At 43.6% G+C, this 288358-nt stretch overlaps 4 protein-coding genes across 9 annotated transcripts in view; 3 read left to right on the top strand and 1 right to left on the bottom strand.

Annotated features, from left to right (window-relative positions):
• Positions 1 to 3034: 3034 nt before the first annotated feature.
• Positions 3035 to 29542, top strand: b3gnt2b (UDP-GlcNAc:betaGal beta-1,3-N-acetylglucosaminyltransferase 2b). Its single transcript, XM_078288795.1, has 3 exons — positions 3035 to 3297; positions 18342 to 18552; positions 25866 to 29542. Exon 3 carries the CDS (start codon positions 25891 to 25893, stop codon positions 27082 to 27084), a length of 1194 nt encoding a protein of 397 aa, XP_078144921.1. The 5' UTR covers positions 3035 to 3297; positions 18342 to 18552; positions 25866 to 25890; the 3' UTR covers positions 27085 to 29542.
• A 28541-nt stretch (positions 29543 to 58083) lies between these two features.
• ehbp1 (EH domain binding protein 1) lies at positions 58084 to 229965 on the top strand. 4 transcript variants are annotated; one of them, XM_071897739.2, is made up of 24 exons: positions 58084 to 58426; positions 58938 to 59409; positions 82142 to 82199; positions 82726 to 82821; positions 87698 to 87751; positions 113626 to 113807; positions 115366 to 115505; positions 119422 to 119562; positions 120937 to 121201; positions 124980 to 125226; positions 144021 to 144199; positions 145494 to 145542; positions 151372 to 152211; positions 154724 to 154765; positions 155099 to 155245; positions 170884 to 171034; positions 178874 to 179028; positions 184130 to 184268; positions 184968 to 185068; positions 188588 to 188711; positions 217656 to 217755; positions 219713 to 219786; positions 228556 to 228670; positions 229234 to 229965. In XM_071897739.2, the coding sequence occupies exons 2-24, from the start codon at positions 59306 to 59308 to the stop codon at positions 229322 to 229324; spliced, it is 3594 nt and encodes a 1197-aa protein (XP_071753840.2). In that variant the 5' UTR covers positions 58084 to 58426; positions 58938 to 59305; the 3' UTR covers positions 229325 to 229965. The 4 variants fall into 4 exon arrangements, 2 of the variants coding, with proteins under 2 accessions (XP_071753840.2, XP_078144706.1); XM_078288580.1 differs by having other exon boundaries at positions 188591 to 188711; XR_013507199.1 differs by lacking the exons at positions 217656 to 217755; positions 219713 to 219786; positions 228556 to 228670; positions 229234 to 229965 and having other exon boundaries at positions 184970 to 185068; positions 188588 to 188710.
• An 8874-nt stretch (positions 229966 to 238839) lies between these two features.
• otx1 (orthodenticle homeobox 1) lies at positions 238840 to 242451 on the top strand. Of its 3 annotated transcripts, XM_071905317.1 has the most exons (5): positions 238840 to 238950; positions 239510 to 239525; positions 239829 to 239980; positions 241696 to 241932; positions 242005 to 242451. In XM_071905317.1, the coding sequence occupies exons 1-5, from the start codon at positions 238840 to 238842 to the stop codon at positions 242449 to 242451; spliced, it is 963 nt and encodes a 320-aa protein (XP_071761418.1). The 3 variants fall into 3 exon arrangements, with proteins under 3 accessions (XP_071761418.1, XP_071761417.1, XP_071761416.1); XM_071905316.1 differs by lacking the exon at positions 239510 to 239525 and having other exon boundaries at positions 238840 to 238936; XM_071905315.1 differs by lacking the exon at positions 239510 to 239525 and having other exon boundaries at positions 238840 to 238936; positions 241696 to 242451.
• Positions 242452 to 252613: 10162 nt separating this feature from the next.
• wdpcp (WD repeat containing planar cell polarity effector) overlaps positions 252614 to 288358 on the bottom strand; it is a 62606-nt gene continuing 26861 nt past the window's right edge. The window contains exons 10-18 of the mRNA XM_071905324.2: positions 280495 to 281104; positions 275066 to 275254; positions 274363 to 274486; positions 272128 to 272191; positions 265753 to 265852; positions 258788 to 258899; positions 255151 to 255242; positions 253779 to 253810; positions 252614 to 253080 (exon numbers count right to left, since the gene is read on the bottom strand). Coding sequence (XP_071761425.2) covers positions 253030 to 253080; positions 253779 to 253810; positions 255151 to 255242; positions 258788 to 258899; positions 265753 to 265852; positions 272128 to 272191; positions 274363 to 274486; positions 275066 to 275254; positions 280495 to 281104 — 1374 coding nt within the window. The 3' untranslated portion in view covers positions 252614 to 253029. The remainder of the gene's footprint in view (positions 253081 to 253778; positions 253811 to 255150; positions 255243 to 258787; positions 258900 to 265752; positions 265853 to 272127; positions 272192 to 274362; positions 274487 to 275065; positions 275255 to 280494; positions 281105 to 288358) is intronic.

Genomic DNA, 288358 nt, shown 5'->3' on the forward strand with positions numbered 1-288358 from the left:
CTACCGGTGCCAGTGTCCTCTCTGCAGACACCCTTGGGTGATCACACACACAGCGAACAACACCCGACTGACCACCTGAGACGGCAGGGAGGCGGAGCAGAAGAGACACCCGAGTCCTGGCTCTCTGGCGGTCCCTTCACACCCACCGGCCCGCTGTCATCCTATCCCCGACCTGTTAGTGTCGTTAGCTGGGATTAGCGCCGTCGTCTTGGTTCTGATGACAGTGATTAAGGCACAATGATTAGTGGGATGTGTCTAATGTACGTGAAGCAATTAACACACAGCAGGGTGTACGTATGTATTCATCTAGGCGAGCTTAGATAGATGAAATATGAGGTAATTACTCTCTGAGGTAATTACACTCTGGAGACCAGTGAGATAAAAGAGTAAATATGGGGAGCATTTTCTTTTGAGGAGAATGTCCCTTTATGATATTAAAGAGTTAAACGTATCAGTGAGAGTCTCCTTTAGCGCTTCTACATCCCTCTTATCAGTCTAAATCACAAACTGGAGCTGCAACAGTGAAGAGCGTCCCTTCCCCCCCAAATTGAGACGCCGTATATTCTGTTTGTCCAAATTAATTTCACGTGTTGGGTTTGGTCACTGGCGGGAAATCTTCTAGGCGCACAGAAAGTGACGAATCGAAAGTGAAGAGTGAAATACAAACCTGTCTCCTGGAGTCACCAACGACGGTTGAACCTGCTGCAAAACCTTTTTTTTTCCACCATCTCTCCACCCCCACCAGCCACTAAGAAGAACAAATTTCGGTGCGAGGAGTGTGCACTTTACTGACGTCATGTTTCATAATTTCTAGATAACGAATTGTCCTTCAAACTTTAAAAAAAAACTCAAACAGTTATCTCTCGCTGCCTTGTTGCCTAGTGCAGCTTTAAGCCAAGACTCATATTTGGCATTGCACAGCTCAACTCCCACCATACCAGTCATTCCTTTCTATTCCTTGCGCATGTATGTCATCCTGTGTAAAGCACTATGGGACAAGTGTGTTTTGCTCTAACTATAGTGTTAAAACACTAATTGGACTCATGGAGAGAGAAAGCATACAACGGACAATGGTGAAAAGACAACTTTCAGACAGAGTTCAGAGCTTTTATGCGAAAACACAGCGTACTCATATGTGAATCCTAAGACAGTTATGTATGAGTGTGAATGCACAAGCTGGGGGTCCATTGTTTCCATGGGGGAGACCAGCTGTGAGTCTGTTAAACAGAAGGGAGTAGAGGCTCCCTTCCTCCCCGCAACAGACCCCCTTTATCCCGGCCCGGGTCATTAGGAGACCGGCCCCCTGCTGCTTGGAGTCCCCACACCCATCCCTTTCCCTGTCGCACACACACACACACACACACACACTTACACACATACCTCAAACTTCTTCTTCACTGCTTCTACCGTCTGGGCGCTCTTGTTTTGTCCCTTCCACTCTTCATTACTGTTAGCTTGTAATGTTGATTGATTGACAGATTCTTAAATTAATCACTCTGCACAATAGGAGCGTCAACTAAATTCCCAAGAATGTAAAGTAAAACAAGGATAATGACTTATTGGGGGTGGAGCCCAAGGATGATTTGGATAACTAGCCATAACCAGACTCACTTGTCAAGCCAGTGAGGGTTTTATAACTGATGTTAAGCAGCAGCCACACACACACACACACACACACACACGCACACACACACCGTTTTTCATAACAGCTGAGGTTAGCCAACCATCTTGGCACACTAGAATTACAAACAGGTTTAATTTAAGTTTTAGTTCACAAACATTTCTCAGAGGCAGAGCTGCTCTGGAGGCAGAAATAATCTCATTGGTTCACTTAAATCTCAGTGGGCGGAGCCAAAAATATGGAAAGAGAATTAGTGCCATCAGGAATTGAATTTGAACTGAACTGTGGAATTAAAAATACTAAGGTGTTGTTAAATTCTGTCATTTTTTTATGTCAGTGAATGAACTGTAAGAGTAACTGAATCAAGCTAAAATTAACTGTTGTAGAAAAAATTTGAACATATAGGTCCTAGTTATCTGCAACCTGCTGGCTGGGTTGGCTATGGCTACCTATACTGAGCAGTTAAAGACAATTCCATGATTTGAGTTTTTTGCTCATGTCTTACATTTTCCATCCCTTTAATGTTAATTCTGTTTTTACATACATAAGATATTTTTAAATACCTCTCAGGCTCATTCACTTCCATTCAATTCCAAACTCTCAAGACTTCCAATTCGGTCGGTAAAGGTAATCTATCACTGTGAATGAGAAGCCAACAGTCACATTTAGCAAAGTTTTATCAGAACACCAATATAGCACTTTAAACATTTACATTTTGAGACATCACTTAATTGCTATTGTTTTAGAAAAAAAATAATTAATGAGCATGTTAATCTCATCTTTGGCTCGAATGGCTAGCAGCTCCCTTGTCTCGGAGTCCGTCCAATTTCCAGACATTTTTGAAAACGAAACATTTCGCTCACTTTTCAAATTGTCCTGTTCAGAACAAATACTTGTCAGGAGCAAATCGCAGAATGAAATTCGTCACCAGAGTCTCTTGTGATTGGTTCGCTAGCGTTACGCTACGTTGCGTGCCTGACCCAGGAACCAGGCGGCTTTTGTTCACACTATGGCAAAGAAAGGTTATTGGGAATTTCACGAGGTATTGAGGGGGGAAATTGCTGGATCAAATTTTCCACAATATCGAGTCCGGCTCCTGTTCACCACATGATTCTGACACGGAAAATTTCCGGAAAATTTCTTTCTTTCTTTTTTTACCATTCAAGTTTGCCAGTTAGCTAAATGAGGTTCCTTGGCTTCTTATTTCTGCCGCCAATCTGCAATTTTAGTAATAATTTTAGCAGAAGTGAGAGAGAGAGAGAGAGAGAGAGAGAGAGAGAGAGAGAGAGAGAGAGAGACTGTCTGGCTGAGGTCTCAGTGGCTCCGCCCTCTCTGTTCCTCCTCGAACAACAAAGCAGCGTCACCGTTCAGGAGTCTGCTTTAATGTTCACAGAGTCACAGCCGTCGGCCGGGTGAGAGAGGAGCGACTTACTTACCATGAAAAGTCGATATTTAGTCGCCGAAAAGACGCGTGGATTTATGTAACTTTTTCCATGATACTTGAAGTGAGTTTGGATGCGGGACTCTGAGGTGAAAAGGGGCAAAAGGATCTGGCTGAGTGACTTTTCAAACCTGGTGGAGTTTTGTCTGAAGACGGAGTGAAAACAAGAGGAATACATTTACACCACTGGTGACCGTTTAAACACTGAAAGAAGAAACCCGATTTACACTATAAGGTATGGCATGAATGTGTATACGTCGAGATACAGGAATAGATATTCGTATAAGGGCTATGGCTGATTATAATTTGCTTGGGTGCGCTCATTAGTTAGGTTGCCAAAACTGAAGTCAGAACGAAACTCCCTTAAGAACAGGAACCACAGGAACCTATAGTAACGCTATGATGACTTTTAGATAGGCTAATGTCACAGCTAAACTATGTATAATATCCTTTGGGAATATTATAGGGATGCCACAGGAGAAAAAAAAAGTAGCCTATCATAAAAGACCAATATTGGGGTGCCACAGACACACTGTAAGAACCTATAGGATTATTACAATGATTTTTGTTTATGGCCGAGTTGTTTCAGTCAGAGGAAAGTAGTTCAATATCTGAAGCAGGAGATAGTGAATGGTGCTTTTGTCTGCCTTCTGGCTATCCTTTATTTCTCATACCCTACTTTCTGGACCTGACCCTGAGAGCCTCTCCCTCCTCTCCTCTCCTCTCCTCTCCTCTCCTCTCCTCTCCTCTCCTCTCCTCTTGGTGATGCCATATGGGCCCTCCAAGATAAAAGTTTTTAATCACATGAGCAACATTTTCCAGAGGCGCTGTGCAGATGTGTGTAAGCTGTATAACCCTGTGCTGACTGACTGCCTGCTAAGTTTAGAGAGAAAAGTCCAAACCACATTTTGGATAAGTAGCCTCTTTCCAATCTAGGTTAGGCTTCTGCCTTCTAGGGTTACATTTCTTCACTTTCTGTGATGTAGTGGTGAATAAAAATGTGGCTAAACTCTAGTGTTACAACTAACAATTATCTTTTATCATCAATGATTATTTTTTCGATGAATCATTAAAAATGTCAAGAATAATGACACATTGCCCATCACAAGTTACCAGAGCCCAAAGTGATTCTTAAAATTGCTTACTTAAAAAAACAAAAAAACAAAGCATTCATTTTATAATTTTTATAATGATATGAAGCAAGCATTTCTGAAACTGTAACCAGCAAATGTTTGGTATTTTTACTTGACAAATGACTAAAACGATTAATCGATTATCAAAATTATAATCGGTTAACTTTCTGTCAATGGACTAATCTATTAATCGACTAATGTTTCATCACATGACTTCCAGCTGGTGAACATCAGCAGGCAAACAGCAAAACTAAGTAATAATCAGTTATATTTTCAGAAAAGCATTCATCTAAGCCTTTTCACCCTTAAAAGGCCCTATTTTTATATGATGATGATCATATATTTTTGATATTATTTACAATATTTATATACTATGAATTATCATCATAAACATTTCTGTCAGCCTAAGAAGGTGTATAAAGTGAGTTTAGGTGGGTTTACCTTCCATTACATTCCTGGATCTAACTCTAGCTTTTGTAGACTTTATGACTTGCTGGATATCTGACAAACACCATGATTGATTTGATTATGTCAAAAGCTAATGTATTTAAATGAGAGAGAGAGAGAGAGAGAGAGAGAGAGAGAGAGAGAGAGAGAGAGAGAGAGATGGCAGTCAGTAATATAGGCTAAGATAACATAAGGGCATCCCTTTAGATCCCAGTGACTCACAGCACTCTCTCATTTATCATTATCCTAATATTCAAAGCTGTATCTCCATTCCAAGACAAACAAATCATAAACCAAGTTGGACCATTCAATATCTCTAAAACGTAGTGGAAAATATAGTTGGATCTGGTCTGTAGAAGTGTTTAGGATTTCATTAGCTAATAACTTCTGCCAATTATCCTTTTATATAAGCAGCATAGCTTATTTTCATTCTGTGCTGTCAATCACTCTGTAAGTCTCCAATGGTAGATATCTCATTTCTTCTTTTTTTTTGGCAGTTTACTGTAGGTCACTTTCTGATCTGATGTAATTTCTTTCTGAGTGATGTAATGGTCTACAAAAATGTGGGTGAACTACATCGAGTTGGTGAAGGTCATGAGGCCAGAACAGCCACAATCAACACAACTAAACAAAAATCATTTATATTTTCAGAGTAAAGCGTTCCATTTATGCTTTCCCTCCCCATAAAAGTCCCCATTTTTATATTTATAACTTACATTAGTTTGGCATGACTTACTATGATGTATGAATTTGCATAATAAATATTTATGTCGGCCTCAAATAGTAAATATCTCATTTTACAAAACAAAACAAGCTGTTTTTTGGTGCTTTCGTGGCTCTTTACCCCAGTTTCGGTGTCGCACATTTCAAATGGTGGCTGTATCATCTTGTAGTTAGACTCCGACGGCGTTTATATTTTTCTGTTTTGCACAGCCGGTCCTCGCCCATGATAATGACTCTTCATTATTTTCTTGTGACTCGGATACGAGGCTAATCTCTTTTTATTCCGCTATCTAGAAACTGCCATGGATGGTGCTTTGCCTCTGTTACAAGTAGCCCAATACAGAATAATATGTCTTGTGATGAGTTGCACCAGATAGGAAGTAATGCAATAAAAGTGTGTGTGTGTGTGTGTGTGTGTGTGCGTGGGAGCATGCATGCGTGTGTGTGATTTTAGGGAACAGGACGTTTGGTGGTGACGCTTTTTACAGATACGATTTATAGCTCATTTGCAGCATCCTGTTGCCTCGGTACAAGATACCAGGTATCAATTTTGTTTCGATTTCATGAAACCAAAGCACCACCGACAGAAAGTGGTGCAGTATTTTTAGGACGTGTTTTTCATTTTGAATACAGGAAAGGTTAGTTTGTGTGTATACTTCTGGCACAGAGATGGACTCAGTCAGCACTCTGCATTAGTAGCCATTGATTCTTAATTGACATACTGTTGATCCATACAGACGTACAGCGGAGCCACTTAGGCATTCAGCTGATGCTCATATCCAGAGCATCTTACAGCCAGTGAGCAGGTAGGGGGTTCAGTCAGTTTCTTGCTCAAGGAGACTTTGACTGTCGTTGGATGTGCATCGCCTCTTGCCGATATCAAACCCCGTGACCTTTCAGTTACGGGACGGTCTCTCTGCCCGCTCTTCCGCCCTGCTGCCTTCCTTATCTTAACATATTGTCGTGATGCATGACACGCAGGTGGGCATATTCATCCCTCAGCACGCATGTAGCCTGACGAACCGTTCCTCGTTACCATTCCAAACATTCCCGATAGCCGATGACTAACAGTTTCTAGGGAGGTGGAGAGGAACTTCGGTGAGTAATAACAGTCATCTGCATAAAGCGTGCCGCTTTTTTTCTGGAGCGTTAATGTGTTCAAGAGCACAAAACCTCGGAGGTGGGTTGAGTATTCGTTCCATGGATGTGCTGCATTCCAAAAATATTCAGCATGTTTAATATTTGCGTCACTGTGATTCATTTCTGTATAGCAGCAAACAGGCTGCTGTACTCGCAAACCATTTTCTGTCATTAGCCAAATAGCGCACAACATTACCTCCTAGTCAGTACAGTTTTAAATGTTTTGATTACAAGTGATGTATTCAAAGGCATTACTCATTAAAAAAAAAAATGTGGCTTTCTAATGTGTTGAATAAAGTACTGCATCGCTGGATTCCTTCTGATTTAAAGTTCTGGCGCCTCGCCAATCCGTGGCTGTGCTCTCTCTCTCTGCTTCTCATTTTAGCATAACCAGTAATTCCAGTGGTTCCCAAACTGGGGGCGAGGGAAACCCACGGGTCCTTTAAAAGGCCCCATGGTCCCCAAGTGGAATGAAGAGTAGTTTAATTTCATTCTGATTTAAATAGTTTCGAGTTTATGCCAATGAGAGAACAGAACATCAGAATAGCTACTCTGATCAGCGGTTTCACACTGTTCTCTCCCCACCTACGATATCAGTTCTGTTATGATTATATCTACATACATCATAACATACAACATAGATCTGGGGGTTTCCAGACGGGGGTTTCCAGGAACAAAAACTTAACTGGGGTTTGTGACCGAACACATGTCAATTTAGGGTTCCTTGACATGGAAAAAGCATGGGAACACATTAGTTACACCTCAAGCACAAAGAGTGAAAATCAAACAACAGAACAGAGAACTTCTTTGCAATTCAGCAACTTTCATCCAACTTCCACACAAGACTGAAAGCCATGGGTTGGAATGGCAGACTTGAACTTGACTTGAACACACTCATAGCGTTGACAAATTGAAAAAACGAAACATTTCAAAACAAAAACATGTCTGTGTACAGGTAACCTGGGTGACAGCCTGGTTACCTTTACCCAGTCCAGGAGTGTTTTCCCATCTTTCCCGCTTTATAATGACAAACTGCCTGAAGTCGTTACAATGAAACTTATCTCTTTCTCCTGTTTGCACATCTGTAACCTTTTCTTAACACTAATGTGGCTGCTGAGAAGTCCCGCCTCTTAGCTTATATATCCAGCAGCTGTTAACAAGAGAAATTCCCAAGACATTTTCGTGTCAACAAGTTTGCCTCTGTAGTAACGTACTATCCGCGTGACAAGGAGGTTGCCAAAAGTAGGAAACCTCGTCAGCCACAGCCAGAGTTTACCAGCGTTCAGTTGGTGGCTTTTTCCCTCCCTGACTGGCAAGGATGACACAGTCGGGTTAGTGAGGAAGCCTGTAGTGCTTGGGCAACAGAACAGGATATGACTGTTTGGAGTGCAGCGACATGTGATTAAGCGACGCTACACACAGACACGCAAGGATGAAACACGCCCATGGAGGAACCCGCCGGTCATAAATCAGCACCTTGGCACCCGACAGTATCACAGGCGCGGGACCTCAGAGTAATAAACCACACAGCATATATCAAATCTTTACTGTTCATCTCACCGCTGTGTAACAACAAAATCAGTAGCAATCATCTGTGTCCGGTATTTAGTGATGTACAGCGTATCTGCGTTAGCCAAGAAGTAACATTAATAACTTTATTTATATAGCACCGTTTAAAAACAGAGTATACAGTGTGTTTACAAAGTGTTTTGACAGTCAAAATAAAAGCAGAATACTCAAAATGAATTTAAAAAAAGCAATGAAACAGTGTGAAACAGAAATTAAATTAAGAGGAGGTGGAGAAGAGCAACATTCAAATCAATACTGGGATAACCGTAAGATAAAAACCAAAATAAATACTAAGGATAAAATAAAATAAGAATAAGATGCAAAGATAAAAGTGTGTATTCCTTTTGCATCAGTTGCTCTGGCAGTAACAAGTTAAACAGCGGTTTGCGGAGAAGACTCTGCTCTTCCTCTCACTCGTCCTCATTCCATCTTCATTCCTCTCATCCCTGGGGATATGTAACGTCCTTGTTTAGCTTTTTATAATTCATAATCCACATATAATGCCGGATATACCAGTTCTCTGATGTTTGCGCTGGAACCAATCAGCAGCCTTCCTTACATCTTTGTGTCGTTTACATGCAAGTTTTATGTCGAAAGAGCGCTGGATATTTAAATTCACCCAAAGCTCTGGCTTCATCATGTGGTTGGACTGTGTCTGCCTTGGGGCACGGCGCCTCTCTCTCTACCTAATTGAAACACACACTCATTTGGTTAAATGATACACACACACACACACACAGACACACACACTGGTCACATTTACATGCACGTCAAAAATAAAATTTTTGATGACGCAACACGATGCGTTATGTAAGGCAATAATGCGAGTAAGGCAGAGCCCATGTAAACACCATACTCTGATTTTAATGCAATTATGCTCTTAGTTGAAGTAAGCATAGTGGCCAGGGGTGGGGACTCGAGTCACACAACTTAGACTCGAGTCACAATTGCTTGAGACTTGACTTGACTTGGGTTCTGGTGACTTGGGACTCGACTCTGACTTGTACTTTGATGACTTGAAAAGGTTTCTAAAGTCTTGACTTGAGATCTTGTGTTTGTGTAAATGACTTGAGAGTGAAAGTGATGAGATTTGTTCCACCAGACGACTGAATTTAAATTCTGTTTTCTGAATTTGTATGTGTGGAGGAAATTATACTATTCTGTCTTTAATATACTATTTTGTCTTTAATATACTATTCTGTCTTTAATATATGTACTGTACTCTCTTTGTATTATTATGAGAGCTCATCTCTGTGTGGAAATTTACAAACTGCTGTTCAGCACTTCTCTCATGCCTTTGACCTGACCTGAGACCGATAAGATAGTGGCTAGTTGAATTGGTCCTTGTTTGAACAGGAAATCTTTTATCCCCGGACCCTGGCCGTCCTCAGTTGAATGGTCTCTTGTCTTCAGTAATTGGGCCTTGAGGATCTTGCTGAACTGGTCTTTTGTGAGACACCAAAACTGTTATCTTAGCACTTCTGATGAATGTGATCCAGCCCCCTTTGTAGACTGGATTTCACCTTTTTAATACTGCAGGCAAACTACTGTTTTGCGCCTTTTTGTTCCACACACTTGATGGGTGAACATCTTATGCCTTGTTTGCAAACAATAAAAACAACAGAAGGACAACTCTACTTTCCAAGTCTCTTTTATTACAGGAAACTTCCACCACAGTATGGAATCATTGAATTTATTGAAGTTGAAACTCATGATGCTCTTACCAAGTTTTTATCCTATTAAAACCATATTGCATTGAACAGTCCTAGATATTTAGTTTTCTTTAAGATATTAAATTGATACTGGACTCTTGATTTGTTCTGACTTGACTTGGTGTTCTACATTTAGACTTGAGACTTGACATTAATGACATGGACTTGACTTGGTAATATACACTCACCGAGCACTTTATTAGGAACACCTGTACACCTGCTTATTCATGCAATTATCCATTCAGCCAATCATGTGGCAGCAGTGCAATGCATACGAGGTCAGCAGCTTCAGTTCATGTTCACATCAAACATCAGAATGGGGAAAAAAATGTGATCTCAGTGACTTTGACCGTGGCATGGCTGTTGGTGCCAGATGGGCTGGTTTGAGTATTTCTGAAACTGCTGATCTCCTGGGATTTTCACGCACAACAGTCTCTAGAGTTTACACAGAACGGTGCGAAAAACAAACGCCAAACCTTGAGGCGGATGTCACTTTGGTAGCCCTGAGCTGAAAGCTGATACCTACCCAGTATTAGTAAGCTGTTCCTAATAAACTGCTCAGTGAGTGTACATTCAGACTTGAGACTTGACTTGAGACTTGTGCCTCAAGACTTGAGACTGACTTGGGACTCCAGCAAAGTTGACTTGGTCACACCTCTGATAGTCGCAGTAACATATGTGAAGTCCTTGATTTTTCTTTGCATTAACAGTTAAAGGTTCAGCTGCGACGTATACACATTTCTTGAACTGTGGTCAAGCTGTGAAAGCATCCAGCTCATCACGTTTTGTGGAGGTGGAAGGGAAGTGTATAGTCTATACTCGGCTAGACAAAGATGGAGGGCAGCAGGAGTCAGCACATTTGGAGTTTAGAAGAGTCAGACTTTATGTTGGGTGTGTTGCAAGACATGGAGATCATGCAGACGGACGTCAGCAAAGCTTAAAGGATGGCGGATTTGTCGGAACAAGTGAACAAGTCTGCGTCTGTTGGAAAGCACTGAAAAGCAAAACTCGACCAGTACACACACACTTCCTCACTTCAACAATACTTCTTTTTTACCAGTAAAACCTCCAATTCCCACAATTCTCTCTGGATACTCAAAATAAGCAGTTAATTCATGTAAACAGGATTATTATGGGGAGTTATTATCAAATTGTCATGTAAACAGCTTAATGGGACTGTTATCTTACTTGCAGTATTACAGGCATTAGTCGCATTATGGTGCGCATGTAAACGTAGCCACTGTGTCTGTCTCTCCTTTTACCTAATTGACACACAGGCACTCACTTCCTAGTCTTATCTTACAAGCTATTTGTCTGATGTTTGTCTGCGGTCCAGTGTTAGTGAGCGGATGTTTTCTGTAATGCCCTGAGGCCCAGTATTCTCCGTTAAAACGCCTCTTATTTCTGTTCCCGTAATAACCGGCATCATCGGTGCATTCTGCTGTTGACCACTTAAGGGCTGAACAACAACATCGATATCACTAAGGCTGCTGTATGGGCATTTTTTAAAATCCATTTATAATGCACACAGTCAGTGAGTGAAGTAGCCAGAGTGAGAAGCATCCGTCAAACAGGCCTCCTCCCTCTGTGAAGCCCAGAAAACTTTTTTTAAGAGGGGATATGTCATTAGCGGGACGTCCTGCAGGAGAAAAGCCAACAGTCTCCTGTTATAGAGCCTCATGATATCCTGTTTCTAGTTTACTCTTATCCAAAAAAAATCCATTCTACCTTTCTCCTTAGGCCTTATTTATTTTTCCTAGCACATCTCTTGTACATGATGATTCTATAGTTGTTCTATAGTCGTTCTATGGCTCTGACCTTTGCCCTCCTTGCTGTTTGTTGTTTGTAGATCTAAAGCTTGAAGCTTCTACTGTTGCACTTATTGTAAGGCACTCTGGATAGGATCATCAGCTAAATGCCTAAAATGCAGTAATGCAGACTTTAAGCTTTAAAACTAGACTTTTAGAAAATAACATTGCAGGTTATACCACAACTGCGATATTTGTCAATATAATTATAATATAAGGGTTAATAATAAGAGTTAATTTACAAAATGTTCCATAGCCATTTGAAAAAACAAAGACATTACCTGAAGTTCGTCTGTAAAGAATTTTGTCAACCAAGAACTTAGTTACCTGCTATCCTTTAAAATGTTATACCATTTGTGCTTCATTGATAGCATTTTAAATTGTTATAAATTGTTTTGTAAGAGTAGGTTCACAAGGTGAGTGTTGTACTTCAGAACAAAATTCTGAAACTGTTGGCAAGGTGTGATCAAGCGAACGTGACTTCAATTAAATGTGAATGAGAAGAAGAATCACTGATTGTGTGGATTTTTAATGCATAGTGCCATGATATTAGGGGATGCAGGTAGTGCTGCTATGTGCTGATATATATATGATTAATTCTGCACCCCAAGGTACATGCTGTCTGTGCTGATCAGGTCACACCATTAGTCATGTGTCAGAGTCAAACATGGCATGCATCGTCCCCAAATGAGCACTGACATGAACACCGGCAGCCATTATCTGTATGATAACAGTCCAATAACACACACTCACACACACCTTTTCAATCTGGACTGCAGTGAGTGTGAGTGAGTGGGTCAGGCCGTGCAGAGAGTTGACCTTCAGCGTGAGCAGTCTGAGTGACCAGTGTTTCCTGATAATGAGGAATTCCATTCTATTTTAACTTCCTCTCACTCTGTGTGTGTGTGTGTGTGTGTGTGTGTGTGTGTGTGTGTGTGTGTGTGTGTGTGTGTGTGTGTGTGTCTGGGTCCAATATCAGTGCAGTGATATTGTCGGCTGATGCCATTTTTATTGTCTCTTCCACTGATAATATCACAAAAATTAGTGTTGCGTTTTTGTTTTTTTTTACCTTTTGAGACAACAGTAAAACATGTTATGGTAGTTTTTTAAAGGGTAGCTGGTATCTTATGACTTTGGTTGACAAAATGACAACACTTTTATAGACTGGATCCTCAGTATTTTTTGAGATATTGAAAGAAATTGTCAAAATGCGTATACTATTATACATTATATCAATCTCTTCAACTCTAAACAAAACCCTAATCATCCTAATCCTAGTATGTGACAGAATTCAGGTCATAAATTAAGACCAAGAGAGGGTTATTATGATGAATTATGCTGAATAACAACAATACCACAAAAATATACCAGTAATATTCTTCCCCAACAATCAGAATCAGTGTGTATCAATCAGGCCCGTGTTTCTGTGTATATGTAACTGTAACTGTGTAATGGATCGAACGGGACCCCCAGCCCATGTGAATAGTGGTGTCCACTGTAGACATTTGGTGAGCAGACACCAACCCGGACCCCGCCTCTCCCCGTCTCATGCCTCAGGTTATTTGTGGCGCTCTCTCTTCGCACCGTGTCTCTATTACTCCCACATTCTCTCATGCTGCTGCGGCCTCTTGTATTCACCGGACCAGACTCAAAAATAACCTTTTGTTGGTTTTAGCCCTCCCAGGTGCCTGATGGATTGTACAAGACAATGACTGGCAGAAAGTTTAGACAAACACAGGAAAATTTGAATTTAGCGTAACTTTGTGTGACTGATGGGCTTACCTGATGCTATCTGAATCGTCCTGATGCAGTGAACCTCACTCATCTTGTGCTCCATGCAGGACAAAACCAACTCTGCAACTCTACACTTGGTAAACAAATAAAGAAAACAAATAGGCCTATTTTAAAACCAACGCACTTTGCCTATCATAGTCCTCATCAGGGCGATGGGTGTTCCTTGATGAAAGTTTGCATTGCATTTGATTTATTTGTAAAGGGATCGATAATAAAAAGAAAACACAGTGGCAAACACATCAGATTCTAGCATAGATTCTAGCTGGTTCATATAACCAAAGTTTCCTTTTTATACAAGTTCATATGCCATTTTCTGCTTGCTTTTACCCAAAGTGTCTCTCGAGTCTCTATCTACTCGAGTGTATCGCCTCGAGTGGATATATTTTTAGCACAGGTGGCCGGTGCAAACATAGCAGAGCATGACTTAAAGGAAGAATCCACCCACTGACATATATCATCAACCTGTGAAGTTCAATCCATTTCATGAGTTATTTTATGATGTAATTTCTGTCTGTTTCTGCATCAGTTAGTGATTTACTTTGTTTCCCAGAATGACATTGAGCTGTGGGCTGAAGCTGGAGGTGGAGAGAGCGAGAGTGACAGATAGTAACGGCAAGAGAGCGGGAGTTGAGAAAAAGTGAGAGTCGCCTCTTACTCAAAACGCAACTTGTCTTGTGGCTGCATTGCATTGTGGTCTATTATTGAGGCTACTGTGGGTGGAGAAATTGGTCTCTCTCCTCTTCTACGATGGATTTCTCCCTGTATGATTGTTGAACGTCTCTTGGTGCAAAATGGCGGCTCTAGAAAGAAGCCCTCGCTCTTTGATTCTGAGGGACTGACACCAAAACCTGACATTTATTGTTGATTTACATTGCATTTGCATTTATCTATGGGAATAAAATAGAAAATACACCACCAAAACAACAAAATGGACCCAGAAATGGAAGATACGCCGTCAATAGCTGTTTTTTTAACAGTGTTAGAGTGTTTTAGTGTGGATTTTTTCCTTTAAGCCGTTTTCTGGATTGTTAGTGTCCACAGATAAATGGTATGAATGTTAAACTGCCAGATTTTGACATGACATTCTCTCCCATACAAATCGAGAACAGCTCATATCTGTTCACCCGGCGCACACCTGAATCTTTTTTGTTTTATATCTGGCCTCTTTATCTTTTCTCCCTCTCTCATTTTGTCCCTCTCTTGTTGGTCAGCTGTCCTTCTGTCCATTCTTCTTCCTCTATCTGTTCCTGGAGTTGGACTTTGCTCAGAAAGCGTGAGTGGTAGAGACTTGTCTGCTATGCTGCCTCCATATCTGCTGTCACCCACAACCACACACACACGCACACACACACACACACTACATTACATTTAAAGCATTTAGCCGATGCTCTTAACCAGAGCGTCTTTCAGTGAGTAAGCAGGAAGTGGTTCAGTGTCTTGCTGAAGAACGCTTTGAGAGGACACTGTAGCGAGGGATTGGTCTCTTTAACAGGCTGCGCTGCCACACACACACACACACACACACACACACACTGCAGTCAGCAACACAAGTATGTCTACAGTCTGTATACTGTGTGTGTGTGTGTGTGTGTTGGATTCCCATGCTCTCGTCCAGTGGCCTCTTTCACTCTCGTTACTCATGAAAGGTTTTTAGCACCAGCCTGTGGTCTGAGCGAACCGCTGAAGCAACACACACACTCCGCTTTCAGCCAGACACACTCAGATATCAACACTCACCCAGTACTGCTTATAAGAGCTATTAACTGAATAGCCTTTGAACTACAAAACAGTAGCACGGTAAAATGATTTGCTTAAGAGAGAGAAGCGTCCAAATTGGATTTCTAAACGAGGTGTTTTAGAGCTCCAGGTAATCATGTACAATATTGGTGAAAACCTTTCATCAGACTCAAACTCAGTAAATCCTGCACACTGACATCTACTGTTTTTTTAACAAAATCACTTTTCTTTAAACAATTTTACAGTTCGAAAAAAGTTATGACAAGAAAGACTTGTGATGATCTTGTGATATCTATCTTATCTTTCAGCCCTTTCAGAGTAACAGACTGTATAATCGATCGAATCAGGGAACATGTCATGTCATGTGTTTTGGTATCAAACCCTTTGTGTTGAATTTGTGTTCTAGGTTAAGCCGGGTGTATTTTTACATACAAATCTTGCCCAGTGCAGCTTTAAATAAATATGAAATTCCCAGATCACCAACATTATAAGCAGCTAGGAGTAAGGAGTACAAGGGTTTAAAGCTGCTGGACCCCGACAATAGATGTTACAAATATTCCTGTGACCCTAGAATGATGGTGTAAGATGGAGAAATACTTAGGTAAGGAAATAAAAACCAGGAAGAAAGGGTTTTTAATAGGTAAACAGACAGACTGTGAAGTGGGGGAAGTGAAAAAGGACACAAAGGGAATATTTAGGTTAGTTGGAGTCAGTGAATGTATGCATGAGGGGTAAGTGTGTGTGTGTGTGAGTGTGTGTGTGTGTGTGTGTGTGTTAGAGAGAGAGACAGAGAAATCTGTGTTAGGTAAACTTAAGTGAATCATTTCAGTCCGTTTGTACGTTAGTGTCACCCAGAGAGAGGTGATGTGTCTGCTGACCCTTTGTGTTTTCCCAGTGAAACCAGCAGATTAATGATTAACGTCACCCAGTCGTGTGTGTGTGTGTGTGTGTGTGTGTGTGTAAGGTAACTCTCCGCACCAGCGTCTTCCCCCGAAACCTCCAGAAGGCTTGGTGATGTGGAAAGAACCAACTGACCGTTAAACCAATATGTATTCAACAATATAATCAATATGACACTAAAACTCTCTATGGAAACTGTTTCAAGGGAAAAGGGAAACACAAGCTGCAGCTCTGTGGTTGTTTGTGTTCCCCCCGCCTCCAAGCCAAAGTAGGTGATGGTGTTGAGAGTTGCCAGTTTGAATCCCTGGACCGGCCGCGAAAATCTGGGCGGGGACCTGAATGAGTGACGCTCTCCCCTCACTCAAAAAATACCATCGAAGTGTCTTTGAGCAAGGCAGCGACCCCACGACTGTTGCAGTGGAGCTGCTCAGTGGCTATTAGAAAAGAATGAGCTAGTACTGGGCTGTGTGTGTGTGTGTGTGTATGTGTGTGTGTGTGTGTGTGTGTGTGTGTGTGACCCTCCCTTCCCCACTGCAACTTTTCCCCCAGGCTGTCGGTCAAACGAAGACAGTTCTTAGTCAACTTTCCCTACTTAAATAATAGTTTCATCATAGATTTTAGCCAGTATAGGCTCACACAGACCATCTGCTGGGTATCTAACTGGCTATCAATCAATCAATCAATCAATCAGTCAATCAAAATTCATCCCTCAAGGGGCAATTCAAGGCAAGCGAGTTCATAAACTACAACAGACCACAATATATGATCATTCATACACATAAAGACAAGAGATATAAACATAGAAAACATTTTAAAACAATAGCTAGGCCACAATATAATAATTCTGTCCAATCCAGAGGAAATGCTGCCTGAAAATTAACTTTTTTGGTTCATCTGTCTATGGCTGGAAAACTTACCTGTACCTGAACTTACCTGCCTAGTAGATATTTTCCGCTTTCAATGCTATTGTTCTATATATCTATTCAGGCATTCTGTTAATTCAAAACTCACTCACCTGTGCGACGGATAACGTTTGCAGTTCATCATTAAGTCAGAATGCAAATCACAAGAAGGCGTTTTGAAACGTCCCAACAGCCCGCAGGCAGAGAGCGGAGATAACCGAGGCATTCAAATATCGTCTACCAGTGTGTGTGTGTGTGTGTGTGTGTGTGGGTGGTGGGTGATCCATACTGATTTATTCACCACAGACAAATTTTACCGGCTTTTGGCGGTAACATTTTTAATTTAAGGGGCTATCACTAGGCTTCACTATACAGAGTTACTAATCCTTACTGTTCTACAGTGTGAGGACAGCAGAGACGGCCAAATATGCAAAAGTTGCCATGGGTAGCAAAAATACAAAACAGATGTTTAGATTTGGTTCACAGGCAATCTAAAAATACTTGGTTTGGGTGGGAATTTACAAGCATGGGGGGGAACGAGTGTGTACCCTGCTGGTGTGTTTTCCCGCTTGGCTCCGCCTGAGCGTAGAGCCACCTCGCCTTCCAGTGGGAGGGTTCGGGTTCGGGTTATCAGCTGTAAACACTCTCAGGTTGAGGAGCGGTGCGCTACTGCCCGCTTCACAGGAAACAGGGTCTCGCATTGAGATCCATCGACTCTCTGAAACGGCACATCCTGAATACAGCAGCCACGCATGCAGCAACTTGCTTAAATGAGCAAGAGAAGCTCAAACAAAAAAAAACGCTGAGCCTGAGGAACAGAGGAGGGAGAAAGGGGAAACAGGCTAGCACAAATATCTATAAGCCAGCGCAAATCCCCAAAAGCAACTATTAGCTGAGCCTCTGATTTCTGTGGTGGAAAAGATATCCAGGGCCGAGTCTGTGTCTCCCGGTAAATGCAACGTTTCCTCATGTTTCCTCAAAGACTTCTGTGGAAGAGCAGTGAGAATGCTCTGTGTTGTATGTATGTGTGTATGTAGAGTGAGATTTGTAGTCTATTTTGTGTCTATTTTGTGTTTCAATGGAAAGAAAGTGTTTGGAATAATCTTTAGGACACTCAGTTTTTCTGCTTGGTTCACTTTCTCTTTCTCTTTCTCTCTTTCCATCTCTGTTTTGTTTTCTCTGTCCCTTGCCCCTCTTACCTTGCTATCTTTTCTTCAGTTCCACTTTCTCTCTCTTCTGTTCACACTCGTTAGTTTTAACATGTAAAGGAGGCGGTGCAGTAGCTCTTCTGCATATGTAATAACAGAGACTGAGTTTTGGTGCGGTACATGCCGTTGATACTATTTGACTAGCCTTTTTTTATTTTCTTCTTCCGGCCTGGATGTTGACACACCGTTTGTTTCTCTGTCTCCAGGTTCGATTCCCCACGTCCGCCCCTCCCACCACCACCACCACCCCTCTCCTCCTCCTCCTCCTCCTCCTCCTCCTCCTGTTCCTCCTCCCTTCCTGATCCCGGATCCCCATTGGCTGCTGTTTCCCCAGGGGGCGGAGCTAAGCATGGGGTAAGAGAGCTGAGAAGGGACACCAAAACGACACAAGCTGAGGAGGCCCACTCACCTGCACAGGTAAGATCGCAGAACGTGCACACACACACACACACACAAAACACACACAAAACACACTCCTAATATACATAGGGTCCATGCTTAAGGATCCTTTTCAAATGAGTTGAAATGACACACACACACACACACAGGTCACATCTAGATTAGTCACATACTCACCTCTATGTAGATTTTTACCAATGGATGTGTGTCTTTGAAAGTGTTTGAATTTATTGATAAATATGGCACTCAGGAATATTAATGGGAACTCAATTTCAGTGTGTGTGTGTAATAATAAAGCTTAGGTTACGCTGTATTCTAGAAAATGTCTTAGATGTCCACTAGGGATGTAAACAATTATCCTGGTACTCATATGAAATTTTGCAAATTTCCATAAAAGTATTGTTCCCATGTGTTAAAACTGTACAAAAAACGCGGTCGATATTAAGCAACGATATTGAACTCCCCCAGGAAAGCTTGGCTACTGTCATGTCTACCATTATGTTAGCTAGTCTAACATTAGTTTGTCTTAAAACGTGCGGGTGGAAAAAGTCGTATGTGTAACAATCTGAAAGCAAAGCGTCCTACAGTCGCTAACATGGAGCGTCATCTCAGCCATCGGTGCTCTCATTCACTCAGACTGAACCCCCACACATCCTAAAAAAGAGTCAGTCGAGTACTATTCGGTTAGAGAAAACACTTGGTTACTACATTACTCATTATTAACAACCCTACTGTCCCACAATGGAAATAAGTCTTAGGGCTTTATTGTGCTATCCTGATGGTTTCTACTATTTTACGGCGCTCACTGCTTGACTGTCTTTTTCTTTGCAGAGCTGTAATTTTATGAAATTGTCAAAAAAAATTAAGTCATTCATTCATTCATCTCAACTCATTCCATCCCGTGTCAGCTAATGCCTGGCTCCAAAATTTGAGTATTTGAATTGGACCAGACGGTGCCGTGAATCGATCACACACACACACACACACAAAGCCCTAAACCTGTAACTACCATTGTTATCTCCCTCACCCCCATCCCCCGCACAGTTGAGATCCCTTACCTCAAACAACCTTTTATCAGGTGGAAAACACAGTGGTCAAACAGAGCCCGGCATTGTCCGATAGATTAATGCCAGATCTAATCAATGTGCTTCGGATGTGCTGTCTTTCTTTTCTATGTTGATCAATGGCACAGCAGACATTGTCCATCTGGCCTGCTGACGTTGCCAGGGGCGACCTGCAGTATCCGTTATTGTGAAATTGTGGTCTTATGCAGCTGACTAGGTAGTTTACCACTAACACTGCTGGGTTTGGAGGTTTGATCCCCTCTGAGACCACTTTTGTGAAAAATGTATGCACGTACGGTACTGTCGGGCATTTTGGATAAAAAAAAATCTACCGAATTGGATATGATTTGTTAATTATTGTAATTAAGAATTTAAATTGATTAGGATGCACACTCTTTGTTTTGTTTAGCCAACATCTATATAGGCTTGACTGCTTGTCTGCCAACTTTTTCAGTGATGATATTGGGAATTTTAACTTTGCACTGATGTGTTTTTTTCTCGATAATGTACATTGTTGTATGTTACTTGTCTGCAACTTTTATGCTTGTCTTGTTGCTACTGCCTTGGCCAGGTCTCCCTTGAAAAAGAGAATCTTAATTACTCGTTTAAGTAAAATGAATTTTCATCATTATGGCATTAAGGCCTGCATGAAGAGGGCAAACATTCGTGAACCATCGATTGGAATGAAACTGCTGTGTCGTGTCACATAATCTACCTTTCGGTAGAGGACGTTCATCCTCGAGAGATTAATTTACAACACAGGCTGGTTTGATATTTGAATCCTTCAGCTGTTGATGCAATGTCAGTTTCAGATTCCCACACTTTTCCAAAGCTTCTCAGGCCACATCCACACTAATACATTTTCATTTTAAAACGCATAACTTTTGCTACGTTTACGCCTAGCGTCCACACTACTCCGGCGTTTTCGGACCCCTAAAACGGAGACTTTTGAAAACGCTGCTGACCCCGTTTTAGTTCGAAAACTCCGGGATTGCGTTTTAGTCTGGACGGGCGGAAACGGAGACTTTTGAAAACGATGACGCAGACGGCCACGTTCGCTGCCTGATTGGGTCTTATCAGTCACGACGTCCGCCTCGACCGCCTTATACTCGTGTGTTACTTTTAGTAACAGTTCCACCTCGTCGTCGGTCCAAGAAAAGAAATCTCTGGTTGTACTTTTCACCATTGCTGTTCTTCCTCCGTAGTATTTTCTGCAACTAAGCAACCAACCGCAGAGTAGACAATCTGCTTCCTGTTTGCACCGGCACGCGCATGCCCAGTGTACGTGAATGGTCATGTGATATGCGTTTTCAGGCGTGTTAGTATGGACGGAGATTATTTCTGAAACGCTCGTGTGGACGGAGATCGTTTTCGTTTTAAAGCGCCGTTTTAAAACGAAAACGTATTAGTGTGGATGTGGCCTGACAGTCTTCTCAACACTGTCCCGTTTGAGCGTCATGTGCATCCGTAGTGAAAGAATCTAATGAGTTGTCGAAAGTCGCGGTTGTGTACTTTCAGGTGAGTGTAGGAGGTTAGAGAGAAACCCCATCATGTAAATCTCACAGCTTCGATTCCTGCAACAGCCAGTGTGCGTCCCGTCAAAATGCCCAGTCACTGTAATCCATTCTGGATAAGAACATCAGCTAAATACCTAAAAATCTAAATGTAAAATACAAAGGTGTATTATGGCGCTCACACTTCCAAGCGGTATGGAGTGTCTGCATACCATCAGCTGTAACAGGAGACTCCTAACCAGTTCAGATGGTTCATGCTGTGAAGGCTTCAGTGGGTAGGTGTGTGTTTAGCGTCGGGCCGTTGACGGTTAATTAGTAGTCTGGAAGCCGTGGTCTTGTCAACATGTTGTTCAGCCTACTTATTTCAGAAACCCCCCCCCCCCCCCCCCAACCCCACCCACTCATCTCCCAGAAGTCTCTTTGTTTGTTTGGTGATGCGGAGGACAGGAAGGCATAATTATCCATGAGAAAGAGAGAGAGAGAGACGGAGGGAGGGATGAGAAAGGGAAGGAGGGAAGTTATGCCTGTGCTTGTCCATGTTAGGAATATACCAGTGTGATGTAGCATTAGGATTATATAACGTCACTAATCATTATTTGCAGAGGTGGAAAGTAACTAAGTATATTTACTCAAGTACTACTATTTTGAGGTACTGGCACTTTACTTAAGTATTTCCATTTTGTGAGACTTTTACTCCACTGCATTTCAGAGGGAAATATTGTACTTTTCACTCCACTACATTCGGCTGGAGTTACTAGTTACTTTGCAGAATAAGGTTTTACATGAAAAACATACAATAAGCTCATAAAATACGTTGCATTGTTAGAGTATAAACTCCCCAACAGTATATGGAGCAGTTAGACCTGCAACATTAAAATACTTCTTACAGGTTAATGCATCAATAATTTAACACTGAAAGGGAGCGTTCTTTAGACTTTTACTTTTGATACTTAAGTACATTTTACTGCTAATACTTTGATACTTTTACTTAAGTACAATTTTGAATGCAGGACTTTTACTTTTAATGAAGTATTTCTCCATTACAGTATTGCTGCTTTTACTTAAGTAAAAGATTTGAGTATTTTTTCCACCACTGATTGTTTATCCCTGTGCTGATGTGACTTGGCATTGGCTGTGCAGGTTTTTATGGTAGCAAGAGCAAAAATGAAGGAGGGGCAAATGAGGATAAGGGAAAGAGAGGGAATGAGATTGAAGGAGAGGTTGAAGGAAAAGAGCGAGGAGGAGAGGGAAAGAGAGTGAAGGAAATGAGACTTGAGGGAAAATAAGGGGATAAACAAGTGAAGGACGGGGAGAGACGAGAGAGAGGTGGGGAGGGCGAAGGAAAGAGAGAGAAGGGGAAAGAAAAAAAAAGAGAGAGAGAGAGAGCAAACAGGAGTGCAGCGGTGCAGAGGTGTTGCTAGGAGGCGGAGGAACAGAAACCCGATACAGAGGCAGGAAGAGGAAGAGAAGGATACAGGCAGCGGTGCAGCGGAGGGTAAACCCACCTAACGTCAGGTCACTCACCCCTTTTTAAATTCGTCAAGTTGAGTTCACTCGCCTTTTTAAGCTGACGTGAGGGTTTACGTTACCAATTCATTATAGTAAGAAGTATCAGAGCGACATGAAAACATAAATTCACACTACTCTGATTTGTTTATCTGTCTCTTATCTATCTCTCTTGCAATTTGTCTTGACTCTCACTCTCTCTCTCACCCTATCTCACTCTAACTTTATCTCAAGTCTCGCCCGGTCTGTCTGTTTCTCTAGATTTATTACTCCGTCTCTCTCTCTCTCTCTCTCTCTCTCTCTCTCTCTCTCTCTCTCTCTCTCTCTCTCTCTCTCTCTCTCTCTCTCTCTCTCTCTCTCTCTCTCTCTCTCTCGCTTCATGGTGAGCACTGGCCGGAGATTCGTTGTGTACTCAGCTTTCTATTTACCTTTTCTATTCACCACAGCATAGTTTTTTCTGATAAGGATTTCACTTAAAGTGGTGGCAATAAGTGAGAGTTTTACTGCCCCATAGCACAAAATGACGATAATATTGATAATAATGATAATAATAATAATAATAATAATAAGGGATTGATAGGGTTATAGATCCAATACCAATGACTCAAAGATTACTTTGCCATATGCTGAGATTTCTGGCTTTCAAACCTCACTTTCTGGCCTGTACTCTGTTTTGGAACATAAAAACGCATTGACCGTAATTGTGGTAGCCATGACGATGCGTGTGATGAGGTAGGCCTACAGCAAGTTTTGGATATTGGCAATGTTGTGAAGAGTGGTTATTTAAATATCTTGGTTATTTTTTTTACTGACCGCTAGATGTCCATCAATTGCATGAGCAGAAGCCCATCATATGAATTTGCTATAGGAGTCAACTAGTATAATAATCGCTGGTTTTGAGTTGTTATGTTAAAGTTGGCCAATATACAAGATCAGTGCAGGATAGCAGGTAATAATGTATTTGTAAGTGTTGCTGAAGTTTAGACATTGCAGTTGAAATAGGCAAACAGGTTCAGGTAATTTTCAATAAAGCTGTTTAATTTTTGTGGTTAATTTTATGTGTTGAGAAAAAGTTTTGATTGATTATTAGAGACTGCATCCATTGGTATGTTGCATCTTCTTACAAAGGTGTTTAATGCACAATGTTCAGCTGGCCTACCACAGGCATTTCAGACATGTGCAGTGGAACAAGGACCTACTAAAAATCCTCCAGCAGATCTCGAGGGATCTGGATGCAGATGCTTTCCCCCGCTGGCAAGCATAAAAAGGGAGGAAGAGAGACAGAAAATAAGGAAGGAGAGCGGGAAGAGAGACCTGGAACATAAGTAGAGAAAGGGGGCATACAGACATTTTACAGTAAGGAAATACGAGGGAAAGTGAGACATGGCAAAGAGAATGTTATCAGCAGAAGACTGTGAGCCTGCCAGAGGAGAAACCTGAGGCCATACACCTTCTGAAAGGCCGTATTGTTCTCTGTGTTTGCCTCGCTCCTCACATGTTGTCCTCATTTTTTATTTTTTATTTTTTGGTTTTACTTCATGCTGGCAATACCAAGGTGACAATACACCCTCAAATATTTGACTTAAATAAACCACATTTCATTTTTTCATTCCATGCTGCACTAAGTAGACAAAAAACACAAAGCGGTCAGTCACAGTTTTGTTGCAAATGACTGAATGGCTGGATGGCTATGAGTTCATATAACTTCTGTTTTTCAGAGGGCACGCCTAGTCGGGCATGATGAACCTGCAGTGTGACCTGAAGTGAACCTTTATATGGTGGATGATTATCTAATTGTTTTATTTTATTTAGTTTGGACTGAAGCCAAGACCTGCAGGTTTATGCTGGCAAGTAGCTTATTGATTATAAGGACTGCCGATTTGTAAATGCACACACACACATGTACACACGCACGTGCACACACACCCTATTGGCTAACCTGAATAGAATGTGCTGGTTGTTGATTTGCAGGCAGTCTGCAGAATGATTGTCTTTCTTAATGTGAAGCAAAGGGTGAAGATAGAGGCACAGCACAGAGCTAGGGGGGGTTCTGTGGTCTATGTGAATCTATGTGATTCTCTTTTAGAATTGTCTTTTTGTTTATCTATTGTTTCTCTTTCTTTTGTTCCCCTTTGTTGTTTGTGACTATTTATTTGTCTCGGCACCATTTGAAAAAGAAGGTTCCAACCCTCAGAGTGTCTTCCAAGAACTAAATAAAGGTTGAATAGTGCAGTGGAAAGGTAGCAATGGCTAATGGAAAAGCGGATGTTGACACTGATTTGGCTGTTGGTTAGAGAGACACTCAATCCCTGTCAGATCCAGTTCTGAGCCTGAGCCTGACCTCTGACCTCTCTGTGGAGTGGAGCAAGCAAAAAGAGAATTTCCCTACAGGGCTCAATGAATTATCACATTATTATTAATTTGTTCCCATGCATCTTTTTACTGGCATGCCTTCACATCATAGTGAGCGTGACAGCAAGTTGCATGCACACTGTATCTAAGCTAACAGCCCATATCCTCATTAAAGGTCTCATCCAGGATAAGCTGTCCCGATCCCAAATATCCTCAAATACACAAATAAGCAGAATATTCTGAATGATACCATGGGAAACAGAACTGACACAGACTGCAAAAACCCAACTGGAAATGGGATAAGGTGTTCACTTACATGACCACACCTGCTAACATTTACATATCCTGTGTAAATATATGTTAAACGCGATATGACCATTACATGCCAACGCTTAAATGGAATGCTTAGGCTTACAGGAGAAGTTTCATGTGACACAAGGAGGAGTCATGGTTGAAATCTTTCCAGTCTCCCTACTCCGTTACACCACCCTGCATCCCATACTTCACCGTAGAAATTGCGATTGTTATCGTGTCGTTCCCTGAAATGAAAAACACATGATCGCCGCTCAAATATGTCAACTTAACTAATTCTTCCCACGAGGCTTTCCTGTCAAGAATGTCCAAGCTTCTTGAAAGTTTAGTTGCATGAAAGATCCCTTTCAGATGTCTTCACAGATATTTTAAAGACGGAAGTCATGGAAATTGATTTGATTTGCATTCTGAATTTGTACTCTGCTCTTCTGAGACAGAAGATGAGACAGACAAGAGATGAATCAAATATTTCTGAATAATAGTTTTTTCCTCACATGTCTTTCTGGCTTTCTTCCTAACGTCTTTATTTCTTTCCTTCTGTTTTTGTGTGTGTGTGTGTGTGTGTGTGTGTGTGTGTGTCCAGGTGGTGAGCGGTGCAGGACGTTGCCATGGCGCTGCTGCGGATGAGGCTGAAGGTTCTGGTGACGGTGATGATGGTCAACCTCTTCATCTTCATCCTCATCTCCCGGCAGGGAAACCAGGACAAAAACGGGCGCAACAAGGTCCGCGTCCCAAACAAACCCTTCTGGTCCAAACTGGTTCCCAACCAGGCCTACTGGAACCGCCAGCAGCAGATTCTGGATCTCCAGCACAATCCCATCCTGATCGCTAACTACAGCTCCGCCGACATGCCTGATTGGCTTAACGGCACGAGTTTGACCTCTGACCCCTGCCAGCCTGACCTCAGGGTTACCACACAGGTGAAAGACTACAACTCCCTACCAGGCCGCTTCAAGGACTTCCTGCTTTACATGCGCTGCCGCTCCTACCCGCTTTTGGTGGATCAGCCTCATATCTGTAAGGATCCGCCTTACCTGCTGCTGGCCGTCAAATCCCTCGCTCCGCACTTCGACCGCCGCCAGGCCATCCGTCAGTCCTGGGGACGGGCGGGTGTTCTGGCCAACCGGACGGTGGTGACCGTTTTCCTGCTCGGTAACGCCACAGCGGTGGACCACCACCCGGATCTGTCCGGGATGCTGCGCTACGAGAGCGCCCGCCACAAGGACATCGTCCAGTGGGACTACCGGGATTCGTTCTTCAACCTGACCGTCAAAGAAGTGCTCTTCCTGGAGTGGATACAGACCCGCTGCCCCGGCGCTCGCTACATCTTCAAAGGCGACGACGACGTCTTCGTCAACACCTTCCGCATCCTGGACTTCCTCCGCGGCCTCTCGGGGCCCAAAGCCAGGGATTTGTTTGTGGGTGACGTGATCACCAACGCGGGGCCGCACCGCGACAAGAAGGTCAAGTACTTCATCCCAGAGAGCATGTATGTGGGGATGTACCCTCCGTACGCAGGGGGCGGCGGGTACCTTTACTCCGGAGACATAGCTGCTCGTCTACAAAATATATCGCAGCGCGTGACGCTCTACCCCATAGATGACGTCTACACAGGCATGTGCCTTAGGAAGCTAGGGCTGGCCCCCGGAAAACACAAGGGCTTCAGGACTTTTGACATAGAGGAGAAGTATCGGTCGAACCCCTGCGCCTACAAGAGCTTGATGCTCGTTCACCCCAGGACGCCGCAGGAGATGATCCAGATCTGGGCCTGGCTCAGCGACCCTGATCTGAACTGCCAGTAACAGCTCAGTGGCAGCCATTTTGTGTCAGGGCATTTTGGGTCTGACTGAAACTGTTACGATTGCCCTAGAGAAGACATTTTGGGGATGACTGTGCGGTACTGTCCAGTGTCAACTCACTGTTCTTGAAAGGTCAAAGTGACCAATGTTATTTTATTTCGGGTTGGTTCATGACTTTAAAGTTGGCAGCTTAAAGTTGTTAAGATATTATTGTCATGGTCACTTGGGGTCACCTAGCCTCAGCGCGGTGCGGTAAACGCATCGTACCCTTAAAAATGAGGAAGGACTGCATTATTAGTGCGTAGCTCCGTTTTCAAAATGGCCGTCATAGTATTTTGACTTGATTTGACTTGAGTCAGACTTCCGTAGACCCAGCTGACCCTGCTTTACCGTTGAATGAGCTCCACCCAAAGTGACCGTGTCTTTCTTTGCGTGCACATATTTATATTACGACTATTTATATGGCCTTTATAATGCTTTAACACTGTGTGTCAGCTCCGTGACGGAGCTTCTCGATGCTGTATTATATGAAGATGAAGACTGAGACTTTGGGCGTGTCCACCTGGGACTCTCTTCACAGCGCTTTCTCGTTTCGTCAATGGAAAGGACTCGCTGCTGCAGGTTATCGACAGCGCTGAGAGATTAGATTATGTTTTCAGCGCTCTGAGTGCCGAAATATTTCAAACTTTAGCAAAAGAGTGAAGTTCTTGAAACGGATTCAACCCAGTAGCCACGACTAGCTTCCCACATGCAGCTGTTTAGTGCTGCCAGCTGAAACAGAGGCTCCCGGTGGACACGCCCTTAATCGACGCTGGAGGCTACACTTGTGCTCCTATTCCCATCCTCACTCCTAGAAGTATTTACTTGTGACTCACTCCGTCTCAACCCCAACCCGTCTCCCCTGTGAAAGAATTGTGCAGAATGATGTTTTGTTCGCCCTCTCTGCTGTAAGCAAATGAAGAGCTCATTTCCAAAACACTATATTCATTTTTACTTGAAGTTCATCACACACGTTCTCTAAAATACAGAGGATCCGGTCTTCAGAAGTGTTATTATTTTGTCAAGGATTCTCGAGTCCCCTACTGTCCTTTAAAATATACTGTTATTTGTTTTGATTTTGTGTTTTCTGTCATTTGGGGAGAGAAGGTGTCACTTTTTTCAGCTGGTAGATATCTCATTTTATAACAAAACTCTTTAAATCATTACAAAGTTGGTGTTGAAATGGTGTGTTTCGGGTGGAGTGAGCGCATACTTTCAGGAAACGGAGGGATAGGAGCGTAGCCTCGCTCAGCTCAGCAGGTCTGGGCTTGGCTTGACATGGATAGAGAAATCCAAATGCTGTCTATTTCGCTTCAGGTTCTTGTACATCCCACTTTATCCCAAAAAAGAAACTGCTGGTATAAATCCTAAATGCATATTTTCACAAAGAGAGACATTATGTTTTCAAGCTACCAATGCAAAAGCTCCTGTCTGTAATACTTATTATAACCTGCCTCATGGTTGCCTGCGACTGTTTGTGTTAAAATGATTTGCTTGACTGTGTTATCGGTGCATCGGTGAGACGAAAATGCTTTGTTAAAAAAAATAGGCCAAACATGGTGTCACATCCAAAACCCACACTTAAGTAAGTTTCCGTTACTTGACAATGAAAATGCTCAAGATACTACGAGTCGATTGGCTCTGAGAAAATCACTGATCATTTGAAAGGTTTCATTCCAAAATGTTACATATCCAGTTTGGGGCGGGGAAAGCGTAACTTTGTTCTTTACTCAGTATTTTAACAAAAACACAAATGGTTACATCCTTTAAAAAGTGATTGTTTTACAAGTTAAGGACTCGTGATAGTTTATAACTGCAGTAATATTCAGTGAAGAATTTTACTTTCATTCCGGGAATTGTTTTGTCAGAATAGGTGTCACATTTTTTTTAAAACGGTGGATATCTCATTTTGGAATGAAAGTCTTCATTTTCTATCTAAGTTAAACGCTCGGCTCGCTACTGTATGGCTTTTGTCAGCACAAATGTTGTGTCTTTTATTCACTTTATGGAAGAAATGCTGCACATATTTACTTTGCGTCCATATTAAATAATTTGCTCCTTTTCATGTATGTGAGGCACAGTTACAAGACACTTGACGCGTATCATGGGTTTTTTTCAAATGCACCTAAAACGTTGTGTGTTGTGTTACCGTCGGAAACGAAGATTCGACAGTTAAATGACATCTAAAGAGAAATAGATGCTCGCTTCAGTCAGTTTCAGCGTGTGTTCTCATCTCTCACCCCCTGATAGAGAAGGTCAGACTTGAAAAAAAAGAGTGTTTTATATCGAATGTTTGTCTTGACTCCGGTTGGAGTCGGTTCACTTTCACTTTTATTCATTTCAAGTGGGTTTTCTTCAGTATTCAAATTTAAAAAGACCCAATCCCCTAAAGACAATAGTGAAAATAAAGGCTTTATCTATATTGTGTGACTGTCAGTGTCAGTTAGATGTTTGAATTGACCTTTGACCTCGGCCTGGGTAAAGAAAGGCAGTGCTTCAGAGGTTTTGCTCCTACACCTCTGTTAGAGCTCCCCCTGCTGGTCAGGTGGGTTGACTTCAAGCTGTAGGAGTTTCACACACACACACACACACACTGGCTACTCAAAGACTCACAGCCTTATTCCAGTACTTTCTAACTGCCTTGATGTCTTAACCATCCGTTCATCATCTTGGTCTTTGACTTTTTAGATACCTCGCTCTCATTTATGGCAACAGATCTCTCCTTTTTGCTACATTTAACTATCTGTGTTAGATACGGACCTGCGTGAAATGATATTTGTGAGATATTTATGGTTACTTTTAGTCTACTTTGGTGCCAGATGGATGGAGTTTGCCACACAGTTGGGCAACACAGAAGGTTGGCAGAAGATTTAGACAATCGCAGGGAAATATTCGAAAGTTGATTTTGTATATTTCTCTGCGATTGACAACTTACTGAATTGCCCTGATGAGGTAAAACCCACATATCTGGGCCTGCAAGTAGAGTAAAATAAACACTAAGAATTATTTACACAGCTTCTGTTTGATCTAGGTCTAGTCAGAGAAGAGATGAATTGGAAATATGAAAAGAAAGGAGACAAAAAAAAAGGCGGTTTGGAAAGTATTGGAGCGCGGCCAGAGACGGAGTAGAGCTGATTTCACCCTTCTGAAATATTTAACTCGAGGTGTCGCCTGTTGTCTTCATCCTCTCTGGGTCAGGTGTCCTCAAGATGCTCACTGGGGATTTTCACCGCTCGAATACCAAAAGCAGGTCACATTCTTGCCGTGCTGCACATGGGTGCTGTCTGCGGGCTACTTGAAATGTTTACATGTTTTAAATAGTCATTTTCACTTATTTTTTATAATCATTACGACTTTGTCCTTCAATTTACAGCCTGATGTTTCTGTCCTCTTGCCTCGTATGTCTGTTCTCCATCACTCCGCTTTTAATGGTCATTTTGCTTCACTGTTTTTTCCCCAGAGGTACTTTTCCTGTCCGAATTAGACGCACAATTTAGCTGGAAGTTTTGACAGTTTGTGCCACCCCCGGTCTCGGTAGCCATGATGTGTCATTTTCTGACCTTCTGCAGCTGCTGTTGTAGTTTTAATGGCTGTGATACTCACTGGGACACAACAGAAACCCAGTTGGGACGGAAGAACATCAAATTACCATTTACATAAATCTACAGTGTTCTTTTTTTTTTTATAGCTTTGAGAAAAAAAGAGATGTTCCATTGTCATGTCCGTCTGAGGGATGTAATACACAGGGCAACTTTTTGATCAACGTGACGGGGCAACATTCCCAGCAGTTGACATTAGTTGCATACATCTGCAATAAAATGTAACGAGGACAACAAGGAGTTACCATGTAATTGATTCAGGAGTGTCTTGGACAAATCCTCGCCCAAAAAATCCCCCAAAATTGCCACATCCTTTAATGTTGTAATTGTCAAGGCGGTTTCTCCGTTATCGTATCTTGTGCATTTCATCAACCACATGATTTGGATTTGGTATCATTCCTTTGTAAACCACAGAGAAACTTTGCCAGGCACTTCTGAGAAATGCTTGGACTCGCCCTTGGTTTCATAAGCCGTCAACTCATATTTACAAGGCTATATTTCACTGTACATCCCTGCATCGCTCGCCTAATATCGTGTCTATGTATCTCAGAAGGCTGTCGTTCCTTTGTGTAATACTTCCACTGCACTAATAAGAGATGATTACCAAAATTGTGCCTGATGTTCGTTTGTTTGTATGTTTGTATGTTTGTATGTTTGTATGTATGTATGTATGTATGTATGTATGTATAAGAATATTCCTAAACCACATCAAGTGTGATCGCTTTTCTATGACCTAGAATGACTTGATTATTTCAATAAAGTATATTTTGCTGTTTTTGTAAGTTCTGCTCAACGCAATTTTATTTCATACAAAAACATCTTATGAATGAAAACACCTATAACAGAAATTCACAATCTATGGATCCATTTGCATCAGTGGCAAGCAAAGTTTTTTTAATTTAAACGCTATTTCCAAACATGCCACAAGTCTAAGTGCAACATGTAAAACACAAACTTAATAATACAGATGGTTCTCTAACCAGTACGTACTGTAATCTGTGTACAAATGAGATGAACGATCATTGCAATTCACACTGTCCAATCACTTCTGCCATCACATGTATTTTGGGAGGTGATACCTCCATGCCAGTCTGCAGGTTGGCTCTCCATATCCAATCATATTAAAACATTTACATCTTTTTGGAGCATCAGATGTCAGTATCAGGTAAGTTGGCAAATACAGAAAAGCACACAAGTCCTTAGAAACCTTGTCATAATTTTATCAGCTCAGCAGCAGTTTTTAGTGCAGATGAAGAATCTCACCAGCAGAGGGCAGCAGTGGTGTGTGAACACAGCTTACAATACAACTGATCAGAGGCCTGAAAACACACACTGACTGAAACTATATATGTACCCTGATGAAGGCATGTAAGCCGAAACACGTCGGGTAAGCCAATACATTAAAGGCTTTTTAATAGTTTTCACTGCAAAAAGGCTGCCTTGGTACCATTTTTTGAGAATAGCCCTTTTTTTTACATCTTTACATTTTGCATCTTCCAGCACTCGAGGCCATGATCTATTTCTTTTCATGATTTAACTCCCTGGTTTCCAAGAGCACCTTTTTTGACACCAGAAACTTTTTTTATGGACAATGCAGCGCTCCTTCTCTTCTATATAATACTATATCTGTACCCGGGGATTGCATTGCTATTGTTAGTTCCTAATTGTACCTGTTTGTGTACATTCCAGTTTTTATTGATCATTCATGTTAGAGGTACTTAGACCCATCAATCATTCTCAGGCCAATCACAGATGCACCCTGTATGTTGGTATCAGGGTGGTTGGTGGTTGTGTTTCGGGGGGTTTGGTCTGTCATCAGTTATGTGGATGGGAGTTGTGACGCACAAAAAAGCCACATATCTTGTTTTGGCACAGGTATTCTGTGTATGTTCTCTTATAAACTGACCTGCTCATCAGCTTTATTCACTTCTGTGTGTCTTTTTCTGTTAGTGTAGACTGTTATTATACATTTTCCAGTAAATAACAACAGTAAATGTGATCCTTTATTGATCCTCATCCTTTTTGATCACAATAATGCTGGCATTGGCCCAAAAAGTTCAAGCACACACATAGCTTGCAATAATGAACAGTAGGCTATTGACTACACACACAAAAATTGTTTTTGCAGCAAATTAGGGAATAGGGTGAGATTGACAGACACAACACACTCCTGCAACACACACAAGTGGGTTTTCTCCCTGTCAGTAGGGAGCAGAAACAAACTCGTTGCCCTTTCCTCTCAAAGGTGTTTACCCTCCACCTCTTCACACAGGGATCAGGGAAGGATGGGAGACGGTCGTCATGACGACCGAATTCCCAAGGCGGTGGCAGTCATCGGCTGGTACAGGTGTGGGAGCACAAGATGTTCACAATAGTTTCTCTGTGTGTGTGTGTGTGTGTGTGTGTGTGTGTGCGCCTGCGTTCTCTCGACACTCGTTGCATACCATTATTTCACTGATAATGATCCCATGGCCTTTTAAGGGAAAGACATTTAAAAAAGATAAACGACTCTTGGGCCCCTGCTCTGTTTTTCCTGATCTTTGCCAGGAGAGCTCTTGTAAAACTATCTCAGCCAAAAAAAGCCCACAGCCGCTGCACCGCTGGGCCGGATAGATTTCACAGAAGCACGATAACTTTTAGAGTTTCTTACAGTCAACTGAAATGAAAAATGACAAAATTCCCCCATTGTATAATATACACATATTTAACAATAAAACAGCAAACAATAAAAATGTTTATTTCTCAGATTTTTACATCAACATCCCATTACTTTTACTTCCTAAGATAAGATAAGATAAGATGAGATAAGATGAGATAAGATAAGATAAGATAAGATAAGATAAGATAAGATAAGATAAGAATGCAGGTTATTGATCCTCTAGGGAAATTCAGGTGTCACAGCAGCAATTGGCAAAGGTAATACGAATCGTACAGGAAAGGTAATAAGAAAGGTGATATAAATAAATATAAAACTATAAAAAGTTTTTTCTTTTTCTTTTCTTTCTTTTTTCTTTTATCTTTTTATAGTTTCTAGTTTTATATTGTTCCTGGGAAACAATTTATTTTTAACGGTTACTTCGTACATAAGGCGTACATAAAAATTCCTACCAATAAAACCACCACAGATTTTTGAACAATCCCCCCTCCACCTCTCCTCCTATCATATAAAATCTGCAACTTCACAACTTTCAGAGTGACATGAATGGTACGGTTGTGCATCTACACCCTGTTTCCTTTTCCTAAGACGCTACAGCTGCCTCCCGATCGCTGGAATTGATTAATTTTGAAGAGTACCAAATCTGTGACTCTGCTCAAGATTATGCGCAAAGAATTTTTCAACTTTCAAACAGTCTCTTCTCATGTTATGTCCAGCTCCAACATCCAACAACAACTGTTTCAACTGGACATATGCCGAATTACAGAAGCAACACACCATCAAAATGCCTTTAAGTTGCGGGTCAGGTGCTTGTTTCTGTGGCAACATTGCTGTATTTAAATCTAGCAATAATTCCCTATCCTACTCTGATCATATGGGTACAATGGTGATGCAAACGTACCCATAATCACGGTGAAAGATGGTTTGACTTTTCTACAACAGTTACCGATGCATGTGCACTGATGCAAAAGTTCTGTGCATAAGAATAAAAACAACAGGAGAAGACACGGGGCTTTCACAAGAGGCTCGCTGTGCTTTATGGAAATTATCCGCATGGTTCGAATGTGTCTTTACCCAATCAGATTGCCTGGATGAAACTCCAGGTTTGAATAATTTAACTCGGTCCGAGGAAGAGACTAAATTTATTCAATTGGCGCTCTGGGCTGAAAAGGTTTAGGGATAAATAATACTGAGCTGAATGCTTCACTGTGAAATAAATACAGCGGGTTTGCCATCACATCTGCGGAATATCAAAATATCCGTTCAAATCGTCTTGATGTGCTTAAACCTAGGAGAGTGGTTTTGGTCAGGAATGAAAAGCTGCTTTCTCGTTCCTCCATTTCTACCCTTTTGTGGACACAGCAGGATTATAGGATGTTCCAGATGAGACCAGACCTGGAAAAAACATAACATTCGCAAACACTTAATGGTTTGCATTCACTTGCATAGGTGCCAGGTGGGCGGGGTTTGCCACATAGGAACACATATAGGACACACGACTACAGGCAAAAAGGACTGACAATCACAGGAAAGTGTTTGAAAGTCGACTGATCCTGCCTCTCTGTGATTGACACGATCTGAACTGTTTTGATGCAGGAAGCCCCGCCCACCCGGTGCGCCCACGCAGCGTAAAACAAACACAAGGAATCATTTGCCGCTGCTTGTTGACCCAGGTCTGGACGGGGCTGAATCAGAGAGCGACAGCTGAGTCATTCTGTCCGCCGAGCCCGTTTCCACTTGCTTTTCCAACATGTTTTTCAGCACATTCAACTTGGCGCTCTTCACCGAGAGCTTGGAATTCTGTCTTGGCTCAGTCGAAAATACACTTTGTCATGGATTTGCTGGGCTTCTCTCTCTTCATCCTCTCTCTGTTTATTTATCTCTCTTTCTCTGTTTGGCTTTACTCATCAGTTTACGCCCATGGCTAGCATGCAGCAGATGTCACTGAAGCATTTCACTTGCTGTGAGAGTAATATTCACGTATTGCATTGAATATAGTAAGGGTTTATCTATATAGTGATTAGGAGCAATGTTTGGGTACCACTTTAATTCTACTGGATGTTGGAAGATGCTTGATGCTGATTGGTCAGTAGGCTACAGACTTTAGTCATTTAGACATTTTGCTGCAATGAGAAACAGCTGCAACCTTTTCATTTTGTTAATAAAATCATTATTTTCATTGCACATTGCCATCCTGAGGATTATTGTGCTTATTGTACAAAACAAGACAGCGAGCTCGCAAACCAGGTGTGTGTGCATTTCTGTGTGTGTGTGTGTGTGTGCGTGTACACACACAGGTCTGCAGCATACTCCCTTGCAAAACAGCTTTTTCATAACACATTTTCATTCCATTCATATTGAATCATAATATCATAACTGGAATAAAGGGAGCGATGACTCAGCCCAAACACACAGTCATTTGCATTTCAATCAATTGATTCGGTTGTGATTGGATAACGACAGAGAAGAGCTGAGCTGACCACATCCAGCGTGTACCTCTGACTCACTTAGATGACATCATCAGCGCGCTGCCGGGAAGCCGGGATGATAAAGTCGAGGTTAAGTTCTCGCAAATTGAAGGGAGCAGCGTTTCTCTCTGTCACGCTCACTCACACACACACACACACACACACACACTACACTGTCTCACACCACACTCTGTCACATACACACACACATACACTCTACACTACACTCTTACACACACACAGACACACACACACACAATGACACATACATACGCACACAGGCATACACACCCACACCTACACACATGCTACATTTTGGCATTATACTCTCTCATATACACAAACTACACTCTAACACACACGCAGGCACACATTGACACACACAAACACACACATGCAGGGACACACATACACACACATGCACACACACACTGATGAGCTAGTCTGTACTCCAGGGTCCCAGGAGGTGAGACTTCTTCATCTATCACTGAGATGAATGTAATCTCTGTGGGACTGAAGCAGCAGCACCTATTGCTCATCACCATCCACAAACACACACACACACCCTTTCTCTCCCCCTCTCTTTCTCACTTGCCATCTCACACACACACACACACACACACACACACACCATACATATTTAAAGCTTGTAGAAGCTATAGAAAGCCTCTGGCATCAACCAGCGCCCACAGATAAAAAGTAAGAAGAAAAGTTTTCCAACAAAGCGCCGAATCCTTTGGGCTGAATGGTTCTGAATCCAGCAGTGTTTTGTTGGAGGAAGAGATTAATCATGCAGAGCGCTTCCGACGCCTGGCTCACTCCAACAGCACCTTCATCATGAAAGAAGAAGAAGAAGAAGAAGAAGAAGAGGAAGAAGAAGAAGAAGAAGAAGAAGAAGAAGGGGAAGAAGAAGAAGAAGAAGAAGAAGAAGAAGAAGAAGAAGAAGAAGAAGAAGAAGAAGAAGAAGAAGAAGAAGGGGAAGAATGTAGACAGAGGAAATGTTTTGTTGTGTTTGTGGTTTGTGGTTCTCTGAGAGTGTGAGACGATAATACCAGAACAGACGTCAATGGAAGAAATATTTGTTATATTTCTAAGTTTTTCATAATAATAGTTACATTTGTACATAGTACATACGGCAATACTGTAAGTAACAACTGTAAGAAAAACCATACATGTCAGGAAGTTTGAGGTTTGTACAGATCAGTGTGTGTTTTGGTTTTGTGTTTACAGTTTGGGGAAAATGGAGCATTATTTCAGGAAATGTGTGGGAAAGCAGTTGGGAAAAACTGTAATAAAAGTAAAGTATAAGAAAGTGAACATAGGGTTGTGATCAAATGATTCAAGAAAAACTAGAACTGTGTATTATATGTTATGCATGAGCAGTCATGTGAGAAACTCTCTATAATATACAGTATTTAAACAAAAAATTCTCTCTGACATCTCTGGATTCCTATAAGCGGAGACTTTGGAAAGCTTCGTGTTTTTCCAGTCTGGAACGGGCTGAGTGGAGGAAGCAGTAAGTCACAGGGAGAGTGGAGGCTGATCAGTGGAGGGTGTGAGTCACTTCTCCGCTCCAAAGCTCCACTTTTCAGCTAAATCCATTTGTTTATGCACTAAAAGGCTGGAAACTTCTGTCTTTTTTGTTTAAAAACCATTTTACAACAGGTACCTTCAGCCAAGCGATCTGATTGGTCCAAGACATGTGTTCCAACCATGCTGATAATCCTCATAAAGCTTTATTGGTTATCAAATGTTCTGGTAAAAAGTAAGATAGTAATCTTTCCTGTGTTCTCCTTATTCTTCTCCACAGCTTTGAAGAAAACATTTTGGTCTGAACACATTTTGGTAACCATTGTATAAAAGCCAAAATACCCATACGGATGTTGTTTTCTGGGATTATGGGTATTTTCATCAACGTTGTACCAACAATCACTGAAAGGATATATTGTTGCTACAATGAAGTTTGTATGATTTTGGGTGCGATCACACCTACAGTTTGTTTTCTTTGATCCGATTTGGTTCATTTAGGTTCACACTGACCAATTACAAGCAAACCAGGGCTTGTAAACAGAAGTCACATGACTCACAAGTAGCTTGTTTATTGGACACAGTTTTGGTGACCGGTCATCCTGCAGGTTAGAGATTCTGTCGGCAGGCGGAGTCAAAACAAATCTGATTCCGGTTCCTGTAACTTAAGCTGAGCATGATGGACTTGTCTGCCTTCCTTGCTGTAATTTCCCTTCTCTGGTGTTCGGACCAGTTAAGAACACATGAAACAGCCGAGTTTGAGCATATATAAAGAGCATGAGGAGCTGCTGGCTATCAGATGTCAACATCCGTCTCCTTATACCCATAAAACCTTGCGGTTTGGGGCCCTTTCCTGTAGTTGGTGTGGATTACGTTCTCACTCCGAACAAACCACACTGCAGTTTGCTTGGAAGAGGACAGACACTCTGCATTGAATGGCAATTCTCTTACTGTACCTGTTGAAGAGAACTGAAATAAAGGAATAAACTGCTTCAAACACACTTGAACGAACACACACTTAGCGTGACATATGGCCTTCAAAATGGACTTTTATTTACTTCTTTTTTTTATTTTATTTTATTTTATTTTTCTTAATTATCAGTGGCCACAAATAGATCCAAATTCCAAACGTATAGGAAATATAAGAATCAGCATAACAGCTTAAAGGTTTGAATAAATGTCTGTCATTTAGTGAATCTGGGTTGGGGTCAATTCATGAATGAACTCATCAATTCCAATTCTTCAACTGAGGAATTGGAATTTGAAAAACCTACAGGAAACAGAATTGGAATTGAACTGGAATTTCAGGAAATTGTATTTAATTAAATGAATTTCTGTACAATTCCATGTTTTTTCTTACCACATATCTGAAATTAAAAAAAAAATATTATCAATACTGAATATCATAAAATGTTAAAAGGACCTTTCAGGTGGTTTTTGATGCATAACATGTAATTGTAATACATACATTATGACTGAATGTACTGGATGTGTTTAACTGTCTTTTATTTGATTCATAATGTTTAGCAAGTCAAGACAAACTCTCTTAGAAGTGGAATTTCATGGAATTTCATGGAATTTCATGGAATTCAATTTTGTTTCCTGTCATTCCAATTCAATTCCAATTCTATTTCCTTTGAGCTGGGTGCAATTTCAACTCTAACTCCAGGAATTGAGCTGGAATTTACCATGCATTCTCAGTCCAGTTCATCAATGTCCCCAAACCTGCAGTGAATGCTTTTATTCAACGTGCCTTGCAGTGGAGCGACAACCACTTAACTGAAGAAGCTCTGATAACGGTAATAAAAATAATGAAGCTGCGTATAAACACTCACCCTTGAGACGCAGGTTATACCCAGTATCGCCTGCCACAGTCTGCCTCGCCCTGCACATCGCCACCATAAAGTGTTTCCTGTGCAGAGGAAGGCTATCTAGGGCACAGAGGGAGTGGGCAATTTACTGTAACACTGTGAAGTTAGTATTGGAACAGTGTCCTGCAGGCGGGGGTAGTTAAGATGGATGACCCATCTCCCTGTTTTAATGAACATCGCTTCTCTTCTCTAGTCTGGGGAGGGAACTTGTGCTCTGAATCTCTGCATCCTTCAGGGGGAAGAGAAAAGACGAGGGAAGGAGGGGGGGATTTTAGAGAGACGGAGGGGGAGAAATAGAGAGGTATTGGGGAAGCGGAGGACATGATACAGCCTAGGAGATGTTGCATGAGAAAGATGGAGAAAGGAGGGAAAAGGAAAGAAAGGCAGAAGGGGGAAAGAGTTAAAGAGAGATATGGAGAATGGGAGAAAGGGTGGGAAAGAGAGGCAGAGTCAGTACAGGGAGAGAGAGGGGGAAAGAAGAGAAAAATATAGAGAAAAGGAGAGAAAGAGTCAGACAGAGAGCTAGAGAGAGGAAATGAAAGATAGCGAGAAGGAGAGGAAGAGGTGTGCAGAGGGAAATGAAGGTACGAAGCAGAGAGCCCCCTGGTGAGTTGTTGCTCAGGATATCATCGCCCCGACTCCGGGAACCAAAAGGATCAAAACACACAGATTGCATTCAGGCTGGGCAGAGTGTCGCCGCAGAGCGCTGGGTCGACTAACAATGTGCATGAAGCCACTTTGTCTCGGCTCCGCCCCCCTGCAGCAACCAGGAAGTGGAGAGGAAGAACCTGTACCTGCCAAAACAAGCGGTCGTTTGCAACAGATTGGTTTTATAATTGAGACACAATATTGGACAAATGTGAAAGAAATTGGAGATTATTTTAGGATACATTATTAATATTAATATTGATAGCAAAAGGGATAGCTACATGAAAGACATGAAAATCGCGACCCACAGGATCCGCAATCTCTAAAGACAAAATATAGGTGAAAACTGAGATATTAGCTCTAAGATTGAAAACCTCCAGTGAGGAAAAAGTAAACTCTTGAGCTGTATACCTAAAGTCCAAGGCACTCTAAATCCAGTAAGGAGGGAAGAGACTAAAGCTTGAAATAAAAAAAAAACCTTTACTATCATGGCTTTGAGCCAACGCGTTTTGACCATAAGGTCTTCATCAGGGCAAGACTGGCTCCACAATGAGCAAGTCACAATTTAAAAGTACTACAGCCAATTAAAGACTATCAATCGGACACATGCAAAATGTCTGTGTAAAGACAGTGGAGGACCAAACCCAGGAAAAATAGGTGAAATGTCCCCTTGAGTTACAGTATCCTCTAATTCAGTGGTTCTCAACATGGGGTCCGGGGACCACCAGGGGTCCTTGAGAGGGTTCCAGCAAATTGATGAATTGTTAAACTTCAGCATTATTTCATTTACAAGAAGTTAACACAATTAGAGAATGTAGAAGAAAGACTGTTTTGATCATAGTTTCTCTGTTATCTCTCTACCTACAGTACAGATAGTCATGGAATTCTGGACAAAATCATATCTAACAAAAAAAATATCCTCAGATTTGGGTTCGAGAGACAAAATCTCATTAAATGGGGGTCCATGGGCCTAATGTTTACTAAATTAGGGGTCCTCAAAATGAAAAAGGTTGAGAATCACTGTCCTAATTGACACAAACTACAAAGTCACATTTGCAGGATAGAGACAAGTAAGCCAGCTAATTACAGCAGAAATCCAACAGTTTCGTCCAGTGAAAAGGTAATACAGTATATCATGATGCAAAATAGTGGAATAATAATATCACTTTGTCATTTGCTTTTTTGGCTTAAGAATGAAGCTTTTCAGCCTTCATAGCTTGCAATACTCACAGGTACACGCTCATAGCAGAGTAGGGGCAGCAGTAGCTATGGGGCAGAAAAAAATCATACGTATTTTCCCTTTAAAGAGATGATTTTGGGATAACTTTTGGGGCTGCTCATTTTTCATGAACTCGCAATCTGGGATCTGCAGAGTTCGCTTATCACAGCATCTTTAATTTCCTTCCTAAAACGTTATTATTATTGATGATTAGACACAGCTCCTTAAAGAAAAATATCCTAAATCTCTCTGCACATCTTGACTCCCTCTCTTCTTAAATTCATCTCCCTCCGTCTACGGCTCCCTCCATCTGTCTCTGTCATCCTTTCTGTCTGCACGACCGCTCTCCTCCTCCTCTATCCTCACCTCTCCTCTTTCTTCTCTTTTCTTCTTCTTCTTATCTTGTCCTCTCCTCTTCATCCCTGTCCTATCCTCTCCCTTGTTAAATCAAGTCAAATTTTTAAACCGCTTCTAACACCTTCTCTTTTTTTTCCCACTCTATCCTCCTCCTCCCTCCCTCCCTCCCTCCCTCCCTCTTTCCCCTCAGATGACCGGACCTGCAGGGTGGTGGAGTGTTTGCCATGCCATCGTTCTCTCATCACACACAGCTCCACCCGTGTTAAAACTGCCTTCTCACCGTGTCAAACCAAACAAACGCAATAAAGCGCGCCGTATCTTTAGGCTTTAGTCTGCTTTCGTGGCCCTGGACGATAAGATAATGTTTCACAGTGCGACTGTTTCATCTCCCACAGAAAAGCAGACGTGGTTTTAACACCTAATTTAACACAGACTTTGGAATCAAGTCACAGAAAAAAGTTGAAATGGATATTTTTGTTGGTACGTGGAGAGGTGTTAAGATCTCCACCCTCCTCCTCCCAAACCCCCGCTGGCCAAACTGATTCCCACAACAACCTTCTCTGTTGTGTCTCCTCTGCTCTGCGGGGTTTCCTCCTGATACCTGGATCTCTGAGGACCTGGTTGGGCCCACCTACAGTGTTTCATCTCAGCGTTATAAACCCCCGGATCCTCTGAATGCCTGGAATGTTTGGAGGAGAGTTATCTGCCCCGATTGGTTTCAGGTATGGAACTGGTTGGTACTATCTGCTTAATTTGGGCTGAAGCTGCTCTGATTTTAAGAAGCAGTGACGTGCTCAGAGAAGTTGTTGTGGTTCAATCTGGTTAAATCGTACCACAATCTTCTCCCTTGTGTCTTCTCCTACTCTGTCTCCCCCTCAGCCTTCCTGCTGTTTGAATAAAGAGCAAACACTAAAGGGAGTGGAGACGATCACGCTCCTTTAAAGTAATAATCTGCAACATTTTCAGATGTCTGTTTTGCTGCTCTCCATTGTGGCTTGATAGAAAACAAGAGTGATTCAACCTAGATCCAGTTCATGAAAGCTTTAACATTTGCTGTTCTAAACATCCGGAGTCTGGTAGCTCTTTACTGCGGAAAAATCGATCGTGCGGTGTGCGGGAAGTGATGCGTTTCATGTTTCCTGCAGCAGCAACAGCGGTTTGTTTGGAATAAACAGAAGAAGAAGAACTGGGTAGTTAGCATGAGCAGCGATAGCCATTATAGCTGAACAGACAAAGAACAGAGCGCCACCTACAGAAACTCAAACTGCATCAACAGAAAATCCAAGGAAAAAGACGTCACAGTCCCGCCCACACTGTTTGATTGACAGGTGATCTCTGGGAAGTGCAGTGCAGAAACACCACAGCAATGAGCACTTAGCAACAAAGTAAAAAAAAAACAAGGAACTCAAGGATTACCACTTTTAAAAAATGGCCATTTAGTGCAAGCGACACTGAGACAACCCTGAAAGATGCAATGTCCAAGTTTAGTGTCAGCTCCTTGTTAGTTAAATTGAGGAAAGTGTTTGAAATTCCCTTTCAACAGAACGGTCTGTTTGGAAAAGTAATGAATTGAATTACTCTAATTGAATTACCCAGGAGGCCCATGTTTGCTGAGGATAATTGAATTGGTTGTTGTTAGAAACACTTCAAATGCTTGACTTTCAAAGGAACAGCGGCTCCTAGGTGAGTCGCTCAAGTCAGTAACGCACTAACACACTTAAAGCACTTATGTTGCATGTGTCAGTAGAAGAAGAATAATGCTGGTTAACAATACTACCAGCAAGCTGAGTTCTCTGTGCACACACTCGTATGCATAAACAGGGCATGCATACATTCACATAGGCAAACACACTTACACACACACACACACACACACACAGGGAAGGAGAGAGAATGCTCTGTCATAGCCGTTTAGCGTCACTTCGGTCCTCAGAGTGCTCTCTGCATACTGAAATAGCGAGAAGCCCGGAGCGATTCAGCCGCCCCACTAATGATCCGTGTCCATAACAGAGCTATCATCAGCCCCAAGTGGAAATTTTTATCATTTTTTGTGGTATTTTTGGCTGACAATCTGTGGAAAGTCTCTGAAACTGTGGGGAGTTTCTTTTTGGCCATAAAATGTACTTCCATCCCGTACAATAGCAATAATACCCCAGAGGGTGTTTTTTTACTGTGATTAGAGATATGACAGTGATGCAGAGGGTGCGAGGAGCAGCCAAGTTTCTTAAAAGTCGTTTTCTTCAAAGCAGTATACATATAAAAAGCAGGAGAAAACAATAAAGCTTGCTAACTAGCTCCCTGGTTACACAAGAGTCATATAAGGTACAGTATAGTATAGTATAGCAGCCAATAAAGCACAGCTAGCCGTGTGTGCATGGGCATAAAAATATGTTTTTGTGCATATGAAAGCAAATGTTTCCGGAGTCTGAAGATTCCTCTAACCCTCCACTATAGTGTGTGTGTGTGTGGCTGATGATTTTTCTTCTTAACCTGGAGCAGTGGGTGTTTCCTGGCTAGGCATATACTGTATGTTAGATTGATTAGTGCTGATTTGTGTATCTTTTTTCCAACTCTACTCATTGCTACAACTTTTTACAAAATAAGGTCTTTGATCAATGTTCTGTTAGAAGATTGGTGTTGCGCAGATTCTGTCCAATCAGTCATGATGTCAAATCGTGGCTGTGATCATCCTAAAAGTCTTGTACACTGCACATTTTTCCAGCATTAATAAGTGTTGCTTTTTCCGTGATAATTAGTTGGAGTTGACAAGTATTGATTCAATGGCTGCTCAAAACTACCAAAAGTGTTAAATTAATTTTGATGGGTATGGACTTATATACTTTAAACACCAGCACAGTGTTGATTTTTAACACTGATATTTTGCCTTGCAGCCGTTCCATCTCTCTGTATCCTATTTTTATTGTATTCATTATGGTGCATGCTAATACATTAGCATCGGCAGTATGTTTAGTAGAAGGTATAAACTAGCTTTAGCATCATCTCAAAACTACTATAGCACTTATAGCACTTCACCTTCACTTATCAATTAACTACCAATTGTCTCACTGCACATTGATAAATTGATCCAAGAGCTTATTTGCCATAAGTGTTGCTGTACTATCTTAACTCGTACCATCTGTCCCTCTGTGGCCTGGGAACCCAGATGTGAAATGAGGGATCACCCCGACTGTGACCCACAGTCAACTACCATCTGGTTCAAGTTACCTTCAGTTCAGTTTAGACTAGTATGACACCAGTTACGTATCTGCTTATCTATTGTGTCACTTTGTCCATGTATGGGAAAGTTTGACCACAGTGTATTTTAATTTAAGGCATGTGTAACTTTTCTTCATGTGAAGTTGTCAACGCCACCCTCTGCTCCATAATCCCATGATGCAACACAGACTCTAAAAAAAACATAGCCAGCATACATATTACTGAACAAATTACTCTGAAAATGAACATATCAAACAAAAAAATCTGAACATATCACTCTACAAATATACTATAAGTGAATGATGAAACAAATGGGCAGCAGGGTGGTGTAGTGAGCAGGGAGACTGAGCTTCGACCTCTGACCTCTCTGTGGAGGGGTCAAGCAACAAGACAATTTCCCTACAGAGATCAATGGCGTATCACATTATCATCAATATTCACCATATTTCTCTGGCCTGAACCATAAGGTGCATGGATTTTAAACCTCCCCTCCACTAATAGCAAATTACACTTCCAAAACAAAAATGGGCCAGATCAGCGGTACAAGCTGCATACCATGTAATGTTACAGGTTCAACTCCAACTTATGACTCTTGTCGCCACAGGTGGGGACTCGAGTCTGGATTTTAATTGCTTGAGACTTGGCTTGATGCACGAAGAGAGTTCTTGAGACTTGACTTGGGTTCTGGTGACTCGGGACTTGTCTTGATGACTTGAAAAGGTTTCTAAAGTCTTGACAAAAGATCTTGTGTTTGTGTAAATGACTTAGATTGAAAGTTAGTTATTGAAGGAGTTATTGAAGTTGAAACTGATTATAGAAATCAAACATCAAAAAACAAACAACAAAAATCATGATGCTCTTACCAAGTTTTTATCCTATTAAAACCATATTGCATTGAAAAGTCCTAGCTATTTAGTTTTCCTTAAGATATTAACTTGATACTGAACTCCTGATTTGTTCAGACTTGACTTGGTGTTCTACATTTAGACTTGAGACTTGACTTGAGACTTGTGCCTCAAGACTTGAGACTGACTTGAGACTCCAGCAAAGTCGACTTGGTCACACCTCTACTTCTCACATATTATCCCCTCTCTCTCTCTCCACTCAACACTATCTAATAAAGAAATACCATAAAAAGTAATAATGAAAAAGCAATAATGAAACAGGACCAGAATAGAGGCTGTATCTCAGTTCATCTCTTAATAACTGATGTCCGTGTCTTTATGGTGAAATAAAGAGACGGTGATATGAGACGTTTTACAACCGGAGCTGCCTGGAACGGCTCACATTTACAGCCGACCGCAGCTGAGTTGGTCTTTTCCAGAGAACAGAGGGAGGAGAGAGGTGTAGAAATCTCTCCCTCTGTGAGCTGCCATACCCCCTGCCTCTGCGTTGGATCAGTCCGTGTTATTACACCTGCAAGCAATGAGTGGGCCAGCGAGATCCGCCGCACACTGGGGCTCAACGGAGGAGAATATTAGGCTTCCCTCTGCTACGCTCTCTCCCTTCGTCCCTCTCCTTTTTCCTTTCGCATGCAGCTATTTTTCTCCCCACTCCTTTATTTTTCATGCTTTTATTTTAAACGTTATCTAAGGACAGTTGGATGCACCTGCATGCTCCGTTTCCGCAACGCCCTCCTTCATGTTCACAGACTCACACTTCCACAGGACCAGCTGGGGGTTGAGTGCCTTGCTCAGGGGCAGTTTGACGGTAGTTGTAGTTTGACAGTAGTTGTTGACAGAGGGGACTCAATACTCAATACCTCCACCTCCATTTTTCTGCTCTCATTCTTGTTCTTGTCATTTCCCTTTATGTAAATCTTCTCTCAAATACATAAACGCAGCATCTTGTTTTATTTGCTCTGTCTCCCTTCTCCCCCCACCTGTTTTCTTCCAATCTTCTGTCTTTCTCGCTCCAGCATTTGCTGCCATTGCTTATAGTCAACGTGGAAACGCTGCCAAGACAAGTAAGTGTTCCCGCCCCTCTCTCCTGCCTTCAATATGTTTGGACAGGCAAGGAGAAAAACTCCTGATAATAAACTCCAGAACAGATCAATTATGCCCTCGCTCTTCCAACAGCCTCTCCCTGTGCTAATCTCGATGTGAGAGAGACGGAGCAAAGCTTTCGCCAAAGGTCAGTGACTCTTGAGATCCTGCAGATTGTGGAAACCTGTTGTGGTTTGTTGCAAGCGTCGCTTTAAGTGATAGAAATGTGAGGCAGCCATGGGACAGCTTCGCCCAGTTCTTAGTCCATCATATACTGAGACAGTGTCGTGCAGATTGCTCAAAACAACATCAGCTGATATCTAAAGAAACAAAAATGAGAACCAAGGCAGCTCCTCATGAGGTGAAACATTCAAAAAAAAACCTTTATATTGCATGTATACTTCATAATAAGATGTCATCCTTCATCAGGGAGGGAAAGGATGGATCAACTGATATCTGTGTTGAGGATGGAATACGGTCAACACAGCGATGAGGGATTATGGGTACGATGGTGATGCAATAGGTATGAGATGCACCTGAGAACAGTTGGCAGCACTGAAGTTCCCATCGCCACAGTAAGAAACGTCCTCAAGGCGATTCTGGCTTTAATACAACAGTTACCAACACATGTACTGACTGACTGAGAGGTTTTACACATACATAAGAAAAATAAACAAGAGAAAACAAGAAAGATAGCAACCGATATGGGAGTTATCAGCACAGTTGGCCTTCAACCAATCAGATTACTCGTCTGAAACTACCCGCTGTATAAAGTTCACTGAACCAAATGACAACTGTCAAATGTGATTTAGCGATCACTGGCAACTTACTGGCCGTGATGCATCGGCAACATTTGGCAACAGAGATGGGTGATGTCAGAAAAAGACAAAAACACTGCGCTCAAGACTGAATTAGGTGCATACCGCCATATTTAGAGTGAAAATCTTGCAAAAAGAAAGGCTTTGCAGACTGAAAGATGACTGACGATCTCTACTGCGATTGAAAAAAATGTAATTGATCAGCATGATTTACAGCAGCTGGCCGCCAGTTGTGAGAGACGTTTTAGGTTTTATACACTTATCATGAAAGCTTTATGCTGAAATGTCTCTATCATCACTCATGCTGACCAATTACCTTTTTTTTCAATCCCAACAGAGATTCAGTCATCTTTTAGAGTGCGAAGCCTTTCTTTCCCCAAGATAATCTTGATAGCAATCATGTACAACAGTATATTCTCATCATACCTTTGTTTCTTACAGCTCAGTCTGTAATCAACACTGACATTCCCCTTCCAGCCTCTTCTTGTACCCGTTGAAAGAAATATTGCCCTTCTGCATTGCCAGTACATGTTTTTTGAGTATCATCAGTTTTAGATATGCTTACTTCAGTTTGAGGTGTCATAAGGAAACATGCAAATGCACTGTTTAATATCCATGATGCTGCTTTAAATGCAACTGTCAGGAACACTTTCTGAGCACGTACTCTTCGCCATGAACTTATGACCTTAAGACACGGCAGCAACTGTTCCTCACAACGCAAACGGACGAGGGAATGGGGCTCCAAAATGATTCGCTCGGATCTGTCGGTTAATATCTTTTTTAGCTTTGATTCTCCCTGTGTTTCTCAGCGCAGAGAGACGATTTGTTTTGCCGCTCCCTCAGAGTGACTGCTGCAGCAGATAAATCACTGTCTTATTTCTGTCTCCTGGAACAGTGGAGGAGGCTTTCACAGCTGATACTGTACAGACAGGAGCTGCTCTTATCTCTTTGGAGACGAGGGAGAGAAAATTGAAGTTCTCTGTCTTTCGATATTTTTTTTTCCCTGACAAGCCAGCCGGGGGGAGAAGAAGAAGCATTAAACGATAGCCTAATATTCATCTTGGCTCAACAAGAAAGGGGAGGATTCACAGCCACCTGTTCCCAGCTTGACACCCTCATCTAAGTGACACATAAACAAAACCGACATCTGATTCTTGTGCTTTTTGAAGCACCTCTGCTGCTCTGAACCCCCAGCGACTCCCAGAGGAATCGGTCCCAGGGCTTTTCATGAAAACACAGTTTCACCTCCTTATTAGCAACACTTGGCTTCTGTTTCTGCAAGCTGCTGCTGCTGCTGCAATTTCTCATCCCGAAGTGTTTGAGCTAAATGATAAATGGAGACCAGAGGATAATTACATGATTACTGCTGATTTAAATATTTAGGTCTTTCATGGTTCATAAGCTGTTTATATGGGGTGGCGGTAGAAAGCAAGAGAAATGGGCTCGTGATTGGAAAGTCGCCAGTTCAAATCTCTAGACTGGCTGCGGAAATGGGGACGGTGGAAATTAGCTGGGTAACACATCCTCTTCCCTTAGAAACTACCGCCAAAGTGAATAACACTCTCCCCACACACAACAGCTACTATCAAAAGGCCCTCGAGCAAGGCAGCGAGTTCCCTTTCCTTACAACTTCTCCTTCAGGCAGCTGCTGGAAATAAAAATGCGTTCTCAGTCAACTTTCTCGGATAAAAAATAATTAAAATAACAGTTTACAAGCAGTGAAAGGCTTGCAGTGTCAACCTCCGTCTTCACATCTGGATGCGTTTTCAGATTAGCCCCTAATAGCTGACGTTAATGCGAGATATTTGTCAAAGTGTCAAAGTTTTCCCGCTGCAACACAATTTCTTTTCACGACTCAAACTGATGACCCGACCCGCCAGACAAAAACAGGCTCATTTAGATGGAAGAGCAGTATAAACAAACCATCCTTGCTGCAGAAACATGACTTTGATTGAGGAAGTGCGATGAATAAATAAAAGACAACACAGAGACACAGACACACTCACACAGATGGGACTCCCATCCAAAGTCACATTCTGTTGTGGATTGCAGCAAAAGCTCATATTAGAGTGAAGAATGTTGTGCTTTTGTGAATGTTTTGTGATTTTGGATTCGTTTTCAACATTTCATCCAACTAAGTCTTTACCAGGCAATTGACAAACACCTTGATAACTAACAGCTGTGCAAATATATTGTCTTGTTTTTGCATCAAATCTCTAATCCAGCACCTTTCCTGAAACAGGCTGCATGGGCGCACTACTATTCCTGAATATTATGCGTTTGTCAGTTCAGACAACTTTTTAAATTCCTGACATAAATAAATGCTCAAGCAGCCCTTCTCTGGGTATTGTGCTAAATCAATACTCTCTGGATATCAGGGTTAGAACTGAATTTCAAAAGAGGGATACCAAGGCACCTCGACTTGCACATAAAACTCCCATTCTTTGTGGCAAATGACCTCGCATTGCAGCCCACGCAGGCCTCCATCAGGGTGTCAAGCTTGCCTTTGCACACTTTCTATATAAAGGCACATAAACTCTACATGACCACGACATCCATTTTTAAAATTCCTTTGTCTGAATTCAAGTGGTAATCTGCAAGATCTGTGTTTTGTTTCTATGTTTCAAACAGCACAGCAACAGTCCTGAAACTGTGTCTCAAAAAGCTGTAGAGAATCAGCTCCTGTACTTTCTAAAAGAAAGGAAAAACGAATACTATCTGAGGACCACCAAAGAGAAGCAAAGGCTATATTGATTTCACCACAGCTCCTGTATTAAGCGAGACCCGCTTGTTGATTAATTACTTCCGGCACTGAACCCTTTAATGACTTCATCCAGCCATCCTGCTGCTAATTAACAAGCTATTTAAAAAGGCAGACAGAAGTGTCTAACCTCGGCTGGTAGAGCTAGAGCTCACAGAGAAGCCTCTCTCTCTCTCTCTCTCTCTCTTTCTCTCTCTCTCTCTCTTTCTCTCTCTCTCTCTCTCTCTCTCTCCTCTCAACCCGCTTCAGTGGGTTCCCGAAAAGCCTCAAGACAGCCAGCCAGGGACTAATTTAGCCTTTGTTCAGGTTGTGTGAATGGAAGTGGAGGGCTCTCTCTCTCTCTCTCTCTCTCTCTCTCTCTCTCGGGAGACGGGCGAGAGTAACTGGCCGCTGGACTGTCACTATTCATTTCACTGGGCTGATACTGGCTGACTCTTGTTCGCTAATGATCTCACCACAGTGTGCTGATCTAGTGGCTACTCTCAAAGTTATCGCCTCTCTCTCTATTTCTCTCTATTTCTCTCTATTTTAACCTTTATTCAAACAGGGGAGGTTGACTGAACATGCATGCTCTTTTTTCACCACCATCCTGCTTCACATTTACATTAGGGATGGGACGATTTATCAAAATTCTATATATTGGAGTACAAAAATGTGGCAATACATATCATAGGGTAGAAGAATAAATTGCAATATTAGCTACGTTTTATTCTGCTGTAGTAATCACAAATGAGACGGCTTGCTCATCACAATTTCACAAGCTCTCCATCCAAATTATAGTACTTGCACTTTGCAATGACATGTTTAAATTGTTGTTTACATTCTAGCAAGCCAAAGCCATTGCTAGAAAGATTTGTGGCTCAGAAATAAACATAATTCTACACAGTTCTTGATATTGAACTTTGTTTGAACTTTGTTTGAACTTTATAGAACTTACATCGTGTCGTGGTTGTATCTAATCGCGAACCCAATATCGCATATCAAATCGTATCGTGAGATTAGCATATTGTCCCATCCCTAATATTTATATTTACACTTTAGGCAGTTCACAGCCCTTCCTATCCAGAACAGCTTACAGTGAGAACAACAGTAGAATAAACTTCAATTCCAAGATTACCAGAGGAAAGGGTCGGTGACCTACTGATCTATTAATGTCAGAAACGCCAATGGGTGGTTTTTAAAATTGTATGACTGCTAAAATGTAAGTATCTTTATTTTTAAAATGGTGGTGTTATTCATCAAATTAAAAAATATAAGCATTTATAGCTATTTCAGCCAAGAGTTACGATTTCTTTATGTGTTCAAATGTGCCTCAAAAATATAGATCAATATTATACATCTTTTAACTGTGCTTTATTTTCTTTTACCTTAATGGGGAAATAAGTAAGGTTTATACTGCTGCTGGTGAAATGATCGTAATATATCTGTGGGGGTTTGCTGACCGATGACTCAACGATTACCTCACCAGGTGCTGAGATTTCTGGCTTTCAAAACTCAGCATTTTAAATAGTGATATATCACCTCTTCACTAGATATTTCTGTTGGATCGCTGCTCTAATTAGCTAGCTTACTCGTCTCTGTTGTGAAAATGTGACTTTATTGTTTATGTCAATTACAGGCCACCATAACTCAAGGGGACAGCGGGGTGCAGGCTGAGCCATTGAGTGATTCCTATGGTTTGCTGATACAGCTCGATAGAAGTCATAGATTACTTAATGCTTATATTTAACTTATAGTTATCATGCAAACAAATGTATTCTTTAATCATATAGATAAAAGTAATATTTATGGGGAATTCCAGGACATTAAAACTAGACTTTCTATGACACAATGTAATGTTTATAGATGACCTGCCCTGCTGAAATAAACACATTACTGTCATATTGTTAACATTTTTGTGTAAAATCCATTGACTAAAATGAGGGGGATAACACTGACTTGTTGGTAGTTAATAGATTTTCGGCTGATCTAATTTTAAATGAGCCATGAGCACATGAGACTCCTCACTGCCAGTCATTCAAATAATTCAGATCCTCTGCACTCAGCAGATGATGGGATTTCCAACCATGACAGCTTGAGTAAGCGTTTATTTTGTAACCATTGTGAAGCAATACTGTCTATCGCATAGCCTATGTATTGCTGTGCTCTCTTCTGCTCTCATAGTCAGCATAAAACGGGAATGTGGCGCATTTGCATAGGCTATCATTATCAGCAGGGAGCAGGCGATGTGTAATCAGCAACATGCTTCTCCAGAGGAAAGTGATTCCTCAAATAGGAATCATTACATTCTGTGCACAGGCGTCAACCGGGCTCTCCCTGGTTGATTGTGGGTTTAATTTCACACAGACAAGGATCTGATATGCACCCAGATGAGTGTAAACGGGTAATTTGCTTTCCCTGAAAACCCATTCCCCAGCAGAGGCAAAACAGATTAATTTAATTCAGATTTGAGAGTGTTGTGTCGGAGCAAGGTGCTCATTTTAAGTAGCAGAACTCAGCGGTGGGACATTGCAGCAAAGGCACTTGTGAACCATCAAGTATAATGGGTCTGTAAATTGTAATAGATGCATCATACCCCCTCTAAGTAGACATTACATATATGAATAGCATATGCCTTTAAAGAAAAAATCCAACCTTGCATACTCTTGCGCTGTCAGATATCATGAATTTGTGATGTTAAGTGCATTCCAGGAGTTATTTTAAGTGTTGTAATTTACATTTTGCTGTACCCACTTTCTCTCAACCTGCCTCATCTACTTCTAGTGATTTCCTATGTTTCCCAGAATGCCTTTTGACAACCCCCAGAGAGCAGGCGTGAACTTGTTGCTCTCAATCGAAGAGGGGGCGTATGGGAATATAAATATAGCTAGATACCCAACTAGTTTCTTTTAACATTGGGGTGCGTCTGTGATACCTGCCACACCTCATACTGAAAACACAACATGTGTTATGGCTGCTTTGCATTCTGGTCTATTGAGGTCAGTGGAGAAATTGGTCTCACTGCCTCTTCCACGATGGATTTCTCCTCTGTATGATTGTTGAACGTCTCTTGGTGCAAAATGGCGGCACTAGAAAGAAGCCCTCGCTCTTTGATTCTGAGGGACTGACACCAAAATCTGATGTTTACCGTTGATGTTTTAGATCGCTGAAACATTTTCTGATAATATCAAACTCCATTGTAGCTGCACTGGAAATACCTTGATGTGACTTCATGTCGTCTATGTTTAGCCACGCATCCACAGGAATAAGAAAAATACACCACCAAACCACAAACTGGAGCTCAGAAATGGCCAACCTGGCGTACAGGTCGGGGCAGAGGGGATACAGCTGTTGCAATTAAATTTGCCTGGTCCAACCTGGAACCTAATCACAGAAATCAAACACGCATTTAACCCAGCTGTGATAGTGTTTGGCAGGGACTCAAGGGGAAATCACCACACCCTTCATCCATCCATCCATACATCCAGTCATCCATCCTGGAACACTGAGGCTTCCTGTAACTGAGTAGCGAGCGAGAGATACCAATCGGAAGCTGTCCATCACCCCGGCCCACCGTACAGCCGGCTCCGCTGTCACTCTGCCATGAGTCAGGATGGTTACGGCTTACAGTAAAAGATGCTTATCTGACAGGGCAAGCATGGCACTCACATTTCCACAGGGAGACAAACAGGAAAGGAATCGGTGGAAGGGAGGAAAACATGATAGCGATCGTCCCGAGCCGCCTGGCTGGCGTTAAAGATACAATCGGGTATATTCATGTTTGTTTTGGAGTTTGACTTGTAGATGGGAAAGGAGCTTTTTGGAAAATTCTTGAAGAATTCTTAATGCACGTCAACCTCAGTTATCAGGTACTGTCAGTCCTTGTGACGATATGTGTTAAAGAAGAAACAACTTACCATCAATCAATGATAAGATTAGTTTCACCTCTCTGCATCCAGCGTTTATCTGGTTTGCTGTGTGTTTAGTGGACGGCACAAGCTAGCTTTGCATTATCTCCTAAACAGCATAACATACTAAATATTGGATATACAAAGGTGAAACTGCTAACACTTTTGGTGCACAATGGTAAGCTGTTCAAAGAGCACATTTACCAAAAGGTTGGTGTATTTCTTTAATCTTGAGAACAGTGTTGCATTTAAGCCTACAGCACAGTGAAGCACACCTGAAAGGTCCTTTTTAAGCGTGCATCGATCACAACACATTCCCGGTTATTGAAAGCGAAAGGATCCATCTCTTTTCTTTCCACTGGTCACATAACGTTTTCAGCGGTAATAGTTTTGGCTATCTGCTCTCCATTGAAGTGGTTCAAACTCACTTGGCTTCTATCTAAAGGACTCTGCTTTGTTAACAAGTCTTTTCAAGTGGTCTAACACCAAGCGCCAGAGTCTGACTGCTTCAAGAGCTGGCTTAGATCTTGGACTTGTTTTTGTTGGCTCTCTGGAGAGCGAATGGAAGTGTGTGTGTGTGTGTGTGTGTGTGGATGGGTGGGTGTGTGAGAAAGAGAGAGACAGAGGGAGAGAGAGGTGAGTTAGGAGTTAGGGTGTAAAACTGCCACTCTCGCTTCACACTTAGTTGGAGGCAATACTACTTCTACTAGCACGATTAATTTAAAACCCATAATAAGTACTAGTATTACTCCTACTACTACTACTAATTCTATGCGTCTAGAACAAAGGCAAAGTTGCCAAGTGCTTCACAGTTTTTGGGAAATAAAAAGTACATTCACTGAAAACTGCAGCAGTGGTTCTCATCCTGGGGATCGGGACCCTCCAGGAAGTCATGAGATGAATTATTGAGCATGACAGAATACAGTATATCTCCAATACACAAATGAAGTGTCGTGTTTTTAAAGCTGTACTAGGCAACTTTGCATGTGGCTTCAATACCCAGAAATCATGTCATCAATGTTGCTCTTGGGGTTTGATCCGTCACATTTGTGCAAATAGGGCGAATCTACGGCGTCTCAATCGACCACTTTGTGGTTTAGGCTGAGAAAATGGGTGTATTTTAATGTTAAAGTCATAAAGTTGTGATAATAAGCATGAGATGAATGCCTTTTCGCTGTGAAATCATGAATGTTTGCCGCTTCAAGGTTTCTTCCAATAATAAAGCAATTTTTTTTTTTTTTTGTATTTTAATGTTCTTTGCACAGCACTTTGGTCAGCTCAAGCTGTGTTTAAATGTGCTCTAGAAATAAACTTTACTTACTTACTTACTAATTAAAGCAGTCTGAAAAGGGAAAATAAAAATCATCATTTGGTGCCAAAGTTCAGAATTCTGCACAGTAATGTCTGCAACAGGGAGATGCGAGTGGGTGTTGCTTTGTTTTTGAGGGTTAGGATGAGCTGAAAAAATTGAGGACCACAGCTATGAAGAATGTTGAGATGGGGTGGGGGTCAGGGGTCGATGGGGGGGAGGAGGGGGGGGGGTCACAGGAGAGGATACAGACAGGAGGACTCCACTTGACCCCGCCACTCTCTCTCACTGTCTTCCTAAAACACACTCTCTCTCTCTCTCTCTCTCTCTCTTTCACACACACACACACACACACACACACCACCTGACCCTCCCTTGCCCATCCTCCTCCTGTGTTATGTATGAAATGAGGCCTTCGCAGACATGTGGGTAGAGACACAAAGCGGCATTTAGCGCCAGATCGTTTGTCACATCAAAGCATTCCTTGACGCATGGAGGAGGGGGGCAGGGTTGTGTGTGTGTGTGTGTGTGTGTGTGTGTGTGTGGGGGGGGGGGGGGGGGGTGCTTCTCCCTGTGATCTGTCTGACTAATACGTAAACAGGCGACATGGAGCAGCAGGATCAGCAGCCCCCCCGCTGTCAAATCGGCTCTGAACCTAAACCCCACGTTGCTCTCAATTGACAAATACATATATGGGACAGAAAGCTGCAGACAGAGATCAGAAAGAGGCTGAACAGAAATCAAATTGGACACTTCATCTTGTTGTCAGTTGCAGGAGTGCGGTGTGGCCTGGCGGTTGGAGAGACCGCCCTAAATCAACAGTGATGATTTTGCTGTGATTTGTTTTTTGTCATATCTATCATATTTGTCCGTGTTGTTGGTGTCCTCCGTCTGACTTCTAGATTCCAACCCCTTCCAAAAAATAAAATCCCCCATCTCGCTTGTAGCTTTACAACCCTGCGCAACATATAAAAAGAAACGAGATATCAATTTCCTGTGGGTTATGTCCATATCTTTATTTCAGACGAAAACTAATCTGCCTCATATTGTCTTTCCCCCGGCAGCGCTCCTCCTTCCTCCTGCTTGGCCTCTCTCTCTGCATTTACAAGCTCATTACAAGCCGAGCCTGTGGTTATAGCCCAGGGGCGTGAAAGGGGACGGGGGGGTTGGTCATTGATTTCTGATGAGCAGGGGGTGTTTTACGTCCTCTCAACATGTGAAGAAGACCCCCTCTCCCCCCCGGTGTGCAGCATCACAAGGTTAACACTGTAATTTATGTGACAGAAACAGGAAGTGGAAGTGGTCCTCATTAGCCCAGACCTGAGGCGGTGAGCGATGAGGCTATAGGGGCAAGAGATGAGCTAAGTGTCTGTTTTCATCCACAGGCTTTGAAATCAGTCTGCCACTTAGGCCTGCTGTATTATTTATGGAATTCTGTCACATTGCTTTCCTAGTGTTGCACAAGAGATTCAGAATAAAATAAACATGCAGTCGCCTCTGCATTCAAAAGGCAGGATAGATGTTTTCTTTTCTCTTAAATTAAGGGTGTGATTTCAAAATGAGATATCCACCATTTGAAAAACCAACACTTTCAGCCAAATGATTGACAGCAAAAAACTATATGAGAAAAAATCAATAATGATTAAGTATTGTAGGTAACCAACGGTTGACCAAATGATAACACTTTTACAGACTGGGTTATCAAAATTTTAAAGATATTGAATGATAAACTTCAGCTAATGATTTTTTTAAATTAATTTATAGCTTGGAATAGAACTTTTCAATTTGTTCTGGGGACTTTTAACTACAACAGAAGAGCTACTTGAATCGACAGATTATGTGTGTTAGTAAATGGCTATTTCAAAGGCTAGGAGTAGGCTAAACACTGTTTTCTTTTATTATGATATATATAGTTTAGTAGAGTACTGTAATAGCAATACTGCATAATAAGACTGCTGTTCTGGAGCCTATTAAGGCAACAGCAAACACGCTTTGATTGACAAAACAAACATTCTCAGGCAAAACCAGAGCCAGAAAGCGTTTTATCTAAAGGCATGGTGAAGGATTAAATGTCTTTGATGGATGTTGGATTTGGCCAATGTGATAACAACAATCTCGAAATACCTCATGAATCAGTAAACAATCCGTAAATGGCACATGCGTCGCACCAATGGGAGATTCCCGGGGGCGTTTCTTTGCCGTCAGTACACCAGTCATCCAGGCGGCAGGGAAATGATGGAGAGGCGAAGCTGCGTCAAGCTAGCCAGAGAAAGCAAGAACATAACCAAACGTAAATTGATTTTGTCTTCAAAATAAAAGCGTACATTTTGTCACTTCTAAAAAGAATAATTTAAAATTGGAGTGCACATAAAATGCTGTATGAAAAGGTCATTTTGGGGGTAGAAACAATTGTTATTAAAGTTGATACATATTCCTCCTTACATATATACGTTGTCCTCGATTTGTTACTTGGTGTTATTCAAAACACATTGCAACATACTGTATTATCGTCTATGAGGGTTTTATTTTGAAAATCTACGACCGGGCGCAGCTTTTAATTGTGTCTAGCTTGACACTGTGAAAGGAGCAGAGCGGTGTGTGTGTGTGTGTGTGTATGCATCGGACTAGTCGGCTGTCGGAATTTACGCCTGGGGTCGGAATACTTTTTTGTTTACTTTTTGGACAAGCTCAAATAAATGTCTCAGATTCAGCTCTGAGTCTTCGAGTTTGCGCTTACCCAGGGAGCAAATGAGTCTGCTGGCGAGCAACTGTTTCCGCTCTTGCCATGTTATGATAGCTAGCCATCGCTAGCAAGCTAGCTAACTGTATGGCTGCTGGTACCGTTGCAAAGAAGGTGATAATTAGCTAGCAAGCGGGCTACGCTTGCTCGCCTGCTAGTTTGTTACAGGCAGTCGGACAGTTCGCCTTCTCTTAACACAGCTGATAAGGCTACTTAGCGGATGATGCGTTTGATATTATAACAAGGTAAGTGTCAAACTTAATTTAGTTTCACATGTTAACACACTAGCCTAGCAGCTGAATCATTCCGGTTAGCGGAGCACAACGGCTCAGACTATTCCCTGGAACAGAGACATTCGACGGAATATTCCATGTTTACAAAATATCTATCTGGGTCTCAGTCTCAGGTGGTATTTCTGAATGAAGTTTGCCTAAATTGTATGGATAACATAACTTGTTCCGTGCGTTGTTATTACCTCTCTGTCACCATTACAGAAAACGAATCCATAATTTATTATCAAACATACTAAGTTAGCTAGCACAGACTTGCCACTCCAGTAAATAGCTCCCGGCACGCCGTGTTGGCATCGGCGATGCTATTACCGGTGGCAACGGAAAAGTTGCTACACGGACAATGCATCTCTCTATCGGGACGGGCAGTGGAGTAAGTTGGCGTCTAGATCAGGGAGGATACTCCGGAATGCCAGGACTTTACAGCCTGGCTGTTGCTCTACTGACTGTGTCTTTCTCTTTTCAGGGTGCTCAGCAGAAAGGAATATTATACACTCAGAGGATTGCACATCTTGTCCTATGAAATTATGGAGTGATTTTCCTGCTAACACCATGCGCGCCGTCAAATCAGACCTCGACCACTGCTGCAGAGATTCCGTGTCTACTTGGATTTATCAGGCAGTTTGTGAAGACCAGCAGCTCGGATTGGATGCGCAGTTTATCTTCTTTTTTTAATGTGCTCCCGGTGAAACATTAACTATGAGTCTACGCGGGTTGAATTGTTTCGGATACATATAAACATTCAGCCCCGAGTGTGAATTCGTGTAAAGGAAGCCCAAGGAGGGAAGCCTAGGACGGGACAGGTACACAAAAACTATCCGTTCCTAAAGAAACATGGCCTCGGTTTGGAAAAGATTGCAACGTGTGGGGAAGCATGCATCCAAATTCCAGTTCGTGGCTTCATATCAGGAGCTGATGGTGGAGTGCACTAAGAAATGGTGAGTTGGGATACAGGCAACCACAGTGCTGTCATTTAAGCCCCATGAAAACTATGTGTCTCTGTCTGTGTTGGAATGCTGAGCTGGTTCCTGGTGGCCATAATTCACACACAGTCTCCTTGGTGTGCGGGCATGTCTGCATGTTGGGAGGGGCCCGGGTGCCTTGTGAAATTGCTATGTTAGTTTTTTTGTGCCCCAATGCTGAATTTGTCTGGTTTGCGTGTTGGCGTATGAATAAATCGGGCGGCAGGGTGCACCAGTGGTTTAGAGAGATCATTCTTCCTCTGGAGGGCCTGGGTTCAAGCATCCACCCTGCCGAAGTGTCCTTGAGCAAGACACTGAATCCCTACTGGCTCCGGGGCTGCTGTTGAGTAGTTGATCCTCTCACCTGCCTGAAGGGGGGCAAGCCAAAAGAGAATTTCCTTACGGTGTCAATAAAGTATCACAGTATTATTAAATACGATTCTACTCGAGTGTGCCAATAGTCAAGTGTGTAGAAAGGAATTACATTGCAGGGGCTTATGCTGCGTTCAAGGCATATCGGATTTACCGTAACTGCCAACTGGGAAGAGCCATTCACATCAGCCTCCTGATGGCAACTACAAGTAGGATATGTGGGAATTTTTTGTAGGCTCCGATGTCTCCCACTTGGCGTCATAAATTGTGCAAATGTGTCAACACAGGCGGCAAACTTGGCAGCGATTACGCTGATGCCACTACAAGATAATACAAATTCAAGTTGTCAGTTATATTCACACCAATACAATGAACTTGACTTAGAAAAAGGTGAGCAATATCTGCTGCAGGTCGTATATGGGTTGATTTTTATATTGATAAATAAAAATGATTTTGGATGTGGGCGGTTTAATAAGATAAACGTGAATGCTGAACACTGAAAGTTGTAGCAACCAGACGTCATCCCATTATTCCACTTCTTCTGAAATGACTTGAACGCGGCATTTGACCCTATGACCGCAAGAATTGAGCACTCACTAACATTAGTTGTAATGAAAGTGTATGTGTTTTTAATAGTTTTTATGTCTCAATTGAACGACCTTTCCCGCTGCTTCAGCTTGTAGGTATAAAATTACGACCCAAACATATGTCTGTAACGAAGAATGAATGAATGCTATTCAATAAAAGGGGAATGGGGAGCTCTCAGGTAGGTATGTTTTCAGTAGTGAAGATAAAGAGGGGAGATAGTTGCACACACTGCGCTTTAGCCAGCAGGTATGTGTCCCGTAGTGAGTAATGAGTGAAAAGCAGGGGGTTGGGGAGTGAGGATGTCGCCTGGAGACATGTATTCTCAAGCGGCTTGCCTTAGGCGTGACTAACACAGACCCACAGAGCTTCGACCTGGGACAGATGTTAACGTGTTGGAGAATGGAATGAGAAAAATGTACGTCTCTTCCCAGAGCAAAGGGTGGTGGGTGGGCTCAGAGCTTAGTCAGTAGTACGCCTTGTTTTGCAATCTGAGCGGGGATCTTATATGTATTTCAATGGAAGAATTTGATATATAGATCGGTTGCTACTTACTTCATTACTCAGTTGGAGTTTATTCAAATATTTATGCGATACAGACTAGTTTAAAGATGTCCGTCATTATATGAAGGTTGGATCATGCCCATTTCATGCTAGCAGTAGTGAGCCACTAGTCATTGTGTGATGGTATAGCGCAGCATAAATGGCAGCTTTACTGTACATTCAGAAAATAGGATGCAATGAACCTGTTAATAGAGTGTTTAGAGAGCTTCTGACCTGAGAATTGTGTGTGTGTGTGTGTGTGTGTGTGCGTGTGGATATGCAATATTTGGTTGAGAGAGTGTTTGGCGCAGGGTCTCCGCCTGCCTTGGAGTGAGTGCGAGTGTGTGTACACGCATGGCTCGGAGTGTGTGAGAGAGCACTGGCGCAGGGTTTCTGCCTTCCTTGGACTTCATCAGTACGGTATGTTATTGTTGCAGTGGAAACTTTCCATCTACGCTGAGTGGAAACAGTCTCCAGAGCTCAAATGGATCTCAAATCCTGAAATCTTCAGGAGTGAGTTTTGAAAACCTGCAGCCCTTTTATTGCTTTTATCAGAAAAAAGGCTTACAATTTGTGTTCTTGCGTAGGCTGTATTTGAGCACGTACGTACAGGTGTGGATGCTTTTAAATGTACATTTCACATTCACATTTTACACATTTAGCTGACAGTCTCACGCAGAGGGACTTACAATGAGCATATCAGTAGAATAAGCTTAAATTCCTAGATCGCTGACATTACAAACAACCAGGTCATTTCTGAGTGTGTGTGGTTATTCACATGTGATTCCCATGCCTGAGGTGTGATCAGTAGCTTAACTCCTCTAATCATGCGGTTGTGGTGTGAGCTTGCGTGAGCAGTTTTATCCAGCCAGCCAGACTAAACCTTTACATGCTCAAAGCTTCTGTGATGGTCTCAGGTAACGTCTTGGCCTCTCTCTCTCTGGAGGGAACCTCACTCCAGATGGGGCCCTTTTTAATTACATTTTTTACATTTTACTTAAGATGAGACTCCAATATGGAACAGAACGATCCTTACAATTTGCCAGATTAAGCAGAAAACATAATTAGGGATTTCTTTCTTTGCACATTCTGCTGAAGATCCTGCAGAACATACATGTACCATTTCACTAGAGGAGTCAGAGTGCAGGGGCTTCTGGGTGCGTCACCCGTGGAGCAGATGGGGTTCAGTATTTTGTTCTCGAGCTGAGCGATATAGCTGAGCGAGTGAAATGAACAATGAATGCCTCTACCCGCTTCGCCATCATATCCACACTAGACTACTAATTTTCTCGTTTAAATATCTTCTGAAAGCACCAATAGTCATGGCCAAAATATCCTCACATTATTGATGGTATCGAGGTATCGGGTCAAAAATATTGTGATATTTGATTTAGTCGTTATCACCCAGCCCTATTTTGTTCAAGGATATTTTGACAGGAATGGAAAAAAGTGTTGAGGGTTTGAACCTGTGACCATGCAGTTACTGGACACTCCCTTTACCCAGCAGGCCACCAAGATGCACTATGAGTGGCAAGGCTCTGAAATCTGAAACACACCCATTAACCCTGACTTGACCCCTGACTCACCAACCTCAACTAAAGGATCATAAGGGCATCATGCTTCAATTAGTGGCATGCTAGTGGTCAGAAAAGGAAACTTATGACGAGCTTTTAATTCCAGACTTTAGGGCATTTCTGTATTATTAGATGGTCTACAGTGGTGAGAGACAGCAAAGATGGGAGAGTGAGAGAGGGGGGAAGGTGACGTGACAAAGCGCATGAGTCAAATCTATGATGATGTGAGTACATGCAATGTGCTTTGGCCCGCTGTACCACCAGGACAACCCGTGTTTTGTTTCTTTTTTTTTTAAGGAGAGTGGGCAGTCCACTCAGCTTTATTATCTTTATTCTTTATTGAGACAGTAGGAATGTAGTGACAAAGACAGAGCCTAGGGTCGGGGGTGTTTCTCCACATATTTTATGTTTGTAAATTAACTTTTGGCCTATATCTGTGGCCCAGTTCCTGTGGTCGGCTCCTCTGAGGAGTGGAGGGAGAGTTAGCATTCCACTCACACCCCTTTCAGAGTCAAATCAGACTCACCATTAAAACTTGATGAGCTCAGTGTCTGTGTTTGCCACTGAAATGGAGCACAGTATTGTAGCACTAGCGCAAGGCCTGTTCATGATATTTCATTAACATCTCTGATCATTTCTGTCGCTTTTCATTTGTGGTATGTGACCATGGTGATTCAGTAATAGATCATACCTCAGCTATCCACCTCCCTTGCCCTTCCTCATGTTTTTAAATCGGTCTTCCACCAGAGAGAGATGTAGCCAATATGAAAATGCATGCATCACCAAGCTGGCGATAACTGTGTTAACATCTGTGGACATATTGTGTGAATTGGTGCGCCCTCAAACAATTTTGATGCACTATGCTCCTGCATTGTAGCTAATTACTGTGCATTGCGTTGTTGTAGTATGTTTGACTTTGTTTGAGGCATCTGCATGAGTCTGATTTGAAAAGGGGAAAATTTTTTGATCCAAACTCTTTGAAAAGCCCCTGCGTCAGCGCACTAAGATATGGAGTGAATCTTGTCTTGTTTACCCTTGCATTTCCTGCCTGCCCCAAAACTCAATCCCTCTCCCTCTCCAGAGCGGTGATTGTTGAGATCTCACACAGTGCGGTCTTCAACTGGGCTGTAATAGCTGAAGACTGAAATATACAGTATAAGTCTCTAAATCTTGCATTTGCCGCCAAAGCCAGCGCTGCCGTGTTTCTGACTTTCTGACCTTTTCACTGGCACTGCTTTGAGCTGCTGAGCAGACAGGAAAAGACCACATCTTTATTGAGGAGTTGAGGCTAAATCCGCTATGTCTGTTTGCGATAATGGATACACACACACACACACACACACACATGCACGCCCTCTCTATTACTAGCACCACCTCCCTTTTCACCCTTTTTCTGATGGCTGCTCTTTCCTAAGTGGCTCTTTGCAGTACATTCTAAAGTGCGCCACAAAAAATCATGGAAATAGAAAATGAATTTGTCAAGATGAGATTTGAAGAAGTTTTGAAGAAAACCTGGGGAAAATACAATATTAAAGGCATACTTTCTGGGTGAGGAAGTATGCATTTAATATTGTATTATCTTCCTAATACAAACCAGTAGGGTTGCACATTTTTGGCAGTAATTCTGCATGATATTGCGATCACATGGTACAGGGACAGCAGAATCTCCCGTACAGTGCAAAGGGACAGTGGAAGACATGATTCACAGTCGTCTATACATATCGCACTACATGTATCTGTGCATTTAAGCAGCATTTAGTCAGTATAGCAGCAGCTGTGGGGGAGGTAATGAGTGGAGAGCTGTATTTAGGCTGCATGATTGTGGCTAAAATGATCCCCCAAATGACCTCACCCAAAAATGTTTTGCACTTTTTGTCACTTGAGCACATAATTTACTTAATTTACTTATTTACAAAGTGTAAATAAGTGTTTTTCTACATTGGTAAGCTTCAGTTTTGGACACACTCCTTACTGTTTTATATCAGTGTGTGGGTTGCTCTAATTTCCCTACAATTAGGCTACCTTCGCAACCAACGTACCTATAGCATTCCCCCTCAGGACTATGTGAAGAGTGCAAACTGCTTTCACAGTTGTATAAAGTGATAATCCGACAATTATTTTGTGAGATGTGATCTTGATTATTTGTCATGAGTAATTAATCTATGCTTCATTTTATATCTGTTTTATTGCACTTTTGGCGTCTTTTATCGGTATTGTGGCTTTTTTTAACTATAGAGGATGTTTTAAATGAAATATTTTGATGTTGCCAAAATGCCTAATGAAAGAAACTAAAATTGTGGCAAGTAGTTGAACATGATTAATTGTGCAGCTCTACTAATGAGAACTTTGAAGGTTGAAGTGGAGAAGCGGTTCAGTCGGTCCTAAAGACATCCTGCTTCTCGGGAACAGAATGAGGGGTCACATGGTTCAGATAGTCACTTAATTAAAACAAAAAGCTTTATTCTTTCAGGGAAGGCTCACTGAGCATACATGGTCTTTTTCAGCAGCGCTCTGCTACACTCTCGCAGATTCACACCTGGGAGCTGCTGTTGACCACCGAGCAGTTGGGAATTAAACTCCTTGCTCAAAGTCACCTCGACAATATTTGTTCAGGGAGAACAACTCACTTTCTCCACCCAGATTTTCCCAGCTGGTCTGGCGTTGGCATCAGCAACAAACCTCTAGCCTCCAGACTGCTGCCACCCGCAGTGCTTTAAAAACTGTTGGTTAAACTCGCCGTGGAGTTTGATGCGACGACAAGGGACGGGAATGCTCAGGTGGATGCCTTAAGCCTGCTTAAGTCCTCCTGCACACAGTTTGTCTTTCCTAAATATATGTCCAACACACTCCAAGTTTTTTGAAAAACAGGGATTTGGTGCTCGACAGTATAGGACAGAGGACAATAGTTAAACAAAGCACTTCATATAGACTACCCAAAGTAAGACACGTTCAAGTCTGCACGTTTATTCCAGGAGGGTGTACCCTCCTTTCGCAGTCTATATGAAATGCCCAGGCTTAGTTTGTCATTACTCTTGCCTCTCCTGGGAGATGGTGATGGGACTGTAGCTTAGTGGCTAGAGAAGCAAGCTTGTGACCAGAGGGTTGTTGGTTCAAATCCGCAGATACCTTGGGAAATCTGGGTGAGAGCAACAACCACCATCAAGGTGCTCTAGAGCAAGGCGACTCAAACCTGTCAAAACAGTAAAAGGCCGCACAACTCCCAGGTGTGAACTCTATGCCTGAATGCAACCCTCACTCACCCTGTTACTATTCCCCCGAGGCTGGTGCTCTGAGTGAGAATGTGTTTTGAGTCAGCTTGCCTGGGTAAATATGGGTCAAAAACATTGTCAAAAGCCGGGAGTGTCGTTAGCATTGACAGGCACACTGACTCATGTGTCAGGAGTATGAGCGTTATGCACTGGAAGTAACACAGAGACGCTATTGATTCCACTGTAACTCTAGCTCGCTACACGCAACCGTGGCTAATCAAGACAGTTGTGATTCCCTCACAGCCACACGACGTGACAGGGAAAGTTCAAGAGTACTGAGGAAGAGGTTTTCATATCAACCATCTGGGAAGTAACCCTGGGGGCAAAGCATCAATCATGTCACACACACACATACACACAAGGCATCAGTGATTTCAGTGTTGCAGGAGGGGAAGGGAGGGAGAGGGAGTCCCTAAACAGCACTCACTCTCACGTCTTTCACACACATACACAAACACGCTCTCACCATCTCTCACACACATACACTAGCACACTCACTCTCACCCTCTCTCTCTCTCTCACACACACACACACACACACACACACTCACACACTCACTCGGGGTAGCCTAGGTAAGGCTGCGTTATCTGCAGTTCCTCTGGTCTGACTGCTGACAGATAAATGGCTGTTGTCTCCGTCACGTCCCTCCTGTTTATATTTCAGCTCTCCTCAGGGAGTTCAATGTGTCAGAGCCACTCTTAAACTGATCATCATCACATAGTCTTCTTACACAGCCTGTTTAGTACTCCGAAAACAACTACTGTACTCTGCGGGGATGGGGGTTTTTCAGGGTTTCAGATTGTCAGGATTTCAGGACATGAAGTTATGTTTAATGGTATATAGCGATTTAAGTTTCCACAGTCAAGTGAAACATGTCATCCCCTGGGCCGATCAATAACGAGATTCATCATGCCTCAAAATTTCGTCCAAATCAGACAGGTGGTGACGCATTTATTGCCTTCAAGCATTGACTTTTTGACCTTTTAATTGTACCGTCCCCAGTGGGCCAATCAGTGTTAAGTTTTTTACACCAACAGTGCCACAATGTGTCATCCCTCCAAAGTCAGAATTGGTCCAATGGTGTCCGAGATATGACCGGAGATCATGTTTGATGGACGGACAGATGGATCAGCTTGACAGCTTGATTCATAGTCCCCCCCACCCCCCCACCCCCCCCTCCCATTTCATTGCGTGGGGTACAATAAACATAACATTTCCACAATATTGACAACATTTAATTTGGAAAATAGTCAAGATGTTGATCTAAACGCCATCCAAAAATGCAATAAAGTAATTTTGTTCCTCAAAACATTGACATTAATGATCGTGAGCACAATATCGAGCCAAATGTATGGGATTGTCACTTTAGCCATAAACTTGCAGCCAATGTACAGCTCCCTACAACACCTCCCTACACTGTATGCATGTGTCTTGAATGTACAGATGTGTAGGTATTAGATGTATGTATGTATGTACTGTAGGCTAATGTTACTCTTCATTGTACGTCTTGCACTGGACCTTTGCACTGTTTGCTCTGTTCTTGTGCCATGTGTGTCAACGATGTGTCACGCTCACGGTGACAATAACTGTTCATTGTCAATATTTCCCTTCACCAGTGTCACCAAGGCAAATCCCTGTGGATTAACTGTATTTGGAGTATAAACAGAATCTGATTCAGATACATTTTCAATGGGAGATTAAAGTATTTCTGCCTTTTCCTGCTGCTTTGTGTACCTTCTCCTATCTCGGCTCAGGGCTTCCTCTCTCTCTTTTCCAAATTCATTCTTTTTTAGGGATGTGATTAGGAAAACAAAAAAACAGCAAAGGCGTAATCTTCCCTTAAAGGTCAATTGGTGTCAGGAGACGGCCTCATAACTGGAAGGTCATGGGTTCAGTTCCTATAACTGTCAATATATGCTCATCAAACAGCATGATCCCATCAAACTGTCCTTGAGCAAGACACTGAACCCCTATCTCACTGTACATCGCTCTGAGTAAGTGTGTCAACTACATGCCTAAAGTGTAAAACGTATAAATGAACGGGAGTTCTGTTCTGAAAAGAAATCCTGTTAAAATCATACCACAGTTGAAGCATCATGCTGAAACTTGGCTGATGCCTCGCCCCATCAGGGGAAGTGACCAAGATGTGTCAGGCTGTGACATGTTGTCTTCTGGTGAGCATGTGTGTGTTATGGCGACCGTCCATCATCTCTCTGCCAGCGAAACATCATCTTGTGTGACGTGGCCCGCTACGCACTTCGCCATTTGAAGGCGTTGACACGTTCCTGAGGGCAAGTTTGATATTACCTAATGAGTATTGTCAACCTATGGCAACGGTTAGAGGTGAGCAACTAACAGGAGGAAGCAGTAGTTGGAGGTTATATGTCTGTCTGCCAACTGACAGTGTATGCATGAAATTCAGCCAAATGTCTCTCAGTGTACAATTGAAGTCCGTCACATTAAGGTCAGCTATAGAAACATATAGGAATATTCAGTGGTGCTCCGGTAGAGGACAGAATATGTCTGTTATGTGATTTGGGAGAAAATAAAATTATATTCATTTTATGTTCTGTTGTCCTTGACATAAGCTGAGAAGTGTGCTTTGTAGCAAAGTGACTTCCATTCCTGCTGATTTCTTTTAGTCAGGCGATTATGAAAGACTCAAGGTTTGATTCAGAATATTGTCACATTGGAAATATTGAAAGATTTAATTTATAATGTTTTCTGCAGCTTAATATAATATGGTGCAGTAAAACAATTTTCCTTCCTCAAATCATTGAGGCTAATAATCATGATTAATAATTGTGTCACAATATCTAGCAAAAAATTTAAGACATAATCATGCAGCCCTATCAGGAAGTCAAATGTCAGGAAATGCATAATCTCCCATTAAAAATAAATGGGAGTTGTGTGTCCAAAAAAACCACATCTGCGAAACTAGTGTTGAATGGAGAGTTTGTTCTGGTTTTGTGGGTGGGTTTTGTGCTCTGTAAACAAACGGTTTCATACTTGGTACTTATGTTGTTATTTTTTGTGCTCTTATCACTTCCCAAATTACAACATTTGCTGAGGATTTAAGTCAGCCGCTTGTTTTTAGCTCGCCTCTCTCCTCTCCTCTCAGACTGGATAGATCTCCTCATCTCTGCCTCCTCTTCTCCTGTAATTGTTTTCTTGCACCAAGCCCGCTGCTGTCATCTGGGGCGGCTCACACACTATCATTAGCGCTCTTCTCTCCTTTTTTTTTCTCTCTCTACCTCTCTCTTATCTCCTCTCCTTCTCTCTCTCTCTTACTCTCCCTCTCATCCTTTTTTTTTCTTTCTCCCTCTCCCTTTCTTTCTCTATCTCTTGATTGCTCGATCTCTCTTCCTCCTTCCTTCCCTCACTTGTTTCTCCGCCCTCTTTTTTTGGTAATGTCACTTTAACTGCTTTGCAGTGGAATCCACCCGACTGCAGTTGCTCAGTGCTGCAATCATGGATGCAGACAACACGCACGCATGCACACACACACCACACACAGAGTCTCTCAAGTCTGTGTGTATTCTTGTGCACACAAACACACATTAACACACAGAGACAGAATAACAGCAACAGTGTAAAGGATACGCACAGATGTAGGTGCATGCACACACACTACTGCAAGCACATACACCCACATACTCACACAAACCATCGTACAAGCGTCTGTCTACACACACACATGGGCGTGCACACACACAAATAAATAGACATGAGACATGGCAGGGTTGTGAAGCAGTCAATGGAGTGTTAAATGTGATGAAAACTCTGCTGGTGTGTCTGTCTCTACTGCTGTCGGAGAGAAACACGCAGCCCAGGAGGCCGCTCATCATTTAGCAGCCTGAAGGGCTGTGCTGCAGGATCTGCAGGCAGATGAATGTGTATGTGTCAGGATGGGAAAATACCACCAGCCACCAGTCTTCTGCTGTTAAATGTAGGCAGTTGCTGCTGAGTTGATCTACGTTATCAGCCACTGCAGCAGGTAACAAAGCATTGTTTGGGAAGCTCTATTCTAAAAATGTAGTTGACTTGCAGAGGGAATTCAGGTTGTTCAAGCCACAAAACACTGGCTTCCCTTCCTGGTAGTCTACAGGTCAGTTAATCCTCTTTCACTATTTTACCAGCCCATTAGGCTTTTAGAAAGGCTAGGACCTCCTGGTTGGTTACCTGCCACAGTGGCTGGTAGATTAGATAAACTTGCTAGCCACAGTCCGTGTTTACCATGATTTTACTGGTGGTTGGTGGTAATTTCCCATTACACCCACTCCAAAGGCCAGTAGCATAATCCTAGTGAAGACCAATTTCTACCCCAGATTCTTGCTCACCCTCCCTCAACGGTCACAGCACGCTTGGCAGTGTAGATGTTCCCAATGCTCCCAGCAACCAGCAATCAAAAATCTTTTTATGTTTCCCAGATATAAGATGTTTGTTCATTATGATTGAAACTACTAGTGGGCGGGGTAAGGGTAGAAACGATAAACCGGCAGAAATCTTAGGTCAGGTTAAGCTAAGCTATGGTCCGGATCCAGATGAGCCAGAAAGGTTACAAAAACAGAAAACTATAGAAAACTATCATCTGCAAGCTTTGTTTTGCGACTGTCATTGGCAGGCGGTGGTAATACCAGCAATTTCCGCTTGGAAAACGAAACCTGGATTTATGTGGATGTTCCAAATACGAAAAGTCAAAATGTGATACCTCCCCTTAAATTAAGAAAATGTCAAGTAACTGCACCGTTGAAAGCCCAGGCAAAAAAACAGGCAGTTCCACAGGGTTCTTGTACTTGATTGATTTTATACTGTTACCACCCACAATTAAAATAAATAAATTAAAATTGTTATATAAAATTCAGGCCATATCGCCCACCACAATTTGAAAAAAAATGCTGAGGCAAGCCCTCCATGGAGGCAATGTAGATAAGAAATTGGCCAACAATTATAAGCAGCATTACTTTTTCAAAATACTCTCAAAATCCATTTGTCACCCACTATAATTTTGTTTCCTTAGCAAATACCCATCCTCGCTGAAGCAAACGTTTCCTGACTCTATTGTCTCAATGTTGCTCATGTATCATCGCCTTAGGAACTGGAAGTTGGCCTCCATCATCCATCATCCCCCCTCCTTGTTTCTCTCCTATTCTCTGTGGCTGCTCTCGAGCGCATGATGGTACTGATTCCTACTGTGTCAGCCTCTCCCTAGGGCCCTGTGCTAGCTCGTATAGTGACAGTAATTGTTGAGGGAGGGGTGAAAGTTATTCCCTCACTTCCCATGCTCAGATTTTCCTAGCCGGTCCTGGTATTCAAACCCGCAACCTTCCAGTTAAAAGCCTGCCTCGCCTTCACTCCACCTCCCACTCTCTTTTCTATTTTCTTTCTATGAGCAGAAAGTCGGCCTCTTATCATCCCCTTTTTTTTCTGTTTTTTGTAGCTGCTCCCAAACACATGATCGGAGTGATTCCTACTGTGTCTGTTCCCTCCCTGAGGCTGTCACTGTGCTCTCTGGTTGAGTGGCAGTAAGCTGCTGCCTGTCTGAATGCCGACTACTGCATTGTACTCACTTTACCGTCCTGCGTCTCATTCCCTTTTGAATCATGCCTTCCCTGTTATTCTTTTTTTAAACCTTAATTTATTCAGGGAAGATTTGGTGAGCATGCACGCAGACTCATTCATCATCGCCTTGCTCTGCGCTTGAAGATGATGATCAGCAATGACTGTATTCTCTTTTTTTTTTTCAACCTTTATTTATCCAGGGAAGTTTGCAGAGCCCACATGCCCTTTTTAGCAACGCCCTGCCTCTCATTCATACAGTTACAGACATTCACAACTGGGAGCTACCCAGTACGACCACAGTCTTCTCCTCTTGGCCACTAAGCAGCCCCACTGGAACAGTTTGAGTTTAGGAGTTATGTGGCTTATTGAAGAGCACAACATGGTAGTTGTCAAGGGAGAGGGGAGCATTTCTTTTTCATTTCCCCCACCCAGATTTTCCCAGTCTTGTGGGTGTCTGAATCATAGCCTTCTGACATGGTTGCACAATTAATTGTTTGATGTGATTGATGTATCAGTGACATTGAAACATGACATGTCATTGAGACTGTACACTGTGGTATAATCAAGATCAGTATCAATCAGTAATATCAAGATAAAGATGCAAAAAGTGCAGTAAAATGATTTTTCTTCTCAAATCACCAAGACTAATAATTGTGATAAATAATCGTGATCATAATATATAGCAAAAAAATCGCCTCTTCTCAATTCTTCTCAACCCGTACATACTTGACCCATACAGAACATAACTTAAAAACAAAGCATATATACAGTAGCCTATAGGACTTGCACTTTACTCATTTAGACTGAAGGAAGATTGTTGAATCATAGAACAATTTACATAGAAAATGCAATTTGGTAATTTCCACATCTTGAAAAGTTTGGGAATTTGACAAAGAAGAAATGCATGGAAAAGCATGGAAATATAGTAATATGTTATGAGATGCATGACTTCAGATTTTAGATTTTTCTGAGGTTGTGTTTCCTTCTCACCACTGCAGTGTCATGGGTTTAGAGGTACTGTGATCTTCATGGCTATAAAAGAAGTAAAAGTTGGCGTGAGTTTTACCTCTCATCAGCTATCTTCTTTCTTTCCCACGAGAGAGTAACAGTGGGGAAAGCCTCAATTAGTTTGCATAGAAAATACATTGCTTTGAGGTTGCCTTATGAGAGCCTCAGATTTTTCACACACAGTTCACATCATAAGTGCACTCCCCCGCCCTCGCAGACATGCAGTTGAAGTGATAAGGGAGGAATGAAAGAGCATTGATGAAGAGCCAGAAAAATAACCAGACAAAAATATGCGCACCACTCCCGATCTGTCTGCCTCGGTTGTAGCCTTGGTGTACATTAATGACATGCGCTTCAACCAGCTAACACATGGACCTCATTAGCTGTGGGTTTGTATTGATCTGTCCGTTTACGTTCAAGTTGTCACTAAATCAAATTCAACATCAGAATGAATGAGTCTGTTTCGTTTTCCAGCCTAGTAAAGTCTTGCGCTGTTTTGTGTCATTCCATTTTGTTAAATTGAAATGAAGGAAGAGCTCCAGGCACAAATCAAAATTCAAACAGAATCTGAGAAACAGCGCAGCACTTCAGCCTCAATCACTGAACAAAATCACAAGTTAGTAAATTACAAACTTCTGTCTGATCTAATCTGTCTTCCTCCCAATCCCAGCACAGAGCTACCCGCCATTTTTGTTACTCGCTTCCAGTGGGTCTCACCCGTTTCCAGGTTCCTTCTTTCCCCCCCATGTCTGTCAAGCCAATCCAGACAGTCCTATCAGCGAAGAAATATTTCATTTTCTCTCCTCTTGGCTGTCGATGATCACCTGCTCCTCTTTTTCAATAGTTACCTCTGCTCTGCTCCCAATATGCTTTCTCAGTGCTAAGAGAGTAACAACTATTACTTAACCTCCATCCCTCAGGACTGGTGGAGTCTCTGAGTCTCTGATCTTCACTTCATCCGTTCAACCTCTCTGCTTATTACATTGTAACTGGCCCACACCCGGTCTCTCTCTTCAAGTCAGGCCGTCATGGCTGATCCTCAATTGGTCACGCTTGGCCTCCAATTGGTCTGTCTCTGCAGTGCATCTTGCCGCACAGAGTGACAGCAACTATGTCTCTATTCAACTGCCCAGTGAATTTTGAGCGAACCTTTGACTTTTCTGTAACAATAGCAACTAATGGCTGGGTTGAACTGGCTAAATAGGCTTCCTGAGCGTAAAATGTAGCTACGTCAAAATACACAGCCACAAGAAATATGTAAAGAATCTTTACGCTTGAAGTCTTCAGGTCTTCAAAAGTTTGGGAATTACACAAAATCTGGAAATGTCTGGAAAAATATTGTTTAGTCCCGATATACGTTTCACTAGACATTTTATGTAGTTGTAGACCTTCTATCACATCACATATTTGCTGATGTTCAGAATAGCAACTATCTGCAGACATTACATTAAACACCAACCAAAATCTTCAAATCCAGCCACAGTGCTGTGCACACAAGTCGTGTAAAGAGATGGTGAGGGAGAGCGAGGAAAAGTAACGTAGACACAGATTGACTCAGAAGTGTGAACATACAGCGATGTGATCTCATAAAATCCCTTCTTTAGACTAGGATCTAAAAAAAAATCCTGTCAAAATGACAAGTCTACCCGTAGCCAAAGACAGAACATTCACAGTCTGTCTAGCTGAAGCTCTTATCCAGAGCGACAGCAGGTAGAGGGTTCAGTGTCGTGCTTAAAGACACTTTGACAGGACACATTAGCTGCTGCAGAGATCAAACCTGTGACCTTCTGGTTACGGGACGGTCTTTCTAACCACTTCCCCGCCTTGCTGCCTCATTGAACTGGCTTGCTGGTGTGACAGGAGGTCATGGTGGCAGTGCAGTTTCACCTTGAGGACTGTCAGCAGTGTATACAGAGAGCGTGCAGTGGGTTAGCGTGGGCTTAATACACACACACACACACACGCACACACATACACGCACATTTTAAATGTTTTATTAAAACCCAGGCTAATGTAATGTAATTTACATAAAATTCAAATATTAAAGAACTTCAGCATGCTAAAAGGTCTCATGCAGCCTGACTATATACACACACACACAGCCACACACCGCACACACATTCTGAATGCTTTTATTATTAATCCAGGAAATTAAATTAGAATTAACACACAACTTTACAACTAGAGAATGTCAACATGGTTTAAAGGACATTTAAGGATAGAGAGAGCATCGGCCGTGCCGCGCAGCCGGGCTGCAAGCACAAACAAGTGCAAACACACTCGCACGTCACACACAACGCCAGGCACACTCAAGCAAGCTGATTAGAGTGGTGCTTTAGCTTCTCACTCCAGACACTTGAGTCTGGCGTTGGTGCTTTCAGCGTTAACTCTGTGTCATTGACCCAGCTCTTCATCGCCACACACACACTGGTTGCCGGTTCTATAATTGGAGGTCAAGGGCCTGTCAGTGTACCCCGTAGAACACAGTGACACACACACACACACACACACACACACACTTCTCCTAATTTCCTGTCCCTTCCTAATCTACACATACACACACATCCTGCTGTCACACAGACAAAACCTCAAGGATGTGATTTTTCAGTTTTTGAACATATATAGTGACAGTGATAAAATATGCTGATAAGAAAACACAGAAAGGTGAGACTTGAGCAGGGAACAAAATAAATCCAGAGGCTTATAAAATTATCTCAGCGTAGAAAGAAACAAAAACAACAAAAGCAAAAAAAATAAAATAAATCCAAACAACCAAAGACGCAAATTTATCGGACAAAGGAATCGAAATAACAAAACACAGTGTGGTGGAAAATGATAGAATAAGAGAACGCATAAATTGACAAGGAAAATGAAACGATATTAAAATGGCTCTGATGCAGAGCAACTCCCATTTATTTCTGATAGGACACTTCTTTTCCTGCTTTCTTTCTTTTTTTTTATGTTGCGGATCACACCCCATGAACCTTGCTTTATACAGACTCCATGTAAATTTAAAATGGCATTTTGCCCTGTCTTGTCACTGCCCTGTGTGCCTGTTTGTGTGTGTGTGTGTGTGTGTGTGTGTGTGTGTGTGTGTGTGGGGGGGGTGTTTAACGGGCAGTCCGCAGTGTGACAGTGACACAGATTGTGTTTGCTCTGCTACGTCTGTCTGATAGCAAGAGGCCACAGTCGGACTGATAGCACAACGTAGCGAGAGCAATCCTCTCTCTCTCTTTCTGTCTCTCTCTCTCTCTCCCTCTCTCTCTCTCTCTCCACTTCCCTCTCTCTACCACCCTCTTGTTGCTCTGTCTTTATCTGAATCAGAATTTGCCAAGTAGGTCAAGCCTACAAAATACATTTTCTACCTCTACTTCTCACAAATAGGCATCCTCTGATATGGCGTTTCTGAGCAACTACTACTCTGAGACATTTCATCTGGTAATTTGCAAATACTTTACAGTTCTTTACAGTACTGTAGTCTGTCACGTTACACATTACAGTATAGCAGCTGTGTGTATTACAGTACAGTAGTCTGTTCTGTTACATATTAGAGGAGAGCAGCCTTTTACATATTACAGTACAGTAGTCTGTTCTGTTACATATTAGAGGAGAGTAGCCTTTTACATATTGCAGTACAGTAGTCTGTTCCATTAGGCTACATATCACAGTAAATTAGTCTGCTAGATTACATATCACAGCATGGTTGTGTGTATTGCAGCACGTTGTCTGTTGTGATGCATATTGCAGTGCAGTCGTCGGCCATATTTCATCTTACATTACTGTTATGTGTATTAGTACACTAGCGTGTGGAGTAGTACGACGGATTTACATTCCCTCTTGTCTTTTCCTGCTCTTTCCTGTCTCTCCTCATGTCTGTGATTGACAGGCAGACATGAAGTCTGTCGGCGGAGGGAGAAGCTCTCCTTCCTCTGAGCAATATCAGCGTTTGGTCGGGATGATGCCGTATCCACTTTCAGACGCCCGTCTTCCTCAAACACACACACACATACACACAAACTTTTCGTCTCTTCCCTTTCAAATCCACCTCCCTCCTTTCTCTTTCTCACATCACACGCACTCTCTCTCTTTCTTTCTTTCATCCTCTCTTCTGTATTTTTTCTCTCATCCTGTTCATCTCTGTCTCTCTCTCTCTCTCACTCACACACACACACTGACACACTTTTATAGATGACAGAGGAAGCTTTATTCGTTTTTTTTAATGACAGAGGAGACAGTCTAACCCTCTCCAGCAGACAGACAGCCAAACAGCGAGCCCTCAGACAGTGAAGTCTTGCTGGAATGAAGCCATTCACCCCAAAGCCTTGCTGTAACTGTAAGGAGTGTGGACTAGGGGTGCAACATTAATCACAGGAAACAATCCTAATATGACTCCTGCAATTATCAACTCGCATGAGGCTGCATTTTTTATTGCAACACCTACAAGGTTTTCTTTAATAATTGGTATACAATTGAAGTTGCATGTTGGAGAAAATCTTTGAGTTTATTCAAGCTAAAGTAAATCCTAAGCATTAGCATGTGATTTTTCTCCTGGGTTGTTCTTTTTCTCCAAGAGCTGCAAAACCAAATTATGTAGAAATAGTGTCCACATGTATTGCAATTGGTATTACATTAACATTGTGCAATTTGATTTGCTGGCGAGGAATTCTACATGGCACAAGCAGTGCAGTGGAGCTGCAGTACAAGACTGTGTTGTACTGGGCAGCTCCCAAGTGGGGATGTATGGAAGTGTGTAAAGCAGGACAAGTCATTTTTTTGTCTAATTAAGGGTTAAAAATGGAAATCATCGTTTTGTTGACCGTCTGAAACAGCTTTCCCTCTTGGAATTTGGAAATTGCAGAAATCACTGTTGTGGGATTTCTTTCTAAGCATCATATTTTATCACTGTTTTTATCACTTGGCTACGTTTTATCGCTGTGCCAATGAACTAAACTAAGCCCTACCCTGCTGTGAGCTAGGGTTAAGCACGGTCAGAGAGAGAGAGAGAGAGAGGGAGAGGGAGAGGGAGAGGGAGAGGGAGAGGGAGAGGGAGAGGGAGAGGGAGAGGGAGAGGGAGAGAGAGGGAGAGAGGGAGAGGGAGAGGGAGAGAGGGAGAGGGAGAGAGAGAGAGAGAGAGAGGGAGAGAGAGGGAGAGAGGGAGAGGGAGAGGGAGAGAGGGAGAGGGAGAGGGAGAGGGGGAGAGGAAAGACTAGAGGCCTCCCTATCAAATGTGAAGTGGTTCCTTCCTCCTGCTCACAGGAAAGATAGGGCAGCCGCAACATCCTGACCCACCCTCCACTTCCAGCCATGCAGGCAGATGGACAGAGACTGACACACACACACACAATATAAGTGGCCTAAAGTGTTTTCCATTAGCACATTAAAAAGCCAACCAAATTTTTTGATGAGCAAGCTTTATATTAGTGTCTTGTTTCATTCATACATCTTGATTCCAGTTGATTCTGAATTATTGAGGCTTTTATGTGCCTTTTATGTTACCTCAACATGGTTTTATAAGAAATGACCACAATAGGCTTTGGGTAGATGAATCCAAGAGGCAGTCACTGCACCAACCAAAAAGTTGGTGCAGTTACTTTGAACGTGATTTAACTTCAATTTATCTCAGCCTGTCATGGATTATCAACATTAAACGTCCTTGTCAACTGTCAGCACAGTGTGTCGACTTGAATCGAGCTGAAGTAGAGGCAACTTTTGAGTCCATTGCACTCATGTTCACCTTCTGTCTGAGTGTTGGGCAATTTTACACATCTCAACTAAACAACAGCTAAAAAGTGTCAAATTACTGTCTTATGAAACACATATGAGCAGTGTGCAGCACGACTACAATGCTCCTAATATCAATACAGCGATCAGATTCAGGAGAATATCGTGCATTAAAAACGGAAATGATCATTTAAAAGGAGCCGGATGGAAAGGACTCGGTAATTGCCTATCTAGCTGCCAGCGGGCGCTTGTGGAAATCAATGAGCATTGCAACGCTTCCCGTAACTGGAGGGGAATGGGTTTGATTTTTTGGTTTATTAATTGCCACGATCCTGTTAAAGTGTCCTTGAGCAAGACACTGAACGCCTACGTGCTCGCTCATTGTAGGTTGCTACTTGTGTGTGTGTGTGTGTGTGTGTGTGTCACTCTTGGAGGGCTCTCATCTCACCCCCTGCTGTGCTTGCTGACCCACTTTCACCACTTTCACTCTTATCTGCCCCCCCCTCCTATTTATTCCTTCATTTATCTTTCCATCTCTTTTTTCTCCCTCTAAGAACTTTTCCTCTTTTCCTTATTCATTCTTTATATAGGCCTATTTTAACTGTAGTTTTTGTCCCTTTTTATCTCATCTAAGAGACAGAGACAGAGGACTCTCTCTCTCTCTCTCTCTCTCTCTCTCTCTCTCTCTCTCTCTCTCTGTGTGTGTGTGTGTCTATTTTTTCATGTTTTCCTGTGTCAGACCCTCTCACTCGCCCAGTCGCTGAGAGTCAAATGAGGTTTTTGTACAGGCAAGATCATGCAGTGGTGACGAGGGTACGCGTGACATTGGCTAGAATACCAAGAGACCATGTTTTTTTTTCTACATCTGACCAATAGCGTGACGTGTTCAGGTCAAAATGTTTTCGGGCTATCGCAACGTCATTGCAAGAGATCCATTAAAAAGACTACAGTACAGAGATACATGGGCCACAACAGCTGTCACCATAAGGAATGGAAGACATGAATAATCAAATGACCATGCATGATATTAGAGCATGTACACACATACAGACACAAAAGCATTTGTATCACTATACTTGTAAGGCATCTTATATCAGCATGTTGATTATTTTACACATATGCACACACACACACACACACACAGTAAATGTCTGACTTCAAGCCCTATTTCAACACATTTCTTCCCTCTGTTGTGGCATTCCTCTCTGATGGCTCATTGATTCCTGTTGCATCCAGAAGAAACATGCAGCCCTGAGGTTGAAGCTGAAAAGAGAGAAAAGTGTGTGTGTGTGTGTGTGTGTGTGTGTGTCAGAGACGAGATGCAGAAGTCAGTCAGACTGCGGAGGAATGGTTTGCATTCTTCTCATAGCGCAGTGTGTATTGCAAAAAAAAAAGAAAGCCCCAGAGGGTGATATTTTGTGTGTGTGTGTGCATGCGCTCTCTCTGATATGACATAGGCTCTGTGTTGCGGGACAATAGCTTGTCTATGTGAGGCCTTCTCCTCTAGGCTGGAATTGTTGGCTATCGCTCTCTCTCTCTCGCTCCTCTCCTTTCTTTTCTCTCTCACCCCTTCTCTTTCCTTCTCTCCTTCTCTCTCTCACTCTCTCTCTTTCTCCCATCTTCCCTGTCACTTTCTTGTTCTCTCCCTCTCTATTCTGTCTTCTCTCTCTCTCTGCTACACACACAGAGCCATTCTTCTCCTAGAATGGCTTGCTTCGCTGTTGTTCTTCAAGAGTCTTTGACGTAAGAGGCCACACACACATAAACCCACTGTAAAGCTTGCAGTGCTTGCATGCGCACAATCACACACACACACACACACACACGCACACACACTCTATCTCAAACACACTGAGATAGGAATATTGTCACAGATATACACAGAGAGGTTCCAACCCATCCCCTACTGGTAGATTCCCACCATAGACTGTAAAAAACGATCGATTTAGTGAGTGTGACGTCACCCGTTGGCTTCTGAAGAGCTGTTTAAAGCCTGGAGATTGTGTTTACGATCGCCGCCATGTTGACATTTTTTGGAGTTGGAGGAGCCAAAGTGAGGATGAGGAGGCTGGAGTTTGGGTTGTCCACAGAGCCGCAGCACCGCCTAGTACTGGCCCGTAATTGGCAACCTGTCAATCACTAGGAAAACAATCCAATTTTATATCTGTTATATCCTGTTTTTTTTTTTCACCTTTATTTATTCAGGGGAGTTTCACTGAGAGCAATGCTCTCTTTTTCAGGAACGCCCTGATCACATTCACACACACATTCACACCTGGAAGCTGACCAGTACAACCACAGTCTGATCTGCTGGCCAATGAGCAGCTCCACTGGAGCGGTTGGGGTTAAGGGCCTTGCTCAAGGGCACCTCAGTGTTGGTAATGAGGGAGGGGCAAGCGCTGCTTTTCACTTTCCCCACCCACATTTATCCTGCCGGTCCAGGGGATTGAACCGACGACCTTCCGGTCACAAGCTCGCTTTTCTAACCTTTAGGCCACCACTGCCCAATGTTAATGACACAATTAATGACTGTTAATGACACAATTATTCTGAAAATCAGCATATGGACACACATTAGAAGTGAAATTAGCTACTGAGACCATTAGGCTTGTGGAAAAAGTGTATTGACTTTATATTTTTTGCGAGAAGTTGGCTTGTGATCCCATTGAATTACATGGAGTTGAGCTGGGTTTAGAGTCTTTTTGCCGGTCTCTAGCGGACATTAGAGGAACTGCCGCCCTCTGCCACTTGGCTTCAAAATTCACCCGTGGTTTTGGCCGCTTGATTCCCTGCCCTGTCAGCCTTTACATATTTGTCTGTCTTAGCTTTCAAAGGACTAGAAAATGGTAAGAATTTAATAACTTAGCAGCACCTACAGGGAGGTCAGGATCAGCTACAGAACCGCACCACTGAAGCTGGTAGGGATTCAGTGTTTTGCTCAAAGACACTTCAGTAGGAGGCTTGCCGACACAGAGGTGTGAACCTGGGTTCCCCTTGTTGAAGGACGGTCTACTTGCTCAGTAAGCCACCCTGTTGCCCGTGAATAAAAGGCAAAGCACAGGTCGGCCCATGCTACTGTAGATGTAGTTTTATGAAGGCTGTCTAGGTCTCCATCAGGTGGATCAAGTTTGTGCTTTATTCAAAGCCAGTTAGCTCTATGCAAGTCGCTGGATGTCTGTCTATGGCAGTGCTTTCCCCAGAAATTATATTCTTGGCAAGTGGGAAAAGTCTCTGAATCAATATTTAGGCAATGGGACACTAGTCCCACGAGTTAAAGGGTTTTGTAATTTCTTCCTTGGCCTTACTGGGAGATATTTTATGAAAGAACCTTAAAAGTCAAGTCTCATCTTTCTCTCGTACTCCTATCACACATACCGTTTCTGTCTGACACACACACACACACACACACACGCTGATTAGAGTAGCAAGGGCCTTGCTGAGCGTCTTACTGCAGCTAATCTGTCTCAACACCCTGACTGTGTGTCTCTCAGTGTGTTTGTGTGTCACTTCTCCCTTTGCTGTCTAGATTTCAGGGTTTCAGAGGTACACTTCCCTCCCCAGTCATTTCTAATGGGAGACTTACGTTTTCTTGTTATTTTCACTGTGTTTTTGTCTTCTAGGTCACACTGTCTCCTGTCTGTTTTTAATGCAGTGTGACTGTGTGATGTTTGACTTGGGCTGGTTTGGGTTGTTGTAACTCTCTGCCTCCTTTGTGCTACGTTTCCTGTGGCACTGAGCTTGTGTGTGTGTGTGTGTGTGTGTGTGTGTGTGTGTGTGTGTGTGTGTGTGTGTGTGTGTGTGTGTGTGTGTGTGTGTTGCGATGCTTCAGTCCGCAGAGGCAAGGCCAGGGCTTGGCAGTGTCTCATGATTTATTCATATCGTGTGTCTGTGTGTGTATATGTATGTGTGTGTGTGTGTGTGTTTAAACCAATAGGCTAATCAGGAGTTTTAAACCTCAGGTATTAGATACTCGGACAGTTGAATAGGTAGATAGATGGGCAGAAAGACAGGTGGATAGATGAGTAGATATCCTTTCCTCCTCACTCATCTCTCTTTTTCTCTCCTCCCTCACAGGCAACCAGACAAACTGGTGGTGGTTTGGACGCGCAGGAGTCGGCGGAAATCGTCCAAGGTTTGTATTTATTAAGTGGCATTCCTAAACAGAAGACGATGGTGTATCGAGTGCATAGTAAATAAAGAAACAAGAAAAGAAAATGTTTTTCTCACTTACAGACCAAGTTGTACTGAGCTAGACTGTAATACACATCAGATTTGTGTTAACTGTAAAAAAATACTACTACTGTTATTTTACAAAAAATACTACTACTACAATCACTACTGTGCAAACTACTATTACAGATACTACCACTTCTGCTAATTCTACCACTACTGCTACTATTAATACTACATCACTGCAACTACTACTACTGTCACTACAACAATCACCTACTACTGCTACAGCTACCACTGCTATTTCTACCACTATTACTACAACTACTACTTCTACTATTGCTACTACTACTCTACTCCTCCTACCACTAATACTATTGCTGCTACTGTTACTGTAACTGTAACTTTACCATTACTGCTACTACCCCCACTGCTCATGGCTGACTTGTCTTACTTGTTTTGTCCCGTTGTGCCCCTCTGTCCTGCAGTCCCACAGCTGGCAGCCTGGCATCAAGAACCCCTACAGAGGAGTGGTGGTGTGGCCTGTACCGGAGAACATTGAGATCACCGTAACTCTCTTTAAGGTAGGCGGGGGCTGTTTAAAGAGCATTGAGACAAGCGTCGCTCTGTTTAAGGTAGGCCAGGGTTGTTGACGGAACATCGACATCACGGTTAGGCCGGGCAGTGTAGACTACTATTTCTCCACAGTGACCCCAAAAACAATTACTGGAAGAAGCTCAGAGGCTGCGTGTATTATTTCACAACACAAAAGGCTTTTATTGTATGTTTTTTCTGAGTACATAAATAATCCCATGGCCCCTGAAAATCATCTTGTGACCTCTGGGCTGTCCTTGACCACCAGATTGGGAAACCATTAGTGTGGAGAACATCCATCTTTCTGTTTAAGGTAGGCCAGGGTTGCAGAGAATATCATTACAGTCACTCTTACTGTTACAATTTAAAGGTGCTTTGTGCTTTTTTTGTGCATAATTATCAGAAACCAAAGAGTATGTAAGTTTTCCTTCCAGCTAATCACTACACCAGGTAATTTCACTAATTAGCTGCTCCCTCTCTGCTTGAAGGTGTATTAATAAATGAAATCAGCTGCTGTAGTGTAAACAAATTGCAGAGAAGACTGGCAGCCTCTGCTGGCCTCTCACTGCATTTTACATTGTGTGCCACCAGGTTGGGTTTTGCAGGAAATCTGCTGGGTTGCTTTGCAACACAAAGGGATATTGCTTTATGTCAGAAAACAGGAAGTTTTGACAACATTATTCCAGTTCTACTATTCTAACTATAGTTGCAACTTCACCCTATCTTGCTGCATCAGAATGCATTTTCGCTGTTAACGGCGATTATTGGGTCTTATACTTGTTCTTGCTCTTAAAACATGCAAGCGGAGTGATGTCAGGGAGGGGGACAAATAGCAACATCCTCCGCAACAGTACAGTTTATGGGAAATGTGGTCCTCATTTTGAGTAACACAAAATGTTACATGCATCACCTTTAAGGTAGGCCAGGACTGTTTAGTTAACATTGAGGTTGCTTCTTTTGTGTATAAAACAAGTGAGGACATCTCTACAGTTCTCAGGTTGAAAAAGGGTAAGGTAAGGCATGTATTGTTGAGGATTAGCAGTGAGGGAATGAATGTCGTCAGTGGAAGGTCCTCATAAGTGTAGTAATACTAGTGTGTCTGTAAATGAGTGAGAGAGACACTGACACAGGTACTTAAACATGCCGGGCCTCTGTGCTGACAGGCTAGCCTGGTTCTCAGTGTCCTGTTACACGTCTCACTGTCTTAACCAGAACCCCTGCCTTAAGTACACACCTTCCTCTGCTGCGTGTTGTTGTTAGTAGCTTTATATTATCCTATCCTACATGGATACATAATGAAATATAAGGAGGGAGTGTATCCACAGTTAAATACTAGGTAGTTGATACTGCTGAATAAACCACAAAGGGAATGTCATTCCACTGTGTGGGTTTATTTTTTTCTGTGCACAATGCAAAATATTACATTGAAACATAAATATATAGTGAAATATAGAAATAATTTTGCTTTGTATACCTGACCTCCCATAAAAGGATACAAGGACAATGAGAGCTGGGAGGCGTAGTAACAACAACAATGTGATACTTGTTGTGATACCTGTAGGAAAATTGTATTTTCTCTTGCCCTCAGAGGTCAGAGGTCACGGACAGAACCCCTGGAGCTGGTAGGGATTCAGTGTCTTGCTCAAGGACACTTCAGCAGGACGGATTCTTGCCAACATCGGGTTTTGTACCCAGCTCTTGGAGGATTGGAGGGTGGACTTCCCACTCGCTACGCCACCCTGCTGCAGAATACAGTTTATTGTATCTTTTATCAGTCGCTGCTTTAATCTGCAGACCTTTCTGTTAAACATACATATTAAAACATTCCAAGTTAATTTCCAAGGCCTATGCCACTGTTAGTTAAACACTCCTGCATTTGTCATTCTCTCCTCATTCTGGACCCAGCCCTACTTCCTGTCCCAGAGGAAGTCATAAAGCTCGTTCTGTGATGAGGTACAAAGCAAAGCCGCTTTGCACAGCTCAACCACATCTGTTGGCTAAAGCCACAAACCAAATAATATTGCCTCTGCAAACCAAAAGCTTGTTGTCTTTGCTAGGACAGCTTTCCCTCCACTCCAACTGTTTCAGTGACAATTGTGAATGACTGGGCAAGTTAAAACTGTAAAACTTCGTCCTAGTTCAGATATTTGTACAGCAGGATGGCTTAGTGTTTAGAGAGACTGCCCTTCACCTCGAGGACTCGGGTTCAAACCGATGTTGGCAAGCATCCACGCTGCTGAAGTGTCCTTGAGCAACACACTAAAGACACTAAACCTGCCAGCTCCATGGGTGCTGATCTGTACCTGACACTGTGCTCTGACCTCCTAGAGGGGGAAAGTTAAGTGGAAACCGAATTTCTCTATGAGGATCAAAGTATCACATGTTGAAATGCAAACACAGAATCATTGTTTGTGCTTTTGCAAGGATGTATTTTGGTTTGGTTTTTGAACCTACAACTCAACTGCATGCACGCTTTCTTCTCCAGTAATATTTTCAAATAATTTTTGTGTCTTGTTTTGGCCTACTTGGTGCCAAAGGGGTGGGGTTTTCCACATAGGATGGTAAAACGGGTGCCAGAAAGTTTAGACAATCACAGGAAAGTATTGGTATTAGTATACTTTTCTGTGATTTGACAGCTTTACCTGACTTGCCCATCTGGTAGTCCTTGAAAGTTAAAGCGAACGGAAAGAATGATTTGCAGATACTATTAGTCCCATGTCTGGCCTGAAATACTGCAGTCAAAACAGCTGAGCTCAGCAGTGTGCAGCCTGTACCTCAGGGAAAGGTACACTAGCAGTCAGCCTCAGCTTAACTTTATAGACATCATGAAAATAGCGGAGCCAAAAGAAACTAACTGGGGCAACGTTTTGGCTGCTAATGCTGTGGACTGAATCAATCCTAACCCAGACAATGTGCATGTTAGAGCAAGGTGGGCAATTAGCACCAGCCACCAGCCAAAACCTGGTGAATTTTGGCCGCGGTTGGCATGCTTGTGTAATCTGCCAGCCTCTTGGGAAAGTAATCAACCATGTTCTGGAGGTCCTATTCTTAGCCTAGCTGGTTTGTAAATTAGTAAAAGTGGCTGGTGAATTTTATGATGCAGCCAGATTTTCCAAACCTGTACAAGAGCCGAATGCTTAGTATGAGGTTTTACGATTGTTTAAAAACATGGCACCTATTGTCTTATTACCTATCTTAACATTTATGAAAAAGGAAGGTATATAGCAGGGAGCCGCAGCTTAAGTTTATAGGCAGCAGTAAAACACTGTAGACAGCGCAATAAACTGAGCTGCTGTTATGGCTGATAACGCCATGGTGTGTTGGCTTTTAGAAGACGTTTATGTGATAGTGGAATAACGTAGGATTTAAAATGAGAGAGGAGAGGCAATTGTACAGCTTTCTCTGTGTGTGTGCGTGTGTGTGTGTGTGTAGGCGCCGCCTCGACCGTTGTGGCAGGCTGCGGAAATATTGATTTCCAGGGCTGTGTCACTAGAGCAATCAGACAGAAAGGCCACGTGTGTGTGTGTGTGTGGGTGTGTGTGTGTGTGTGTGAGAGAGTGCAATGTACGTATGTGTGTGCAACATGCATATCTATGTGTACGTGTGTCTCATGTGTTTGTATGTGTGCACACAACGTACGTGTATGTGTGCGTGATTGTGTGAGCGAGTGATGTGCATGTGTAAGCTCTAACATGCGTGTTTTCGTGTACACCTGTGTTTGTGTGCAGTGGTTTGTGTATGTAAGTATGCAGTGTGCATGTTTGTGTGTGTGTGTGTGTGTGTGTGTGTATGTTTGTGTGCGTCCATGTGAGCTCCTGGAGGGCAGTGAAGGTCGTCCATGCCAGCTCAATAAGACAGAGCTGCCTGCCTGCTGTCCTGCTGCCTCCATTACTGTCTCCTCTCATCACCTCACAGCTGGCCAGGCAGGACGAGAGACAGGGAGACACGCAGAGAGACAGACAGAGAGAGGGAGACAGAGAGAGAGAGGGAGACAGAGAGAGAGAGACAGAGAGAGAGGGAGACAGGGAGAGAGAGGGAGAGAAAGGGAGATAGGAAGACAGACAGAGAGAGGGAGACAGAGAGAGAGAGGCAGGTAGACAGAGAGACAAAAAGGCAGATAGGAAAGTATATCGACAGAGAGACAGATTGGATGACTGATAGGCAGGAAGACGGAGAGAGAAACAGACAGAAGTCTATATATTGGTAATGTTTTGCATTCTCTATCATAGGTGAAACAGTAATGTGATTCATGGATGTTTTGGAGTTCTAGTATCTTGATGCACTCTGTTTTCCTTTCAATTCAATTAAAAACGCGACTGTCCAGTAAGAGAAATATGGTTTACAATAAAGGCACATGGTAAAAACACAATAAAAGCACATAACAAATCACCCTGACATATACCATATGGACAAACAGTTGATAAAACCAGACAGGGTTAGTCAGTAGCGCAGTATACTGAAATAAAAATTGGCTCATGAGTGCAAAACAGTTCCTACATGTATGAAATGGGGAGTGGGACTGACAAACGAGGTCAGTGGGTGAACAGAGGGAGAGGAAATAGGCAGAATGGAGGAACAGGGAGTGTTGGGAGAGGGGATGAGCTGTCACAGGTCAACTGTGTGTTTTCTGTGTTGGAAGTCGGATGGCACGATTATGACTAAAATGATCATTCTTATTATGTGAAATTAAATGTTTCAGTATTGCCAACATGCCAATATTGTACGAATATTAATGGTAGAAACTAACGTTGCGTTCTGCATTATTTCTGTAGCCCTAGTCATGAGGATGCTGTTTCAACTAAGCATACTTTGGTTGTGGCCAGCTCTGTTTATTTACATTTTTTTTTTTTTACATTACTCTCACAGGACCCCCATGCAGAGGAGTTTGAGGACAAAGAGTGGACGTTTGTTATTGAAAATGTGAGTACTAGATTATCTGCTTATTTACATCTTTCTCAGCCTATCCCATTCTCTATCTATGTCTCTCCATTTCTGCATTTTTGCACTCCCTTTCTTGCTTATTTTGTGTATTTAAATACTTTTTTTAAAAAAGCCCTTGAGGTTTAAGTGCCTTGCTCAAAGGCACATGGATGGCAGTTGTAAAAGTGCTTCTCATTCACTTTGTCCACCTATTCCGCCCTTCAAATAAAACAAAACAAAGCAATACTGACATAATGTGAGTCCAACATTCTCAGCAAGTTTCAAAGTAAAAACCCTTATTGCATTACATGTGCAGGTGCTGCCTCCAAGTGGTCAGATTACGCTATTACACGCTTCTACCAGGCCTGATGCCAGCCCTCATGTCGGACCACAAGTGCTGACTGGCATCACGTTGGCGTACGAGCGTCACCACAATGATTGTTTGGCACAGGGAGCAGCGTGTGTGTTTACGGCACTAACAGCTTGCGTTTCAACAAGCATTTGCTGAATGACATTTACAGACCGCATCCTGGGGCCAAAAACATTTAGGCTTGCTGTAAAATATCAAGTTGCAGATTCCAACCGGGAACTTAACTACTAGCTAGGGGTTCCAGTATTTAGGCCTATTTAATTTAGTTGCTTGTTTATTAATTTGTTTATTTATTTTTAATACAGTTTTTGAGTCTTTTTGGAAGAATAGCCCCCATTAATTTAATCAAGCCACAGCCATTTTCCTGCCTTTTCCTTGCTTTTTTGTGTTGCTGATCACACACATGTTCAAGGCAGCCGAGGGTGAAGAGGGAATGGCAATTTGCAAGGCAAGGACGATGTCTCGCCCTGCTGTATTTTCTAAGTGAAAACTAGGACTTGCAGTGAATAATAAGAAAGAGGGGAGATGGGGTGGGGGGGGTGGGGGGGCTTCATGTGGCAATTAAGGGAGAGAGGGAGGGAGGAATGGATGGAGGAATGAGGAGGGGAGACGAGGATCGATTCAGGGATGAGGAGGGAGGGGAAAGTGTGTGTGGGGGGGTACTGTTTGGACCAGTACCAGCAGTCTGGCCAGGTGCCAGCCAGGGGTGTCCTGCCCATCTGTTCCCTCTCTCTCTCTCTCTCTCTCTCTCTCTCTCTCTCTCTCTCTCTCTCTCTCTCTCTCTCTCTCACTCACACTCACACTCACACTCACACTCACACTCACACACACACACACAGACCTGCCAGGAAACTGGAAACTTGCTGTTCACAAGCTATTCCCCGTGCTCCTTGCATCTGCCGGTGCCAAGACCGTGACAGGGTGGGCTAAATTAATACTGACGTGTTGGACAAATGAAGTCTTTGTACTGAAATACTGGCTTTCTGTTGTTTGAGCGTTATATACTTAGAGACTTAGATTAATTTAAAAACTTATGACTGATGTTCTTTGAGGCAGAGTTGTGATGTAGTGCCTTTTAAGCTCTTAAAGAAATAAAGGTTGCATTAGAATCAATTTGTACGGGAATTTCATGACATTGGGGCAGAAACATACCAGCGCTTTCCTTTGTAACACAGTGCGTAATAATATTTTCTCCTACTCCCTTCCACAGGGAGGTCAGAGGTCAGGGAGCTAGTAGGGATTCAGTGTCTTGCTCAAGGACACTTCAGCAGGGCGGATGCTTGCTGTTAGAGGGACTTGAACCCGGGTCCTCTAGTTGAAGGACGGTCTCCCTATTCACTAGCCACCCTGCTGTCTAAATACATTGCATAGCACCTCCCATTCAGTGCAAGCTTTCTGTATTTATGTATCTTGCTGCAGTGCTCAAATCTTTTATTTTTGTGCGGTGGTTGATGTTTTGTAGAAGCCAGTCCACTAATCAAGTCTCCAACATATTCAAAAGGGTTTTCACACCTTATGCCAGAGATGCAAGCCTACATGAGCTGCCATAGCTGCTGTAATAAGCAAAACTAAATAATTTCATTTCAAATTGAGACATTAACCATTACCTGCTCTGACCTTATGATTGCTGGCATAAAAGTAAAGCTCTCTATTGTATATTATTGAAGTTATTAGTTTTCTTGTTACTTAAAAAATTGTAATATTTGTGAGGATATATGCATCTGTGTGTTTTAAATATTGAGCAGAGAACATTAGCCCACTGTTTTTTTGCCAGATGGATATCAGCAGGAATTAAACTCCTCATTTGGTAATGTTTGAAAGGATAATTTTGAGAGTAATTGACAAGCAAATAAATCCGTACAAATGCTAACTGGAAACTTGACGCCAATTTCTAAAATCTCCGGTCTCTCTGACAGTCCAGGGAGGCGGTGTGGTGAGTGATCAACAAGGATAGACCTCTAAGACTTCTCAACCCTCCCTTTAAAAAATGTTGGAAAGAGAGTAGGAGAGCCGGCTGAATGCTTTGACTCTGTCACTTTACGTACGCGTCAAACGACAGCAGAAACCGCTCTACCTCTCTCCCTTTGATAGAAAGCTAAGAAGACAAGCAGGTCAGCCGGTGTTCGCCGGGCGGAGCGTGGGAGAGAGCGAAAAGAGAGCAAGAAAAGGAGAGGAAAAAGACGAGTTTGTGGGTTTGCCTGTGTCTCTGCATACCTGACTAATGACAGAGAGATCAAAGCCACGCCAAGCTCCTGACAGCAGGAATGAGGAGGGGGGAGGGGAGGAGAGGAGAGGGAGGGAGGGAGGGAGGGAGGGAGAGAGGAGGCAACCTTACACCTTCACACACTCAGCTGAGGGGGAAGAGGTGGAGGAGGAGGGAGGAGAGGGAGGGGAAAAAAGATGGGGAGCAGAAAGAGAGCTGAAAGGGAGGAAGGAGGGATGACAAAGGCAAAATTAGAGAAAGACCAAGGGTGAGATATAACAGTAGTTTTTTTTAGGGGGTTGAAAAATTGCAACAAGGCATCTGCGGATCCTTGAAAAGTCTGAGAAAGTAAGGCCTTAAAACTATTAAACTGTCTTAAATACAGTGTTTAGAGGACTTATGTTTTTTCACCATGCAATAACAGGTCTCTTTGTGCTGCATCTGCATTCTGCTTTAGTAAGCACAATTGGACTTCATGTCCCTTAGCAATTAATCGCCTGTTGTCCTTTTTCTTACACCGCCCATTTACAGTTTCAAAACTTTCATTAGCAATGCTCAATTGGAAAATAGGCTGGTTTTGGAAGTTTTTTTTCTCCATTTTGGTTTTTATATTGGTCTTAAATTCATTTCTGGGTAGCTTTAAAAAAGTTGGATTTCTGCAGATAATCTAGAAAGATGTCCACTTCTACCTCTCTTCTTAGCTGTTATTACTTATTATCCTAGTACTTTAGTCTGAAATTATCTTTCTGTGGTCACAGATACACACTGTCAGGACACTGTGGCTCTGACCCCTTGACCCTCTTACTATTGGTTGCTTCTTATGTTGGTGATCCAGGAATTGATGTCTATTCTACTGTTGCAGACTTTCTAAGTTGCCCTGGATAGGAGCATCAGCTAAATGCCTGAAAATTTAAGCTGCAGTTGTTCTTGCCTCTCTTTTTTTTTTCTTTTTTAATCACATCCCTGAGAGGCAGAGACAAAAGGATAGAAAGCAGAGAAGTGATTTGCACCACTTCTGCACACACAGTTTCCATTCGTTTGTAATTGGAAACGACTGTTTTCTGCCTTTTTTATCTGGCTTTATGTGTTCCTGATCACATGCCTGAGAAAGAGAAGGATGACAAGCAGGAGAGAGGCAGAAGGATAACTGAAAAATTTGGGGCAAAAAGAAGTAAACATGTTAGAATCCCCATACAGAGGCATGCATATCTGTATCCAGAGGGCACATATGCTTAACACACTTTAATACAACGGTTAGTTTCATCCAAGCGATCTGTCTGGTCAAAGACGTGTTCTGGAAATTGCAGTAAAACACAACTAGCTGTGAGTCACCGTTTCCTATGCCAACTCTGGAAGCTAATTTGACAACTTGTTTTGTCCTGGTTTCAAATCTCATGTATAGACACTGCTTTGTAGAAAACGATACACATTTGTTGGTAGCCATTGTATAAAAGCCATGAAACTCTTGAGGACACTCTGTGCTGTGATTACGGCTGCCTCAGTGCTGCCGTTTGGTGCTCTGCTGTGCCTCGCTCATATTGCGTCACCGTCGTACCCATAATCACAGAAAAGCACACCCTCTTGGGCATTATCGCTGTTATACTTAACACACTTCCAATGCAGTTCTGGAAAACAGAGAGAGAAAGAGAGAGAGAGAGACTGGAGAAGGAGTGGGAGATCAGATGGAAGGAAAACAGAGGAGAGAGACAGAGAGAGAGAGAGCTGGAGGGAAGGAGGTGAAAGTGGAGGGGTTGAGAGGGCGCTCCGAGTGAGACACATCAAAGCCCTCCTGACCGGCCGCCTTGGCAGCAGATTGCTCTGTGTGTGTGTGTGTGTGTGTGTGTGTGTGTGTGTGTGTGTGTGTGTCAGAGTGAGAAACTCACCTCACTGACCTGCTCATCAGTCCATATTTGACTGTTCTTTGATGACTGTGTGTGTGAGAGGGACTGACCTCTTCATCACTCTATTTGATTGTTCTTTGAGCACTTCAGGCTTTGCAGTATTGACAAAAATCTCAGGACTTAAATAGCTTAAATATCTGACTATAGTGTCTGTGTGTGAGATGCTAGCATGTAGGATTTGCCCAGTTTGACATCTGCACCAAAATATCTTAAATAAAAGCATGAAAAGCATGAATTCAGCCTAACCTTCAGTAGAAATCCCCCGTTTAGTTGAGAAATCATATATGGAGGTAGGTATGCAAAAAGCAACAACATACTTCCTAAGTGATCACTTGATATTTCTAGGTGTGATTAAATAATGTATAACACTTAGATTACTATTAGTAAACTCACTCATTTATGTTCTCAGCATGGCTCATTTGTACAACGGTATACAATAAAATCCAGTGTGCCATTTAGTAATTTAATAAGTGTGTAATTTTAAAGACCTTGAGAGGTTCCTGGTTTTTCACTATTGAAAGAGCAGATGAGAGGTAAACGGTGAACTACACAAAGTGACCACAAGATGGCAGTCTACCCTAAGAGCTGTGAAAACAATCAAACACACGTTCACCTTTTTATCCATCTGATCCCCCCATCATGTCTGCTCTCTTGTATGTGCATGTGTGTTTGCGTGTGTGTGTTTGTGTGTAAGCAGAAAAAGTGTGTATGTTTGTGCGTCTGTGTGTCTGTTTGTGTCTCTCTGCGATGATGTATGTATGAGAAAGTTTGTGTCTATTTGTAAGCAGATAGGGTGTGTGTGTGTTTAGTCAGATTTTGTTGGGGGTTTGCGTGTGTGTGTGTGTGTGTATGTGTGTATAGACAGACAGCCAGCCATGAGTCAGTCAGCTCAGATCCCCAGCCCCCCCCCCATCTCTCAGGTATCTAAGCTAATATAAAGGCAGGAGGGATGAATGAATGAAGGAGTGAGTGCGGCTCGGAGGAGGAGGAGTAGAAGAAGAGGAGAGGTGAGTTCTCCTGACCCCTCATCAGACGGCGGAGGAGAAAGGGGAAGAATACGCCATTGTGCCCGAGCGCCGGAGATGATGAAATTCAAGATCCCCGCGCTGTGGCTTCGCCTTAATCTGGGGGCCCAACCTCGCGCTGGGCTAATCCCTCCCCGTCGAATTACTGGCCCCGGATAGATTGTATTTTGTCATTGAAAATGGCAGTGTCAAACACTACCTTTTTCTCTCCTCTATTTTCGTCTGCCAAGGCGAATCGCATAATCAAAAGAGGAAGAGAGAGGGAGAGAGAGCGAGAAAGAGAGATGGAGGGAGGGAGGGAGGGAGGAGAGGGAGAGGTGGCAGGCTGGAAATGGCTACACAGTAGTATCTCTAAATTGCATGCTACCCTTGCCTTTCACCCTCTTTCAAATAGGCGCGTATTATCAAAAAGGTGGGCAAATTGAGGGGTCAAAAGATTGGACGGCTATATTTGACGGCATTGTGCTGACAGGCTCTTTTGTGTGTGTGTGTGTGTGTGTGTGTGCTTGTGAATGTGTGGGGGGGGTTAATATGTGTATGTATGTCTGTGTGTATTCTCTCTGCGTTTGCATATCAACCAAAGCTGGAGATGGTAGACCAACTTCCCTCATCTTCAAAGCTTTGTTGGAGGATTTACATACACACACACACACACACACACACACACACACACACACACACACACACACACACACACGACTGCTGTATTGAGAGTGAGAAGCTATCATTTCTGAATACATCGAATGTACAGTGATACACTCCAAGCCCCTCTCTCTTCTCTCGCCCCCCCCCCTCCTCTCCCCATCATACTTTGCCTTTTCCACTCACATTACATCAATGTCACTCGGGAAAGAAGGAATTTCCAAATCTATGGCTGCTCTGCGCCGGTAAAATCACCGCTCACACCGTTTGACAGCCTGTCTGCTACATGTTGCCACTTTTTAAATATCGATTTTGAAATTGCCACTCTCAATACCGACGGCTGTCGGCTCCCAGCCTTTCGTCACTTTAACCATCTCTTCTGATACTTCAAACCTGCATAATCATTGTGTTAAGAGTTATGATGGTTTTTTTACGTTCATTAAAGGTAAAAGCATTGGTCGTACACCCCAAAAAAAGGTTACATTTCCTTACGAGGATTGCTGTGCTGTTCAAATTTTGGTCATTTTAACTTAAATTGTATATTTTTACGTGCTATTTAATGCAGAAAAGCAACTGTCATCATCATCATCGTCAGTGCAATATGTGGTGTAGACCAAGTTTCTGACTTTTGGTTTTCATCATGAGAGTTTCTTCCGATATTTTGTTCATCACCTCTCAGCAGTCTCTGCTGTTGTCTCCCTCTCTCTCCCCCTCCCTCTTCTCCCTCTCTCCCTCCCTCATCTCTCTCTCCCTCCGCTCGCTCTCTCTCTCTCTCTCTCTCTCTCTCTCTCTCTCCCTCTTCTCCCTCTCTCCTCCCTTGTCTCTCTCTCTCCTCCCTTGTCTCTCTCTCTCTCCCTCCGCTCTCTCTCTCTCTCTTGCTCTCTCTCTCTCTCTCTCTCTCTCTCTCTCTCTCTCTCTCTCTCTCTCTCTCTCTCTCTCTCTCTCTCTCTCTCTCTCTCCGAGGTGATGTCCTGTCAATTGTGGACCACATCCAACTCCATTAAGGCCATTTCCACTCCATATACCTCCCGCCCCGACACACACACACACACACACACACTCAAACACACCGTCACACACACTCGCATATTCACACGCACATGCCACTCACACACACATCTCACACCGCGCACACACAGAAAAACCATGACACCCATCCACTTATGCGCACACAGATCGACTCCACCTCCACCTCCACCTTCCCAAACACACACACACACGCTCTCTTTCTCCTGTTACACACACACACTCTTACACATTCTCTTCTTTTTATTTTACCCCTATACCCCCCCCCCCCTCCCTCTGTCTGGAACACATTACGTAGGCCAGTGGCTTGTGAGCACTGACTGGGCCTCGGGGAAGAAAAACACAATTATTTCAGCCCTCGGCTATTCACGCAAAGGTGACAAAAGCTGGTATGAAGTATGAAATCCCAAAAGTTTCCCCCGCGCCGAGGTCGACAAATTGGGATTAATTTGCGCTCGTGTGCACGCGTGTGTCTCCAAAGTTTTCACCTTTTCTCGTTTTCCCATTTCTTAAATAGTTTGGAAGAACTCAAAGGGGCCTAATTTATTGTGTGGTAAAGAAGAGCGTGTGTGTTCGCTCGTTCGTTCGTGTGTTCACATTATTTAAAAAAAAAAAAAAAAAAAATCCTAATAGTAGAGAGCCTGAAGGGTGTAATTTATTGTGTGTGTGTGTTTGGCTGGAGAGGGGGGAGGTGGGGAGGGGTTCTTAGTAGGGGATCACACACACACACGCTTTCCAAATTAATTTAATCTAATTAATCGCCCTGAGGAGAGGCAACAGATGCTGGTGATTACCCCCCACGCCTGGACCCCTCCCTACACACACACACATTCACAACCACACACCAAACACACACGCACACACACACACACACACCAAATACACGCCACAAACACACATCCACACAACTAACACAACCCTAGCTGCTGCCATTTTCCCCCAGTCTGTGGCTTTACCACACACATACACACACACAGTTTTTCTTCAATTGGCTGATTAAGATAACGAACGAACACACACACACACACACACACACACACTGCAATAGTATGGAGCAGAAGGTCTCATTGTCCAAGTGGAAATCGGCCTTGTGCAACACACATTACTGCACACAATTAAACACAAAGAAAAGACATGAAAAAATGTGTGTGTGTAAGTGTTGCACTGTGTGTGTGTGTGTGTCACTGTACCTTTTTGTGTGTGTGTGTGTGTTACTGTATCTTTGTTTCTGTCTGTGTTATGTGTAATTGAGAAACTCTACCTGTGCTCCTGTGTTAGACTATATATTTGTGTGTGTCCAGTCAGTTGTCAGGGTGCTGTGTGTGTGTGTGTGTGTGTGTGTGTGTGTGTTGGTGGGGTGTAGGTGGCTGTGGAGGCCGGGTGGTCCCTCCTGTCGCCCTAATAGGCTTACTGGCCCCTAATCCACACCACACCACCCTGTCACATGGCTGGTCTGCTGACTGACTGCTACCACCGCCATGAGGTGTGTGTGTGTGTGTGTGTGTGTGTGTCTGTTTGTGAGTGTGTTTAACTATGTTTGTGCATTTACTGTGTTTGACAATAGCTGTTTCTGAGTGTGTGTCTGTATGAGAGAGACTGTCTGTATGTATTTGTGTGTGAGACTGTCTTTATTTGTGTGTCTATCTGTGTGTGACTGTATCTGTGTGTGTGTGTATTTGTGTCAAACTGTGTGTGTGTGTGTGTGTGTGACTGTGTGTATGTAATTTGTGTGTTTGATTATGTTTGAGCATTTGTGTTTGTCTGTGAATGTATCAGTTTCTGTGTGTGTCTATACTGTCTATACACACTGTGTGTGTGTGTGTGTGTGTGTCTCAACACCTGTACTTTAGTACAACTATTAGTGTGTCTCTTCCAGCACACACACACTCTCACACTCTTTGTGTTAGCTTGGCACACATCATATCTTCTATCTGTGTGTTGTGTGTGTGTGTGTGCGCGTGTGTGTTTTTGCTTACATGCACACATGCATGTGTTTGTTAATTAAACTGATTAAACTGTTGCCCCTGACGATGTGGGGCTTTGCTTCTATGCTTGCGTCATCTTTTTCATACTGTCTGTGTTCTCTCTCTTTCTCTCTCTCTCTCTCTCTCTCTCTCTCTCTCTCTCTCTCTAGCTTTGTATTTCGTCTGTCTGTGCTTGTTGTTTTGTCTGCTTCACTGTTTTATCTTTGCTCTGTTTATTCTTTAGTCTGTCGTCCTTCTGTTCCTGTCTGCCCCCCCCCCACCTCCGCCTGCTGTGTGTGTGTTTGTGGCATATGTGTCCTTGTGGGTGTGTGCACACAGCATCATGTATGTGTGTATACGTATGTTCTTGTAGGACAGTGTGTAGGTCTATATGTTTGCATGTGTGACTTTGTATTAGTGTATTGTGTGTGTGTGTGTCTGGCCTCTTGTCCCACTGGTCCAGGTTGTGACCTCGTCTTTCATCTCCTCGGTCTGAGGCTCCTGCAGCCCGCTGTGCTTCGCTCCCAGCCAGCAACACAGCAGATGTCACCAGACACCACCGCGAAGAACACACACACACACACACACACTAACACACACAGAGATACACAATCACACAGTCACACACAGATTTGCAGTCACATGCATACATATACACATAGTCACACATATGTACACATAGTCACACGCATAGTCTCACAGTCTTATAGTCACACATGCATGTATACTAAATACGTGTATACATGCATGTGTGACTGTGTGTGTGTGTGTGTCTCACACATGTACGGTCACACATGCATACATAACTTAGATACACATATATAGTCACATGCACCGTCACACACGTACACACACATACATAGATAAATTTCTCACACATACACACACATCCTGTATATAGATACATTTCTCATACACACACATATACCCCTCCCGCATGCAGAGTATAATCCAGCCCAAACAGGTCAGAAACTGTCCTTGTTTTGCCTCACACAGTGTGACGTTTGGCCCCAAAATAAACATCAAAACACAAGTGTTTCCTGGGAAACATCCTAATTCCCACCTGTGTGGTCTTGTCATAAGAAACCTATACACACAAGTTACTGCGTGTGTGTGTGTGTGTGTGTAAATCCAGATATACAGACTGTTGATCAGTCTCCGTTAATTCATTTGTTCATCCATCCCTCACCTAAGATATTTTGATGAAACTTGGTGGAATGATGCATCTCTCCACTGGCATCTGGTATCTTCAAAATTTTACTCGCTCGCCTATGAGGGGCGCTACAAAAACAGGTCCAAACAAGGTGATATATTTGTCACTGTGCATCAGTTTTGGGGGACGACATATTTACTGTTACCTTGTTTCTGTTTCCTCACATTATTCTTTTCTTGCTCAGCCCTGTGTGTGTGTGTGTGTGTGTGTGTGTGTGTGTGTGTGTGTGTGTGTGTAGTGACACCGTAGGACTTTCATGAACTGGCTATAGGTTTAATCACTATTCTGTTATATCAGTTGGTGATAGAGGGTAGCAAAACGGACATTTTTTTAAATATAAAAATGTCACGTATTACTTCAAAGAAAGCTAATTTGTGTGGCAGTATGCTGTGTCGTCCTGGCTGAGGCGGTCCGGCCCGGGAGAGGCTGCCAGCTCTCTTTGTGTGCAGGCTTGTGCCAGTCGGTCTGCGGTCTACAAAACAGGCTGTACCTCCGCCTCCTCCTCCTACCTCCGCCTCCTCCTCCTGTTACCGCCTCCTGTCCCCAAGCTGACCCAGAAAACACACACACACATTCACACGCACACATACAAACACGCAGGCTGGCAAGGTTCAGCAGAGGTGTCTGCTGTATCAGGTTTTTGGGTTGGTGTAAAATGAGCCGTGAACCAGCGACAGTAAAATGGAAGGGTAGGAGGAGAGGCGGGCAGGGAGGGAGACAGCTGAAGGAAGGAGGTGAGGAAGGGGGGGTGAAGGAGGGAGGAGGGTCAGACGGAGATGCCAGCTCCTCTCCTGGGCCCCCCAGGGTCAGTCTGCCAGCCTGACCAGCTCCCTGGACAAAACCAAATCATATCAGCATTTAACCAGTTAGGAACACACTGACTCTAACACCACAACGCCTCACTCTTTTCTATCATACTTTATCACTGTAGGGTCACTGGAATATTGTGTCAGATCTGTGACCCTTGACCCTGACCCTTACTGTGACCCTTGACCCTTACAGTACCTACTATTGCTTGTCACTGATTGAGGAATTCAAGTGTATTGCATTCATTGTAGTTCACTCTGGATGAGAATGTTGGCTAAATGCCTGAAATGTGAAGTGCACACCACAAATTAAGATAATTTAGGATTTAAGATAAGAGGGTTAGCTTTTGTGTGATGGGTACAGAGGATTGATAGCAGTTTCATGCCTGTGTGTACAGTATTTAGTTTTCTACAATGTATTTGATTAAGTTTGCATACTGCATGTTTAGTAGATGGTACAATCTACAGTAGCTCAATAGAGGGCTAAATACTGAACACACACACGCACCAATTTTGGCACTGCACAGTGCTTATTTAAAGTTGGTGTACTCCTTTAAGCCATGCTCTTCATGTTCTTTATTTGCTAAAATCGCTGTTGTAGTCCACTTGGCAACTTGTACTTGTACATCAACATTTGTGAATGTGTAAAAAAGATATGTAGTTGCACATCAGCTTTTGCACCCAAAGAAGGTAGAAATTATTTGTCGTCTTATTTTTCTTTGTTTGCAAAACCTGATGTGCAACTACAGATGTTTTTTATACATTCACAAATGTTGATGTACAAGCACTAGTTTCAAAGTCTTGAAACATTTGTGGACAAATTATGACTGAATGACTTATGATGAATTATTTCTTGCCCAATATCTCTCTTCCCATCTCTCTTTACTGCTCTTCATCTCATCACCTTTATTATTTTGTCATTTTCCACTTTCCATATCCCCCAAGTTGCCAGTCTTATTTTCTGCCCGTTCATTCCATTAGACCTACAGTCCTGCTATCCGATTGGACGCCGGATGCTCTCGGTGCCGCCTCATTGGCCGCCACACCCTCCATTATCAGTCATCTCTGAGGTCGTCCTCTGTCACTTTACGGCCTCACATCCTGTCACCTGCCCTCCTCCTCGGCCCTAATCCGTCTCTTCTTCCTCGTCTTCCTCCTCATCCCACCTTGTTTTTGCTGTCATGTTTTACACGGTGATGAAGGTAGATGGAGGGGGGGGGGGGGGGGGGGTGGAGGCAGTGTGAGTGCGAGGTGAGGTGTGATTGGACGACAGCAGAACAGTTATTATCTCCATCTCTCAGGTATTTATTTTTCCCCGGCGCGTCTTAAGATGGCTGCCCGCGATGGAGACAGACCTGTGTGGCCCGCAAAACACCGGCCCCGCCAAATCCCCCTGTTTATCCACAAGCTTGACCCGCTGGGCCTGCGTGGGTGGGTGGGTCGGTAGATATGTGTGATGTAGGGGTGGCGGTGGTGAAAGAGTGTGTGTGTGTGTGTGTGTGATGAACTTAGGTTAAGCATACTTGTGTGTTTGGTGACTTCTTTGACATTATCTCCTCAAGATCCGTTCATTGTGCATGTGCATGTGCGTGCGTGTGTGTGTTTGTGTATGAGCATTTTAGGGAACAAGCGCACACAGGCACACACACACACACACACTCTTATTGGCGACTGTTCTGCTAAGTGACAATGAATAGGGTCTTGTGATGTGCTCTGATGCCAGTGCTAAGCCAGCCACTGACAGTTAGACTGATCCCCAAACACGGTCCTCTGTCTCTGTTTGGGATATAAATCTCGACTCGGAGCGCTGCGCCCGGAGAGGACGGGGTCAGGAATTCGAGGTGACTCGCAGCGAAGGCCGACGCCCGTGGGTGTCGAGGAGACGTGGCGATGGACGCATTCCCACTCTGAGAAAGATCAGGGCGTGCGGTGTTGGGTGTGTCACTTGTTGAAATTTGTTCATAAAGCGCTTTCAGCAAAATGGGTTTGTCACAAAAGTAAAAGGACATAAATACAGAGACATGAGAGAGAACAGACATCCCATGAAAAGCCCTTCTACCTCTCTTTTCTTTTCCTAGCACTTCTCTCTTACATGATCATTCTAGGGTGACTATTAGGAATACTGTCAGGGCATGACGGCGCTGACCTTTGACCTCCATACTGTAGGTTGCTTGTATTGTCGGTGATCTAGGAATTTAAGCTTATTCTACTGAAGCACTCATTCTAAGTCACTCTGGATAAGATCATGAGCTAAATGCCAAAAATATACATCATATATTTTTAGATATGAGGGAGAGCTTTTGTCTAGTTGTGTGTGTGTGTGAATGAGTGTGTCTCACATGTAAATGCACATAAACAGAATTGGGGAACCCTATTGTTCTCTTGTGGAGAAGGAATTTCAAAGAATGAACACACACACACACACACACATACACACCAGCACACACACCAGCTCCTTATCCAATCCCTCCACTAATTCCCCCTTGGTAGAAGGTGTTCATTGTTTCTCTTTCATTCTAATCTCCCTCTCTTTTTTTTTAAAATCCATATTAGATTCTCTTTGAGTTGGCCACAATCAGAGGCACTGAAGCAGAGCATCACCCTGCTAATGCTCTTTGTCTCCCCAGATTTGTCACTTAGCATGGAGAGTACACCTTTGTCATGGAGCAGGGTGGGAGAGAGAGGCAGACTCTCACTAGGGGCAATTGTTTCTTGTCACAGGCCATCTTAACCCGCACCGCCCCCCCTCCCTCCCCTTAAGCAAATCAGCTTTGCTCTGGATTAGGGCCCTATCATAGCCCTGTCAGATCTCAGCAGCCCGCTTAAAACAGCTAAAACAAACAGATCCTTAAAGTGAGAATTGAGTGGATACGAAGAATTCGATTCCAAAACGCTACGTGAAGATCATCGTTCGATATCCTTCAAATATAGAGGTTCCCGTCTGTAAACGTGTTGGAGTTTTATCAGACAAGGACTTGAGTTACTTAACCATTCTCTTTAAATACCATTCTTTTGTTTTCGTTTTGTGCCGTCAATCAAAGATTAGGTGTCCCATTTTTCAAATGGTGGATATCTCATTTTGGAACAAAACTCTTCATATGCTGTAGAATTCAAAACTGGGGATGGATGTCAGCATAGAGCTCACACATCACAATACCTCGGCCACAAAACAGAAATGATAATATTGTAATTCAGCAGAGATTTAATATTCAATTAGCCACAATTTAAAGTTGAAGTCATATCCTTTGTGACAATAAAGTGTCAAAATCAGTTAATCCTATGATTAAAAAGCCGTGAATCAATTACTAAACTGTTTCATGAAGCATTTTTGTACAATTTGTCGATGGTGTGGTAGTTAAGACCCCAAACTGTGGAGGTTACATGATTACGGCTGTGTCATAACACTGCCAGGTCTCGCTATTGTGACAATACAGCGGCTGTAATAAGATAATATTGCAATTTAATAGAAATTCATCATTCATTCAACTGCATTTAAAAGTTATCAGATCTCACTAGTCTGCTTTAAAACTAAAACAGATACTTCAAAGAGAGTTAAGTGGGTACATTGTACATAAAGGGTTCCATTCTGAACCACTATGTATCTATTTTGGAAAAGGAAATCATTACCTGAAGTTTATTTTTCAATATCTCTAACATCTAAAAGATCCATTCTGTATAAGTGTTATTGTCTTGTTGGTCTTGTTGAGTGTGTCGATGGTCCAGGAAGTTTGGTGTCCTGGGAAATAAGAGAAGGTATCAGCAAGCATCTCTCTCTTTATTTATCCTGTGAAGCACTTTGTAACACTGCTTTGATAAGCGCTATATAAATAAAGCTTACTATTATATTATTAATATCATTATGTATTCTTGTGTCTGAGGTTGGCTTCCTGCTTTCACAATTTCACAGCCAAATATCGTAGGCAGGGCAGCAGTTTTGCCGTGGTGGTTCAGTGGTCTGCAAGGGTGGTGTGTGTGTGTGTGTGTGTGTGTGTGTGTGTGTGTGTAAAACTAGGCGTCCCTATCAAGCCCACAAGAACTTGGGTGGTCGGCCACAATCGGTATTCACTCTGTACACACACACACACACACACACACTAACTTACAGACACACACTGATCCATTCATATCTCATTCATATACACACAGACCCAGCCACGCACACAGACACTCACACACATTGACATACACACACATACACACAGATCTGTCAACATACACACACACACACACATTGTTGATAAACACCCTCCCCACCCCCCCACCCCATGTCCGTCACCACGGTGAATCTGCCGTTCTGATATCTGAACTGCTGCTTCACGCAGGGGGAGTAATCAATCCCAGATAGCTGGGAGTATTGGCTCAGTGGTCGCTGTGTGTGTGTGTGTGTGTGTGTGTGTGTGTGTGTATACTGTATATATGTGTGTGGTGATGTTATTGGCCATTTTAGGCCTTGAGGATGGCCGGAGATGGTGAAATGGTGGGAAAAGCGATGAGCGGGCACTTCTTATACCAGGGACGAACTCTGGCTGTAATCCTGTCGACCTCTCTCTCTCTCTCTCTCTCTCGCTCTCTCGCTCTCTCGCTCTCTCTCTCGCTCTCTCTCTCGTGCGCACTCTCTCGCGGTCTCTCTCTCTCTCTCTTCCCCCTTTCTCTCTCTCCCCTATATTCTCCATCTTCTCCCTCCTCCTCTCGACTTCCCTTTCCTTCAGTCTCCCTGCTATCCACCTCTCTGTCTTCTTCCTCTCTCCTTCTCTCTACCCTTCTCTCTTTCTCTCTTTCCATTTCTTGACCCAACACCCCACTCCTAGCCTCTCTTCCCAAACCCCCCCATCTCTCTCTCTCTCTTTCTCTCTCTCTCTCTCTCTCTCTCTCTCTCTCTCTCTCTCTCTCTCTCTCTCTCTCTCTCTCTCTCTCTCTCTCTCTCTCTCTCTCCCCCTCTTTCTCTTTCTTTCTCTCCCCTTCTCTCTATGTCCACCCCTGCTCCCCCTCCCCTCTCTCCCCAGTAGAAGTGCAGAGCCAGGGCTTTTGGCTGCTGGTAATTTATTTTCCCATTAGCCCCCTGTCTGAAGTGCATGCTCTGGGTCTGAGTGGGGGGTGGGGGGGGTGGGGGCACCGAGGGCCACCCGAAAGAAAGACCCGGAGAGTAGAGGAGTGGAGGGCACCCTGGACACACTGATAAGACTAGAGAGAGAGAGAGAGAGAGAGGGAAAGGGACAGAAATGATGGGGGAGAGAGAGTAAGAGAGAGAGGATATGAGACATTAGCTTGGTTTCCATCTAAGCATTTTTTACTGTATATGAATTATGATGTATTGAATTAGAAAAGCTGAATGAAAACTGCAAATTTCAATGAAATTTCCTCAGTATTGCAGTAATGTTTAAAACGCTTGCTTGAAGCTGGAAAAGTTTTTTGTCGATAACAAATTTATGCAGTAAATAGTAATATAAATGCATTTGTCAGAAAATTATGACTCAGTGGAATCACTCCTAATTCATATATTTTTTTAGTCAAAATTTGCTTGACATTTGGATGGAAATATAACTAGTGGGTAAGGACACAGAGTGAGAGAGAGAAAGGAAAAGAGAAGAGAGAGAAAGAGAAAGTGTAGGTGAGAAAAAAGTGTGACTGAGAGGGATTGAGGCAGAGAGAGGGGGTTTAGTAGCTGTAATTTAAATCTTGTCATGTTCCTACTGTATTTTCTCAGCCAGCTACAGTGTGCGTTTCCCCAACACCTGAGCTGCTTATCGTAACTTTTAACCAGCTAAATTGGCCAACTTGGTGGAGAAGTTTACAGAGGTTATCGTTACACTTCTCATTCTGATCTTAGATCTTATCCTAATGATCAGACTCTGTGAGATCACATTGCTTTATGTCCACACTTGGCCTCAAAATGTCTGCGTCTCCTGTTGCTGTATTTACTTAAATCTGTGTGTATTTAAATCTCTCTCGCTTTTCCCACTCTCCCTCTCCAACTCTGTACATTGCTTGTATATACAATGTGGCTGGATTGCAACCAGGCTACATAGGATTTAGATAACAGTGCGAGCCAGACCACTTCCATATCTAGCTGTGAAGATCCGATAGCAGTTTGAGCAAAATCCGATTTTTAATTCATCCAGACCTGTTACCTAATGCGTCCTGGTGTGATCGGATGATAGAAGTTGGGTTGAAATGGCCGGTGTAACTGCAGCCACACACTTAACACTCAATAAATTATCCAGTTCTACCTCAGGCTTCTTCTTTTGGCCATTGAGCAGTTGGGAGTTCTGTGCCTTGCTCATGGACACTTTTCAGTGTCAGTAGTTGTTGAGGGAGGGGATAGTGGTGCTTTTTCACATCACCCACCTGCTTTTTTCCCCAGCTGGTCTGGGAATTTGAACCAGTGACCTTCTGATCACAACCCTCGGGCTAGTTCAGTGAGTATCAGCAGGTGCTTTCAGGAGTACATAGGCTACACAAACTCTCACAGAGACACAGATGTATATGCAACCTGTCAGAAACATTCATATTGAACAAACACAGAACACATAGTAATGACATAAATATGCAACCCGATGACTTGGGTTCAAGCCGGCCTGTGCCAGTAAGCATCCTCCCTGCTGAAGGGTCCTCGAGCAACACACTGAATCCCTACCAGCTCCAGGGCTGCTGTTCTGTAACTGACCTCTGACCTCCCTGTGGAGGGGGGCAAGCCAAAAGAGAATTTTCCTACGGGGATCAATTAAGTATCACATTCCAAAAAACTACCAAATTGTTTGCAGTGGTAGGTAGTCAGGTTGTTTGGTGTGGAGATGATGCTTTTTGTATCTTTACGTTTCCTGAAATGCTGTTGAACCTCTGGAATATTGCAGTCCTGTGTGTGTGTGTGTGTGTGTGTGTGTGTGTGTGTGTGTGTGTGTGTGGCATGAGCAAGCAAGAGGTTAGTCCCCATAAAACTCTCCCCTCTCCCAGTTAGGATTAGGCCTTTTAAGGGCTGGTTGGTTTGTGGCTCTCCTCCTTTCATCTGCTACCATCAGAGACTGCCCTGCATAAAAGACATTCCTCTCTCTCTCTCTCTCTCTCTCTCTCTCTCTCTCTCTCTCTCTCTCTCTCTCTCTCTCTCTCTCTCTCTCTCTCTCTCTCTCTCTCACACACACACACACACACACACACACACACACACACACACACACACACACACACACACACACACACTCTCTCACACACACACACACACTTGGTCAGCCTACTGATGATCAATATGTGTGACAACTTTAGTCTCCTGCCTGGAAAACAGAATATTGGCTGCACACTCACAGCTCAGATGCAAAACATATTATTTATTGAAACATTTGATAAATAAAAGAAACAGGTTTTTACAGTGTGATACCATGTAGCATAATAGCAGGGATTGCAGTTGCATACAGTGTGTGTTTGCAAGTGCTAGTGAGTGAATTTTATACATTTTCTCTGGGTTGCAAGACAGCAGCGTTGCAGCATTTTCCCATTTCCTCATCTCATGCAAAGTTTAGGTGACACATCTGAGAAAAGCAGCCATTCCGGCAAAAACACTGGTTTTAATTGTGAAATGGCTAAGTGATAATAATGCTTTTTAAGGGTTAGGGTTAGGCTAATACTTCATTGATCCCCATCAGGAAATTCTCTTTTCACATGCCCCTCTCCACAGGGAGGTCAGAGGTAAGCTACAGAACAGCAGCCCTGGAGATGGTAGGGATTCAGTGTCTTGCTCAAGGACACTTCAGCAGGGCGGATGCTTCCTGGGTCTCTTAATATTATGCCACCCTTCTGCCTGTTTTAGATACAGATTTGGAGCCACTTGTGGTTGTTTGCTCAGTTTGTTTCCAGTTATTGTTGCTCATTTGTTGCGTTTACCTCACCATGGCCAGTGTGTGCCTTTCTCGCCTCGTGAGTCCAGTCCCATGCTGACCATTCCCATGCCGGCGGTAGGCAACACATCGGACAATCCCGTATCCAGTTTCTCAGCTTCGCACAGAAAGGACTCCGCTGCCGGAGCCCGGCGTCATCCTAAACCATTATTCAGCCAAAGCTACGGCACACACTGTGCTGTAATCTGCCCTCCTTTCCTTTAAAACAAGCCTAATCCTGCTCTTGTTGTGACTAATCGCTCCTCTCTCACTCTCTTCACTCACTTCCCCTTCTCTCGCTCTCCCTCGTCTCGTCTGTTTGTCAACCTTGTCGTTTTTGTCGCGCGCGCCCCCGGGGATGGGGTAGCGGTCGGGGAAAGATGTTTCCATTTTTGGGGGGTTTAAGTTAAATCTGGGCCACAAGGTGGTTCTAGTGAAGAGAAATCCTCTGGTGCTATTTTCCACTGTGTGTGTGAGAGAGGGAGAGTGTCTGTGTGTGTCAGCGTGTGTGTGTGTGTGTGTGTGTGTGTATGTGTGCGCTAAAAGTGACAATAGACATGAAAGCTATTTGCACAGTCCATTCCATTATTAAGACCATTGTTATTGTAATTCACATAACCACGGTGATAGTATTGCATGCCTTTTATGTCCATTGTTGCCTTTAAAACACGCACACACACACACACACACACACACACACACACACAAAGAGCAACCTCTGCTTGGGGAAAAAAATAAATCCTCACATATAATAGTAGCAGATGAATAAATTGCTCTTAATCTGCGTGTGTGTGTGTGTGTATAACGTCTATAGTGCGGTATTCAGAGGTGGTATGTAAAAAGGCCTGTCTTATCAGTTATCAGGGGAGGCCAAATTGACACAGAGGAATCACTCCATTGTGTGCGGATTCAAAGAGAGATGTGAGCACATTGGATGTCTCCATTTCCAATAACTGTGACCTTGAGGCGAGAGGAATAGCATGCCCCCCCCCCCTTCCAATCTGCTGACTGCTGAATTCAACCAGAGCCAGCTGATTTTGGGTGTTGGGGTGGGGGAGCGGGTGTGCTACCTCAGGGTTATTCTATAGGGTAAATTGAGTTTGGCTTTTATTTTTTCTGACGCACAGGATAAAAATGACATCAGCTTTGTGTACAGTTATACATAAAGTGGAATATTTTTTTAGCCTCCCTTTGTCCAGATTAGTCCTTTTTGAGATTGTTGGTTTTGTTTTTACACAGAGCGACGATAAACGCATTTCCTAATGAGAAGAGTAGAAGGAGAGAGAGGAGAAGAAAGTGTCACAACACAAAAACACTTGACTCGATCAAAGCAACAACAGTTTCTGATTAATTTGTCTTCCACAGTCCTAACAACTGCCGTAAACTCTGTTGGAGTAACACTTTCTTGCATAATAGAATATCAACCATTTGGATTTTTTGTCTGCAGCTTCCACAGAGCATAGTTGACCTCAGCATGTCCCTTTTTCCCAGTTCATGTTTGTTTAGTTTTATGGCAGCAGGCTCAGGTCAGATAGTCATCTGCTTGATGTGGAACAAGTGAGTCATCACTTATCAACACACTCTCTCCCTCCTTCTGCTTCTGCTTTTCTTTCCCTGCAGTGTGTGATGCTTTTATCCCCTTTCTGCCTTCTTGAACAACACACTCACCAGGATTTGTAGTCAGTTGTGAGGTGGTATAACTAGAAACATCACTTCAGATATTGACAGATTGGTTTGACTGTACTTACTGCCAACAATGGCGCCACGACATTAGGAAAAATGTACTTTGATGTCACACACCATATCATTCAAAATAACGACTATGTCTTTGCAGGTGTATCCAATAAAATTTGAGAACAGTCTAAAGATAGATCATGCTGATGTGTGAATCGTCAGTTTAAGTAATAGCCACCTGAGATAGATTATGGGAAAGCATATGGATCAATAGGGAACATCGACCATGTTTGTTCCAATTAGAAACCAATTGACTGGTGACCTGCGTTAAAACGCCATTAGCTGATTGGGATGTGTGTGTGTGTATATATGTGTGTGTGTGTGTATTGGGCACTTATTCTTCTTGTTCATGTGTTAACACTGCTTAACTGCCCGTGTATATGTGTGTGTGTGTGTGAGGGTGTTAGACCCGGTCTATACAAAGAAGCCAAGTCCTTTTTAGCACTCAGCCTAATTAATCCATCTCTCGGTGACAAAAGGACCCCCCCATCCTCCCCCAACCCTCCCCCCTCCCTCCTCCGGCCCGTCCCATTGGCATTTTGGGGCAGAGGGATTCAGCAGGACCCCCGGGCACCCCTCCTGCCCTGACCCCTGCCCCCCCACCAGGGGAGCAGCTGTGGATCGATCCGGGGCCAGCTGGCACCAGGGGAGAGGGGCAGGACTGGTACCCTAACACATAGTACAAACACACACACACGTACACACTTCTCCTCAGAAAGCCATTGAAAGTCACTGATAAGAGAATCAGCTAAATGCCTGTCTTTTATTACAGTAGGACTTAGGGATGGGACGATATATATCGAAATCCAATATATCACAATACAAAAATGTGACAATACGTATTGTGGGGCAGAAAAATGAATCGTGATATTAGCTCCATTTTATTCTGCTGTAGTAATCACAAATGAGACAGCTTGCCCGTGACAATTTCACAAGCTCTCCATTGAAATTATATTATTTGCACTTTGTAATGAGATTTTTTAATTGTTGTTTACATTCTAGCAAGCAATGCCTTTGCTAGAAAGATTTGTGTCTCAGAAATAAACATCATTCTGCACAGTCAGACTTTATTGTCATTGAACTTTCGTTTATGACATCGTATTGTGGTCGTATCGAATCGTGAACCCCATATCGCGTATCGATTCGTATCATGAGATAAGCATATCGTCCCGTCCCTAGTAGGACTGGAATCGATACAAGTCATTTATCAGTATTCCCACATGTGTAACACATTGAAAGATGTAGAACCATTTGGGCCAAAACTTATTCAAAACATGACACATTCACACCCAGTAGCTATAAAGACTCAGTGCAGCCTAACTTGAGGCTGATTGCTCATATTTATAGTGCTTTCCATACAAATGTTTATGTGACTTGTTAACAAATGAGGGCCAGTGTGTGAGTGTAGCAGCGTTCTGCAGTCAGAGCTAACTGTGGGTCATTGATAATTAGCTGCAGTTGCACACAGATGCAGCTAGGGGGCAGCATACAGCCACCACCCCTCCTTCCTTCTTTCCATCCTCTCTCTCTCTCTCTCTCTCTCTCTCTCTCTCTCTCTCTCTCTCTCTCTCTCTCTCTGCCCCCCACTCAGGTATTTAGTCATTCTCCAGGCTCAGAGAGAGAAAGAGCATATTGATAGTCATATCCCCTCTGTAATAAATTAAACTTATGTATTGTCCTTCCCTTTCATTTTACACATTGTCACAACCTCGCACTCCCACTAATCCTAGCCCACCCCCCCACCCCACCTCCTCTTCCACACACACACACACAAACATACACACACATACACACACATTGATTGACAAGCAGCATCCGGGGAAATAGAGCAGATTTCCATTGTTTGCTGCCCCTACTCAAATCTGTTGAAACGGTTATTCCATTCTTTCGCCGGGGTATTTGCATATCCTTAAGTATTTCCTATTTTTCAAGAGCTCCCTCCCCTCTTCCCCTCCATCCTCCTTTTTGCTAAATCCCCCCTTCTTAAGTGTTTGGTGCATTTGGCAAATTCATTCATAAAGTATCTACATGCGCTATTAGCTTCGTATAATAGCCAGGGCGTAATCTGCAGAGAGATAAGAGGTGGAGAGGGAGAGTTTTTTTTCCCCCCTCCTTCTTCTTCTTCTCTTCCTGATGGGCTGTTCTTTGGAGGAGGTGGGGATGGTGGTGGGGTGGTGATACGTCATTATTTTCCCCAGCCAAAGCGACGAGGCTCAAATGTCAACACGAAATGTCAAGTGGCCTCGCCGGTCGGTTGGTCGGTTTCTTCTTTAGTTTTTTTTTTTTTTATTGGTCTGAGCAAGGTGCGAGCTGGGAAGGAGGAGGTGGAGATGGATAGAGGGAGATGGAAGGATAGGGGGGTTAGAGAGAGAGATGTAGGGATGGACGTGGGCTGAGGGAGATAGAGGGATGGAAAGGAGGGGATAGAGACAGAGGGATGGCAGGTAGAGAAACAACCACTTCTACTGTTGGCATCTCATTTATTTTTCCCATCCAGATTTTCACAGTCTGGGATTCGAACCAGCGACCTTTCGTTCCCGCTGCCGCTCCCACATGCCAGCTGCTTGATCTCCTCAGTACAAATGCCCATAAACAAGAACAAAAAGCCCAATAAACTGCAGCATTTTGAAATATTTTGTGGCTTCAAATGGAAATAATCCAGCCTTTTTTTATGATTTTCAATACCTGCTGATAATTTTTGATCCCTTATAATGATCCAAATATCGGTATGGTACTGATCGGTGTCGTTTTCGATACCACGCTTCATTATTGTGGCTACGACTGATGGGAAGTGTCGGGACTAGTTGGAATTTTTAATTTAACCGTTTTAATTGGCAGTAAGACCTAATTTTAACATTGGGTTTCTAGGACTGCATGTTTATAGCTAAAACAATACTGATTATTTTACTATATTTTGTGATCATGATTAGTAATCACGATTGGCAGTCTTAATGATTTGAGGAACAAAAGTAGCTTATTGCACTGTTTGTTATATCAGCGTCTTGACTATTTCAACTACAGTGGATCTTCTAAGTGAAATGAAATGTTTCAATATTACCAGTAATTTACGATTATTAATTGTGAAAACTAAAATCACGATACACATTTACATGCTGTGTTGGTCTTCCTATTGTTGGCTCCCTTTTTGGAGCTTACATAGTTTCTCACTATATTACCAATACCTTTAACAGTCTGTACTGATAATAACTCTGTGTGTGTGTGTGTGTGTGTGTGTGTGTGTGTGAGAGAGTGAATACCCTACGGTCCTCAGTGATAAGGCTGAGATTGAGTTTGCACCAGAGAGCGAGAGCCTCAGAGGGGCTGTGTGTGTGTTTTTGTGTGTGTGTGTGAAGACATCAGGCAGCAGGCAATGTAAAGAGCGTATATCGCCTTATCTCCCATACACACCGGAGTGTGTGTGTGTGTGTGTGTGTGTATATGTATATGTGCTCTCAAAATGGTGTTGTGTGAAAGAGAGCTAGCTGGCCTGCTTTGTTCGGCATTGTGCCCACGAGAGGCTGAATCCTCAGGGCTCGATTCACAGCTGAGACAAGAAGGTGTTTTCACTAGTATAATAACACAAGTGTGTGTGTGTGTGTAGGCGTGTGTGCAGTTGCGGTTGCAGTTTGTAGACGTCCACATAGTGAAAGAGAGACAAAGAGAAGGGATGAGACAGAGATGTAGAGAGAAGTGACACTGAGGAAGGTAGATAAAGAGAGAGGATGTGTCTTGCTTCCTCCTGCTGCTTTCATTCCACATGGCCAGTGAAGAGACGTGTGTGTGTGTGTGTGTGTGTGTGTGTGTGTGTGTACCAGTCTCTGATCATCACGCTGGATTCGGTTCTAACATCAGTCCCACATCCACCACAGACGCACAAACTCTCTCGCAGAGACACACACACACACACGCAAGCACGTACATATATCATTTAACCAGGAGAATACATCACAGTTTCCCATCACAGAAATGGAATCAGTGAAAACAGAGGAGGAGGAGGAGCGGGCAAAACAGAAAAGAGCGGCATGGCACGCCAGCGGTATCAACACAGCGAGGAGGAGAGCCAGTCTGCTATTCACAGACAGCGTGGTGCATCCATACCCAGAGGTGCAGCAGACAAAACCCATCAGTTTTTGTTGGAGGGAGGGGGGGGGGGCAGACAAAAGGCTGGAACATCCCCAACTGTTTAGTTTCCATATCTAGCAGTCACTGACAAGGCTTTGCGGCAGTTCTTATTTCTCACACACCGTCCTCTGGTGAGCGGCGTGCGTACACACACAAACACACACACACACACACACACACACACACACACTGGGCCCTGTCACCGATGCTATAACTCTTATCGCTGGGTCTGTGGCATGTTCCCAAATTCCAATTTGACTGCAAGCCCCTGGCCCAGAGCACATCTCTGAAAAGAGGGTGAGCAAAAATGGCTTCAGCACGGACCTTTGATAGGAAATATCAGCAAGGATTTCACAACCGAATTCACAATGAGGAACGCAGGAGGACACGGCTTTTAGCTTGTTCTGGATTTACCCACCAACAGTGACAAAATCACACCTTACTTAGGGTTAAAGACTATGGCTGAAATGATAGTTCTGTAGTATTATTTTTGCTGGATATTGTGATCACAGTTATTAATCATGATGATTACTCTTGATGATTTGAGGAACACAATTATTCTACTGCACTTTTTGTATCTTATATGAACATGGATTGCGCAGCCTGAACTTTGCAGACCCTTGAATATCAAATCTCCAAAAGATGATTTAAAACGGTGAACAAAACAACTAACAGAAAACAGAAAATGAAATTAACAATAACTTCCCTGTTCATTCTTCTTATCTTTTCTATCCCTCCCTCTTCTCTCCCTCTCTCCCCCACACTCTCCATCTTCCTCCTTTCTCAGTTTCTCTTCCATCTTCCCACCATCCGCTTTTCACTCTTCCTCTCGCACTCTTTGTAACCCTTGTCCTCCCTTTGAATTTCCCGATTCAACCTCGCCACCTCGTTTTATCTCTCCCCCAGTGCCACGCTCTATCCATTGAGCAATATGGCGATATTATCAAAGTGTAATTTCTCCCCCCCTCTCTCTCTCTCTCTCTCTTCCCCTCTCTCTCTCCAGGAGTCTCCGTCAGGGCGGAGGAAGGCCTTGGCCACCAGCAGTATAAACATGAAGCAGTACGCCAGTCCCATGCCCACGCAGACGGACGTCAAGCTCAAGTTCAAGCCCCTCTCGAAGAAGGTGGTGTCGGCCACGCTGCAGTTCTCCCTCTCCTGCATCTTCCTCCGTGAGGGCAAGGCCACGTAAGTGTTTAGCCCCGGAGAGGGCTTCCGTCCGGTCACACCCTCCCTAACCAGCTTTGTATAGTGAGCCAAAGTCAGTGTGATGTTGATAGTCGTCGTTTAAAGCTGAATAGCATTAGCCAGCACCGATCACCATGGGCAGTTATGGGTTTGGTATAAGCAGACAAAGCAATAAGTTAGCCTCTACATTACAAAACCACAACGCTGCTTTATGTCACATCCAACCATGAGATATTTGAAAAGGCTAGGATTGAAGTTTCGATTTGGAGTGTGTGAGAATTATACCGGACGCGACGTTGACCTCAGCTCCCTAAGGAATCACATCAAGCTGATCTGTCTGGGTTGATAGTGAAAGGGAAATGTGTCTCGTTCTATTGATCTGTATACTCTTTGTGTGAAAACACACACACACACACACACCAAGAACACACATTTGCTACTCATTCCCACGTTCTTCTTTGATGGCGCCAAGTGTCATTTACAGACACAGACACACACACACTGCCACTCACTCAGTGTTTGCAGTTTGTTATTCATTCTCACATATTCCTCTTTGATAGTACCAACTTTCATTTACAGACACACACTCTCACTCAATCGCGTTGTTTGCAGTTTGGTATTCATTCTAATTTGATAGCACCAACTTTCATTTACAGACAGACACACGCACACGTACACAGGCACACACACACACACTGAGTGAGAGCAGAGCAGCGAGGCCTTTGTTGTGCTGCGGACGGCGGGTCGATGGCGCGTAACCCTTGTTAACCCTTCGGGGAATGATGTCGGCCACACACAAACAAACTCCATCACACCAGTTCAAATGAGCCTCTGGGCCTGGGAAACACCAAACACAAAGAACAGAGAGGAGAATACAGCAATTATGATGGAAGGGTGGGATAGAGGGACGGCGAGGGAGAGAGGGGAAAGAGAGTACACAAGACTACATAAAATATGAGGAATAATGTAGGATTTGATGCACATGAATGAAGGAGGGGGTTGGGGATGAAGAGAAGGAGTGAAGGGGAGGATAGAAAAGGGTGAGAGAGGGGAGGGAAGCGAGACAAAAGCATAAAACGTGAGGAGTAATGTTGAATTTTTTTGTGTTTATGAGAGTAGGAGTAGGGATGGGAGAGGTCTGAGGTGAAGGAATGAAGGGAGTGGTGGGAAAGAGAGAGAGAGAGAGAAGGATGGAGGTATGTTAATCCCTGGGTGTGATGTAGCTATTGGCGGCTGTGTTGGTGAGAGCCACGTGTGTTTCTCAAGTCTCCTAGCAGCACAAATGGAAAATTTAGGTGGTTCTCTTCATTTTAGTTTGTCTCATTTAAAAAAATAGAATAAAAGTGTAGGCTTATTTGCTAAACTATTTTGACTGTGTGTACTGTGTCTTAGTATTACAGTACTAGTACATGTACATGCTATTGAAGTACTGTACATGCTCTGATTGTGCATCTTGGGAGCCATTGTAGCCTCTGAATGTGTCTCTATCTCTCTCTCTGTGGACTGGATGTATGACTGTAAATGTGTGTGTGTGTGTGTGTGTGTGTTCCTGGTCCAGTGACGAGGACATGCAGAGCCTGGCCAGCCTGATGAGCATGAAGCAGGCCGACATCGGCAACCTGGACGACTTTGAGGAGGAGAACGAGGAGGACGAGGAGAACAGGGTCAACCAGGAGGAGAAGGCTGCCAAGATCACAGGTGAAAACTGGCACTTGTTTATTCGTCCGACGGTTGACAGTTACATTTATGGAGTTGTTACCATGCGTTCACACCGCAAGCAACTCAAACACCTGTTTGCTGGAAGTCCATTCATTTTGTCACGTTGTTTGTCGGCGAAGAAAAGTTGACTGCAGCAATCAGCCAACTTCAGTCAGCCATTGGGCATTAGCACAGCGATGTGTTTGCTAGCGGTCTGAACGCAGAGTGTTGGATTACTTTTCTCTGTACTAGCAAACAAAAACTTAATAAAATACATAATCAGGGTAGGAAATTACCCAGCAGCCACTAGCCAAACCTTGGTAAATGTTTGGCTGTGGCTGGTAAGTTTGTCTATTGAACCAGCCATATTGGCAGGTAACAAATCAACTTATTCGAGCTCTAAAAATCTATTTGACAGGTAAAAAAAGTGTCTTGATGAATTCTGTCAACCAGCCACTGTGGCCAGTGGATGAAAGTTTTACACTGCCCTGGACTAATAATGTTTCATAACTTTATTTGCTTGCTTGTTATTACCTTTAGGTGGCACATATGTGATATTCTAATGTTCTCATGTCAAACTGACCGCTTCACCTGGCCAGTAAAATCTCCAAACCGCTGGCTAATCTCAGTAAGCACCCAGACCAGAATAACAGACCCAGACTTCATGTGGGGCATCAACTTTGCTTCTTTCTTGATTTCTTTGGCTTTTTCCCTAGTTTATGTTTCTGTGTGCGTGTATGTGTGTGTGTGTGTGTGTGCTTGCTTGCTTGCTTATGTGTGAATGAGTGAGAATTTGTGAATTCATGAGCTTCATTTGCAGAGCTTTGTCAGTTTCAGGTTTTTATCTTCTTTTGCTTCAGAGTTCCTTCCCCCATCTTTCGTTCCTTCCTCTCTCCTCCTTCCTGTGTTGGTGATAGACTGACGGTGGCTTGCCTCCTTCCATCCATACATGCTGAGGATTGTTGCTGTGGTTTAATGTATGTGCCCCGCTGCGTGCTGCTTTGCTTAATCCAATTTTTCAAAGCACCGGCTCTTCACGTTAAGCTTCATGCTTTTTCTCCTTTCTTTTCCCTTCCCCGCGCTTCTTCTCATTTATATGTATATGCATTTTGCGCCTACGGCAACGCTCCACTTGCCTTATGCAACGGGTGCGTCTGTGCATCAAAGGCCTGGCCAAGCGGCCAACACTCCCCCAGTCTCATATTCCTCCCTTGGATGCCACCTAACCAGCTAGCCAGCTAGCTACCCCAGCAATAGCAATGCTAAAGCTAGGCTAACCGAAGCATATCGGCCTTTACATGTCTGTAAAGGCTAATAGGGGCACATTGTACACCTGCAAAGAGCATATTGTACACCTCCATGAATGTGTGTTGTGTGTGTGTCTATACTTGTGCATCAGCAAATGTGTGTTTACTAGTGAGTATTGTGTGATTTTGGATGCCGCCTACCTAGGTAACCAGCTAGCTACCTCAGCAATAGCAATACTAATGCTAAATATAAGCTAACCAAAACATGTAATGTGAAGTATGCTGTTTTCTCACATATGTAAGTATGTGTTTGTTTGTTTGTTTGTTTGTTTGTGTGTGTGTGTGTGTGTGTGTGTGTGTGTGTGAGGCGAGCTAGCTGCAATAGCAATACTAATGCAAAGCTAACCAAAGCATGCACTCTGAAGTATATATACTCATTTCAACCTTTACATGTGTGAGATAATGTGTGTGTGTGTGTGTATGTGTCATTCAGGTGCTACCTTCCTAGTTAGCGAGCTAGCTACTTTGGCAATAGCAAAACTAAAACAAAGCTAACCAAATTGTGCACTCTGAAATATATGTACTCATTTAAATCTTTACATATATGTGACAGTGAGTGTGCAAATGAGTGAACAAGTGTGTGTGTGTGTATGTATACTCTCAATGGGGTGTGTTATTTTGCCTTGTTCACCGCTATTCTTCCTTCCTCCCTTCCTGTATGGCCCTGTCGTTTACAGAGATAGTAAACCAGTTGAATGCCCTCAGCTGCTTACATGGGGATGATGATGATGATGATGATGGTGGTGTCCTTAAGCGAGCACGCAAAGCAACCGCTAAGCCTGCCGCTTCCTCCCAAGGTCTTTTTTTCACCTTTCTTTCACCTCTCTCCTCCTGACTCCTCTTTCATCGTATCAGTGATACTTATGTCACCTCTGTCTTGTGATTCTTTGGATCTCTGTTTTTTCCATTTACTCATTTGTCTTAATCCTTCACTTTCTACCTTGCCTCTCTCTCTCTCTCTCTCTCTCTCTCTCTCCCTCTCTCTCTCTCTCTCTCTCTCTCTCTCTCTGCCCCCCCCCCCCCCTACTCTTCTTTGACATTGGTATTGTGATCGTGCTGTGGACATGTGGTCTTACAGTTTATCTTAGTACATGTGGTGATGTGCTGCACAAGGTGATGTTGTGAACACATTGGTTGGTTTTCATCCCTTTGGTTCCTTGTGTCCTTTTTTTTTTGCCAGTGTACCCCCCCTCATTCTTTTTTCTGCAATTGGTAGTGAACCAAACCAGGTATATGGTACCCAACTGAAAACCTCTTATATTAAAAAAATGATCATTTGAGGATTGAGGACAACATTTTTAAACTTGAACGGTAGGTTTTGAATTGATGGTATTCTCTGGGGGCCCTAAAACTGGAGGAACCCTTCAGAGTTACGAGGTAATCTGGTGCCAAGTTAGATGCAGCCGGGTTGAGGCAGCTCAACATCTTGTCATAAGGCTCAACATTTCTATCAGAGCCTCTGTAGGGCCAAGAGTATGCAGGTCTTCGTTCCAGCTAAAGATTACAGCAGGTGATTTCACTGATTAGTTCTTCCTCTCTGGTTGAAGGTGTATTAATCAGGGAAATCACCTGGTATAATCTTTGGTCGGAACGGAAACCCGCATATACTCTCGGCCCTCCGTGGTACATGGTTTGAGACTGCTGCTCCAGATAGAGGATGACAAGAGCCTCTATATAATTTAAAACAAATCACAAACCCCAAAACTGGAGTGAGGAGGTTTTCATTTTACAGCAGGGCTTTCCTTTTGGTCTCACACTGGAAAACACAAAAGAGCTAATTCGGGTTTCTTGGGTAAGTCCCCAGGTTGTTCCACTTGGATAGTGAAGAAGCACAAAGCAAACTGGAACGCACACACATCCGCACGCACACACACACATTTGCACTTGTCATGTCCTAATATGGGTCATGAATGTTGTCTGTTAGAGACAAGGAAAAATGCCACACCTCTTATCACCTAGAACCACTTCACATAGCCACACTACGCAGAAGCCTAGACACACACACACACACACACACACACACCACACCGCACACACGCCACCTTCTCTCTGGGTTCAGACTCTCGCACAGCGCGTCTTGGCATTCTCCCTCACACACATTTACAAACCTCTTTTCAAACCGACACACACCCTGGCAACGTGCGCTGGAGCTACAGTGAAGATGATGAAGATGAAGTGGACAAGTCTCAGCGTCTCCAGCTAGGATCTCCATAGCAACTCCATACTGTCCTCGCCGTCTCCAACGGTAACCCCCCCCCCCAGGCCACACAAATTTTCCCAGAGTGCCACTGTCGTCCATGCACTGAAGCGGGCTGAGGTGGCAGTGGAGCACGCAGAAGTTGAGGCAGCGCGTCTTAGGGAGTAGGAATACTGATACACGACTGAAAAGTCTTTATGCGTGTGGTTCACTCCAAAGTGCAGATTTTGTTATCTTTTGTTTCGTGAATGTTTTTATTCATTTCAATCTGTTCGTTGGGCAGTTTGGTTGTGTCAGTGCCATTTCTTCTGTGTTCAGTAGCTGTACTTTTTCTGTTATTCTTCACTCAATGATTCATACTCTTTTTTTGTCGTTTGTGTACACGACTTTATTTTGGAAACCGTGGCAACAGAGCTGATCAGCAAGCTGAACTTCCTGGAAGACGAGGATCAGGACACGCCCCCTGCCATGTGCACCAATCCCTTCGAAGATCCTGATGATGACCCTCATGATCCTAACCACCTCAACCCGTTTGGTGATCCTGATGAGGAAGGTATGGACATCAACTTTCATTAGATCATACACCTATTGTCATTTTGATTCCTGTCTTTGATCTTTTATTAAGTGTCACTGCTGGGACAATGAAAGATTAGGTGTTTCTATGGCAGAGTGTTCTGGTGCACACATACAATGAATGTGTGTGTATAACTATAGCAAGTAGGGTGTGTGTGTGTGTGTGCGCACATGTGTATGTGATGCTTTCACAGTCAGTCAGACAGCTAAATCAATATTGACCCGTTTGCCTGACCACCTGAGTAGCCAGGTGTATCAGCATGGATGGTTTGTGTTTGAGTGACAGGCACCCACACATGTGTAGCTCTCATCTTGCTGCTTGTTTGCTTATTTTAGTTGCCTTTAATCTGAACTATATTGTGTGTGTCTTGGTATGTGTATAAATGCAGGTCTCTTGTCTTGGATCTCTTTTTGAGATTTAGGACTAAGCTTCATAACCAGCTGGAACCAGCTTGACAGACATTGGATTGGAGTCTATTGATAATTGAACCCAATGATAATTGCAGGGTGTCAAATGAATAAGCTGGTTTTCTTTATCCATTTTTGTCATTACAAGGTTGTCATTTTTTCATCCAGTAGCAACGTGTGTGTGCCTGTTTGTGTCCGTCTATCCGTCGGCCTCTCTGTAGTTCTGTTGCTCAATGGGTAGAGCATGGCACTAAGGGTGTGTACACACAAAGCATGTTTGGAGCAGTTTATTAAAACTCGAGTGTTCGTTGGGACAGGGGAGAACAATGCCATTCGGAATTGGGTGGTACCAAAAAACTGCACTAAGACACCTGAAAATGCAAGTCTCAGTCCTCTTCCAGGAGAACTGCGGTTTGGTTTGTTAGGGGTGAGACCATGACCTTAACCAACCACAGGAAATTACCCCAAAACACAAGGTTTTATGGGTATAAGGAGACGAATGTTGATATAGCCAGTAGGGTGTGAACACCAGAGCAAATAAATTATGGCAAATAGCTCAGATAAGTCCATCATGCCTAACTAAAGGGACTAAAATCAGATTTGTTTTGAACCTCCCTGCTGCTTAAATCTCTAACCTGGCAGGATGACAGGTTACTACAACTACAAGTCCAATAATCAAGCTACTTGTGAGTCCATTTGACTTTTGTTTACAAGCCCTTGTTTGCCTGTAATTGGGCAGTGTGAACCTAAACAAACCAAATACAACAAAGTAAACAAACTGCAGGTGTGATCGCACCCTAACACCTCTAAGATTTAGGGTTCAAGTCCCTCTTGGTCAACCCATGTTAAAAATATTTGCACTTGTGGTGTACGGTTACGCTTAAGCGTCTTCCCTTAGTGCCTTAAGTTGTGTTATCTCCAATAGACACTGTCTCCTCTCTCTCAGAGCCCCCTGCCCAGCCCATCCTACGGCAGCGGGTCGACGATGACTCGTTCTACGATCACGATTCGTCAAACCCGTTCGACGAGCCGGACGAACCCGAGACGCACACGCCCCCGGGGAACCCCTTCGATGATCTGGACCCGGACGCGGACCCCCAGCCCGACCCAGAACCCCCCAAGCCCAGGCAGAGGAAGGGGGTACGGCCGGTCGACATGAGCAAGTACCTGTACGCCGACATTTCCCGCAACGAGGAGGAGGAGCTGGATGAGTGAGTAAGGGGGAGGGGCAGGTCTGGTTTAAGGGGGAAGGAAGCAAGGCTAGGTTAGCAAGGCTAACTGCAGCATAGATGCCTGTTAGCATTAAACACGTTATTAACTCTAGTCTGCAGACACAAAAGATTGCAAAATATGTAAACAGTGATATAGCTAACATCATGACCGGTCAACAAAATACAGCATATGTGTTTGCTTTTGGCTAAGCGGTGATTTAAAAATGAAGCATTTAGTTCATTTCATTTGGAGAGGAATCTATGAGCGAAGGAAAAGTGTGTACCTTGCGTATTTTTTCATGTTGTGTTTTTCTACTTAGCTCCACGTCTCTGTGTGTGTATAAACACTCTTTTTCTGTATTATGGATGGCTTCTTTTAGTAAATTAGTTGATTCTGAGTTTAAGATCACAGTCTTCTAGCTGAGTCAGTGTTTCCGTGCTATTTCCTGAAACTTAAGAAACATCTCAAACATGTATTTGTTTTCTATAAATACTGCTGTAGATCTAATGGAGTTAATGTTTTGCATTGTTGCATTCATTAGAATACTAGTGGGCTTGTAGCCCCTTGTTTGTGTATACTGTACATTTAACCTTTTACGTATGTGGGGAGTTTAAGTGTACCAGTCATAGTGTTTACTAGTGGAAGTTAGATAAACACACTTGTCTAAACTATTGTGCAAAAAAAGCACACTGACAAAGCTTCCTTTAAGTGTCTTTGAGTAGCCAATACTAAAAGCAGTCTGGGACGACACCGGCTGCCTAGCTTGGTTACTGTTGGCAGGCTGAGTCCTGTAGTCTCCTTATTGGAGGGTACTTGCTGCCCCCCCGCCGAGGGCAGAGTGACGAGGCAGCTCTTTCAACGGGAACAAGGACCCTGTTGTTTCACTGCATTCCTTCACCTTGTCCCCCTCCTTTCCCTCCCCTCTTCTCTCCTTCCCTCTCTCCTTCTCTACCCACGTCTTTCACCTTGTCCTCGCCATACCTTCCCTCCTTTCCATCCTCCTTAACTTCCTCCCCCCCTTCTCTCCTCCCTTCCTCCTTCACTTACTCCTCTCCTTCCTCCCTCCCTATGTCTTTCTCTTCCTCCTTTCCTTCCCCCTTTCCTCTCTCCTTTCTTCCCTCCACCCTTTTTCCCACTCTTCCAAATGCTTCATATCCTCAATGCAGTTTATCAATGCTGCCATTTTGGTTCAGGGAGGAATCCCAGTTACTTTGTTTGCACGTTACTTTGAAGTTAGAGTAGTACAGTAGAATCTACAAAATATACAAAACTTGCGTACTGTATCTATCTATGTTTCCAGTTTCAAAAATGAGCAGGCATTTTGGTTGGCATGGGAAAAAACAATACTATATCTGATGTTTTTAAGGAATGAAAAAGACATCAAAAGTTACTGCAAAGCTTGAAAATTGGGGATTTTGGCAATGGGATCTCTTCCAATGTTTTTCTGCCAGATAATATGTTTTTTTATTTATTGAGGAAATCAGTTGAGAGTGGGCTTATTTCTATTTAGAGAAGCAGATGGCAAATGTTACACAGAAACAACCTACTATATTTATTGCTTATATCCTTTTCCCACACACCTTCCGGGAATATTATGGTATGGTGGATCCAGGTCCATCTCATGTAGGAGGCAATTCACACCAAGCTTCATACATATGCATTTCCTATGGGGTGTTACCTTTTTATAATGTCAAAAAAGTAGATGTGTTTACCTTCTGTGTTCAATATGACAGACAGCATGATGCTCCAGACACAGAATGATATGGGTTAAACACTGAACTTTAACATCAAGAAAAGCAGAACCCTGATGTTAACCACAGGGCTCCAAAAAATAAGGTAAAATAAGGATTAGTTAAATTTCATTCCAATTTACTAGAAATGGACCCAATGAGAGAACAGAATATCTGAATGACTATAAATGACTAGTCTGATTCACTCTCCTCAGACGGGGGGGTCCTGGGACAAAATCTTACCAAACAGCCGTTCCATGTCTTAACACGTCTTTTTAGGTGCCCTTGACCTGAAAAAGTATGGAAATCCCTGGCTTAGTGAAATATGCTTTACATTCAGTTTATTGAAAATGCATCCTGTAGAATTTATATTGAATCAGTAGAATCAGAACTGGTAGTGGTACTGAAACAAAGCAAAACCTAGCCCTACAGTAGAGCAGGTTACCGACCTCAGTCCCAAATGAATAGAGAATTTTGAGCTATCTGGAATGAGGAGAGAGACCCATCAGAGAGAGAAAACAGGTTTGATCCCCGCAATAATGGTTGTAATACAACCATCGATAACATCTAATCAGTTTCTTCCCTGTATGTTTGAGCTGTGGGATCCTTGAGGAGAACTCTGCACAGAGTTTTCAGCAACTTGAATGCATCACTGATTAAGTGTGACCTTGTCATAAAAGCGTCAGTGCCTTAAACGTAAATATAAACCAAGATTTGAGTTTTGAACGAAGCTCTCAGACAGACAGCGGTATGTTCAGGTCCTCTCAGCTGTCTAAAGACAGACAGGTTATTGACTGGTGTGTTTCTTTAGCTCTGTCCCTTACATCAGGAGCAGTTCTCTGCAGAATAGAGGGTTCAAGAGGGCAGCCCAGTGTTTTGACTGGGGCCTTTTCACATGTCTTTTTGCCAGCGCCGGTCTGTTAAAGCCCCTCTATAGGCCTGCCTGCTTTTCTTTCTTCTCCTCCATTCTTTCTTTCGCTCTCCCTCTCTATACTGGGGTTAGATAGACACTGAGTAGCCCTAACCTTCTCTTTCAGGCAGATACCTAGTCAATCAATTCTCCCTCTTTGTCACTCTCGCTCTCTCTCTCTTGCTGTCTTGCTCTCTCTCTCTCTCTCTCTCTCTCTTTCTCTCTCTCTCTCTCTCCTTCTCTGCCCTACTCTCTTGTTTGTTTAGGAGAGCTTGTTGCATGTTGAGTGAATGTCTCAAGGCAGTGCCCCTGCTTTCAGCCCCCACAAGCATGCCTATGTATTGATAACGCTGTGGTATGTGTGTGTGAGTGCCTTTCTGTGTGTGTTTGGGTGCCCGCTTGTGTGTGTGTGTGTGTGTGTGTGTGCGTCTGTCTGTCTGTCAATAGTCCAACCCGGGGCAATAAGGATATGAGGTCACTCCAGCCTGACCTCAGTGCACCTGCATCTTCTATTACCTTACCTGCTGTGTGTATGTGTGTTGGTCATTGTATTTCACCAAACTCTCATTTTCTTTCTGTTTCCGTAAGTTATATTAAACAAAGGGTAGTTTCAGCTGAGCAGTCTGATTGGTTAAAGACGGATTCCAACAGTGCTGATATTTCCCATAAAGAATGGCTAGCTGTGTTTTATTAGTTGCTATGCTAACTCTTGTGCCAATTCTTGTCAATCAGGGATCTAGTTAGCAATCTTGTACTGTCCTTTCTTATGTGTACTACTATGAAGAAAGTACATAACCGATGTATAAAAGCCATAATACCCTTGAGGATGTGTTTTACTGTGAATGTGGGTGCTGCTAATGTTGCACCATCATAGAAAAGAACACCTTCTGCAGTGTTACTGCTCTAGTAGAAATCCAGAAATCCTTTTTACTGCTTTTCTGTTGAGATGGAGACAGTTATTTTATATGGCAGACTCTGTTCACAACTCACATTGTTTTTTGAGCTTCTTGTACATATCAATTTGTTAATTTCATACTCTTTTTATCTGTGAAAATTATTGAATTTAAAAGGGTAAAATTTCTAACACAACATCTCTTTGCTCTATCGTTCTCTCTCCCCTCTCCCTCCTCCCCTCAGGTCCAACCCGTTCTACGAGCCAAGGACCTCCAGCCCGGTGCGACCCCCCGCCGGCGGCCCCTCCCTGGATGTCGGCAGCGGCCAGAAGCGGAGGGCACCCCCGCCCCCCAGCTCCGGCCCTGGCCTCGGCCCCAGTCCCCCGGCCCCCAAACCGAGCTCTGGCCCAGACAGGGAGAGAGCCCAGCCAGCCGGGCCCAGCCCAGTAGCGGCAGTCATGGGGAGAGAGCTGGCCTCCTCCTCCCCCAAGGTAAGCAGGCTTCACTTCAGTTCAATAAACTTCATTTATCCCCACAGGGTCATTTTTACAGCACGCATAAAGGCGTACATTCCAACAAAACCAGAGTATCCTGGAATGTTTTTTCTCCAGAGATAATGGCATGAATGTAGCATGTTAGTCTTCGTTGGATCTACTTTGAAATAGACATGCCTTTTAATTTTTTTGCTTTAATTTACCGATACCTGAGGGCATGTGAATGTACATGGCCAAGAAAAGATCTGAGTTACTCATTTTGTTTGCCAAGTACAATAAATGTGAAGGAATTTGTCTTATTGATGTTTGTACAGAGACGTAAGGCAGTACATACCAACCATAAACTTTAACCACAAAATACCAGAATTCCCCAGATCTGTGCAGTATACTCCTAACTATTCTACATTGTGGCTCAGTCATTGCAGCATGTGTTGTAATAAGTGAGTGACTTGAGGCATTTTGTTTGTGTGTGTGTGTATGTGTGTGTTTGCGTGTGTGTGTCCACATCCAGTGGCCCTTACATTAGCTTTTTTTCCGCCTGCGCAATCCCATCTTCTGTCCCATTCTGTATGCTCATGAACCTCCCTAGCTCCTCATTTGAATATAGGTATTTGTTTATTGGGGTGTTTTCGTATGTTTATTTATTTATTTAAATTAGGTAAATCATGGCTGGGTCTAATTAAATGGCTGATGGTCACACACACTCACAGCAGGAGCCAGACCACTGGTGGGGAATGATTGGCTGGGGGTGTGGGGATGGGTGGGGGTTGAGAGGGTGTGTGTGTGTGTGTGTGTGTGTGTGTGTAGGGGCCCAATGAGCCTACGTGGGGCTTAAACACACGGGGCTTAACTACAGCAGAGCGATCACAAGGGGGTGTTGACCCCCCACGCATGCACACACACACACTCACACTCACACACACACTCTGTACAGTTACTTATACACACACAGACACACACAGGGCCCTCCTCCCCATGCAGCTGGCTAGCTGACTGTTTTAGTGTAGCTGGGCGGTGACGCTGGCCGTCCATGTAATTATGGCACAGTGCCTTTATCACCCAGCTGCAGTTGCCTGTGACCGTGGGTGAGGGGGCCTAAACCACTTTAATTACCCAAAGCCAGTGGCCTGTGGTGGGCCACACTTCGCCAAGAGATGCCCCTGCCTCTGGAGCTCGGGGTGGAGGGAGGAGGGAGGGATGCAGAGAATGAATTGTGGGGGAAGTTGGGGGAGGAGGAGCGGGGGGGGGCGGTGAAGGAGAATAGGTGAAAGATAGCGGAGGGTAGAGGAGAAGAGAGTAGTGGGGGGAAGAGAAGGAAGGAAGCAAGGGAATAGAAGAGAGAGAGAGATAGGATGTTCACAGTAAACAAGGATAGGCCTACAGGGTTTGTTGACATATACAGCTAGTGTGAATAGGTTTCTCTTTTTATTCACACCAAACACTGTGACACACACACACACATACACGCCTCAGCCATGTGTAGGCTGTGAGATGACCTTTGAATGTATGAAGTCAGAGAGGATTAAGTGGAGACATTCCCACTATGAGAGACCAAGACGAAACCAACACATCATCACACTATGAACGTGTACAGAGTATAGATGTGTGTGCATGCGTGCATGTGTGTGTGTATGTATCTTGTTCGTATAGGTGCTAGTGTGCCCAAGGCTCAGTTAAGTGAATATGTATTGGAGCAGTTGTAACCCTCCCCCAAAACATAGTTAACCTCTACCTCTCTCATACGTGAGGGTTGAATGTGTGTGTGTGTGTGTGAATGTGTATTCTCCATGTATGTTCATTTCTACCAACTATTCATGTGGGCGAATGGGGTGTAGGGCCAAGATAAAAAAAAAAAAAAAAAACACCCAGACAACTAGCCCTAATCTCCAAATGTGAATAGAAATTGATACATTGAAAACCGCCATTCCCGTTTATGCATTTACAACATTCCCTGAAGGGTAAGGAATATCCCCTACCGTTTCGTTGAATGAAATCCTGTCTTTCCCAACCAAAAGAGATTAGCATGTCTTGTTTTACATTTACATTTTACGCATTTAGTCAGTGCTCTTATCCACAGCAATTTAAAATGAATGCAACAGTAGAATAAGCTTCAATTCCTAGATCGCCAAAGTTACAAGCAACCAATGGTACGGACTGCAGGGGTCAAATGGGACAATATTCCTGTGACCGTAGAAAATCTAGGAATAGAAATTAAAAAAGGAGCCACGGGAAGAGGTGGAAAGGATTTTTTTTTCCCAAGATAAGAGCAAATTAGAGCAAGTGGAGGAGGAAGATGTGGGAAAGGGGATATGATTCAGTGGGGAGATGATGGCATGACGTACTTTCGCACATTCATTACATGTTCAAAATGAATTGCATCTGATTTTTGCATAAATGAAGTCACTTTTGTGTTCACTTGGGGAGGAGGGGCGTTGAACTTTGCCTCAGTTGTAGCTGTATCCTCCTTGTCATTGCGTTAAAACCATCCACTTCAACAGCAGCCTGTAGCAAATCAGGACATCTACAGGACATATGGTGTGTGCTCACTTACTCTACACACAGGTATTACACATATGGATTGGATTTACATTAAGCCCCAACAGGAGCTCAAAATGCTGCGAATTTGCCAGTGGAGCTCACCTTCTCCAATTCCAATTTTTGTGCAGGATAAGACAAAGCAATACCGAACCACTCAAATGCAATTATTTACAGAAACATTTGGGTTGCCAGGTGTTTTGGGCCTTTCAACATGAGACTCCCCCACCCAGGTGACATGGGTGATCAATCCCCAGCGTTTCTACATGAAGCAGGCGTAGTCAATGGATCGCTCCTCTTGATCCATAGCCATGTGGATGTAGATGGCCAACCTGCAGAATCTGTGGTGGTTCAAATTGCCCTCATCTTGGCCCTCGTCTTTTTCTTGACACCTAAGAGACCCGGCAGAGTCTAACCTGTGAACCCCCTGCAACAGATTGCGAGGACCACATACAACACATGCCATTCCTGCCTGAAACACTTCACAAAGTCCTCTTATTTGGTCCTCTTCTTCTTATTGGCCTCATCCATCTGATCATATTAGGCAACAGTCAGCTCCAGCATATTTCAGACAGCAGCACAATGTCTGGCCTAAGCAAGGTCTTTGCAATGAATATCGCCAATGAATGCTGATGTCTTTTTGTATTGGATTTTATGAATGTGGTAATGAATTTGTGTTCCGTCTTCTTTCTGCCAGGCCGAGAGTCAAACACTTAGAAAGGAGGAAGACACTAAACTGCGTTTTACCGCATTTCAATCAGTCAGATCTTCATCAGGTCAGTTTCAATCAGTCAGATCTTCATCAGGTCAGTTTCAATCAGTCAGATCTTCATCAGGTCAGTTTCAATCAGTCAGATCTTCGTCATCTAACTCATTGAAACGTTGTCAATTAAAGTGGTAAAACACAGTTTAGTGTGTGGGCTCTTCCTCCTTTCTAACTGTCTTCTTTTTTAGCCTTCATTTCCCCAGGTGAAGGTTTGCTGAGCTTGTATGCTATTTTTCATCGCTACCCTCAAAACACATTTATGGCTTCCCAGTGCAGCTGCAGTCTTTTAAAGAGTAAGGGGAGGTTAAGTGCCTTGCTCCGGGGCACCATGGTGGTAGTTGAAGAAGGAGGGGAATGCATGCCTTCTTCACCTCAACCCAGTAACTTTCAGGTCTCAAGCTTGCTTCTGTAACTATTGGGCTACTCTTGCCCCTCTCATATATTTCAATTTATGTATGCCACTCGTGTATTCCTTGGTTCTGCAGGCGATCTGAGATCTTGTTGGTGAAGTTGGTGAAAGTGGAGGTTCGACCTCTTGTTAGATGTCTCATGTCCCCCATGCCAGTGTCTCCATTGTCTTCTCTGTGAGATGTAGATCCTCGAAGGCATCGAGTTCAAGTTTAGCATCTGTGAAGGAGCTGGAAGGATGGAAACGTCTGCGGGATTAATTTAAATGAACAGAGGAAGTTCCTGTCGGGCGGGTTGCGAGCTCTGTCTGGTCCGATTCAGTCCATCTCTTTCCCCCAGGGCTGATTTCACCCCTCCCTGCAGTTCAGCGATCCCCTGCTCCTCCTCTGCTTTCATCTCCATCTCTGCTCCCCAGTCAGACCGCTCTACACTTAGATGCTCTGATCTTTGGATTTTCATCAAGTTTCCGCTTCATGAATTATTTGCCTTATTTTCATATAAAGAAAAGTTGGAAGCTGGCCTACGTCTGCGGGGAAAAGTTTGAGCAAAGAAGTTCTATATTATCTTAATATTTACATAAAGACTTTGAGAAAGAGTTGGGCTTTTTCAACTTTCTTCCGCTGGCATTTATTTGGCCTCAAAATACATGCACACATGCACATGTCTATTGTGTCCTTTATATTATAGAGGCTGTGGGCAAAATAACACAATATATATTGGAATTGACTTTTTGTTTGGTATATTTATTTATCCTTTGTATGGTTTGATTCCATATGCTTGTATCAGTGCAGATTTACTAACTAAAAAAATAAAAAGGTAAAAAATGAAGTCATACTAACATGACAAATATTTGAACATGACGTCTTTACCCGATCTCCCTCTCTCTCTTTCTCTATCACATTTTCTCTCTCTCACACACCCGTACACACCCCCACCCTCTACAGAGGTGACAAAGTGAACCAACACCAGAGGTATGTTTCTTTTTCCCCTTCAGTTGAAGGGCTTGTGTGATTACTCAAGTTAATCAAAGGGTTCAAATTAAATAGAGTTTTGTAGGTTGTGAGAGCTCCCACGCCGAGGGGAGGCAGAGGCCAGATCTCTCCTTCCACTCCCAGCCTTTGTTTTCGCAGCCCCTCCTTCAGTGCGGGCTACCTCTAAATTGAAATTAGAATAAATTAACATTATTTAATTGAGTTCGCAGAAGGCTGCGATATTTCTTAATTAGCTTTCACTGGGGTTCGCGGCAGGAGAGGACCGCACCGGCACTGTGGAGTTTTGCTGAGGTTGCCGTGACGACGGAGGGGTGTTTTTGGAGGACAGAGGGGAGCCCAAGAGACGAGGACAGCCATCTCCTGTCTTCTGACCTTTACCCTTTCAAAGGCCTCTTGTCTTTTTATCATTTTCTCCATTCCAAGTTTTTTCTATCTCCTCTAACTGATAAGTAGGACAAACCTTTTCACAGAGTGTCGCAGATGTAGGACATAATGTTAGTGAGGCTTTATTGGGGCCTAATGTTGCTAAACAGAGTCGAAATTTTTCATTTTTCAGTATTTGAAATTCGAAGAAAATTTACCCCTGCCTGCCTTACTATTTGTTGCTTGTAATGATGACGATTTCTAAATATAAGAAACATTGGTAGTGGTCCATCAATAAGACCAAGGCATTGAAGCCACAATGGCTCCCCTTGGCCCCGTTGGCCCTTCCATAAGCTGTGTAATATTAGGAGAATAATCCTTGAGAGGAGTTAGGGTAAGTCAGTACTTCTCAATGTCTTCCTTTTCCCAGTGTGGACCCCTCCACAACGCTGTTTGCTCTCTGTGAGTGGTCTGTCATTGGATCTGGTGGGAGAGAGGAGACCCAGTCTCTTCTCACATGCGGTCTAGGTCCAATCACTGGGCTTCCTGTTGCCGTCTCAGGCTGCAGGGCATGGCTGTCACCAACATGGGTGGAAAGGAATAAGACATTACTAACTAGAGAGCCATCCTACAATGGACAAACTAGTTTAACCATCTCATCTGTAGTTTAACCATCTCATCAGCCCTGTCTCAAAAGGTTAAAAAGGTTTGAGGGAATGTTTATATATGATGTAATGTGCCGGGCAAAGTTGTGTAAGGGTTAAGTTTGGTCTGCCGATCTGTCTAGATATGAAGGGCCAGTGATACTGGACAGTAGCTCAGGGCCAAACGATGTTGTGACTTCCTTAATTCTTTGAACCAACTACCTCAGTGATCCAGGGGCAGATAAAAAGTTAGAGCCATGCTTAGGAAACTTTCAAAATGTTGTATCTGCTCAAAGAGGAGCTGATCTCTTCACTAGACCTCTCTGAACATAGGAACTCTAACTTTAACACATTGCTGATCCAGAACTTCTCTTACAGATAGCCACACATATTTTGGGGATGGCACATGGCTCCTTTAATGTCCTCTAACTTTAGTGTAAGCTGTTTTTCAACCGTTTGTGTCCAGTCGTGTCTGAAAAGTGCCTTTTGATGTAAAACGTTGTAGGCTTGCAGGGTTGGAACTGTCTAATGTGGTGTTTACCTGATTGACTCGTCTTTGAGTCTGAGAGTAAAGTGTGTTTTGTTGAATTCTGTGACCATTCCAGATTGATTTTTGTCACGTTGTATTGTCTGGCCTCACAGAGGAACAGACATTGACTCACATTTCATCATTTTAGATGAATAAATAAAAAAATCTATAGTTGAAATGTATTCAGGGATTCTTCCAAATGTAATTTTGTACACAGTTGCCATAAAAGGATGAAAGTGTGTTTTGTGAGTGTGTGTGCATATGTGCATGCTTGTGTGTGTTGTGAGGGATATATTTTGATCCAGTTACTGTAATGCGGCTATCGTTCCTCCACCTCTTTCTCTGTTGGGTGCGTGTCGAGTTCACGAGTTAAGCACTGCGAAGAGCTCGCTCTCCTCAATACCCGCGCCGACTGGTGTAAAAGGGCCTTCCGCAAAGCGCCGCTTGTAATCTGCCTTTGGTAAGTCCTCCTTAGTTTTATCTGCCAAGGATTACCTCACAAGCTGCAAGCAGGAGAGGAGAGGAGAGCGAGAGAGAGAGAGGCAGAGCAAGAGAGAGAGAGAAATGAAAAGGAAGTCAAACAGAAAACGATGAAGATGGAACAAAATGAAAACAAATCGCTGTGTAATCTCCGAGAGAGAGAGAGGGAGAGAGAGAGAGACCTGCTTTGGAGTTGAAGGGAAGTTTCCCTCGCCACTCATTTAGAGAGGGAATTGACTAATCCCTCCATGATTGATGTCTGCTATGAGAGGCTCTATAGCAGACTAATAGGGCTTATGAGGATGACCAGAAAGGCCTTCTGTGTGTGTCTGTCTGTGTGTGTGTATGTGTATGAACCAAATCTATTCGTCTTGTGTGTCCCTCTATCCAGTGGCCATAGAGGCCAGGGGTTTGAATGACATGGCGGACGAAGAAGGGGTAACTTTATCTTAATCTGGTCTTAATCTGCCCCACTCCTCCAGGTGTGTGTGGGCTTAAACCCAAAGGATCCAGGGTTTTGGGGTGAAGGTTTAAGGGGGCTTGGGGTGAGGAGATAGAGGTCCACGCACTTGAGAAAACTCCTCGGACCCTCAGGAGCTCCAAGACCCCCCGCAACATCCTTAAAACCGCGCTCACTTGGTCATACCATACCTCCCTCCCTTCAGCCTTAAGTGGCCCCTGCTACATTTTAATTGAATTAAACCAACTGCTCTCCAGAATTTAAAAAAGGACCTTGGAAGTACCTTATGAATTAGTCTGAGTGATTTGTCTGTCAAATTGCGTGTGTGTCTGTGTGTGTGTGTGTGTGTGTGTGCGTGCGTGCACTCCTATGTGTGTGTGTTTGAGTAAAAGAGAGTGAGTACAGAAATGATAAGGCTTTAATTGCCTCTTTATAAAGCCCTCCAGCCCCCCCCCCCTCCTCTGGACTGCTATGGTATGCAGGTGTGTGCTCTTAGCCGCTATAGGAAATACTAAGCAGCGTTTCTAGTGCTTAACTCCATAGATCATTCAGTGGGATCAATGCCATAGCTTTCATTTGAGCACTCTCATAGCAGCTCAGTTGACCTCAACAAGATTTGATAATCCAGCACTGTTCTGAAGATCAAGCAGCCCCCATTATATTCGTAATGCAATCAGGAAGGAGAAGAGTTTTGCACTCATCCAAAATCTTTTCATGTTGGTTGCATCTTTTGTGTGGATGCTGAGGTTGTGACCCCTTGCACTCCTTGGCTTGTTGGCTATCTAGGAATTTAAGCTTATTCTACTGTCACACTCATTTTAAGTCAGCCAGACAAACGTAGAAGTCAAGTTAGAGGGAAGCGATGTTTTGCTGTTACAGTTTGATTGATGTGTTGCCACCAAGCATGGTCTTTGTCAGCTGTCTATGTCAACACCGCTATATTGGTACCAGATTATTTAATGAAACACATTTTGAGAGCAGTAAAACAATAAGCATTCAAATAGTAGCTGTCCACCATTTATCCATGGCTGTCTAAGTTGGCTACATCACTGCAAATCTGTTTTAAGTAATAATCTGCAACTTTTTCATATAAATATATGTTTGCTACTCTATCGGTAATTGGTATAACACAATAGTGATTTAACCTATAGCCAGTTCATGAAAGCTTTTACATTTGCTACATTTTTTAATCTAAAGACCTCCAGCAGCAGCTACATCAGTTTGTTTGGAATAAGCAGAAGAAGAAGAACTGGGTAGTTAGCATGAGCAGCGATAGCCACCATGGCTGAACAGACAAAGAAAAGAGAAACTCAAACTGCATCAACAGAAAATCCAAGGAAGAAGACGCCACAGTACGGCCCACACTGTTTGAGTGACAGGTGATCTCTGGGAAGTGCAGTGCAGAAACACCACAGCAGTGAGCGCTTAGCAGCAAAGATGTCGCCAAATTAAAAAATAAGGATCTCACAGATTACCACTTTAAAGGCCCAATCTGTAAATTCAGTAGGGTACTCTCTTCTGCTTCATGTTGGAGCTGATGTACCAACAATAAACCATAAACTGCTTCGTCTCAGTTATTATTGCTTTAGTAGGACATGTCCCCTTCCTCCTCTTTACTTTCTTCCTAGACACCCCCCCCCCCCCCCCCCCGCCTCTCTGCACACTCTCCTCATACTCCCTTTCTCCCTCTCTCTTTTCTGCCTGCGCGTAGCATTTTAGACCCACCCACCCTCTCCAGTATGTGTGTGTTGATGAATGCGTATTCTGATCAGGAGTCAGGCGCGTCAAAGGGGTGACTTTGTAATTATGTTCATTTTAATTGGCTGCGCTATCACCCCTCTCATCACTTAGGAGCCCACGCCGCGCCGGACAATGGCAGTCTGCAGTGGCGAGGGTGGAGGAGTGGGGGGGGTGCACAACTGCTGTGTTGAGAACCCCCCCCCCCTCCCCTCTTCCCACCCCTCACACACACACACACACACACACACACACAGTCAGCCTCTTTACCTGCAGAACATAATTCCTGAAGTGGCCTCCTTAATGAGTTTTCCCTGCCCAGGCTTAGATTAATTGATAAATGGCAGCGTTATCGGCGCGGCTGATCTCTGAACCCAATGCACCACTAATTTGTTTGTTGAAGATGGCAGTTAAAGGAGATTAATGCGGTATAGATTTATGAGAGCCCTCCCCCTTCCTCTTCCTCGTCCTCCTCCTCTTCCTTGTCCTAAAGCTTTTCTTTTCTCTGAGAAGGAGGAAGAGGAAGAGCAAAAGAGGAAGATAGGCTGATGAGTATGGATCCTCTTGCTCTGGATTTTTTTGAAATCGTTTTGGGGATATAAAATTTGAAGTACTATTTATAAACTCAAGGGAAGTTCAGTTTGCTAGGCTAGTACAGAAAACGTAGTATGCATCATCACAACATGCAACAGATTCACCAGTTAGCAACATCCACAGTTAAATGATCAGCCTGGTTGACCTAGTAATGCCAATGGAAAGACCAGCACTGAAAATGAAATGAGAAAGCATCATTTTTGACACTTAATGATCGAGATGGCATTTCTTTAGAACACGATAACAGAGACAGATATGCCGCATTCACTTCACAATTGATTTACTGTGGATACGAGCTGCCGTTCACAACACCGTCCTACACCCTGTTAGGACGGTTACACCCTGTTGTAATTACAAATAGGACATGTGGGAATTTTTTGTAGAAGTTTGCCAAAACATGGCAGCAAGTCCACTGATGTCGGAAGTCCAAAGTAATAATTCCTCCTCAATGTTTATCAGAAGAAGATAATATTGGTTGATTGTAAAATACCTTTTAATAAGACAAATGCAATGGCATTTCAAAGAGGTAAACACGTGAAGTTGTAGCAACGATATATCATCCCGTTCATGCGATGGGTAGAGAGAGTGAGACAGAAACAGTTGCTGGTGGTGTTGTTTCCTTGAACAGCGGGGGAGAGGAGGAGGAAGAGGAGGCAGGTGGGCAGCGAAGGCATTTGGACTCTCACGCTGGATCTGTTGAAATCCTAATTTTTGAAAGAGGTGTTTGAGACCTTATGCAATTGAGACGTCGTGTCTTAAAAGTCACGAAGGGAGCGAGAAAGATGGAAAGTTTGGTAGGGAGAGATGAAAATAGGGAGAGACTCTGGGAGAGCTGTTGAGGATGAGGGGGTTGAATGAGCAGGGGAAGAGATGGGCCGAGAAGGAGTTTGAAATCTCTAAATGTTTGAATAGGTATCTTGTTTTACACTTCATAACAGCACTGAGACTGCATGTCTTAAAAAAAAATGGTCACGGAGGTGGGGAAGAGATGGAGAGAGGGACTCTGGGACGCTTTCACTGATGGTGGTGTCGTCTCTAACAGGATCCCAGCTTCCATATTGTCGATTCCCCCCCCCCCCTCCCCCATCTCCTAACCCACCCTGCCTGCCTGTCTGCCTTTTTCCCCAGCCAAAGCTAATTTGCAGAGGCGTGAGTGTGGGTAATGCTACTGCCGCTTCCATGACAAGCTAAAGCCAGCGCTTACACCGCATTATGCCCCTGCGTTACACGTTAGGCGAGCGAGCAGGCGGGTGGGCACAGTACAAGCTGGCACAGTCGCTCCTTTGTGTCTTGCCTCCTCCAAACTGTGTCATTTCATGTGTTTTTTTTTTTTGTTTTTTTTTCAGGCAACAGTTTTTATTTCAATTTCAAAGCCCCGCCTCCCCTCTCCTGTTCCTGTGTTTTTTGCCGCTTTGCATGGTTATGCCTGTGGAGCGGAATAGGCCTTGGAAGCAAATTGGGCCTGGAAAACGAAACCGCTTTTTCTGGGTTTTGCATATTGCGTTTCGGCAGCCAACTGCCGAAAGGCCCTCTCTCTTGCCCGCAGGTTCACTGCTAGATGGGATGCGTATCTGCCTCTGAGAGAAACGCTGGCAACCCCCTACCGCCATCGCCACCACCGCCGCTATCGCGTTGCATGTATTTGCATGACATTTTCCCATTTTCTCCGTGCTGTTACATGTGATTTGTTGAGGAATTGGAACAACAAACTCATTGAGCCTAACTTATAAAAATCAATAGGTAGTTCTCACAAATCATAACCTGCTCATACAATACCATGTTCTCTGACTGGGTGGCCTAATGGTTAGAGAGTCCTGCAACAAAGGCCGCAGGTTCAATCCCCGCCATATTCAACATGTCCGTTATTCTCCATGTGACTCTTAAAGTGTCTTTACAGGTGGGAAGGGTCGTCGTTCTCTGTCTCCCTGCTCAGACTACAGATCCTTCATTACACATCAGTTTACTGTGGCCCTCTGAATTCGAACAGACACACACACACACACGCAGAGTCTTAAAATGAGGCCTGACTTCCTAAACAGTCTCTACATGCACAGTCACACACACACATGCACACACTCTTTCTCTCACGCCTCTCTTTGGAAGGAGCCCCTCCTCGGTGTGATTACAACAGTAATGCGATATTTCCTTTGTATGTTAATGTGTATTATTTTCCACGCTACGTTCGCTCTCCTCTCCTGTTCCAGCCTTTTGTCTCTCTCTCCCCCCCCTTCCCCATTGTTCCATCCACTCCACATCTCCATTTACATAATTGAACTTTTGATTGGACTTTGCTCCCTCCCCTCCCCTCCCCTCCCCTCCCCTCCCCTCCCCTCCCCTCCCCTCCCCTCCCCTCTCACGCAAGCAACGTTTGAAATCCGAAGCATAATTTCATGGGTAAGATGACGCGAGGCGATCATTTTTTTTCTCTCTCTCTTTTTCTAATTTGAAGACGTCGGACACAGAAAGCCCAGATTAAACAAATGGCTTGTTTCGATTGAAGGTGCAATTAAATAATTGAGCAGGTTGGTAGTTGGAGCCCAGCCAATCAGATGAGAGCTTTTCACTAATGGGAGGGACAGGCCACTTAAGTGCACAAACCTTATCCTCTTAAATGTGAACAGGTATTAACGTTTTTCAAGCGTGTGTTTACATCTTGGATAAGAGCGGAGTGGTAGTGTGTGTGTGCCTACCTCTTTTTAACTGTGTGTGTGATCATGCTGTGTACAGTATCTGTCTGTGTGTGAAGTTGTATATATATTTATGTATGTGCGCTCAATACAGTATGCATCTGTTGAAGTGTGTGTTTATGTGTGTGCGTGCATGCTATACATTATCTATCCACATGTGTGTGTGTGTATATGTGTGGGTGCATATGTGCGCTACACACTATTGTCTGTTGGAGTGTGTCAATGTGTTTATGTGTGCTATACAATGTGTGTGTGCGCGTGAAGTTCTCTTTTTTTTTTTTTTTCTTTTGCCGTAGGCTGCTTGAGCGGATTACAAGTTTTAAAGAGTATGAGATTCAACACCTCCTCAAATCTGACACTCTCTGACACCGCTTTGAAGCCATGAAAGTGAGATTGGGAAGACACGGAAGCTCTTTTCTCTCCACAGAGTCGTGGGTTTATGTCATTGGGTTGGGGCCAGTTAAGTTTCCATTGAAGCGTTATGCCCCGGAGTGAGAGACAAAGCCGCCACTTAAAGCATTTGACTTGTATCTTTTTTATGGCTCTAAAAGGCCAGTTTTAATGGCCCCCATGCTGCCAGCGAAGCATGCGAGTGTGGTAGAACGTAGAACTGCACGTTTAGTTGCATATAACGGTATATCACGTTTTTTCTAATTTGTCATTGGTCCGTTTTCATTTGGGGCAACAGCGAGGTCCAATAGTTAGAGATCGTCCTTCAGCTGGAAGACGCGGGTTTGAGCCTCTGTGTCGCCCTGCTGAAGTCCTGCTGAAGTCCTGCTGAAGTCCTGCTGAAGTCCTGCTGAAGTCCTGCTGAAGTCCTGCTGAAGTCCTGCTGAAGTCCTGCTGAAGTCCTGCCTCCTTGAGCAAACACTGAATCTCTACCAGCTCCAGGGTCGTTGTTCTGTAGCTGACGCTGACCTCTGACCTCCTTAGAGGAGGGGAAAATTAAAAAAGAATTTCCCTACAACGATCAATAAAATGTCATATTATTATTATTAATTTCCTTTGTTGTTGATGATTAAGAAAGTCCATATGCTGGGTAAGAAAATGGACATAAAATATAAGGCTTCTCTGGTGCGTCGATTTCAAATTAAAAAAAAAGGGGAAATCCCCACTCTCAAAAAGATATCTTGATTGATTTATTTTACATGTTTCAAATAAAAAGGTAAACTGTATATTTTTTTTATTTGAAACATTTGAAACATGTAAAATGTGGTTGAAAATAGTCAATGTGTTGATATAAGTATAAAAAGAGCAGTAAAATTATTTTGTCCCGCAAGTCATCAGGAATAACTGTGATCACAGTATCCAGCAAAATAATTGAGATGATCGTTTTAGCGGTCCCGGTGCAGCCCAGCTAGAATATTTTAAACTAAACCTAAATGTACCCTCGTCCTCCTCACTTCTTGGTTGTGTGTAGTGTCGGTGCTTTAGAGGTTGAAGGTTATTCTACTGTTGCACTCACTGTAAGTCACTGGATGCTTTGGAAGTGGCTTGAAAATGTACTATAAATAAATTCTGTCCATATACAGCACAGTGGATATCGCTGCAACGCTCGAATCTAAAAAGAGAAAATTTTCCGAGACCTCGCTACAAAATCGTTCTTTTGCTGATTTTCAGCTCGACCTATGACCATTTTCTAATTTTCCGTATCATTGTTCATCCTCTTTTACCCATTATTCCCGATCTCGATTCAGATCCCGCCCTCCCGAAATCCCATTGCTGACACCAAAAATCCTCCTCCCGACACCGGCGCCAACAGGAACCTGGATGCTGCCATTCCCGGGTTTCCTCCTATCTTGTCATTCCGGCATTGTAGGGAGCTTAACGTTTCCCTCCCCTCTCTCTCTGTCTCTCTCTCTCTCTCTCACTCTTTTTCTTTCTCTCTTGTCCTTTCCCCCCTCCCCTCTTGCCGTTTTTTTTCTTTTTTTTTTTGCCCCATCGTATGTATGTTGTTGACACCGAGGCATCAGGAATAATGGAATCTCTTGTCAGTGCCTTGTATTTCTGGCCCAAGCTGTTAGGGCTGTGTATAATAGTAGCGGAGGAGGAGGAGGAGGAGGAGGAGGGGAGGTTATGTGCCACTGATAGTAATGAAGGTTGCCTTTTCATTTTTTAATATGGAATGTTTGTGGGCCGAGGCAACGCTCTCCGCTAATCCTACCCCCGAGCCGAGCTAGCTACATGGCTGTGTCAGTTTTACACACACACACACGTGCACTAACATTCACACAGACACATGACATAAACACACACACACACACACACACACACACCTTGCTTTAGGCAAGACAGCAAACTGTTTGATAAGTCGGGGTGCATTTCTGCTCCTCATGAAAATTTCACTCCTCCCGTGTTTGTGTCTTAAGGAAATGCGGCCCGTTCCTGTAAAAGAAGATATGGTGTTTGTTCAATATTTGATGGATATGAAAAGGCTCGAGTGCGTGGATGCATTTGTAAACCTTTATCTGAGAAAGAGCGTAATGGAACGGTCTGGGCCGCCGATTGAGAAAATTACATCAGCGCGGGTTGTTATGAGCGCGGGGTCACTGCGAGTCGCACGCCGCTGCTGTCGGGTGAAAACCACGTCGCTGCTGGAAAACGAGTTGGACAGGAATGAAGAAAAGAATGCTTCTTTTTCTCATTGACACCCGTGTATTTTTGAAATGATACAATGGCTGGGTTTAAGAGGGGTCACTGAACTCACTGAATACAATCAATGACCTTGTAAAGTTTCAATCGAAGTAAGAAAAAGAAAAACGCCAAAAGGGCAGTTAACTGATTTAATAGTACAACAGCTGTTATATACTCTGCTATGTCCCCCCTCCATACACTGGCCTTGTCTTCTGTACAGAAAAGCATTAATCCTTTAGCATCTTTTTAGATTTTAGATTTTACAACTGGATGTAATTGCATTGAACTTGGTGGGTGTGTGTGTGTGTGTGTGTGTGTGTGTGTGTGTGTGTGTGTGTGTGTGAGAGAGAGAGAGAGACCCTCAGACTCTATTATTAATATTGTTTACTTTTTCTACTGTTGCACTCATTAGTAGCTCTGTGTTGGCTAAATGCCTAAAACATAAGTATAAAGTGTGAAGTATGAGTGTTTGTGTGTGTGTGTGTGTATGTGTGCGTGTTTGTTTACCACTGGCTTGGGGTACCTGTATGTGGATGGGTAGGTGGGTGAGAGAGTGTGCCTTGAAGTGTGTGTTTTCCACTGGCTAGGGTAAGTGTGTGTGTTTTTTCTACTGGCTAGGGTACGTGTGTGTGTGTGTGTGTTCTCCGCCGGCTAGGGTGCAGGGTCTGCGGCGCTGGAGTGTGCTGTGTGTCTAATTGCTTTAATAGCACCTGGTCTCTAATCCCAGGTAATTAGAGCGCTCAAATTAGACAGCTACTTTCAACCGTCACTTGAAAAAGCTGAAAGAGAAGGCCTGAAGGAAGACCGCTCCACACTGCGACTCAACACACACACACACACACACACACTTGCAGATACACACTCAAAAACAGTGGCAGAAGCAGAAGACAGATCTGGAGAGATGAGTTTAGCACAGTAAGTGTGTGTGTGTGTGTGAGAGAAATGTATCTCTTCGCTCTTATGGTCACTCAGTCTGAATGCCCGCTCTTATTACATTGTATTAATCTGTATTATATTATATTCCTGTACAGCGACACAATCATTTATGTATCTTTTGATGAGGGGGGAAATTTTTTTATTTTGTTTACGTTGACCTCTTTCCATAGCCACATAATTGCGATCGTGTTCTCATCGGTGTTGACTTTCAGGTATATCTCTTTTTTCTCTTCTTCCTTTCTTTTTTTTTCCATTTGTCTGAGTGGTGCGCAGGCATTGTCGAGGCCGCCTAAAACGTGTCTGGAGAAGCTGCGGGGAAAGGTTAGGGCCCTCTTTTAAAGATGAGCCGGAAATGTCAAGTGTCCTCCCCTCAGGCTCTCGCTGCCTTCTCCCTGTACTGAGAGTGCCGTAGGGGCCTGCATGACTCACACACACACACACACACACACACACACACTAGCACAAAGGTTAGGAGTTGCTATTAGAGTTGGCCTCCAGACTCTTTCATCTGTTTTGGCCCTTGTGGCTTCTCAATAGGCTTCAGGCTCGTGGTCACACGTTAAAGTACAACATTAGATACACACGGGGCATCTGGGTGCTTCCAGGCTACAGCTAACAGGCTAATGTTGCTACCAGTCTCTCTTTATGCCCGTTAGCATTACATAATAATTGCGCCTTAGCGTTTTAAAACCTGTCGACAGTAGACCAAATATGTCGAGGTTGGTGTGGTTAACATCAAGACTAACAACACATACAAAGTAGATGTTTAGTTGTGGTTCAGAGACCATCTTAAATTTCACAGTTTGGATGGGAATGTAAGAGTGGAGGATGTGGTTGTACACTTCTAGCATATTTCTGTGTGGAACTATACCACCATAACTTTAATTTCCAGGCTTTTCTTTCCTTCCTGCGCCCCTGTAAAACTTTCCACACGGTGTCACGGTATCTGCGAATGATTTAAACCTGATCAAGTCAACACACCATCACCCCGCTAATGCCTTTCTCCCCAGCTGCAACGACAAAAGCCAGTGGGTTTGATCTCTGTCCTCAGTCTCCAGTCGATCCTCCGCCTCTCTCCCTCTCCTGCAGTAGCACAAAGAGGCCAACAGAGGGGGTTGGTCGGCCACCGCAGGCTCGGTTACAGGACTGAGGCCGCGGCGCTCCCATTGTAGTCAGCAGTCTTTTCTCTAAGCCGTCACTGTGTGTCATGGAAAACTGGGTTAACTCGTTATGGTGGTCAATATCAACTCACGCTTCTAAAACTAACATCTCTTTAATTTACTTTTTGCTGACAGTTATGTTATGTAAATGTTTCACTTTAACCTTTACACAACCAGGTTGTCCCACTGAGATTAAACATCTTCTTCAAAGAGAGACACGGCCGTGAAAGAAGCATCATGACAAACATTAAAGTTGTAAACCGATAATATACAACAATGTCCAGATATCTAAATTAGCAGTGTATTTTGTCTGCAGGTCCTGAAGTCTGGAGTCTTACATCGTCAATTGTATTATCTAATTTCAATGCCTTTAAAAGGTCTTGAATACCATTCAATAAAGCAGATTAAGCCTTAAATTCAATACTAGAGGGCTTAGAAATAGTTTCTTAGTGCGCTGCTTTTCAAGTGACATATCAGTGAATTACGCAGACCCACAGTATATTCTACAGTTTCAATTTAGAAATTCATCTTATATTTTGTTCAAATTGGCATTGAAAATGTCTTTTAAAGTCTCGATGAAACTTGCAGAGACCCTGCTTCAACACATTTTGTCACATAATTAAAGAAATATCTCTTTTATTAGTCATGTGTTAATGTGATTGTCTAGCGTACAATAGTAATATGCAGTAGGATTTCATAGTCTTTTTGATCACTGGCCTTTAATGAATCAAATCGAATTTCAATGACATTTTTTGGCGTTTCTCGCTGAACACTCTACAATGATCTGAGAGAATTATCCCATATCTATCCGTCCATAACCAGATTAGTCAATAGCCGGCTGAATAATCAGAATAGCGTTGGTTCCGCTGGCCGTCAGAGGAAGACCAGTGTCTCCGCGCCACCAAGGATTTGTGGGATTTGGAGTCTGGGAAGGGAGACGCTCCCATTGGTCAAAGCTTCCGACCCAGATAAGACTTCAAAGGCGGAGCTAATTAATAAGATGTTTACATTATCCACGGTCGTACGCTGCTTGAGTATGACCCTTCATTAGGATGTGTGTGTGTGTGTGTGTAGACTCATTGTGTCTCAGTATGCTAAAACATACTGGGAAGCTAATTGGATGGGTGGAAGTAGCTAAGCACAACATTTTATTCAGAATAACGAGGAGAGCAGTTGAAAGAAGCGGGGGAGCAAAGCCGAAAGTTCCCTTCTCCTGTCTCCTCTCTCCACTTCTCTTATTAAAGTTGTAGGCTCAGTGAATTTCAGTTGTATTGACTTGAACAATCAATATTTTTATGTAATCATATTGAAACCTTTTGAAAATGTTTAATCCAAGCTCAAGTCTTTTGTGAGCAGTGCAAGGGGCACGGAGGATAGTGCGGTATTTTCTGATATCAATTGAAAAACAGATGTAAATTCATGTTGTATGGCAAATCCTCCTTTGAATTATTTAATGTAGAAAACAGATTGATTTAGGAAATACGTGTCTTCCCATAATGCTACGTATACATTTTGAGAAAAAAATGATGGGGTTTTGTATGCAAAGTTCCTAAAATAGCTCACAGCTAAGATGTTTTTCCAAAATGAGTTTTGTTTACACACCAGAAATTATTTTAGAGGAGTAGATGTCACTTATTTGGATATCTTATTTTGGGACAAAACTCTTTGAATCAAGATTGAAATTTACAATCCTGATTGACTATTTGAGTTTTGCAGCAAAATGCGTTATTTCAAATGATGAATGAGAACGGAAGCAAAACTCAAACTCTCTCTCTTTCTCCCTCGTCCTTCCCTCCCTCCATGTCCATCCATCCCCTTCACTCCCTCCTTCTCTCTGTCCCTCCATCCCTCCCTCCCCGCCTGCAGCCCAGCCCCATCCCGAGTCCGGTGCTGGGAGGGAAGCCCAACGCCAGCCAGTCTCTGCTGGCCTGGTGCCGCGAGGTCACCAAGAACTACCGCGGGGTGAAGATCACCAACTTCACCACCTCCTGGAGGAACGGCCTGGCCTTCTGCGCCCTGCTGCACCACTTCAGACCCGACATCATGTAGGACACACACACACACACACACACATACTCACACACACACACTCTTCGGATATTAGGGTTAGAACTAAGACTTTCAGAACCTATTTATGGCCAACATGCTTTGTATTTTTACCTTTTTACCCGAGAATATTTTTGACCACCACTTGAAAGAACACTTTATATATGATATTACTAATTACTAATGTCAAGACCATTAATATTAATAACCATATTAATAATATAGAAGTACACATGTCAGGGTTCCCACTGGTCATGTAATTTTTGGAAATTCTCTGCAGAAGTCAGGTAATATCAGGGAATGTTACAAATTGGTCACTTATGAATACGAATATACCCGAATGTATTTTCCAAAATGTTTTTTCCACACATTTATTGCCTTACATGGGGGTTTTCATCAGGTTTTCACCCCAACTGGAATGGAAACCAGACTGTTCACCTCCTAAGAAAAACAAAAAAAAAAGGAAGTTATAACATTTTTAGGTCATGGAAGCGCTCAGACTTAGTTATGGAAAGTCATGGAACCCTGACAAGTGCAAACTGACAGAGTGATGAAGGCCTTTCTGGGCTGGAAGGCGCAGGTCGTTCGCCTCAATTGATCGCGATTTTATCTGCAAGTCAAAGTGCCTTGATGTCCCTCTTTGAACCTCATACATGTTTGCTCGCACATACACACACAATTAACCTTTCATCATGTTACGTCCTGCATGTCATCATGCCCGTCAGTGTGTGTTTGATTAAAACGTACAGATGTGTCTGTACACACACATATGCTCGCAGATGCATGTACAATAAATCTGTCATGTATGAATACAGTCTTGCATTCTGTTTGCTGCCAGCACCACTTTGATTATTCCTGTGTGTGATTGTGTGTGTGTGTGTGTGTGTGAGGTTCTTTGAGTATTAAACGTGTGTGTGCTTAACACTCAAGAAAGTATATGGAAAACCTGCAGCCCCATTAAGAGGGTAGACATAAAGATAATTCATCAAAAACCTGCCCTGTGTGAGTGTGTGTGTGTGTGTGTTTGTGTGTGCATACGTGTGTGTGTATGCCTGTGCGTCGGTGCACTCCTGTGTGTTATTTTTATATATTTTCCACTCTATTAGTTCTGTTGATTGCGCCGCTATGAAATTGCATGTTACAGTTCTAATACCATTACACGTGACGCATATTTAAACACACCTCTTCCTCTGCTATCTCTCTCTTTCTCCCTCATTCTCTCTCTCTTTCGCTCTCTCTTATTCCTCCTCCTCCTCCCCCCCCTTTCTCCGACCCTCCCCACTGTTCTTCCAGAGACTACAAGTCGCTCAATCCTCAGGATATTAAAGAAAACAACAAAAAGGTAAGAGGCAGCCACCGCTGGGCCCTCCACACCACTTAGCTCCCTCCCAGCCACATCTCCATTTGGCCTTATTTAGGGATCTACCATTAATCCCTGGATGTAGTGTGTGTGTGTGTGTGTGTTTAGAGTGGGGGGGTCAGTGGCACAAACACACACACAGGCAAGAAAACACATACACACGCACACAGGCACGTATGTAGTCACACTCACACATGTGCACTACAGCGAGAGTGTTATAATTACAGTTCTCATAAGACGTTCCTCCCTGCTGTGATATATGTGCATGTGTGTGTGTGTGTGTGTGTGTGTGTGTGTCCAAAGCATGAGTGAGTCACCTGGCAGAGGTGAGATGGTATCTTAACTCGGCAGCCTGCTGGGAGCTTACTAAACAGCCTCTGCTATGTGTGTATGTGTCTATGTGTGTGTTGGTCTGTGTGTAAGAGCATATTTTTGTTGTGCGGATTAGAACGTTTTGTTTGTGTGTGTGTGTGTGTGTGTGTGTGTGTGTGGTTTAATGGAGTACTAGTTGTAAACCAGCTCAGAGTTCATATGTAGCCTTGGAGTATCTCTGCCTCCTTGGTTTCATACATCCCTCCTCCTCTCCTCCTCCTCTCCTCTCCTCTCCTCACAAAATCTGCCAAATTAAAACACACACACACACACACACACATATGCACTCACTCTTAACCAAGTGAATAATCCATTCTCTTCATATAGCAAATGTACACACACACACTTTTTTCGCTCCTTCCCCTCTGCCACCATATGCGCACCTTCACAGTTCAGAGACACACACACACTCACACACATCGCCATTTTACTTCCTTCCCTCTGGCTCCATGCGCACACATTCACTTTTCACACACATTCCCTTGCAACATACCTACACAAACATACACAGCTATTTTTTTTTTTTCCTTTCCCTCAGTTACCACACACACACACACACACACACACACACACACACACACACACACACACCCTGTCCCCTCTTTGGCCCCCGAGGGCTACACAGAATGATATGCGTTGGGTTCCTGCAGCTTGATTTCCTCTCCTCATACACACTCTGGCTCAGCGATAACCTCTGGTGGCCCTGTTAGGCATGAATGCTACCCTGTTGACAATAACCACAGTGGAGGGAGAGAGAGCGACCCAATCCCATATCAGCTAACTGCCCCTCGCCCCCCTCCAGGTGCTCAAGTAGCCCTGAAGAAATTGGCTAGATATAAGTAATATGGGAATATGCCGTAGAAGGTGATAGCTGGTGAATAGCTGCAGCATTGTAGCTAGCGCGCTGTGTCCGGCTCTGTCGAGATCTGCACCGGTTGCTGATGTACATTCGGCCAAACAAACCGTCCCTTTGCACTGCAGAGAGGAGACGCAGTTACATATCACCTGACTTCCCCTCTGCCCCCTCCCCCCGCCCTCACCCCCACCCCCCAAGTAGCCCTGAAGAAGCTGGGTAGATAGAAGTAACATGGGGAATATTCCTAACAAGGTGATAGCTAGTGAATAGAGTTTATCTAGTTCTTGTAAGTTGGAACACAGTGAGGTGAACTGTCCCTTCACCAGGGTATCCACAGGTCTGTAGAAAGTCTGAAAAGGTCTTTAAAAATTATCTAAATTTAAGGCCTCAAATGTAGTTCTTGGAGGTCATATTTTTCACTTTATAATGACGGGTTTCTTCGCACAACATGTCCACTCTTAGATTATTGTAGAACAGGGTTAATGCAGTATACATGTTATTTTTCCATCCTATCTGCTTTACTGAACACAATTGCACATGTCCCTTAACAATTGTGTAAAATAAAAAGAAATGTGTAAAGCAGTGTATCAGGAACCATTCTTATGCTTTGATTTGATTGGTTCACGGTCATGGAGAGTGCCTGGACAAAGTTTGAGAACAGGCAAAGACTATATATAACCAAGACATTCAAATGTTATCATCTCAAAAAGTTAGTGGCCAGTGGGCGGTTTACCCTTATTGATTTATCCGCCAAAGACACATTTTTACTGGCATTTGGTGCTTGGCAGGTGGTAATTTCAGACCCTTTTTTTGTCTTTATTTCATTATTTTGGTTATTAAATTAATTTGCTCTCTGAAACCTGCACATACCCTGCTTTGCGGTGTATGTGAGATGCTGTTGGCCCTACATCATGTATCGGTATGCACTTCGATACTCTGTAAGCTGCCGTTCTGTCTCCGTCAGTCCCGCCGAGACATAATTGTACATTGATTAAACTTGGTGATATGAGTGATTGTGATTCTGAAAGCCAGTTGCGCTGAGAGTTCAGCAGAAAGGAAAGAGCAGTAGTGTGTCTCGTTGTGTTGTGTTGCACCCTGAAGGGGTTGGAGGAGAGACGGGTGTCCGTGATGCTGCCTGACTGAAAAGAGAGACCACTGACTCGAGGCACATTTGAGGACGACATGTTGTTTAGAGTTAAGGATCCTAAGAGAGGGAAAGATGGAGGGAAATAAATGCTTTTAGAGAGAAAACGAGGAAAAACAAAGAAAGCAAGGCGGGTGGTGAAAACAGAGACTATTTGTTTATTCCTATCCAGGGTTTCCTACAGAATTTACAGAATGTATAGAATTTATTGAATGGAAAGTTAAAATGGAAATGCATAGGAACTACACCTATCTCTGCCTTTCATGGCTAGTTGATAGACATGCCCCCCCTCCTCCTTTCTCAGCCTATCTGTGAAGAATGATTGCAATAAGCTCAGACTGCACTGAATTATGACAGATAAGGACAATCAATATTGGGGGTGGGTGAAGAGAGAGAGAGAGAGAGAGAGAAGTGAATATTTAGGAGATTTACAGCCTTTGAAAAGATCCATTATCAATGAATACATGTGTGGATACGTGCGCACGCATGCCAGTCTGTGCGTGGGTGTGTACATGCGTGTACACATGCTTGTCTTTCTGTTTGAATTTGCATGTCGAGAGCGTGTGTGTGTTTGGATTGCACGCTCCTCTGTCTTGTCTGTTTTGTCAGTGTGCTGTTATGTGTGTGTAATGAGGCCAAGGAGAAGTCATTTCCCATGCTATCTGATAGCAGAGCGCCAAGCACCAGGCTGAAGCGCTGTGAGCGAAGCCGGTGGGGGGGGGTGTAGATGATTGACAACGATGGATGGCTGTCAGTCACTCAGAGGGAGGGGCTGAGGGAGGGAGGGGAGGGGAGGGGGGGGGGGGGGCAGGGAGCAGAGGCCTGGGGCAGGGAACAGTGACATTCAATCCAAACCCAAAGCTTTGTCAGTGGTACGACGGGAAAGGAGAAGAATAGCTTCAGTATACTTAGAGCTCTTTTCCAAAACACTGTCTGCACATTTTGAGAAAAAAAAAGTTCCCTTCATTATTCAGTATCTTAAATACAGAGGAGAGTTGTAAAGTGTTCAAAACCTGTGCATTTTGTCAACCCTTGGACCTAAGTTATCTGCTGCTCTTTACACTTGTATTTAATTTTGTGTTATCAGTGATTTTTGTAGGGTTAAGGTTTTTCAAATGGCACTTTTTAAAACGAAGCTTAGTCTTCTTACGTTTGAAAAAATGATAGCTGTAATTCTACTTGTGTAAGTCAGTCAGTCTCCTTTGCATTCTTTACTCAGTTCAACTTTCAGTAACTCTGGCTTGACTGTGATGGACACTGGCTACCACCATAGAAGAAATGTAACCTGAAAACAGCGGGTCTTCATTGCAATGTGATCAATGTCTCAGTACGACTTGATCAGCGCACGTCAAGCTGTAAGAATAGCTATAGGAAGAATAAAGCATGAGGCCGAGGTCAAAAAGACTGTAGCACATGTCAAGACTAACATCGACCCTGAAACAAAACCCCAACATAAGAGCCTCCCTCCCTCTCTCTCTCTCCCTCTCTCTCCTCGCACAGCTCTCACTTTCTCCCCCTCTCACTCTTTTTTCTCTTTCATTCTTTCTTTCTTTCTGTCCCTATTGAGCAGCAAACTTGTCGCTCTCTTTCACAGCCTACTCTGGGCGAGAGGGGAACAATGCAAGCACACTTTGCTCCCCTGAATACGTGTTAGAAACCCAATCAGGCCCTCTTATTCCCCCCATTCTTTCTCTTTCTTTCTTTCTCTCTCTTTTTCTTTCTTTCACACTCCCTCTCTGCCAGGGGAAGGAGGGTAGGAGGGGGAACTCAAACAAGCTCGGTGTAAAGGCAAACTCCTCTCTGTTCTCCTTTTTTTTTCCCATCACTTCTTTCTTCCTGCCTTGTCTGTGCAACCACTCGCACACACACACACACACACACAGGCACCCTCTCTCAAACATTTCTACACACACACACACACTCACACCTCATTTCCCTGTGCGAGTATAGATGTTGGGCCCATTGTTACCCTCTCCATCAGTGGAAAGGGACAAAAGAGGCGAGAGTGAAAAAGACCCCCCAACAAAAGACGTCATAATTAATTGTAAATTGAGAAACGTCTCTCAATTGATCGCACCACCTTGTAATTCTCCACTTCTCCCCCTCTATTCTCTTCTGCCTCCAGCTCTCTCTTTCTGTGATAGAAACAAATAGACTTGGAGAAACAAGATTTGGTATGTTAGAAAGGGTTTGTGGCAAGAAGGTCACCGGTTCAATTCCCTGGACTGACAGGGAATATTTTAGAAATAGTTTCCCCTCCCTTAGCAACTGCTGTGGAAGTTCCCTTGAGCAAGGCGCTCGACCTCCAACTACACCAGTAAAGTTGCTCAGTGGCCAGTAGTGAAAGACTGTGGTTGTACTGGGAAGTTGCCTGCTGTGACTTTATAATGCCATGAATGTAAAGCAGGGAGATTCAGAAAAATACAGCGCTTCCCTGGATACATAAATATAAAAAAAATATGTAGGGGAAAGAGAGCGAAGGAGTTAGTTTGCAGCAGGATGGGGCTAAAAAAAAAAAGAGCATGCAAGCTCTTCAAAACCCTCCCTGGGATAAATAAAGGTTAAAAAAAAATGGAGGTGGGCACGAAAGTCAGAGAGAGAGCGAGGGAGACGGGGAGAGAGAGAGATTGATAGACTAGGGAGATCTGCGGAGGCAGTGAAACAAACGAGCGTTGCAACAGGTTGGAATTAGATCAACGCTATCAAGCAGGCCAGATACAAGCTGTGATACCTGGGAGAGATGGATGAGGGGGTTGCAGGGATGGAGGGAGGTGTGTGTATGTGTGTGTGCGCTCTTAATCTATTTATTTACCTGTCATTGGCTGCGATAATGGTTTTCATCCCTTCTCTCTGTCTCTCTGTCTCAGTCTATCTGGTGATGGGGGATTGGGTTTCGTGTGTCGGTTGATAATCACACCTGTATTTTCTCATCAGACTCTAATCAGACCAATTACACGCGTGACGGAGAGTGTGGGCAGGTTGATGCAGGGGGGCGATAAGGACACACATACACACACACACACACACCCTTCGGGATTAAGCGCTCTGTCTTGGGGTATCTGCGTCTCTTATCGGGGACAACCATCCCTGACATGACCTGTCAGCATCCATGCCGAAGGTGTCTCTCACACAAACACACATACACTCACACACGTGCATGCATGCAATACACCTATGTAGTTGCTCCTTCCCAAATGTGACCCATGTCAGAAAAAAAAATCAGAGCTCACCTCCTATCTAACCAACTATCATCACCACTTCCATCCCTCTCACCCCTTGTTCTAATGCCACATAGTCTTTTCACTCAAAAACGCTTCATTCAAACCAGCAAACTCTCTCTTTCTTCTTCAATTTTCCAGACAAGCTCTACTTTTAAAGTGATGATGGCTCTTTGGTGTTTCAAAATCTGAAAATGAATGCTTGTTTCATTTCGTTTCAGGCCTACGATGGTTTCGCCAGCCTGGGCATCTCCCGTCTCCTGGAGCCGTCAGACATGGTGCTGCTGGCCATCCCCGACAAGCTAACGGTAATGACCTACCTGTACCAGATCCGGGCCCACTTCTCCGGCGAGGAGCTCAACGTGGTGCAGATAGAGGCCAACAGCAGCCGCAGCACCTACAAGGTGGGCGACTTTGAAACAGATACCAACGCCTCCATAGGCCAGGACAAGTTCTACGCTGAGCTCAACGACGTGCAGCACCTCCAGGCTAACTCTGAGCCCACTATGTCAGCTGGCGATGTTAGCACCGAAGCTAACGGCGCTAAAGCCGCTGAAGAGGAGGAGATGGAGACGGGGTGGAACGCTGATGTAGGAGTGGTTTCGGCCAGCTTGCAGACAGTGGGGGCGTTGCCGTCCTCGCTGCCTGTCCCATCGCCACGCACGGCACTGCCCGCCACGGCAACAGACTCCACCCCTAGACCTGAGCCCGGGTCCCAGGCCACGCCCCCGGCCTCCGAGGACAGGGGGAAGCTTCCCAAAGCCGACACTTTAGACCTCAGCGAGTTACCGCAGAGGGTGGAGAGAGAGAGAGAGATGGAGAAGGTGAGACAGCGGAGGGAGGAGGACGGAGTGGATGGAGGGGTGGGGGGTACAGAATCGGGGTCCCCCACCAGGAGAGGGGCCCCCTCCTCCCCGCCCCACCAGAAGCTGGGCTTCTCCTATAACAGGGACGCTGACCTCATCAAGAAGAAGAGGGCCAGCCTGCGCCACTCTGAGTCCGAGCCCGCCTCTGACAGCAGCTCCCCGCCACTCAACCACACAGACACGCCCCCCAAACAGGTAAACTCCACACAGGTTATGCCACTTAGGTTTGGTTTAGGTTCAAGTTTATTACGTACTCACATGGCAGCTGAGAGGTCATCTGAAATACGTGAGCATCACAATAGTGTTTAGTTTAAAAGGTACACGTCATGATAACAATGAAAAAATAATAAGGTAAACAGAAGAATTCATTTTCAAAGTGCTATATATCTATAAAAAATCTATATCCAATATCTCTAAAATACACAGATTCCAGTTAGCAAAAGTGCTATAATTCACCTTACCTTACCTACTATCCCTTAACAAGTGATGTAATTTGTTTTCATTTTGTGCTATCAGTCAATTTGTAAGAGTAGGTATCAATTCTTTCAAATGCTGGATAATTCATTTTGTAACAGAATTCTTCATTTGTGCTTAATTGATCACCCTGTTTTAACAAAAGTTAAACAACAAAAAGGCACAGACACATGCCCACTTATTGTGTAGAGATGTAGAAACAGGAATAGGTACACACTGTGTTGAATAGAATTATGAGACACATTCAACTATCAGTTAATTATAATACAGGTACCTCATACAACCTCTGGATCTGTCTGTATGATGCAGGCTAATTCTCGCCTTGCTGTTAAAGACAGGCATTTAGATTCTGACAGCATATGCCTGCATGTACCTGCCTGGCCCCTAAATGGATTGTTTTTATCCTTGCACCCCCGCTTTGATTGAAACTTTCACAGCCACATCAGTCGTAAGACAGAGGACGCGGCGCACATTCATTCCCTTCTGGCACCCGCTAAGCTTCAAATCCCGACCTCGTCGATGCCGTTGGCGAGATGACCGTACCGAAATTCTCCCATCCTGCGTTAGATGTTGTCGTCGCCCGTCTCGCTGCCGAGACCCAGACGCGTCGGGGCCGGGCCCTTAACATGTGGCGACTGCAGAAGGCACCCAGGAGAACCCCCTGCTTTGACATTTCATTATATTTTTCATTATATTTCTCATCCCTTCAGTTGATGGCAGTTGGCGCCGTGACTGCTCAGGCGTGGAGACGCTTTGCACAGAGCACACCTCATCTCGTCTCACACACACGCACTGGCACACACCCGTATGCGCGCACACACACACACGCGTTGAACGCACGTCTGCCTGCGTCGGTTAACCCCCAGATTACCGCTTCCTGTTTACAAGCTGAAAGGTCACGGGGCGGGCGGGGGGCGCGGGGGGGTCACGACAGCTATGACACCCCATTTTGATCCGCTGTTATCTAGTTAGCCGGTTGCAGCCTCGCCAGTGCCCAGGCTAGATGTGAGCGCTGGAAGGATAAATATTTTTCAGTGTTATAAGCAGCTGGGTTGGAATACACCGCTCTCTAAGCCAAATGTAAGAACTCTGTTTTCCCTGTTTGTGCCCCCTTATAATACAGCCAGGATTACCTTGCAGATAAGATGCTAAGCTAGGTGTGTGTGTGTGTGTTGCTATCTTCTCAGAGCTGTCACGCTCTCCACACCACTGGACGCAGACAGGGCTGTGAGCCCAGCATGCAAGCTGATGCCCCCATAATGCAACAGGGCAGGGCAGTCACTGTATATCACAGGGGATATTCCCTGCTCCTACATTAGGAACAGCTCTTCTTAATCCTTTTCTACCTCCACCTCATATACAGTACAGCACTGCTCCTCGTATGGAGCTGGGGTGGGGAGAGGTGTGTGTGTGTGTGTGTGTAAGTTGGTGGAGGTGAATGCTGATGTTTGTGGTTTGCTGATTGGTTAGGCTATCACATTTGATTAGATTACACATATTTTCAATTTCAGTGCACAAATTTGTATAGAATCAAACAGTGTGGGCAACATTTCCAATATCAACAGTAGCATTTGTAATAGTAATTTTTCATGCAGATACTGAGTACTTTAAGTAGATCAGCTGATATGAGTACCAATCCAAGTAGGACTTCATTTAGTCATTCATGCCGTCTAGTGTTGGCATATTATAAAACAGTTGAAGAACAGGTGCATCGATTGTGTTTGTTTATTCATTTGATCAAATTACGCACTGACCAATGAATAGCAATCAATCAAATAAAAAATTATAATAAATGAATATAAAAAAAGAGAAAATAGGCTACATAAAATAGGCTCGAGAAATTAACCTCTTTTTTTATACTGGTCAAACTCAATGTATTAACTGAATCTCAAAAGCAGCTTATTTAGAATAGATGGGCACTCCACATAAAACAGTGGCATTAACCTGCACAACCTCCTCTTAACAATAGGTGCTGTTCCTATGAACTTCACAAATAGCAGCATCTTAGCATTTTGACATCAGGGGACGTTTTTCCTTCCTGCCAGAAAAATTTTATATTGTGCCAAAACGCATGAAATTTAAGGAACGAAATCAGGTCAGCTTCATTCGCTGATCCAAGTCTGAACGCGTGTGAGCTGGATCAGCACCAATCCCGACACTACAGATACTAAGCAAAACAATTGCATCTATGCATCTGTAGTTACATTATATTTCTACTCTTTCTCTCTCCAAGGAGCCGACACCTGCCCCTGTATCAAGTCCCCCTGCTGAGAAGGTGGGTAAAAGTTTGACAAGAGTAATAGACTGGACGTGCCAAACGTTTAATTTCAAATCCACTTCCAAGATATTTTTTGCTCAAAAACACTTGTCTAACACTCTTGCATAGATTGAGAGTGCAGTGTGTGGGAGTCTGAAAGTCTATTTTTTTAATCTCCAAAACTTTTGGGCTTTGCAGAGGACACCTTATCTATGAATTGATTTTATTGGAAGTGAACTGCGCCCAGCCCTGATTACCACTGTCATTACCTTTGCTAACTCTTTCCATTCCCTCCAACCTCCACCCCCCATGTCTCTCTCTCTCTCTCTCTCTCTCTCTGTCTGTCCCCAGAAGGTGCAGTCTCGTCAGGAGGAGCTGAAGGAGAGAGCCAGGCTTCTCCTGGAGCAGGCCCGCCGAGACGCTGCCATGAAGGCCGGCAACAAGAACGCCCCCAACTCAGCCCTCACTGCACCGACCAGGGCCGCAAGCATCACTGATGTAAGTCACTGAGTGTGTGTGTGTGTGTGTGTGTGTGTGTTATGTGCACTTGTTTGGGACTGTAATTGTTGACATTGCTCGCTGATGATACTGTCTCAAATGATGACACGGGTTTGTATTATTACCTGATTTTTTTTGTCAGGCTAGAGAGCCAAAATATTTTCACACCTGTCTCATCAACAAAGTTTTCCTCATTTGAGTTAAAGTTAAGGGTTGTAGCCATGGAGATATCTCTTTCTTGGCTGGCACATGAACAGGTTGTTGTTCAACTATTGTTGTGAGGAACACTCAACACTCATTTTGTTCATCTTTACTAGGTATTTAACGTTAGAAACCAAAACAGTAGTGTGTGCCTAATGGATAGCTCTACCACACACTGTGAATGTGTCATTTATCAGCATCCCGTCAAAGCCTGAAAAATAAGTCATATCAAATTTTACGAAACATTTCTATATTGAATCTAATCTATATTGAGGAAAATTATATTTAGATCATTCTCATTATCATTTTAGCGTTTTTACTCCGTAAAGCTCAGTAAGCATGCTCTTTTTCAGCAATGCTCTGCTTCACGTTCATACAGTTTTACACCTTCACACCTTGCAGCTGCCCAGTTCAACCACAGTTTTCCACTGCTGGCCACTGAGCAGCTTTACTGCTCTCCTCTACTGGAGCAATTTGAAGTGGAGTGTCTTGTTCGGGGGCACCTAATGGTAGATGTTGCGGAACGGACGAGCATGATCGATCCGTTTCCCCTGACTAGATGTTCCCAGCCAATCCGGGGATTCAAACCGCCTGCCTTCAGGACACAAGCCCACTTCTCTACTGTGGACCCGTGTGTATTAAGTGAAGGCTGTCCTGAGTTGTCTGCCCTTGCCTCTTCTCTCCGTGCAGTGGAGTGTTGTGTAGCACCACCTCAGTGTGCAGGTACAGCTGCTAGAGTGACCACACAACCTCTTCAACACTCTCCGCCTTTCGTGTCACTTTCACAATTCCCCCGTCGCTCCTCACTACGCCTGGCGACATGCTGGAAAAGCCTGTCCAAAATGTCTGCTTCTGGACTCAATTCTGTCTCCCGGCCTTCTTCCTCTGTCAGACCACTTCGGTGAACATTTTGCGAGAAAAGAAAGACCCTTCCTTATTAACTTCTGCTCAGGCGCTCTTCAGGACAGCCGAATGTCGCAACCTGAACATGTCAGTGAATAAGACCAAACTGTGGATGGACTCCCTCACTCTCTCTTCTCTCTATAAGCATATAGTTCTCTCTCTCTCTCTTTCAGTCTCTTTGCTCATCTTGACTGCACAATTTTTGCAAGGTCCTGACCAAATTTGCTGCCCTACTCATTTTCCCATAACAGCCGGTAAATGGCGTACACACACTCCTGTCAGCAAGAGTACATTCATGGTAAACGGGGGGGAGAGAGTCGCTGTACCGAAGCAAACTAGACTAGAAAAGACGCGAGTGAAATTGACAGCTCTGAACCAGGCACGCTCCGCTGAACACAATATACCGGGAGGAGGGACACTGATGGGCCAGGAGTTACCCTGGGAAAGCACTGTGGTCAAATCCTCAGTGACGTCTCCAAATGTTTCAGGAGAAGGAAAGGGGGTAAGAAAAAAAAATACTGTCTTGGGAGAGTTGTGACGACAAGGGATTTGAGGGGAAAATGAAATGAATACCTTTTGGTAATGAAATATCTAAAAGGCGGCAGCCGCGCACCCCGGCGTTCGCTGTCTGAATCCTAAAAGAGAAATATGCCCTTGAATTAGATGGTTTTTAAAGTGTGTGTGCGCCTCTGTGTGTGCGCACGCCCATGTATATGTGTGTGTCAGTCTGCGTCTGTGTGTAGGCGTACGAGTGTGTGTGTGTGTGTGTTCACGCTTGTGTGCAGGCCTCAGGAATAACCATTTCAGCATAATCTAAGAAAAATAAATGAGGACCTTCCAAGGACTGGTGGCGTTGAAAGTCTTCAGAAGGAGAAAGCAAATTAAAAGAGTTTTTCAAAGCTGTCGGCACGCCGATATATTCCTTAGCGACGAAAAAAAGTCCTCTACCGTCCCTTGTTGTTGTGCGGCAAGATGGCTGACTTCACTTAGATTAGCTTCTTAAAGTCGCTAGACTCACCCCTCCTCTCCCTCTCTCTTTCTTTCTCTCCTATCTCTCTCTCCCTCTCTCTCCTCCTGATTTCCTTACTCATTTCCAAGGACAATTGGCTAATAACCCCCCCCATGCATTAGGGAAGGAGGGAAAGGAGGGGGGGAGAGGGGGTGATATTGAATTGTTTTCACTTTTTTAATAGAAAACATTGATCAAAGGAATCCGACCGGCCTCGAGGCCAATGTGCTGATAATTGTTAGCGATTCAGATTAGATTACTTGATGTCTTGGTTTGATTAGCGTGTGTGTGTGTGTGTGTGTGTGTGTGTGTGTGTGTGTGTGTGTGTGTGCGCACGTGTGTCCGTGTTATCAGCTGGAGAGGCCCAAGCCCTTCCCATCTACCTCTCTCTCCATCCGTCTAAGTAGGTGCTTTGCGGTTTAGCATGCATAAGGAATAATTTAATTCAATTAAAGCGGGCTTCATTCTTCCAGGGAAACGGCGCTAATGTGGGGGCAAGTGAATGAGTTGGGGTGAGGGAGGGGAGGGGAGGGGAGGGGGGACATGAGCTGTTTTGGGGGGGTGTAGTGTTCAAGGCACGAACGGCAAATCAGTTGGTTATAGGTGGCTCTCTTTAGTCACAGTTATTTCCATTAACTAAACTAACTGACTAAAACTAACTTAAAGCTGCAGTAGAAAAGATTTCTATTACCCGTCACCATACCCCCCATTCAGTCAAATTGGGGCTGCATCAGAAGACCATCCCATCCCCCCTAATTGAGATGCCGTAGATTCACCCTAAAAACCCCAATTAATCTCTGGTGGCGGGTGTGGTCACTGGTGGGAAAATCTTCTCCTCCCCCAGGAAGCGTTGAATCAAAACTTTCAGAGCAAAATACTAAACTCCTCCTCCTAAACTCTCCTAACCAGCAGTGAGCGAGCATGCTGTCCAAGCAAAGCTGGACTCAGCATCTAAGAAGAAGAAATCTAGCTCAGAGGAGTGCATAGTTTACTGACGTTGCGTTACATCGATTTCTGGGGTAACAAATTCCTTCAAACCTTCAAAAATTCAAACTTTTATTTCCCAGTGCCACAAAGTACTAAGTTGTCAGCTTTAACTAAAGACTAAAACTAGCCAAGAAAGAATATTTTGGTAAAGTGAAATCTCATCTCTACAAGAAGAACCTCACATCACCCTTTCCCCATCGAATCATTTCCCCTCTCCCACATCATCCACCTGTACTCGCTCTAATTTGATTAGAGCTGCAACGATTAATCGATTAATCGATTAGTTGCCAACTATTAAATTAATCGGCAACTATTTTGATAATCGATTAATCGGTTTGAGTAATTTTTTAAGAAAAATAAGTCAAAATTCTCTGATTCCAGCTTCTTAAATGTGAATATTTTCTGGTTTCTTTACTCCTCTATGACAGTAAACTGAATATCTTTGGGTTGTGGACAAAACAAGACATTTGAGGACGTCATCTTGGGCTTTGGGAAATGCTGATCGACATTTTTCACCATTTTCTGACATTTTATAGACCAAACAACTAATCCAATAATCGACAGATTAATCGACAATGAAAATAATCGTTAGTTGCAGCCCTAAATTTGATCTAACCAAATAAAAAGATGTCCCCCCTCCTCTCTTCTCAGCACTCGTTGTCCCTCACGATGAAATCTCCATTCATGTGTTCCTCTGTCCATCCATCACACGCAATATCTCAGACACCCCGGATCAACTTGGGGAAATTATGCATCTCACCAGTTAAAATGACACAATTCCGGGTCAAAAAAAGGTGACACATTTGTTACAGATTGGCCGTGAGATGAACTGCAACATTCATGGGGGACGACATGTTTACTGTTGCCTTGTTTGTCTTATTTCTTTTTCCTGCTCTTCTCTCTCACATTATCTTAGCAGTCGTAGGAATATTGTCAGGTCGCTGTGGCTCTCTTCTTTTGTAATGTTGGTGATCTAGGAACTGAAGCTTATTTCTACTGTTGGACTCGTTGCAAAGCTATGAATAGGAGGAATTGCAAGAATAGGAGTGTCAGCTAAATGCCTGAAAGTGAAATATATAAACGGACAAGTGACTACTTTAGGAGTACCATAGTGTATTGACAGCTGATCTGGGCCTTTCTTCACTCAAATTGTGGTCAAATGGTCAAAACACTGACATTGAATGCAGCAGGTGAAAGCTTGAGTGAATGTAAATGTGAATGAGTAAATGTAAATGCCTACAAATACAGAGCCACCGTGACTGCTGTCATTCATGTAGCTAGATATAAAAGAATGTTTTGGGTACTTGTTTGGTGTGTGTGTGTGTGTGTGTGTGTGTGTGTGTGTGTGTAGGCCTGGTCTCTTGACCTGTGCTCTCCCTCCTGCCATTCCTAATTGTAGCCCACAGTGACTGGCTCTTTCATCTAAGGTCACAGGTTCAGCTTTCTCTTTCCCTCCCTCTCTCTCTCTCTCTCTTCTGTCTCCGTCCCTCCCTGCCTTCTCCGCTACTCTCTCTTTTTCTCTTTACCTCTTTATTTTTCATGTCCGTCTCTGTTTTTCCTCCTCTGTCACTCTGTTCTCTTCTTTCTCTTTCTTGCCCTTTTCTCCCTGTCTCTCTTCTCTCCCGCTTCCTGTATTTTTTCTCAAGTTTCTCTGTCCCTTTTCCCCCTTCTTTCTCTCTCTATTCTCTCTCCATCGCTTCTCTTTTTTTCTCCATGTCCTTCTCTCTCCACTCTTTGATGAACGCAGTACTACTAATTGTTTTGAGCCCCCCTTTTCGACCTCCTAGGTGGCCTTCACAACCTATCAGTGGTCACAGTCCAGATGTCTTGTAATGTCACCACTCCCCACCCCCGCTGCAGCCAAATTGGTAATTAATGAGCCCTCATAAAAAAGGCATGTTTCCACTCGACCCCCCCACCCTACACATACACACACACACACACACACACCCCTCATGTTTGCAGAGAAAGTGTCATAAAGTGTCATTTCAAAACAAACTGGACTAGACTTCTCTCTCTCATTTTCTCTCCATTTGTCCCACTTTTTTCTTTTTTTTTGTTTCAATCTTTCTCTTGCTCTTTTAGTCTTTCATACTGTTTCCGTTATTTTTTTAATGGAGAAGTGTGTGTGTGTGTGTGTGTGTGTGTGTGTGTGTGTGTGTGTGTCTATTCGCTCCAGGTCTCCTCATCCATTAGCAGATGAGAGCAGTAATTTCACACCGGCCTGGCCAGGCTAATTATCAGGATGCACACTAGGTTTGGGAGAAGTTTGTGTGTGTGTGTGTGTATCTGTGTGTCTGTGTATGTGCGTGTGTATGTGTGTGTGTGTGTGTGTGCATCTTTGTCCACAAATGTAAAGCAAGAATGTGTGTGAGTACTGTATGTGCAAGTATGCAGCACCTGTGCTCTTTTGCATTCTTTTTCCCATTTTCCCCTGCGTGTGTGTGTGTGTGTGTGTGTGTGTGTGTGTGTGTGTGTGTGTGGGGGAGAGAGAGTGCGTGCTTGCGGTGTGTGTTTGAGAGTGCACGCAAATGCCTTAGTGTGTTCCAGGTAAGAGAGTTCCCCTGCTCACTGACTCGTTGTGATTCCTATAATTGGGCCTTCTTTGATTTTTGCCGACCAGCACCCTCCTCCCCCCCCTCCTCCCCCCCTCCTCCCCCTCCTCCATCCCTCCCTCCCCTCCTCTGTGGAGTGGAGGTGACTCCTGGGTCTCTGCTGTTGTGACCTGTGGGTGCCGTCAACTACTCCCATCTACTCTCCTCTACTCTTGACTCTTCCACTGCATTCATGTCCTGTTTTTTTTTTTTTTTTTCCCTCTATGTTCCCTCGCTTCTTTCTTTCATCTGTATCCGAGCCGCTGCCCAAAACGAGGCCCGCCGGCTGAACCTCGGCCTTCCGAAAGGTTCCAGAGAAAGCAAAACACACACTGTATTTGATTTCTTGTCTAAGTGATTTCGAAAAAATCTTGTTGGCTTGTTAAAGGCATATTATCAAAGGTTACTTGTCACATTTCTGAACAGTTTGTGTCCAGCGTGGTTATTTTTAGCTCACTGCCCAGGTTACATTTTGGCCCTAAATGCTTTGGAAAGGTGCTGTGCCTGGTGCATTTTTTAGGCAAAGGACAACAATGGGAAATAAGTCTGTTTGACTTTATTGTGTGTTAAATTCCTCAACAATTTTACTATATGTGTGTGGTTGTGGCCTAAGGGCTATAAAGCTTATGTATATTTTAAAATCTGTCAAATAAAATCAATCAATCAAAGCGGAGCTCTTTCTACAGTTAGAGAGCAGTTGAACAGTTAACCGCTTTTTTTGTGAGCCGTCCAATCACAACGCAGAAGAGGCTTTATGGTGCGTTGGCAGCTGACCGTTTACGATTATGAGAGTTGGGCATCAGTACTGTTGGCTACCACTGGTAGGTGGTTATAGAGGCAAAGTGTGTGTCGCAGAACCTAAAAGCTAAAATGATCAGCTCAAAATGCAGTTGAGGCAGCGCTTGTTCTACAAAAAAAAGCAGAACACTGTGAGCGCACTCTTACACTTTAGGCATCTAGCTGACACTCCTATCCAGAGCACTTTACAGTAAACACAACATCTAATCTAATCCGGCCTAATCCTGTAGTCATTTGATAATCTTACAGCAGAATACAAATATTCTAAATCCAGAGGAATGCAGTTCACTGTTAAAAAAAAAACGCAAACTGTTTCAAGTCACAATTTTCTCCTCTTGAGCTCTACCAATGAAAACCCTTTACAACCGAGGCTGTCTTTTCAACAAATATAGAAAAGAATGTCTATTTCGAAAATGCAAATATCGCCTTGTGTGCGTTCCCTCTTTTTTCCACTTTGTCCTTTCCTCCCCTCCTCCTCCTCCTCCTGTCCTCTCTCCTTTTCAACTTTCTCCCAGCAGTAATAGTTTTTCTCCAGGTCTCCTTTTAATGTGGCTGCCGTCCCTTTCTTCTCCCAACTCTCCCTTTTTTCTCTCTTCTTCTTCTTCCCTCCGCCCCCCCCCCCCCCTCCTCCTTTCTCTTGCTCTCTCTCCTCTTTTTGAAGAATCTGCCCCTAATGAAACTAAATAGTTTGGTGGGGAGTTTCTTTGGAGTGAGTGTGTGTCAGTGTGTGTGTGTGTGTGTGTGTGTGCTCGTATTGGAGTGTGTGAGTATGTGTCGTGGCTGAATTGGCTGTAGTGGAGATCAAAGGCAGTCTCTAAATTGAGTGTGTGTGTGTGTGTGTGTGTGTGTGTGTGTGTGTGTGTGAACGAGCGAGCGAGAGAGAGAGAGAGAGAGAGAGAAAGACAGCTCTCTCAATTGCATCACAAGAGCTGATCAAGCCATCAGAGAGGAAAGCTGTAATACACACACTCTCACATACACACACACCACACACACAGGCACCACTACACACATTACACACATGTGCTACAGTACATTCTATCGCTCTCTAATTCTCTGAACTAGTGTACACATGTACCTCTTCCTTTTTGTCTCTCTCTCTCGCTGTCTCTCTTTCGCTCTCTCTCTCACACACAGTATATATATGTATATACACTATATATATATATATATACATATATATATATATAGTGTATGCTCACAATTTCTCTCTAGGACCTTGTGTACATATATGCTCCTCCCTTTCCTTCCCTCTTTCCCTTTCTCTCTCTCTCTCTCTCTGTCTCTCTCTCTCTCTCCCTCCCTCTCAAGTCATCACATGCCTCGCATTCACTTTTGACCAAGTAATTTCCACTCTACAAGAGTGGAAGTGTCAAATATTTTTCACCTCCTTCCCCCCCCCCCCCCCCCCCCTCTCTCTCTCTCTCTCTCTGTGTCTTAAAGCCAGTTTGTATGAATAAAATATGAAGGATAAAGTCCTCAGACGAGAAAATGTTTAACATTCGTTGCATGTGAAATTACAGTAATCCTGCCATTTTACTAAGTGCTGAACGCAGTTTGTTTTAGCTTGAGTGGAAAGTTTAATTACTCTGTGCACGTGTGTGTCTGCGTCACTGTGATTAGCATAGATTTGATATTTGGCTGTGTATGCGCGTGCATGCAAGTGTGTGTGTGTGCGTATTTAATATTCATATATGATATTTGGCTGTGTGTCTGTGCTTAATGCTTTTTTGAATGCGAGTGCCTAAATTCCTCTGATTTTACTAAGTACTGAAGTGAGTTTCAGCTTGAGTGGAAGCTTAAATTATACTCTGTGTGTGTGTGTGTGTGTGTGTGTGTGTGTGTGTCTCCGTTTGCCTGAGTTTAGCATAAATGGCATATTTGGTTGTGTGTGCCTTAGTATAATATGTATATATGAAATTTGCTTGTATGTGTATGCAGAATATATTTGTCTGTGTCTGCATGTCACTTTTTTGAGTGTGTGTGCCCCTGCAGGTCTGTTCATTGTTCCTCAGTTGCATCACTATTTGATTGGGCCCCGTCCCAAAACATCACCGCACTACATAACCTCTCCACTGCTCAAATGCATCGGAGGAACTGCAGCATCCTCTGGTTTGGCTCTAGTTGTGCCAGTCTGGGGGAAAGGGTGTGCAGTCGGTGCTGAACCTCTGGGACTTTAAAACACTTCACCCTGTCACCCAGGACTCCCACTGGTCCTGGAATTCTTGGAATACCATCAATTTTTGAGGTGTATTCCAGACGGGGAATATCAGGGAACGGGTCACTTTACAGGAATATACCAGAATGTAGTTTACAATTTGTTTCACACATTCATTGCATTTAGATGATGGTTTTCAGCCCAACTGAAGTGGAAACCAACCTTTAGAAAAACAAACCATGAAGGAATAGTATTATCAATTCATGGAAGCACTCTGACTTAGTTTTGGAAAGCCATGGAAACGTCATGAAATTTTACTTCAGGGTCTCGGTTGCCCTGATGTTGCTGCGCCAAAGCCGCTGACACAAATTCCTGCACATTAATTGTGCTTAGCGAATTAAGTGATTTTTTTTTTTTCCTTTATTTTAAACAGAAATCACAACAACGAACAGACATAAATACACAGAAAACAGCAAAAGGCATTTATTTGGAAAAGTTGCTTATCCATTTTAGACTTTTTTTTCTCCCTGAAATGCATCGGTCACTGCGTCCCAAACAGATGATTCTGTCTTCAAAAGCATAACTGCTTTGCAAGCAAATTTCTTCAGCTGTCTCAGAACTTTATTAGCAGTCCATAATGTACTTTACTTTCATGTCAGCAATGTCAGATTAGGCATCGGCTTTTTCACATGGTGGATGTCTCATTTTGTAGTGAAGCTCTTCAAATTCACACTAACTGCCCCTTTCCCTACACTAGCGGTGATTGTGATTGTGATTGTAAGGGGTGTTGTGCAGTGACAGGTTACCTGTGTTTTCCTGGCGCCCCCCGTCCCAGAGTTCAGCTCATGTTCTCTTCTCTCTCTTCTCTTCCCTCTCTCTCTTTTACCAGTAATTATCCTGTCTGTTTAAAGGGCAAACCCTTCCCATCTCACCAGCCTGTCAGAGTGACAAGCTCCGGAGCCGCTGAGAGGCTGTGTGTCTGTGTCTGTGTGTCTGTCTGTGTCTGTCTGTGTCTGTGTGTGTGTGTGCCGAGTGCTGCCTCCATACTCCACTCTACCTGTTCTACCTGTCCTACTGTCTCTGCCAGGGGCAGCTCTGCTCTACAAGTGCCCTTTGTTAAGTGTAGACACACACACACACACACACACACAAACACACGCACACACACACAGACAGTCCAAGACAAATTGTTAATTCAACTGTGAAACCACAGTTAAACAGAACTGCTAAAGTTAAACACACATTTGAACATTTATTTGCTTTGAAGACATCAACTTGATTTTACACACACACACACACACACACACACACACACACACACACACCTTTGTTCTGTAAAATATAGTATATATACAGTATATAAATCCAAAGATTTAAAACATTTTTTACAGTGTTTTGCACTGTTTATTTCACACATGCACACAAACACACGTACCTGTAACAGTTAAAACACACTTAGTGTCTAAGTATTTATTTTCTTGAGAAACTTCATTTCACACACACACTTGTGTAAAAGTTAAACACATAGTGTATAAAGAACACAGTCTTCAATAGAAATTACACATGTAGTGTGTAGACTAAATCAGCTAAACAAGAACCACATGCACATCTGCCTGGAAAACACACACATACCCCCACAAACACACACACACACACTCATATTTATGCCCTCACACATACACTCAGACACCAGTCCTTCACATATGCATTCACACACACACACAGACATATACACCTATATATAGACTGACACACATGTACGCAGCCTGCACACACACATAAAAGCACACACTCACAGATTCATATATATGCACACATGTGAACACACACACACACACACACACACACACACACAGACCCCTATCATGGGCACGCACCCGTCGAATCATAATTAGGCCGTGTCCTGGTCCTTTGATAGCCATGTACAGTGGCTCTTCTTTAATTCTTTATCAAATGCATTGATCGCTGTGGGCCTCGCACGCTCATTGATCCGCGCACTCCGTCTGGAGCTGGCCGATAAGCTCTCTCTCTCTCTCTCTCTCTCTCTCTCTCTCTGTCCCTCTCTCTCTCTCCCTCTCTCTCATATGCTCTCTCTCTCTCTAGCATCTTGCATTACTCTCTACCAGGGTTCGACCGATATGAGTCTATGAAAGCCGCTACCGATAGCATAGATGTTTTTTTAAGGTATTATGTTTAGTATTTTTAAATATCCATATATCTTTGTGAAATTAATTGTGCTGCCTTGGTAAAATTACAGTACACAAATGAGACAAAATTAATGTGGTAATGATTTGTTGATGTTAAAATGTTAAATTTAGCATGTTTAATTCCTTGGCAACCAGAGTGCAAATAGGAGGAAATATGATGCCTTAGCCAGCTGCTAGCTCACTGCTTTGAGTCTGACATGTGGTTATCACTTCCATCACTGTGTCATCTGGTCATCAGTGCCTTTATGGTTATAATGGCAAAATGGTTAGAAGAAGAAGAAGAAGAACAAGTAGGCCGTAACAAGTCTTTATACAGCAGGTACTCTCAGCCAGGTAATCTGATTGGTGAAAGATGCAGTCCAACCATGCTGATGATTGGTTTCTATGATGAATCCTGTGATAACCAGGAAGCTTCTCTCTCTTTTTATACTAGTATACTACCTTGGAGAATAGTCCATAGGCGGTAGATATATGGTGGTAACCGTTGTATAAAAGTCATTACATCCTTGACAATGTTTTTAACTGGGATTATTGGGATTATTATAGAATAACCGTAAAGACCGCCGCCTTGGGTGTTATTGCTATATTCAGTGCCTTTGTTGTCGTTTGTCATGTAGTTATGGTAGCTTTTAATAATTTGCCAATAAGGTACCAGTTTAACAGTAATAGCCGTTAACTGTGATTTCTATCTGCTTCTGCATCACGTCTTGATCATCATTCTGGTTTTTAAAGCAACTTTCTAGAGTGTGTGATTGCACAACTATGTGTCTGGTTTGGTGTGTGTGTTTTGTTGCTTTTGTGTGTGTGTGTGTGTGTGTGTGTGTGTGTGTGTGTGGACACGATAGAGACCTAAAGCACCTCTTGACTCTGAATTAGCCTGTCATGACAAATGTCTGGAACTGCATGACTGGCTGCCAGACTGGCTGGCTATCTGGGAGGTTGGCATACCCTTTTAGATAGCGATTGTGTGTGTGTGCATCCGTTTGTGTGTGTGTGTGTGGCATCACTCTGTGCCCACGCCAGGCCTCTGTGCATGACCAGTGGTGCGTGCCCTCCCTCCCTCTTTCTCCTTGCCCAGAAAAGAGCAGCCAAGGCGACAAGCCGCTCCCCCTGCCCAAAAAGAGCCTCCAGAGCGTAGAGGGGCCCTCACCCCGACGCCAAGCCCACAGAGGAGCCCTCTGTCTCAGCCTCGCGCTCAACCGTTTAGCCCCTCTTCCCCTGGAGGTCCCCGGCAGTCAAAGGAAGACACAGTACACGATTGTTCTTGCTGTCGCCGTTTAAAAAGAGAGACCTCTTCTCCTCCTGAGTCTCTGTTCTTGGAGCGGTGCTGTCCGCTGACCACCAACCGACACTTTCTCTCCTCCTTTTTTCTTGTTCTTTTTTTCTTCCTGGCTTTGATCGTGCAACTATGTGGCTGGCTTGGTTTGTGTGTTCTGTTGTTTTTCACAGGAGTGCTTCCATGGTTCTTACATCCACTGGTTGTTACGCTCCCGTGTCGCCAACTAAGTGGCCATGCATTTCGATTTTTCCTGTTTCCGGCTATGTGATGACGTCCATTGCCAATTTCCAAGTTGGAAATAGCCAACATGTCCGTCACTTCGTTTATAACGTAATGTCGTCCACTAGGTGGCATTCTGTTACCACTCCGTCAACAAGTCTCTCCTAGGAATGAAGGACGTCCAGCATATCGTAACCCAACGGATCAATGAATAGTTGATCGGGGCGTCGGTGTTGGCGGGGTAACAGACAGCCAATCGCAACATGGGTCTGTCAAAGAGCACAAATTTTTAAAGCGCCCAATCACATGTATGGAAATAACGCCCCCTCTCTCACACCCCCTGAATTGAGAGCACTAAATGGCTTTGGACCACACTGGCAATTCAGTCAATTCAGGGTGGGAATTTTCTCTCAAAATATATTACAGCATTCTTTACAGTGAACTTTTCTTTCTCTTTCAGGTTATATGTGTTGACAAGTCTGTTCTTCTGCTTACAAGCTGCATTCTTGCTCACACAGTTGGAGTTTTTTTCTCGTCTGTGCGCTATCTCCACCTCTCTGCCTACGCGATTATACATTTTCCTTATGTTTCTGAGCTTCTTCTCACTCGCAAAATCTCTGCTCATAACAACGATATATACGTGTATGTTGCACTTGATAATGTAACCGACAACAATTGCTTCGCCCCAAGCAGTGGTTTCAATTCCCTTCTTTGATTCTGGGCACATATTCCAAACCATACACACACGTATGTATATTCACACAAAAAAAACATACACATACAAAGGTTTGATCCTAGATCATGTCACACATTGTCCTCTGCCTTTCTTTACGCAACAAAAGGCCACTTCTCCGTTCCCTGTACTCAGCTCCCTCCTCCTTATATCTCTCCTCTCCTCTCTTCTCCTGTTTCTTCTCCTCTCCTCTCCTCTCCTCTCCTCTCCTCTCCCTCCAAACACATTCTCCTATATTTTCTAATCAGCGGCTCCATAGCTGACTGAGCTAGGCGCTAGTCAGATGCATTTTTCTATAGCGCTAATCCTAGCCTCTGGATAGGCAAAGGCAATTTCCCATTTCCTGTCCCCAAAATGGCCGACAACAATAATGCAGTGGGATGTTTTGGAGTGTGATGGGGCCCGAGCTGTATGTATACACACACACACACGCGCACACACACACACACACACACACACACGCACACACACTTAAACTGGTAGTTGTATCCATATCTGTAAAGGCCAGATTGGATATCAGAACCAGTCCACAGCCGGAAGGCCATCGGTGACATTACTGTTTATCATATTACATTTATAAAGGCAGGGAGCGGCCTGCCTAGAAAACAGTATGGTAAGGAGGAAGGAAGGGAAAAAAAACGTGAGGAAGGAAGAAGGAAAGAAATTGGAAAGACGGTAGGAATGAAAGTCAGGACAGAAAGAAACGATGAAAGAAAACAATACAGCAAGGTTAAAGGAGGAAAGAAAGAATTACAGCAGTAATGTGTTTTTTTCCCCCTAGTTTTTTCCCCCAGGTTTTAGGATACCCAACTCCCATTTTCAACCATATTTCCCTTCTTTGTTGTGTTGCTGATTACATCCCTTGGCTGGACGAGAGCTGGAAAAGAAGTCTTTTCATGCTCGATACTTGATACTTTCCTACAAGGAGTATCAACACCCGTTTCTGCTCTCGCTCCCCTCCTCACTCTTTATCTCCCTGTCTCTCTCTCTCTCTCTCTTTCCCTCTGTCACCGTCTCTCCCTCTTTATCAGTCTGTCTCTCTCTCTGAGGTGTGTTCCCTGCTCCCTGTGGGCATCCCCTTGGGCCCTCAGTTACACACACACACACACACACACACACACACACACAGAGTGCATTAGGGTTGCTGTCATTTACAATACAACCCCATTGTCCCGGCCTAACAATGGCTACAAACAAACAATTGACATGGAAATGGAGAGATGTAGCTCATTAGCGGGCGCTGCTTGTTTTGTTAATGGCTAAATGGGTGGCTTCAATAGGCCAGCCCTAAAACCCCTGCCTCAATATGGAGAAGCCTGATTAACAGGAAACCACAGGGAGGGAGAGCAGTGACGGAGAAATGTGGCTTCGCTCTCCCTTGGGTGGAGTGTGTGTGTGTGTGTGTGTTTGGACGGGGGTGGGGGGTTGCAAGGTGGAGTTTTTTAGAGTGTGTTGGTATTGTGTGTTTGTGCTTCAGGTGAGCTGTGCGTGTAGATGCAAGGTGGAGTTTAAAGAGTGTGTTTGTGGGGGGGGGGGGCTGCAGTGCATTACTCTCCAGCTGCCACAACTCCACTCTTAGAAATATCCAACTTATTCAAAAAATCATTTATATGAACCAGAAGTCTCACATTACGTTTGCTCAGTCAGTTTCTTATAGTTTTTGTTGTCCTTGTTGTATCTTTTCTTTTTATTCTCCCTTTTTTATCTGTGATTGTGTCCCTTATTCTGTGAAAAGTACTTTGTGACAATCTTAAAAATAATAAAATAAACTTTACTTAACTGTTTTGGACGCCTGTGTACATCTGCCTGGTTAAAACATTGCATGGGGGGGGGGGGGGTCCTCATCAGTAAAGTGTCTGTCAATTGACATCAGGTTTTCCCTTTTGCAGTGTGTGTGTGTGTGTGTGTGTGTGTGTGTGTGTGTGTGTGTGTGTCTATGCTGTGGCCTGTGCTATCAGCAGGATCAGATTGGATCGGCCTGAAAATGGCATTTCTGCCATTACTCTGATGGCGGCTGCTCAATACTGTATCTGTCTAGTGCCAAGATGGGGTGTGTGTGTGTGTGTGTGTGTGTGTATGTGTGTGCACCACTAACTGTAAGGTCCACCGTGTATTAAGATGTGTACATCCATTTTGATATTTTCTCTTATTTTTCCTAATATGTTCCGTTTGTTTGTATGTACACACACATGTTGGTTTCCGTGTGTGTATATCTGTGTGCATATGTGAGTTGTCTATGCATAATGTGCATCCTTAATATGTGCAATCATTTAATAGCATACAATAAGAATGTATTTTGTGTGTGTGGCTACTGTAAATGAGCATTCCTAATTATGCAAGACAGGTAGAGTAAGTGGTGGGAAACCTGCACACCATCAAATATTAAGGATGGGAAGTTTCGTTACGTGAGACATAGGCCTACTGTATAGTCTTTTCTCAGGCCTAGTGTGTTAGGTTAAGTTTCTGTATCAACTGTGTACATTCATAAGAGTTTTACCCATGAATGATGATGACATTTTTCTGTGTGTGTGTGTGTGTGTGTGTGTGTAGGAGCGGGACGCGGAGCGGCGGAGGCAGCTGAGAGAGAGAGCCAGGCAGCTGATAGCTGAGGCTCGATCCGGAGTCAAGATGTCCGACATGAGCCTGCTGGACGCCTCCAGCACCGAGAGAGGCAAGGGCAACAAGGCTAGTCCCGCTGGAGGTCAGCACACACACACACACCCACCCACACACACACACACACACACCCCTTTTGTGCACACATGTTCTGACAGCATTTTCATTCCCAATTTATTCATCTTTATAACATCCTAAACATCCTTTGCTATTGTTTACCATGAAAGGTTCTGAGTTTGATTAAAAGTCTCTATGGCCAACACACACACACACACTCTACACACAAATACTCATTAATTCTAATACAAAAGAAAATGCTTGCATCTATTTGACATACACTCACTCGCTTACACACACACACACACACACACTCAAACACAATCACACTAGCATGCATTTGACATACACTCGCTTCTTCATCCACACACGCTACGGCTCACATTTCCATTACGCTCTCTAAAGGGGTTCTGGCTAATCCTCGAGAAAAACAGAATGTCATTTGACAACAGCCGCGGGTCTAAAAAGTGCCACCCTCATATTCAGATCCGCAATTTACCCCGCGACTCCTCCCTCGTCTGGTTCGCCCAGTAATTGTTAGTTAATCAACGCGACACTTTGTGCGGCTGAGTTATACCCAAAAACACCGAACGCTTCTAATGACGGCTAGCGGGGGTGGCAAACGCCGCCGCGCGCTTTCCCACCGCTTTCCATTTCCTTGAAATTGGGGTTATTATGATAATGACCATTATTAGGCCTCTCTAGTCATTTGTTTTGGATTCCTCCACATTACACCTCTCTTTTGGTTGTACGGGTCAGGTGCAATGGGCACAGCGCATACAAATGAGTGGGGAGTGTGAGATAGATGGGGAGGAAGAGGGTGAGAGATTGAGAAAGCAAGAAATAAGGCAATTATTATTGGGATTTGGCATCTTGTGACCGAGGAGAGAGAAGGAAGAACAGCCTCATGATAGCTTAAAAAAGAAATTAGGGAAGAGGGAAGGATGACAGGTAGAAGGGAGAGGAGAGTGATAGTTGGTTTCTTTACTTTTTGAACCTTTGGAAATGGGGCTAGATGTGGATTCCACAGATTAATAAGGAACGAGAGAGAGAGATGGCCATATACTATTTACTGGGACTCAGTGTCTTGTTGGTTGAGAGAGGAAAGATGAAGGGAGGCATAAGGGACAGCGAAAAAGAAAGAGAGCAAGGTAGGAAGGAACATAAAAGGCTGCAGAGTGGCAGTGGCTCCATGCAGGTTGAGAAAGAGGAGATGATGGGAGAGAAAGCTAAAGAGCAAGAGAGGGGAAGGGAGAGCAGAGACATGTTGGGTAGAGAAAAGACAGAGAGGAAGGAAGGTGGGGCAGAGGGAGGGTGGCGCTCGATTTATTTGCTCTTTCAGCTTTTCTGAATTGGGCTAATTGTGGATCTCATTAAAAATGGAGTTGGAGGAAAGGAGGGAACAAGGGGGGAGGAGGAGGAGGAGGTGAGGAGAAGAGAGAAATGCTGTGGGCTGTGATACACAAGGCCTGCCGAGCAGAACGGCTAATCCTAGCCCCCACACTCCCTCTCCTTCTCTCTCTCTCTCTCCCTCTCCTCTCTCTCTCTCCCTCTCTCTCTCTCTCTCTCTCTCTCCCTCTCTCCCTCCCTCCCCTCAACACCATTCACGGTCCTCTAATGCAGCTTGGGCTGCCCCCGCCAAGCGCCTGCCCGCAAAGAAACTTTCCAAACTCCATCACCATGGCCTCCCGTTAATTAGGCCCCAGCCAGCCACGCAGGAACGGCGCTCGCTAGCACGCTCCGCATCGCAGCCAGCAAATTAGAAAAAAAAAAAAAATAACAAAACAGGAAATGCTCTCTTATTTTCATTTTCTCTCTCCCTGCCTCTCTCTCTCTCTCTCTCTCTCTCTCTCTCTCTGTCTCTGTTTCTCCACCACCAAGTTATAAAGAGCAGAGGGGAGGGAGCTTGCAATGTCAGACGCTGTTTACTGATTGTTTTCTTCTAATCCATGGTGGGTTATCCATGCAGCTAGAGCTGTTCAGGTCTCCATTTGGGTTTCTTCTGTTGTTGTTGTTTTTTTTTTTTTTTGTTCCTGATGTGGAGACACTCTTGTTTCTGTTGAGCCCCTCCGGAGACTTAATGGAATATGTGCTTTCATGTTTTTTTGGTTTTTGTTTGCCCTACCTCTTTTATCTGGAGCGAGAAAGGCAGGCAACAACAGATCTGTGAATAAGGGAAAAGAAAGAGAGGGCTCGGTTTCACTTGGTGTGTCAAACATTCACACACACACACACACACACACACACACAGAGACACCAATCAATCAAAGTTCCTCCAAGCCACTGAAGTGGAGCCTGCTGCCTTTTCATCACATAAATTTGGTTGGATACTAGATTGATTAGTTGGATTGTTGGGTGTTTTTTCATATGAGCTGCACACTGGAATGCAACAATACTGTACACACACACCGACATTTACAAGTCTACAAAATATCACCATCTCATCTACATGAAACAGACTGAGCAGGTGAATCCAGGTGAACGCTGTGATCCACTACAGTCCTGAAGGAGTGATGTAGATGAAGGGGAGGAGACGTGTTAAAGAAGGATTGTTGAGACATGGATTGTTTGGAGATGGGGGGAAATGCAGACTGCTATTAACACATACTAACCAAGCTTTGTTTTTCTCTGCACTCTTTCCTCTCTCTCTATTCCGGCCTTTCGCTCCTTCAACGCTTATCTTTTTTTACTTCTCTTTCCTTCATCTCTCTTCCCTCCTTTCTCCCTGCCCTCTTTCCTTCCTCTCTTTCATCTTTCCTTCCTTACTCCTTTCCCTCCTGTCTTCCCACTTCTTTCTTTCCGTCCTTGCCTCCCCGACTCATTCCCCTTCCCTCCTTCCTGCTCAAAATCCACAGATGTGTTGGATGGAGTGACAGGTGATGATGGTGATGGTGATGATGGTGGTGTTGATGGTGGAAGGGGTGAGGATGAGGAAGAGGGGGGGGCTGAGGAAGAGCAGCCCCATGATGATGGTGATGATGATGCTGATGATGCTATTGCTGCTGCCACATCTGCGTCTGCCCTAGATACTAACCCCCCACCAGCGGAGGCCCCTCTTCCAGCCACCTCCAGCACCCATGGGCCCCTGGAGCTTACTAACCCCGGCTCTGAGCTAACCTCTCTGGGTAAAGGCACTGGCTGAGGCTGTGTGGTGCTGCATGGTTCACTGTCTTGCTTTGCTTTGTTCTAACTAACTCATCTACCTGCCCCACCCCCCTTCATATATGTCTTACCTATTCTGTGATCGATTTTCAATCCCTCACTCACTCACTCATCCCCCAATCACTTGCTTTCTCTCTCATTCTCTCACACATGGACTCACTCATTCGCTCACTCACTTAAATGCTAACGATCGCTCACTTACTCATCTCAATATGCCTATTTATGCCTCTATGACGCTTTTGACATAATATCTAACAGCTGAAGTACGAATCCAAAACCAAAGAACGCAGAGGATGTATAAAGATATAGATATAAAGGATATATACCGGATGGTGACCCGAAGATGCATTGCGAGAATGATGCATCATGTCCAAATAACGCTATATTCTATAGTACAAAGCCAGTTGAAACAGCTGAGAAAATGAACAACTGTGCGTCTTAATTGATGCCGTCACATCAAGCACACAGCTCTCCAGCATGTAAAGATGCGTTCTCTGTTCTCGTTCGTTCTCTCCAAGACAACTTGGGAAAAACGTTGTTCTCCACAAGGAAACAAGTATCGACTATTATGGAATTCTTGAGTTTTATTTTTTCGAAGGTGCTTGATTTGGTCGGGCGCAGTCTGGGTGTGTAGTGCGACGTGGTCCAGGACTCACCAAGACTGAAATCAAGAGCGATTCTGGCAACAGAGAGAAAAAGAGAATGAACCAGAAGAGAAGTCACTTTTAACAACTTTTAAGAACTTTTTTCTTGAACCTCAGTGCAAATAAGTGTGTTAAGCAGTTGTTCGCCAAGTTGACTTGGCAAGCAGCTATTGCCTGGTTCCTGCTTTCTGTGTGTCTAGACGCATGCAAACTCCATCTGAACGCAGACGTGCCATCCACGTTCCTCAGCATTCATGCTTCTCATGACGGCCGCATGCCTGAAAACTTTAGTGGCACTGTAAGAAAAATCATCTCTCCACATTCCCCAAAGGAAAGGAAGGAAAGAAAACGCTGGAATTGATCAGTGGTTCCATTTCCTCTTCATTCAGCCAATCCTGGATGTTTATTTCAAATTTCAGGTGATGCAGGACCTCAAATGCAGCCAACACACCCAGTCGTTTTGACCGCAATTACATCATTTTGATCCCATGCACTCCGTCGTGTTCGTTTCTGAATGAAGCGTGAACCAGATCTTTCTGCTCCATGTTTTATTTTGCCTCTCAGCAGTCTCATGGTCCTGGACTTCCTTGTTCCTGTCTGTGTGATTGGTTGTGGTTTTGTCAGATTTTTCCCTCTTTTTCATGTGTGTGCCGCCCCGTCTTTGCTCCGTCGCCTAGTATTATATATACTTAACCTTATATAGGTTTTAACAGGCTTGTAGTCTGACTTAAGCTTTACGCACACTCTCACTGTGTCATTCACTTACACTCTCCCTCCCTCTGTCTTTCACTCACTCACTCACTCACTCACTCACTCACTCACTCACTCACTCACTCACTCACTCCAGTGCATGTTGTGTCTTTCATTCACTTTTCTCCTTTGACATTTGCATCCTATTTGCTCGGCAAGCTCCGTTCTCATTGGTGCTTCACAGCAAGAAGAACTAATACACACATTTGTTTGTTGAGTGACGACATTTTGTTTTTTTCTCCCTCGTTTTTTTCCCTAGAAACTTTTTTTTTTTTTAAGTAGTAATTAATAAACTATGAAAAGTGCTCCCTAGACAAAAAATAAAATCATATCTTCAGGAAAGCATTTGCTCAAGTCTTCAGAGGTAAACTAATTACTTTGTTTTGCTTTTAATTTATTTTATTTGCTTCCTCAATTTCCTGCCGATGTGAGATAGGTGAGAGTACAGTGAGGGACCAGAAGAAACAAACATGAAAACAGACAAGCGCTTTTCCTGGCTTTGAAGCGTCGGTATCTCTGCGTAATTTGTTTTCCTTGCTGTTAGTGTGTTTTTCTTTCTTGTTCTTTGTTGGCAGTATATTTTTTTGTAGTCTTGAAAAGAAATGGATGATGGTGATTTTATAACGGCAAACTAGCTGATCCACTGCGCTTTTTTCCCCCCTAAATTTGCCATTTTTCTCCAACCCTTCTCATTTTCCTAAAGCCTGGGTCATTCTCCCTACCACCTCCACTGTGTGTGTGTGTTTGTGTTGCCATATACTATATGTATGTATGTGTGCCTATGAGTGTGTGTCTGTGTACATCTGTGTGTCTGTGTATGTGTTTTTGTCTGTTACAGAGTATGAGAGAGTGTGTGTTTGTGTTTTATATTTGCATATGAACACTGAGGCAATCAAACTTCTTTATCATCTTTCACCCTCAATTACACATAGGTCCTCTACCAAGCTCCTCGTTGTGACTTGTGCCTATTTGTATGCATGCATCATTGTGTATTTGTGTGTGTGTGTGTGTGTGTGTGTGTGTGTGCGTGCGTGCGTGCGTGCGTGCGTGTGTGTCACGGGGGGAGGTGACACATGAAACGGTCTCCCTCCTGTTCTTTCATCTCCTCCAGTGCAGCGGCCCGGCTGGCAGGGGAGCTGTGCTTTCCAGCCCCTGGAAAACACAACTGTACACAACTACTGGAAAGCACAGAGAGAGACTGAGGGAGGATGGAAGTTAGGGAAAGACAGAGGGAAAAGGGAAGGAAGGAAGGAACAAACGACATAGGGAAGAAAGGGAGAAAAGAAGGAAGGGAGGAAATGAGGTTTGAGAGATAAGAGAGAAAGAGGAGAGAGTTGGAGCGAGGTTTGAGAAAGATTGAAAGAGAGAAGTTGGACAAAGACGGTGAGAATGAACTATGAGAAAGGTGGAAAAGAGCAAGAGAGGTTTTAAAAATGAGAGCTAGAGGTTTTGAGAAGTATGGAGAGACAGAAAAAGGTTTGAGAAAGAAGGAGGTTTGGGAAAGATTGAGAGAGAGGCGGTTCCTGAGCAAGTACAGAGTCTGTGGAAAGTTTGCCTTGGGATTGTAGCTGCACCTCAAAGTAATAAAGTAGTAATTGTTTATTGTTTGGATACTGTAAATGAGAATGAAAATAAGTTGACAGTAAGAGTGAAAACAAGACTTTCTAGCTGCTGCTATTTTGAGGAATACTGCACTGAAAAATGTGAAAATGTATCCTTAAGGTGCAACAGCGAAATAAAATACTTCTGTTTCCTGAAACAGAGACAAATATTTGGGATTAATAATTGTGATCACAATATTTCGCAAAATTATTTTAGCCACAATCATGCAGCCTTAGGATACAGAAGTAACTAATAATGTCTTCTGCCATTGGTTGTTGCTGGTTAATGTAGACCGGGGAACGAGGGAGTGGTGGAGAGAGGTGGAGAAAGAGATGGAATGAGCAAAAAAGAAAGGTGGAGAGAGTTGGATAAACAGGTAGAGAGAGTGAGGGAAAGAAGTGGAGAAAAGGAATGGAGAGGTAGAGAGAGAGAGAGTTAGAGAGGGAAAGACTGATCACAAAAGAAATAAATGGAAAAAGCGAGGTGGAGAAAGAGATAAAGTTACATACACACTGATACAAGGATTTCAGATCTATTTAAGGATCTGATTAGATGTTGATTAACTTTCTTGTTTGATTTACATTTCCTATACTTTATTGCTTTGGCAATATTGTTTTTAACATTCATGCCAATAAAGCTTGTTAAATTCAAATTGAATTGATAAAGAGAAAGAGGTACAGAGAGGGAGAAACAGTGGTGAGAGAGAGATGGAGAGGGAAAGAGAGAGGGGGAGAGATGCAACTGGAAAGAGAGGTGGACAAAGAGAGATAGAGTTGGAAAAAGAGAGGTAGTGAGAGAGACAGTGGGGGGAAACATGGAGGCCAAGAGACATCAGAACAGAATTTGCACAGCCGTACACCGTGCTGCCTGGGCCAGAGTCAGAAGGGTGTAGGCCAGAGCAGGTGTGTGTGTGTGTGTGTGTGTGTGTGTGTGTCTTTGTGTGGTGTGTGTGTTTGTAGAGTTGGATGCCTTCCATCCCCGTCCTTACCTGAGTCTCAACTCTTAAGAGGAGAAAGAGTGAGAGAGGGAACAAACAAATAAAAAAACAACAGACATGCTCATCTACCTCTCTCTCTCTCTCTCTCTCTCTCTCCATCTCTCCCTGTGGTTACCGTGGTGATAGTCCTATCCATGTATACTCAGTGCCTCAGCAGCTCTCTGCAGTACAAACAGGACTTAAAGCTGCCTAGTCTGTCCAGATCCCTATCTCTCTCACACACATTACATATATATCCTCCCATTCGTGTGTGTGTATATCTCCTTTATCAAGTGTGTAAGTGTGTGTGTGTGTGTGTGTGTGTGTGTGTGAGTGTGTGTCTCTTCCTTATCAGTTACTCTGGCCAGGTGGAAATATAAGATGAGACATGAATGCAAACTAAGTTGTCTTCTCTTTCTCCTCTTTTTAACTTTGTGTGTGTGTGTTTGCGGTTTTAGTATGAGTTTCTGTAAGTGTGTGTGTAGTTTCGTGCTTTTGTTGCATTCATATGTATGGTAGGTATGTGTGTTTTGATGCTTTTGTGTGTGTGTAGTGTGTTTTGTTGTACTTAAATGTGTGTTTTTCATGTGTATGGATGCACTGTTTTCACTGCCATCTCTGACACATCTCTCTCTCTCTCTCTCTCTCTCTCTCTCTCTCTCTCTCTCTCTCTCTCTCTCTCTCTCTCTCTCTCTCTCTCTCTCTCTCTCTCTCTCTCTCTCTCTCCCCCCAGGTGTGAACAGTAAGCATGTGGACCTGAAGCTGAAGAAGCTGGTGGAGGTCCGGCCAGGAGGAGTCACCTCCCCTTCGTCTCCTTCCTCCACCTCCTCCTCATCCTCGCCCACCGCCTCCTCCACCTCCCCGCTCAGCCCCGCTGACGGACTGGAGGTACACACACACACACACACACACACACACCTCAGACACACCATGGAGATCTTTCTTTCTCTTTCTGTCTGTTATTCTCTCCACCTTTCTTCCCACGTATCTCTCTCTTGATCACTCTATTTTTCCTCTCTCTTTCCATCTCTCTCTCTCTCTCCCCCTCTCTCCACATCATCAAAGGGTCAGTCCAATCAATCAGGTCCGATTGACCCTGGCTGTCAGTCTCCACACACTGTGTATACATCAGTCTATTGGACCACTTCATATAAGACCGTGGTTTATTCCTCTGGTGTCCATGTGAATCTATCTAAAGCCGTGACACACACACTAGCATCATAATGCTCTACATAACATGTAGCAATCCCCCAGTATTGACTATGACCTTTACAGATCGTTGTAGTGTGTGTGTGTGTGTGTGTGTGTGTGTGAGGGGGCTGTAGCTGCATGCGTCTGTCTTGTGATGTGAATATTGACAGTCAACAACGCAGCCGGGCAGTTTTAACATCTGTTTAATTGATTTTGAATGTCGAGTGGAATGAGGTGAGTGCGTGTGTGTGTGTGTTTGTTTGCGTGTGTGTGTGTGTGGCTGTCACTACGAGCTAAACCCTCTGTGCTTATGGCGACACAGGGCGTCTTTGATCATCGATTCACATAAACACCCTCTTGTGTTCAAAGCCAAAAAGGCTTAGTCCTTTATGACCACCTGAGTGTGTGTGTGTGTGCGTGTGTGTGTGTGTGTGTGTGTGTGTGTGTGTCCCCATTTGACCCCCACTTCAATATTTAACACCACACAGAGGTAAAATCACATATGCCATTTGGTTGACACTTTTATCCCAAGCGCCTTAACCATAAGTGTTTATGGTGTGCGTGGCCCCAGTGGGAACAGAACCTCTAACCTCTGTCAGTGCCTTGCTCTGCCTGTTATTCTTGACTATAGAGGTCCGTCAGGTGACATAAAGTGCCCTTTGGCGGCCATATTGGAGGTCCTCTGCTCTTAGCAACAACAGCTGCGAACAACTGATAATGGTTCTAAACCTACAACTTGTTCGTTTCAACAGAATTCAATAGAAATGTTTAATTCAGTGCTGTTTTTGACTGGGAACTGATCATTTTGTCACTGATAAATCTGATCGATTTTGTGTTTCAATAATATCAGCTTATTAGTTAGCTAGCTAACCATAATATCTGGTCAGCTAATTATCACTGTCTTGTTGTGAGCATGTCTGGTTGGCACAGTAGCTAAAATTACATGATTAGCAGCTGCAACTGTCTGTTTAGATTAAGTGGACTAAGTGGACTCTTTCTTTTTCTGGCCTGGTTATTATGTGTTTAGCTATTATTTGGCTCAGCCAATTCTGTAATGGACCTCCATGATGGCTGGTGCTAGGAGATTTGTGACGCAGCTGCAAATCCTCCGCAACTTGTTAAGTTATACCAGACATACAGTGCAAGACGTGTGTGACCACGCTTGAAAAAAACACAGCCAGTCCCCCCCCCCCCCCCCCCCCCCACTTCCCCAAAACTACTAAAACAAAAATCAGTTTTGTTGTAATCAAAGGTTGTATGTGCATGAGTGTGTGTTTGTGTGTGTGGTTGTGTGTGTTTACTTCTTCTCTCCTTACAAAAGGAGGATAAACTGTTCCTCGTCCCAAGAGGATTGGGCATCCCAAAAGTCCTTCAGGCGGGTGGAACGACCTGCGGGAGCAACACACACTCACACTCACACACACATACACACACACACACACGCTCTCCCTCTCATTAGCGATTGTGTGTATGCGCAGCCTCGGTGGCGCACGATAAGGGCATGCGACGCTCAGCAGACTGCAACATTAGTCACGCAGCCCCCTGCATGCACACTCACTGGCACACACACACACACACACACACACCAAAACCACTGAATCACCACTGCCACAGCTTACCACAGCGATGATAGCAGTGATAAGAGATAAAGAGGGAGAGTGAAAGAAAGAAAGAGAGTAAGGAGAGAGGGAGGGAGGGAGGGAGGGAGGGGACACCCCAATATCTGCTTGTCCCAGAGCGTAAAAGGGAGACGGAGGGGTAGCCAAGAGGGCAGGTGTTTTGTGTGTGTGTGTGTGTGTGTGTGTGTGCACCCCTACTCCTCTGGGAGTGATAATACCACAGATTGTATGGTTTGTTTTTAAGTAGGTGCTGGAAGTCCAGGGGAGGTGTTGTCTTTGGACATTATCATATTCGGGAGTGTGTGTGTGTGTGAGTACTGGCAGTATTGTGGCAGCATCTAAACTTTGAAGCTGCTGTGTTTTAACCTCTGGTTGTAGACCAGTGAACAAGTCAGATTCACAACAGTTAAACTATAAGTAATAATTGGTTAGACGGGCTCAGTGTCCTAATCAGTCTCCCCAGGGATTTGCTCTTTTGCTAAATCACCACTTCACTGTAGATATTGCAAGGGTTTGCAATTTTGACCAGTCGCCACGCTTAAAAAAAAAAAAAATCCTTCTCATCTCGTGAAAATATGACAAGGACGGCAACATTAAGCCAATAAATCCTTTGACGTCCAATTATCAGCAGTTGTTGCACTTCTCCTGCAAACAAACATATAAAATATTCATAATATCTTCCATTTGGTGGACCCCCATCCACAGCACCCTATATTACCATGAGTACTAATGTTTTTAGTATGGGTGGCTGTAGTGGGAGTCAAACCCCCAACCCTGATAGCATTGGTGTGATGTTCTACCCATGTGAGCTACACAGACCACATTCCAGATTGTTTTGCAAGTTTTTCAAAATCTTGTGTTTTGCTAGTAATCATTGAAGAACTTAAAAATTGTTAACCTCTGTTAAGTGGTAAGCTGGGGTCATCCTGGTGGTTCAGTGGCCTAAACCGCGTACCATGTAAACGCGTCATCTTGGGTTCGAATCCAGCCCAGGACCTTTGTCGCATGTCACCCTCCTCTTTCTCCCCGTCGTTCCTGTCTCTCTCAACTTAGAACAGTCTAATAAAGGTGAAAATGCAAAAAAAAAGTGGTAAAGATGGAGCTTATCGTGGTATTTCTACTTGGATGCTGATTTTAAACCGAACCCTCACCTTAACCCCAACCTTAGGCAAAATTCTTACATGAAAATACACCAGTCTTATGAGCCTAAATCAGGATCCTATCCTCCCTAATTGAGAGGCTGTAGTTTCACCCTATTTGTCCAAAGTAATAGGTCTGAGTCTACTGACTGTCATGTTGCATGATTTCTGGGTAAAAACGTTGAAATTTGAAGTTGCCTAGTGCAGCTTTAGCTTTAATGGACCCAAACCTTAAATAGAGACGGAACAACACATTTTTGTGATTGTCAATTTTCAATGGAAGATAGAGAGACATTTGGCTTTGCAAGAAAGTAAAAACCTTTAGATCTAATAATGGACTGAGAGCAGATGTTTACCAGCCAGCATTTCCCTCCCTTTCCTTCCCTGCAATCAGTGTTTTACTCTGACCTGGTGTTGCCCCAATGCTGCCAAATCCACATATACACACGCACACACACACACACACACACACACACACACACTGTATTTATGTCCTTTGTTGACTAAAGCATTATGCAGCAAACCCACTTTTGTTAAAAGCACTTCATAAATACATTTGACTTGATTTGACTTGAGATTTAAGTGGCTGGTGGAGGCTGACAGACTAATAAACGACATAGAGTGGGACAACAGACTAATTGCTGACATTGTTTTTGAAAGTCAATAATCTGAAGCTAAACCAACAACTCCCCTTTTACTGTGTGTGTGTGTGTGTGTGTTCCCGCCCACCCTGTCTCTATTAGCGGGCCTTCGCTCTGCACACCCTGCTTGACTATCTCCCTCCGTCTCAAGCAGTGGAACATGTTTGCCCTAATTGTCGACTTTATTACACGTTTCGCCGTCTTATTAACGTTGCCACAACATCAATCTTAACCCGAGTCGGTTTCTTTTCCACTCGGCTTGGCATATTTGGAGGCCCGGTAATAAAGCATTTCTGCATGCCGTTTTTGATAGCGGGAGAAGCGAGCGTGTAGCTTTTTAACACGTGTTCACTTTGAAAACAATAGCGCTTTTTTTGCGTTTTGCATAATCTGAATATATTTTCTGGCTCGGGGTTTTGTTGAAAGTCAAGTTAATTGCCTCTTTTTTGTCTCTCTCATGAGTGAGGGAGAGAATGAGAGCGTTTGTGTGTGTGTGTGTTTGTGTGCACGCGCACATGCGTGTGTGTATGAGTGTGTGTGTGTTTGGAGGGGTGTTCTAACAAACAAGCAAGAGACGATGGAGGAGAAAACATATCAACTTCTATTGAATTTGTCTCAGGGCTGTCTGGGTGTGTGTGCGTGTGTGCATGCACGCAAATGTGTGTGTGTGTGTGTTTTTGGTCACAATAATCACAGAACAACTGTGAAATCCTGGAGCGGCTGCCTAATAAATGCCTGGGACCAGATCTAAGTGGCTGGTAGAGGCTGACAGACTAATAGACAAGATGTGGAGAGGGGCAGCAGACTAATTGCTGACATTGTTTTTGAAAGTCAATAATTTGAAGCTAAACCCAACAACTCTGTCTTTGTGTGTGTGTGTGTGTGTGTGTGTGTGTGGTAACTGTTAACTTTAGCAACTGCCATTGTTTGTTGTGTGGAGTTGAACATTTGGGAGATTTCATGATTCATGTGTTCATCTATTGATATTTCATTATCTATTGAGTATGACAGGAGGGCTGAAACATTCATGCTATACTTGTATTTCCTTCCTTTCTTTGCAGTTACAATAATTATTTTCTCATAATGTGTGATTTGAAGGTGTTGTGATTAGTTTAGACTGAGCATATCTATTTTTTCTCATATTTAGCTGACCCTCCTATCCATTGCATGCAATAGAATAAGCTTCAATTCTTAGATCAATAAAATTACAAGCAACCAGCAGTAAGGAGTGTAAGGGTCAGAGCCGTTGTTGATGGACAGAATGATACTTGGTGTCCGATGTGTGCACTTTTTGTGTGTCTTTTGCAGATAGCGTCAGAGTGACAGTTGTAGTCCAGTATGAAAGCACATTTTCTTCTGTGTTCTCATATGATTGTGTGTTTTTGTGTGTGTTTGACAGAATAACGCTGAGGAGTTGCGAGCAGAGCGGCTGCGCAGAGCGACAGAGCGGCTGCGCAGCCCGGTAGTCTTCAACAAGGACTCCGCTGTCAGGAAAACACAGCTCAAGTCCTTCAGCCAGTATGTGGAGACCAGACCAGGTGGGGGACAATAAAACACACAAACACACACACACACACACACACCTCACACACACAGACACCACTGTTTAAACCTTTATTTACCCAGGGAGGATTTGCTGAACATGTATGCTCTTTTTAACACCTGCCTCACATACATAAATTACACACATTAACACCTGGAAAACCTGGAAAAGTTATGGAATTTTAAAGTAGTATTTCCCAGACCTGGCAAAGTTATGAAAAATGATAAAATTTAGAAAAGTTTTGGAAAGGCATGAAATTTAATTTGTGAAGTTAATGATGTTTTTTTTTTTTTTATACTGCCAAATGTCAACAAAAAGCTGTGGCTGGCTCCCTTTTGGAGGAAAACATTGTTGGCTGTTTATTATTATATTTATATTTATTATTATATTATTAAAATAATATTATAATCCTTGATTTTAAAGTGAAAAACAAACTAATGCTTGAAGTTAGTGTAGTTGATGGTTACTTTTTAATTCAGTCTCAACAAAATCTGGTCATGGAAATTTGAAAAGGGATCAGAGAGAAGTCATGGAAAAATGGAATTTCATCAGATCTGAATAGCCATTTCTCAACTGCAGCATGTATCTTACTGTGCCGTTACAAGGATGTCAGAGCAGATTGTATTGTTGCTAACCTCTCTCACCTTCTCCTCCTTTTCCCCCCTCTCTCCATCCTCTTCATCCATCCCTCCAGAGGTGAAGAGACAGAGGTCTATTCCTGAGGATCTGAGGAAGGCCGGGGAGGAGAGGGGATCGCCGACCGATGCCGAAATTCGCAGGCCGTTTGAAGAGGAGGTTTGTCATATTCATGTTCTACGAATACGATTGTCAGGCCAGGAAAGGATCCAGAGAGTTGTTTACTTAGGTTAGTTTCTCTTTTTCACAAAAACGATTTTCAGTGGCAAAGCTTCTGTGTATAGAGCACGGCGCTTACAGCCTTTAACTCAAACATTGGTTTTCCACAATCAACTTAGACACAGTCACAAAACATCACTCCCTCTCGTGGTATCGGAAGTTGTCATGGCATTCCCTCCCTTTTATCCCGCCTACACTAATCAACAGGAAAAGCAGAGGTGGCACCATGTGTTTCGAATTGGTTTTTTTAATTCATTTTTTTAAGAAAAACACCCACCAACACTCTTTTGGCTCCAAAAAATCTAGTTCATAGGAAGGGCCTAGAAAAGCCTGATGGTCAGATCAAGCCTGGGAGAGAATGAGGTAGTCTGGGTGAGGTGAAGGGGGGCTGGGGGTTTGGGTGGGGGGTTAGTATCCCTTAATTGCTTCTACTTGGCCGTTTCCCTTCTGTTAGTCAGCTGTCTTTCCCTCTCTCCTGTCTTGTCTTAGATAAATCTATCCCCTGATAGATTTATCTAAGCCTCCTCTTCTTTCTGCTCACCCTCTGCTTTCATTTCCCTCCTTCTCCTATCCTCTCCTCTCCTTGTTTCCTCTCCTCCTCTCCCCCCACCTTTCCTTTCCCTCTCCTGTCCTCTCTTCTCCACAGAGAGATCTGAGTATTGATCTAACAGACTGCCATTTTAATTATTACAATGGTAGATATCAGCAGCTCTGCCGTTTTAGAGATGTGTGTGTGTGTGTGTGTGTGTGTGTGTGTGTGTGTGTGTCTGCAAGAAAGTGTGTGGCTGTGCGTGCTCCACACACTCTTCCCCAGCGTGTGTTTGAACTTGTGCGTACAAGAGTGTGTGTATAAGAATGCTATTATTTCAATGAGCGTGTGTGTGTGTGTGTGTGTGTGTGTGTGTGTGTGTGTGTGCCACTGGAGACCACGGGGTGAATCTCTCTTCCCAACCAGCCCTCCTCTACCCTCCACCCTGCACCCCACCCCACCCCAATCCCACACACACACACACACACCCTCCTCCCAGTGCCTGGGCCCCAGGGTTAATGGGTGTTCAACCTTTCCATTATCCCGATCAGCCAAGAATTACCTGCTGAATGATGTTTGCATTAATATAATATATATGGTAATTTCCCTCCTCTTAATTACGGCTGGGCCGAGCGCGGCAAGGGGAGTGGGCTGATCATGTGTAAAATTGATTTGCCAAGGAAAAATATGGTGATAGAGCGAGAGCGCGCAAGGAGGAGGAGGAGGAGGAGGAGGAGGGAGGGGGTGGAGCGGCGGGTGGGAATCGGCACACACACACACACACTTGCAAAAAAACACGTGCACAGATACACACACACACACACACGTTGGAAAGAGTACAGGAAAAAGTGCTGGCCTGGGTGGAATGAAAAAAAAAAAAAAACTTTCTCTCTCTCTCTCTCCTGCTCACTAGTTCTCCTTCCCATTAAGAAAAATGAAGTGCATCAGCAATAAAATGGAGATATTTTTTCGGATGCATCCTCAGTAGTGAATTTGAATAAACATTTTCCCCACTCAGAGGAGCTTCTCTGGAGAATAGCAAGCAGCCAGGAGACAGAGGTGAAGAGGGGTCAGAAATGGAATGTGCATTAAGTGCATATGGTTATGGAGTGATTGGTGTGTGAGTGTGTGTGTGTATATTAAGTGTGTGTGGTCATGGAGTGGTCGGCGTTTGTGTGTGTATGGGAAGGTGGAAGAAAGACTTATCTGAAATGGCAGGGCGTGTATGGGTGGGAGTAAGGAGAGCTGAGTCTATGGGTGCAGGTTGAGTTTAAGGGGCTATGGAGACATTTAACCTTTGGGTGGGTTAAGACTACAATGCAAAAAAAAAAATATCCATATTAATCAAGCGATTAGCCTTGTATTCAGCCTGAAAATTATATAATTTCTCACAATTAACAGTTAAAAGATTCCACTTGTTTCCATTGCATTGGACAAAAAGTGAAAATATCTTGAAATTACCTCAGTTGCTCCACTTGTTTCAAGAAAATTGTCATGACAAATTCTCCCTACTGACAGACGTTTTTTTTTACTGAAATTAAGAAAAATTAAAGACTGAACACAAGTTTAAATGACTTGTTAGATGAACTTTTTTTTGCTGTATCTATACATCTCCTCCTTCGGCTGGTGCCTCTCTACATTTTCTCTATTTTTGTTCTATCCCTCTCCAGAAAAGGAAGCCATCTGAAAACCTGTTATGTAACTGAGCCAGGCCTAGTAGATTGCTGTTATTTGTAATTACATTGTTTCAATGTTTGGACATGTTGTGTTGTTATTGAAAGAGTACAGAGAGGCACTAGGAAAAGACCTGTATGCATAATATATCACACACACAAGTAAAGAGCACATAATTCATTCAATGAAGGTCTTTTTTCGGTGCAGGCTGCTGCGTCTTATTATAGCAATAATACCCGAGAGGTTGCTCTTTAATGTGATCATTGGTATGACGGTGATGCAATAGCAGTATTAAAGTACCCATAATCACAGTAAAATATGTCCTCAAGGGTATTATGGCTTTCATACAACGGGTACTAATACATATGTACTGGCTGAAGAGTTTTCTTCAAAGTAGTGCACATGCACAAGAATAAAATAACAGGGGAAAGCAGGAAAGTAGCTGTGATTTATGAGAATCATCAAAATGTCTTTGACCAATCAGATTACTTGGCTGAAAATACCTCAATAGGATTTCCACTGTAGGAGAATTTTTAGGTGGCGGCTAAACATGAAAGGGCAAAGGTCAGCGAGTGATGAATATTGTCTGGAAGCAACCGGAATATTAGTATTGATTGTGGATCGAACAGTAGATGTCAATAGTGTGAGATTTAACTGGACAATATACTCCGGTTCAAAGTGCTGTGTTGATGTGTTATAATGTGAATAAAGACGAATTAAATTGCTGCTAATCAAGTTATTTAAAGGTTTTCTGTTGCTGTCGCTAACAATGTGGCAGAGGAAATCCGAAATGCCAAACGAAGCTCAGAGGAAACGAGAGGCAGCAACAGTTAGCTGTTAGCTAATGTATTATCTGTGGCCGTGAAATGAAACTCTTTTTCTTTTCTGGTGCAATTCTCTTATTTTGTTTTATGTAAGGAAGATTTGCGGGCACGTCTATTCATGAGTCTTAAAACCATTTCTACTCTCGTCTTCCCACTTTAGTTTTTTCTCTTCCCATTTCTCTTTCTCGTTCAAGTCCTCCCTCTTCTCCTCTCCCTTCATCACCTTTTTACTTCCTTCCATCTCTTTGTATTTCTCTATTCCCCCCCCCTCGTTCTCCCTCGTCCCTCTATCCCTTTCTCTCTGCCTCTGTTTCATGCTGTCTCGCGCTACTTTTCCTTTTCTCTCATAACCCATTCTCTCTCTCTCTCTCTCCTCTCTCTCTCTCTCTCTCTCTCTCTCTCTCTCTCTCTCTCTCTCTCTCTGGTTGACAGAAGGCGTTCAAAGACACCAGTCAGTATGTGGTTGGGGAGTTGTCTGCGCTGGAGAGCGAGCAGAGGCACATAGACGCCCGAGCGGCTCGCGTGGAGAAGAGGCTGCGCTATCTCATGGACACAGGTACCCCAAGCCCAATTACACTGGAAAAACTGTTTTGGCAAATTGAGCGTACGCACGCACATACACACGCATGTACACTCAGGGAGTTTGTGTATGTGTGTATTTATGTGTGTGTGTGTGTGTGTGAGAGAGAGAGAGAGAGAGAATCTTTGAAGCCCCCCTCCCTTCTCCCTCCCTCTCGGTTGAATGTTGCGCGACGGAGCGCTGGGTGGATATGAAAGGAGGGGATGGAGGGGTGAGGGAGGAGGGAGGAGGAGGAGGAGGAGGAGGGAGGGAGGGTGTGGGGGAGGGAGGGGGGAGTGTGTCTCGGGGATGGGAGAAGAAGGGAGACCTCTCTGGGCTGGGGTGATAAGGGAGCCCTTCATGGGGGAAACGATAACTGGGTGCGATAGCGGAGCCCCAGCCGAAGCCTCCGCTGCAGCCGTTTGCCAGCCGCGGCCCCAGCCAGCCAGCCAGCCTCCACACTATTGAACAGCGCGCTCAGCCATGCACGGCTACACACACACACACACACACACACACACACCCTCCTTCCCCTAGTACATATCTGGCCTTCATTGATATGCTGTATAAGGAAAGACGGGGGTGAGTTAAAGGGAGGAGAGCGGGAGAGGCAAAGAAATGTAAAATAACGCGAGGCAACACAACATGAGCACTGACACAGTTCACAAATCCACGACAGACACACACAAGCGCTTACACACACGCGCATACAAAGTGCAATCTGTTTTGGCGTACGCAGCCGGATTCGGAAGGTTTTTATTTAAGATTTGGCCGGGGGTAAAGCCTTGTTAAGACATGAGACAGTGTGCCGAGCCAAAAGAGGGGCCTTGGCTCCGTCAAGTCCCTAACTGAAATTGGAGAATAGCATCCCGTTTGTGATACTAAACCATCCTATTCCTCACACAAGAATGTGTTTTAGGGGGGAAAAATGGTTTCGGGAAGATTTTTGGTGTTCGCGAACGTAAATAAATATGAAAGTGCTGGTTTTTGCTGTAGTAATTTAGTAGCAGCTCTCATGCTCTCTCCGATATATCAACGCGTAACTTGGTGGATTTAGCTCCCAAAATCCCACAAAAGCAACAGAGGCGAGGATGGGAGGGGAGGTTTTTAGAAAAAGGAAACCGGGGCGGTGGGATTTGCGCTCACCTTCCCCATCCCATTTGGGTCCTGATATCGAGACTATCTCTCCTCTGTTTGTTGTGTTCGCTTTCCTCCTTTTTCGCCTCCCTCCCTGCCTCTGTGCCCTCTTCCCCTGTCGGAGCGCATGCCATTGTGTCAATCTGAAGGGCTGTTTTTTTTTTTTCTTCTTCTTCTTCACCTACTGATAAAGCAGCCGCTAGCCTGCAAGAAGCCAGGTTATTTACTTCCAAACACCTTCAGCCAAAAGATTTCTCTCTATATAGTTATATAAATATATATATATATATATACCTGCGTCCCCCCACCCCACCTGAAAAATAAGATTCACTAGAAAAAGAAGAGGGGGGACAACAGGGAAGGCGAGGACAAAATAATAAAAGCATATCACAGACAGAAATTCACCTCGGTTCCTTTCCACCCCCTTATAACATCAGTGGAGAATGAAATGGAGAAAATGTGGTTTGGAGGAGTCAACACGCGGGCTACTGGGTGATTTTTATATAATACCCAGCATCCTCGGCTCTCTGAGGTCTACTACGGTTGTTCTGTTCACATGTTCTGCTCTTCAACACGGACGCGTTAAGCAGGAAGCTCCTATGGTTTTTTTAAGTCTCAAATTTGGCTGGTGGTTCTTACAATTAAACAGTGATCAACAGCAGTGGAGGCTGTAGAATGAAATAGGTGCTAGGTGCCAACATATCAATACGGGGGTGTCCATGCTCAGTTCTGAGGCATCCATCATCATTTGAGGTCTGATTACAAATGAAAACACTGCTGCCTCAAATTGGTATTTTGTACTTTTCATAATATATCACACTGCCCTTGCATCGCAGGGAGAGAGAAAAACAGATTCCCGACTCATGTGAAGTTGAGCACTGTCTCACTTCCTGAAATTACATTTCTGTTGCCATATCTCATTTTGCAGCACTTATCCCAGAGACCCGTCCAATAGGTTATGGATTGTGCCTTTAGGCCAAGGTCTGGAGGCGTCAGAGCGAGACGGCCCAGTGACAGGTGGTCACTATAGTAACCTTTATCACCTCGGTAACTGAGGTCACCTTTCTATAGGCTGTCATAGATGATAGATATTTTCCCCTGGACCAAGAAGGTCTGATTGAGCTTGTGGCTGATTGGCTGTAAGCAAAACGTCCGGTATTGATCCGCCGCATCTGACCGATGCATGTGCACATCACTAGTGAGCAGGGTGAGAAATTACCACCAGCTACCGGCCAAATGCTGTTTATTTTCTTCTGTAGCTGGGAAGTTTATCTGCTCTACCAGCCACTTTGGCAGGTAGCCAGCCAATGTTCAGAGGTCTTTTATTTCCTCAATATCTAGTTGGATGTTAAAGTAGTCCAAATGGCTGGTTGAATTTGGGACTTTGCAAAATTACAGTTAAGGAAACTTTGCAAAACTTTCTTTGAACCTTGATGAGCAGAAGCCAAAAACATTTTGATACAGTCTCCCTGTAGTGACGAATTGGCTAAAAATCAACCAGATTAAAGTTCAATAGAGCCTATCGCCAATTAGCCACGGTGGTGAATGGACGGACAGCCACTTGATCTTTACACACAATCCACACTTCTTATTACCTTGGAACATAATGAACGTTGACCAAGCTTGAGTTTCTTGATTTTCTCTGATGCAGTTTCCAACTTGTCGTCCACAGTAGTGCACACAGTTTAGAGGCATCTGTGTGTGAGCGGTAAGAACCGTTGTCTCTCCTACCATCCAGAACACACTCAACTCCACGCACCTGTGTGAACTTATACCGGATTGTGAGAACCACCACTAATTTGTATTGACTGCCCCTACTGGTTCGGAGTGTCACTACCCAAAATAACCCAAAACTAAAACACCCATATTGGCTCCAACACTCCCAGTAATCCAATCCCCAAGCGCTTAAGGACAAGTGCTCCCCAAACTCAAGACACAGCAGCCTTGGGCAGAATCCCTCCTTCCCCTCCTCGGCTGTAGTGGCTCTACTCAAGCGCTGACACTAGATCAGTCCTCAAATGAGACAAGTATTTCAACTTATAGGAACAGGAATGGCCTGTCTTTCAGGACCCCCAAGCTTTACAGTAAAGACTTCTGACAACCTCATGATTTATGCTCTCTGTGAAGTTTCTGCCTGCATAGAACTTTTTTGGGAAGTTGACTGAGCACGAAGACTCTCTCAGCAACACCCTGCTTCTCACACACAGTTATATCTATTCACACCTTCTGTTAATGCTGTCCCCACACACATTTCTTCATCCAATCTGGGATTCGAACCACCAACCCTTTCATTACCAGCTAGCTTCTCTAACTCCTAGTCTATCACCACGCCTCTCAAAACCTTCTCCATGTGACTTCAGTCTCAGCACTTAGTCTCAACTCTTAGTCTTATGAATCCAACCTAAAGCATGTGTTTATGAAATACCAAACAGGTACAGACTTAGGCCAGCAGCAGCAGCAGAAGCTTTGCGTGCCGGCCTTGCTCTGGTGAGGTTAGTTTGGAAGGAAACAAAATCCGTCGCAACCTTCCAGTACTTCCAAGGAGCTGGAATTGAGATGTGATCTGAGCACAAGATTAGATGATGAACTTTATTGAGGCCTGAGGGGAAATTGGGTCATTACAGCAGCAGCAAAGAGTAGAGGTGTACTGTAGGTTGGAGATCAAACAGTAAAACGATATTAAAACCCCTTGCACTCTGAGTTTCCCCTTAAATTTTTCTTCTCAAGTAGCTTCAGAGTTAGAAAAAACGTTATATCCAAACTCAATGTCACACATATTCTGTATCTGCTCATTCCAACACTTCATTGGAGCTACAACTGCATATATTGAATTAAATATTCAAACCCAAGGTGCCATTTTTTTATGGTTGCACCATTACAACAAATGGAACAAATCTAGATGTTTGTGCACCATTTAATACACATGACCGCTGTAATTCAGCATGACATATTTGGTATCTTTGGAAACCTTAGGATCTTGACTAGAATTTAAAATAAAGTTCTGTGGGTTTGAACAAAGCTTGGCCGTGAAACATGTTTGTAATGATGGTCCCACATGCGGAACCTTAGGGTAGAAGTTTAAGAGTCTCTATCATGCAAATAGTGTTTAAAATCTGCACAAGGATGAGCTATTGATATATTGACAGATTGTCTTATGTACAGAATATGTCACCAATACTTCAGAGTCCGGTGCAAGACCATGTTTGCAGAATGTCTAAATGTGCTCCATTGACGTTTCCCATATTATAACAGCTTTACAGTTAAGCTTTTGATTTAGAAATGTGCATGTAGCATACGTACAGAACTATGTGCAGGTCATGTGCACAGACACAGAGCAGATTGTGTAAGCAGGGTGGATGTGCAGCGTAGCCCGATGACTCAAGTCCCTGAAGGTAAGTTTGGGTGAGCTCAGTGTGCAGCGGTGCTCCGGTGCTGTGGCAGCGCAGAGAGCTGCAGGACTGATGGGCAGATGTGAACAGACAGACCGACTGACCCATGACTGATTGTTCATCTCTCTGCTTCACCAGCAAGAAAGCATGGGAAGATCCACTGCGCTCTGTCGGCCCTCCAACCCACAAATTCCCTTCTTTTCTATCACATTCTTTTGCTTCGTCAGCCCCCCCCCCCTCCTTTTCTTTCTTATTCACTTTCTATATATATATATATAAAGTCTTTCTTTCTCTGTCTATATATCGTCATGGTTAGATGATAACCTTGTATCTTCCAAATGTCAACTTTTCAGGAACAAAGAAAAACAGCCTTGTTGTCAGATTGACCGGTCTGCATTTTTGAGTTTGTCCAGTGGGGTTTTGAAAGGGATCGCAGGATTTTCTCAACCCATAGAGAACCATGTGATCCTTCAGTTTAAGTTCTAATATGAAAATCACCAAAATTGGAGTTACAAGGTTTTCACAGGACAGCGATATGCACGTATATCGAGGACCACAGTGGAAATAAGTGTTGTAAGCAACAATTTCTTGTCCTTTCCTCTGGGGTCAAATATACATGATTTGTTGTTTTATTTTTCATAATTTATTTTTCTATTTCCCAAATCAAATTTCTTTTCTCTTTCTTGCTTTACCTTTGTCGATCTCTCTCTCTCTATTTCTTTCCTGCCTCTCTTTCTCTCTCGTCCTCTCTGCTTCCCTGTATCACTTTTTATTTGCTCTGTTCCTTTTATCCCCAAATCTCTACTTCTCTTTCCTTTCTCTTTTCGTCCCCCCTTTTCCTCCCCTCTCCTCCTCTCCCTCCTCCCTCTCTCCCCCTCTTTCTCTCTCCCCTGGTTTGGGCACAATGCAGCTTTCTGCGGCATTTTCTATTACGCCGCGGCCCTCCCCAGATGAATCCAAAGTAATTGGGGTGGTTAATTTATTTACTCAGAGGCAGTTCACAGCACATTAAATAATAGAGATAATTGAACAAGAATTGTCAAGTGTCTTCTGATATCAGACACATTACAGGAGGGAGTGTGCATAAAACTCCATTTCTATGCCCCCATTGTTTATGGTAATTAAGTACACAGATTTATTCCTTGGTTGCCTTCCAAGCTTATGGCAAGCGCCATTGTTGTCTTCTATTAATATGTAATCAGTAAATAGTTTAATTTTCTAATCTGCGGTTGGAGAATTCACTTTCTAACAACTCTTAATTACTGCTGGGCTCTAATGAGTCTCGCCATGCCGACGCAGCCAGCCAATCAGAGGCCAGGACCGGGTCGGGGGGGAATTTGAATTCCTGCGGCGCCCCCCCTCGACTAATGAACTTGTTATTCCTGCACCGCTGGGAGCACTGTCCTTCACACATGCAACGTTAGGAGAACATTCACCTCCTGCTATAGCCAGAATAGTAATAAGATAGGACTTTATTGATAATATGAGGCGAATATGAAGAGTTCATTTCCTCAAAAGATGTATATCCATTTTGGGCACAAAAATAATTAGATGAAGTGAATGTGTCATGCAAAAGTGTTATTATTTTGTCACCCAAGGAGTTGAGTCACCATCATTTGTTTTTATTTTTTTTATCAGTCATTTTGTCAGAGTGTGTCAGTGTATGTCATTATGGAACAAAACTTTTCCTATGCATTTGTGTCGTATCAATATGGATTGTTATTGATGAATAATTATAACCATTTTTTTAAATAAATGTAAACATCGATATTATTATAGGAATTCTTTTTACTAGATTATTATTACATGGCTGTTGTCATTTCTTGTGAGAGTCATTCTTATTTTCTCATCAAACCCTTTGTTCAAATGGCAAAAAGCCCTTTTGTATATTGCTCTAAGAAAAACAAAATGGGTCGCACTGATCAAAGGGCTGAAACTGTTGATGGCGTCATTTGTATACATTGTATTGCCAAGCTAGTTTTCAATAGAATTAAGCTAGTACCATTCATAGTGTGTCTCTACAATTCCGGGTAATGCTATTGACCGTGGCATTGTTATTTTTCTAAAGGTATTGTACCAGAGAAAAATATATCAAACACTCCTGATTGAAATTTCAGCTTTAGATATGAAGGAGCATTCAAATGCGTTGTGCAGGCTTGTCAGAAAATCCCCTGGCCCCTTTTTGAATATACCTCTGCCACCCCCTACCTGGCCCCTGCACCTATTTACACACACCTCCCATTTCAAATAGCTATATAACCTGCAACAATGGACGCAATTATCCAAATAATGGCACTTAGCCGCGCTGCAAAGCTGCCCCTCACCTACTGCGCGTTTGATAAGAGATAAACAAGCAGAGAGAGGAGAGAATGAGTTTTAGCTCTCCCAGATTAACATATGTTTAAAAATTGCACTCGAGGCCGATAAGATTGACACAGGGTTTTTATGGCGCGCGCTCCTTTAATCTGCCTTTGTGTCTGGGAGTCGGCGAGAGGAGAATGGCGCGAGGAGGGATCCAGCAAGAGCTTAATGTACTTTACACATGCAGCCTATCCCCCTCAGTATCTGAGAGAGGGACAGAGCGGAGCATGCCTTCACACTGCAAAGGGCTGCTGGCTGCTAGGAGGATACAGAATGTGGACGGGCTCAAACATCAACCTGTGGCTCTGAAGCAGATCCACCCAAACTAACGCCCGCAGGCCAGATTTTACACATCCAATTTCACTGTTGTCTTGCAGTTGGCTCCAGAGAGTGCTAAATTATTTTGTGTTCTATTTTAAGATTATGCTTGCCATTAGTGTTTTTAAGATTACTGATTAGTTATCATGTGGCATATTTTCAATAAAACAAGACTTGGGAAGCTGTTAATTTATTTGCTAGATTTCTAAATTATCCATGTCCAGTATCATTCGTTCAGAAGATTTTGTTTGGCCCGCAGCCCACCAACAATCTCTCCAGCTATGTTCCAAATAATACCCACTTTGTGTTTGTGTGTGTGTGTGTGTGTGTGTGTGTGTGCACTGTCTTGGGAATATTGTTTTGAAATTGTAATCCGCAGACAAATTTCTTTGGATGTTTCTGTCCTTCTTTTAAACACATTTCCTGGGCTTGTGATGTGATTCATATTTCCCTCACCAGGATTCTCTACTTCTAGTCCTAGCACTGATGCTGATGGGGCACATATAACAGTGTGTGTGTGTGTGTGTGTGTGTGTGTGTGTTAATATCATGTTTATATTTCTTCAGCGTCAAGTGAGTCGGCCTCTCGCTCTCTCTTTCCCGTGCCTGTCGTTCTAAGCCAGCATTGTGGCAGCATCAGCTTATAGTTTGACTAAAGATTTAAGCTGGGCTACGTGAGTGGCATAGGGGATGATACACACACACACGCGCGCACGCACACATACACACATGCATATCAAGCCCTGCCTTGTCTCGTCGCGGCAACACAAACAGCCAGTGCAGCTTTAAGTATATTATCAGGGCCAGTTCTTTCACAAACGTATTGCTGAAGAAGCTTAACATTAATTATTGTAACTTTGGGCAGATTACATCCGCGCCCGCCTTGTAAGCGCAGGCAGACTCATCTTGACCTCCTATGCGAGAGCTTAAAGACACAAGAATGGCATTTTACCAACTTTAATGGGATAACCAGTCTAATCTTTCAGCACTGAGAGAAGAAAAAGTGTTTAGACTATAATACCCTCCCCAGTTCACAGACAGAAAGATGGAGGGAGAGAGGGAGAGAGGTTTTGGTGTTGGCGGCAATCGGTGTTCACTTTGTTTTTCAGGTGCCGCATTGTACCACTCCTCCTTTTCCCTGTTGTGTGTGGGGTTTTTTTTTGTTCTGGAAACCGCTCTGTTCTGCAGTGCACTTTTGAAAATGAATCAAGAAACGGCAGAGCTTTGCACACCGTTTTAACTCGAAGTGTGGGCTGAATCCTCCAATAAATGCAGACTTGAAAATGAACACAGGCTAAGCTCAAGGCGTTCAGCAAAACAGTCCGTCTTCCTCTTCCGTGTGAATCGTGATTGAAAGTGTTGAGCAGAGAGATTGAGACTTCTGTTCAGCCATTATCAGAGGCCTAATTCTTCAGCTAAGCTCGTGACAACTGAGATAGACATAGCCGGAAAAGATGCGCTCTTATTTGAAGCCTGTGGTCATTTTCTTGTTGTTGTTGTCAGGGTTACGAAAAGAGCACTCATTCACAATCGAATGATTTTGTATTAGACCAGTGGAATGTGTTTGTGGTCATCTTGAATTCACTCCAGGAGCAAATGCACCATTCTTCCCTATGGGGAAGAAAAAGAAGATCTAGGGATCACTCCTTTAAAAGCTATTGCCTTTTTTTTGCCTTTGAGGGGACAAAACAAAAGATTGGAGTTTTTTTGTTTTGTGTGAAAATGTATGCTTGTGTGTGTGTGACTCCAAGGTTCAGTTGGGTCAGAACGCAGATTAACCCCCCCACCCCCACCCCTCCACCCCCCTCCAGCCCTTAATCTCTTTGGCCATTTGAATGTTTGAGCAGCAAAACAATTTAATTAGTCAACTTGCAAGGACTCCGCAGCGGCGACCAATACTGCGCTTCCGCCTCCCCTCCGCTTTCTATCTTCCCCCCCCAGCGCAGCACAGCGACACCACCCTCATTCCCAGATGTGCACTGCTTCTTCTTCTTCTTCTTCTTCTTCTTTTCCTTTTTTTTTCAGCTCGGTGTCGGGCTTTCATACATTCTTCAACAGTGGGGATGAAAGGGGGATTTTTAGGAAGATTAGGGAACGGGATCCTCTAGGCATTGTCTGAGAATCTTCAGATAAAACGAGCTGGGTGGATGGAGTCAACGGGAGGGAGGAGGGCGGGAGGGTGGAGGAGGGCGGGGGGGTCGGGTGGAGTGGGGGGGGGCAAGCTTGGGTTGAGGATGGGAGGGAGGGAGGGAGGGAGAGGTGAGAGGGGGAGACAGTGGTTTAGCTAACCGCCACTGGCCAGAGACATGTAAGTTAGATGTGTTTGTAAACTAGAGCGGGAATTATCGTTGGTCACCTCTCTTCCTTCCTTCCTTCCTTCCTTCCTTGCTTCCTTCATTTCTCTCTTTCTCTCTCTCTCTCTCTCTGGTTATTTTGTCAGTTTGTTTCCACGTTGTCCTCTAAACAGTTGAAGTTGTGCTCGCTGGGCCAGGCGCTCCTCCCTTCCTCGGCCCGCCACTGATAGGGCCGATTAACATTTTCAGAGGGGAGAGAGGGGGGTGAGAGCAGAGGGGGGGGGGGGGGGGTGTTGGGGAGAATTGGGAGGTGGACAATGGCCGCTTATGATAATCTGCTCTTTATTGGAGCGTCCCGCCAATGCTTTCATCAGCCGCCTCTCTGCCTGAGACCCCATGCAGCACACAGTCCAACAAACCACACTGCCAAACACACACACACACACTCACACTGCACATTCACGTACACAAACACTGAATATACACACACTGCATATATTCACACATTCACATACTCTGAATATACACAAGTTGCACATACACAAACACATTGCATATGTGCATACACACATTGCACAAGGCAGTGATACACACAACCAAATAAACCAGACACAGAGTTGCATTTTTGTTTGATTGTATTGTTTTTGTGTTGTAGCTCAGCACCTTCTTTCATATAAATGAATCTAACGTTGAGTTTGAATTGAAGCTCTCAGACATTTGAATCCAGTTGTTTTGCTCCCCTTCTACTCATATTTTCTTGTTTGTGTGTTAATGTAAACTTTATCTTGCTTCCATCTTTCAGAGACATTAAGTTTAAAAAAAAACATTCTTATATGTTCAACTCAGCCTCAGTCGGGGGATCTTTTTTTGTTTTTTTCCTTAATGTGGTTGATTATTATTTGGTTAACAAACTGCAGCCCAACGACATAATTGAATTTCAACCTTGCAGTCAATTAATCAAGGCTTTCTTATGGTAACGGATGCGGTGGCACTCGACAATGCAGGTTAATGACAGAGGTTTGGCCAGTAATTACACCATTCACTTGCTAACACAGCTGCTCGCCATGCTACCGTTGTCATCCCCCCCCCCACACACTCCTCCCCATTTCCCATTGTAATGAGCACTCCAGGCTACAAATACCAACAGCTGTCTTTCCCAATACATTTCCATTTAAATATCTATTTAAACAGAGCAATTTTGCATTTGTGTATTGAATCAAAGCCTGGAGTGGCAGTAGAAGCTTGGTTTTGGTGTCAGTTGTAATGTAATGCTATTCCAGGTTGAAAGGTATGTGTGTGTTTGTGTGGTGATTTATTTAACAATTTTAAAAGCACATTAAGCATAAATAAAACCAGGGAGGATATCACAACAAATCCAGACTTATTTCCACTGTAGTCCTCATGATCTGAAGAAGGCAGAGCGGTTTAGGCAAAAAATACAATCAGCATAGCCAATAATGAGTGATTAATATTGTAAAGGGAGGAGACTGGCTGGTGGTTGCCCTTAAGCAAACCTCCGAGGAGAAGGAGAGACAGAGTGGGAGAAAAAGGATGAAGAAGGAAAGGATATAGTGAATGACTGAGGGAGGGAGAAGGGAAAAAAAACGTTGAATCCGCAGCACAGAGATGTAAGGAGGATGACTAATGTTGTTAGCACAGCCATTACCGGTCCGCAGATTAATTCATTAAGCAAATTCATCGTTCACCTCCCCTCGGCCTCCTGTCGCAAGGCGTGTAATATGACACCCCTCAAATTTGTTCTAACATCTACCCCAGGGGGGGTCAAGCTTCCCCCCACCCTCCTCCCTCTCCTCCTCCTCCTCCTCCTCCTTCTCTTTGCTAATGGAGCGGGCGGAGCCAATTATGCTAAACAGGTTGGAGCTGTCTGTCAACAGAGCAGGGGGGAAATCTCCACTGGGGGTTATCACTGCTCTCTCTCTCTCTCTCTCTCTCTCTCTCTCTCTCTCTCTCTCTCTCTCTCTCTCTCTCTCTCTCTCTCTCTCTCTCTCTCTCTCTCTCTCTCTCTCTCTCACACACACACATTCACACACACACCATACACAAACACACATTTTTTTCATTCATACATCTCTCCATCCCTTTTTCCCCCTCTCTGCTTTACAAGTAGAACATAACCCGCATACAAGTGGCTTGACCTGTTTGTGTGTGTGTGTGTGTGTGGTTGGGGGGGGGGGCTTCAATAAATAACTTTTACCCACCATTTTTAGTGTGTATTCCCTTACATCATGGTAAACTGGTAAACCTAACTCCTTGGCCTGGACCAGAATCCCTACTGATTTAGACTGATGTGTGTGTTAAGCTGTCAATTAGCAGCTTCAACAGGTACTCAGGCTTACTCTTGCAGTAAATCAACTCGTGTTACTCCGCCTCCTCTAAGCCCCCCAAATGGTTCACACCTCGGTGTGTGTAAACACACACTCGGGGCTAAACTACCTGGCTTAACCTTAGCTTAGCCCCACCAACCCCCCGGCTTACAGAGCAGAGGCATCTGTGAGTTTCACCAGTGAGTCCACAACACTGCTGAAACATCTGTGCTGTACATGTTGGGTCAAGCTGAACATTGATTTTTTTTTTCTTTTTAGTACAAACTGTGTGCAGAGTATTTACTTGTTTCTCTTTGATCATCATGTATAAGTGTAGCTGCTGTAGAAGCGGCACTTCTTACTTTTCACTTTTTACTTCAAGCTCGCTGTGCTTTAGCAGGTGCTTGCTGCTTTTTTGGAGAGAGGTCGTTTTGATTTCATATTCTTACACTTTCACTGCAAGGAAAAATCAAGCAACAAATTGTGTCTATTAGTTTGTTTTTTAGGCAGCAGTGACCATTGCTACGCTAAGGCAGGATAGATGCATCATGTGGGATTTCCATGACGGCTCTGACTTGAATTGTTTTGATATTATTCATCTTGAAATACAGTTTTCTGTAACTAAAATTAAGATTTTAGTATCATTAACCTTTGTTGATTCAAGTACATTTGTGGAGGACTGGTAAAAGATCATGGAGGTCATTTCATGTTCATTTTCCTCACCCAGATTTTACCAGCTGGTCCTGAGATTCAAACCAGCAACCATCCAGTCACAAACCTTCTGTAACCTTTAGGCCACCATCGTCTGCTTTTTAGCAGTGTACTGGTTGTTTTTGTGTGAGCTAGCCTTAGCTTACCAAAGGCCTGAGCAGAGCCCAGCTAGATGGCATTGTAGCCCCCTTCTTCTTAAATCTCCAGCCAGTGGGGGCAGAGGCTGGGCTTGGGTGTGTGTGTGTGTGTGTTGGGGGAGGAGGGGGGGGGTTACAGCTAGCCTGGCCACACTCAAGCAGAGCAGTCAGGGGAGAAAACGAACCCGGGGCCTAACAAATACATGAAGGTTTGGTTTAACTAAATCCCACAGATAATGGCTACTGTGTCAAAGACTAAAGATAGCAGGGAGGGGGAGGGGGGTCGGTGGAGAGAAGGAAAGAGAGGGAAGGGGGGTGGAGGGGGGGGATTACTCTGGCGTTTTGCATCAGTTGCTTTCTGCTGGGTGGCCCTGCTTGTCAAAAAAAGAAGGGAGAGACGGAGGGAGAGAGAGAGAAGGAGAGAAAAGCATTTAACGCAGCACATTGAGAAGAAGAGGGCTCTTAATGCCATCAAAGCAAGGGGAGAAATCAGCCATTAATTTATTCTGGCCCTCACACACACGCACACACACACACACACACCCATGCACGCAGGCAGGCACATGCGCACGAACACACACACACACACACATCGCGTACACCCCCTCTGTTGTTGCCTCCAATTGTTGATATATTCAGTAACATCTGGTCCACGCCAATCCTGGAGGCCTACCAGCACCAAGCTGACAAAATGTTACCCCTGATCCCCTTCCCTGTGTGTGTGTGTGTGTGTGTGTGTGTGTGTGTGTGTGCACCTTAAATGATTTGCGTGTGGATTGAATTATAGCCTTGACTTGAGGAGAAATTTTTCGCCTTTAGATTCAGGAGGAGGGGCAGATGACTGGGCTATTCATTGGCTGATAAGAACTGATGGAGAGGTTAATAAGCTACACACCCAGGTCATCACAGGCTTTTTTCTGGGCTACAGAGGAGAATGGAGGACGGTGATGATGAGAGGAGGTGGGGGGGGGGCGGGGGGGGGGGGGCGAGTAAGGCGAGGGAGTTGGAAGGAGTGCATCTCTTGAGTATCTGTACTCCTGACATACTCCAAAAAGGTCCCTCAAAGTTCTCCCTATCACTCTAAATTAGGTAGTTCAGTTCTGACTTTGGTGCGGGTGTGTGTGTGTGTGTGTTCTTTGCAGTAATACACAGCCAAACCGTGTGGCAGAAAGGATGCTTCTTGTATCCGTGAATATCCTTAAAGCATGTTGAACCTCTGGAATATTTTAAATTCATGTAAATAGTGAATTAATGTGTGTGTGTGTGTGTGTGGGAACAGTGGGTATAGTTGCAGGCTGTAGCAGGGCAGCAGAGCCAGTCCAAGCGATGAGCTGAGCTGTTGACATTTGTACTGTCTCATCACCGAGCACCAGGGTCACCCTGATAAACCTGTACACACACACACACACACACACACACACACACACATAACCTATAACTTCATCCAGAAACTCTACAACCTGTGAAAAGAAACGGAGAGCTCTTGTATGTCTTTATTGGTTTTAAAAAGATGGAGAAAGAGAGAGACTGCCCCCCTGCAGTCTAGTATAGTTTAGTATAGTATAGTTTAATGTAGTATAGTTTAATATAGTTTAGTATAGTTTAATGTAGTATAGTTTAATATAGTTTAGTATAGTTTAATGTAGTATAGTAACGTATCAGTAAAGCAATCTGGTCAAACCATGTCCATAATTCCCATAAAGCAATGCTAGCTGAGATTTATTGGTTGCTATGCTAACTTTAGTGGTAACCATGCAGTATCTCTTGTTTTCTCCTGTTTTTATTCTTATTCTTGGTTTTATTCTTTTCATTCTTCTTTGGAGAAAACCTTTCACTCAGTGCGCACGCATTGGTAACTGTTGTATAAACGGCATAATAAAGTTTTTCACTGTGATTCTGGGAACCTCAGTGTTGCCAGTGATGCTCGGCTGTGCCTCATACCTGTTGCATCGCTATCATACCTATAATTACAGTAATGAACAACTTCTTGGGTATTATTGCTGTAGTATAGAACAGTATAGTGTAGTATTGTGTATTTTCATTAGTTATTAGTCTTAGTGTTAGTATTTCATTTTAAACATCTTTGAAAAGCAAAGAGACGGCTTGCCTGTCTGTATTTGTTTCTTTCTTTATTGATTATGAACAAAAAGAAAAGACGTGCTTGACCTTTCTCAGCGATGGGATTTTTCAGGTTTTGTCAGAAAGACATGTTTTTTGGACATTTGACTTCAATTAATTGTTAATGGGAGATTATCTTTTTCCTGCCTTTTTCTTTGGTATTCCTGATCACATCCGTGCTTACTCTGTTTTTTCAGTTGTTTTTTTAATTACCAAAACTGCATAGGAAGCGTACATGCTACTAATATTGGTATTGGTATGATTTACATTTTACATTTTAGGAATTTAGCTTACAATGAGTGCAACAGTAGAATAAGCTTCAATTCCTAGATCACCAGCAACCAGTTGTAAAGTCAAGGGTCACGACTTTATATATTATATTTCTGTGACTCTAGAGTCATCATATAAGACAGAAGTACTAGGAATAAAAGTTAGGGTGAGGGGTAGAAGGGATTTTTTTTGTCAAGAGGAGAACTAATTAGAGCGAGTAGAGGAGGAATATGGGAGAGGTGGATATGAGCTTCACCTCTCAGCATGTCTTAATGTCGAGTCTGGCATCGCAGTCATTCACAAACACAGCTCAGGCTTCTCTTTTTTTTCCCACAATTCCCCTGCGTAACCTGAGGCTAGAGGCGAGCTCCCCCACTGACCAGGAGACAAAACACTCAAACAGAAAAACAGACTAATCTCTCACTCCGTTTCTCTCCCTCTCTCTCTCTCACACTCACACATAGCTGACTGTTTTAGCAATGCAACTTTAGAGCGGTGGATTTTCAGTTTTATATAAAACTTTAGACAATATTCCCCAGACTCCTCCCTCTTTAACTCTTCAAGTCTATCTCTTTTCTCTCTTCCAACACACACATTAGCACACAACGCACGCTATTCTCTTGCTTTTCCTTTCTCATTCTTATTTTATTCAAAAGTCATTAAAAAGATGGCCGGTTACACTAGGAAGGCAGAAGAGCTGTGGAAGGGGGGAAACAATGAAACATCCAGTCACTTCTAACCCTCAAATTTTGCTTAATATGCGGCATTGCGTGGCTGCCAACATGTTGTTTTAGCTGCTCCACAGATCACATTTTGAAAGATGAGTAGACGGGAAAAGCATCTTCACTAAATTCATCAATATGCGTAACTATAGTTGTGATATTCTTTCACAATGTGCACAAATGGAAACAAAAGCTGATCTGAAACAAACTAGACTACAGCCACAAACTTACTCGCTTTTTGGAATTTGTCACTTTGAAAATCTTCAGACCTTTTTTAACTGAACATCATATCGTGTGGATTGCCATTAATTTATGATTTTTGCGAGTCAATACACCAGAAAACAACCAGTATCAACATAATTGCTCATTATTTCAATACGCTATGTGATGATGAAAGCGCATATCCGCCATCGAGAATTGAACCTCTGTGATTTTTGAGCCAGCGCCTGAACGCAACGCGGGCAGCGGAGCAGCTTTCATTGATTTCAAAGGAAGCATAAAGGTGAATCTGCTTGAAATGAGTATTGACAAGGGAGAGAGTCGAGGGTGTTTTCCCTGCGAGTATCACCGTTGGCGTCGAGGCGTTTATTTGATGAACCTCTCTCACTTTGTATGGTATCACTGAAGCATAATGGGAGCCGGCCTCCAAAGGTCCAGAGCACCAAGCAGAGGGGCTCCTGCTGAAGAAAAGAAAGAAGCACCAAGCGGGACCCGATGCATGGGGTCTCTCCTCTCTCCTCTCCCCTCTCTCTGCACCTCCTCTCGTCCCTGGGCTAATAGCGACCCCCCCCCCCCCCCCTCCTCCTGCTCCCTATCACCCACTCACCTTAATAATAAAAGAGAGCCCCCCCGTGGAAAGGAGCTAGCATTAGCCGGTGAAGATCACGCAGTTAATAGGATGATGCCTTTTTGCCTTTTGTCATGAGATTATGAACGGGGATAGCCTCTCCTCGCCTCTCCTCCACTCTCCTTTACTCTTCCCACACACAGCTACAGGCGTCCTGGAGGGCCCCGTCGAGTTGGAGTGGAGACAGGGCCGGGCCGAGGCTTTGTTCCTCTGCTTGTATGGTAAAAGGCTCGCTAATGAAATACCTTTTAGGGGGTATCGGCAGGTGAGCTCCCCAATCAGGCGTTTCCGCGAAAACACACACACGCACACACGTACACACACACGTGTTCTCCGTCTCCTCTCATCTGCCCCCTCTTGCTATATTAATTACCTGAAGTGTTCCGGCCTCGCAAAAAAGCTCTCGATTCTGCCGCTCTCCCTCCCTCCCTCCCTCCCTCCATCCAACACGACAGCCACGACGGCCTAAGCTAGCCTAAAGTGGGGGGGTGCAACAGAAAGGGAGGATGATAATAGTAGTAATGAACGCGGGTGACAATAATGAGAAAGGTAATTGAGAAATGGGGTATGGCAGGCCCCCTGATTTTCCTTTTCCAGCCCCAAGCTAAGTGGGGACAGGTTGAAAATCATCTTATTTAGAGCTCATTTAAATGGTTCTTGAAGAGCGTTGGAGAGAGCGGGGATTTTCGACGCCAAAGCTAAAGGGAGCTGACAAGCATAGAGTGGTGATACGGCGGCCTAATGGGTTAGCGAGTGTTTAAAGTCGCTGCTGGCTTCATAGACGCAGTGTTTTTTTTTTTGTTTTTTTTTAATTGACGTGGATTGGCGTGGTCCGAACAGCCTGTTTTGTTAGGATTATTGTTAAACGCCTTAGTGCCTTTTTCTTTTTTCCAGTCCACTCAGTTCAATTGTATTCTACTGTCTGGTGCTCTGTTTTATGTATGGATGTAAGGAATCGCTCTTTGTAGGGCTGTACCATGCATCAAAGGCTTGCCGTTTGATCATTATGTGTGTGTGTGTGTGTGTGTGTGTGTGTGTGTGTGTGCATAGGTGTGGCTCTATCTGTATGTATTTGTGTGTCCATCTGTGCCAATGCATTCTTATGTGTATCCATCCATTCCTGCAGTGTGTATTTTTGTGTTTGTGTGTGCGTTTACGTGAGTCTATCTACCTCTCTCTGCCTACCTGTCCATAGTGTGTGTGTGTGTGTGTGTGTGTGTGTGTGTTTCTGTTCCCTCCTGGCCTTCTCACCCAGGCTGTGATAGAGACAGGGCGGTCTGGGCTTTAACAGACACAGGCTGCCTCCACCAGCCCATAGTCTGCCACTCTCTGATAATGTTTATTGATTTGCAGCAAAAACACAATTTGATGGAGTGGGGGGAGGAGGAGGGGGAGAAGACGAAGGGGGGAGGTGGGGGTTGAGGAGGAGTGTATTTGTGTGATTGTCACGGCTTGGCTGGTGCAGCGAGACAAACAGAAAAATCTACCAGGAATGAGATTTGGGTTTGTTTTGGTCTCGTCTGACCCCATTTTTCCCTCCCTTGATTAACTGTTAATTAATGGTACAAATGCACAAGTTCAAGTCATGCACACAGGTTAAATTCAGAGAGAGAGAGAGAGAGAGAGAGAGATGTATTCATGCCTTCTCACACACACATCCACACTCTTTCCCTCTCTGCACAAGCAAGAGAGAGTATGTGTGTGTATGTGTGTGTGTGTGTACAAGGTGAAGCCCCTAATATGAACATTTCATCTCTAGAGTCAGTCCATTATGTGAACTGTGTTTGCCAGAGCCCCCCCCCCTCCTCTCTGAGGTGGAGGAATGAGAGGTGTGTGGAGGTTGGTCGACTGTTAGCTCTGGGGTCAAACATGTTTGCCCAAGGGTGTGCGTGTGTGTGTGTGTGTGTGTGTGTGTGTCTGTATACCTAGGACGGTTAGTGGGGGAGAGCGACAGAGTGTGTGTGTTTGAGAGAGAGAGAGGGATGAGAGGAGGAAATGTATTAGGAGGGCAAACTCATCCTCTGCGTTCAACACGTTCAAACAGTGACACGACAGATCGTGGTCAGGCTGGTAGCCGTGTGTGTGTAGACTGTCCCGCTCATTCAAAAAGACTTTGGCAAACCCGCTTTCTACCGTCCCGACTTCATCTCCCCCCCGTGACGTTAAGCACTGCTCATGATCAGGGCCGCATGATTACGGCTACAATGGTAATGGTAATTCCGGTTGTTTTTGCAAGATATTGGGAGTACGATTATTAATCATCATTATTAGTCTCAGAGTCCGAAATTAACTTTTTGGCTCTAAAAAAAAAAGCTCTCCTGCCAAGAATCATATTCACTGGCCAAATTAATTAATATGCATTTTCCATAGAAATGTGTCACCCTGCCCGTTTTCAAAGCTATTTTGTTTGCAGAATCAGGTACTGTGTAAGTAAAGGTAGCATTTTAATTTAAAAGTTGATTACTCACATGCAATGGATGTTTTTTGTCTTCATCTTCGTCCTGCTATGTGTCGCCAGATGGGCATAATGTTAAATTTCAACTAACATTAGGCTAGTTAAACATCCAGGCAACAGATAAACGGGAGCAAAAGTGTGCGGAAGTTTAGATGATACCACTTTGTGTAGAGCAGCGTAACAGGCAGCCAATCAACAGCGCGTTTGATACAAAGCCATAGCTTTGCTTGGATTTGATTGGCTCACGGTCAGAGAGAGTTTACGGTGGCCAGAAAGGACAAAGTTTGAGAACAGGCAAAGACCAAAGACTTTCAAATGTTATCGTTTCAAAACGTGTGTGACCAGTGTGACAAGGTGACCCTTGTTGAGTTATCTGCCAAAGACAGGTGTTCATTTTGGATGCTGATTAGTCTCAATGATTTGAACAACATTTTTATGGCACTTTTTGCATCTTACGTCAACATTTTTTTTTCTAAACTAAGTATGTTTCAATTTTGCCAACATGCCAGTTTTGAACGGTTATTGATTGTGGAGACAAAAATTGTGACGTGCGATCAGACATGATTCGTTGTGCAGCCCCAACATCGCTGTACTGAAAAGAACAGGAAGCTGCACTGTTAACGCAATAATTATGCAGCCTTACTTAACGATTATGAAACCCTCCCATCCAACCCCCCCACCCCCCCCCCAAAACTCTCAATCACACACACACACACCCACTCCTGCTTCCCTCACCCTCTCCCCCCACCTCCACCTCTTTGTAAGTTGTAAAGCAAGCAGTGGTTGACAAATGACACCGGTGGAAAAGGCAGCCATTGAGCCCCGGTGTGAGGGGAGTTTTTCTTTTTCTTTTTTTCTTCTTCTTCTTTTTTTTTTTTTTTTTTACTTTTCTCCTTTTTTCTATCCGTGGGGAGGGAGGGGGAAGAGGTGAGTGTGAATCGGTTAATGTGTTCCATTCACCAGACATTATACACAGGTTCAATAAAGCAGGAATCTGCTCTATACGCCGGGACCATTGTGCCATTGAGGGCGGCTAAAAAGGCCTCGTACAAGCCTCGCTGGAAGAAAAAAAAAAGCCCTCAGCACCACTCCAGCAGAGAGCAGAAAGGAGAGAGCGGGAGAAACGGCATGTGCGATGTCGAGACGATTGGGGGGGGGGAACGAGTGGAAATGATTCATTCAGCTCTGCTCTCTCTTGGTATGATGCTGGTGATGGAGGGAAGAATAATATGTGAACATACATGCATACACAAATATTCAAGGGACACGGGAATATTATTGTCAGGGAATTGTGGCTCTGAGCCTTACACACCTTTCAGCGTTCGTGTGTAAAGTTTCCCAGAGCTTCCTCAACTGTTGCAGTCATTGTACGTTGCTCTGGATAACAGCCTCACCTAAACACCTAAAATGTTAACGTAAACGGACTTCGATTTTTAAGATGCAATAACAACTAGCATAGGTGATTTGTGGTCGTCTTGTGTCTTGCTGTTACGATTCTGCTTTTTAGTGACTGGCTATGAAAGATAGATGAGGAAGAGAGAGAGAAAAGGGAAAAGGGAGTAAGTTGTCAATTAGATTTACTTGAAAATAGGTTGGACAACTACTGACAATCTTCTCCTCCAGCATAAAAGACCCCCCATTGCCATAGTCCTTAGATTAGGTCTTATGTGCCAAAGCTAAATTTGTTAGCTCTCTAGCTTCTCTTGCTTACACTCTCTCTCTCTCTCTCTCTCTCTCTCTCTGTCCCCTTGCTAACGAGACCCTCCGCCACTCACATTAATTAAATCAAGTCTTCAGTAGGCTACTTACCCACAATTCCCCCCTCCGGTCCCCGCCGCAAACCCCTCTGATTAGGCCGGCCCCCTCATGCATATTCACATCGCCGCGGTGACAGCCTTTTAACGAGCTCTTACCTAATCACAGGAAACAATGTTCATCCTGTTCTTTTTATTCCTTCTTTTCTCTTTTCTTTTCATGTGTCTCTGGCTTTCATCTTGTCTGATCCCCGCTGATATCAGGCGGGCTTGACGGTCGGATGGAGAGAACGAGGGGAGAGACGAGTGCGGCTCGTCCCTAAATAAACCGCAATTCAGAAAGTGACTTGGACACAGAAGAGAAGTTCGGATCTACCTCCTCCCTTTCCCTCCTCCTCCTCCTCCTCTTCTTTCTCCTCCTCCTCCTCGTCTTTTTACATGTCCGATAGACAAATTGGATTAGCGGCTATTGGATTAAACGGCAAAATGGTGGGATAAGAAATGAGATGAACGCGCTGTGATCACGGCTTTTAATGTGTTTCTTTCTCTCTCATTCGTTTTCCCCCTGCTATCCAACCTCCCTCCTTAAAGGCACAAAGCAAAGAAGTTTTTATAGGGAAGACAAATGTAGGATTTGCTGCTTATCCTATTCTTTTAGAATAATTAAATAAATACCTGTAGTCCGTGGGTGGCAGGATGGCCTGGCGGTCAGAGAGGCTGTCCCGCGACTGGAAGGTCAAAGTATTGATCCTTGTAACAGCCAGTGCGCCATTTGAGGAATTCTTTTGTCCCGAGCAACCATGAGTGCATACGCTTTGAGTATGGGTGATCCCAGTGGGAATCAAACCCGTAACCCACGCTCTGCCCGTTGAGCAACAGCGACCCCCTACTTGCTATATCCTGTGTCCCTATACAAAGAATCAGGCTCCTAATTACACTGCATGTTATATGACAAATTAAACAAGTGAAAACTATCTTAGCGCTAGTTGCATGCTTGCCAGCTGTGAGCATCTTGGCAAATTAAAATATTAAAACAAAAAATAAAATAATATCACCAATAATAGCTCACTATTACAACTTAACAACTGATGTTCCTGCTAACATATACTTAGGCAAGGCAAGTTTATTTATATAGCACATTTCGTACACAAAGGCAATTCAAAGTAGTAGTAGCAAGGCTTGCTACTGTAACATTACATCCTCAACAAAGGATTCATTCTAACAAAGTCCAACAAACAACTTGCAAACATAAATGTAACAACCTAATGTTGTAAAATGACATGACTTACCTTATCAGGAAACCAGGGAAATGATTCCACGCACAATTTGAGTTATAGAGAAATATGTAAAAAAAAAAAACGTATTGTGATCGGAGCATTTTCTTTTTGATTTGTCTTGTCTTTGTCGAGAGAGAAAATGTCAACAGGTGCAAACATTACAGCTGATTACATTTTTAAAAGTTTGACTCTGCGGGCAGAACCTGAAAATAAATGGCACTTTACAAAATGTAAAAAATCTAGTAACATAGATGATGTGCTCAGCTTTCAAAACAAGGCCGAGTTCGCCTATGGATGTGTCCACTGCTTGGTTCAAACGGACATACCAGGTAAATTCCAGGTGTTTAGTAACTTGATAATGCTGCCTACCTTTGTTTGAGTGACATATTTGGCAACCAATAAAATGTAATGCGTTGAGCGCATTGCGATTAGAGCACATTGTTCAGCTTCATCTCAGGTTTCTAGACCGCCATATTCCAGCTGCAGCTGGATGGAGCTCTGATCCTCTAGGCCAGTAACCTACAGGTCATCAGCTGCTCCATGAAGTTCAACAAGGACATAATGAAAATCTTACCGTCTTTTAGCAACATCAGCTCATGTAGATGCTCGCCCTTCTGAAAAGCATAAAGAGGAAAAAATCTATAGTCCTGTATAGCTTATCGGGTAGAGCATGGCAACAATTGGCCGCCAACACTGAGGGCGAGAGGGGTTCGATGCCCAAAAATGTACCCATGTTAAAAATGTGTCTACTCATGGTACTGTAAGGTGCTTTGGATAAGAGGGCCACCAAATATTAGATGTCAATCTGCTTATTGTTATTCCAGAATTACTAGACCAGAATCAGAGAATTGATTGTTTTCATGTCTGCTGATAGTACTGACACACTAACCTGGGCTCAGAGGTCAAAGGTTACAATTCACCTCTTTTGTGTACAAAAAGTGAGAAAAACTTGAGTGAAAATCGATCAAGAATTTTTTTTTAAATGTGCATCTCTAGTGTGAGCATATCAGCTGTCTTATGCAGCGGCCACATCACATGCACAGCTTTGCTTGTGTGTGTCTATGTATCTGCATGTGTGTGTCTACTTGTGTGTGTTTGTGTGTATCTTTGTGTGTGTATGTGTGTGAGGCGGGGGGGGGGGGATGCAGGGTGTATGGCCGTCAATTAATAACCAGTGCAGGCCACCAGTAGCAGCAGCAGTTTGACCACCCCAGGGTGCGTTTCATTATTCCTATCTACACTGAATGGAACACTGGCCAAGATGGCTATCTTAATCTTATTTGGCTATAGAGGCTCTCTCTCTCTCTCTCTCTCTGTCTCTGTCTGTCTCTCTGTATTTCTCACCCTGTCTTTCCCTCTCTCTCTCTCTCTCTCTCTCTCCCTCTCTCTCCCTCACAGGGACACACAAACACACACATTCACCCTTGCTAACCAGCCGTTCCTCATGCCTTAAGGACAGCAATCTCCCTCTGCACCCAGCCATTCATGTCATTGTTTCGTGGTGTGTGTGTGTGTGTGTGTGTGTAAGAGAGAGAGAGAGAGAGAGTGTGTGAAACAAGAGAAGAGGGAGACAGGGAATCAGATAGAGGGGGTTGTTAGGATGTGTGTATCTGTTGTATCTTGGCTGTGTCTGCGTGTGTGTACGTGTGTCTGAGTTGATTGTATCTGTGCGCTTGTGTGTTTCTCACCATCGCGGCGACATTGATAACCGAATAACACCGAACATGATATTAATGACGATAAAGTTTCCTGTAGATATGGAAACCCAGTGTATCTCTATCAGACATATTTCGCTAATCCTTTGATGTCATGATCAAACATTGTACCAATGCCAAATTTATTGCTTGCAGTCTCAGTAGATTCTGGCCTGTTTCTGCTCTGCTCTGCTCTGTGTTGAGCGGTGAGAAATGGCGCGTAAGGCAAGCAGCGAGACCCAGAATGCAACCTGCCAAACCGCTAGATGCTTTGATCCAAGATGGCCCCCTGAGAGCCAACATGGATCCACAGTGTCTCAGAGCCAAGGCTGGATTCACAGACCCGGTGTCAGTGACGCTTGCCAAGGATATTTACACCATTTGTTTTCATACCGCACAATGTGTATCAGTTTTTTCTCGGTTGTTGTCACTCTTAACATCTGCCGTTTGGTGGACACTTTCATCCAGACTGCCTTCGTATGGCTGGCCCCAGTGGGAATCAAACCCCCCACCCTGGTAGTGTTAGTGCCTTGCTCTATCTGTTGAGCAACACAGGATCACTCTCTCAATAAGCTACATATATGAAACCTGAACAGACATCTTGATATAAACTGTCTGTTCCTTGTTTCCCTGGTCCTGTGGGTTTCTGAATTGCTGTCAGAGAAATTATGCAAAAGCTGCAAAAAATGGTTAAATTATGTAAACATAACAGAAAATGTGATTATTAAATACTAAAGACAAAAACAATCTGATTAAAAAAAAAACATGCTTTATTTTTGAATAGTACTGAAAAAAACAACAGTGTGCAAGGCACCTTTTTATTAAGTCTGGCACAATCAGATCCTGAAAAAGTCTTGAAATAGTGTGTAAACCTTTATTTATACAGCACCTTCTGAAACCAGGGTTACAATGTGCTTCACAAACAAAAGGAACAGCAGCGATTTAAAAACTAGAAACAAAGGAAGTAACAAGAAGATCAGACACATACACAAAAGATATACCAACAATAAATAACCTTAAACCATATTATCTGAGGTTAGGGCCTTAAAAGGTCTTAAATACTGTTAAATATTGCATTTTAGGTCTTGGATGAAGTTTTTTTGGTGCGACTTTTTTAAGATGAAAAAACAACCTAGTCACACAGAGCTATAATCTGACAAGTCTTAAGCCGTTTCCATTTTCACGTTCATGTGCAAAGTTGGTCTTATATTTCATTTTAACTGGCATTAAAACGGTCTTACAAAGTCTTAAATCCAACTTAATGAAACTTGCAGACACCTTTTTTAGAAATGAGAAGTCTGCTAGCACGCACCTGCTTCCAAATAGTTAAACGTGACTCTTATTAGTGGAGACGCACCTCTGTCTCTTTAAGAGTCAGGAGTATCTGGAGGTCAGAGTTCAACCCTGGAGAGGTTGAGTGAAGGAGGGAGGGAGGCTGAGCAGCTGTGGAGCGTCCTGCACCACTCGTCCTTCCTCGTTCCCTCCATCCCTCCTCTCTCTTTCTCCGCTTTGTACCGCTCACCTGCTTGCCCTCATTCCCTCCCTCGCTCCCTCCCTCCTTCCCTAGTCGTCCCACCTCGTCTTCTACCCCTTCTATCCCTCAGGTCCTCATCCCTCCCTCCCTCCCTCCATCCAATTTCTCCTCGCTTACTGCCCCCTCCTCCATCCCTCCCTCCACGATATCTCTCCCTTTTCCTCCTCCCTCCCTCCTTGTTCCTCTTCCTTCCCTCCTTCACCCCCTCTATCCTTCTTTACCCTCCCTTCCTCCTACCTTTCCCCTTCCTCAGCTCCTGCCGTCCCTCCTGTCCCTCCCTCCCTCTGTCCTTGTTCTCTCTCCCTAACTCCTTCCCTCCCTACCTCCCCAACCTTTCCCCCTACCTCCCTCCCTTCCCTCCCTTTCCCTCCCCTCCCTCCTTCCACAGAGTGCGGCTGGTGGCTGGCTGGCTGGCTGGCTAGCGGTGGGGGATATAGCTTTATAATCCCCCCTCGTCTTCCAGCCCGCCTCGCCACAATGTCACAGGAGCTTAATATTTGCCATTATTATTTGCTTGTTTTATTTGACTTCGAGGCGGCACAATGACCTGTCAGCGCCGGCTTTATCCCCCCTCCGAGTGTCGTCCGTTTCAAAGTTGACTACAGTAATCCACGAGCCCCCGATTCCGCTAAATCCCGACGCTTTTCTTTCTTTCGCTCTTTCTTTCTTTTCTTTTTTTTCCCCCTCCCCTCCCTCCGTCCCTCCATCACTCCCTCCCTCACGATCCACCCCTCCTAAATGAAATTACATACATCTGCTGGCTCAGAGTATCACAAATGTCCACACTCTCGCCGGTGTCCGCGCACACATCCACGCGCCTGCCTTTTGTCGCCAATGACGCAGTGGCCCAATATTCCCTCTCCTCTGGCGTGAGTGTGTGTGTGTGTGTGTGTGTGTGTGTGTTTGAATGAGAGCGAAAGAAAGACACACATTTCTCTTGGTTCTCTCTCGTCCTGAGGAGCTGAATCAGTCGTTTACGCACAGACTCAGATCGCATTCAGGTGCCCTTAAAGCACCGTGCCTATTGTCCCCCACTGACTCTCTATTCTTAAGTTTATTTTGTATCTTAGGTGTTTTGCTGACACTCTTATCCAGATTGACGCACAATAAGAGCAACAGTAGAATAAGATTAAATTTTTACATCACCGATGTTACAAGCAAACCAGTAGGAAAGAGTGCAAGGGTCAAAGCCACATTTCCCAGACAGCAGGTGTAGCAAATACTCCTGTCTCCCCTAGAATGGTTTCTGTATAATAGAGAAGTGTGAGGTAAAGAAATAAGAAACAAACAGAAACAGGTTTTTTTTTTCCTCCGTTGCTTAACGCTTAACAACGCTGTTCTTATTATTTACAGGGCTCCCAATCAAAAACCTGAAGTGTTTTAAGGTGTCTTCTTAGTGTTAATTCTGTTATGATGCCTGTCATGGCTACCCAGCTATTACACGTTCCTCCTGAGAAAGGGAGAAAAAAGGCAGCGAGAGAGATAATAACATAAGCCCTAAGACGATCTTTCATCTCTCCTCCTCTTTTTTGATCCATTTCTCCTCTTCACAGATGTAATGAGTGTCAGGTTAATGCTGCAGCCACCACTTAACTGGCTTCTAGTACTGTACAGCTTGTTATGTCCCAGTTCTGTACATAAACACTGTTAATATTGTACTGACAGCGCCGCAGCTTATTTCCACAGCGATAAAACATAGAAGCAAAGTGTTGAAAAGAAGTGCTAAAATGCAATTATAAAAAATAGAAGAAGAAGAGATGTAAATTACTAATGCAGGTGAGATAAAAAACTCCTCAAAACAAACTAAAACAACAGAAATCAAGATATCATCATCAAATTAAGTCGACTCAACTCTTTTTAACATGCTACAAGTCAGCTTCAACATTCAACATTTAAATCATACTGAAGCCCAAACACTGATATGTGTCTAATGTTACGTTGTTTTCTTGATTCTGACAGTTTTACCGTCACAGTGTTGCACAGCATTGTGGGTAGTTTGTTACTCTGTCAGTGTCTACCCCGTTAAACCCAGAAAGCAATGTAACTTCCTGATATTTTCAGTATAGTGATTCTGGAGAAGTAGGGCTCCACAGTTGATCATTTATAATCATATATCTCGATTTCAGGTTCCACTGATAATTGACTAATATTTGGAGAATATTGGCATTCGGGCAATATTGAAACATTTAATTTAATTTCAGATTTTCTCCTTATTTTGAAAAAGTAAAGGTACTTCTCTGGGATGCCAAAGTGCAGTAAACTAATTTTGTTCCTCAGATCAATGAGACTTGCAATTGTGATAAATAATGATAATCACAATATCAGCAAAATAAAGATTATAATTTTAGCTAATCGTGCAGACACAGCCAACCTGGTAAGGAGGTGATTCTACTGAATTCTACTCATTGTCTTCTCAATCCAAGCAGGAAACCAGTAGAACACTCGATGCTATTTCCAGTACAGCGATGGCAGAGGGAAGAGAAACGCCCACTAAACCATTCTGACTTCGGTTCACAGACGCAGCGAACTGATTCCTCCAGTGGGAATCGAACCCGTAACCCTGGCGGCGTTAGAGCCACGCCGAACCCACCAAATAACCAAGTTACTCCAATTCCCGCCCGAGTCTTTATTCCAAGTCAAACATGCCCGAGAGAGGCTGCTCCTGGGGCAACATGTTATTGTGTGACTAGTATTTGAAGGTTTCCATTCGACGCGCCGTGTCCGTATCAGTTGTGCGCATCCCATTGTACCCTGTAAGTAAGTTACAGCATATAGGCTCAGCCCCAGGCGTGGGCGAAGCTTACATTAGGCATGCATCTGAGCCGCGCTACCTCTCCGTGTGTTGAGCAGGTATTACACTAAGCGTCGGAGAGTCCTAGAGCCGTGTTTTTTTTTGAAGGCCTGCTGAGTGATTGGTGGGATATGTATTGCCCTACAGTGAGAGGCTCCACTCTGTAAAGGCGCTCGACGGTAATCGCTGAGTTAATCCCGCCCCGGTTGAAGCCGTATTGACGTTGTGAAGACGCGGTGTGAAGTATGTGAATGTTTACACAAGGATCGTGAGCGGGGAGTGTATACTCGCACACACACACACACATACACACACACAAATATCTGGTAGACATATTGCCTCTGTAGTGGCAAAGAGAGTCTACTGAGTCTGTTTATCTGCATTACCCCTTCCGTGTGTGTGTGTGTGTGTGTGTGTGTGTGTGTGCTTCCATGTGCTGTTTGTGCTCATTTTGTAATCAAAAGACACAGTTGGAGGTAGAAAAAGATGAGCAGACATGACCTTTTATCTGACAGACACAATCTAGTGTCTAGTGATGCACTATGGTGTGATATGATAGCTGTGTATTAAAAAAGCAACATAAAGATAATCTGTTTTGTTTAAAAAAACAAAGGCGCAATGAACAATCGAAGACTAATTACCAACTGGTTGTTATATTGTTGAAATAGTGTGCTATCAGATGTGTAACCCTGTGCTTGTGTTTCTGTGTGTGTGTGTGTGTGTGTGTGTGTGTGTGTGTGTGTGTGTGTGTGTGTGTGTGTGTGTGTGTGTGTGTGTGTGTGTGTGTGTGTGTGTGTGTGTGTCTCCAGGTAACAACAAGGAGGAGGAAGAGGCCATGATGCAGGAGTGGTTCATGTTGGTCAACAAGAAGAACGCCCTGATCAGACGCCAGAACCAGCTCTCTCTGCTGTATGTATCTGACTGACTGTCTTACTGACTGACTGTCTGTCTGACTGACTGCCTGACTGACTGATTGACTGTCTGACTGTCTGACTGTCTGACTGACTGTCTGTCTGTCTGACTGTCTGACTGTCTGACTGACTGACTGACTGACTGACTGTCTGTCTGTCTGTCTGTCTGACTGTCTCACTGACTGACTGTCTGTCTGACTGACTGACTGACTGTCTGTCTGTCTGTCTGTCTGTCTGACTGTCTCACTGACTGACTGTCTGTCTGACTGTCTGACTGACTGACTGACTGTCTGACTGACTGACTGTCTGACTGACTGTCTGACTGTCTGACTGACTGTCTGACTGACTGACTGACTGACTGACTGACTGACTGACTGTCTGACTGACTGACTGTCTGTCTGTCTGTCTGTCTGTCTGACTGACTGACTGACTGACTGTCTGACTGTCTGACTGACTGACTGTCTGACTGACTGACTGTCTGTCTGACTGACTGTCTGACTGTCTGACTGTCTGACTGACTGACTGTCTGTCTGTCTGACTGACTGACTGACTGACTGACTGACTGTCTGACTGACTGACTGACTGACTGTCTGTCTGTCTGTCTGTCTGACTGTCTGACTGTCTGTCTGTCTGTCTGTCTGTCTGTCTCTCTGTCTGTCCGACTGACTGACTGTCTTACTGACTGACTGACTGTCTTACTGACTGACTGTCATGTCAGCCTCTTTGTCATCTCTCTGTTCAGCCACTTGCTCGTCTGTCCTTGCAGGTCACGTCAGCAGTTAATTTCATGGTCAAAATAACCCTCCATTCAGAGTATCCTATTTTCAGGAATTCATTAACTGATCTTATGAGCCTTTTGCAGTTTCATTGCACTGGCTACTATACTATAATAAGACGTTCATGGCTTAATCTCTGAGACGAGCATTTCCTACCAGTAGAATCCACCAGGTAGCCTCCGTTATCACCAGTTTTTTTAGTGCTATTCCTACATTGAGAAGCATAAATAATCTGCAAACATCACACAACCATTTAGAGACTTGTCAAAGCGACAGGAGGAACGTGCGTTTACCACTCCATTCACCCCCTCTGTCTATCCGCTCATCGATTTACATGTGGACTGGATATGAAATCAATAGAAATGCGCCGATTATAACTCTATCGCTAGTCTCTTTGTATGTGGTCAGCCGCCACAGGTGGAGACACACACACACACACACACACACACACGCTGCTTTTTTCTTCATTTGCGGCTGTTAGGATTTCAAAGTGGGCGAGTGGAGGAGAGATTGAAGTATTCATAATCACATTATATCGTGGGAAAGGCGAGGCTTTTAAAGCGGCCAATTGACAGAGAAACTGATTATTGGCCCTTTCTGTTCTCTTTGTGGCGGCGAAGGGAAAAGGCGCTTCTGAAGGACAAATTCTATTAGGGGCAGAATTAGCTCATTTTCTAATGTGGCTGAAAGAGGGCAGAATTTAATTTGTGTGTGGACGCCGACATCCCGCTCCCCCACACACACACACACACACACACGCACACATGCCTACATACACACATACACACACTCATCTCATATCCATACATACACATAAACTGACAGATATTCACGTTTCTTTCTTTCCGTCTTCCTATTCTTTCTCTTTCCATTCTCCCTCTGCTTTCTCCCACACTCTATTCCTTTATTTTATTTATCTGTTCTCACTGCCTTTCCTCTCTCTTTTTCCTCCTTTTTCTTACCTCTCACACACACACACACGTCCACCTAGGGCTGTGCGCGTGCGGTGTGTGTATCAGTTATGTGCAGTAGATTAATGCGAGGCCGGAGAAGGTCCGGGCGAGTAGCTGAATCGATGTTTATTGCAGGTTTCTTTAAGTGCTTAATGATTTAGTCATTAACATATTGATGAACTTTGTTGTTTTTTCTTTTTTTTTTTCCTCTCCTAACTTGCCACAGGGAGAAAGAGCACGATCTGGAGAGGCGCTTCGAACTGCTGAACAGAGAGCTGAGAGCTATGCTGGCCATCGAGGGTAAGACACACACACACACACACACACACTGCAAGGATATGGGGGTTTGATGTGTGTGCACGTACCAGGCAAGAGAGATGTATGATTATTAAAAAAAAAAAAACATTGTTTCACCAGGCGGGCCAATTAAGAACAAAATCTTGCTTACAGTCTGTAATTTGTGTGTCTAACTTAATATTAGATGCATTTTGGCAACCAAGTAATCCCAAAGTAATTTAAATTAACCAGATTTTGAGTAATCTACTGGCGTTTCTTTTTACTGATTACAAATGTAAAGAAAGTAGCCAGTAATCTGTAATGGATTACATTTGTAAAGTAACCTTCCCAACCCTCATTGGAGTGTCATTTTGTTCTGCAGGCTGCAGTGGCTGATTGAGTCCTAGATTTAATGTGTCACTATTTTACACTATTTTGTGTTGTTTCCCCTCCCTGGTGATGTTGAGTAGGTGAAGCTAGTGTTGGGGTGTGTGAGTTGAGATCCAGTACAGTAATTAATCTTTATTTCCCCTGTCTGGTTCTGATCAGTCTAACTTGCATACTGTCCTGCTGCTCCAGCCTTCACTGGGAGCCTGAAGCAGGGTGATTTGAATTCTGCGTCGGCTTCTTGATGAGGATTAAGATGCGAGGTTGCGAGGGATTTCACTCCCTGATACTTGATCAATGCTATCTATCTCCTAGCTAGACCTGAATAGCCGATGCCTGATTTGAAATCTAGCCACACCAACATCGAGAGAGGGCCGGGGGGAAAAAAATGCAGTTATATTATTGAAAGCTTGTTAACTATACCGCAGCTAGAAAAGCAGCCATTGTGTCGTATCAAAGTTGTCAGGGGGCCAGGGAAGTTTAATCCCTTTCGACTGCGTCCTCTTTGGCAAAATGAACCTTTTGCCAATCAATGCTAATTGATTTTGCCATTCGACATTGACCCCCCCGCACACTCCCCCTCGCGGCCCTCGGACACCCATGGTAATTTCACCGGGCACCTGATAAGCTACCTGGTCCATAATAAATCAATTGTAATTAGCAAGAAAGGAGGCGGGCCGGGCAGGTGGAGCGGGCGGGGGGGAGGGGTGAGGGGGGGCAGACATGCCTAGCCGAGCAGCAGCTCCAGACAGGGCCGAGCTGTCTGCTTCCAGGTTGATTTCTTCTGTCTGTGCTGCCTTCGCCTGGCCATTTTATTTATTTATCTTTATTGAGCCGCCGTGTGTCCGTGGCTCTCGATTCAAATGGGAGGCTTTCACATTTTCTGGTTCACATGCCAGAGTGTGTGAGTTTGTGTCAGTGAGTTTGGCTGCACTTCTGCCACTGTGTTTCTGTGTGTGTGTGTGTGTGTGTGTGTGTGCATCTGCTTTTGTCTCTCATGTGGGTGTGTGTAGTTTGTCTACTTGTCGAAGCGTTTGCATCAGTGCCTGTATGTGGGTTTGGTGTTTTTACTTACTTGTGTGATTGTATGTTTGTTTATACGTATGTGTGTCGTGTTCCTCCCTGCTTGCCTGTGTGTGTGTGTGTGTGTGTGTGTGTGTGTGTGTGTGTGTGTGTGTGTGTGTGTGTGTGTGTGAGAGCGAGCCAGAGAGCAGAGAGATAGTGTGTGAGGTGGAGAGGTGGAGGGTGGCGTGCCACAGCGCTCCTCTCTGCCTTCATGTGGACTTGTTGGATTTGCCGCTGACTAACTTATCAGCCGGCCTTATTTTCCTCCCTAAGGGAAGCACTTAACATTCACAGGCTCTACCTTTCTGTAGCCAGCCACAGATAGTTCTGAGCTGCTGGGAGGGGAGCCGAGTGTGTGTGTGTGTGTGTGTGTGTGTGTGTGTACCTGTCTGTTTGTCTATATGTCTGCATCTGTGTGTAAATATCTCAGAGGTGTGTTTGTGTGTCCACCTGTGTGTCTGTCTTTCTCTCTGTCTGTGTTTATCTGTGTATGTGTGCGTCTACGTTCGTGCTCTCGCCATTTGTGTGTGTGTGTGTGTGTGTGTGTGTGTGTGTTTAGTACCCATCTCCCCAGCTCTTATTTGGTGCTTGGGCAGGTCCATTGAGCGATGGTCGGGCGTGCGAGTAATTGCTGATTTGGTTGGCCAGTCGATGACAGAGAGAGAGAGAGAGAGATGCACTGTGAGTCAGAGCAGAGAGAGAAACACACATCGCTGAGATATATACACCTGACACACACACACACCCTGCTGAGAAAAATATATACCTTCACTGACACTGACACACACCGATCTCGCTCTGTCTGTCCCTCTCAGTCAGCCTACATACAGTACGTGCCACATATTGAGCCACAGCCTTCATCCTGTACATACACACAGGTACTTGTACGCTAACATTGCTAACAGTCTTATTTCCATGTCTGTTAGCATCACAAAGTTATTAAAATTCCCACTATTTTGCTGTTTGGTGACAGCAGAGAGAGGGACAAGTTTGTAAAAGTTGACTCAGCAGACAAAAATACAGGATAATTTATTAGAATTGGTTCGCCAGTAATCTAAAACTTTGTGCTCTGGATGGGAGTCGAAAGCAGGAAACAAGTCTATAAACTGTCAGTGTGTTTCTTAGTTTTAGCCGCCTGGCCCCGTCTCTGGTCGCCCTGCAGACCAGAACAGAGACAGAAATGGCTATGACTCGAGACATTTTATTCCACATCCATATTTCTGACTTGCGCCGGGTGCTGCAGTACACTCAGACACATGAGAGAGAAGATGAGAGGAGGGGGAGAAAAAAGAGAGAGTGCTTTGAGGTGGAAAGAGGAGTCAGAAGGAGAGGAATGGGGAGGGGGGGGGGGAGGGGGGGGGGGGTGTTAAAGGGGAATTCCTCTGAAATCAACTTTGAAGTTGTCATTCTGCAAAAGTCGGCATTTTTCCTCAAATTTCCAGAGATGTTTTTTTTTTCCATTTGTTCTCATGAGTTTTGAGTTAGTGGCTCCAAACCTAAAGGTCTTTTTCTGTGGATTTTTTTTTTTGTGTGTGTGTGTGGTGATAAAACACACATTTCAAACACACACACACACACACAGTCAAAAAGTCAAAAAGAAGGAAAGGAAATGAAGGGGCAAAATGTAGAGGTGGAGATGCAGGAGGAGAGTCAGGCTGCTGTGATAATCATGATTGTTTTGCTAGATTGTGTGATCATGATTATTAATCACCAGTATTAGTCTTGTTGTTTCAATATTGCTGACAAGCCAATATTCAACATTTAATAATTGTGGAAACTGAAATCATGCTATACACAATTATTTGTTCCGCCCCACATTTTTCTCCAGCATCATAACACTGAAAATTGCATGAAGTTTTCTGAGTTTGATTAAATGCAGCCGTGGCAGAGGGAGCAGTTATCGGGGCGGGGGGGGGGGGGGGGTGAGGCTGTTAGGCGGGCGTTGATGTTGTTTATGAGCATGCCCAGTGATAACCGCCTCCTTGTACCTTCTTGGTGTGATGCCAGGCAGGAAAATGCCATCTGTATGCCATGCTCTCATCTCCCTGCCACAAAATTGATCCACTATGCCCTCTTTATCTGCTTACCGATTCACACCTATGTACACACACAAACACACACACAAAAACACTGTGTCTTGGCTCTCTTCGAGGGCCTGTGTGTGTGTGTGTGTGTGTGTGTGTGTGTGTGCATGTTTTAAAGTGGACGCCCTCTCACCGTCTAAAAGGGATTTATGCATAGCCGGGTCCCAGAGTTTTTCCTGTTACGGTTTGATATGATAAGCTTTTTTATATGTTTAAAATCAATATGTAATCCTATGCAGGAGCTTATCCCTCTCCACACCCCTCCCACCCCACCCCCGCCCCTCCAACAACCCCCACCCCACACCCCCCACACCCCGCCCCCACACACACACACACTTCCCATTTGTAAATCTATTTGGGCTTTGTAACACGTCGGGGCGGCACGCTAGAGACCCTGATTGATTAGGTGCACTGTGGAATCCGATCACATGGGCGCCTTTTGATGATGTCGCTAACTCTTTCAGGGTTGCTAGTTGACTGGAACCGCCGATAACAAGTGTCTGCGTTCCACTAGTTGTCGGACTCGGGTTTTGGGGGATTCGGGAAGTGAGTGACTGGTGAGGTTGTTTCTGCTGTTTTCTGAGATTGTCCTCATTCAGAATTTGGAATAATATTTACGTTTTGAGTCTACGGCTGCAGTTTTGTATGAAAGGCAGCAGAAACCACATGGAAACTGAAGATAAAATGCCCTGTTTTAGTGTAAAGTCACTTGAACTGCACAAACTATTCTCCTCATATCCTCTCCAACATTTTGTAGTTTTTTTTCTTAGAACAAGTGCCTCCTGTAGTGTGACTAACATGAGATTACACGCTGGTTATAGAAACATATGGGAGAACAGATGTTCAGATTGTGCATTTTGTTTAGATTCATGCTCGGGTTTGGGGACGGTTCACTCTGTCGCTGGTTTGAAAAGTTATAGACCAACTTGTTTCAGTTATTCAGCACTATAATGTCTCATAGCCAGGTGTGTTTTCAGCCTGTGAGTGAGGTTTTTATTGGCGTTGTTTTCTTACGTTATTCCTGCAGTTGTGTACAGGACTGTATAGTATAATCGAATGAAACGCTAGCTACTGGATTATTGGATCAATGATGAAAAGATCCTTGAATTCTATTTTTGTTCAGTGTTAGATTCATTTTAATTCTTTTTTTTTAATTACACTGAACAGTTTTAAAGTTTTGAACACTCTTGCCTGTAATGAAGAATTAATTTATGGGCTTTAATCACGTTACTTTTCTTTTGTTGTGCTAAGATTAACGACTTTGTTTTAGTTTTGAACCTGTTTGCATGTGATGAAGAATTCAGCTGCAGGTTGCTGTCGAGACAGTATTTATTTGTCGGCCATTTTTGCCCCCTGTCGACTTCCTTCTCCTCTGGTGACACTTTGTCTCTTGACTCCACTTGGACCTCAGCCAAAACCAGCTTTTGGGGGCCTTTCCCCAGGAACAAGGGAGAAGAGAGAAGGAGGGAGAGAGAGGAGGGAGAGAAAGAGAGAGAGGAGGGACGGAGAGAGAGAGAAAAAAGAAAGAAATCTAGGGGAATAAGTTCATAGATTCGCCTTGGTAGTCGTAAACGTCTCTCGCTGAGGACTCCGGAGAACGCTCTCTCTCAAGTTTTATATTAAGCTGTGGATCAAATGCTCTGAAGTTGCATCGCTAGAGTGTGTGTGTGTGTGTGTGTGTGTGTGTGTGAGAGAGAGAGAGAGGGAGAGAGAGCAAGAGTGAGAGATGGATAATGCATGTAAAGCAACACTCCGATGGGACGACCCCCGTCTCTCTCTCTCCCTCTCTCTCTCTCTCTCTCTCTCTCTCTCTCTCTCTCCTTGCTTTGAGAAAAGGGGGCTTTGGACCAGTTTGCACTCTTGAATAAATTCAGCGTTGGAGGGGCTGTGTGTGTGTGTGTGTGTGTGTGTGTGTGTGTGTGTGTGTGTGTGTGTGTGTGTGTGTGTGTGTGTGTGTGGATTCATGGGGATTTGAACCAGCGCATTCTTGTGTGCCTTGTGCAGACTCACATGGTTACCGTTGGCGTGCATGGCTAGGGTTATCTGAATAAGCACCCACCATGTGAGTTTCAACGTGATCGCCCAGACCCAGAGAGGGAGAGAGAGAGAGAGAGAGGAGAGGATGAAGGGAGAACGGAGGGGGGGTAATCCAGAAGGATTGCACACACTCCCTCCAAGTCTCTCCCTCTCTTTAACCTCTCTCCCTCTCTCCCTCTCTCTCCCTCTCTCTCTCTCTCTCTCCTCCCTGTTTTTCGGGGGGGTTGGTTGGGGGGGGGGGGGGGGGGGGCTTCGCTGAGTGGCTGCAGGGTGTTTTGTTTTTTCGTGGGTGTCTGGTTACCCAGCCTGCTCTGCTCTGGTGTTGCCTGGTCACGTCTCTCATCGGCCCTCTTTATTGTTTACCTTCCTAATGAGGGGGGCGGGACTCGGCGACATGTGATTGACAGCAGTGTGCTTACCCCTTCACCCCCCACCCCCACCCCCACCCCCACCCCCACCCTCACCCTAGTCGACCAGGACTTTGGCTTTTTGGCTAGGATGTGCTTGGAAGGAGCGGGAGGGAGGGATGAAGGGGAAAGGGATTTTTTTTTCTTTTTTACATACCTCTTTGTGTTTTCTTGGGAAGTTGTTCGTTTTTTTTTTTTTCTTCTTCCTGAGGCAGATGCCTCCCCCTGTGGGCAGGCCTTTATGGGAGGGAATTATGGGATAGCGGAGTTATGGCGGACATGGATACGCATACACACATTCCAGTCCCACAATTAGCTAAAGTTAATGACTCATATGATGACTCATCTGTTTTTCTTTTTTGACTCATGAAACAGTTTGTCTTGCTTTTTTCTCTATTCCTAACTGCCTCTTTGTGGTTTTTATCCTCTTGTTAAAGAAAAAAACACATCAAAAACAGGTTTGGACATATTTGGCATTTTTGAAGTATTAGTCCACTCCCCTACAAAGGCAAAGAGGAGAGTAATTTGCTTCCCTGAGAAAAGAGAACGAGGGAGGGAAAGAAAGAAAGAGGAGAGAGCCAAATATTGGGACTGTGTTCATTTCGCTCTGTGGTCGACTTCAAAGGGACGACCGGGGCCAATGAAGAGAGCGCAGACCTTTCAGGACAAACACACTGGGCCCAGCGTGACACACACACACACACACACACACACGGCCCGACTGCAGCAATTTGACTGAACGAGGGGGGAAATATTTATTTTTAATAAAGCCATGCTTATTTTGGGACTGACATTTTACAACATTCCTTTTATTCTCGAATCAATAGGCGGTTAAATATTGATAGAGGGTTGAAGTTAAACGTTGCCTACGCGCCACAGAAGTTGCACACGGCTCGCCAGTGTTTGAATTCTCCCTGGGATGTAGCGTTGGTTTTTCTTTTTCTTTTTTTTTTGGGGGGGGGGGGGGGGGGGACGATGGAGACTTTCTCACACTGAGTGGAGGAGTAGCTGGGGTTTTCCTGCCTCCTTTTAGCTGCGGGACAGCGGGGTAAATCTCTGCTGTCGTAGGAAGTGACTCTGATGTTTGATTGTTAACCTGAAATGTTTCTCTATCTGAACGTGTGTTTCAGTGTTGAGGAGATTTAGATTTTAGAGTCGGCTTCAGGTCCAGCACAAGTTGTTTTATTTGGGGATTTTTGCACGTTTAGCAGGTGTTTCAGTTGTACAAAAAAAGAGGAAAAAACCCAAGGACTCGTTATGATATCAGTCTTCAAGCTACGTTCATTACTCTGGGTTGGGTGGGGGTGGGGGGTGGGGGGGGGAGGCTGGAGGGCGGCCCCGGTGTTGGGTGTATCTGGAGCTGGGGCGCCAGGCGGATATTTGAGCCCCAGGGGGAGTGAGTGCTCTCCTGTGGGCAGCCCCCCCCCCCAGGGAGAGGCTGAGGGGATTTGGACCGGGGTCCCACCTGGGCCCTGTGGGGCCCCTTCCTGCAAAGACCTGGGAGAACTGAGTGACAAGAGTCAGGGGGCCCAGCCTCCGTTTACTGCCTCACCTGTGTGTGTTTGTTTGTCTGTTTGTTTGCTTTACTAAGGAGGGGACTGGGTTGTCTTTTTTTTTAGCTGTCAGTTATGAGGTTACGCATTTTGTGTCTCTATATGCACCGATAATATCTAGATACAAAGAGCTTCATTCCAAAATAAGATTTACACCATTTGAAACAAACTGACGCCTTTGATCGCAGGCGTTAAAGTAAATCGTCTTTACGTTATGAGTCAGCCTAAGACCTTTTCTCACAAAAGAGCTGTGTTTTAGAAACAGATGTAATCATCTTTTTGAAATGAATTGAATTGAATTGAATTGAATTTTAACTTTTGGAATTTAAGCCAGCAAATTTGTTTTCCAAAATAGATGAATAGCATTTTGGAGTGAAGCCCTTCATATGTCTCTGTGTGCATCATAAGACTGCAGATTAACATGACATATCCCTTAAGTGTATTTGCTAAGGTCAATACATCATCATTGTGCACACACACACAACCTGCAGTAGTAATGACTGAGTGTGTTGACAGATAAGTTTCTCACATTTTACACTGGGCCATACAGGGAATTGGCCACTTCATCATAACAGTCCAAAAGCCACATCTCCATATCTTGACAGTCCAGTAGGTTAATAACAAGAGGAACTTTTACCAAACTGTGGCCGTTGCTTCAGTTTGTGTGTTTTAGGAGCCGTCCATCCACTGAGTGACCTGAAGCTCTTTTGAGCACCTGCTGAAGCGTACGAACACTTGTTGTGTGTTCAGACGACCTGTCCGTCACGTTGAAGCCTCCTAGTCCTCAGGAGGATCTGCTTGTCCTGATGAAGGGCGGCACGGCCTTGAAAACAACCGCCTCAAAACTTGAAGTCACGTCAAATTTGTTTGCAAAGCATGTTAAACAAAACGGGTTAATTTAAAAAGTGCTTAGGGAGAACATGTCCATTCCAAGAGCGTTCAAAGTAAAGTTTGTAAGAATATTGTCTGGCAATCGTCTTTTAAGATTTGCCCAACTTGAGATGAGCCAGTTGTGCAGTCAGTTGGTATTTCAGCAGAATGTTTCTGTCACCATGCATCCATACGTTTCTGACAGGGCAGGAAACTAACTTTATCGTCCGTGGGTCACAGTGGATTTGTAGAATATAAAAGAACTTCCGGACGCTGGTTCGTTACCCGCCACAGACAGAATCCACCGGCATTCGGTCGGAGTCCGGTCGGTCCTAATTCCCCGCCCCGGGTTCTGGTCTAACCCGCTCTGTCCCTCTGGTGTCGTTGCAGACTGGCAGAAGACGGAGGCCCAGAAGAGACGAGAGCAGCTGCTGCTGGATGAACTGGTCATACTGGTCAACAAACGAGACGCGCTGGTCCGGGACCTGGACGCCCAGGAGAAACAGTAAGCTACCCACAATTCGGCATATAAAAATAACACATGTCACTTTGGATAAAAGCTGCAGCTCTATGCCTAAAACAGAAATGTAAAATGTAAAAAATACTCTTCAGCAATGCAAAGTTTGGGTTAGTTTCTTTTCTTTTGCTCGTGCAAAACTCAGCCTGGGAATCGGGCTCTCCGCCCCCTTTGGTAAGTTTTTTGCAAGAGCGTCCGCTGCTTATCTTTACATTTCCAGAGGTCCCCCAGAAACCGTAGACGTAGAGAAAACACATTGCAGGGCGCGTTGCGTTTCCAGCCAGCCTGCAGTCATCCTGCGCGCATGGCAGCGCGCGGCAGCAGCAGGCGCAGCACACCTGCATGGGCGGGATCCCTTCCAGATTGGCGGCACCGTCTGCCAACGGGGCGCCAGGCGGGTGAAAGGTCAGAGCGCGGCCCCTGGCGCTAGGCCACTCCGCAGGTGGCATGGCGACAGTCGCCGGGGCACTGACTGTGTACCTGTGTGTACCCCCCCCACACACACACACACCCCCCCACCCATCTGAACTTTTGACCTTTGCCCTCCGCAGGGCCGAGGAGGAGGACGAGCACCTGGAGCGAACGCTGGAGCAGAACAAGGGCAAGATGGCCAAGAAAGAGGAGAAGTGTGTCCTTCAATGATTGTCATTTCAACAAAAAACAACCAACCAACAAATGTAGCCGATAAAAGAATTGTATTATTATTATTATGATTATTATTATTATGATTATTATTATTTCATAGTGGCTATCCTAGACATTTGTATCACATTTATTGGAACCCTAATCTGGTTGTTTTGGTCAAACTAACCCAAGAGACTCGGCTGAAGCGGCCCTGCAATGCCTTGCACCAAGTTTATACTGACTGAAACTGTCCCACTTATATACTATATTTTTATTTTTGTTTCTTTGTTTGCTTTACCAAGAACGGTACTTGTATGTAATATAAATATGTATGAGAGATAAAGCAGTGCAGAGGGTTCAAGCAGAGTCTGACTCTGACACGCAGGATATTTGTATCTTAATGATGTTTGAATTTCAACCTGAGATGTTTCTTGGAGACGCACACAGCCAGGTCGGTCTGCTGGAGGTACAGCACAACGTGTTTTATTGGGGGGAATTTTTTTTTTCTCATGTTGAGCAGATGTGGGATTGACGTTTCAGTTGGACTTTAAAAAAAAAAAAAAGAGGAGTCGTTATAATATCAGTCTTTTCAAGCTACGTTCATTACTTGACTGTGTATCTTTTAATTTTGTCACTTCAAAGTTTTTACTTGTAAAATATCTTAAAGGGGAACCCATTACCGTTCATAAATCTTAACTTTCATATTACTTTACTTACTTTTTTTTTTTTTTTTTTTTTTGTCTTGGCTTGAAAGCGGTTTACCAAACATTTCGCAGCTGGTTCAGCTAGAAAGATCATGTTTAAAAAGTCATGTTGTATATTTTCATCACTGCTCTGACCAATAGCTTCCCAAAATCCTCTTTTTTTTTTTCCCGGGATTCATGCAGTCGAAAGCAAAAAAATATATATTATTTATTGCCGTTTGTCCTATACGCTGCTTGTTAAGTGAACTACCATCACAATCATGTGCATTTTGCTCAGCAACTTTGTATTTATTGTATACTGAAGAAGAGAATTATGCTTCCATGTGCATCTCTTAGTTCCACATTTGGTGCAGCTGTCTTTACGTGTGAACATTTATCTGTTTATTTATTCCAGTGTCATAACCCAAGTCTTCAATAAAGTCCCTATGCTTTCATACTCCAGCAGGGAGTGCTTGGTGTATTTTTAGCCCTCTGGAATATAATAGAATAACATTACAGGCCTTTAAGCTGCGAGTAGATTTTATCATGCACATGCCCAGACCATCTGCGCTTTCTATTTTATTACTCTACTCATTCACTCCTAATTTCTCCTAATATTTAACTATGACTTTTAATGTAATTGGTAGCTCCTAGATCATCTTTTCCACGTGCTTTTAAATTGTGCTGCATTTTTACAATTGTTATGGATATTTAAAAAAAAAAAAAAACTATAATTCCAGTATTTTCCCTTTTGTATTTCAATTTTTCCCTATTACCTCCAATCCCAGATGATCCTGGCCATATTCTCGGAAGTTTTCCCACACAACAACCACAACAACAACAACAACAACAAACCAGAAAAGTTATTGAAATGCCAGCTCGCCTTTGGCTGCAGCTGAGCACGAGTGGCCCCTATCACTGCCTCCACCGCTGAGCCTTGTGTTTAGCAATGCTTATTATTCGGCGCTCTGTTCAATTCCCCTGCGATTTATGCGTGTTTATAAATTAAAATTGGCGTTCGGGTTTTGTTTGAGGTCGGTGCTGAGCAGGTTCCTCCGAGGAAGATTAGAGAAATCACTTTGTACCGAGCAGATGTTTTCCCTCGGCCGCTTTTTTACGCGCTGGAAACGGGGGGCAGGAGCTGGAGAGGCTCGGTCACCCGCAGCCAGGGATGGAGTGGGAAATAAATAATAATAATTTTAAAAAAAAAGGTGTGTAAACTATATGACCTCCAGGCGGTGATCATTATAAGGAAAACCACCAATACAAATCAATTATATTTATATATCAGGAAAGCCTTAATTTGTTTTCTCCCCCTTAAACGACACTTTCTTCCATATAACTTCCATTAATTTGCTACTTAACCTGAAGTTTACTGTGAATTTACCTCCTAAAGATTTATGCCAGACTAAAATAAGGAGGATAAACTCCTTCCCACCAAATAAAAAGGTGTGTAAACACTAAACAGAGTGTAGGTGGGTGAACCCTCACTCCATCCCTGCAGGCAGCCTCCCATCCCCGATTAAATAAGGAAAATCGGTTTTGACAGCAGTCGTCCTCCCTGGCCTTTCTAATACTTTCACATTAATTTGCTGATCGCTTCTTCTCTGCTTGGGACCGAACTGTACGTCCACATTACGCATATGACTTCCCCTAAGGCGCTTTTGTTTTACTTTGTATTGTGCCGCGTTTATCACGGCTGGCTGTAATCTGGAGAATAAAGCGGGACACGAACCGCTTCTGCCCGGTGAAGGAAGTGTGTGCTCGCTGCCGTCAGAAGGCTGCAGCCCGGTGTGCTGAGATCTGCATGATGTGAATGATGGGCCGAAAGCACCGAGAGCAAATTATTCCCAGCACTTATCTCGTCCAGATGGATTCACACACGTCCTTTTATTTGTTTAGACATTCCCTGTATTGTTTTGAAGCCTGGCTGATTTTATCCCGGAAGAATTCTTCATGCGCAAAACATGCTTTAAACTTTAAACTCCTAAATTCGGCTGTAAAATTTTTTAGCGTTTGCCCTAGTTAATTATTATCACGTCAGTAAACTAATATGTTAAATTCACTCAAGTTATTTCCCCTTATGGCCACTGAGCTACAGTTTATTTTGAGGCCTAATTGCCACCATGAAAGAAATCAATTCAGCTGATGAATGAGAATACAACTATTTAACATATTCTATTTAGATTCAGATTTTTTGAAAGACAGAAGAAGAAACAAAATGACAAAAAAAACAATGCTGTCTTACCTCGGCAGCATCACCCGGGTCGTTTTAACGGTCCTGGGCTGCAGATGGAGTGAAAACCATACAGAGTCTATAGTCTATTTTACAGTGAATACGAGCGACGCGCTGCGTAAAAGCCTCGGTGCCTCGGTGCCTCGGTGTGCTGCTGAGGATCCTTCAGCTGAATGGATTATCTCCTGAGCTTTGAAGTCTGCTGGCCTCACCTCGCAGGTGCCGCGCGCCGCTCGGCCTCTGAATATCCTCCCCGCGTCCAAAAAACTGCACCTAAGGGAGCCCGGTCTCCGCGGCGCCGGGCTCCTATAATATTGTGTTTTATGCATCATCGTTTTAATAAGCACCGACAACATCCCCGCAGATCCCCGCTCCAATCCTGCCGGCTGAAGGGACAAAACTTTTCCCCCTCCTCTCCTCGCTTCCTAATCCCAGGCTTTACCAGCTCAGCATTAAGAAAATTCGACTGCAATTTGGGATTAGACAAAATACTCTTATTACAAAAGGTTGGTGCAACTTGATAACTTGATACTTGTTCGGGGGTTTATCTCGGGGTCTTACTCACATCAGGAGCAAAAAAAAAAAAACAAGAAATCTGGGGGAAATGTCAGAATAACCCGTCTCTTTTGTGTTGTGAGGGCCATATTTGTTGAATGGCCTTTTTGCATAATTTAACGGAGGCTAGATGGTGTGAGTGTGTGAGAGAGTGTGTGTGTGTGGAGAGGAGGGGTGATGGTATTTCGGTCAGGCCCTCCACGGGCCCTCTGACTGCCTAGACTTTATAGTTAGGAAATAACACTGTGGGTAAACTCTCTGACCTGCAGCCGGTGATAATCAGCACGAGGCCAAAAACCAAAATCAATTATCAGAAAAGCATTAATTTATAATTCTAACCCTTACAAGCCCCATATCCTCATACAGCTTCAGTCAATTTGATGCCACTTACTGTGATGTACACTCCGATTTTCACATCAGATTTAGCTTCTGTACGCATTAAAAGGTGGATAGGCTGTATTCTGCAAATATTAAGGTGCGTTTACGTGCTTTCAGGCAGGTTTAGGTGCGTTTAGGTGCGTTCAGTAACATCCTGGTCGTGGTCACATCACTGCAGGCCTCCGCTGGCTTTCACACAACCTCCAAAATAACTTTGTTCCCTTTTGCTCCGCCGACTATTGATGTCTAAGTTTCTCTGTCTGAGTGCTCTCGTCGATGACTTTAAAGTCCCATAGGCCTCCACTTTGATTGCCCCCCCAACACACACACACACACACACACACACACACACACACACACACACACACACATAAGTAAAAATGTAATTTCCATTCCTGTGGTGGAGTGTCTCTCTCTCTCTCTCTCTCTCTCTCTCTCTCTCTCTCTCTCTCTCTCTCTCTCTCTCTCTCTCTCTCTCTCTCTCTCTCTCTCTCTCTCTCTTTGAACATTAGCTCGCTTTCAGCTCAGGCCTCAATTAGAAGGAGTTGATTTTTGCTGCAGATCCACAAAGGAGCGGAGCCGGGCCGAGCCGGGCCGCGCTAAGCCCCAACACGACCAACACGACCCTCAGAGGCAAGAAGTGAGGTTTGTTGTGTGGGAGGTAAAATAAAATAATTTAAAAAAAGCACTTGGTTTGATTCAGTGACCGCAGTTTTTGGTTCATCCCATGTGCTGATTTCATTTCTTTTTTCTTGTTTTTTTTCCTTCTTCTTCTGTGGATTCTTTTCACATTTCCTCCCAGTGAGTTGGAGGTCTATCCCTATTAAACTTTACGTCAACCATTCTCAAATGTAATTCTAAGTGGGGATTAGACCTCATTAATATTCATGAGACTGGTGTGTGTTGTGTGTGTTGTGTGTGTGTGTGTGTGTGTGTGTATGTGTGTGTGGAGGGGAGGGGGGGGGGGGTCACAATAAAAATTAAAATGGATAAATTTAACTTTCTTATCCTTTTATTTGTCGCGTTCACTTTGTGGTAGCCTAGATATTCACAAATATCTGAGTGCAATGTTAGAGGCAAGAAATTTCGCAGCAGAAATAATAGTAATAATAATAATATTAATAGTAATAATAACAGACGGTGACGCTTCCCAGCCTTTCAAGAATTAGTGTTTTCTGTTGTTTAACCGCGTGCGCAAACGAAACCCCTTCAACAGCCTGGAAATCCTTTCAAACCTCAACGAACCCATTTTGCTTGATTTTTTTTCTTTTTCATTCTAAAAAAATATTTGTCTCATTTATGATTTTTAAATGCTTTATCTCATTAAACTACTGATTTGTCGTTTTAGAGAAAATGATACGAGACGTGTGCAGATAAGGCGCGTTTTATAGAAGCAAGAAAAACTCGTAGATCTGAGAAGAAAATATGTTAGTTGATTTATTTTAGATGCTGCAGATTCTGGAAAAGTCCGCAGATTCAGTCAAGTGTTACAGCTGAATGTTTCTCCTTCTGCTCGGCTTTAAAGCCTAAATATCCGTCCACTGATGCTGTTTGGCTGCCAGCTGCATGGAAATAAAATAATAAATTCCTAAATTAAAATGTGAATGTCTTCTGTTTTCAGTATAGAAGGGTAATTCCTCGCGCAAACCTCCGTGCGCAGTTTGGCGCACAGCGGAGCGGGCCTGCACACTTTGAAGCACTTTTCCTGCAGGCCTGCGAAACATTTCCATCTTTTTAAAATCTCTCCGTGGCTCGTCTGGTCTCGGGACCGGGACCGGGGCCGGGAGGGGGGAGGGGGGGGGGGGGGGATGTAGGATGGTGGGAGGGGCTTCCCCGGCTGCTTCTGCGCACCCGTTGGCTCCCCGCGCCGTCCGTCAGCCGCAAGACGCGCGCTGATTGGCTGGAGGAGGCGGATCCGCAGGTGTCCTCCGCTCATAGAGGCGCAGGGCGGAGAGAAGGTGATCAATCTCCATCCGTCTCCATTAGAAATCACCTTAACACTCTGACAGACAACGACAAGCCCCCCGAAAGCAAATGAGTTTGATTTATTTGGCTGTAAAAACACCCGGAAACGGACCGAGGACGCCGTGACGCCCGTGTGGTTTTAACTTGGCTGCTGTGTTTTTCTCCGTAATGCTGCTCGGTTTTCTGACTATTTGTTTTTGAGCGAGTCGGCTGCTTGAGTTTTGTGCCCTGCAGACTTCCTCCTGCTGGATAATTTTACTGCTGCTGCCTCTTGTCTCCCGCAGCTCGGGGAAAGGGAAGGAGAGGAACAAGGTGAGGCTGCTTTCTCTTTCTTTTTCTCCACAATTTCGTGCAGATTCTCCTGTTTTTTGTGCGCATTTTACTCCGACCTGCTGTTGGAAAGAGGCGCAGCAAAAATATGCAGAATTAACACAACTAGTTAAAGTGTAAAGGCGATGGGAAAGTCACTTTTCCAGACGTTAACTCGTATTTCAAAAGTCTTTTCCAAGTGCGATGTGTGTGATTTCAATTTACGCCGCTGAGATATTATTCAGTGGAAATATCAATTAATGCGCACGGACGAGGACTTCGACTTGAATTGGATAAATTGAGTCAACTTCCTCCAATGTAGATAATTTTCATATTTCTATTCCAATTCATTCGAGCGATTTTTTTGAGTGCAATTGGCCATTAAAACGTTTCAACCACTTAGTAGATAATTGGAGAGGCGTGTTTTGGTTTTTGTTAATTTATTTTGCTGATAAGAGCCCTTCTGAAACGCTCTCTCCCCGGAGGTCTAATCTAAATTCTAATTGAGTTCATTTGCACCGAGATCTCGTCTTTTTCACATCGGCCTTGCAGGGCTGCAAGTGCAGTTTTAAAGCCGCTGGAATACACAGAAAAGCCGAGTTAGCTCTGTTTGGTTTGTTTTTACGCAGCGAGAGGTCAGATAGAAGAATCTCCTCTAAAAGAATCTCCACTTCTGATTCACCAAGTTAATTTCCATGTTGTAACTAGTCGGTTTTTGTTTTGATATTTCTTAACCGATAAGTAAAAGTATTTTATTTTAATAGTCAGTGTCAGTGTTTGTTTTTTCTACTTAAAAATTAAAAAAAAAACATTCTGGACTTCTCAAACTTTCAAACCTCCACCATGCTTAACATAGTCAAACTTTTTTCCTGCTGTAAATACAGATTTCAGCAGATTAGTTGTGTTTACAGAGGATACTGTACTGCTGGATTAACATAAACTTCTATTTTATTTTGTTTTTGAGTTACAGAGGCAGCAGCCGCCTCAGGAGACGTGCGTTTAATTTTTTGGCCTTAAATGAGGCTTTATGTAACTCCGTGCACCAGATGTGTAAAAGAAACAAATGTTATTTAGTCTTTATTTGTCATAAATATATAATCTTTTCTGCCAGGGAGAGAAATGGCATTTATACTTGTGCTTTGCAAAACATATCCGTTTTACAAGTAATGTAATCTCCTATTGATTGTTTTCCCTAAAATAAGTGGGAAAAAAATCTGCCAACCAGGTGAGATAATCTCGTCTGTTTTCAATGTAGTTTTGTCCTTTTTTTTCGAAAGCAGTGACAATACCTGGAAATAAAGCAGATCACTCCACCAGTATCAAGATATTACTTTTATTGATTTAAGAAAATGCTTGAAATAGGTCGATTTGTTTTGGTAACAGGAGAAGTTAACTCTCCTCCTCGGCAGATGTTTCTCTGGTTTTACGAAGACTCAGATTTCCAGTCGGTATCAGACTAAATTAATTGCTAAGGTGGATTTATTTTTTCCAGTCTGGCCTTCAGTTATTTCAGCCGTGGACTGAGAATCCACAAGAGGCTCGTTGTGGTAAAAATATACACACAGTCAAGTTTAACAGAAAAAAAAGTTCTGAACACAGACTTCAGACAGCCGGGACAGAGATTTATAGAGTCTGAAATCAAATCCATGAACAGTTTATTTTGTAACATTTGTCCCTGCAGGCTGCAGGCAGACAGCAGCAGGCCTTCTGTTCCCACACACCCAACACCGACATGTGTTTTATGACGAGGTTTCAACTTTCATTTTCCAGCATGGACAAAGATGCAACACTATTGTGGCAAAACAATTATTGATCCACAAGTGGCCAACAATGACGATCCTTGGATTTTTTTTATTTTTTTTTATTTTCAGTTGCGCACACAATTTTAATTTGACGTCTCATTTAAACCCCGTTAGAGTATTTTGCTTTTTAACATTATTAAAAGTGACAAAACAGGCACTTTAGGGGAGGAAGTGTGAGGATTTTTTTTCCCTTTTCATTGATTATTGATCTTTGCATTCAGACCTTTTAAAACTGTGTATTACATAATGGAGGGTCAGCAGATTATTTTGTTTTAATTATTAATTATAGAATCAAATAGGTGCATTTTGATCAAACTGTTTCTAATGTAAAATGGGTAAAGTTCAGTCAGTTTGTAACAATTATGATATTTCCAACGCGTTATGGAAAATACAGTGTGAATTAGACAAAGTGCGTGTGTGTGATCAGTAAACTATAGAAAATATTCCACAGAGGGGAACTAATGTGGGAAATAAAAACAACAATTATGGCATTATGTCAAAAGAAAAAATATATTTTCATAATATATATATTAAAAATCCTTACAGAACTCTATCTGCATATAACTTGCATCAGTCTGATCCTGCTTCCTATGATTTATAGTTACTGCGTTATGAAAACTTGTCGACCTAAAAAGGGGGATAAACTGTTATGCAAATGAAAAGGTGGTAAAGTCAGTTCAGTTGTCTCCTCTGCTTCCCTGCAGCTCCGAGGTGGAGCGAGAAAAAACGTCTGAATCCAAGAAAAAACAAAAACAAAACGCCAAAGCCTAATTGGATGTGCAACTTCCAGAGCCTGTTTGGTTTTTAGCAGCCGTATGAAGACACGACAGGTCGATCCCAGAGCGGCCGCTTCACCCCGCTCATCCCCAACCGAAATCACCGTCATATTCCTATAGGGCTTTATACAGTGCGGCTGTGGTTCTGAATAGTGAGTTTATATATATATATCGGCCTTATCGTACTTTATGGTATTTTTATATCCTTTAGTGCCACTAAAATTATTCAGTAGGGATTTATAGTTTTGCTGTGATATTTGTAAAATATCATAAAATAAATAGGATTATTGTAGTTCTTTAATGTTATTGGGAACAAAATTAACCCACCGATCTTAACTTATCCCGCGGTTTTTTCCTCTTAGTTTCTGCAGAATGTCTCAGTTTTGATAAATAGGGAAAATATTTGAAAAGTTTAGTTCCAAAATGAAATTTCCATCGTTTGAGGGGGGAAAAAGACCCACTCTCCCATACTGACTGCTGGCATTAAAGTTAAGCCCATTATGGGTTAGTGTTAAAGTTAGGAGTCACCTGAAGACATTAGCTTATAAAACAGGCTGGTTCATTAGTCATTTATGTTTCTGAAGTATTCCCTTGATGAATTTAAGGTAGCAGATTTTTTCCAAAACTTATTATGAAGGCCTAGCGTTTTGGATTAAACCCTTAATTTGATCTAATTTGTTTAGCCTATTTATTGTGTATTTGTTTATTTATTTTTCTCCCCTCCGTGTGTTGGCAGTGACTTACATCGGCCCCCTCTCCCGTCAAGCTGCAGCATCGGGGGAAACCGAACCACTGGCCTGATCTGGGGGGAGCGGTGACCGCCTGTAGCATGATGTCCTACCTCAAACAGCCCCCCTACGGCATGAACGGCCTGGGGCTCAGCGGCGCTGCCATGGACCTGCTGCACCCCTCAGTGGGCTACCCAGGTAGGCTTCCTCCTGCCACACACACACACACACACACACACACACACACACCTCTGCGGAGGGATGGGTAACCTTTTTAGGATGAATGCATCACCAGGAGAGAGGCTATACACCCAGTTTGTGCCAGTAAGCAGTGATGTGGTGGGAAATAACAATGTGGGCAGAACGACCACCAAAATCAATTATATTTTCAGAAAATAATTTTCCCCCAATCAACACTTAACTTGAAACAGTTTGTTACTGCTTACTATGATCTATACCATTAATTTATATTATAAAATTCACCGTGCACATCCAGGTGTGTAAACTGATTTGAATTGGGTTGATCTACTAAATCCCTGCTAATAATAACCATTCGCCTCTCAGCAATGAGGAGTTAGTCGGTGCAGTATTTTTAGGCTTGTTTTAAAAAGGAACATCAAATAGTTGAGAATGGTGCTCTTTATCAATATGATCAATAAAAAAAAAGATGAAAATGTATTGATCCCCATGGGGAAATTAGGTCGTTGCAGCAGTAAAAGTGGGATTAAATGGGATTAAGCAGGGGAAAAGAAAAAAATATATATATCCTAGGCATCGACTAAGGCAGGTCAGAGGTGTAAATAGAAGCATTTATTGGGCTACCTTACCTGCAAACATATATTTGAAATATAATATTTAGATAAAGAAAATCGTTTCCATTGTAAATTGTTATTCTGATCCTAGACTATTTAAGAACCAAGTGTGATTTACAGATTACACCTTTGTTAGGCCTTTTTTTTTTTTTTTTTACCTAATATTAATATAAAACACTTTGTGAGACTGCACTAACACACAAACTAAGCAGAAACACGGCCTGTTGAAAAAAAAAGAAAATATATTGACTAACGTTACACTTTCTTCTTCTTTGCAGCGACGCCCAGGAAGCAGCGTCGGGAGCGGACAACCTTCACGCGCTCCCAGCTCGACATCCTCGAGGCTCTGTTCGCCAAAACTCGTTATCCGGATATTTTCATGCGGGAGGAGGTCGCGCTGAAAATCAACCTGCCGGAGTCCAGAGTCCAGGTACAAACCTGCCTTTCCCTCCGCATCACTTCAGAATGGAAAACTCCCTGTAGCCCATTTAATATCGTTCGGCACCAAAACGTCCATATACTGAAGACTGACGAGGAGTTATCTGCTTAATGTGACGAATTAGGCCTGTTAGACGTTGGCCTCGTTAGATCAACCGTTTAGACTTATTTCTATTTATTTATTTATTTTCTGTCTGACAAGTTGCTTGATCTTGGCCCTCTATTACAATGCTGAAAACTTAAAGTTAGGCTACCGTAACCTAGCCTGTAGCAAATGCCCATAGGCCTGCGTTGCCAAAACCGGTTAACGGCCATGTTTGCATCCAAAACGTTGTAAGCTAATGTTAGTTGTGGCGACGAGCAGTTTTGGGCCCGTTACTCCAAAAAGTAATCTATGTACTCGTTACTCATTTCAAAAGTAGTGCTATTACTTTCCTAATTACTCACTGGGATAGGTAATTCGTTACACTACTCCGTACATTTTCCGTTACGCCCCAAATCGTCGGTTGGCGTCCTCTGCTACATAACAAACATCGCGATAACTCATGTTTCTTCTCGCTTCTCCGGTGAATGAGTAGGGAGGCAAAATAGCTTGACGTCCAATGTTGTGAATGATAAAAACAAAGTATAAGGAATATTTCCACCCTGCTCTTTCTCGTCTGAACGAAAGGGGCGATGAAGAAAACAGATGGGGGATAATGATTGTTTTTGGATAATTCTACCTCAGTCAGTAGTTAGCCTAAGTTATAGATGGATAAGGATGTTAACGAAAGTATCGATGCATTTTTAATTGGTAATGTTATGACTGAAACTGAAATGGTAATTCGTTACACTAGTAGTTACTGGGCTATTACTGTAATGCGTTACCAGCCCACACTGGTGACGAGGGGTTTTGCCGCAGGATGGGAATGATGCGTTCAAGTGTCGTGGGTATTTACATAATCTCCCCCTTCCCCTCCGTTTCCGGGATAGGTCACGTCAGTAGTAAACTGGCATTCGTCAGTCAGTCAAACCTCATTGGTGGAGCAGTTTACCCGTTGGCCATCTTCCATTTTAGTATTGATTAGTATTTAGCAGGCATCCAGTAGACTTGATAAGTTGTAAACATTGATGTAAACTGATAGAAATAAATATTAAGTGACTAATTCATAGGGATATCAGATCATGTCTATTGAAAAAACCCTTTTTCAGCTGAATCAGTTGATGAATTCATTACTATTTCATATAATGTAACTGAACCCTGTGTAATATGATCTGGAATATGTGAGCCAGCGAAGAGGCCAGAACTGTCCCAGCGAACACGACGCAAACGACTCGCTGGCGTACGGCGATGTCGAACAAATACTACTCTTGAGAGGCATTAGGGGAAAACCAAGGCAAGCCTCTCTCACAATTTGAGTTATTCTCAGAATGTGTGTGTGAAACAAAACGCTCTACATGATCCTACCCTCTCGGTGCTCTAGAGTTACCCTACTGTGCAGCGAAACCCAATAGCCTGTTATCTTAGAGCCGTCTACCAGGTATGAAATTGGACCCCTGGCTGGTCCGAGCCAAGGGGCCTGGGTGGAAATGAACCTTGATGGCTAATAACCCCCAATTTTCCTCCATAATGTACTCCCAACATGCCCTGCGAGTACCCTTTTTAGAAAACGCTGAGGTTGTTTGCGTGCATGGTTGCTAATTCCTGGCCGGTTTGCTCGGTTGTAGGTGTGGTTCAAGAACCGGAGGGCCAAGTGCCGCCAGCAGCAGCAGAGCGGCAGCAGTGCCAAAGCCAGGCCGGCCAAGAAGAAGTCTTCCCCGGCCAGGGAGAGCACGGGGTCGGAGAGCAGCGGCCAGTTCACGCCCCCTGCCGTCTCCAGCACCGGCTCCTCTTCGTCCTCGTCCTCCTCCACCAACCACACGGGGCCGGCGGCCCTCAGCAGCACCTCTACCTCCATCAGCACCGTCTCCTCCATCTGGAGCCCCGCCATCTCCCCCGGCAACGCCCCGGCGCCGGCCGCGGCCCCGCTGCCCGAGCCCGGACCCCCGTCCAACGCCTCCTGTATGCAGCGTTCGGTGTCCGGCTCGGCCGCCGCCGCCGCCGCCGCCTCCTACCCCATGTCCTACAACCAGACGCCGGGCTACAGCCAGGGCTACCCCGCCCCCTCCAGCTCCTACTTCAGCGGCGTGGACTGCGGCTCCTACCTGGCCCCCATGCACTCCCACCACCACCCCCACCAGCTCAGCCCCATGACGGCCTCCTCCATGTCGGGCCACCCGCACCACCACATCAGCCAGTCGTCGGGCCACCACCACCATCACCACCACCACCAGGCCTACGGCGGCTCCGGCCTGGCCTTCAACTCCTCCGACTGCCTGGATTACAAAGAGCAGACTGCAGCCTCCTCTTGGAAGCTCAACTTTAACACCACAGACTGCTTGGACTACAAAGACCAGGCCTCCTGGAGGTTCCAAGTCTTGTGATCAGGCTGTTTTTTGTTTTTTGTTTTTTTTTTCTTCTTGCTTCTCTGCTCCCCCTTTTTCGTTTTCCACATTAGTGTATTTGCTTGTTTTTAAAGACAAAAAAAGAGTTTATGAACCATAAAGTGACAAGATAGCAGCAGGAGCGCTCAGCAATTGGACTTTTTTTTTTCTTTTCCCCCCCTCACATCTTCCAAAAAAAAAAAGAGAGAAAAAGAAAAGAAAAGCGAAACAGTCCCTCAAGTCCCATGAAGAGAGAACATGAAACCTTGATCAGGAGCAGCAGTGGGCCGCTTGGTTCGCTGATGCTGAGGATGAAGAATGGTTTTTAAAGATGGCCCCCCCTTCTTGGATGACCTTAAGAAGACTAGACTGTTTTTCAAAAATGTTTCAACCAAACTCCTTCGACCACCAGCTCTCTGGCTCTCTGGATGGGAGGAATATTTCCCTCTGCGCCTACAGGAACTGCCTGCAGTGCCCTCTTTACCTCCGACCCAATCAAACCCTGTATAGTTTTTATTTCTGAAATTTGTTATTTTAGGACGACAGAGATTTTAGTCAGCTACGTCAAGGAGCTGAAATATGTAAATATGTATTTGGGTCAGTTACAATGACCATGTTTAGTTGGTGTTTCTGAATTTGAAATTGTTTATTACCACTTTGGGGGGGGGCGGGGGGGAGAAAAAACAAACCTGTATGTAAATCTTTCCAAATATTCCAAAGAGAACGAATTGGCCATAAAGCTCAGTTTTTATATACATTGTTTTACTCAGAAAAAAAAAAAATACTTTTGGCAATTTGAAATGTCTTGGAAAAACTAAAAATCTAAAATATAGATGCAAAAATATACTGGACATTGGTTCAGGTTACATTTTTGTTTTCCCAGATATTATTATTATTATTATTATTTGAAAGTAATAGCCTATACATTTTCAAACCAGACCTCCTATCTTGGGCATTGTCAGTCGTGATATTGGACATATTTGAACAGCAGCACTTGGCTTGATTATTGGAGTCAAATCATTTTTTTTTTTTGAGGGAATGTGGATTTCTAGTTTCCAAAATGACAGTGAGATGTTGAATGTATCTAAAGGCGACCACCCTTACATACATGTTCATCCAATAAAGATCCGTTAACTCATATTTATTTTTCACAGTGGATTCTGTCTGTAAAACAGTTTGATTCCCACCAGGGAGTCAAGCTGGCGTTTTAGATGCTGCTTTACACGCATGTACACAAGCAAATTACACTCCTGTTTTTTTCTCATTTGAACTAGTCACACTTTTGTTTAAAAAGCTTGTTGATTTTTTTTTTTTTCTAATTAAACTATGTATAACGGGGTAAATGCAAATTAGTCCATAATTAATACAAGCCGGGAACGGATGTAGGCCTGCATTTCCATTTTAGAGAGCAACCATTTTAATCCTCTCTGTCAAATTGAAACACTAACATCTCTCCTTGCTTTAGGGAGACGGAATGTCTTTTGACTGCAGCGTTAAAAAGCCCTAAATATCGAGCCGTGAGACATTTGATCGAGGCGTAATTGAATGCAGCGCTGTAATGGCGTGATAATTACTACAGCGCCCTGAGTTGGTTTCTCCAAAATAACCTGCAGGAATTTCACCGCCTCTGATGCGGTAATTACGTAGGTGGGGCCAGGTTAGGGGGTCAGATGTAAAGTGTGTGTGTGTGTGAGGGAGAGAGAGAGGGGGGGGGAGAGAGAGAGGCAGCTCGCGGGCATAAGCGCATTATAAAAGGGTGGAAAACGCGTCAGTTCTCTGGCAAGGTTGTTTTGGACGAGCTTGTTTCAGCGGTGAAGGCCGCGCTGACAGCAAGCAGACTGATCCCAAACCTGATTTTTACCTCATGTAAATGAACCGCCCCGATAAAACACTGTCCTTGTGAAAAATTAAAACAAAACAAAACAACTTTACTGCCTCCCCGCCTTAGCTTTAATTAAGACTATATACCAACCAGACAGAGTCTCTGGGCCTAGATCCTAGGCCTATATATAACTAATTCAGCGGTTCACAAATGTTTTTAAGTAACAGACTCTCCATAATAGACACACATTAAGCCACAGACCCCCATTTGATAAGACTTTGTCCAGAGAATTTTTACTGTTGATTTATATAACTGGGGATCATAAAAACATATGATTACAATAGTCATTCTTATACATTCTCTAATATGGATGATTTCTGTTACATTAAATCTCATTCATTGTCCCTTGGAACCTCCTCTGGGCCCCCTGGAGTCCCCGGACCCCAGCTTGGGAACCACTGATCTCATCGATAACCCACACATCAGCCTGATCAGGTCATCAGCCTTATCGATACAGGCCTTCATTATTTCTACCTTTCTGTGGAGTGCCTGTTTGAGCTGGTCTGCGGCCAGCCGCGTGTTGTCTCTCTATGTAAATGAACGCGCAGACCCGCAGCAGCTGAATAAATATCTTTGCCAACCAGGACATTAAACATGTTTGCGCCAAGACGCGCAAAAGGCGCGGCGAGTGTCCACAAACAGCGGCGGATTTGTCGGATTTGCATCAAACAAACATTTGCAACCAATCCTGGGAATTGTTTAAGGAGTTTGAGAGATTCAAAGCCTCACGAGACACCTGCTCACCTTCAAACAGGACGGAGAGACAGAAGAAACCAGCAGCGGAAGCAGTTTTCAGCTGGTTTCGCCTGGGGAAATGACAAGTAAAGAAATAAAGGTTTCCTCTGAGGATTTCTACCCGTGTTGACACACGACAGACAGACAGACAAAATGTCAGATTTGTAGGAGATGTTTCTGCACTCTTCAGGCCCTGCGACAGGAGTTGAATAAATCAAACTAAATAAATCAAAGAAAACACAGGCCAACTTATTACAATTTAGCCCAAACGAATTCCTTACTTTGGAATTTGGATCGAATATGAGAATGGGATAAAAAATAATTTATGATGAAAACTTGCCTCTGGCCTTCACACGAGACAAACCCTAAAACTCAACACGAGCCAAACTTAAAACTTGGGCTACAATATTACTGAGAAATCCGATGTTTCGCCTACACACTGGGCTACTAGAAATGTTTTTAGCCTTGGACCCAAATTTAAGAAAATGTGCCTCATCATGAGACTCAGCCTCATTAAGACAGGGGAGACAACAAACAGCGCTTTGCTTTCCACGCATGCATGAAGAAAACTGCTTGATAGAATAAAATATAAGGCTGCTATATTACATTATTGATCTTCTATTATATTTTATCCTGCTGTACTGCTGTTATAAAGGTGGGCGATGCTTAAAATGCATCCACTACAGCTGGAAAGTCAAGTAGGCATAATTCAAGCTGGAATGCACTTACAATAGTTACAAAGCTACAAATTAAACAGAGTTATTTATTGTTAAAGATGAGGCAAAGACTATATAATACTAGCAAAGCTGAAAGATGCATATTCTCCAGAACATTGAGGAAAAACAATTCGATTACATGATCGAAATCCAGAAAAGTCTTATTCTTAACATGTAAATTATTTCGTTCTTCAAAGTCATCTGTCACAATTCTTGCACCGTTTTGCTGAACAAACTAAATTTCTGATAAGTTTGTAATTGGTCAGAATTTAATTTTCTTGCTTACTTGCTATTCGAGATGCTTTATAAAGACTCAGCAGAAGCTTCTTTGCCTTTGAACGCACCGCTGTGGCTTTTCAAGCATGGATCAGATTATTCCTTTTTTTTAAAAACAATAGTACAGTTCAATTTAGGCCATTTTGTGTTTTGGCCTTTAAGGAAAATCTTCAAGCAGGAACCTCCCTCTAAATTCCTCCATACACTCTCAATGCAAGACAGGACGTTTGGTTTTATTTTGCTCCCTTAAAAACTGAGTGGAAAATAAGAGAATAATTCCCTGAAACCACAGATGATGCCTTCAGATGCAAGAGGCTGCAGGACATACTTGAGGAACATGTAATGAGCTTGGTGATGGAGATGGGTCGTACTTGTAGATGTTGATTGTGACATTTAAATTTGGCCAAAAATAAACTATCATGGACCGAAATGTACTGTGCAGCAAAGAGTTTCATCCATCTTCTGAAGAGGAAAACTGAGCACACATTGAAAAACATGTTTTAACCAGTAAATATGAGGATGCAAGAATTTTCTACACAGAATATAGACATTTAGTAGTAGTAGTACTTTATTAATCACAGTTTCTTTTTACTCATTTTTCAATCAAGTGGGTGTCATTCATTACCAAACATACATAGAATATAGATGTAGACCTACCTTAGTTTTTACAAATAAATCAGTTTTGATACATTAATGTTTAGTTGAGTAAGTTAACATATGTAACAGTCTTGTAGGTGGAGAGTTTTCTATGCATCAATGCAACCAAGCTTCTTTAAACTTTTAACGACTTATTTTAACACCAGAATTAGCACTAAAATGACTAAATATATGAAAGTGCACCTCTGTCCTCATTGGAGCAGCAACTTTCACACTCCTGGATGCAACTTCAATCTTTCAAATGATTTCTTCAACACAAATCCTTGCTTCAGTTCAGGGACTTTACTGAAGTATTTACAATGTACATAAGCACAAATCCAAATGTCTTTTTGGACACTATATAACATCAAACCCCCATTTTATTTCTCACAGACCTTCCTTGTATTAAAGCTATAGAAAACAGACCGACTGATGCAGACTAATCAGGCTATGAACCACCTGAAAGTAAATTTCCTTTCAACCGTTCGTTTAAAAAAGAAGGAAGACAGGTAGAATATGTTGTTTCCAACATGGCCCGGCCTGAACTGTTTGACCTCGTGAGTGTGGGAGGAGCAAGGACCAAAACAGGACCCTCCTCCGACCGGGAGACGGTTTAGCAGCGATCAAGTGTCTTGATATAATCTAATCAAACAGCACATCCCTGTGTTTGTCACGCCACACTATTTATTTGCGATAAGGGTCCAAATTCTCGGAGTGCTTTTGAGAACATTTTGTGTGTGTGGGTTCGAACAATATGGGCTTTTGAATCCCACGATAACCGATATTCTGTGCCGATATTCAACATCTTTAAATTCAAAAAATTGCCAAAGTATTCAGTGTTTCCCCCAGAATTTGAATCTCGTCAGGCTGGAAAAGAACTTTAGACCATCATGACGAAGAATTCATTTATAAAAAGACTTTATTAAACAACTAAATGAATAAATAGCATGAAAATAGAGTTTGCTTGCAGGTTTTACAGGCTGTTTTCATGCAGCTGTGATCAGGGAGGAACCTCCATCATATCGTGGACACCACCGACTGGCCGGCATCCGATATTTAACAAAAGGCCGATATTTTCCCGATATATTGGCAAACCAGTGCGCTGTATCAGTCTAACCCTCGCGTGCGCTCGTGTGTGTGATCGGCGTTTAAACTTCGACGCCCTCCTTGATCGTCTGTTCAATAGGGCCGATCGATCGCACCGCGTCGCCCGTTGTGAACTGTTGACCTTTCTCCCTCTCTCTCTCTTTCTCTCTCTCTCTCTTTCTCTCGTCTGCTCCGGCGAAGGTGTGTGAATGCGGGCAGACTGGTAACCAAGTTTCAAATACCTGCTGACATTTTGCACACACTTGTCCAGGAAGTGAACTGGAACTGTGCTGGACCATTTTTGCATGAGTGGTTGTGATTTGCATCTGTGTGAGAAAGAGAGAGAGAGAGAGACAGAAAGAGAGAGAGAGAGAGAGAGAGACAGATCCAAAGGAGCAGGAGATGCACTGATAGCCGCCTGCATGCTGGGGCTGTTTTCTTGTCTTCCATTTCCATGGAGGGCAAAAACACACACACACACACACACACTTGTCTTTCATTGGCTGTCGACTGTCGCCAGACCTTGGCATCCCGGTGTGTTCATAGGCCGGTATGAGGAGTGAGAGGTGATACAGCGGAGGATTATATTTACCTGGGAGGTTAATCTGGGGTCAACTGTACACCGACATGGGTGTAGTCCGGGCTACCAGCTCCGGTTTCTCTGCTTTGTCAGACAAGGCCTTGGTTTTTTTTTCTTTCTTTCCTCGTCTCTCGCGTCTTGTTTTGTTTAATATGCCCATGAAGTCTGGGCACGACAATCAAATCGGTAATTGCTGTGGGTGGTGAAAGTGGTCGTGCAGCTTTTATTTTCCCCTCTAAGACTCGTTTTCGTCCGGTGACAAAAGACATTTTCTGGGGGCTTTTTTTTTTTTTTTTTTGCGATTTTGAAATGTAGACTGCAAAGATTAGCGCGTCCCTTACACGCAGCGTACAGGTGCGTGCCGCTACACGATCTTAAAACGAATAAAGCCACCAAAACAACCTCTTGAATCCAGCTCATCCAAACTCACAGAAGGTGAAAATACCATTGGTTCCTATGAGGGGATTTCACAGTTGAGTCCAGGCAGCCAATATAGCCAAGCTGGCGGAGTGAAAGCAGCTTAGTCACCCCTATGACACAAGGCACTGAGAGCATTCATGAAATTCCTGGTGGGTTTGCATAGGTTTAGCCCGGCCCAGCGCACAGCCAGGCCGACACACCGGCTCCCTCCGAGGTCTGAGACTCTCAATATGACTCCTAACTCCCTTCATTTCTTTTGTTTTGGTGAGGTTTGACGAAGGCGACTTAAAGAACTACACTGACTTTTTTAGGAGTTTGGCCCCTCACCCAATCTTACCCGATACGTGATGAGAGGATTGGCACCAAAATCATCTCTGTGTCTCCGGTAGATAGTTCAGTCCGGGCCGCATGCTAACGCTTTAGCTTACAGCATGTTAAGTAATCGTAGGCGACTAGCATTGTTCTAGAAGTGAGAAAATGCGAACTTTTACCAGCTCTAAGTCTGGATGATTGGTTAATTTTAATGATATGTGTCTAAACTTGCTGAAAATATAATAAAATTAGACAAAAAAAGAATGCACTTTCACTACTTGGGCTAGCTAGTGAGAGGTTTTGCAGCAAGAACCAAAGCAGCATCTTGCTCCGTCTCTGTTGCCTTGCTGCAAGCGAGGAGGCTACATAACGATTGTTGGATCAATTTGGGTTTAATCACTTTTATATTAGGTAGGTTGTCACATTTTCACTTGGGTTTTGACAGTTTGCTAAGCACTTGTGCAACAGACCCTGGCACACAGCTACAGCACAACAAATCTGTACAGCTCTCAATCAACTGTAACAGACTTTATGGCCTTAATGCCCAGACTTGTGTTGTCACCATAGCAATAAACCCTTAAAATTCCATAATCGTTACTTTACGTTGTACCAAATTACTGTGGCAAACAGTGAAATGGCATTTCTTTCCATTTTTTTTGCGCTTTTTGATTTGTAATGAAATTCGGTAAGGATAAAGATTGAGATTTTGTTTTCAGAAGTTTTTAATCTACGGGCCATATAGAAAACAATACCAACTTCGGATTACTGAAAGGTCTTTCTTCATACTGTGGATAATGCTAGTCGCCTATATGATTACTTAACATACTGTATGCTAAAACGTTAGCATGCGCACGGGACAGAGCTATGTATCGGACACATAGATTTGATTTTGGTGCCAATGCTCTTGTCACATATTGGCTAAGGTGACCGATGGGCTGAACTACCAAAAGTCTAAGTAGTCCTTTAATAGTATGACAGTATTGCCAGTACCTATCCTATCACTAACAGATCTGGCAGTAATCAAGGCACAAAGCCTTTTCTCAGACCCAGAGGAAACAGTTCTAAGGTCAATTCAGCGGTCGAATACTTCCTTCCTTCTTTCTTTCCTCCTTTGAAGCAGCTGATCGCAAATCAGACATTAGGCCAGACTGGTGAAAGCAGCACAGTGGGGACTTTTCTGAACAGAACAACTCCCACTCATATCTAACGGGAGGCGACCGTGTTCCTGCGTTTTCTGTGTTCCTCATTACACCCTCGCTTCCCTTAAACGATCATGTAGATGAGGAGGGGAGGGACGGGGGGGAAAAGGTATTTGAAAAGGGCCTGTGTTATCTCATGTGGAAAGGATGCGGCGGACCCTCATCCCAAGTCACAACTTGTCTCTCCCTGCGGCCCTGGGAACGCTTTAAAACGGAGACTTGTTGGCCTTCAGGCACCAGCGCTTTCCAACTGTGGATCCTGTCTCCACGTCTCACTGGTTCTCTGTCTGAATTGTTTTCCACATTTCACTATTCAGTAAGTGAAGCATTCGTACTTCATTGACAAATTACTCTCCCCTACCAAGCCAGAGAGCAGTGACAGCGCGAGTCGTGAAACTGAGAAAAATGACGCCAGCGTTTATCTCCTGCCACGACAAAAGGATTGCCGGTACAGAAGTGGAGTGAGTGTCATTTAAGAGCATATGGGGTGTGATTATTGATATGAAATCTAACCCCTACTCGTGACCTTTGACCTTTAAAAAACATGCAAAAAATAATCATGGCTGTCTGCACTGCTAATAGCCGCTAATAACGCTATCTCTTGAGTATTTGAAAAGTTAATTTGCCAATACGATATTGGTTGTTACTTTCTGGATAAGCTGCAGATTTAGAAATGGTCATAATTTTCACCTGAAGTTGATTATAAACCAAACTTCACTCTAACCTTAACTTAAATCTCCCTTATGCCTTACTCTGACCTTAAACCAAAGCAAAAATCATAGTATCATAGTGAAAATATAGCGATTTTTTGTCTTTGCGGTTTGGCCAGAAAGTGAAAACAGATATCCAATACACAGGTGGTGCAAACGTATTGATTGATTTTTTTTTTAAAGAAGCTATTGTGGTGTGATGCTCTTGGAAAGTATTTCTTATTCACTGACATGCAAAATGAAAAGAAACTTAACACTGCTCTGTTATTTTTCCAGGTAACTTGATTCCTACTATCAATTGAGAATAATTTTATCTCTCCATGTTGTTTTTAATGGTCCTGACATATTAGTCTATAATGTTTTGGGGACTGGACTTGTGGGTATCAGTGCACCAATCACCAAACCTATAAAACATGCAAACCCCCCAGAGGGAAGCAGTATCAGTCCAATCAATGCCATCATTAGATGTGATCAGGCCGCCACACAAACACCACACAGCTGTTGCACAGAGGAAGAACCAGATAACCTGGATAATAGCAAGTGCTGGAGGCTTGATTCATTTCCAACATGTTAACAAGGCCGTTTCACAGCTCCGGCACGCTGCACAGTATGTTAATACCACTAATAAGCCTATCTCTGCGAGTCATCTCAGATGGCAAAGATTTCAGCATAATGTAATGCTTTACATTAAAGCTGCTGGCCACATTTTAAATGAAGCATAACTATTTATGATTTTACAAAGCCGACATAATTGCTTAAAGGGTAACTGAGGAGAGTCTTTGGTCTCGTACTTTGTTTGCTGTATTATGAAAGAAGAGATTTAACTGTTTGCATGTCAAAAAAGCTACTGTGTAGGCCATCAGCGAGATGGGAGGAACTCGTGCTCGGCTGTTAAGCAATTTTGCAGCTTTTATTCAAGCTGTCAAGTCAAACAATCAGGAGATAATACGGCCTTGGTTTGTAAATTACGAACGTGTCAAGAGATGCACTAAAGGCAACGACAGATGCCACTTATCTCCAGCAGCCTCTGCTGTGTGACTGTATCATCGGAGGGGAAATATAACATTTTGATGTTTACATAAGAGAAGTATTAGTATCAGTCAGAAATGTAATTCCTTTCACCCATCCCTCTCGCAGGGGATTGACTCCCCAAAAAACATACAATGATTTTTTTTTTTAAAGCTAACAAAACAAACAAAAAAAAAAAAGGAGCAGAAAAGCATCCTCGCTGATCTTCTGTCCATTTCCAACATCGCTTCTTGTATATTTTTTGGTGGAAATCCTCTTAGAATGCAAAGTAAATAGATTACGATACAGTGAGGGATTAGGGCTCGCGCGGCGCTGTCAGATTAGTCGGTGAGCGCAGCGCGTCGACAGCTCTGACACGGCTATGGCTGCTGTTCAGGAAAGGGGCTCCGCGCGATGCTTTAAAGTCGCTGGTTGGCTCCTGTTCATGAATAAAACTGTGGCCCGTAATCTCGGCCAACACACACACACAAACATGCGCACACACACACACGCGCGCGCATATATACAGTATACACACACACAGAGTAAGCCTGGAACATTCAATATCACTGGTGATGAAAATATAGTATAAGTCTTTATTTTTGCAGTGTGATTAATGGCAAGGTTTAAAATATTTTCTGTCATTTTGTGAAGGCAAGACTCTGTGTAACTGTTTTCTTCTGAGGTCCACTTGGTTTACACTTTACTAAGACGGCAAATGACTTTTGACTTTCATATACATATTATGACGCGTCCTAAAATAAAGGCTTTCGGTTTAGCAAACACTGGTTTCAGCTTTCAGTCTGAAATTTACAACTCGCTATCAAAGCTTACAGTGCAAAACTAAACACAAGATATTCATTTATTCTACTTTGATCAAACATCTGTGTAATCATCTGCAGTTCTGTACAATGTTAGAAAAATGAGTCCCCCACCCAGGCAACATTAGAGGTAATGAATTACATTGGGTATAAAAATGTAGATAAAAATAACGTGTCCAGCTGGAGAAGTTTTGTTTTTACACCAGTCCTAAATGAACCACATGGAGCGTCCCAGGGTCTTCCTGTTCCTGAGAGAGAATGAACAGAAATGTCACATCCCATAAACCTAAACAATACATACAGTATATACATATAAAAAGTAAATTGGTTTTGAAGCAGGACTACTTATACATCCTATAGTTTGAAGCTGCTGGAGTTAAAGCCTTCTGTGATCTGGATGTGCACCTCAAAGTGCCTTCAGTACTTTCTATATTGTCCAGTTGATAATACTCTATATCTGAATCTATGCTACACTACACTATACTGGACTATACTATTCATATACACTATTCCTAACCTTTTTTTTTTTATCCAGGGAAGGCTTATTGATAGGACAGAAGCAGCATCTACTTTCTTCTGTGTTGTAAGTTACATGGAGACTAGTGTTAAGAATTCATATCAACAAAAATTATACCATTAAATACTACTAAAATAATCACCCTCCACATCAGTATACATATTACTTTTGTCAAGAGAGGAGATAGTAATTTTTTCAGTGAAACTACTTTCACAGTTATTGTTTTTTGTCTTTGTAGGGCAGCACAGTATATACTATACTACATCACACTGTTATTCTATACTATAACTATATTAAACTATAACTATAGTGTAGTATAGTATAGTGTAATTATACTACTATAATTATACTCCTATACTATTGTACCATCTTTCCCACTGGCCTCCCAGCTGATCTACTGAGGGAGATTCAGCCAAACGATCAACTTACATTCACGACATTTCTGTCAACCGAACCGATTTCTGAAAAACAAAATGAAAGATGGAAGATGTTAGACGTTCCCATAAACCAGTCTTGACACTTTGAACAAGTACAACAACCAAACATTAGCCACGCATAATCACACACGGCAGCCCTACAGCACAAAGACACACACACACACACACACACACACACACAGCAGAATGCCTGAACAGGTTACATGCTCACTCAGTAGGTCAGACACGTTGCCTTCGCTGGGTAACGAATGTAAACCGTTGTCACTCATGGCGATCTCTCTCGCTCTGAGCCGTGCGTTAATAAGGTTATGATTGACATTAAAACCCCGGCGTGCCTTATACAGATATTTAAAACGGTGATGCAAATTCCTTCCAATAGCCTACAGTCCGGATTATCAAATGACAGAGCGATTTGGTACCGAGACAATTGCTAATCGCCTGAAAAATGGAATTATTAAAATGGAGAGAGCAGGAAAGGGGGGTAAAAAAGCGAAGAAGTCATGTTTTCCTAATGGGTATTTTTCCTAAATGACCAGTTAGTCGTCTCAGACATCTGAGACCAGCGGAGGAGAGCACTCAGGCTACATTTAGAGCATAAAACAGACTGAATGTCGCCAGAGAATTGTTGCGGGGCTTAAAACGCGGCCCTGAAACATGACATGCCGAACATTACAAGCTGTGATTTAATATAATGGGCTGGCTCTCTCCCTCAGCTGCCACTGATGAAAGGGTGAACGTGCATGTTGCAGGTGGTTTAAGAGTGGTTTTATTTAAAGTTACAAAGACACACCGTTTCCATGGCGTCTTGCTTCTGTAATTTGGCGTATTTCCGGTTGAAACAGGATGTTGGGGCGGGACGTTACGCGGGGAGTGACTGGTCAAAACTGGGCGGGTTGGCCCAGAACAAACATGGAAAGTGACTCAGTGTAATATATTGAGTATAATGTTGAGCTGTCACAAATACTGTACTGTACAAAATGAATAAATTCCAGTCACCAGCATGGTTTGGTTGCCATTCATGTCACTTTGAAAGTTGTAAAGTTGCAGGTTTTATATGAAGGGAAGGGCGGATCTGTGATGGTTTTATTGGTGGGAATTTTTAATGTTCGCCTACTGTTACGCCATGAAGTAACCTCTAAAAATACAGTTTCCCAAGAAGTAAAAGTAACAGGATGAATTTATCTTTATTGTTAAATAGACGTATGTTTTGATATGGAAAATTAGAATTAGGAGAATACATTTTTCATTTCATCGTGACTTTCTTTAACCAAAGATTATGCTCCAGCATTAGATGACTCTCTCACACACACCATCAGACACAAATAGGCACAGATGCACACACACAGACACACACACACACACACCTGTTTGTCTCCATGCCCTGATGGCATCTGCGCTCAGAGTGACACGTATGTTCTCCTGCTGCGGCCTCCTCTGATTGGTTCTCCCAGCGCCACTGAGGACCAAACAGAAGAGAACTGGGTTACATTTGGAAAACACTTGTTGTATTTTGTTTAAAGATCAAACATTACAATACAAATATGAATCACAGTGCAGAACAGGATTCACTACACAGTGATGCAGCTGCATATGGACCGGTGTGGAGAATTGAAGGAAAAATCCACTCTCTGATACTGATACTACTGTTAGATATCATCGATGAAGTGTTGTACTTTACTTTTCTGTTGTACCCACTTTCCCTCAGCCTGCCTCGCCTACTTAAGCTTAAGTTTGTGATTTCCTACGTTGCATTCTGGTCTATTGAGGCTACTGTTGGTGGAGAAATTGATATTTTTTATTTGTGTATATATATTGTGATATGTATAGTTCACTGTCTATTGTATGCCCTGCACTGCCCTCTTGCACTGAATAAAAGCGAATGTAAAGTTACTGTGTCCCTGAGTTGTTGTGTCACTAAGACAAAATTGTGGACATTTATTACATTTATTATTTATTACTTGGTGAATATTCTGAATCTGAGGCCTGTGGATTAAATAAAGTCAGTTTCCTGCCCTGATGCAGACTACTGGGCTGCTGACATTATGTGAACACAAAACCCTCGCTATCTATTCATGGCCATAACACGGCCATGAATGGATTGTCACATGATCTAGGATTAGATTCTTCTCTCCTCTGCTCTTCACCTAACAAACATTACAAGTATTTACTGTTTCCCCTAGAATTTTTTTCTTGGCCAGGTGATAAAGCCTCAGAAACACATTTGGACCATCATGGGACTCTTAGGGCCTTAGTGTTTACTAAGAGACGCTGATTATTACTGTGCAGAAAAAACTGAACAGGCACAGCTTCCTCCAGTTTAGCGCCTGATTTATTAAGACTACTTATGCAAATCAAGTCGCAATTTTCCAAATTAGAACACTTGAGGCGCAATATAAGTACTGAGTGTTTATATCTACCAGGTGAAACACAGCAAGCTGTTTTAACACTGTGGAGGGGAGAGAGCAGACTGCAGCCGAGTCAGAGGCCAGGAGATGAAGGGCTGCCTGAGGTTTTGTAAATACGGGTATGGATAGGGAGGTGATAAAAAAATATTAATATTAATAATAATAAATATAAATATATTTCAATATATCATTTCTTTTAACCTCATCTCTGACATTTGAAAGAGAGTAATTCTGTCTTATTTGCCATCCTCTCTGCTTGTGCCTTTGAACACAGCAGCCATGTCTTTCTCATGGTGAGAAGTTAGGACGCTCTTCCTCTGGGTGTTAAATACCGTGCGCGCTTATGCAGGTTTTGGTTTAGTAAATCGATGGGCGTCATCCATTTCAATAATCTCCTCCTCCATCTTTGCGCCCTACCATTGACATTTGACTCCACAAAATGCATGTTAAACGTGCTAAAAGCCTCGAGCCACGCTAAATGCTTGTGCACACAGGTTAGTACATCAGAATCGGAACTTTTTCACACGCAACTGCATTAACGCCCCTGCAAGTAAATAAGCCCCTAAAACTGTATTAAAAACAATGCTAATTAAATAGTTTTAGGTGTGTGAACAGCTCCTTCAGGCAGGGGGAGACTGCAGGTTTTACAGACTGACACTCCTGAAGCTGCTCAGTGAAATCATATCCTCACCTCCATCATATTGGCAGTGGACAAGCCGACATCAGATTTTTAAATATACGATATATCAGTCTAACCCTAGTGCTTATGTTTGGGGTGACAGTTTGGCGTAGTCGTTCAAAAACTCGTCTTCTAATCAGCAAATGCAGGTAAGATACCGAGCCTCTCCCTGCTCACTGACTCTGGATAAGAACGTCAACCGAGCGTCTAAAATGGAGATGTAAACCGTAAACGTTCTCGACTAGCCTCACCTTCACCGCGGCCTCCGCTCAGCAAAAAATAAAAATAGCATCCATTTTCCTCACGCCACTGACAGAGGAGTAAGAGAGGAGCGAGAGGGGGCCAGCAGTCATCAAAGGAACGTTGGGACGCTTCCCAGATTCCCCGTCTCGTTCGTTCTCTCTCACTTCTCCGCGCGCGGAGTCGGATTTGGGAGCGCGGCATCGGCGAGGAGCCCCCGAACCGCCATTGTGCTCGTCTCCCTCTCCTTTCTCTCCTCTTTTCTCGGCGAGCCAAACGGGAGAACGCCCGCGCTATAATGCCTCCCCTACTCCATCTCGGCTAAGCTGTCATTGGCTTCACATGAGAAACAATGAAACTTCATCGGAGACCAGATTACGAGGGGGGCTTCAATATGAAAAAAAATGTTGAAAAGGAAGGGGGAAATTGTGCAAAAAAAAAAAAAAAGGCAGAGGCTTTTGTCTCTTTCTCTCCGTGGCTATTATCTTTGGGGAGGTATGGGGATCTGCTTTCTTAGCCACTGTCAGCGGTGCAGGGGGAAGACCTGGGGTAGTACGACGGGGCTTTTGGCTGCCAAATCGCCCTAACCCTCTTTACCACTCTTTTTTTCTCTCCTCTCTTTCCTTTTACTGTTTTTAAAAAGAGCTTAGGACAGACCATCTCTCTCTCTGTCTCTCTGTCTCTCTCTCTCTGGGCCCGGCTTGTTTAAATTGGCCGATAGGAAGGGATTTGGGATGGATGGAGGGGGCTTAGAGAAAAGCAGAGTGGAGAAAGAGAGAGAGAAGAGGGGGGGAGGTGGGGGTGGGGGGGGGGCAGAGTCATCAGTGTTACAGTCAAACAGCCATGAAAAGCCTATGAGGATGAAAAGAACAAGAGCGCCTTTTTATCTAATACACACAAATCCCATATAAATACTCCAATATGTTAGTTGGGGTATGACAAGGAATTGCCCCCCTTCTTCCCCTCCGACAATAATAGAGACATGGATGGCTATATTTGTATGTATCTGTTTGTGTGTGTGTGTGTGTGTGAGAGGGAGAGAGAGATGCTTTCAGTGTGTCTTTAGTCACACTGTTTCAAGATGTCATTCATGTGGACGAGTGTATTAAACAATCGCTCCTAAACAGCGAGTTTTGCCGGCGCTCCAGAGACTCGGACGTGGTAAAAACGGACACTGGTGGCTTTTTAAAAGTGGCTAAACAGTTTTGGGGTTCAGCGACGGTCTGGAAGCGTTAAGAACCGGAACCGATGTGGCTTTGACATTTGAAATGTCACTGGGAGAGAATGTTTTTTTTTTTTTTTTCTAGCTGGGTCATTTGGCCATGGACGTTCTCTCATACAATTCATATTCAGACAATGACGAGTAGCTGTAGGACAGGAGATATACGACTAAAGAACAATAGTGAATCCTCCACGCTCAATATGAAAACATGAACCGGGACACACTGATCCGTAACATGAGTATACATACATACACACACACACACACACAAACGCGCACACACACACACTTCGAGATAACATGAAAAGGGACGCAGACAGTGTAATATGAGCACAGACGCACGCACAGTATATACACACAGCCATATACACACACACATAGTATCTGTATACCCATGCGCACACACACACACACACACACACACACACACACACACACATATAGGTGTAACTCACTGTGAAGTGGGAGTGTCTGGACAGGAAGGTCCTGTTGCACCCTGGTTCCTCGCTGTCTGTCTGTCCCCGAGGCTGGAACCACACACACCGTTTTTCGCTCTCGGAGGCTCTTCTAGGAAGGACACACACACACGTACACACACACACACACACACACACACACACACACGTACACGCACACGCACAGGGTTACGGGGCAACATGCCGCTTCCATGTCAAAAAGAGAGGCACTCAATTACTCATTTACCTGAGAGATGAAAAAAAGGAAAGAGAGAGAGAGAGAGAGAGAGAGAGAGAGAGAGAGAGAGAGAGAGAGATGTAGACAACAAGAGAGAGAGGAAGGGGAGGGAGAGAGAAATAAACATAAAAAAAAAGAGAGGAGAGAGACAGAGACAGTACTTATAGGTGAGGGAAAGGCAGCATATTGCCTTCCAATATTTTTAAAAATGGCCATAACACACACACACACACACACACACACACACACACACACACACACAAAATGGTTACGACAATGTGTGATCAGCCCTCAGTGTCTTCTGACTTTTTTTGGAACCGTATTATGTTAATATAGATATTGTTGAATATGTGGTATTGTACAGTACGTCTTCAAGCCTAATAATCAATCATCTCAATATGGTTTGTATGCATAAACTGCTGTGTGTGTGTGTGTGTGTGTGTGTGTGTAGGTTTTTGGAAATCTACATTTTGTAAACTGCTTCGGCGATATTGTTTCTGATCAACAGTCAGTGCCAATAAAGTTATTGAATTGAGACAGAAGTCGAAGAGCAACAGCGGCTGTGGGAACAGAGCAAACCGACAGAGCTGAGAGGGGCAGAGAAACAAACGCCACCCTCCTTCACAACACACTGCAGCTAACAGGCTTTTACCCCGATCAGGACGACCGAGAACACAGAGAGAGAGAGAGAGAGAGCGAGAGAGAGAGAGAGGAGGAGGAGAAGGAGGAGGAGAAGTGGATCTTAAGATAAAGCTCTTCTCTCTTCTTCCATTGAAAGGCCCTGCAGTCATATCAGCCATTGTGAGGGGGAGACAGGCGAACAGGCAACCAAGTTGGCTTCTCCTCTTGGCTAAACGCTGCTGAAAAGAAAAGAGATAGAGAGGGAGAGAAAGAGGAAGAGAAAGAGGCCTTCCCTCGCACTCGTTCGCTAGTCCCCCTCTCACAATGCCGTATCTATCCAAATCAACACACTTGTCAGCCAGACGGCTATAAGCGATTTCCAACGCCGTTACAAAAGGGACCGTTGCAAAGCCGAAATGTGCGTGTGCGCTCTTGTGCGCCCGTGTGTATGTGTGTGTGCGTTGTGCATTTATGTGTATGTGTGTTTTTGTGTGTGTGAGTACGAGCCAAGGCAGAATCTCTGTTCATCAGGGTTTTCAAAGGAGCCACATAAATATGAGCAGATGTGCATAGAAATATCGTGTCTCTGTGCCCAATCTGATTCCAAGACCGACTGATGCTGGTACGCTGCACAGATCCATCTTAACGAACCATTCAATCTAGTATTGAGTCTTAAAATCATATTTTTCTTAAAAACAAGTGAAAATAATCTGCCAATAGCATGACATAATTTCACTTGTTTCCAATGCAAATCAATTTGTATCTAGGATTTTCTAGAATTAACTGACATAGTCTGAGGGTGGCGGGAGCCTGGATCAGTGGTTTTCCATCCTGGTCCTCGATACCCAGAGTGCTGCTGGTTTTATATTCGACCAGCTAATTAATTGCAGTTAATTACATTCACCTTGCATCCCAGGTGTCTCTGATTAGATGGCTAGAATGAAAACCAGCAGGCTCTGAGTCCTGAGGACCAGCAGAGCGGTGCTGGAAAAGAGCACAGTTCTCTAGTAAAGGTTATAAGAAAAACATCTTGGTACTAGTGGAGCAATCTGCCTGATTTCTAAGCTAGTGTCTTAAGCTGCATTGAAGACAAGTTGAATATTTTCGCAGATTTCTTCACTTATTCTATGAAAAATAAGATTTGAAGACTGAATATAAAACTAAATCGCTTGTCAAGATGGAAGATTGTTGCAGTGTATTTGTTTTAAACTAGCTTTACTTGGTGGCAGAAGTCAATATATGAAGCATTTAATTCCAAAATGTGAAAAATCCACACCTACTCTTACAAAATGACTGCTGGTATGAAAGTAAAGTACATTATGAATTACTGATATGAGTCAGTTATGAGTCTAGCGCTCTTTAGACCTTTGCTTACAAAACAGTAATGCTTCCAAGGACAGAACTGACTGTATTTTTTAAATGTTGCCTGATGAATTTCAGCTTTTTTTCAAGTTATATTTCACACATGTATATGCATTATATATGTAATATGTGGTGGTAGAAGTAGTACATTATTGATCCTGCAGTGGGAAATTCTTCAACACTTTACCATGGCCTCATTCAAGTGTATTAACTTATTTTATGCAATGTCACTTTCTGCCTTTCAGCCAAACAATCCAGTTGTCAAAGACACGTTCTGTGGTGATAATTCCCATAAAGCACTGCTGGCCGTCCTCTTGTGGTAACCAGAGAGCTAGTTAGTGATCCTTCTCGTTTTTTCTCCTGTTTAATTATGTTTATTATGTTCTTATGTATGTATATTACTTCGAAGAAAAGTTCTCAGTCGGTACACAAGCGTTACATAACTCCCTCGAGGACATTCTTCATGTGATTGTGGGAACTGGACCGCTGCCGACGGTACAAGATGTGTTACCTATTGCATCACCATCATATCCACAATCACAGTAAAAAAAGCCCTCTTTGCTATAGAAAAGTATATCAAGTCACAATATTACTGTATTAGTACAACCAGTTGCCTACTACTCAAAATTTTAACACATTTTTATTACATTTCATTACATACTTACACAGGATTATTGTCTACTTACAATACTTTCCCATTGGTGTATATGCAGGTTAATACACTGGAATAAAGCTACTGTAAAGTTTTAGCGAAATGTGGGATCAATAAGGACGACTGAACTATTGGGTGAAGACAAACACATTGTACACACTGGTAAAAAATTATTTTCACAACTAATTTCACGGTGTAAAATGTGTGTTTAAGTTTGTGTATATTTGTGTGTGCTGAGCGTAGGCATATTTGCCCGTGTCTGACGGATGTGTGTGTGACAACGTATGTTTGATTGGTTACGGTTTCGTTTGACATTTGTACAGGAAAATGCCAGGGTGGGCTGGGCCTGAGAATAAGGGACCAGGGAACACCTTGGTTTACATTAGCAGAGCAGGACGTCTCTCTGTTTTAATACATTTGCTTCACATAGAAAGTATGAGTGAGGGGTTACTGCAGAATTCAATATGGCCTGCACCCCATGTCACACACACACACACACACACACACACATACTGTACACACACTTGCACACCCACCTGTACACATATGACACATACACACACGTTTCTGGCGCCATACTTCATTTGAATGTCTCTTCAGCTGTAGTGTGTGACTATGATTTTCATGAGTACATACTGTTCTTGTGTGTGTGTGTGTGTGTGTGTGTGTGTGTGTGTGTGTGTGTGTTCAGATAGCAAATTTGTTAGTCTGAGCTAACAAAGGTTACTGTAGCTGCACCGTGGCAACTTCCGTGGCAATGTGAGCTGAAAACAATAGTTGTGTCAGAGAGCTGAATTCACACTATTTTTGGTCTTCTGGCTGCATAATCTATTGAATAAATCCTATATCCTATACCAATACTGCATCAATGAAACAATATTTGTTTTTTTTGTTTGTTTCTTTTGTTTTGGGGTGAGATATTTTTATAATCCTCCAGGATTTTTCTTTAATAATGAGATTTTATTGTTTCTGTCCTTCGATATGAACAAAAATACAAAAATACCAATATCAAAACACCAAAAAGGAATGTATTTGACAAGATAAACACTGGACACAATTACCACAGTCATGTACATAATGAGTAATTCACTCAAATACAGTAGGGGTAGAGGTACAGTAGGTTATTCAAGATCTCCCAGGTTCTGGATCTATACTGCGAAAGAGTTAAGCGCCAGGACTTTTTCTTTTATCTCACAAATTTGTCACGTTTTATCTTCTGTGTTTTATACTATATATTATTGTGATTTTTGTGCTTTTATCGCTTCATTTGTATGTTTTATCACTGTGCAAGTAAACTCCAGTTCTGCCATTTTATAAGCACATGCTGCTAAAGATACATGTATGCCAGCTAGAATTCTGAAAAAGGAGCAAATGTGATTCAAAGTAGCTCTGGGAATTTATAATCATTATTTTCACACATCAAGCCACTAAATCACTTTCCTGTGCTTTAAATGTTTTCAAAATGTTCGTACGTTTGCATTATGTTCGCAGAAGTTGACGTGTTTGTACGCATGTGTGTGTCCTTGGGAGGCAGAGCCGTGCCTGGCGGTGCGGGACGACCGTGCCAGGGGCTCTGTGTGTGTGTGTGTGTGTGTGTGTGTGTGTGTGTGTGTGTAAAGCGAGACACCTGTTCACTGGAGCCCTCTGCTAGCAGCGAGCAACTCATTATTTATGACCTGGCCTTTTTGCTCTGTTAATATGCTCTGTCTGCTCGTCTGAACGCTGACACACAAGTGCACACACACACACACACACACACACACACACACACACACACACACACACACACGTAGAAGCACACACGCACACATACAGACAGTCATCGATTCGAGCATCAGCACTGCTGGCTGTGACACTGCGTTAATATTCTCTTTTAGTGTGTGTGTGTGTTTCCAAACACACTCTCAATCAGTCCATCTACCCTTTAATATGCTGAGAGAGAGAGAGAGAGAGAGAGAGAGAGAGAGAGAGAGAGAGAGAGAGAAAGAGAAGTGTTTTACAGAATGAAGTGTACAAGCTCTTCTCCTACACCCATATAATATACTGTATATACACACACACACACACACACACACACACACACACACACATTGATCAAGTCAGTGGGGCGAGCCAGACAGGCTTGACTGGAAGGACAGTCGCCCCCGAAAGGAGAGGGGGGTGTGTGTGTGTGTGTGTGTGTGTGTGTGTGTGTGGGTGGGGGTGGGGGTGGGGGTGGGGGGGGGCATGTTTGTGCCATCACGTCAGAAGACACACAATCACATTTAATTGGCACATCTGAACCATTAACAAGTACTTCTTTCCCTCTTTCTCCTTCATTCGTTCATGCATGCTTTCTTCCTTTCTTCTCCTCTCTCTCTATACATATACATACATATTTCTTCTTTATTCCTTCCTTTCTCCCTCCCTCAAATTTTTGTCTTTTTTTCTTTATTCCATCTTTTCTTTCTTACTTCCTTCCCTCCATCCATCCCCGTCTTTCTTTCTTTTTTCTTTCTTCTTCCTTTCCTCCTTCCTTTATTTATTTTTTCTTTCTTTCATCTTTTATGTATTCCATCGTTTTTTCTTTAATTATTCCATCCTTTATTTATTTCTTCCTTCCATCCTTCCTTTCCTTCCATCATTTCTTACTTCCCTTCTTTCTTTCTTTATTACTACCTTCCCTTCTGCCTTCCCTCCCTCCCGTCTTCCTCTCTTTCTTCCTTCCTTTCTCTCTACCTTCCTTCCCTCCCTTCTTCCTTTCTTTCTTCCTTCCTTCCTTCATTCTTTCGCTTTCCCTCTCTTCTTGCTTTCTTTCCTCCCTCCCTCCCTTTCTTTTGTCCTTTCCTCCCTCCTTCTCTCCAGCGCTGTTGTCCAAGGATAGGATGTGCTGCAGGTGAAGGAGGTAAATCATCGAGGACATAATTAAGAGGCTTATGAGGAGGACGGGCATGAATGTGTCTGTGCGCGCGTTATGCATCACATTAGGAAACAAAAAAAAAAAGAAAGAAAAAGAAAAGGAACGGCATGCAAACACGCCTCACAGTTACACAAACGCTCATTTTCATTCACACACAAACACACAGACACAGCCTCAGGTTTTGACCTTATACTGTGGAGTTAAATACCTCTCTGGCCTCATTTGGTTGTCTGTGAGTATGTGCGCGTACACACACACACACACACACACACACACACACACGCACACGCACATGCACACACACACGCGCGCATAGCCTTGTGGTGTGTTTTAAGCACCAATGAAGGACTCATCAGACATGTTCATCTAGTTTCCTCACAGATTTGAATGTTTTTTTGCTCACCCGTTGGCCCTTGAAACCTCTGCGAGGAATTGTGTGTGTGTGTGTGTGTGTGTGTGTGCGCGTGTGTGTGTGTGTGTGTAATCAGGAGCTCGGCCTGATCCCCTCTGGTATGTGCTTTCGGGAGTGTGTGTCAAAGGGCAGCAGCACAGCCTGAAGTTGAGCAACGACAAAAAAACTGGGCCTTCACTGCTTTTCCTCCCGTTCACAAAAAAAGAAAAAAAAAAACTGCCTTCAATGAATTTCTTTAGTTTGCAATTGAAGATTTTGTTTCAAAAGCACGTTATATCCAGTTTGGGGGAAACAAAATACTTGAAGTTCATTATTCAATTTTTCCAAAATATAGAGGAACCATTATCATGTTGTCAGCCAAAAGCTTAAGTTACCACTATCAAAAAAGCTGGATAAATGTAATTTTATATTATCAACTATTATGTAAGGGTGGGTGACACTTTTTTTTTCCAAATGGCAGATTACTCTTTTACACTTTCCATTTACTTTTACAGACATTTGATCAAAATTTGTGTCAGTATCTCATTATTAATCATTATCAGTATAGACGGTGTTGTCTTTAAAAGAGAAGTACAAGAAATCCCCTAACAGGTGAGATGAGGTTCACTTCCTACACCAGTCCACAGGATCCACACTATGCCTGTGCTGGTTTTGGATGTCAGAATAGAGAGTGGGAAAGTCACTGGGGTTATCAAGCGGCCACCTCCCATCGCAGATGTGAGAAAAAATAATGAGTCACATTCGGCGTCTTTTTGGTTAGACATTATGATTATTTTCTTACCGGTGTCTGCGATGGCCTGGGCCTCGATTTCATTAGCTTTCCTCTTGGCCACGTCTGCTAGCACCACCTCGCCCTTATCGCTGGCAACATAATGGAGGTCCTTTGAAGGTAATGCAAGAAAGAAAGAAACGTGAACGTTAATCTAAAATGAATCTAGGCTCCGATGACAATAGTTTTTTTTTTTTTTTTTTTGGAGGGGTGGGGCGGGGGGGTTGACGGGAGAAGGGAGAAACAGATAAAAAATGAGCCGTTTGAAGCCCGACATCAGAAAGCCCACCGGTTGGATGAAATGCCGGTTCCTCAAAAAACTTTGAAATCAGCCTGCTTGGCCCCCTCACCCCCCCTCTCCGGTTTTGAACTGGGAGGATGTTATCTGTCGCATTTCAAAAGTGGGAGAGGAGGCGAGGGACGGTTCACCTTTCAGAGAGGCTGGTATTCTCTCTGTACGGAGAAACACATCCAGCCGAGCATATTACTATATCAGCCTGTGACAATATTGGACACAGTGTGTACTCTCTGTATCTCTCTGTTTGAGTCTCGCACGGCCATAAAGACAGATAATGTTGCTAAACGATGTCTGAGGGTGGCTGCCTTAGAGCTCAAGCCTGGCACACTATTCATTAACAACCACACTGCATCAGTCCTGTTTTAAGGGACCGCTGAGGTCAAGCGGTCAATTCATCTTCTATTTAACCAGTTCAGATTTTTTTACTTGATTTGATTCATATGAAAAAAATTCAGTCATTCTGCCTGAAATCATTGAGGTTGTCTCATTAAATCCAATTCAAAACTTAATTGTCTAGTGAGAGACTTATTTCCATTGTGGTCCTCATAATGAACTGTAATTTGTAAAGCAAGGATTGAGCCTTCATTCTCAATTTCTTTTTAGATTGGAGGAAAAAAAACCCTCAGATGGCATTTGTTCCCCAGTTATTGAATTTCAGACATTCTACCTCCTAAATTGATTGAACTGAGAGTGAATCAACCCCAATCCTGGCATCCAAAGAGGGGCGAGTCAGGGGGCGCGGGGTTTCCTCGGCCTGACTGCAGGGCCTGAAGGCCCATCAAAGGGTACGGCGTGTTAAGGAAAGCCTTCCGCCTCAGCGACATCACAGGACCTCAGTGCCGTGACTCAGGGCCGGCCGTGGATAACCCCCAGCTGGCTAAAGCCAGCCCCCAGCCGAGCCTGCACCCGGCCCTAATACCCCCATATTGTAACCCGGCTTTTGTACCCCCAGAGGAAAAAAAGAGGGGGGTGCTGGTTTCCAAAAGAGGTGGGGAGCGGAGAGGGATTGAGGCAGGGAAAGAGAGGTTTCAGAGAGGGGGAGTAAAAAAGAATGAGAGAGAGAGAGGTCCTGAAATTGAAGAGTATGAATGGGAACAGATTGGGTAATTATAGTGTGGTGCCTGCCCTCTGTGGCGAGGAGTTAGGAGGAAATGTGAAAATGGCCGACAACAAAATGGCCTCAAAAGAACCTAAATCGGCTCCCAGGACTGAGGTGGCTAATTCAGCCTCTGTGAACGAGGACATGGCCCCTCAATTACATATGAGTGAGGCTTCCTAATTGATAACAAACAGAGCAGCAGAAGATTAAACAGGAGAGAGGAGGAGAGGAGGAATTACAGTGAAATGAGAGTGGCAGATAGAGAGGGTGAAAAGCAAAAGGCAGGTTTTGTGTGTGTGAGTGAGAGAGAGAGGGAGAGAGAGGTGTGTGAGAGAGTGAACAAGAAATGAAAGACAGAAAGAAGGCAATATTCAGAAGACAGGTTTTCATGTGTGTGTGTGTGAGTGTGAGTGAGAGAGAGAGGGGGAGAGAGAGAGAGAGAGAGAGAGAGAGAGATTGTATGGCAGGCAGAAAAGGACAATATGAACATTTGACGCCGGGGCGCTTTATTCCAGCTTAGCCCCTTATAATACTGTCTGAATCTGGAGAGAGAGAGAGAGAGAGACACAGAGAAAGAATAAACGAGTGAACAATCGAGAAATGAGAGAGAGAGAGAGACAAACAGAGAACTAGGGAGAGGGAGAGAGAGCGAGAGAGAGAGGAGTATCAGCCCGACTAAGAAGGGATAACAATAATACTGCATATAAAACCATCAGATATTACACCTCTTATTCCCCGACGCTCAAACGCGACACTAATCTTATTTATATAAGAGCTTTAGGGGTTGCAGCGCGCCAGCTAACCGCGCTGATAAAGAGGGGCGTTTTAGTAGTGGGTCTTTTCTGAGGGAGGGGAGGGCGGAAGGGGTTGAGAGGGGTGGAGGGTGGGGTGGGGGTGGAGGGTGTGGAGGGTGTGGACGCTAAGAGCCCGATGACAATATTGACTGATATTTGGGTTTCCTCCAAATGAACGAGGGATTAGGTTAACTGGCACGCAGCGATGCTTACGGCACATTAATAGACGGGCTCCTGTCTGTACGTTAGCAATCTGACATCTTGGCTGTATTAGACATGAGGGTTACTGTCAAACGGCGTGAATGTGAAGCACAGATGTGAACATACGGTGTGGATGTGCATTTACATTTTAGGGGTTAAGCGCTTACAGATGCTCTTATCCGGAGAAATTTACAGTGAGTGCAGGGATTGAATGGTTGGCCTTTTGGTTACAGGACGGTCTCTCTAACCACTAGGCCATATGAAACACGCACAAGAAATGGTGTTTTCTGAATGTGAGCGATCCTGGGAAAGTTGTGAAATGTTAAAGGAAGAATCCTCCCTTGGATACTCTTATACTGCTAGATATCATCAATCTGTGATGTTCGGTGGATTCCAGGAGATATGTGATGATTTGTGATGAAGATGATGATTTGTGATGAAGTGTAATTTACTTTTTTGGTGAACCCACTTTCCCCTCACCCCTACTTCATCTACTTTTACTTCAGTTAGTGATTTCCTACGTTTCCCAGAATGCCTTTCAACAACCCCCCAGAGAACGGGCGTGAACTTGTTGCATTCAGTATGTGTAGGTGGCGAGAGCAATAGTGATAGTGATGGCAAGAGAGTGAGAAAACAAAAGTGAGACTTGCACCCCTTGCTAAAAACACAACGTCTTGTGGCAGCATTGCTTTCTGCTCTATTGAGGCTGCTGATACGATGGATTTCTTCCTGTATGATTGTTGAACATCGGTGCAAAATGGTGAGTCTAGAAAGAAGCCCTCGCTCTTTGATTCTGGGACACCAAAACATAATATTTACCGCTAGCTGATTTTTTTCTATCAAACTCTTCTATTGTAGCTGCACTGGAAATCTCTTTGGCCAGTTATCAATGGGAATAAGAAAAGTACACATCCAAACAACAGGTAAATTGGTACATTGCCATTAGCAGTTAGGGTGGATTTTTCCTTTAACTTTGACAAAAATTATAGTCGACACAAATGTTGACAACGAATGAGAATATACACAAACACGCAGATGCATGCATGCACAAAAATATTTTTTCACTGATTAACACAGGCATAATCCCTGGACATGAGCACATTCGCTGAACATGCACACAGGCATGCAAACACACACACGCAAAGGCATGCACACACACACTCAAATACACACACGCACACACACACACACTCACCACACACTTTCACTCTTACACACCTGTAATCCAGGAGCCTTGTGTTTGACTAACACTTCTATCAGATAGGCGTTGAGGACTTAACATTTTAATAACGCTAATTACTCATCTGAGCGACAACAATGAGCTTAATGCCGAAGAAGTGCGATACCTCCTCCTCCAGCGCCGCCAAGCCCGGCGTCTCCGAGCCTTGACGTCAGATAGGGGGGGGAGATAGAGCCGAACCCGACAGACGCAGGTTGCCTTACTGCTAGCGTATCTAACAAGAAGCAGAACAAGGCCTCATTGGGGAACAAAAGACCCGGCATCAGATTCGGCTATCACACAATTTGATTTAATTAACCAACTACATCAAGAGCCAAAGACCCAGGAAGAGGAAGAAAAAGGGAGGTGGAGAAAAAAACCAACAACTTGTCGTCGGAGGTTGCTGACGAATGACCTAATTGGCTACATTATCAGCTCATTATCAAAGGCTAATTAGGGAGCTATAGAACGGTGCCCATTATGCAAAAAAAACACCCCCACAAAACGACTAAGTCACCCCCTACTACTACCTCTACATACATGCCCCCCCCCCCCCCCCCCCCATCCAGCCCCCCCCCCACCCACCCTCCACTCCTCCCCCTGCTTTCTCCACCCCCTCAATTTCACCCGACACTAAAGTGTTTCGTTTTAACAAAAGGCTTCTTTTTTGGAAAGGCTTGGAGGGCCTCTATTGTTAGTTGGGAAACAAAGGGGCAGGGGTGGGGGGTGGAGGTGTATGTGTGTGTGTGTATGTGTGTGTGAGTGAGTGTGTGTGTGTGTTGGAGGGGAGGGGGTATATCATGCTGAGCATTTCTAGAAGAAGAGGTGAGGGTGTGCATGTCATCTGTGTGTGTGTGTGTGTGTGTATTTTGTCATTGAGGTTTGTGGGCAAGTTGGACCATAAGAAGGGGGTTGTAGGGGGTTGTGGGGGGTAGGGGTGGGGGGTGGGGGGTCCCTCATTAACCCCTCCACCTCAACTCAATCAGCCAACCAGCAGGTTAAAGCAACAACACAACCTAATTAGAGCGAAGGAGAGACCAAGGGGTGAAATGTCAAAGTCCTCTTCTCTCTCTCCATTTCTTTCTTTCCCCTCGCTCTGTCTCTCTTTTTCTTTTTGTATGACATATTGTTGCTCTCTTTGTCGTCGAGGCAAAGAAGTGCCTGAAAGCGTTTGGTGGGACGAGCGTCCGTGACGTCACTCTCTTCCAGACCCGGGTCGAACAGCGTATGCAAATAATTCTTGTGTTTGTTTTAACCTGCTCGGTGCAGCAGATTGTGGAGTTTACCATATCAGTCGATACAATGAGTGGCAGGAAGTTTAGAAATATTTGAAAGAACGTCTTCTTGGGTGTTATGACTGTTAGACAACGGCTGCCAATGCATTTCTACTGTCTGAGAGGTTTGTGAGAAAGTAGTGTACACACATAAGAATAAAAAAACACAAGTGGAGAGTTAGCAAGCCAAAAAGACAGAAATGCTTTATGGGAATTATCACAGCGGCTGGAACGTGTTTTGGACCAGACCGCTTAGCTGATAGCAGCTTACTTGACACTACCTGAATTGTCCTGATGTGGTTAACCCCACCCATCTGGCGCTCCACGTTGGTTCAAAGCCAACGCCGAGAATTATTTGCAAATACTTTCTGACCTCGATCTGCTCTCCTCCTGTTTCTTTTTCCCCTCCTCGCTCCACTCTCAACGCCTCCTAAGTGACAGAGCAAGACCTTCTTTCTTTTCTCTCTCTCTCTCTCTCTCTCCCCGTCTCTCTTTTTCTTCATTTGTCGTTTTGCTTTTAAGCGACAGGGCCGGCCTTCTCCTCCCCCCTCCTCTCTGCCGCCCCCCCTCCGCTCTTTCAAGGTCCACGGCCTCGACTCCACCTTTTCAATTCGGCTTCTCAGCAGCACTACTTAGTGGGGAGGGAATTGGAACCAGTGCTATCAGTGTGATTGAGGGGAGTGCGTGTGTGTGTGCGTATGTGTGTGTGTGTGTGTGTGTGTGTGTGTGTGTATGTGTATTAATGGCTAGGGTGTTGGTGAAGCATGGAGCAAAGGGGGCCCCATGAAAAAGGGGGTCAAACACATAGAAGAGCATTTCAGCGTGGAGTGGAAGAAAGAGCGAGTTAGAGGGAAGATGAGAGGAGAGGAGAAGGCTGGGCTGAGGCCATGGAGGTTGTGAAAAGATAGGGGCCCATACTGAGATCACACCTGCTCTCTGACACACACACACACACACACACACACGCATACACTCGTATGGGTTACAAGCCATCTGCAAATGAAAGCAACATTGAGAGGAAGAAAGTGCATAAAAGTGAATGAACAAAGTTAGTAATTAAAATACAAACTATATTTTGACTGCTAACTTTGTCATTCATTTTTATACATTAGTAGTAGAGGAAATATGTATACTCATTTCAGAGAAAAACAAATGTTTCCGGACATTCATGACTGAATATTTAAAAAAACATTAGGTGACTCCTTTCTTCACAATATCATTGTTTTTTAAAGAAATGTGTTAAGATGGCATGCAACTTAAAAAGATCTATCACAAGAGCAATCACTTTGTCAGACAAGGTGTTTGATTTTGCCACAAAGGGCTTCAAATATAGTAATATTACCTACATATTATAATATATGGTATCCACGTTGTAATAAAGGCTTTTTACATTCAAAATCAGACCTCGGATCCCTGCTTGGCTGCCTACCATAAGGCGTTCTCAGTAAGCTGGACAGTCTTCGTGTTTTTTAGGCTTCAAATACAGTTTGTTGTCCACTCACCATGAACAAGTCTCTGTCCTCTATATCCACAGCGAGCAGGAAGGCCTTCTCAAAGCGCTGGTGTCTGCAGAGAGAACGGGTGAAGCTGGATGTCACAACACGTTGAAACACAGAAGGTGGATTCACACACACGGGCCCTGTGGGTACTCGCCGCGTAAAAATAACTTGCTAGCATTTCCAGCATTGCTAAGCCTGTTAGCATTACAAAGTCGACAGTTCTTACAATTTTACAGTCTTTTGATGGTGGAGACAGTTAAACACGTAACAAAGAGAACATCATGACAGGCTGACAAAAATACAAATCAATCGCCAATCTAAAAATACGTGGTTTGATGGATGGGAATCTACAAGCAGGGGGGGCAGCTTTCTCGCTTAGTTCTGCGTTCACACACGCACACACACACACAGCCACTATCCCAACCTCCCATCCACACACACACACACACACACACAAAACTGTCCATAATTGAACCGAGAGTAGCAAGCCCTCTTCCTATTATCCAGAATTAGAGCTGGGAGAGAGAGAGAGAGAGAGAGAGAGAGAGAGAGAGAGAGAGAGAGAGAGAGAGCAGTATCTCCCAGTGCAATACTCCTCAACTTTCCCCGTCTAGAGCCAACATGAAACAAACAAACACAGGCAGAGACAGGGGGGCCCTTCCTCCATTTGATGTCGATGGAGAGAAAAAGAATGCAGGTAGGTGATAAGAGAGGAGAGGAGGAGGGATGCCAAACAACGCTCCAGCTCTGCTACAGAGAGAGAGAGGGAGAGGGAGAAAAGAGAGAGAGAGAATGGAAGGTAATTGCAGGACGGGGAAGAGCGAGCGGCGGTGTGTGGGAACAACAGGGTACATTTCAGTCAAACAGGCATTTCAAAAGGCTCTCATGGTAGAAGGGAAAATGAAATAACAGTATAAACAGGTGCATGTGTAGCGCTTTCTGTTATGAATGACTCAAAGCAGCATCGGTGTGGTGTGCTGAAGTTTAAAATAATACTTATAGCAACAGTATTAATTTGACTGCCTCTTCAGTAGATGAAAAATGTCTCAAAAAGGTGTTGGACAATATGTCTTATTCTGATTCTGCACCTATGTTGATATATTGTATAAAAATGTTCTAGTTATACCTTGAAAAGATCTTAAATGCAATAAAATCAGAATTTGCAAATTTGTATATGTAGAGACACATAACCCTGGTCAACAGCTGTTCTCTTAATTAGTGTTGATGACAGATATATTTTACTGATTTTAGTCTGATTTTACTGAGATGAAACCTAACTTTTTGTTGTTGCTTTTTTAATATATTAAACATTTACATACGAAATGGTTCTAAAGCCTTTCAACGTGTTGTAGAATATCTTCATTGCCATGTGGATTATTTTTATGGCAGTTTTATTTTATTGGATTGTATACAATGGAAGAGACAGGATGATATGCGACAAAGGTCAGGCGCTGGGTTTGAACTCGTGATGAGACGAAAACACTGTATGTACACTAGCGGTTAAAAGTCTGGACACACCACATTATTCTTTATTTTTATTATTTTTCACATTTTAGAATAATAGTAAAGTCATCAAAACGATGAAATAACACAAATGGAATTATGCAGTGACCAAAAAAGTGTTAAACAAATCCAAACTATCTTATATTTTAGATTCTTTAAAGTAGCCGCCCTTTGCCTTGATGGAAAGGCAAAGGCTTTGGAAAGAAATTCACACATAAGATCAACTTCACTGTTTATATTTGTCTAAGAAACAAATTTCAAGCATTTAAGCAGAAGCCTTTAGATCAAAATGGTTTTAAGAGAATGAAAAACATAGAACATTCAATCAGGTGTGTCCAAACGTGTACCTTCATACACTGAGCCACCAGGACTACCATAAAGACTATTTACATCATGGAGAGGCAACAATGTGCCATGGAGGGCCAAGAGTGTCTTCCCTCTCTGGTTGAAGGTTTGCTAATCAATGAAATCAGTTGGTGGAGTGTTTGGTTGGGATGAAAATGTAGGGTGATTATCAAATCCAAGGATGGAAAGCTGTTCATTTCCCCAGATGATTCAACCAGCTCTGTATTATTACTGACTATAACGCTGTTTGAACATGATGCAACGTTCTCTTGCAATGAAACTTGCACTGGTGCTGTTCTGTAGCTGACCCTGACCTCTGACCTCCCTGTTTTTCTCCCACGGGGGATCAAGAGAGTATCAGAGCAACAGTGCAGAGGGGGGCGGAGTTACCTGAGCAGGTGGTGAAAGAAGCGGCGGGCGTATTTGCTGATTGGCTCCCTGTACTCCAGTACCACTGTATCAGAGAGAGGGGCAGGTGGGGCATAAAACACACCCAGGGCTGCTTCCAGTTGGGCTGGAGCCAGGACAGAAACACACACACACACACACACACACACACACACATACACAAAGATACAATGAAACAAAAATCACAAGAACAAAGTAGCACAGCATTCATAAAGTTAGACTGTGTCATCAAACTTTTTCACCTATCAGTTAGAGAACCGCAGTGGATAGAAGTCTAAAAACAACAAATTGCTAATTTTCTGTTTTTTATCCTAAAAGATTATGTATCATTGTTTCATCCTTTGCTTTTGTCCTTCTTTGCACCTGCATGAATAACTTCTTGTATTTTAACTTATATAAACATTTCTCAGAGGCAGAGCTGCTCTGGAGGCAGAAATCATTTTATTGGTTGAATTAAACCTCAAAGAATCACAGATTTTCGGAGAAGAAACTCTGGTCAAATAATAAATATAAAATATAAATGGCAATAGCTACTTTTTTTTCATTCATTCATGACCATGGTGTTCATGATAGCTATAGGCTAGTACGGTTAGTTTGGCTTTTTCTCTGCCTCCGAGAAATTTGTATAACTAAAACTCCACTGCTGCGTTTAATCTGAACTAAAGTCTTTGACAGCGAGACCCACCCTCCCTCTGTGCGTTCAGCTCCAGCCTCAGCAGGTGGTTGGTGACTGAGCTCAGGCCGCGGTAGCACTCGTCTCCCATGGTGCTCCAGTCCATGGCCTCCAGGACGCCCAGCGCCTGGCCGACCTGGCCGCAGCGCAGCCTCTGCTGCAGCAGCTCCCCCGGCCCCATCTGGCCCCCGGTCAGAGCCCCTGTCCACAGAGCTGGAGGTTAGTTTATTATCAGATGAAGTAATGATACAGTAGTAAGCTAATGCAAAGAAGAGTAAACTGAAAAGTAAAAGAACCGGGGATTCATTAATCCCTGCTGCAACTACAATGCTTAATTTGGCAATACTATGCAGTACAACACAACACAACACAATTAATGTTAAAAATAATGCATCATCAATATCTGCATTCAAGTATGGTGTATACAAAACGAATCACGCCAATTACTAATTGAGATCCTAAACTGTTATCCAGCCAGGCAGATTTTTAAGCTTCCACTGCTCAATAAAAGGATCTGAAAAAAAAAAAAAAGGATAATCAAAATTTGTTCGGGGCTTTACATCAAAACTGGTCAAAATCTTTCAGGGTTTGTCCATCTTATGTCTCAGAACTTCACTTCATTTATCATCTGGCAGTGTATTTATTTAATTTTATTTAATTTCATTTCATTGTTGTTTATCTAGGGGACAGCATTGAGACCAAGGTCAAGTCAAAATACATATAACAGAGGAAATATTAAGAGTAAGATAATTAACATGCCATTCTACTTTTGGCTGTATCTATAGTGTATCAGGGAATAAAATATAGCCGTATCGTAATGGGGTCGGCTAGTTACTGTAAGTGTACTGGTAGCAACTATGAATACCTTCTATTTGGGTTTATATACAGTATATCTGTTACGCTAAACAGTTATAATGCAGCTGCTGAAGTAACATTTTCTGCTCTTCCTTCAGTATCAAGGAAATTGATACAGTGAAGTGTGATGGTCTTTGCTGCATACTGCTTTGCTTAAGCACTAGGAATAACCTGGAGCACTTACTTAAGCTAAGTAAGTGTCCAGTGGATCGGTCTAAACTCTGAGGCACAGCACCAGATTGGCTAGATTGCCATTGACTTGTCAATCAATTAGCTGGGAAGTCTGTTTAATCCCTGGTGTGTACTCTGTGTGTAACTCTGTGTGTGTGTGTGTGTGTGTGTGTGTGTGTGTGTGTGTGTGTGTTTGAGATGAGAAGCAAAGTTAAAACAAGGTCTTCCTCATCAAAATGTGTACGCCTACATCTGATAAATACTTGAAATAATAACAATAAGAATTTAAAGTTCACAATGTTTTTTGCATTCAAAAGGTCGAGTTTGCCTGGATTTTATTTGTGTGTGTGTGTGTGTGTGGGTGCATGTGTGTGTGTGTTTGTGTGTGTGCATGCCATCCTCATCTCTAGCTCTGCCTGATTCCCTGTCTGTGGGGGTGGCTTTAGTTTCTGTGATGAGTGAAGATGAGAGGACCGATGCAATTGATTATGCCTTTTGACTGGAGGTGACTGATTATGCTTTTCTTTGCTAGGACACCGTGTATGTGTGTGTGTGTGTGTGTGTGTGTGTGTGTGTGTGTGCAGATTAGTCCTCTGCTGAATAATGGAAGGACAAGGTTTTGTGCCCTTACCGGCAGAAGAGGTGTCTCGTTCTGTGTGTGCGAGGGCAAAGGTGTGTGTGTTTGTTTGTGTGTGTGAGTTTGTAAAGTGCACATACTGGAAGTGAAGGTGTTGAATGCCGAGAGCGATTATGGTCCATTGTGAACCGATCACGACAGTGCATAGTGCAACAGTCAGAGGAATCATTGATTGTCTTGGGAGAGGCTGGCGTGTGTGTGTGGTGTGTGTGGACGTTACCACGGACATAGGCTCATTTTATCGCTGTATTCATTGCCAGTTGGTTGCTCTGGATAATGGCGGCTAATGTCTAAAATATATATAATGTTTAAGTCATGGTCTGGGTGTGGTGAAGGAGGAGCAGAGTCTTAAACTGTCCAAATTATAGTGTTTGGTGTCTGCTGTTTCAGTTCCAGTAGACAGAGTTTAAGTGAGTAGGCCTTTTTTTCTGCAACATCATTCTACTGAAAATGCCGGGGTGATATTCTGCTTTCCCAGGTTGGATTGAGTAGACACTGGAGAAATACTAGCCAAAAATTATTTGAGTGAAAAGTTATCCTCAGTGCCAGTGCTGCATGGTTTGATGGTAAAATTAATGTTCAGCCAAATCACAGATAAACAAAAGTGCTTTTCTGCAGATTTACGTCTCTGTAGATTCAAATAAAGTGTTATGAAATTGTAACTTAGTGTGTTGTTTTTGTCTGATTCTTTTTTGGCCATTTTTTTCCGTTATTTGAAAGTAGACAGTGTATATAGACAGGAAAGATTGGGTGAGAAAGAGGGATGACACGCGACAAAGGTCCCAGGACAGATTCAAACCCAAGGCGGTGTGGTTACACGGTACGCGCCTTAGCCCACTGAGCCACCAGGATGCTCCATTTTAATATAGTTAGGATTATATATGCACTATACAGAATTTGGACACGGCAAGTAACACACACTGGACAATGCAGGTGCTAGTGGTCGGTGGGGTAGGCGGGCAGGCAGGCAAAGTCACTGCTGACTCATAGTCTTATTAATTGAAGAAGTTGCGTGTGTGTGTGTGTGAGGGGTGTGAGGGATGTAAGAGCAATTAAAATGACAAGCTGGCAATTAGCAAGCCCCCAAATCCCCTAAAGAGTGGGCTAATGTGGCTAATACATCAGCTGAGCTCTTTGTGTGGTTTGCGTGTGTCTATGTCTGTATGTGTGTGTGTGTGTGTGTGTGTGTGTGTGTGTGCAGGGGTCCTTGAGTTGGGCGTTAACGTCTGCCCTAAGCTAACTCTGAGCAGAAACAATGCAGCATTGTGGTGACAAGACAGATTCAAATCTCTCCCACACCTGTCTACACTAACCTATTTGACCAGCTCACCTCAGTGTCACTGCATCAGATACAAGACACAAAACAGCAGAACAAACCAGAGGCAGCATGAACCAACACCAACAAAGAAACTAACTCCAACTGCGCATCAAACAACATGACAAGTACACACAGCAGAGAGAAAATCTGCCTGTCTTGTTCTACTACTGACATAAACAGTTCCATTCCAAAGAGAAAAATCATTATCTGAAGCTTAGCATTAATGTCTTCTAAAACATTAAAGATTTAGCCTGTAAAAGTGTTATTATTTTGTGAACAAAGCTTAAAAATTAACAATTTGTTTTAATTTTGTGAAATCAATTGTGTAAGAACTGTGTCACTGCTTAGAAATGGAAGATATCCCATTTTGAAATGAAACTCTTCATTTCCTGTCTAAAAATGACTCTCTCTTTTCCCTGTGTGTCCCGCAGCACGTTCCCCGGCCTGCCCCTCCATAGCCTCTACCGGTGCAGCCCCAGCCGTGGCCAACGTGTGCCCAGATGAGATAACTCGGTGCAGGCAGGGGGGGGCGGGGGGGCCGCCTCCTATGGAAAAAAGAGAACTTGGATCCTGGCCAAGTCTTTCTTCCTCGCCGCCTCCCGACTCACTCCTTCTGTCATGTAGCGGGCCTTATGAAACGAGTCAATACAGAAAAGGAACGCAAGCAAACAAACAAATGAGTTGGAGTGTATGTGTGTGCACAGAGGCACGGAAATAGAAGAATACACACACGTGTGTGTGGGGGGAAGAATTATCATGGTGAAAAGACGTGCAGTGACTTTCTTCATCAAAACCTTGGCAGACGATCAGAGGAGGGGAAGCTATTGTTGGAATACACCCTCCCCTTTCCCTGTGCACACAGGCAAATGCATTTGAATACACACATAGTCAAACACACACTCAAACACACACAAACTCAAACACACACGCACACAATCTTCTACCTTCCTCCCTCTACCCCCACACTCCAGCTTTCAAACTTCAGCAGAGAGCTGCCTGCCACTGTCACATCTTCTTTCCAAAGTCACAATTAAAGACGCTGGATGTGTGTATGTGTGTGTGTGTACGACACCGCGCGAGTGTGTGTTTGTGTGTTGCGGGGTGAGGTGGCTGCTTCGGAAAAATTTTGATTGGCAAACTTTATCTGGGGCCCCCGAGGGACTGCGCAGCCACTGTAAACGATTTATCGGAAAAATGCATCCCAGAATGCACCTGGGGGGCTCTTGCCCCGGGGCGATTATTGAATGACCTCTGAGAGCGTGACTCCTGCTAACCTTCCCGCCCGCCAACAAATTAACTTCCCTCAGTAGTGAAGAGGCGCTAGGACGACCCGCGCTGCAACAATGGTTCGGCAGCCATATTTACACTGCAGGGTTCAGGTACAGCGTCAGATCCAAAACAAGGCAAGTGTTTCTGAAGGGATGAGGGCAGCTTCATTAGGCAGAGGTGACTGTGGTGGGATGGCTGGTCTGGGGGATTATTTTCTATTAAAAATGAGTGAAATGAATGAGAAAAACAAATTCAACTGTGGTGATACACTAGGCAGTATTTTATACAATGTAGGGGGGCAATACCGGAAAGAGGCAAATCTATCTATTCAAGTTTTTCCTGGTAAAAAGATGTTCCTACTCCATGTACTTAAAGCAACAATGCTGAGGCAATCCCTTGAGCAATGTTGCCCTTCGGAGTTGCCTAAAAAAATTTCTCATCAAACTCAAACAGTAGTGTCCTTGCAATCACACTCCCTCTCCAGCAACCTCATCTTTCCATTCAAATATTTAAGTTTCTCTGTAACACACCCCATCTTAATAAGTGAAGTGTAATTACCTCCACCACTCACTCATTCAATCACACACATGCTGTGCCTGTGCTATTTGGCATGAAAAATGTTCTACTCCTATTTTGCCTTGTAAACCAAGGATTTGTTTGCATGACTTGTTTGAGGAATTTCTGTTTGCTGGAAAATTATTTGTTGTTGTCACAAGAGTGGGGCTGTTATGTGCATGTCTGCATGTGTATGTATGTATGTATGTTTGTAGATAAGATCATTATCTGGTTGTTTGAGTGTGAAACAACATGCTGCGAAGGGTGTAACAGGAGTTCACATTTAAGGCCCTGTGTCCACCAGGAATGTCTTTTTGTAGCTAGTAGCGGTAAAGAGATGCATGTTGGAAGTGCTGGTCGTGGTTTTCCCTGTTGCTTTGACACTACTGAAAATCTGTTTGAAGCAGTCTTTTGCTAAAAGATATTTAACTTCTAGCGCCCAGCACTCTAAGCGTCAAAAACATGATAAGCTCTTAACACCATTGGGGACATGTAACAGTCTTGACTTTTGGTGTCTGATTCCATATACTGTATATTCCAACTCCACTTTCTTTCTATCTGTCATTTTGTAAGAGTATGTCATTTGTTTTTCATATGATGGATCTCATTTTGGAGTAAATCTCTTATTGTACCCACCTAGTCGGAATCTCAAGGCCGCGAGTGGTCCCCCATGAAAGGCCAACATCAGCACATCTGTCCCCTCGGGGCCTCCGTCGAGGCCAGTCCCCCACTTCAGTCCCTCCAGGCCTCCAGAGCAGCGCAGGTGCTGAGCTAGCCTGAGCGTGGCGGCCGGGGCTACCTCCTCCGCTACCAAAGCCATCCCCAGTGGCGCCAACCCCACATCAAAGCACATCAGCTCCCCCTGTCCTCCCCCTACCACCACCACAGCCTCAGCAGGGTGCCAGGCCAGCAGGGCGGGTGGGACCGGGCAGGGGGCTTGGAGGGAGACGCCCCGTCGCTGGTCGTAGAGGACCAGGGAGGAGTCGCTGAGGCCCAGGAGCAGCGTGGTCTCCGAGGGGTGACGTGAGCAGGAGACGGGACGGGACGACAGCGGGATGCGGGTGACAGACAGGCGGTGGAGGCGTCCCCGCGCACATTCGTACACACAGGCGTCAGCCCAGGACGCCTCTCCGGGTCCTTGGGGCTGGGGTCCTGCGGGCAGCTCCACGGTCAGCAGCTGGTAGGGCTGCAGCAGACTGAAGCGGCAGTCCAGAGGATTGCCTTCTGTCTGGACGGAGTTCAGGACCTGGAGGGTAGAGAGGGAGATAGAAATGGAGATCTGAAGAGAGAAGGTGAATAGCCACTGATGCACACTTGACCATCTGCCCCGTAAATATGATGTGCCAAAAATGCATATATGCTCTGGTACTGGACTGTAAATTCATGAATCTATGAACTGCAAACATGTGTTAGGGCATGTTCACAACACGTTGTTTGGAGCTGTTTATTCAAACTGCAGCATTTACTCCTTCAGTTCGTTTTTTTAGGACAGGTGAGAACAATGCCATTCAAACCTCCAGGCCTCTACAAAGCGAACTGCAGTTCTCATTAGGAGTGAGAACATAATCCAACCAACTACAGCAAACGACCCAAAAATAAAAGGTTTTATGACTACAAGGAGACGGTGACAAGTGATCAGCACTTCCTCATGCCTGAAACAGAACAAAATTAACAGAGGGAAAACTGCAGTCTGGACTGATGCTCATATACAGCTATTTCTTCATGTGTTCTTAACACCAGAGAAGGTAAACTACGGCACAGAGCAGAGACAAGTCCATCATGCTTAGGTAAAGTTAGAGGGACTGGAATTGTTTTGACGACCCCCCCCCCCCCGCCAAAATCTCTATCCTGGTGAAATGACAGGTTACCAAAACTGTGTCCGATACACAAGCTACTTGTGAGTCTTTGTGACTTTTGTTTACAAGCCCTAGTTCACTTGTAACTGGGTGAACCTAAACCAACCAAAGACAAAAAAGTAACAAAGTAAATTTTTTCACTATGGTTAACACAAAAAAAAACGAATTGTATGTGTAATTGCACCCCCAATCTGTAGATCTGTCAATGGTCCACATAGCAAGAATTCTTTCTATCCAACAGGAGCTCCATATAAGCATGATGTAGATATATTGTTAATCTTCAATATGTTCTATTCATTGTATTTCTATCTATATTTCATTCTTTACTGCTGGAATGACCCAATTTACCCTCGGGATCATTGATTTTGGAGTAATTAGGGAGTTGGTGCCTTGCTCAACTGCACTTTGTGATGTTAGGCTTCCTGAATGTAATACCAGCAAGAAAAGAAAAGTAAACACCTTCCTGCTGGCGTCGAGGATTGAGCGAGCATCCTCCTGGTTATCAGTCAACTGTCACTAAACATGGTATTAGCAACACGACTGGAACATGGTCTAGTAATTTTGTTGTTGTTGATTTAACATGTTCTTGTATTTGGGCTTTGGCATTGGAAGATACTGACTTGTGCCAATAATGCTCAACGAATTAGCCTGTTTCTGAATATAAGAAGGATAAGGAGGGAGAGAGAGAGAGAGAGCACACGTGAGAGAGAGAGGAGAAAAAGAGAGGGAGAGAGAGAGACACAGAGAAATGAGTCATACCATGGCAGCAGCCCTACACCCCCTGGAGATGGAAGAAATAGAGCCTTCCACTTTGCTCATAAACACCCGGCTGTCAATCAAGCCAGCTAATGATAAGAGCTCCATTTTAACTCAAGGTCAACAACGTCTTCTCCCTGAGCATTCCACGGCTTGGCACCCAGCACCCGGCGATAAACAACCTCCTCTGTTTACCTGCGTGAGCAGCCAAGAGCTGAATACCAGACATGAACTGAATGACAAGAAACAAGTCATTTTCAATATAAAGAGGCTGATACGAGAAGAATGCTCGGAACGATTTGACCAATGGAGTCCAGAATTGAGATTATTCGCTCCTGGACCACAACCAGTTGGTGGGAGTGGGCACAATGGCCCTGCTAAGCTAGCAAGCGTTGACACTGACTGAGATAGGCTGTGCCACCAGTGGTACTGTTGATAAAACACCCACAAGGAACCAGGCGCAGTAGGTGGATGACAGGAAACAACAGTCTGTACTAAACAGCAGCCCAACAGTTCCACAGTCCCTAACAGAGCTTTTTAGGGGGGATTTCACCTTACCAAAGCCCCTATCAGAGCCCTGCATTCACCGTGGCAGCCTTGGCTAAATGAGCCCATTTCTTTTCGCCGTGTAGACAGAAAGGGGGATCGGCTGCCTGCCTGCCTTCCTTCCTTTCGCAAAGCTGCCCGGCCCAGTTTTTTGGCAGGCATTGCCAAAAAGGGACTTAGAGGCGAGGGAGGGAGGGAGGTTTTTTTTGCCTGCCCATGGTCTCCAGCAGGAGGGAAGCAGATGACTGTCCTCCTGAAAGCGTTTTTTTCCTCTCCATAATCCCCCAGAGCCAGCTCCTGCTGCTCCCCAGGGGGTGGGTGCTGTGTGTGTGTGTGTGTGTGTGTGTGTGTGTGTGACAGCAAGCGTAAGGGGCTCACTTCATGTAAGGGGTGGGGTAGCCTTGGGAGGGTGCGGCTCTCTGTATAGCTAGATTTTTTCAGGGACGAGGTGACACACATAAATAAACACACACAACGGGCGTGGGTCCATCAACCCGATCCGCACAGTGCTGTCACAGGACTCACAAGACCTGCCTCAATTCCACACACCCTGACCCCCCAACCACAACTCATCCTCTCAGCTTTTCATCCCATGCCCGGCCTGCTAGTGCCCGCTGCCCGCTGTGCCAGCATGCCACCTTGGCACCATCAGGGATGAGGGGCAGCTGATTCAGCTCTGCTGCCTTGACCATGACCCTCCAAGGAAAGGAGGAGGGGGGCATTGTCAGCTAAAGCTCAGAGGCAGAGAGCAAATACTGTATGCCCAGCTCATTTCCTATAAACACCTAGAAGTCCTCGCACCAAACATATGACAGAGTGGCAGGATGGCCTACTGCTAAGAGAGCCTGTCCCATAGACCGTTCAGTAGGTGCAAGGTCACTGGCTCAAATCCCTGCAACAGCAAATGTTTCCATCGGGGCTGTGGTACTCGAGTCTGGTCTTGAGATTATTTGTGTCGGTCTTGTGACAACTTTGACTCAGACTTGTCTTGGCCTCGACCGTTACTGGATGTTTACTCAACTTTTTTCAGCCAATCGAAAAATTGAAAATATGGGTAATGCTCTTGATGTCTGGTTTATTTATTCCACAGCACTACAGTCAATACAAAGGATTTCCCCTGTATATGTAATGAGCCTCAAACTTCTATGTATTGATTTGTCAATTCCTAGACACTGATTGGTTGGATGTTGATTGGCATAGTACAGAGCAGATTTGCAGCTCGATATACATCTCTGTTCATCCTTAAGAAAGTCCTTACTCATTATTTTTGCATTTGGACAGACATGTACAGTGTTTAATGCATATTTTGGCCTTGAATAAGACTTGATTTGCTCATCTTGGTCTTGACTTGGTCTAGTCCCCTTTTCAGCTGGGTCTCGCCTTGAACTCGACTGGACTTGGTCTTCAAATTGACTTGGACTTGCAAGTCCAAGTCAAGAGGCGGTCTTGACTACAGTTCTGGTTTCCATCAACAGCCACGTGCCCAGTTTAAGTGCCCTTGAGTGTCACATATAAGCACAAAATGTAAATTTAACTGGACATAGTGCTATAATCCCGATAACACTACAGTAAAGCATGCAACAGGGAAAGCACACACTGAACAGCAAACTCTTACACTCAGTCAAACATTTATTAAACATTTAATAGAGCCAGCACAGCACCTGGCTTTTCAACTCTAGGTCATCTTCAGGGCCGTGCTGTGCCTCATTTTCCATGCCATGCGAGCATAAAAGCTTATTAGGAGATTAGAGCATGGCACTAACACTGTCAGAGTTAGGGTTTGAATCTTACTGAGGCCACCAATTGTAAAACTGCAAGCACTCGTAAGCAAGATGGGAAATGAACACCAGCCAAATGATGATAAATGTTATCTGGAGCTGGTAAGTTTGTTTTCTCTCGCAGCCACTTGGGCATCTAACCAAACACCATTTGAAGATCCTAATCTGTTCTAAAAATCGAGGCGGCTGGTATAATAGAGAAAGTGGCTGTGTGATTTTTGCGATGTACACACTACTGTGACCGGTGGACATAAAGTTAAGTTTTGTGGTTAAAATGAATAAAAGTGTGGCACAAAGTTAATCTGGTGAGTTTGGCTTCAACAGGGCAACAGGACAGTTTTCTGGGCTTTGATCTCACATTGCCGGCTGAGGCTGTTTCTGCACGTCTGCAATTCTTTTATTGTTTGTAAAGTAATTTGCATCTCTGTTTTGAAAAGTGCTGCATGAATAAAATCTATTATTCTTACATGTTAGCAGAATGGTTGGAAAAAAAAACACCAGCAGGACTTTTTGAGAATAGTGAAAAAGAACATCTGAATTGCACATGTATCATTTCAATATATTCATAAAACTACATAAAAGCAACGCTTTGTTTGCCTCTGAACCCTCCAGAGTATATTGTGGTAGTTTAATATACTGTATTCCCTGGTTCTGAGAGCATTTAATGAAAAATGATGAGAAAGGTCAAGAGAGGGAGTGAGCGAGTGAAAGGATGTGCAAGAGACAGACAGAAAGAGGGAGAGGGGGGCGGGGAGACGGACAGAAATACACGCAAAAGATGATGAGAAAGGGTGAGAGAGGGAGTGAGTAAAGAGACAGACAGCAGAGTAAGAGAATAAAAGAGGGAGAGAGAGAGAGAGAGAGAGAGAGAGAGGGGTGGAGACATGGAGAGAGAGAGAGGCAGATGCAAAGACGGAGCACAGAGTGACTAAGAGAGAGCGAGAGAGAGAGAGAGAGAGAGAGAGAGAGAGAGAGAGAGAGAGAGACAGAGAGAGAGAGGCCTCCAGTAAGTAGCTTTCTCCTGGTTATTGGTTTCAGTGACTGGTCAAAACTATTCTTCTCCATTCTTCTCCTCTCTCTCTCGCCGGCACCTTTTTTTTTTTCCCCTCCGTGGCATGAAAGATAAAGCGGACGGGCCCAACTGTGTGGCTGGCCCTTGTTCACAGCAGTGGCCTTTTGAAGCCAATTTTCCAGCTCACGGAGCAGAGAAAGACAGGGAGAGACAGGGAGAGAGACGGAGGGACTCGGAGGAGGAGAGAGGGATGAAGGGATGAGGGGTGTTTGGGGGGGTGGAGGGGCGTTGGAGGGGGTGAGAGGGGGTGGAGGGTAAACGGGAATGGGAAGTTTTAGGGATGTGAAATATGGGTAGAGTTACTGTACTGACGTGAGCAAATGCACAGGCACAGTGGGATTACTACCAAGAGTGGCAAAGTCTTCTTCACACCATAAGCTTGACACCCGCAGTCATAATTGGTACCACTGAACATAATTGTAGCACTGAGGAAATATAATTCACTAGGCCTGAAACTGTAGGAGCAGTGTTTCCTCTGTGATTCTACAAAGCAGCGGTGGCTTGGGGGTAATTCTGCACATTTGATCCCACAGCCGTCCCTTTTTTCAGTCCAAATTATGGATCCAGTGCATTACTGAAAATGTGCTTTTTGAATACTTTAATTCTAAACATTAGGGCTGCATTTCTTTATGGTTTAGAGGCAAACTTGGCCAAGTTATATTGTTAATTTAACTTCCTATATCCTCTGACAGTGGTGGTAGTGTTCTTGCAGCGGTGGCGTAAAACTGCCCAGTGAGTGCAGATGAAAACACCTTAACTCAATGGAAACATTCTATGCAATTATGTATGCTTCCTATACCAACTATTGCTTTTACGGTTGTCTTTCATGAGCAATCTGTTTAGTTTTTTCATGTTTCGCTAGAGACGAACGCCACGCTATACAGTTCTAAAGTCAATAATAATTAAAAGACAGCAGAAATCACACAAATGCAGATCAAACAACTGCGGAGAAACTGTTTGGTGACAGATAACAGGATAGTCATACACATCAACAAAACACACATAAGCGTGTTCGCACACACATATACAGACAGACACACACACACACACACACACACACACAGACAACCAAATGTACAAACAAGGAAAAAAAACAACAACAAAAAAAACAAAATGCAAAAGCGACTTGAAATGTAAGAAAACATTCATCTGCTGCTTTCTTTTCATTAAGATTATTAAATTCCAGGAAATGGGTGGTGGGGGTGGAGGGGGTGGTGGTGGTGGTGGTGGTGGGGGGGGGGTGTTGGAGGAGGGAAGCACGACAGAGGGATCATTAAAAATGTTAACTGGCTGCATAAAAAACGAAGTATGTATGTGTTTTCTCTCTCCCTCCCACCCCCCACCCCCCAGCGTGCCGTGGCTCCGCTTATCAGCGAGGGGGGGTACGAATTAAGACCACATAGGGAAAGAAATCAGACTTTTTTAAATGCCGAGAGACTGGCTAGAAAATTGGCTTAGTGCGGCAGATAGCGAACTGAACAAAAGGAACATATATATGAGCTTGAAGTGATTGAAGTCGCTGGCGTCTCCCGATGTGCGCCCGGCGTTTGATTCCCGCCACGGCTCTTACATAAACTGCTCGCTTAATTTCACACCGCGCATCTGAAAAATGACAACAAACGCTTTCATTAGAGCGCGATGCCGCAGCCCCACGAAGAGACTTTAATGTTCTTTAAGCGTGGAAGGAGGAAGGAGGAGAAGGAGGAGAAGGAGGAGAGGAGGGGGGGTGAAGGAGAGAGAGAGAGAGAGAGAGAGAGAAAACTAGGTGAAGGAGTGTGATAAATGCGGAGAGCGTTCCAAAAACAAGAAGCGGAAAAAGGAGCGAACAGCATCTGCTTTGATTATTTCAATATTCATGTGTCCCCCCCCCCCTCCATCCCTCCCTCATTCTCTCCTGTGTGAATTTGTTTTCCTAGCATGCGATTGGTAACGCTCATCTTTCCTCCCTCTCGCCGACTCTCTCCCTTCTCTCTTCGCTTTGGTGTGGAGAATATTTTGCATACGCTTACCGAGGTATGCGATATGCGGAGTGGCGTTAAGCCCGGTTCGGTAATTTGGGATCTTTCATCTGCTTTCGGCATGAGGCCAATCCTAGGTTGACGTGGAATCGGGTCATGGGTTGGGTTCTGCCAGAGGCCATGATGATGTGTGCGTCTCAGCCTCTGTGTGTGTGTGTGTGTGTGTGTGTGTGTGTGTGTGTGTGTGCTCGTCTGCGTGGATGTGTAGGCGATCTCCTACACACCGTACCACAGCTTAGTTCTCCCGCTCATTTCAGATGCTGATGCATGGAGGTGCAACATGGAGGTGCCACCTTTGAGGTGACTAACGCACCATCCCCAATCCCATCCGCAACAACATGGGGTCCAACCTACAACGGCTGCTTTGTTGCCTTTCTCTGCGTGTCCTCAAAGCATGTGTGTGTGTGTGTGTGGGTGCGTGTGTATGCTGAACATAAACAAACAGCAGGAGTTTAACAGAGAGAGAATGCATCT

The sequence above is a fragment of the Centroberyx gerrardi genome, chromosome 15, assembly GCF_048128805.1.
Source record: "Centroberyx gerrardi isolate f3 chromosome 15, fCenGer3.hap1.cur.20231027, whole genome shotgun sequence".
Classification (NCBI taxonomy): domain Eukaryota; kingdom Metazoa; phylum Chordata; class Actinopteri; order Beryciformes; family Berycidae; genus Centroberyx; species Centroberyx gerrardi.

Coding starts and splice junctions, on each gene's coding strand:
- b3gnt2b (XM_078288795.1), top strand. CDS start 25,891: ATGGCGCTGCTGCGGATGAGGCTGAAGGTTCTGGTGACGGTGATGATG.
- ehbp1 (XM_071897739.2), top strand. CDS start 59,306: ATGGCCTCGGTTTGGAAAAGATTGCAACGTGTGGGGAAGCATGCATCC. Junction 145,543..151,371: donor TTAAAGAAAACAACAAAAAG/GTAAGAGGCAGC, acceptor ATTTCGTTTCAG/GCCTACGATGGTTTCGCCAG. Junction 228,671..229,233: donor CTGGACGCCCAGGAGAAACA/GTAAGCTACCCA, acceptor TGCCCTCCGCAG/GGCCGAGGAGGAGGACGAGC.
- otx1 (XM_071905315.1), top strand. CDS start 238,840: ATGATGTCCTACCTCAAACAGCCCCCCTACGGCATGAACGGCCTGGGG. Junction 238,937..239,828: donor CCCCTCAGTGGGCTACCCAG/GTAGGCTTCCTC, acceptor TCTTCTTTGCAG/CGACGCCCAGGAAGCAGCGT. Junction 239,981..241,695: donor TGCCGGAGTCCAGAGTCCAG/GTACAAACCTGC, acceptor GCTCGGTTGTAG/GTGTGGTTCAAGAACCGGAG.